This window comes from Macaca mulatta, chromosome 3 (assembly GCF_049350105.2).
Source record: "Macaca mulatta isolate MMU2019108-1 chromosome 3, T2T-MMU8v2.0, whole genome shotgun sequence".
NCBI classification, from domain to species: domain Eukaryota; kingdom Metazoa; phylum Chordata; class Mammalia; order Primates; family Cercopithecidae; genus Macaca; species Macaca mulatta.
In genome coordinates this window covers 15,744,768-15,991,176 of record NC_133408.1, presented here as the reverse complement: position 1 = coordinate 15,991,176, position 246,409 = coordinate 15,744,768, and the positions used below count along the sequence as shown (strand labels likewise).

Below are 246,409 nucleotides of genomic sequence, written 5' to 3'. Positions count from 1 at the left end.
CCTTTGGCATGAATATGGGTTTTTATTTTCTTAAGGACGTGTGGCCAACTTGGTCTATTCGTTCCCATGCAAACCTATTCTTCTTCCACATGTGCAGGTAACCTTAAGACTTGAGGTCTTTGTCCAACGTCACCTTCTCAATGAAGGTGTCCTCCTGGCCAGTGGCCCCACCCCTCATCCCTGGCACATTTCCTTTCTTACTTCCCTGATTTATTTTTCTCTCCATTTATTTATTTATTTATTTACTTATTTATTTATTTATTTTGTTGAGAAAGAGTCTTGCCCCGTTGCTCAGGCTGGAGTACAGGGGCACGATCTTGGCTCACTGCAACCTCCACGTCCCAGGTTCAAGTAATGCTCCTGCCTCAGCTTCCTGAGTAGCTGGGACTACAGGCACGCGCCACCACACTCGGCTAATTTTTGTATTTTTAGTAGAGATGGGGTTTTGTCATGTTGGCCAGGCTGGTCTCAAACTCCTAGCCTCAAGTGATCTGCCCATCTCGACTTCCCAAAGTGCTGGGATTATGGTTGTGAGCCACCGCGCACCCAGCTATTTTTCTCTCCTTTATACACATGCTGAATATTTTCTTATTTTACTTTTTCTTGTTTATTGTTTCTCTCCTCCACTAGAACATAAGCCCCACAAGAGCAGGCACTTTTATCCATTTTGCTCACAATTCTATTGCAAGTGCCTAGAAGAGGGCTTCATACACAGTAGACTCTCAATAAATATTTGATGATTTGAACAACGGTCATTCAGTACCCCGTGATGATAATTCAAGACAAGAAGCACTATCAAAATCACCCAAGTCTGAGGTCTCTTCTTTAACCATAGCAAAAAAGTCCCTTTTTACCAATTCCTTCTAAATCCTTAACAGCAAAGAGAGAAATAAGGAATAGGAGATATAGACATTTATGTCAATAATACACAAACACTTGGAGTTTTCAACTTATACTATAACATTCACTAAGGATTTTCAAGACACTGCATGCCAAATCTCTGAAATACACAGATTATTAACAAAAAGGGGTAAAGATACCAATTGCCTGTGAGCCATCATCGTCATGCATCCCCCCAGCAGCTCACACCTCCCATCTTTTCAGACCATTCAGTCTCATACTCTGTTATGGTCTGAATGTTTGTATCCCCTCAAAATTCATATGTTGAAATCCTAACCCCCAAAGTGATGGTATTCTAAGGTGGGGGCCTTTGGGAGAGGACTAGATCATGACAGCAGAGCCCCCAGGATTGGGATTAGTGCTCTTTTAAAAAGAGGTCTCAGAGTTCATTCATCTCTTTCGCTGTGTGAGGACACAGCCACAAGGCGCTGTCCAGAGGCAGCAGCCCCTCACTAAACACTCAATCTGCTGTTGCCTTGATCTTGGACTTCTCAGCCTCCGGACTGTGAAATACATTTCTGTTGTTTATAAAATATCCAGTCTGCGGTATTCTGTGATAGCACCAATAGACTAAGACACACTCCAAGAATCCCTTCATATCTTCGATGTTTCATGCCCCTCCTTAAGAAACATAGATTCTAGCTGGGCGCAGTGGCTCAGACCTGTAATCTTAGCACTTTGGGACACCGAGACAGGAGAATGGCTTGAGCCCATGGGTTCAAGACCAGCCTGGGCAACACAGCCAGAGCCCATCTTTAAAAAATTAATGAATTAATAAACATTTTTAAAATTTTTAAAAAGAAGTGTAGATTCCATCATCTATCATTAATTTCCCTCCCTCAACTCCCTGGCCCATCTTTTACTTAGTCACATCCTTTTGGCAAAAACACCTGGTTAAACCCATCAGACTGCCCAGTTCACACCTGTACCCAGACAGCTGACTGTGGCTAGGGAAAAGCATGCAAACTTGTTGGCTGGTCTCACTTTAAATTCATGACCCCTAATGTCATGTGTCCCTTTAAATGCCACTGGCAATTACCCCAAAATTCTCGGTCTATTCTCTCACCCACTATCTTCTGTTTTTCTTCCAAATTCCCAATAATTTCTTCCCATCTGATGACCTTTCGTCCTACTTCTCTGAGAAAAATGAAGCAATCAGAGAGGACTACCACCAACTTCTAAGACTATATATATTCTCTGGTGATCTATCTGCATGTAGGTATATACTCTACCTTTCTGCCTGTTGATGTAGACAACTATCGATGCTCCTCTCTAAAGCCAACCCCTCCACCTGTGATGAGGTCCAATCTCTACCCATTGCTCACTCAAGGGCAATGTTCTAGCAATTTTCCTCTCTTTCCTCCACATCATCAAATTATAAGCATGAAAATTTGCTGCTTTCTCCCTCTCCTTTGCAGAAATATTAAAAGAGGCATCTGTATTTGCCATGTTCCCTTATTTCCCATTCTCTCTTAAACCCATTCCAGTGAGTCTTCCATCCATCCACGTGCTGTTCTCAAGGGCACTAATGACCTCCCAGTTTATAAAGCCAATGTTTCTGTCTTGTCTTCATTGTACTTGACCTATTCTATCAGCAGCATTTGACACCACTGATTACTCATTCTGCTCTGGTGTACTTTCTTCAATTGCTTCCAAGTCACCATAATTCTTCCGCCTTGCTGGCTGCCTTTGCTGGTTCCTCCTCTTCTCCCAGACCTCTTAATGTTGGGGAACCACAGGGCTTAGTCCTTGGCCCTCTTCTCTCTTCTTTCTGTACTGCGGTCCTCAGTGAGGGAGATATGTAGATCCACTGTCCCAATCTTACCCCAAGGAAAGACTTGCTGTTCAGCTATGGGGGCTGTGGTCAAAAGGCAGCCTCCAGCCTTCAGCTCCGGCAGGATCTGTCTCAGAGCAGAGGGCGGCATCCGAGGGTAGCCCACATCTGGTGACTGAGTGAGGTGGGGATGAAGGACTGGTCATATCTGCCTCTGCAGGGCAAGGATGATGGGCAGTATTAATTCCAGAGCTTCCAGCTAGGTTGTTCTACATCACTGCTTGACTTCCACACAGTCCTACTTCCTTCCTCTTTCTTTCGCAGATCATCTAAATGCCATCTTCTTGCCTGTTTCTGGAGAAATCAACCTACAACTCTTGCAGATCCCATCCAGTCTCATGACTGTGAATACCGTCTACATGCTAACAACTCCCAATGCATGTCCCTAGCCAGTGCTTTTTCCCCTAGACTCCACAATCAGATACCGCACTGGGCACTTACACCCTCTGGTATCTTCCAGATGCCTTTCCCAGCTGAGCTAAGGGCAACTGAACCCTCCCAACTATTCAGACCAAAATACTTGGTGCCATACTTGCCTTCCCTTTCTTTCACATCCCACATCAAATCAGTCTGAAAATTCTGTTGCACCCACTTTCCAGATATGTGCAAATCCAAATCTCTTCTCACCCCCTCCCACTGTTGCCACTATAATCTGAGCCACCATTCTCTTTCTACTAGATTACAACAAAGCCTCCTAACAAGTCTCCCTGTTTCTACTCTTGTCCTTCTACAATCTATCTTCATCCAGGACCATGGTGATCCTTTTAAAGTATAAATCAGACACATCATTCCTCTGCTCAAGGGGTAAAAGCCAAACTCCCTAGAGGGACCCACAAAGCATGTCACCCCTCTGGCCTCGTTATTACTTCCCTATCTTCATCTCCTGCTGCTTCTCCCCTTGTTCATGCCATTAAAGCCACGCTTGGCTTCCTCAATGTTCCCTGAACTTTCCAGACACACTCCCTCTTTCTGGAACATTCCAGGTAGGCTGCTAGCTAATTTCTTTACATTCTTTTAGTCTTCATTCAAATGGTACCATCTCATCACTATACCCTAATCTGCCCCACTTACCTCCCAAAACTGCCCACCCACCCAAAGCAGGTCTACTTTGCTTTTTTAAAATATCATTTCCCACCTCCAACACACTGAATCATTAAGTTAAACTTAATTAAAAATGAAGACATAATAACTCATTACAATACACAATTATTTATTTTTTAATAGCAATTCACAAAGACAAGGATCTTTGCCTCTTTTGATCACCAAAGTATCCCAAGTACCTAGGACATTGCCTAGCACACAGTAGGACCTCAAAATAAGAACATTTGTTGAGTGAACAAATAGTATTTCGTCTTCACAACATTAGGTTGGCAGAATGAAGCATAAAGGGACAAAAATAAAACAATGAAAGAGAAAGCAGGGGACATAGAAAATATAGTGAAAGGGCCAGGCGCAGTGGCTCATGCCTGTAATCCCAGCACTTTGGGAGGCCGAGGCAGGCGGATCACGAGGTCAGGAGTTCGAGACCAGCCTAGCCAACATAGTGAAACCCTGTCTCTACTAAAAATACAAAAAATTAGCCAGGCATGGTGGTGGGTGCCTGTAATCCTAGCTACTCGGGAGGCTGAGGCAGGAGAATCACTTGAACCCGGGAGGCGGAGGTTGCAGCAAGTCGAGATCACATCACTGCACACCAGCCCGGGAGACAGTCCACAACTCTGTTTCCGAAAAAAAAAAAAAAAGAAAAAGAAAAAGAAAATACAATGAAAGGATGTAATATGAAGAAAAAAAGAGAACTGGACTAAAGAGAAACAGGTTGGAAATATCCCAAAATGCAAAAAAGGATACCAACCCATAGATTCAAGAAGTCCTACAAACCCTGAACAGAATAAATAAAAATATATTTACACCTAGATATGTCATAGTAGAACAGGAAAGCCAAAGGCAAAGAGAAAAACCATAAAAGCAACAAGGAGACTGATGAGTTATTGTACAAAGAAGCAACAATTAGGCAGACAGCCGACTTCTCAGCAAGAACAGATGCCAGAAGATAATGAACTGGTGTCTTCTAAGTGTTTGAAGAAAATCACTGCCAACAGAGAATTCTATATGCAGCAGAAATAAAGATAATTTAAGATGGACAGAAGTATAATAATAATAATTAACAATAATATCTTAGATGTTTAGAATAGTATAAAAGAAAAAATTTTACTGTATCTTATAATCCAGTAGAGAATAAAAGGAGTTAATATACTCTAATGTCCTTGTATTATCTAGGAAGGCTTCAAAGTATCAATTTATATATGACTTTGCAATCCAAGGTAGCTATGGTAAATCCTAAGTTTTTTTAATAGGACAGACATCAAAAAGCCAGTAACTAATCATCCTGACTACATTCCGGGTAAAAACTTATTTACTTAAAAAATAAACAATACAATAAAATGCAAGCCACATGGAAAGACAATATTTGCAACTCATGCAACCAACAAGGAGATATCATGCAGAATAGGTTAAAACACAGACATGCACACAACGGTACAAATCAATAGAAAAACATCAACTACCAAATAAAAAATGACAAGTGATGTGACAGGCAGTTCACAAAAGAAAATATTCCAATGACCAATAAACCTACGAATAGGAGCTTGGCCATGCTGTTTTTTCACATTTACAAAATGCAAACTCAAACCAGGAAATCCACTTATGACCAGAATATCTAGAATTGAAATGACTAACAACACCAAGGTTTTCTGAGGGCATAAGGCAAGAAGAACTCCCTTATCCTCCTAGGGAGAGTGTAACTGGGTCAGCCACTTTAGTAAAGATGAAAAATCAGCAATTTCAATTCTAGAAATATACCCCAAGAAATACATGGACATGACTGCTGGGGAACGTATCTCCAAAAAAAGTCCATTGTAGCACTATTCACAATAGTCAAACATTGGAATTAATCCAAATGATCATCAGCAGAATGGATTATGAAGTTATAGCCTATTTATACCATGAAACTGTATAATAATTAAAGTGTACAAACTAGAGATATACCCAAGAGAAAAGTTGAGGAAATAAAGCCAGACCTAGAATACTTAATAAAGTATGATTCCACTGATACACAGTTCAAAAACAAGCAAAATTAAACTACAGTGCTTAAGAATGTACACTCAAGTACTAAATGTGTGACAAGAAGCAAAAATATGATTCCGTAAAAATCAAGCCCAGTTGTTATCTTTAGGAGGCAGGGAGAAACTGTGATTGAGGATGGGAGAGGAGGCTCTCTTGGGGGCTGGCAATGTTGCATTTCTCGAGCTGGTGATGGCCACATTACCCAGTAGGCTGTACAGTCACATGTTGTGCACTGTTCTGAATGTGTGGCATGTTTCACAATTTAAGAAGAGTTAATAAAATCCACATAAACTATGTTGTAGACAAATATTTCCCACTGAATAGGAACCCCTCCCCAATTCAGAAAGCCTTTTAGATTTTGGCTATAGATATAAAATCTTGTCTAAATACCACTGCTTCATTAAACCACTCAAAAGCCCAATGAGTAAGACATTTAATGACAGATTAGACAACTAAAGGTGATATTTAGTTCATTAAGACATTCTCCTATTCCAGGTATTAAACTAATAGCAGATGATATTATCATAGATTCCTTTAAGGAAGAAAGGATAGATGGATGGATGGATGGATAGATAGATAGATAGATAGATAGATAGATAGATAGATAGATAGACAGACATGTATATACATTCGGCATGTATACATATACACATACACATATATATGCATTCAAGTATACATATATGACTGATACAAAAACATGCTCCTTCGCTGGGCACAGTGGCTCATGCTTGTAGTCCCAGCTACCAGGGAGGCTAGACAGAGGGACTGCTAGACAGAGGGATTGCTTGAGCCCAGGAATTCAAGGTTACAGTGAGGTATGATTGTGCCACTGTACTACACCTTCGGTGACAAAGCTGTCGCCCTGTCTCTTTAAAAAAAAAAAAAGAATATACTCTTTACTGTGACTTTATTTGAAAATGAAGGCAGCATAAGAGTGAGTTCAGTGCATCCATCCTCTTCCTTCACTCTCTCTCTGGTGTCACTGACCTGGATGAGTTATGGACCTGACACTTCCAGCCCAAGGGCACTAGAAAGTAAGTGAGGAGGGAACAGCTGACTTATCCCACACTGAGCCCACAGATTCAAACCAGCCACCCAAGGTTTGCCCTTCTCCTCATGACGAGTCATAGATCCATTTCCCATTAATACAGGTTCAATTATTATTATTATTATTATTTGAGAAAAAGTCTCACTTTGTCACCCAGGCTGGAGTGCAGTGGTGCAATCTTGGCTCACTGCAACATCTGGCTCCCGGGTTCAAGCCATTCTCCTGCCTCAGCCTCCCGAGTAGCTGTGATTACAGGTGCCTACTACCACACCTGGCTAATTTTTGTATTTTTAGCAGAGATGGGGTTTCACCATGTTGGCCAGGCTGGTCACGAACTCTTGTCCTCAAGTGATCCATCCACCTCAGCCTCCCAAAGTGCTGGGATACAGGCATGAACCACTGAGCCCAGCTGACAATTATTTTTAAAGCAATGCTAGTCCATCCCCCTTAGGGCAGGGAGTGCTCATTCTCATTCTTGCTTACACTGTGAGGCAGTTCATCACTGTATTTTCTGATTAGGATGCCCTACAGAACAGGACATCGCGTTCTCTGATGGGTGTTTTTTCTGCATAGGATTGGTGGAAGAGACCATTCCTTTCCCCCTTTATTTGTAATTGTTTTCCTCTGTACTGTACCTCCATACTTGTTCCACCATCCTTAACCACACGATGGGCACAGGATCCAGCTGGGATTGTCGTTGAACCTCAAACCCCGTACACAGTGATTGGTCCAGAGGTGGGTTCACGATTGATATTAGCTAATCAGAGAACTTCCTTGGGAATTTTTTTCTTTTAAAACTGCGGATGTAAGCTAGCCTGAGAAGAACTAATCTGATCCAGGGAAAACAGGGATGAAAGACAGAGAGCATCTGATTGTGTTAACTTCCCCGGGTCCAACTGTCCCCTAACCCCAGCCTTACCCTGATTGGTACACAGCCAAACGTATTTCCACTTTGGCCCTAAATCAACTTAGGTTTCTGATCCTTACAATCCAACATTCTAACAGGACCGGGATTTTGTTTTTATCTGTGTTTTTTAAATGATTTCATTGCTGATGTTGTTTTGCAGGGGTAAGAAGCAGAGGAGATCTGCTCCTGTGATCCACAACACTCCTCCATACCACATATTTGTGCAAAAACATCTTGTTAGTCCCCTAAGCTTCCTCTAATGATGTCTTTTAAAACTGCACCTTACATGTCTTCTCCTTGATTAACATCCTTGTTTATTACCTCATTCAATCCTCCTTTTCCCTTTTCCAAATGCTGAATGATCACACGATGAATGTCTTAGATTTTTCTCTCTTCTGTGAAACCGCTGATCACTCCCAAATTAAGAATTAAAAATGGAGCAGCTGGAGACGCTTTGCTAGCATCCAGATTACAATCTTCGAGCTCTTCCAAAAGAAAGCTCTCTGGTTCTGAGGAAACTCTGGTTGGCTGGGGGCAACCCAAGGAAGTACCTCTGAAACCACACAACATGCAATGAAACCACAGGAAGAAAAGGGGGGGGGGCTCTTCCTGTATATTTGCTGAAGCATTTTGCTTAAAGAGAGATCAGTGGTGTTCAATTTCAAGAAAGAAACACCCATGAAGAAAAGTGCAGGACAAAACGGCCCCAGGACATCTCTACCCAACACGCAGGCTTGCTGGTGTCACTTGCATTGAATTTATACATTTCTCCATTATCCCAGTAATAAAGTCTGTGAGTTCAGCATTTTACAGGAAGGTAAAAACACATTCACAGGAGCACTAGCCAGGAGCTTTCTTTTTTTTTTTTTTTTTTTTTTTGAGACGGAGTCTCGCTCTGTCACCCAGGCTGGAGTGCAGTGGCCAGATCTCAGCTCACTGCAAGCTCCGCCTCCCGGGTTCCCGCCATTCTCCTGCCTCAGCCTCCCGAGTAGCTGGGACCACAGGCGCCGCCACCTCGCCCGGCTAATTTTTTGTGTTTTTAGTAGAGATGGGGTTTCGCCGTGTTAGCCAGGATGGTCTCAATCTCCTGACCTAGTGATCCGCCCGTCTCGGCCTCCCAAAGTGCTGGGATTACAGGCTTGAGCCACCGCGCCCGGCCACCAGGAGCTTTCTTAAGTAATTGCATGGTGAACTTCACGGTATCCCCCGTTCCTAAAGACAGATTAGAGGCCCCAGCACTGCACTGTTTCAGATTTCTGTGGGCCACCAAAACTAAAAAAAGCATCCCAAGTGGAGTAAACTTGTTAACAAAAGGGCTACTTAAAAATAAAATTGCTTGTAGAGAGTTCTCTTACAGCTTAATGAATGAGGCTCCGTTTCTCAAACTAAGATTGTGATCAGATGAGAAACCCGCCAAAGACCTCTGCTGAATACCTCACTTATACTCAAGCCTCTGCAGAGGGAGCCAATGAATGACCCCAGCAACTGAAGCGGGTGTGGGGGAGTGGAGGAGGTTATGTTTGAGCCCGTGACGGTAGAATGGAGAAAGCACGGAGATATCAGCCACGGATGGAGAGGAAAGAGCAGCTCTACCTATAGGAATCATTAATAATAAGAGTTCTATACTCTCTGTTAACAAATCTTGGAACAGCTGACACCATGATGGCCAGGGACCATGGATGGACGGATGGATGGACTGATGGATGGATGGATGGACAAATGGACAGACTGAATAAAGAATGGTGGCAGTTGCAACTGAGTGGGTGTGTGTTGATGGAGGAGGAAGGACAGAGGACAGGCCAACCACACCATAACTGCTGAGTAATGGCACAGTCCGGAGTGGGCAAAGTGTTTCTTTAAAGAACCAGATAAATATTTTACCCTTTGCGAGCCATATACTCTCTATTGTGACTGTTCAGCTCTGCCCTTGTTATGTAAAAGCAACCAAAGACAGTAAGTAAATGAAACTGACTTTGTTCCAATAAAACTTTATTCATGAATGCTGAAATCTGAATTTCACATGATTTTCACATGACACCAATTATTCTTCTTTTTCCCCCAGCTGCTTAAAAATGTAAAAGACATTTTTAGTTCAAGGATCTTACAAGAATCAGTGCAATTTGGTCCCTCAGGCCAGAATTCGAGGACCCCAGATCTAGTGTTCAAACACGGCAGTCACTCAGGATAGTGATCAGGAAAAATACAAAATTTTTTGTATTTTTTAGTAGAGACAGGGTTTCATACCATGTGAGCCAGGATGGTCTCGATCTCCTGACCTCGTGATCTGCCCGCCTCGGCCTCCTAAAGTGCTGGGATTACAGGCATGAGCCACCATGCCCGGGCTGTGTCTCCCATCTTTCTAAATCTTCAGCACTTGGCATAGTACCTGTAATATAACAGGTGCTTGAGAGATATTCCCTGAATCAAACCATACTCCCCAACAACCACAAGATTTCACTGTCAAAGCATGACATGAGGCCAGGCACGGAGGCTCACGCCTATAATCCCAGCAGTTTGGGAGACTGAGGCAGGCAGATCATGAGGTCAAGAGATCGAGGTCATCCTGGCCAACATGGTGAAACCCTGTCTCTACTAAAAAATAAAAAAATTAGCCGCGCCTGTAGTCCCAGCTACTCAGGAGGCTGAGGCAGGAGAATCACTTAACATGGGATGTGGAAGTTGCAGTGAGCCGAGATAGCGCCACTGCACTCCAGCCTGGAGACAGAGCAAGACTCTGTCTCAAAAAAAAAAAAAAAAAGTCTGACATGAAGGGCGATCCACCTTGATACCAGGCACCCCCTATCTGATATCACAGCCATGAATACTATGCCCTTGGGATGGCTGACAAGAGGTCATAGGAAGTAAACCATACTCATTACCTTGAAGCTGGATTTCACTCTTTGCCAAAAGCAACTCTCAGTTTGTCACACTGTAAAAGGCAGGAAACCAGTTACCTTATTCTTGCCATGACCACACAGATGTTACTTAACATATGCATGTCCCAAATGAAAAGAAACATATCCATCCATTAGCAGAGAATGAAAAACATGTCACCCTTTGGCTCCTGAGTTTGGGAATTGATGGGCAATGAACACACTACTGGTTCCTTTTCTTCCCATCCATCTCTCCCTCAGGCCATCCATCAGGAGAAAGCTCAATGTCATCTTCATGATGAGGACTGTGTAGCCATATCCTACAGGCTTTCTTTGCAATACTTAAATTTCCAAGGAAGGCAGAGACTATTAAAAAGAGGATGCTCAGGGGCTTTCTTTTTTCAGCCAGAGTCTTGCTCTGTCACCCAGGCTGGAGTGTGGTGGCACGATCTTGTCTCACTGCAACCTCTACATCCCAGGTTCAAGCGATTCTCCTGCCTCAACCTCCCAAGTAGCCGGGAATTACAGGCATGCGCCACCACACCTGGCTACTTTCTCTACTTTCAATGGAGACCGGGTTTCGCCACGTTGGCCAGGCTGGTCTTGAACTCCTAACTTCATGTGATCCGCCCTCCTCAGCCTACCGAAGTGCTGGGTTTACAGGCATGAGTCACCATGCCCAGCCTCTTTTTAACACTTTATTGGAAATCTTGAATAGATGTATGCCAGGGTCAAATCTATATACAAAGGGAATAAAAAGAACCACAGGAGAATCTGTATGGAAATGAGTATTCAGATTTGGATGGGTCCCAGAAAATAGCTCCAGAAACATAATTGCAATCCCAGGCAGGAAGCCAGGCAGGCAGGTAAGCAGGCAAGAAGTAAGGAGAGAAGGAAGGAGGGAGGGAGAGAAGAAGGGAGGAAGGGAGGAAGAGAAGAAGGGCACAAACAGAGAAACTCACCTAGTTCACCCTCAATCCCCACCCACCCCAGCAGTATCTTTCAGTTGCAAGCCCTATGAACAGCAAAGGGGACACAGAGCTTAAAGAACACCACTATTGCCTTTCTCTAGGTAGGTCTATCAGTAACTCTTTGCTTGATTTGCACCAAGACGTAGTTTCCCAGTCAACCGAATGGGACTAGAAGTACCCAGACCAACAGGCCAAAATAACCTCATTCTGTACATTTTTGAATTCACTAGTTCTCCATTTTAAATGGCATTTGGATTCTTTTTCTCTTTGTGAAGAAGTCTCCATAGCAACTGAACTTGTATACCTTGGTATTCAACCCAAGCTTACCTACCTAATAAGTTTGGCAAGAATGTTTTTATTCTTTTCTTACCAAAGGCCACATTTAGGAGGATCCAGAAATTCTGACAGGACTCGTGTGTTCTATCTGAGACCAAAGAGCAGGCAACCAAGAGACCCGTTTATTAGCGAAGGCATCAACATTCCGTTTCTTCGCCATTTGGGTAACTCCGTCCTTTATTAATTATAGCCCTAAACAGGCTTGTTCCCATTTGTCACATATTTGTTCTTGTGTGTTGGTATTATATTTTCCACATCCTCATGGGCCACTAAATTGTAATATTTTAACTTCAAATGACATCTAATTTGGAATCACGTAATCAATATTACTTTTCTGGGTGTTTATCTTCCCTAAACTGCTTCATGGACCACAAAAGAAGATCTAAAAAACATCTGAGGCTCAGTTCCAATGGATCAATGAGCTGAACCCAAAAATAATCACTCTAGAGTATTCATGAGAGGCTTCTCAGTATAACTGGAAACTTCACACCAAGTTTCACTTTCAAAGAATTCATTTCAAAACACGTTCTCTGATTTTAAACTCAGTTATTTATATGATGTTAAAGGGACTTTAACCAACTTGATGGCAAGCCTAACAAAAGATGTCCACCAATTATTTTAACTTCATCAAAGGTTTTTAAGGGAAACTATTTAAGACATATTAATAACTTCCTATTTTGTTCCATAGGCCCCATTCTTAAAAGGGCTCTAATAATCCATCATAATTTATTTTATGCTTTCTTAATAACCTTTTCTCAAACTCCAGGTGAATCACTTCTGCAATTTGTTACTGTCTGTAGCTCAACAAATTATTCGTTTGAGCTGGCTGAGCCACACGCATAACGTTTTTAATTAGAGTGCCACAGTTGACTTCAAATCCAAAATATCCCAATCCAAAATTATTCTGTAGGCTTCGGATTTGCTGCCAGGAGTATAAAAAGCTAAAAATAGCGACCAAACTTTCACATCACAAGGCAGAAAAAAGCATTTCAAGAAAGCGTACAAGCTTCAAATAGATTCATGAACAGATCCCAAAAGGCAGGCACAGGCCGACAAGACTTTAGATTTGACCGTCTCCAGTATACTTTTATTTATTTGTAAGAGGAAAACGACAGGAGAAAAACTCAGTAAAACAGCAGCTCATAATGATAAACGACATAGAGTAGCAGCAGGGGAAAATATGGCAAAACTGGTAAAATACAAGCATCTAGACTCTTCGTTAGTATAAAACTAAAGATATTAATTAGCATGTCAATTTTCAACAAATCCATAATAACGCAATCAGCAAACTTCAGAACGTAAGATACTTTACAAAGCAAAGGACTTGGACTCCTAAGTAAAGAGGAAAGAGAAGAAAGAAAGGGATGATAATGAGGAAGCTACCCGAGACTGAAGGTACCCACGCATCATTTGCAAGGTGCTTTGGTCTCAATGTCCATGTGCCCTTCGGATTCATATGCTGAAATCCTAACCTCCAAGAAAATGGTATTAGAAGGTGAAATATTAGACGGTGGAAAGGGTAGGAGGGAAGGGAGGATAAGGAGACTTAACAGATACAAAATTACAGCTAGATGGCAGGAATACGTTCTAGTGATCTATACCACTGTAGGGTGACTACAGTTCACAATAATTTACTGTACATTTTCAAAAAGCTAGAAGAAAGGATTCTGAATGTTCCCAATGTAAAAAAAAATAAATGTCTGAAATGATGGATATGCTAATTACTTTGATTTGATCATTACACATTGTATACATGTATCAAAACATCACTCTGTATCCCATAAATATGTACAATTATTACATGTCAACTAAAAATAAAAGGAAAAATACATTTAAAAGAAGAGTAAGGGTTAGGAGGCCAAGGTGAGTGGATCACAAGGTCAGGAATTTGAGACCAGCTGGATCAACATTGTGAAACTCCGTCTCTACTAATACAAAAATTAGCCAGGCGTGGTGGCGGGCGCCTGTAATCCCAACTACTCAGGAGGCTGAGGCAGAAGAATCGCTTGAACCCGGGAGGCAGAGGCTGCAATGAGCTGAGATCGCACCGCTGCACTCCAGCCTGGGGTAGGGCTTTTGGGAAATAATTGGTGTCCCTATAAAGGGGGCCTAAGAGAGACCCCTTTCCCTTCCACCACGTAAGGACACAGTGAAAAGACAGTAGTCTGTGAAGCACGAAGCAGGCCCTCACCAGGCACTGAATCTGCCTTGGTTTTGGACTTCCTATCCCCGAGAACCATGAGAAATAAATTTCTGTTGTATCTAAGCTACCCAGATTAGGGTGCTTTGTTGTAGGAGCCGAATGGACTAAGACACAATGTATGGGTGTTATTTGGATCACGATTCAAAAAGATAAGCTGTTAAAAAATTATGAGACAGAGGTTAAGTTTGAAAACTGACCATATGCTTGATAATACTGCCATATATAGGCAATATGGCTTTTCTTTTTATTTTTTGAACGCAGACAGAGGCTGGAACAATATGGCTTTTTTATGTTCTTATCTTTAGCAGTATATACAGATGAAATGAGAGCGTATCTGTGATTTGTATCCAGACAATCCAGTATGGGTATGTGGGTGTGTTTGTGTGTGTGCACACGCTTGTGCGTAGTGACTGGAGGTCAAAGTAGATTGGCCATAGGCTGATATTCCTCGAAGATGGGTGATGAGTATGTGAGAGTTTCTGTGGGGGTTTATATACTATCCTCTCAATGTGTAAATGTTTGAAATTACCCGCAATAAAAAGGTTTTCAAAAAGCAATATGTACAAGACATACTGTAGTCTATATGCCCAGACTATACCTCCGGGTGGCCTGAGGGTGTGTGTGGCCTGCAGACATATTTTGTTTGGACAGTGGACTGTTTAAAAAAATGTTGTTTCCTTTTTGATCCAATATTTAAAAATAAGAAGACTTCACATAAAAATTAGGATTTCCAACTAATCTTGAAAAAATAGGAAGATCTGGCAACAGTAGGCTATAGCAACAAGCCCTGGAATGAAGACTGTGCCGCCCTCTCTCAGACCCAGCACCCACACACTTCTGGGGCCTCCCTGGTCTGCGGCCATTTGAGTTTGGCCCCCAGTATCCCGGGCTTTTCAGAGCAGCAACTCAGTGCCAACCGCCAGGGACAAACTTTCCAGAATGACTGTGTTCTTCTCTCAGCCCAGACTCCTAGAGCTTTGTTTTCTGACCAGAAATCAAAAGTTCCTGACAACAACTTCAATTCAAGCACTTGAAGAGTTTTAGTTTATATTACACAAAGCGGTGATTCAAAACATATGGGTAGTCAACAGACTGCAAAAGAAAACCCCAGAGTTTCTGAAGTTTATTTGGCTTGAGGACCTCTGGCCGGTTCTGCCAACTCTCCTTATCATTCAGGCAACAGGACTGGCTCCTGTCTTGCTCCACAGACTCCCAGAATGCAAAGGCAGGAAGGGGGCTGAGAGCTCATTTAGTACCTTACTCCTCATTTTACAATGAGACTCAAGCCAAGGGAGGTTGAGTAATTCACCCCACCACTTTCCAAGGGGTCTCTGGAGGAAGGGATGGGAACGAAAATGTAATGTGAGATGGAGCGCTGACAGCTCCTATACACATCCCAGAGTTACTGGATGACAATTTGTTCTTGCACGTTTTTACTCCCTGCAAAATACTTTTCCAGTATGATTACGGAACAAGAGCAACATTTCTCTAGAAAAAGATAGATTTTCAACCTTAAAAAGAACGAAGGGTTGAACCACTTGGGTCCTGATATTCCTGTTTAATGGACCACTGTAAGAGGAATGACTCTTGATGAGTTCTCCTAGCACCTAGCTGATGCTCCTCACTTGTACAATTACTTCTCATTAGGCAAGAAGACAAGTAAGAGGAAGGACAGGAAAGTCCTTCTAACTCCTCAGGTTCTCTGAAGACTCTTTTAGATCCTAGGCTCTTCATAACAGCTCTCAGACTCATTCACCCCTTCAGTTCGGCTGAGTCAAAGGAAATTCTCAACGTCATGTAGTGGCCGCCATGTTTGCCGAGCCCACCCTCGGTGAACATGGGTTCTTCCCAAAGTGAACTCACCCAGTTAACAATAGACTATTCTTGAAATTTAATTAATTCAACGGCAGACAAGCCGAAAGAAGAGAAATTAAAGCAACCCTGAGGCAGTATGAGTTTGGACAGCGGAGTACATGTAATACTCCCAGCTCCCCAACACGGAAGGTTCATTTTCCTCTAGTTCCACCTCACGGGCTGGCACATCCCATCAGCTTTCTCCTCACTTCTGATGGGCTTTAAGTTAGCAACTCTTTTCTCCCATTAAAAAAGTAGGAAAACATCATCAGATTTTGCCATCCAAGGTCTATAGGCACCATAGCAATCACTTGGCTGAGGTTCCCCAGTTTTCTGGGCGTCAAAAACTGGGCTCGAGGAGCTCCTTCTGGGCCAGTGGTCACAGGTTCTATCACATTAATTAGTCTACAAATGAACGGGTTATAGCTCATAATTGCTCACCACCACTGTAAGCTGAGAAGGTTTGAACTCAGTGCCCAGGAGGAAATATGGAGGCTTTGGAGCCTTAGGGGGATATCTGTGGCCAACCCCGGCTCAGCCAGAACCTGAGAACCATGAGAGCAGTGGGAGAGGAGCCACAGAAATCAGTCTGGCAAGACAAGGCCAAAGCTGAAACTGAGACAGTGGCCACAGAGGTGAAGAGAAGATGTGGATGGGAAGGGGCAGGGGAGGGTAGGGGTGGGGGCAGGGTTTGAAAAACTAGGTCACTAGAGAGGTTATGTACCAACATGATATAAAAGATACAAAACTGGCTGGGTAGGTGGCTTACACCTGTAATCCCCCAGCACATTGGAAGGCCGAGGCAGGAGAATCACTTGAGACCAGCCTGGCCAACTCAGTGGTGTGGTGGTTCACGCCTGTAATCCTAGCACTTTGAGAGGCCAAGGCAGGCAGATCACCTGAGGTTGGGAGTTTGAGACCAGCCTGACCAACATGAAGAAACCCCATCTCTACTAAAAATACAAAATTAGCCAGGCGTGGTGGCACTTGCCTGTAACAGCAGCTACTCGGGAGGGTGAGGCAGGAGAATCATTTGAACCCAGGAGGCAGAGGTTGCAGTGAGCCAAGATTGCACCATTGCAGTCCAGCCTAGGCAACAAGAGCGAAACTCCGTCTCAAAAAAAAAAAAAAAAGGAAGAAAAAAGAAAAAAAAAAAAGAAATTCCTTCTCTACCAAAAATAAAAACAAACACAAAAATTAGCTGGGCATGGTGGCACATGCCTGTGGTCCCCCAGCTACTCAGGAGGCTGAAGCAGGAGGATCACTTGAGCCCGGGAGGCAGAGGTTGCAGTGAGGTGAGACTGCACCACTGCACTCCAGCTTGGGATACAGGATGAGACCCTGTCATAAAACCTCCTTTCTTTTGCTCTGTATTAGTCTGTTTTCACACTGCTGATAAAGACATACCCAAAACTGGAAACAAAAAGAGGTTTAATTGGACTTACAGTTCCACATGGCTGGCGAGGCCTCAGAATCATGGCAGGAAGCAAAAAGCACTTCTTACATGGCAGCGAGAGAAAAATGAGAGAGAAGCAAAAGCGGAAACCCCTGATAAACCCATCAGATCTCATGAGACTTTTTAATAAGCCAAACCATATCATGCTCATATAACAAATATGTCTTGAGCACCTAACATATGGCAGGTACTGTGCAAAGCACTAGGATACAAGAGACAGCAGAAAAGAACAGGGAAGAAACAGAAAGAGAGGCAGGAGGGTGTCTGGAATTTTTTTCTTTCAAGGGAGTACTAGAGATGAGAGGAGAGTAATAAGCCCATTCAGGGAGATGCTGAGTTAAAGAGAAAGCTGATGAGCAGAAGAAACTAGAGATAACTAATGCAAGAAAATGATCAAATCTAGCCACGCATCTACATAAATATACTTCCTTCTCCCCCATCATTTAAATCAAAATCCCTCTTATCTGGTCGTTCCCTCTTCCTCTCCCCACTCCTCCCACGTCCTCAAAGCCGCCATCATCTACAACAGCTTCCTCTGGAAGCGGCAGCATCCTCTCTTCTCGCTCAAGCACAGTCCCAGCCAAGGTCACCAGAAGCCCCACCCCCACCACCACCACATCTGTCACTCTAAATGGCCTTTCCCCTCCTTGGTGTCTAGGTAGCCCCTGAAACCACCAGCCATGCCCTTGTTGGGGAAGCCTCTCATTTAAATTCTGTACCAATTATAGAAAATTCCATGTAAGTTCCAGGCCCAGCTCGCTCAGTGCTTGGCACTGTGAAGAATGCCAACACCAAGTATGGAACCCATTCCTCCCAAATGGCATGGCTGGTGTGCAGCGGGCAGGGGGTGCTCCCATAAAACAGATACTGGTTGCTGCTAAGAAGAGGATGGGAAACAACCACTGGGCAAACTATCAAAAAATATCCGCTACAGCATCCAAGTTTCCCTCCTATAGCTTTGACGATTTCTTCCCAAACTTCCCCCGGCTCCGTTTCTTTCTCCCACCTCATATACCTACATATATGGAATATTCTGCATCCGTCCCTCCAAATGCCCATTGGAACGCTCTTCTTTTACATCATTGATACCATCTAGGGAACTTCAGCAGCTTCACACATCCACTAGAATCCAGCACTCAGGACTAAAGGATCAGCTATCCTCCCTCCCTGACTCCTCAAATTGACCTGGATCTCAGGGTGAAAGAAAGAGATGGACAGGAACAGGAGGGGCTGTGAAACCCAAGACTCCCTGGGGCAAGCTGACACTTGCTCTGGGTTCCCGCCCATGACGCTGCTCCTGCAAAGAAGTTCATCCCATCAAAGTGAAGGAAAACATCAGGTTCCCAGCAGGGGGACAGACTGTCCCAAGGCAATATGGGATAAGACTTGGTTCCCAGAATTTATTTATTCAACTTCTAGGACCAAAGCGACAACCAGCCAACTGATAAATTTGGAATATGTTTATAAAAGAAAAACAAATATTCGTTATTCCTCTGGGTCATTACATTATTTTAAACAGATAATGCCCTCCTTTAAAAACAGATTAAATTTCTATTTTCAACCACTAAAAATGAAGTTTGGCATAGGTTCAGTGCTGAGGGGAAGACAGAGAGAAATTTAGCAAGAAATGGCAGAGAAAGGGTGAAATTTCTGGTCTTTACATTAGACACAGTGACTCAGATTCTTGACCTTACACTAGAATTCTCTGTATGTTTTATACACACAGCAGAGAAATATGCCCACTTTTGAACTCTTCATTTTGGCTCTTTATTCTTTACTACTAAATAATATTCTAAGAAACATCCAGTATGGGGTTGGCCTTCACCAACATTTCAGATAAATAAAATATCAGAAAGTCACTGTTTAATAGAAAAAAAAAAGTAATTTCCAATTACCACCAACATTCTAACAAACACTAACAAAGCAAAGTCATCTACATCTAGGTATATGTGGTGTGTGGGTACAAAAATGTACATGCATTATGTGCATGAATATGTATATATCTCCATGTAGTATACACATATACATGTGTAGTGTATGTTCAAGTAATAAAGACTAAAGAATGGGCAAAATACCAAAACTATCAGAATCACTTTCAGTGGTAAGTAAATAACAATTATTTTCCCCTTCTTCCACCTTTTCTGTTTTTTCAAACTTCCCACCGTGATCATTCGTATATAGAAAAGGAAAAATCAACAACTTTATTTTTATCACACATGTGAAGATGTATGTTTTTATAAGGTATGCTCATCTCCTCATATCAAAAAAGCCAGGCACTAAATAGAAACCCACACACCCTGTGCCACCAAAAAAAACCCATGAATTGGAAAGTGAAGCTGAGTTTCTCTTTTTTTTACTATATGCAAACCTTTTTATTAAGAGTAGAAAAAAGGCTGGGTGCAGTGGCTCACGCGTGTAATCCCAGCACATTGGGAGGCTGAGGCAGGAGGATCACAAGGTCAGGAGTTCAAGACCAGCCTGACCAACATTGTGAAACCCTGTTTCTACTAAAAATACAAAAATCAGCCAGGCGTGATGGTGGGCACCTATAATCCCAGTTACTTGGGAGGCTGAGGCAGGAGAATCACTGGAACCCAGGAGGCAGAGGTTGCAGTAAGCTGAGATTGCACCACTGCACTCCAGCCTGGACAGAGCATGACTCCACCTCAAAAAAAAAAAAAAAAAAAAAAGAGAAGAAAATAAGTCCGTTGTCAAATTGCTACGTATATCCTTCAAGTGTTTCATAAACAATACCGCCACATTTTACCCTTTGTTTTCTGAGATATCTGGTTCTCCATGTCCTTAATTGTGCTTCTCCACGTAGAGCTAAAATGGGTAGCATGAATGGGTGTGTACACTCACACGCATGTACACGTGCGCACACTCACACACCATCCCTGATATATGCATCTCAGTCTCTGACCATAACACCAATCACTAAGAACATGATTCTCCCCAAACTACAGGTGCTGTCCCAGGCTACTGGGCTCACTTCCTCACACTCCACGGTATGCAGGGTACCCAGGTCTCCCTCTGCACCCTCTCTGTTTCATGTTTCCACAGGAAAAGACATACAGTGTTTAAAGCAAACTCCTGATTATGCACGCTAATGAAGGCAAACATTGGCACAGATGCGTGTTTGGCACGAGATTTCCCTAATTGCATTTTGCTTAGGCTACCATCAAAATTAGTTAGTGTTCCCCCAAACACACGCACAGCAGAGGGAGGAGGAGATGCCAATCGAAAGGACTTGTGGGTGATGGAGGGATGGCAAAACTGTGAAATCGACCTCAAATCAAAGAACCTTTTCCATACTCAACGCCTACATGCTGACTAATGTCATGTTGAACTGGTCTTAAAAGTGCAGAGGAAATCTAGAATACATTCTATAATATCCTGGATGAATGGTAAGTGTTGGAGCTCCAATCTAGTTAGGTAACTCCTTGCTCCGCTTCTGAGATAGGAATTTTTATTTTATTTTATTTTATTTTTTGAATCAGAGTCTCCCTCTGTCATCCGGGCTGGGGTGCAGTGGCGCGATCTCAGCTCACTGCAACTTCTGCCTCCCGGGTTCCAGCGATTCTCCTGCCTCAGCCTCACAAGTAGCTGGAATAACAGGTGGATGCCACCATGCCCGGCTGGTCTCGAACTCCTGACCTCAAGTGATCCGCCCGCCTCAGCTTCCCAAAGTGCTACAAGTACAGGTGTAAGCCACTGCACCCGGCTGAAACTTATTTTTTTTTTAAGATAGATTTAAGAGATGCCTTTCTACAACTCCCATCTGCTGGAGAAACTCTGACCAATTCTCTATCATTTCTGTATGGTAACCTTCAAATAACAGAAGAAAGTGGTCCTGTCTTCCCTTATTGCTTCCTCCTCCGGGTAAGCTGCTATTCTTGGCAGGATTTCCTGTCACCATTTTGGTTCTGCTCGTGTGACTACTCCACTCACTCAAGGTCTTCTTTAAAACGCTGACCATGGAGCTGGCTATAGTCCTCAAGGGCTGGAGTGCCCTCCTGAAAATTCAGTGGGATCAGGACACTATGCTCCCTTTAGCCCAAGAGTGGGCTCATTCATCTGCAGTGACCACATCACGCCTCTGACAGACACTGATGCCAAGCCAAACCTTCTGTATATGTACAACAATTTATTCTTTTCATCTGATTGTCCCCAAACTGTACAGGACATCACATTCCTGCTTTTTAAAGGTTATCTGGCAGGTTTCTGTCTGCCATCCTGGGCTACTAAGGGTATTTAGACATCGTACCAAAGATCCTGCAGGGGTCTTCTTGGATACCACGTCTCCCATCCAGATGCGATATCCAGTTCAGAAATAGTCAGCAGACACATTTTTGGCTGTGTCCATTCAGGAATAAGGAAAAAAAAGAAAAAGTGGGCTGGGCTCAGTGGCTTATGCCTATAATCCCAGCACTTTGGGAGGCCGAGGCGGGCAGATCACATGAAGACGGGAGTTCAAGTCCAGCCTGACCAACATGGAGAAACCCCATCTCTATTAAAAATACAAAATTAGCCGGGCACGGTGGTACATGCCTGTAATCCCAGCTATTTGGGAGGCTGAGGCCAGAGAATCGCTTGAACCTGGGAGGTGGAGGTTGCGGTAAGCTGAGATCGCGCTGTTGCACTCCAGCCTGGGCAACAAGAGTGAAACTCCGTCTCAAAAAAAATTTTTTTAAAGTCATTAAAAGCTGCAGGAGAGAGAATGACATAAATAAGCAGAAACAAGATGAGCCAAAAGAGCCACAGAACCCAGAATCCTGGGGGGCCTCACCATCAGCACAATCCCGGGACAGACAACATTACTGCTCATGTTGGCCAGGAGGCACCTTGTGTCTTCATAAAATACTAACACCAACCTCCTTTAAAAAAAATTCACATGATCTTGGCTTGATGTATGTTATTTGCAAACAGGAGTCCCATCTAACATAGAAACTATTCTGGTAGAAAAAGTGAGTGTCCCACATAAGGTACCTTGCAAATTACTATTAAGGTATCGGGCAGTCTGTCCTGCCAGTGTGATGCTGATTCAGTAATTAACTTTCTTTGGTCCATTCCAGCCTGCTTCAAATCCGCAAGGATCCCTGCTCTCCGAAGGGCATTTTGTTATCTTAACCCTCAAGGCTTTCAACCATTGTACTCTCACTTCTCCTTGGCTTCCCTGATTCCCCGAAGTCCATCTTTTTCCCACTTATACTTGCTGCCACACAATCTGGCCAAGGGAGTTGGCCTTCGGTATCCATGGGTTCTGCATCCCTGGGTTCCACCAACTGCAGATCCAAAATGTTTTTAAAAAGAAAAAACAGATGGTTGTATCGTATCTGTACTGCATATGTACAGGCTTGTTTTGCTTGTCACTATTCCCTAAACAATACAGTATAACAACTATTTACATAGCATCAGGTATTATAAGTAATCTAGAGATTGCTTATAATATACTGGAGAACGTGCATAGATTTTGTGCAAATACTATTTTGTTTTGTTTTGTTTTTTACCTGAGATGGAGTCTCGCTCTGTCGCCCAAGCTGGAGTGCAGTGGCACGATCTTGGCTCACTGCAACCTCCATCACCCGGGTTCAAGCGATTCTCCTGAATCCCTCTCCCAAGTAGCTGGGATTACAGGCACCCATCACCACACCTGGCTAATTTTTGTATTTTTAGTAAAGACAAGGCTTTGTCATGTTGGCCAGGCTGGTCTTGAACTCCTGACCTCAGGTGATCTGCCCGCTTCAGCCTCCCAAAGTGCGGGGTTACAGGCATGAGCCGCCTCGCCTGACCTACACTATTTTATATAAGGAACTTGAGCACCCATGGATTTTAGTATCTGTGGGGGAGCAGAGGTCTGGATCCAATTCCCCACAAATACCAAGGGATGACGGTACGGTGACATTAATGAAATAATATCAATGAATAATTTCTGCTTCCAAAAACACTGCATGGTGCCCCAGCCAAAGAATCACCCAAGTTTGGACTCTAGACAAGTTATAAGTAACTCTAGACTCCAAATTGATAATAGAAGACCCTGCCCCTAAGAAAAAAAACATGAAAATGCATATCCACACAAAAGCTTGTACACAAATATTTCGTAGCAGCACTGGCTGTAATAGCCAAAAAGAAAGATAACCCAAATGTCCATCAATTAATGAGTGGATAAATAAAATATGGTACAGCCATACAATAGAGTATTACTCAGCAATAAAAAGAAGTGAAGTACTGAGACACGATACAACAAAGATGAAGCTCAAAAACATGCCAAGTGAAAGAAGTCAGTCAAAAAAGACTCCATACTGCATAATTCCTTTTATATAAAATGTCCAGAACAGGAAATCTATGGAGACAAATTAAATGGTTGGGGTTGGCGATTGGGTAGGAAGAGTTGGAGGGAAATATGGATGGCTGGTAATGGGTACAGAGTTTCTTCTGTCCTAAAAACAATTTTGAGGATGGTAGCAAAACTTTATAAATGTACTAAAATTATGGAACTGGCTGTGTATGGTGGTTCATGCGTGTAATCCCAGCACTTTTGGGAGGCTAAGGCAGGCGGATCATTTGACTCAGGAGTTCAAGATCAGCCTGACCAACATGGTGAAACCCTCTCTCTACTAAAAATGCAAAAAATTGGCCAGGCATGGTGATGCACACCTGTAATCTCAGCTACTCGGGAGGCTGGGCATAAGAATCGCTTGAACCTGAGAGGTGGAGGTTGCAGTGAGATCACGCCACTGAACTCCAGCCTGGGCAAAACAGTGAGACTTTGTCTCAAACAATAAATATAAGTGGCTCATGCCTGTAATCCCAGCACTTTGGGAGGCCGAGGTGGGTGGATCACTTGAGGTCAGGAGTTTGAGACCAGCCTGACCAACATGGTGAAACCCCGTCTCTACTAAAAATACAAAGTTAGCTGGGTGTGGTGGCACATGCCGGTAATCCCAGTTACTCAGGAGGCTGAGGCAGGAGAATCACTTGAATCCAGGAGGTGGAGGTTGCGGTGAGCCAAGATCACGTCATTGCACTCCAGCCTGGGCAACAAGAGTGAAACTCCATCTCAAAAAATAAAACAAAATAAATAAAATAAAATAAATAAAATAAAATTATGGAAGTGTACATTTTAAATGGATGAATTGGAAGGGGTATGAATTATAGTTCAACAAAGCTGTTTTTTTAAAAATCCATTAGAGGATAATCTATTACCACAGTATAAAGAAAAGGAATAGGCCGGGCGCGGTGGCTCAAGCCTGTAATCCCAGCACTTTGGGAGGCCGAGACGGGCAGATCACGAGGTCAGGAGATCGAGACCATCCTGGTGAACACGGTGAAACCCCGTCTCTACTAAAAAAAAAATACAAAAAACTAGCCGGGCGAGGTGGTGGGCGCCTGTAGTCCCAGCTACTCGGGAGGCTGAGGCAGGAGAATGGCGTGAACCCGGGAGGCGGAGCTTGCAGTGAGCTGAGATCCGGCCACTGCACTCCAGCCTGGGCGACAGAGCGAGACTCCGTCTCAAAAAAAAAAAAAAAGAAAAGGAATAGACTCAATACCCTAGTTTTTTTAGTTCATTAAAATGTGGGTCAAAATCCTAAATTTAACATATCCACAACGTTCATAAGGCAGTTTATATAGTTAATTCCATATAATTTGCATTGTACCCGATTGGTTAGGGACAGGGGCTTTGGAATGAAACTAGGTTTAAGTCCCAACCCCTTCACTCACATGTTGAATGATCTTGGATCCTCCTCCAAGCCCCAGCTTCTCTATATGTAAGATGAGGAAAATAATAGTGCTTCTTTCACCGATGAGTGAGTACCTGACACAGTGCAGCACTCAAACAGTAACTTTATAAGTAAATAAATAACAACAACAAAACCAAGTACTTGTGTGCAATATACTAAACCTTGCTAGAAGACACAGAAAATACAGCCCCTTTCTTCGATTAGATTATTACACCAAGCTGTTTAGTGCTGCAATAATAAGAATGCTATGGACTGAACATTTGTGTCCCCCAAAAATCCGTACGTTGAAATTCTAATCCCCAAGGTGATGTATTTGGAGGTGGAGCCTTTGCGGGGTGATTAGGCATGAGTAGAGTCCTCGTGAATGGTATTGATGCTCTTATAAGAAGAGACACTACCAGCCTAGACAACATGCTGAAACCCCACCTCTACAAAAAATAGAAAAAAATTAGCCAGGCAGCAGCCGGGCACAGTGGCTCACACCTGTAATCCTAGCACTTTGGGAGGCCGAGGCAGGTGGATCACTTGAGCCCAGGAGTTTGAGACCAGCCTGGTCAACATGGTGAATCCCTACCTCTACTAAAAATACAAAACGTAGCTGGGCATGATGGTACATGCCTGTACTCCCAGCTACTCGAGAGGCTGAGGCACAGGAATCACTTGAATGTGGGAGGTGGAAGTTGCAGTAAGCTGAGATCATGCCACTGCACTCCAGCCTGGGCAACAGAGTGAGACTCTGTCTCAAAGAAAACAAAAAATAGCCAGACATGGTGGTGCACACCTGTAGTCCCAACTACTTGGGGGGTTGTGGTGGGAGGATCACCTGAGGCTGGGAGGTCGAGGCTGCAGTGAGTCATGATCACACCATTGCACTCCAGTCTGGGTGACAGAGTAAGACCCTGTCTCAAAAATAAAAAACAAAAAGAACAGACTAGAGAGATCCTCTCTCTCTGCCATGTTAGGATAGAGAGAGAGAGGAGACTGTCTTCAAACCAGGAACCCAATCAGGAGGGACCTTAGTCTTGGACTTCCTCACCTTCAGAACTGTGAGAAATAAGTTTGTGGATTAAGCTGCCCTGTTTGTGGTATTTCTTTACAGCAGTTCAAACTGCCTAAGACAAAGACCAATAAAGCATTATGAGGAGAGATTTGTGCAGAAGACATTTAAACTGGGTCAAGCGGAAATTCTTGAATTAGAGAATGAAAAGAGGGAAGGAAAGGAACAAAATGATAAGCACGTCTCCCATGCAATATGCTTTTGCTAACTCTTATCCAAACACCAGAGACCCCGGGGCTAGATGTTTCAACGATTATCAGCACACTGTATATCCGTATGAAAAACCACAAGGTAATGTAGAAACCCTTGGCTAAAATCATAGGTGACAAAAGGCATGACTTGAGATTTACGCCCTGTCTAGAACATAAAGGTAGAAGAAAATGAAAAGCAGAGAGATTGATTGTATATTTTGACCAAGGTACAAGGATCAAGTACATAAATTTCAATTTCCAATTTCCACATTTCTGATCATTAGCTACCACATTCCTATGTATCTTATGAAAGAAAGCAAGAAATGAATTATCTCAGAGCCAAACAACCTCCTGACAACTCTTTGGTCTGGTTTTTTTTTTCCAAAAGACTGATTACCTCCAATGACATTGCTCTCTGAAAAGGCAATTAATGAGATGGATGTAGCACACTGAATGAGAGGATTGAAGTACCTATGCTTTATCTTTTGACAGTTTATAAACAGATTTTTTTTAACATGTCAGTCAATTGGTGATATTTTAAATGAGATCACAAAAGTCAAGGTCTTTGCTACAAAAGACATGGCAACAAACTAAAAAAATTAATGAAAGCATGTGATTCTAGTGTAAAAGAACCACCGACGTGACATTATTGGTTCAAGAAATACGCTTTTGTGCCTTCAATATGGAAAAGTAATCAATTTCACCTTGGCGAATTACCATTATGCACTTATGTTTAAACTAGATGTCTGAATATTATCAATATCTTTTAAAAGTGTAAAACATAGGCCAGGCATGGTGGCTTACACTTGCAACCCCAGCACTTTGGGAGGCCGAAAAGGGCAGATCACCTGAGGTCAAGAGTTTGAGACCAGCCTGGCCAACAAGGTGAAACCCCGTCTCTACTAAAATTATGAAAATTAGCCTAGCGTGGTGGTGGGCGCCTGTAATTCCAGCTACTCGGGAGGCTGAGGCAGGAGAATCACTTGGACCCAAGAGGCGGAGGTTGCAGTGGGCGGAGATTGTGCCACTGCAATCCACACTGGGCAACAAAGCGAGACTCCTTCTCAAAAAAAAAAAGTGTAAAACATAATAGTTTCATAAATTCAGAATACTTAAAAGAGTAACGCTTTTAATCCCAGCCCTGTCACGATCTAAACATACAGTGATTCTCTCAGAGACAGGGGCCACTAAGTATTACAAGGATTGTGCAAAATGATGTTCAGTGAACACCTATTATGTGCCCAACCCTAGGCTACATCCCACTCCCCAGGAACTCAAAAGTTGGCAGGTTGAGTCCTTTCCCAGGCACCTCTTCACACTTCAACAGTTCTTTCACTCAGCCTTACAAACAGGCTCAAAATGGGCTTTCACAGATTCACCAAACTGATACCGGCCTTGTCCACCAACACTGCACACCTATCTCTTTCAGGCTGTCATTTCCAGGGACAATTCCTGATATGCCTTCGGAAAGAAAACCTCCTGTATCTACATCACACTGCAGGTATCACACTGCATATGTGTATCTTCATAGCTTGTATCTATCTACTACATAAGGTCACACACCAACAGGACATGTCCATGTCAATAAGGCAGGCATGAGAAATGAAAAGCAGAGCTCATTACAGTACGTGGGGCACCTGATTTCTTTAAGACCAGCTTCATTTGCTGTTATTCTCCACTTTCCAGAGTGAAAACCTGGAATGGAAAATGAAACGGCGCTTCCAAGGTTATGCTGCAAATCATCAGAACAATCTGGGCCAATGGACAGGTTTCTTGATGTGACAGCTGCTCCTCTATCTGCTGGGACCTGCTGTGTTGAAATTATCATATGCAATTGAGCACCTCAGGAGCAATGCAAATTGCTAAAATCTAAGTAGAGCAGGTGAAGACATTTGCTGGCTGATGATCATATTCTTGTAACGCACTCTGGGGCCACATATCCTGCGGTGTTCAGAGATGCGCTTCCAGTCTCAAGCAGGGCACTGGGCACCTCGTAAGTTTAATGAACGAATAAGGCAATTAAGATACTCAAGGAAATATATAACATCTGAAGAGGCCTTGGAACTAGAAGTATTCAAGCAAACACACCATCAAATGAAAAAAGGAATGTCAAAGATCAAGGGGGAAGGGACCCAAATTAAAAATGTTTTTCCTGGGAGGCCAAAGCAGAAGAATTGCTTGCAGTCAAGAGGTCAAGACCAGCCCGGGCAACATGGCAAGACCCCATCTCTACAAAAAAAAAAAAAAATCTTCCTTTTTTTTAATTAGCTAGCATGGTGGCACACATTAGTAGTCCCAGCTACTCAGGAAGCTGAGATGGGAGAATTGCTTGAGCACAGAAGTTTGAGGCTATAGTGAGCTATGATCGCACCACTGCACTCCAGCCTGGGTGACAAAGCAAGACCTGTTTCTAAAAAACAAAAGAAAGAAAGCTTTCCCAACCTCCTTGAATTATTCTGTATCGTCTCTTATACTTCAGGATCATACAGCTTGAGTTTGCTTTAAATTTAAAAACCAGAATCCACAAATATCTTACCTTAAGTCCCACAAATAGGTCAAGAGCTGTGAGTGGAGACCCAAGAGGGTTGCACACAAGCGCTACACATACCACTAATGGAACAGGAAACCGTTTTTAGTGGTACATGGAAAACCATGTTTAATCTTTATAGTTATAATTATTTTTCAATGTGTATTGAAAAATGTATTAGCAGCACATTAAACCCATGACATCAGGACTAGGTAAAGTAACCTCACACCCACACAAGCACACACACACTGACATGATTTGAATGCTGTCCCCTCTAAATCTTTTGTTGAAATGGAATCCCCACAGTTGGAGATGGGGGCTAGTGGGAGGTGTTTGGGTCACAGGAACAGATTCCACATGGCTTCATGCTGTCTTTTTTTTTTTTTTTTTTGAGACAGAGTTTCACTCTTGTTGCCCAGGCTGAAAAGCAATGGCGTGATCTAGGTTCACTGCAACCTCTGCCTCCCAGGTTCAAGCGATTCTCCTGCCTCAGCCTCACAAGCAGCTGGGATTACAAGCACCTGCCACCATGCCTGGTTAATTTTTTGTAGTTTTAGTAGAGACAGGGTTTCACCATTTGACCAGGCAATGCTGTCCTTTCAATAGTGAGTTCTTTACAGACAGACACAGATTTTTTAAAAACAAACTTTATTAGGTTAATAATTATAATCAACCATCATAAAATAGAATGGGAGTTTCAAAACCATACAAGCAACACGGCTGGCACAAAAGAAGGGTGGGGTCGAGGGTCCCAAGGCATTTTGGGGTGGGAGACACAGGGAGAGCCAGAGAGTCACCCAGTGTCTGTGGGGATGGCTGGGTCAAGGCAATAAGCTAGGATCTGTACAAGTGAAACATTCACCAGAATGTGACCCACCCTGAAATAGGAGGGAGGAAAATCTTTAAGAGTCTTACAGGTAAGGTCCCAAAACTACAAAATAATAAGAGGGAAATGTATATTCCTCACCCAGTCTTGGCACCAATTTTGTGCTTTAAAAAATATACTGCACTGGAAGATTTAAAAAAAAAAAAAAAAAAAAAAAAAGGTACTCTACACCAGCTGTTTAAAACATAAATCTTATGAACAAATATGTATATATAATATATTTTTAATATTTGATTTAAAATTAAAATGTTTAATATATATTTATATATTATATATTAATTATATAATTATATATTAATTGGTATTATATTAATTTATTTATATATTGATACATTAATTGATGGTATATTAATGTTATTTATACTGATATTAATATGTTATATATAATAAACATTTTTAACAAATAAATCTTCTATTGTATCTATGCAGAAATGAACCAAAGTTAGACTCTAAGAGAGTTAACTTCAAGGTCAAAGCAAGGGCGAAGGCAGTGGCAGATGCTGGGGTATGCTCTGTGGAGTGGCCGCCAGGGACAGGACATCTCTCTCCTGCCAGCAGCCCGCGCCAGCCGTCTTGAGGCCCTGAGAGGGGTTGTGATGAAATGGGGCTGTTTCCCTGGGCCCGCAGCCCTGGCACAGGTGCTAAACAGAGACCTGTGTTGGCTTCTGTGATGCTCAACTCTGCTCCTGGTCTCCCCCATCCCACTCTGCCCCTGGCTTCTCAGGGAATGGAGACCCACTCACCCTCCCTTCTTGGTTCTGGGGGTCCTCTGGCATGCCCAGAGCTTCTGAGGATGCAGTTGGGAAATCTCACCTAGAAAAGCAAAAGCAAAATCAAACCCACACCGAAAGACCCACAGTTGACTAAAGAAATGCAACCATGTGCAAAGGTGTCTAAGCTCAAGAGGTAAGTGGCTACCTGGAGACATGGGGGAACTGCCGCAGCCCTTCCAGACGGGCCGCTGAGACACCCATATTCCATGTGAGGCTATTTTTCCCTGAGGGGCCTGCTCGGGAACTCGGAGCAGAGACCCCTGGAAACTGCAGGGCAAGGGACCCAAAGACATCCTTGTGCCTGTGCACGTGTGCAACATGCGCCACAGCTATGGCCCAGGGAGGATAGGCCAGGCACACACATTCTAGGGAGGGAGAAGGTGGAAGGAAAGTAACAGCCAGAGAGAGGTGACTGAAACAAGGTTTTCCTTCTAGATGGAATCCATAAACGGCTTTTGTTATTATTAAAAGAATAACTACAAGATACAGGGGCATTGACAGCCGGAATGGATGCTGGGTGCTTATTTGCCTGCGGAAGGTCCTTGGTTTCTGCCTTGGTGTCCAGGGTGTTTTTGACGTCCTGAGCTTTATCTGCTGTGGAATGGCCCCGCTGGCTGGGCACCTGTGGCCCGGCACCAGCTCTTGTCTAAGCACCTCTTAGAACTTCCGGTACCTGCTCTCTTAGCTGTGTCACCACATGCCAGACCCACCACCCTGGGCCCCCCAGGTGGCCACAGCCTTCTCTTCTCCCAGAGATGTGAGGAAACCCCGTCCCACCCTGAGAGCAGACTGAAGCTCAGTACAGGGTGTTTGTAGAAATTTATTCTTTTTTTGGTGCGGGGGGTGGTTGAGACAGGGTTTCCCTCGTCACCCAGGTTAGAGTGCAGGGGCACCATCTCAACTCACTGAAAGATCTGCCTCCCGGGTTCAACCAATTCTCCTGCCTCAGCCTCCTGACTGGCTGGGACTACAGGCGCCCACCACCCCGCCCGGATAATTTTTATATTCTTAGCAGAGACAGGGTTTCTCCATGTTGGGCAGGCTGGTTTCTAACTCTTGACCTGAAATGATCCGCCCACCTCGGCCTCCCCAAGTGCTGGGATTACAGCATGAGCCACCGAGCCTGGCCTCTGTCTTTTTTCAAGGAGGGTCTGTATATGGATGGTGTGCAGGGACGCCGTCTTCTGACGATGTCGGGAAGGGGAAAAGAGGAACCTGTGTCAGAATCGGTCCTTGTCCCGTGGAGGCAGCCAGCGAGGATGAAGGAGAAGACCAGGGACTTCTCTCCACAGCTGCAGACACTGGTCCAAGGCGCAGGGTGCCAGCCCCAGTGGTGGGTGGCTCAGTGAGTTGGTGCCAGGTAGCCATGCGTGGTGGCCCATGGTGAGCGTCACTGGGGGAGGAGGTGGACCTGGAGGGAAGCCGGCAGCAGCAGTGTGTGGGTCTCTCCCAGGTGCACCTTCCCCAGGGCCAGGTGTATAGAGTGAAGTCACCTCTTCCCAGTGGCCCTAATGAGGGGGCCTGGAGCCTGGTGCCTGCTGCGAACATGCAGGCTGCCCGAGCACGACTTCTGTGAATGGTGAGTTCTCATGAGATCTGGTTGTTTAAAAGTGTGTGGCACCTTCTCTCCCTCTCTTGCTCAGGCTTTCACCATGTGACATGCCTGTTCCCCCTTCACTCTCCACCATGATTATAGATTTCCTGAGGCCTCCCTAGAAGCCTAGCAGATGCCAGCAAAAGCTACTTGTACTGTCTGCAAAATGATGAGCCAATTAAAGCCCTTTTCTTTATAAATTACCCAGTCTTGGGTATTTCTTTATCCAATGCAAGAAGACCCTAATACACACACACACACACACACACGTACACATACTCCTCTTATGTGAATACGGTGAATCTGATAAAGAAGGGTACAAATGCCAGAAGTTGATCTCCAAGACACAGGGGACAGGGTGGTCAAGAGAAAGTGCAGAGCCGGGCATGGTGGCTCACGCCTATAATCCCAACACTTTTTGAGGCAGGAAGATCACTTGAGACCAGGAGTTCAAGACCAGTCTGGGCAATAGAGCAACACCCCATCTCTACAAAAAAATTAAAATAAAATAAAAGCCAAGCATGGTGATGCACACCTACAGTCCCAGCTACTCAAAAGGCTGAGGCAGGAGGATCATTTGAGCCGAGGACTTGGAGGCTATGATAATGCCACTGCATTCCAGCCTGGGTGACTGAGCAAAACCTTGTCTCTTAAAAAATAAAAAATAAAAATAAAAACGGGGAAAGTGGAGGGAGCCAGGAGGCTAGACGTTAAGCCCTGCTGCTTATGTTTTTATGCCTCAATTTCTTCATCTGTAAAATGGGGATAATAATTGAATCTACATCACAGAGTTCATATGAGAATTGAATAAATTAAAAATAGTAAGCACTCAACAGAAGCGTTACCTATCACTAAAATTCAACACAAATTTAAGGTAAAAGCAAGAAGACAAGGGGAAAAGAGGGGGGACCACAGGCTGCCAGCAGCAACAAGCACTGACTCTGCTAAGCCAGGGTTCAGAAAACTTTCTCTGCAAAGGGCCAGATGGTAAACATTTTAGGCCTTCCTGGCCATAAGGTCTGTGTCACAAGCACTCAACTCCACCACTGGAGCATGAAACGAGCCACGGGCAATACGTACAAGAATGGGTGTGGCTACATTCCAATAAAATTTTACTCATGGATGCTGACATTTGAATTTCATATAACTTTCCCATATCACAAAGCATTATTCTTCTTAGGATATTTTCCCCAACCTTTTTTTTATTATTTTTATTTTATTTTATTGAGACAGAGGCTCTCTCTGTCACCCAGGCTGGAGTGCAGTGGCGTGATCTCAGCTCACTGCAACCTCCGCCTCCCGGGTCCAAGCAATTCTCCTGCCTCAGTCTCCCGAGTAGCTGGGATTACAGGTGCCTTCCACCACACCCAGCTAATTTTAGTATTTTTAATAGAGACAGCGTTTTGCCATGTGGGCCAGGCTGGTCTGGAACTCCTGACCCCAGGTGATCTGCCTGCCTCAGCCTCCCAAAATGCTAGGATTACAGGCGTAAGCCACCGCCCCCAGGCTCCCCAACCATTTAAAACCATAAAGTCTATTCTTAGCCTAAGTAACGAAACAAGGCAGTGGTCGGCTGAGTTGCTGAGCCACGTGCTACACACCAGGCACACACAGGCTGCCCAACTACATTTATATTCATATGAACAGACTGGTCAGCGAGACAATCAGAGTCCCATGCATGGGACACTGCCATTTAATCTCTTATTTTCGATCTCCAGAGAGAGAAAGATTTTAACCAATATTTGATGAACTGTCTAAACTACTTAGTGAGAACAAGCTTCAATTTATCTATCTTAGCCCTGGTATTTTTCTATATAAATCAATTCCTAAAGTACATATTTATAACTATAAACTCAAGCCTCCACTCGGAGTTTTGGGCTCTTCATTCTGCACTCCACCACACATTATGTCCAACATGACAAATTTATTTCATTACATTCAGTAATCAGGAATATTTCCAGTGGTGGGAAGAAGCCTTGGAACATATCACTTTTCAGTTTGGATTCCTCATTTTAAAGATATACTTTTAAAAAATCTATCAGAGGAATTTTTTAGAAAGCACAAATACTTTCTTAAGCAAGAATGAGAAATGAGAGATGTTTGGAGAATTTATATTCATTCATTCCTCAGTACCCACTTTGTGGATGCAGTATTATGGGCATAATGTTTTCAGTTTTGATTAAATAATTAATGAGGTAAAAACAAGGTATTATTTAAATTCTCTTCAATCACCGGAAGAACAGAACCTCAGGACTCCAACTTGCTTGTTTTTCTCTATTCTCTAAAGCAATTTGAGAATCTCACTAATGGACAAGTTGTAAAACTTCTGTATTACTGTTATCAAAAATGACAAGTGATTTGCCAGTATACACGTTCACTTCACTATCGTACCCTTTAAGATAGTATCTTCCAATTTAAACTTGATCTTGGCTTTGCCTTTTCCTATGTATTGAAATTACATTAGCTCTTCTCATCAGCATCCCCTTAGAAGTAAGAAGTAATAATGCAGGAGCACCTGTGCAATCACAGATGTTACGAGCAGGAAGAAGGCCACCAGACAAGATTCCAGGAGGTGAAACATCGTATCAGCCCAGAAGACAGCCATGATCCATGGGACCAAAGACTGACAGTTTTTAATCAAAATTTCATTATGGTTCTTGAAAAGTAAAGTCTGAAAACAAAAACAAACCACCTTGTATAAATATATTGTATATTTTGCCATTTGATCAAGCCCAGAGCTTTTTAAATGAACCTATGCCAGGAAACACTGATGGTCACCCATTAAAAACAACTTTTTAATTGCATGCTGCTGAATTCTAATACATTCCAAATGGAGGCTTCTCGTTCTCCTTTCTTCATGCTGAAAGTGATGACTAGCCTTTCCAGGATCAAAACCAGACTAGCATTCAAAGATTCCTAGTCAGACCTGGGCATTCACATCAAAGGGACTTGTCTGGCCTTCTACCAGCCACGCCCCTTCTTAAAGGGGCAAGGATTCCCGGGCAGACAAGCAGATACCTTTCTAGAAGATACCAGGGCACCTTGGACCCAATGTCCACATCCAGGCCCTCTAGGGGCTCTTTCTTAGTTCTGACCTCCCAAGGTAGTGGACGATACTACATGTGCACTCATAGGCCCAAGGGCAGCTCTTGGTGGGGATTTTAGAGGAGGCTTCTTTGTATACGCTGTTGTGTCCACAAAACCTTTCATGGTCCAAGATGGAGCCAGGGATGGAAGGATAAGGAAGGGTCATGGCTGGGGCCTGCTTTCCCCTACCTTACGATCCCACATGGTATTCTAAGGAGTCTGACCATTATAACTCTGAATCTAGCTTTCCAAGTCATTATGAAAGTCTAGCCGGGCACGGTGGCTCACCCCTGTAATCCTAGCACTTTGGGAGGCTGAGGCGGGCGGATCACAAGGTCAGGAGATCGAGACCACGGTGAAACCCCGTCTCTACTAAAAAATACAAAAAATTAGCCGGGCACTGTGGTGGGCGCCTGTGGTCCCAGCTACTCGGGAGGCTGAGGCAGGAGAATGGCATAAACCCGGGAGGCGGAGCTTGCAGTAAGCCAAGATCGCCCCACTGCACTCCAGCCCGGGGGACAGAGCGAGACTCCGTCTCAACAACAACAACAAAAAAAAACAAAGTCTAGGCCGGGCACAGTGGCTCACCCCTGTAATCCTAGCACTTTGCGAGGCCGAGGTAGGTGGATCACCTGAGGTCAGGAGTTCGAGACCAGCCTGGCCAACATGGCAAAACTGTGGCTCTACTAAAAATACAAAAATTAGCTGGGCATGGTGGCAGGCGCCTATAATCCCAGCTACTCAAGAGGCTGAGGTAGGAGAATCGCTTGAATCCAGGAGGTGGAGGTTGCAGTGAGCTAAGATTGCACCACAGCACTCCAGCCTGGGTGATAGAGCAACACTCTGTCTAAAACAACAACAAATAAATAAATAAACGAACAATGGAAAGTCTACTTGTCAAGGTAGGAGAATACGTTTTATTTTACAATTTGTTAGCTTGACTTACAACAACTTTTATATATCCAGACAAAGGTTATATGCGCCTTCATTTGTATTCTTGCCCATAGGCCTGCTTTCTTCCACCAAAAAGAGATCATGAATGTCTTTTTTTTTTTTTAATTAAAAGCTGCTAGATATATAAAAAGAGTACCTGATTTAGGAAGGTTCGACTTACAGTTTTTGACTTTCAAATGGCACAAAAGCAATAAGCATTCAGCAGAAATCATACTTTAAGTACCCATACACCCATGCTGTTTTTCACTTTCAGTACAGTACTTAATACATTACATGAGATACTCAACACTTTGTTATAAAACAGGCTTTGTGTTAGATAATTCTGCCTAACTGTAGGCTAATGTAAGCGTTTGAGCACATTTAAGGTAGGCTAGGCTAAGCTAGGATGTTCGGTAAATTAAGTGTATTAAATGTATTTTCACCTTAAGGTATTTTCAACTTACAATGGGTTTCCTGGGTCGTAGCCTCATTGTAAACTGATGAGCATCTGTACTCTCATTCTCAGCAGCCATGAAAAGATGTTATTTTTAGGTTGATTTGGTATTGTCTGCCTTGCTAAAAAGCTGAAAATGAGGCTGGGTGCAGCGGCTCACACCTGTAATCCCAGCACTCTGGGAGGCTAAGGCAGGCGGATCACCTGAGGTCGGGAGTTTGAGACCAGCCTGACCAACATGGTGAAACCCCGTCTCTAGTAAAAATTACAAAATTAGCCGGGCGTGGTGGCACGCGCCTGTAATCCCGGCTACTCAGGAGGCTGAGGCAGGAGAATTGCTTGAACCCGGGAGGTGAAGGTTATGGTGAGCTGAGATGGCACCACTGCACTCCAGCCTGGGCAACAACAGTGAAACTCTGTCTCCAAAAAAAAAAAAAAAAAAAGTGCTGAAAATGATCTTCAATACCTGATATAGTGTAGACATTTGTCTCCTCCAAATCCCATATTGAAATGTGACCTCCAATATTGGAGGTGGGACCTGGTAGCAGGCGTTCTGGTCACGGGGGCAGATCCCTCATGAATGGCTTGGTGCCACGCTTGCAGTCATGAGTGAGTTCTTGCTCTATTAGTTCAAGCACGAGTGGGTTGTTTAAGACAGACTGGCACCTCCTACACTCTCTCTTGTTCCTTCTCACCATGTGACATGCTTGCTCCCCCTTCATCTTCTGCCATGAGTAAAAGCTTCTTGCGGCCTCACAGAACCCAGGCAGATACTGGTGCCTTGCTTATACAGAACCATGAGTCAAATAAACCTCTCTTCTGGTTTTTTTTTTTTTTTTGAGACTGAGTCTCACTCTGTCACCCGGCTACAGTGCAGTGGTACGATCTCAGCTCACGGAAACTTGCACCTCTTGGGCTCAAGAGATTCTCCTGCCTCAGCCTCCTGAGTAGCTGGGTCTACAGGTGCCCGCTACAATGTCTGGCTAATTTTTGTATTTTTACTTAGGACAGGCTATCACCATGTTGGCCAGGCTGGTCTCAAACTCCTGACCTCAAGTGATTCGCCTGCTTTGGCCTCCCAAAGTGCTGGGATTACAGGCATGAGCTACTGTGCCCGGCCCTCTCTTTATAAATTACCGAGCCTCAGGTATTGCTTTATAGCGTTGAAAAATGGATTAACACAGTACTTTGCCAGAATTCTTAAAAATGAAAAATGAGCCGGGCGCGGTGGCTCAAGCCTGTAATCCCAGCACTTTGGGAGGCCGAGACGGGCGGATCATGAGGTCAGGAGATCGAGACCATCCTGGCTAACACGGTGAAACCCCGTCTCTACTAAAAAATACAAAAAACTAGCCGGGCGCAGTGGCGGGAGCCTGTAGTCCCAACTACTCGGGAGGCTGAGGCAGGAGAATGGCGTGAACCCAGGAGGCGGAGCTTGCAGTGAGCTGAGATCCGGCCACTGCACTCCAGCCTGGGCGGCAGAGCGAGACTCCGTCTCAAAAAAAAAAAAAAAAAATGAAAAATGAAATGCAACAGGCTGTCCACTGACGTCCACTTCTGAGGCTGCTTTTGAGCCATTACTATTCCATGAGCTCAACACCACCCTGTCCTCCCCAGCAGCATCCTCTACCTCTGCACCCAGAACATGCCCAAGAGACACGAAGGCTCCCAGAGGGTGAATGCAGTCATATTGTGCCTTATAAAACCTGTGTGTGTCCGAACTGCTGGATTCCACATGAATGTCGGGAATCCCCTCCACCACCACTGAGAACCATGGCTAAAGTATATCTGAATTTTTTTAAGAGAAGAATTTCAGTACCTCCTTGGACTTCATTTGTTTGTGAGGACTTTTAACTTAGCCATTTTCTAAAGCTGAGAGTGTTTGTTTGAATGTGGAGTATCATAAAACGTCACTTAAGAAGTGGTTTTCATAGAAACAGAACCAGCACTTGGAGCGCCCTAAGTCTTTCCTGACGTTACCACTGACTGTTACACTATATAATAACCATATGGCCTGCATTTCCAGGACAGTTCCGATTTCATGTACCTTATTACATTAAATTAATAAATAGACTCATACTGATTCTTAAAGATTTTCTTCTTTTTTAATATTTTCCAAATGTTATATAATAAAGCACATGTTTTTTCATAATCAGAAACAAATAAAACTCATTTATATATTATGTAAATATACATTTATATTTATATTGTGTGTATACAAAAACCCGCATGTGAATGCTTATAGCAATTTTATTCATAATTGCTAAAACTCAGAAGCAGCCACAATGTCCTTCAGTAGGTGAAGGGATAATCAATGGTATATCACACAAAGGAATATTATCCGGCACTAAGAAAAAATGAGCTAGCAAGCCACAGAAAAATATGGAAGAACCCTGGATACATATTACTAAGTGAAAGAGGCCCATCTGAAAAAGCTACACACTGTACGACTCTAACTACATGACATCCTGGAAAAGGTAAAACGATAGAGACAGTAACAAGAGCAGTGGTTGCCAGGGGTGGGGGAAAGGAGGGATGAACAGGCAGAGCACAAAAGATTTTTAGAGCAGTGAAACCAATTTTGTGGGATACTATGTGGTGAACACACGTCATTATACATTTGTCCAACTGCACAGAAGGTACAACAGCAAGAGTGAAGCCCAGTGTAAACTATGAACTCTGGGTGGTGATGACAGTTGAACATTGGTTTGCTGTTTGTAAAAAATGCACCAGTCTGGGGCAGGATGTTATGGTGCGGGAGGTGGACCGGGAGTGAGGGAGGAAGGGGTGTATGGGAACTCTCTGTGCTTTCGACCCAATTTGGCTGGCCACCTAAAACTGCTCTAAAAATGAAAATCTACTCATTCTCTCTCTCTCTCTCTCTCTCTCACACACACACACACACACACACACACACACACACACACACACACACACACTGCCAGAGGAGCCAGAGCAAACACACAGGGCTCATGTTTATGGCCACTTGCCTGACAGCAGTGGGCAACCATTCTCTCCACCTCCTTGCCCACAGCCTTGCTTTCTTCTTCCATGGTATGAAGCGATTCTAGTTGCTACCCACGAACTAGTAAGTGGGGCCGGGCATGATGGTTCACACCTGTAATCCCAGCACTTTGGGAGGCCAAGGTCATTTGAGGTCAGAAGTTCAAGACCAGCCTCGACAACACAGTGAAACCCCCATATCTACCAAAAATACAAACATTAGCCAGACATGGTGGTGCGTGCCTATAGTCCCAGCTACTCTGTGGCTGTGGCACCAGAATTGCTTGAGCCCAGGAGGCAGAGGTTGCAGTGAGCTGAGATTGCGCCACTGCACTCCAGCCTGGGCAACAGAGTGAGACTCTGTCTCAAAAAAAAAAAAAAAAAAAGAAGAGGTGGAGGAGAACAAAACTAGTAAGTAGAGCTCTCTGGAGATGTCACCATGTCTCAGGGAGCTACTTCTAGAGAAGTGACAAATGGCCCCACACACAGATCACTGCTTGCCTCCAGAGAGAAGCAGTCCACTGGGGACACGGTGCCGCTGCAGCCATGTGACAGTAAGGACAGCTTTTGCCACCAGAGCAGCAGAGAAAATTGGACAAGAGGGGCCCTCGGAGGCCGAGGTCATCCAAACACAGCCAATCACCAGATACGCCACAGAGGCGAAGAGGAGGGCCAACCTTGCATTTTCTACCACAAGAGAATGTATTGTTCTCTCCAACTGAGAAAGCAGATTGTGTTACACTTCTCCACATAAATGAACTTACACAGAGGGCATGGGGGTAGTAAAAGGTGCTAGACAAGAGAATAAATATTGACTAAAACATCTATCTTGGGGAGGGAACACATGCGTTCCCCCTGGCTGTCAGGTGAAAATTTTTGCTTTATAAATTGGGGAGGTTACTAAAAGGACGTGAGATGCATGGAATTCATGAACAGCTATCTGTGAAAAATCTATCCTAATTAGGAAACAACATGTACATGCCTGAAACAGCAGGCCAGCAGGGAGGGCCAGAACAGAAAGAAAATAAGGAGCGAAAACAAAATAAGGCATGTCTAGCAAATGGGTGCATCATTCTCCCTCTAGATTTAAAATTCAACAGGAACATGGCTTTTTTCCTCCGTAATGGCTGTGACATTGATTGGGATATAAGCTAATGGAGGTCCCCAGAGTGCTAAACTAAATTAGAGGAAGTCCTATAATTACAGCTGGCAGTTAATTATTATATGATGGGAATTGTAATCAAAGTAACAGATACACTATTATTTTCCATCTTCTCTGCAAAACACATCTAACAAAGTCTCTTAAGAGTACAGTGGCTTGTTTTGTGGTTCAACTTATGCCGATTCCTACTGCCCAAAATCCACACAAGAACCTCGTTCTTGCAGGTGACTTGGGCTGTGACCTCCGTGCCTGCCCCATTCCTGCCTTTCCCACACATGCCTCCTGCCAATCTTCAACGCATCCGCAGGTCCCTCTGCCTGGAACGTTCTTTCTCCGGATTTCCATAGGGTCTCTCCCTCCATGCAGATCTCAGGATCACACCTCCTGGGAGAAAGCTCCCCAGACCACCCTGTCTACAACAGACACCCACCACCCTCTCCATGTCTATTCTCCTACCTGCCCCACTATAGCTCCCGAAACACTGTCTGGCTCTCAGTTGGTCCTCAATAAATACAAAAAAAAAATATATATATATATATATAAAATGTTTAATATGATATAATAATATAAAATATTATATAATATTAATTACATTAGCAATTATAACAATCACATATTATATTTAATAATATTAATATAAAACTAAATATTGGGCCGGGTGCAGTGGCTGACGCCTGTAATCCCAGCGCTTTGGGCGGCCAAGGTGGGTGGATCACTCGAAGTCAGGAGCTCGAGAACAGCCTGGTCAACATGGTGAAATCCCGCCTCTATTAAAAATACAAAAATTAGCTGGGCCTGATGGCAGACGCCTGTAATCCCAGCTACTCAGGAGGCTGAGACAGGAGAATCACTTGAACCTGGGGTGGAGGTTGCAGTGAGCTGACATGGCACCACTGCACTCCAGGCTGGTGGAAAGAAACCAAAGCAAAAGGACCTGGGATCGCTGTGGTATCATTGTATTTAAGTGAACAACATTCTAGCAAGACCTATATTCAGACCAGCCTAGAAGTGATAAGGTCTGCGTTCAATTTAGCGGCAGATCTTCAGATGCAACATCAAAGAGGTAATGAAAGGGAATTGAGATTTTCGAGGTATCTTTTATACACTAAGCACTATGTTTGGCTCTGAAGAGGTATGATCTCTTAACAAAGAACCATCATGCCCCATTTATAAGTGTCATTTTATAAACAGCAAAAACTGAGGCAGAGAAGTTGGCCAAAGTCACACATACAGCAAGTGCCAAATTCCCATACAGATCTTTTTGCATCCAAAAGCTCTGCTAAGGGTCCATGTTTCAAATAGCTTCCTTCCTCTCTTCCTTCTCTCCTCCTCTTTTCCTCCCATTTTAATTCCTTTGGAAAAAAACTCACAAAGTAGAAACCAATATACAAACATCTTGATACCTGCCACCCAAAATGAACATTTCTAATTTAAATAATGACAATCACATTGACCAAATCAGCTCTTGGTTTAAGTTTCCCAATATCCCCGCACCAGAAATGAGATAACAGGACAAAGAGTTGGTGAAACCTCATTCAAATTACAATTTATGGCCACCCTTCCTGGCTTGGTGCCAACGCGTTATGATCCAAATCTGTTAGGGGGGGTCTTCCCAGTCAAAGGCAGCTCTGTGTCAAACAAACCTCTCTATACAGAAAGAAACCCTTTCATTCCATTCCAGAAGTCAGAATGTGAAGATGCCGGGCTGCCTTCTGCCAGGGTAGAAGGAAAGACATGGAAAACGGGAAAATGAGAAGGGGCAGAGGCAACAGGTCTCACACTAACCATTTACAGGAACAAAGGAACTGCAGAATTCTTCCCTGTTACCTTGTAGAATGGATGAACCATGGAATACCTGATAAACTTCTAAGCAAGCTTCAGCCTGCCCCTGTGTAGATTTGCACAGACTCCAAGCACCTCCGACTGCCATGGGATGAACATGGACCAATGTGTTGGCTTCCCTTTGACCTCCCCTCTACAACCCCCTCCCAACCTCCCCTCTGCACCAGCAGAATGGGACCCAGGGGCACAGGAAGTGCCTAATCTCTGCAAGCAAATGTCAATCTTCAGGGGAAAAAAAAAAAAGGCTTTGTTCTTTAGAACCAGAGTTGAAACTAGGTTGAAATGACCACATAAATTCACTAACGAATTCACAAAGGAAGCACCTGTTCTCAGAAAGGCGTGGAAAATTGTAAAACAATCTGTCTTTTTATGCCATCCTTCTGAATGAAGAACTATGGATGAACTGGGCCTGGGGGAGACCTGGTCAGTTTTCCCACACAGTGGTAATGGTTTGTGTTACTGAAGAAAATGTCAAACTTTTTTTCTTAAATAAACCACCACAAAACTTTACTCCACTAAAAATGAAAAATAGCCATGGGACGTAGCCCACGTCTTTTCTATTCTCCCATCACACTTCAAATTATCTAAACACCTGATCAAGCGCATAAAGAAATGGTGGCTGTGCTATCGTTGCAAAATTCCCACTTCAGGCAGAACTCTGCCATCCTCATAGCACAGTACACAGTTCCCAGGCAGGAAAATTCTGTGTGCTCCCTCAGTAAAGGAGAAAAATTATAACCAATTACAATACCAAGGGCATTAGCCACTTTGATAAATATCCAAGCAGGCTTCAGTTTGTGCCTGGGCAGATATGGAGAACTATTTAGTGTGATATGAGAATACAGAGTTGATCATTTATCTTGTGAAACTGAAGAAGAAAGAGAAATGTAAACGTCAGCATCTCTTATCACCCAGGCTCTGTCTCTTCTCAAACAATTAAAAATAGACTTTGGGATGGGCCCGGTGGCTCACACCTGTAATCCCAGCACTTTGGGAGGCCAAGGCTGGCAGCTCACTTGAGGCCAGAAGTTCGAGACCAGCTTAGCCAACGTGGAGAAACCCCATCTCTACTAAAAATACAAAATAAATAGATAAATAAAATAAAATAAAATTAGCGTTTTCCAGAAACTAAAAAGAAACAGCAAAGCCAAAATTAATTCCACAAGGCAGAATTGGTTGCTTTACTCATTTATACTATGTATAATAAAGAATAATAAATTTCTATTATTATAAATCTTACTTTGACATTTTAGATATTACATTAATGCTCCCTGAGATATACTAAAATTTGTCTATAAAGCAAGGAAATTATTTTTTTTTAATATTGGCTTGGATAAGTTCTCTCTTTAAAATTTATACCAGAGTATCCTTAAATACTTCGTGCCATTTTAAACTGATTTTGATTTAAGATATATTACAATCTATTAAAGTTTTAAAAATAATAAATTAACGTTTAGGTCAACTAAATTAAATAATTATATACAATATATTATTGCTTTAAATCCCAAGGCAAAGAAAGGAAATTGCTTCTTCTAGCTAACAGATGAATTATATGCATCCACCGTGGGGGGAAATGCTTCCTTCATCTAAGAGAGCTTGCCCCGAAAGTTTCTATTGCTCACAGCAAACATTGCAAAATGTGAACGTTTTTAAAATGGATGATTTGTATCTTGAGATCTATGTTATAGCCCAAGAGATGAGTAAACCATAGCTGTTACAAAGAGGTGTTATCTGAAAGTTTCCAAGCTTAAATTCAATATGACATTTAGGATTATTAAAACCCATGAAGATTTTTGACTTTGAGTTGATACAAGCGAAATGAGTGGCCCCCTGCACAAACAGGCACGCCTTTCCCTGGATCTTCAAAGCCAATATTTCAGCTCATAAATGTCTCTCACAAGTGTTCTTTATTCCCCTAACTCAAATAAAGCTAACTTCACGTTTGCCTTGGAAAACAGACCTTTTTCAAAGAATGTTGACACTTTCATTGATTTCTAAGGCACACACATACACTCACTCACACATCCTGATTTTTCTAAGTCAGAGAAGCCTGACTGTCAGCTATATATGGTCCTATCTACCAAAAAAAAAAAAAAAAAAAAAAATCACAAACCAATAAAAAAAAGCTAAACTAAAATTTTAAAGAATTGGAAGGAAATATAAGGCGAAATATAAGGACATCACTCTTTCTTTTTTTTGTTTATCTTTTCTTTTTTTGAGACAGAGTCTCCCTCTGAAACCTGGGCTGGAGTGCAGTGGCGTGATCTTCGCTCACCGCAAGCTCCACTCCCTGGGTTCAAGCAATTCTCCTACCTCAGCCTCCTGAGTAGCTAGGACTATAGGCACCTGCCACCATGCCCAGCAAATTACTTTTGTATTTTTAGTAGAGATGGGATTTCACCATATTAGCCAAGCTGGTCTCAAACTCCTGACCTCAGGTGATCTGCCCGCCTCAGCTACCCAAAGTGCTGGGACAGCAGGCATGAGCCACCGTGCCCGGTCAGACACCATATTTTTTGATTTATAAATTAGAGCGGTGGCAGCATATGCTGGAATATACACTCTGGGAGAGCAGTATCTTTGTGGATTTTGTGCACTCCTATATCCCAACTGCCTAGTAAAGTGCCTTTGAGTAGATTTCAGCTCATGGAATCCTCTCAACGACATTATGAGACAGGTACTATACCTACCCTGTTTTACAGCTAAGAAACTGAAATTCAAAGAACTTCGTTACCAAAGTGACACCGCTGGTTAAGGGGGCATAGAAGCCTTTAAGTCCTGCCCAGTCCTCTTCTCTGTCTTTACCATTTGGTTACTGTATTCCTGTCATCCAATGACTTCAACACACATCAGAAGTCCTTGACGATTTTTAAAGTGGAATCCCGGCTGGGCGTACTGGGTCATGCCTGTAATCCCAGCACTTTGGGAGGCCGAGGCGGGCGGATCACCTGAGGTCGGCAGTTCAAGACCAGCCTGACCAACATGGAGAAACCCCGTCTCTACTAAAAAGACAAAAATTAGCCAGGCATTGTGGCAGGCTCCTGTAATCCCAGCTACTCAGGAGGCTAAGGCAGGAGAATCGCTTGAACCCGGGAGGCAGAGGTTGCGGTGAGCTGAGATCGCGCCTTTGCACTCCAGCCTGGGCAACAAGATCAAAACTCCATCACGAAATAAATAAATACATAAAGAAATAAAGTGGAATCACTGCAGGGTGAGTCTGCATTTTTTAAGTCAAAGTTAGGAACTCAAAAAGTAAACAAGTGCATATGAAAAGATAAATTCATATGCACTAATTTAATCCAAAAGCATGAATGAAAGTATTTTTTAAACTAAATATTCATTGGTGATGTCATGTATCCAATGACCTCTGTCCCTAGTCAGTGTTAGTAACCAGCTCTTCCATCAGCTACAGATAGACCCCAGCACTTCTGTACTTCTTCCTCATTCTACTGTCTAGACCTGAAATTTTAACTGGGAAAAGCTGGAAGCTAACGCAAGGCAGGAAAAAATGGGCCCTGCCCTGCTAATGTAGCCTAGAGCTGAATATAAACAATAGTAAACTGTTCCTTTATTGGGATACAGCAGCCATGTCAATCATTGCTTCCCAACAACCCCGCTTTTTGGACAGCCCGCCTGGGCAAGTCTGAGATCACCCATCACACATGCACCCTTGCATCCCAGCAGAAGCTAGGTGAATACATGACTCGGTATTGGCTAAACAGACTCTCACTTAAAAATCTGGAATTAAGATTGGGCTCACACCTGTAATCCCAGCACTATGAGAGGCCAAGGCGGGGGGATCACGAGGTCAGGAGATCAAGACCATCCTGGCTAACACAGTGAAACCCCGTCTCTACCAAAAACACAAAAAAAAATTAGCCGGGCGTGGTGGCGGGCACCTGTAGTCCCAGCTACTCGGGAGGCTGAGGCAGGAGAATGACGTGAACCCAGGAGGCGGAGCTTGCAGTGAACTAAGATCGTGCCACTGCACTCCAGTCTGGGTGACAGAGCTAGACTGCGTCTCAAAAAGAAAAAGCGACTAAAAAATGTATCTTTCTGTACGTCTCCAAGAAGACAGGGGCTCACAGCGCCACGGCTGATGTGCAGGGCTCATAATCACAGACCATTGCCAACATCCCTGAAATGCCAAATCACAAAAGGCAGCATGACTCAGAAGAATTTGAATTATCCCAAGGTTAACAGTTAAGTATAAAGATTATATACTTTTTTTTTTTTTTTTTAAGACAGAGTCTCACTCTGTCACCCAGGCTGGAGTGCAGTGGCGCGATCTCGGCTCACTGCAACCTCCGCCTCTCGGGTTCAAGCGATTCTCCTGCCTCAGCCTCCTGAGTAGCTGGGACTACAGGCGCCCGCCACCACACCTGGCTAATTTTTTGTATTTTTAGTAGAGACGCGGTTTCACTGTATTAGCCAGGATGGTCTTGATCTCTTGACCTCATGATCTGCCTGACTCAGCCTCCCAAAGTGCTGGGATTACAGGCATGAGCCACCGCGCCCAGCCGATGACATACTTTTTTAAGAAAAAAATCCATAGTACAGAGAAAACAAAAACAACTCCCCACTGCTTTTTTGGAAGAAAATCTACCAAGCTCTTAGGTTGTTTTTCTGCTATTCAGGTAGCACTACAGAACAAGGCCAGTCTGACTCATGATAGCTCAAAATTACAAAATAATCTAGTATGGATTCAGCCTTACTGGTTTCAAATACACATAACATATAAACAGATGCCCAGATAAATACATAAAGAAGTGAAGCTAGAATAAGGAAGAGTCTAAAAATTGCTGGGGGCTAGAAAATAGAGAGATCCCTCTGCTCGATGCATCTTGCTTGATACTGGGAGAAAGGAGGAGGAGAAAAGTCAAAAAATGAATTAGACAGTCCCTGCCCTCAAAGACTTCCTAGTCTAGCTGAGAAGACAGTCACCCTCACAAATAGCTCAAATCCAGGGCAGATAGTGACAGAGGCTAATTGGAAGTCTCAGCAAAGCGTGATGGGATCACAGAGGCAGGAGCAATTAATCACAGGCAAGCCAGGCAGGCGACACTTGGCCGCAACTCACGCAGGGCTGTCATTATAAAAGGAAATCCACTCTAACAGTTATCATGAAATTGTATCCATGATCTTTAAGTCCTATCAGTCCATACCTTTTATCTGACTAATAGAAATCCCAACCTTTTCCAGGAAAAACAACATTTGTTTATCATTCCCTCCACGAGCTCTTAAGATGACAAGATGACCTTGAATTATCCTTTTATCTTTAGAAAATATCCTCCCTCTGAAAAGGCAACAAAAAAGTGAAGATAATATCCCCAAAGAGTTCAAGACCATAAATGAAAATAACCAAATTGCTTGGTCTCTACGCCGTAACTGAGCTGCTGGACTTCACATTCCACTCAACTGTTTGCCATGGTAGTAACACTTTAGCAAACGGAGCTATGCTAAAAAACCATGCTGTAAAACATTTATTACAGTCTTACTCAGAGGTTCTGTCCCTCATCAAAAAACACTGGTCAAATTCTACACTAAGTCCTATTTTAAAGCGGGGGAGGAAAAAAAGTGTATGCCAAGCTGGTGAAATTCCAGTAAGGTCTTTTTTGTTTGTTTGTTTGTTTGAAGAGATGGGGTCTCTTTATATTGCCCAGTCTGGTCTGGAACTCCTAACTCAAGTGGTCCTCCTACCTCAGCCTCCTGAGTAGCTGGGATTACAGACTTGAGCCACCACTTCCACCTATTGTCTGCAGTTCTGTGACTTGTATTGTGCCAATTTCAGTTTCCTGGTTTCGATAATGCAGTATAGCTAAGGAAGATGTCACCACTGGGGGAAGCTGGGTGGTGGGTACCCAGGATCTCTCTATTATTTTTCAACTTCTTATAAGTCAGTCCACAATTATTTCAAAATAAAAAGTTTTAAAAAACGCTCATGGCATTTATGACTTTGCAGAGCTCTGCCAATACCCAACAGCTCCCTTTTCCTCCTAGATCCTAATACTTTGATATTGGCCCTTAAAACTTGCAGATACAGGCCAGGCATAGTGCTGTAATCTCAGCACTTTGGGAGGCCGAGGCAGGAGGAATGTTTGAGCCCAGGAGTTTGAGATCAGCCTGGGTGAGAAAATGAGACCACCCCCCATCTCTACACAAAAATAAAAAATTAGCCAGGTATGGTGGTACACACCTATGGTCCCAGCTACTCGGAAGGCTAAAGACAGGAGGATCACTTGACCCTAGGAGGTCAAGGTTACAGTGAGCCATGATCATGCCACTGCACTCCAACCTGGATGACAGGGGAAGACCCTGTCTCAAAAATAAATAAATGAATAAATCACAATAACAAAAAACTTGCAGGTACAATTCAGCAAACACATGACCCTGCTCCTGGGAGCGGCAGCCAGAAAGTTCCAGCACAGTTCGTTCTCTTCAAGAGTCCATGAAAGTCAATGTCCTCAGCCTATCCCCACCCTGGACAGGTTCCTCTGCCATGCTCTGCCCCAATCCCCCTTCCTGAGCCCACTTCCCCTGTATTAGTCCGTTTTCACACTGCTGATAAAGACATACCTGAGACTGGGCAATTTACAAAAGAAAGGTTTATTGGACTTACAGTTACACATGGCTGGGGTGGCCTCACAATCATGGTGGAAGGGAAGGAGGCGCAAGACACATCTTACAGGGATGGCAGCAGGCAAAGAGAGAGCTTGTGCAGAGAAACTCCCGTTTTTAAAACCATCAGATCTCGTGAGCCCCATTCACTATCACAAGAACAGCAGGGGAAAGACCCACCCCCATGATTTAATCATCTCCCACTGGGTCCCTCCCACAAGACATGGGAATTATGAGAGCTCTAAGATGAGATTTGGGTGGGGACACAGAGCCAAACCACATCACCTCTCAACACACACAACACAGATGGGAGACATTTAAAAGTGATATTAAGAAAAGCAAACCCAAGTCAGAGTCTCCAACCACAAAACTCACCTCCACCTTCCTAAGCCTCAACTCTAATGAACCTCAACCACATTTGCTTTAAAAGTATAAACAACTGGGCTCCTGTGGAATTCAAAACACAAGACATACTCAAAGAGATTGCCGTCATCCTAAATTCTTCTCAAAGATACACAAACATGCAAGCCCTGCTGGTGATCTCCTTGGCAGTCATTAATATGGCTCAACTCCCACCCTTACCCGACCTCAACACAAATTGAGTCCCATGGCTTAAACGTTATCTTTAAAAAAAAAAAAAAAATCACTCCTAATATTGTCACTCTTGAGCAGGTTCCCAAGATAAAATCCAGACATCATTATAATTTATTAAACTTTTGAGAACTTTAATACTAGAGCAATGATTAAGGGAAGGAATTTGATGCTAAAGAGGTCAAATCCCTTTAGCTGGATGCATATATAACCCACCCTTTAAGACCTGAATAACCTTAAGCAAGTTACTTAAACTTTCTCTACAAAATGGAGATAATAATAGGATTAGTTAGAATCCTGCTTCATTATAATTCTCGGAAAGATTAAATAATTAATACAAAAAAGCTTTCGAACAGGGCCTGCTCTATAGCAAGCACGTGTTGTCTATTATTATTACTAACGCAATAACCTTTTATCAAGCACCTAGGTCCCAAACTCTACGAATCCAAGATACAAGAATGCACAGCCATGATTCTGGAAGAATCTGCATGTTACTAAATATTCAGACAGAGAAAGGTCAGACCATGCTGGTGCTGCCAGCCCAACGGAGCTGTCAGCCCTGTAGGTAGAAGTTACGAGTCACAAATAAAACTCCAACAAAGCAGATGTGAAATGTCAGTGGTATGTGTCACCCTGCCCCTCCTCATTCAACTTTCACCTTGAAAAAGTAATCCCAGCACTTTGGGAGGCCGAGGTGGGTGGATCCTGGCTAACACGGTGAAACCCCATCTCCACTAAAAATACAAAAAATTAGCTGGGCATGGTGGCGGGCGCCTGTAGTCCCAGCTACTTGGGAGGCTGAGGCAGGAGAATGGCGTGACCCCGGGAGGTGGAGCTTGCAGTGAGCTAAGATCGTGCCACTGCACTGCAGCCTGGGCAACAGAGCAAGACTCTGTCTCAAAAAATAAAAATAAAATAAATAAATAAACAAATTCCCAAATGCACTGCCCTGTTTCACACAAAGTTTGTGCCATCAGATGAGTTTTTTAATGCAGATCATTCTATTAAAACACCAGACATACCAATAACACTGGAACTACTGGCTACAACTATGCTCCTCCCTTCTTGTCCTTCTTTCCTAGGACACTTTTATGGTCATACACCAATGACATCCCCGACATTCCCATGAGCAAGGGAAGGATTTCCGGGAAAGTGACAGCTCTCACAAGGAGGCAGAGCTCCGTGCCATATTGATGAGGTTCTCTCGAAACATCTCTGAGAAGCAGGGATCCTTGTGGTTTCTGAAGTGTTGCCAATCACACAAAGAAAGCCTAATGCATGGTTTTCAAGTCAGTTTTATAAAACGATTCCAAACCTCTAAGTGTGTGAAGCCAAAATTGTAAACACTGCTAAAATCCCTGGAGTTGTTTAATATTATTTATTACGATTCCTCTTGGCACCTCCAAAGTCTCTCATCCGGGGCTCACAGAGCATTTTATTAATTTACACACCATCAGTGGAGTTCACAGATGGTGGGACCAAAACACGAAGAAGCGGCTCAAGCACCTCGGCAAAGATCCCAACAACCTGTAAATAAACATAGCTCTAAAAGACCCGGAAGTCTCAACCTCCCCTCCCAAGCACTACTGCTACCACTGGTGCTGAGGTGAGCCACTGGATACCCTGGTTAAAACCAAAAGAAAGTCCATGGCTCGAGCCATCGGGAGCAGGCTCCAGTTCCAAGGTTAAGGATTTCAATACTGTCCTTTTCAAATGAGTCATCTGCTCTTTTTTTTTTTTTTTTTTTTCTTTGACACAGTCTCACTCTGTCGCCCTGGCTGGAGTGCAGTGGTGCACTCTGTTGCTGCAACCTCCACCTCCTGTGTTTATGCAGTTCTCCGGCCTCAGCCTCCCGAGTAGCTGGGATTACAGGTACCTGCCACCACACCCAGGTAATTTTTTTGTATTTTCAGTAGAGACGGGGTTTCACCATGTTGGCCAGGCTGGTTTTGAACTCCTGACCTGGGGTGATCAGCCAGCCTCAGCCTCCCAAAATACTAGGATAACAGGCATCAGCCACCAGGCCCGGCCTAAATCAATCCTTTTAAGGATATTTAAGGAATCGATGAATGGCTGACCTGTCCAATGTGCCCACACAAGGAAGTAAGAGCTCTTTGGAAACTTGCATGCTTGCAACTGAAAAAGCTCCTTAAAGTTTTGCTGTATCTCACATTACAGAAAACAAATCCAAACTTAGGGCAAAGGCATCAGTTCTGTTAAAAACCTAGGATTCACTTCTAAATCATTCAGGATATTCTCGAAGCACCTGATTATACTGTTTACTATGTGTCTATCTGTCCTTCTCTTGTTTATATTTTAGTTATGTTTACATTTGTGGCCAAAATCTTACACTTGTCAAGAAAAGAGAAAGACAAAGAGAAGAAATGAGAATCTGTCAACTGAAAATTTAGGTCGCTGACATCAAGTGGTCATCCTGATATCAAGGGGACAAGCCAGGATGGTGAAAGATGGGAACCGCTCAGGCCTTTGAATTCTCTTCTTTTATAAAGAAAAGTTCAAATGAGGGACTCTTTTTCCCGAGTCAGCTAAAAGGATTCAAAATTACAAAGAGCCAAAACTCCAGTTTTGAAACATTCTTCCTGTTTATAGTGAATACATTCCCCAAATGCAGAGGAATTAGATTTTAATGAAAGTCTCCACTATCATGCTATTGCTCAATAACATTTTGGCTAAACTGGCTTAACCCTTTCCAGAACTTAGAAAATTCTGTCACTCTCATCAACGTGAATGGGGACCAAATTCCTATTCTTAATATCTAACCAGTTTTATTTTTCATCTTCTCCCCATGTCTTAGATTAGTTCTATTTTGAGGACACGGATGAGCTCTGTTTACCGTTCTCACACGAGGACAGTGGTTCTCTAAGTATGGTCCCCACATGAGCGTCAGCATCACCCAGGAACCGTTAGACACGCAAATTTTCGGGCCTGACCTGAGACCTAATGAATCGGAAACCTAGAAGTGGAACGATCTATGGCTTACAAAGCTTCCAGGTGGCAGTGATGCAATATACTCTGAGTGCCACTGCTCTCGGCCACCAAAACACCACCACCTGTGTCACCCACATCGCCCCCCTCCAGGCTTCACCAGTGCTGTGGGTCCTGAGAAGGTCTCTGTAAACACATTGCTCCCACACTCATGCTCCTCACTCCCCTAAATGGCAGCAACTCAGACCTTCTCGTTTCTTTTTTGTTGTTGAGACGGAGTCCCGCACTGTCACCGGGGCTGGAGTGCAGTGGCACCATCGCGGCTCACTGCAACCTCCACCTCCTGGGTTCAAGGATTCTCCTGCCTCAGCCTCCCGAATAGCTGGGATTACAGGCGTCCGCCACCAAAAATACAAGCAATTTTTGTATTTTTAGTAGAGACAGGGTCTCACTATGTTGGCCAGGCTGGTCTTGAACTCCTGACCTCGTGATCCACCCGCCTGGGCCTCCCAAAGTGCTGGGATTACAGGAGTGAGCCACAACACCCAGCCAGACCTTCTCCTTTCTTAGATCTCTCTGACAGTCTCAAAGTTGAGTTTTCTCACAGGCTGCCCCACCACCCCCACCTCCCACTCCCCACATCCCTCTAGGCTGAGGTTCCACAGCCCACGGTCACTCTGCACACTGACTTCCTGCTCCTCAGATGCCAAGCACACAGGACTCCACGCTCAGCTCCACACACCAGAGCTGTGTGGAGTGGTGATCCACCCCTCTCAGAGCCCTGTTCAGACCTCCACACCACCGGCCCACCTCCCTTGCAGCCACGGCTTGTCCCCCAACTTCTGGAAGTATACCCCTGCCCGTCTCCATCTCTCCTCCAGTGGCCTTGGGGCCTTCTCTGGGCTGGAGGAAAAATCCATTCTCTCCCAAAGGCCTCCCTCCCTGGTGGGGGGGCAGGGGACAGCTGGCTTTTTTTGGATAAAAGTTCTAACCCTGTCCCCAAAAGCAATGACAGCTAGGTGAGGGGCAAAGGGTTAAGGAGGCCTTTTTTTTTGCGGGGGGGCAGGGGTTTGGGGTTTTGTTTTAAGCAAGATTCATAAAAGCCGGCTGTTGATTCCTTTGAGAGAAAAAAGGAGATCCAAGTTTTCTCTGGCACTACACGAGAAAGCCAGGGAAACGCAGCAACATCCTGTCCTAGGAACTGACTGAAGCAGTAATTAAAGTCAATGGAAGCAGCACTGAGAGCGTAGCAGTGTGTGTGTGTGTGTGAGTGAGAGATTGTGTGTGTGTGACAGTGTGGAGAGTGAGTGTACATGTGAAAGAGCATTTGTGTGTGTGAGAAAGGGTGTATGTGTAACAGTGTGAAACAATGATTGTGAGTATATGTGTGTGAGACTGTATTATGTGAGTGTGAGCATGTGTGTGATAGTGTATATATCTGTGTGGGTGTGTCAGACTGTGTGCCTGATAGTGTATGTGTAACATGAGACAGTGTGTGAGTATGTGTATGAGACTGCGAGTGTGTGAGTATATGTATGTGTGAGCGTGTGTGAGCAACTGTGTGTAAGAGTGTGTGTGGCAGTATGTATATGGGACAGTGCGAGAGTATGTGTGTATGTGTATGAGACTGTGTGAGGGTGAGTCTTATGTATGTGAGCATGTGTGAACGACTGCATAAGTGTGTGTGACAGTGTGTGTGTATGTGAGACAGTGCATGAGACTGAGTTTATGTGTAAGTGTGAGCATGTGTAAGCAACTGTGTGAGAGTGTGTATGTGAGTGTGAGTGTATGTGCATGAGACTGTGTGTGAGTGTATGAGTGTAAGCGTGTGTCAGTGACTATGTGTGTGTGTGCTGATGTGTGTATGTATGAGACAGTGTGTGAGAGTGTGTGTGAGTGTGTATGTGAGAGAGACACAGAGAGAAAGAAAGGGAGGAGAGAGAGGTAGAGGGAGGGGAGAGAAGAGAGACCAACAGAGGCAGAAAGGGAGAGAGTCTGTATCCAGTCAACGTAAGTCCTCCCACTGGCAGGCAGATAAATTACCTGGTGGTTCCTGTGTCTGACAGCACCTAAAATATGGCATACAAAAGCATGAACTCAGCTGAAGTGAGAGCATTAGGGGCCAGCCCCTCACTGGACAATGTTACAAACAGCCCCTGAAAAACATTCCATGTTACATCACGGCCACAAGGCAAGTGGCTCCGAGGGTGAGTGGGCTCCTGACGTTGAGGATGGGACTGTCCTGCCCACTGGGGATGATTTAGAACCTCTCTGCCTCCCACCTCAATCATAAAAGCCCCTACCTCGTAATGCTAAATGTCCTCAAGAGGGAAGTAGCACCCCACAGAAAATGAAACTCCTGAAATAATCCAAGGGCAAAGAGGAGAGTAAGAAGCAGGGGCTGTGCCTTGAATTTAAAATACTAACAAAAAGCAGCAAATATTAAAAGCTAGAGATTTTAAATACGGGGGATGTCCTAGATTTCACTGTCTGAATAAAGGTTACTATAGCGCAGAAGTTAGCAAACTTCTTGTAAGAGGCCAGCAAAGAAGTATCTCAAACTCCAGGAGCCATTCAGCATGTCTCAATCCTGCCACAGAGGCACAAAAGCAGTCATGGAAGATAAATGAATAGATGTGGCCATTTCCCAAGAAACTTTTCTTTCTTTTTTTTTGTTTTTTTTTTGTGTTTTTTTTTTGAGACAGGGTCTCACTCCCTCACCCAGGCTGGAGTGCAATGGTGCCATCTCGGCTCACTGCAACCTCTGCTCCCGAGTTCAAGCAATTCTCCTGCCTCAGCCTCCCCAGTAGCTGGGATTACAGGTGCCTGCCACCATGCCCAGCTAGTTTTTGTATTTTTAATAGAGACCATATTGGCCAGGCTAGTCTCAAACTCCTGGCCTCAAGTGATCCACCCGTCTTGGCCTCCCAAAGTGCGGAATTACAGGCTTAAGCCACCGCGCCCAGCCCCAATAAACGTTATTCACAAAAACGGATGATGGGCCGGATCTGGCCTGTGGGCTGTGGTTTGCCAACCGCTGGGTATCAAGTATAAGAATGTGTGCAATGGGCAATTGGACAGCATTAGAAAGTGCATTTCATCTGCGCTTTTAAAGAAACAAGACGGCTACAGAAGGAAAAGAAATCATTATATCAGAAAGACATCTGCATTTTACATTTATTGCAGCAGGATTCACGGTAGCAAAGATGCAGAATCGACCTAGATGTCTATCAACAGATGACTGGATAAAGGAAATGTGATATATACACACAATGGAATAGTATTCAGTTGTACAAATGAATGAAATCATGCCTTCTGCAGCAACCTAGATGGAACTGGATGTCGTTATCTTAAGTCAGACACAGAAAGACAAGTATTCCAAGTTCTCACTTCTAAGTGGGAGCTAAATAATGTGTACTCACGGATGCAGAGTGTGAAACAACAGACGATAAAGATTTGAAAGGGTGGTGGGGTGCGCAGGGGGTAGATGATGAGAAATTACTTATGGGTATACAATGTATGTTATCTGGGTCATGGGTACTCCATAACAGCAGTCCTTAACCTTTTTGGCACCAGGGACCAGTTTTATGGAAGACAGTTTTTCCATGGATGAGGGGGTGGGGATGGTTTCAGGATGAAACTGCTCCACCTCAGATCATCAGGCATTAGATTCTTACAAGGGGCACAAAGCCAGGCACAGTGGCTCATGCCTATAATCCCAGCACTTTGGGAGGCTGAGGCAGGTGGATCGCCTGAGGTCAGGAGTTCGAGACCAGCCTGGCCAACATAGTGAAACCCCGTCTCTACTAAAAATACAAAAATCAGCCAGGCGTGGTAGTGCACACCTGGAATCCCAGCTACTTGGGAGGCTGAGGCAGGAGAATCACTTGAACCTGGGAGGGGGAGGTTGCAGTGAGCTGAGATCATGCCACTGACCTCCAGCCTGGGAAACAGAGCAAGACTCTCTCAGATTGAAAAAAAAAAAAAGCATGCAACCTAGATCCCTCACATGTGCAGTTCACAACAGGGCTTGTGCTCCTATGAGAATCTAATGCCGATCTGACAGGAGGCAGAACTCAGGCAGTAATGCTCACTCATAGGTCGCTCACCTCCTGCTGCGTGGCCTGGCTCCTAACGGGCCATAGACAGGTACTGGCCCATAGCCTGGGGATTGGAGACCCCTCCCCTAAAAGTCCTGACTTCACCACTATACAATCTATTCATGTAACAAAATCGTACATGTATTCCATAAATTTAGACCAATATATTAAAATACAAAGAAACAAAATAATATCAAAATTCTGCTTTCTCAGATGCTTCTGTTCCTGCATGGGAAGGTCTCCCCACATCCACTAATTTGTATCTCCCTTGCTCCTGGCTTGTATAAGTCTTCCTCTTTCTGCATATTTCATTGCACTCCATTCTCCCCTCAGTTTTGCTCCTGTCTTTGTGCCCCCGAGAACAGAATATGATTAAATTGATTATCATCCTACTCCATTAAAAAACAATGGGTAAAATGTATTATCTAGCACTTGCCAGGCCCCTCATCACAGATATGCTGTTTCTTGATACCAGTTCCAGATCAGATTTGAAGTCCCAGGCAAAGAACGTGCAAACAGACCAACCAGATGCCATCTCCTTCCACAGGGTTCCTGCCGCTAAATGAGACGAAGATCCAGTCCCAAAGTTATGAGTGTGACTCAGCCAGCCCCCCTGCAACACTAGCTGGGGTTACGTCACCTGCACAAGGTCAACATCTGGAAAGCAGCAGAGCAACCCTGGCGATGGGAGTGGTGCTCGGGGAGCATTCTTCCAAGTTCAAGGTAACTGCAAACATGACATTTGGCGGATGGCAAAGGCCTAAAAGGAGAGTTAGGATTTGGCTCAACTCTTTAAGTTATCCCCTACCACCTCAGGCTCTCAGGAGCCCATGGATTTTGCCACTCTGAAAGCACAAGAAAGACAATTCCAGAGTTGCAGAGAAAAATCTTTGGCAAGCCTCGAAAATGGCCAGAACTCATTTTCTTTGTGACAGCAGAACACACAAGCTAAGGGTTCCCATGTGAAGGTTCCCATCCTCTTGTGAATCTCCTTAACAACAAGGCAGCAGTCAGGCGTCCATAAGAAAAGCATAAATACACAGGTTATGTACACATGTCTTCTGCAGGTGGTTTTCATCAGACTTAAAAGCAAAGCTGTTCTTTTCCTTCTCAAATCTAACAGTGAAGGATCCCAAAGGATATGAAAAGCTCTCAGAATGAATCAGCCACCACTGGGAAAAGCTTACTAACAGGGCTAATTCCAGGGGCCAGTGGCAGACGGAGGTGGGAGCAACGGTCCCTTTCTATGTGGCCAGTGAACAATCAAAAAAGCATCCCAGGTCAGCTGAGGACCCTCCACCATTTCCTCCTGTCTCTTGTCCAACTTGATGACTTCCAGAACTAGAATATGAAAGAGTGTCTACTTCAGGAAGTGATACCAACCAGAACAATATGAGCCTCTGAAGGACAGGTGTCTGGGCAGTTGGACCTGAACCACAGAGAAAAGAAATTCTCTCTTCTGTTGCCACCAGTGCAGATGGATGAGATCCGAGGATCATTTCCTCAGCGGGCAAAAACCCAGGGAAGAGGAACTGGAAAAAGGTCACGTCCAAACAAATATGTCAACCAAATGAAGAGAGTCCCAAAAGGCACAGGCGGACGGACACACACCGCCCACAACAGGAGAAAGCCACCGCCGATTTGAAATCGTCATGCACTCCAACGAACATTCCCACAGATGGTCCCTGAGAAAAGTTTCTGTGGTCAGGTGGTCAGATGGCCCCCAGAAGGCAGGAAGTCACTGAAAGGGTGTACCCCTGAGGGATAGGGAATGTTCTGTGTGACTCTTCCAACACTGAGTGTCTCCTTCCACCTGTAAAACTAAAGCTAAGGCAAAATCAGCAGTCCATATAAAACAAATGTGAAAGCCCCAGCTATAAAGGTCTTCTATCCCAAAGGCCCCAAAGTGTAAGAGAAAATCCCACTATCCCATATAAGATGCCTCTACAAAGTGCTTAGCACAAGGTCAGGAATTCTCAGTAAAGTTAACCTAAATTTATACTGTTATTGGTTATCTTATTAACAACAACAATAACATGCATAGCTGCCAATGAAGCAGGTGTTCCCTCCAGAGATTAAAAACTCAGTTACCGTCTAAGCAAACCCATTGAGTTAGCTAATGAACCACTTTCGGAAATCATAGCTATTCAAAATACTCCTTCAAAGTCCAGTATCACCCACGTGCAAACACGCACAGTGTCTGCCCCTTCTTCCCCTCCCATTTCTAACCCAGGAATCAGGGATATGGGGGATCAGTTACTGATGCTAGGACCCAATGTCCTCATTGCAACTAAAATACAACACACTGGCTTCACCCAGCTTGCTTTTCTCTGTCACCACAATTTTTCTCTCCTCCTTTACTTCTCCACTATATGAAGAAATGATAGGATTGCTGGGGCCTCTTCTGGTTTTATCATTCTCAGCTTCTATGCCCTTTTCTTCACATTGCTTTGTTTCCAAGGGCTCTGTGACTCCATTTTACTGGTCAGGGAAGATAATTTGAACGTCTGAGCTCCTGGGTGATGTGGGGACAAAACTGGCCTCTCAATCATTTTTGGTCATGACCCAACAGAATGCCTTCCCCACACTGTCTCCTCCGTGTCTCTGTCTCAGCCACCTCCCAGGTCAAGATCATCTGTATCCTAGTTTATGACCACAGGCTCCTAACACACATCCCTGCCTTGTAGGCCTCCTCCGACCAACCAGCCTTCCCAGTGCTGCCCAAGGGATTTCTCTCCAAGGCAGGACATAGATTTCATTCTTCCCTAATGAAAAGCTTTCAGTGGCTTTAACTTTCTGTTAGTAAAATTCAAGGTCTTTGGGGTTACCTTTAAGAAGGCCTCCATAACGTGACTCCAACGGGACTTTCTCTTCTCCCCTCTCACCAAATCCTCACAAACCCTACATACCAGCCCCATAGGACAACTCCTCTCCTATCGTGCCCCGCACCTTCACACTCCACCATTTCCCTGCACGCCTGTGCCACCTAACGCCTCCCAATTCTGGCTAGTCTTCAAAGCACCCTGCAAGATATGCCTCAAATACTATGCACTCCACATAGTGAAATTTTTTTTATTTCAATAGTTTTTGGGGTACAGGTGGTTTCTGGTTACATGGGTAAGTTCTTCAGTGGTGATTTCTGAGATTTTAGTGCACCCATCACCCAAGCAGTATACACTGTACCCCATATGTAGTCTTTTATCCCTCCCTTCCTTCCCAGTCTTTCCCTCCAAGTCCCCAAAGTCCATTATATCACTCTTACGCCTTTGCATCCTCATAGCTTAGCGCCTGCTTATAAGTGAGAACATACAATATTTGGTTTTCCATTCCTGAGTTACTTCACTTAGAATAATGACCTCCAGCTCCATCCAAGTTGCACAAAAGACATGATTTCATTCCTTTTGGTGGCTGAGTAACATTCCAAGGTGCATATATATATATATATACACACACACACACACACACACACACACACACATATATATATATATGCGCCACGTTTTCTTTTTCTACTCATTGGCTACTGTGCACACAAAATGAAGTTTAATATCCAGATAAAAGTGATCAGGGCTCTCAACCACTTTGCTTCACGACACATATTAAGGGGGGACTCCTGAAACTATGTTGGGATATCATGTAGTGGGCCCTAAAGTGAATCAAATTAACATCTGATATGATCCAAGCAAAGATCTTGGTGCGGGACTGAATCACACGAGTGAAAGGAATGTGTTTAACGGGGACGCTGCCTGTATTCATCTGTTTTCACGCTGCTGATAAAGACATATCCAAGACTCAGTAATTATTTTATTGTATTGTATTATTTTATTTTATTTTATTTTATTTTTTGAGACAGAGTTTCACTCTTGTTGCCCAGGCTGGAGTGTAATGGCGCAATCTTGGCTCACTGCAACCTCTGCCTCCCGGGTTCAAGCAATTCTCCTGCTTCAGCCTCCCAAGTAGCTGGGACTACAGACATGCGCCACCACGTCTGGCTAATTTTTTGTATTTAGTAGAGACGGGGTTTCACTATGTTTGTCCGGCTGGTCTTGAACTCCTGACCTCAAGTGATCTGCCTGCCTTGGCCTCCCAAAGTGCTGGGATTACAGGTGTGAGCCACCGCGCCTGGCCGACTGAGTAATTTATAAACAAAAAGAGGTTTACATGGACTCACAGTTCCACATCGCTGGGGAGACCTCACAATCACAGTGGAAGGCAAAAGGCATGCCTTACATGGTGGCAGGCAAAGGGAAAAAATGAGAATCAAGCAAAAGGGGAAATCCCTTATGAAAACATCAGATCTCATGAGACTTACTCACTACCACGAGAACAGTACGGGGGAAACCGCCTCCGTGATTCAATTATCTCCTACTGAGTACCTCCCACAATACATGAGAATCATGCGAGCTACAATTCAAGATGAGATTTGGGTGGGGACACAGCCAAACCATATCAGTGCCCTAATAAGCAAAAAGCAAGCACTTGCCATCAGGGACAGAAGGGAACAGATGTACACGTGCAGGTCAGTTCCTGCCGCACTCTACCTGCACAGTCAGGGACATGGAGGTTGGGTTTTTTTCAACAGGATGACCACAGACAGTCTCGCTGAAAAAGAAACATGACAGAACCCACACCCGAAGGGGGTACATTATGCATCTACCTGGGGAAGAGTGCTCCAGGTAGAGACACAGCAAGGACAAGAGCCTTGAGGCAGGCATTTGCCTGGGGCCATATGTCTGAGCAACAGCCGAGTGGAGAGAGAAACAGAAATTGAAGATGGGAAGGGGCAGCTCGAGTCAGCCAGGAACCTCTGTGGGGCCTTCAGTTTTTATTTTGGGGCAATTGGAAAGGCCCAAAAGGTACTGAGCAGAGTGACACTGTCTGACTTTTTAAAAGGTGCCCTCTAGGGCAGGTGCGGTGGCTCATGCCTGTAATCCCAGCACTTTGGCAGGCCGAGGCAGGCAGATCACTTGAGGTCAGGAGTTTGAGACCAGCCTGGCCGACATGGCGAAACCCCGTCTCTACTGAAAGTACAAAAATTAGCCAGGAGTGGTGGTGCACACCTGTAATCCCAGCCACTCGGGAGGCTGGGACAGGAGAATCACTTGAACCTGGGAAGTGGAGGTTGCAGTGAGCCAAGATCACACCACTGCACTCCAGCCTGGGCGGCAGAGCAAGACTCTGTTTCAAAAAAAAAAAAAAAAAGTTGCCCTCTAGCTGCTGTTTAGAGACAGGGTGATGGGAAGGCAAGAGAAAAAGCAGCATCCAAATGCAAATTAAACAGCTGCTGTTTTCAGGCAGGGACTGTGCACCAGCTACCAGCTTGAATTTAAGAAAATGGCCAAGGGTGTCCACTCTCCCCTACCCCGGGGGCTGCAGATACAAAGATCTACAGCACCCTGGCGAGGGCTGAAAGCAGAGCTCTCTGTGGTTTTTCAGGCCAACTCCACAGAAGCTATTAGAAAGGTTAGCAATAAGCGTGGCCCAGCTTAAAACATAGGAGTTAGAGGGGTCACCTCAAATGAAAAGGAGACTGAGAGACAATCTTCTCTTGGGAGCTCCCCTGGAAACAGAGGAAAACACACACCGCCAGAGAAGAAAGGCGCCCTGAAAATACCAATGCCTCTGAACTCTGCACAGAATCAGCTTCAGAGAGAGGCCCTTTGCAGCAAGCAGGGTGGCGAGGCCTCTTAGAACTACCCCTTCTTTTACTGCAGTTGAAGGAAAGAAAAAGAAGTCAAGGTCACACACTCAGGTGGCTTTGAAGCCCAGGCCCCCACCGAGTGGTCTAGCCCAGTAATCCTAGGTTGAAGACGTGTGCAAATTGCTCTTCTCTGTGCCTCCCATGGTCCCCACAAGATTTGCCGGGCACACCAGGGCTGGCCAGTGACCCTCCTGAAGTAGCTTCAGCTCTGGAATCAACTCAACCTGAGACCCTGGTAACTAAACTCCTCCAACCTCCTCGCTTCTCCTCCAAAAATCGGTATTCAATGAGATTCACTTCTGAAGAGCACTCAGCACAAGGATGGTACCCAGCAAAGGGGAGTTATTCTTGGGATCATTATTGCTAATTCTCTTCACCTGCACATGAATGCATGCGAAATTCATTTTAAGTAAAGTGAAATAATGAAAACATTTACTGTTACCATAAGCAATAGATGCATCATCATTAAACAATAGAGTGATAAAAACAGGATAGTGACCCACCTTGTATATTGATGTGTCATCTAAAACATCTATTCAAAGAACAGATGACTCACCTTCAGTTAAATGCCATCCTCCCCAAGATCTTGATCCTTCAGAGATACAAAATCTTCAGCAACACTTACAAGTGAACTGTTAATACTAGTACGGTCAGATGCTGATGACAGCATTTAAAACCCTCTTTCTGGACACTAATTCAGCAATAATATGCATTAGATGCATTTAACAGTTTAAACTCTTTACTCAGTAAATCTGTATCTAAAATTTTTAATATAAGGATAGAATAAAAGATACAAAGATTTACACACAAAGCAGTTAATACACCCCACAAGTAGAAAAACAAAAGTGGAAAACAAAATGATGAGTAAAAAGAAGCAATTAAATAAACTATGTAACATCCTAGACTGAGAGTGGTGGCTCACACCTGTAATCCCAGCACTTTGGGAGGTCAAGGTGGGCGGATCGCCTGAGGTCAGGAGTTCAAGACCAGCCTGGCCAACATGGCGAAACCCCATCTGTACTTAAAAATACAAAAATTAGCCAGGCGTGGTGGCACGTGTCTGTGGTCCCAGCTATTTGGGAGGCTGAGGCAGGAGAATCGTTTGAACCTGGGAGGTGGAGGTTGCAGTGAGCCAAGATCGTGCCATTGCACTCCAGCCTGGGCAACAAGAGCAAAACTCCGTTTCAAAAACTAAAAATAAAAAATAAACTATATAACATCCTTATAAGAAACTTCTCTGCAATTTTTGAAAAAGTGACTTTAGGAAAAATATCTGTCAGGAGAACCTGAGCTACCTGAGAACCTAGCAAATGAGCAAGGTTGGATGAGATGCAATTTCCTGACTTTGCCACATAATAATAATAATAATATGTCATGGTATAGAAAACAAGCCTTGAAAGGAAGAAAACACACCATAGCCCAGTACAGCCACATCAGCCTCCACGTCTGTAAAAAACACCCATGGGCCAGAGCCTCCTCTTCTTCTGTTGCATCTCCTCTGGATATCAGCGAACATAAGCCCTACAGAGACTCCAGGAACTAATAAAAGAACCAGTTGACCTTTCCACGGAGGCTTACTTAAGGGAAATTTGTGAAAAACTTTTTCAGTATCCCAGACCCTGAAGAGCCTAAAGGTAAGTACATTCAACAAAGCCTCAAAGCAAAGCATGTAAGATTGTCCAAAATGATGCAACAACTTAGAATTCATTGAAATGACCACCTGACTTGTTTTACTGTTGTCTGTATCATCGTTAGTGTTGGATGTGGTTTTAACTAAGTATGTATTTTTCAAACTTTGTCCAGCAGAGTAGAATTGCCTTCGGAACTCAAACTTCTACATAGTGGATCAAATAGGGTCTCCCCAAAAATAGTGAGTCAAATAGGGTCTTCCCAAAAAATTCACATCCACTCAGAACTTCAGAAGGTGACGTTGCTTGGAAATAGGGTCTTTGCAGGTATAATTAAGTTAAGATAAAGTCGGCCAAGCGTAGTGACTCACGCCTGTAATCCCAGCACTTTGGCAGGCCGAGGAGGGCGGACCACCTGAGGTCAGGAGTTTGAGACCAGCCTGGCCAACATGGTGAAGCCCTGTCTCTACTAAAAATACAAAAATTAGCCGGGTATGGTGGCGGCACCTGTAGCTACTTGGGAGGCTGAGGCAGGGGAATCGCTTGAACCCAGGAGGTAGAGGTTGCAGTGAGCCGAGATCGTGCCACTGCACTCTAGCCTGAGCAACAGAACGAGACTTGCTCTCAAAAAAAAAAAAGAAAGAAAAAAAAAAGATGAGGTCATACTGAATTAGTATGGGCCCTAAATCCAATGACTAGCGGCCTGTTTTTTTTTTTTTTTTTTTTTTTTTTGGCGATGGAGTCTTGCTCTGTCGCCCAGGCTGGAGTGCAGTGACGCGATCTCCACTCACTGCAAGCTCCGCTTCCCGGGTTCACGCCATTCTTCTGCCTCACCCTCCCATGTAGCTGGGACTACAGGCGCCCGCCACCGCGCCCGGCTAATTTTTTTAAATGTATTTTTAGTAGAGACGGGGTTTCACAGTGTTAGCCAGGATGGTCTCGATCTCCTGACCTCGTGATCCGCCCGTCTCGGCCTCCCAAAGTGCTGGGATTACAGGCTTGAGCCACCGCGCCCGGCGACTAGCGGCCTTTAAAGAAGAGAGGACATACAGAGAAGGCCAAGTGAAGAGAGAGGCAGCTACAAGCCAAGGAACGTTGCAGCTACAAGCCAAGATTGCTAGGAGCCACCAGAATAAAAGCCGGGAAGAATTCCTCCGTAGAGCAGGGGTCCCCGACCCCCAGGCCGCTGACCGATACCAGTCTGTGGTCTGTTAGGAGCCAGGCCATACAGCAGGTGAGCAGTGGGCAAGCGGGCGGGCATTACCACCTGAGCTCCGCCTCCTGTCAGATCAGCGGTGACATTAGCTTCTCACAGGAGCATGAACCCTGTTGTGAACTGCGCATGGGAGGGATCTAGGCTGCGCACTCCTTATGAGAATCGAATGCCGATGATCTGAGGCGGAACAGTTTCATTCTGAAACCTGGGGTCCGTGGGAAAAACTGTCTTCCATGAAACTTGACCCTGGTGCCAGAAAGCTTGGGGAACACTGCCCTAGGGCATTCAGAAGAAGCATGCCAGCTGGCTGCAGGAGCCACGCCTGTCATCCCAACACTGTGGAAGGCCAAGGCAGGAGGATGGCTTGAGGCTAGACTTTTAAGACTAGCCTGGGCAACACAGTGAGATCCCCTCTCTAAAAAAAAAAAAAAAAAAAAAAATTAGTCAGGCATGGTAGCGCACGCCAGTACTCCTAGCTACTCATGAGGCTGAAGCAGGAGGCTCTCTTGAGCCCAGGAGGTCGAGACTGCAGTGAGTTATAATCACACCACTGCACTCCAGTCGAGTTGCTACAGGTAAACAAGAGTTCCATAGGCCTACATAGGTGACATGTAAAAATAAACAAATCCTGTCTCTAAAAAACACAAACAACACAAAAAAGGTAGCACGCCTTACCAACACCTTGACTTCAGGCTTCTGGCTTCCAGAGAACTGCGAGAGAATATATTCCTGTTTTCGTAAGCCACCAAGTTGTTGGTAATATGTGATGGCAGCCCTAGAAAACGAATACAACCTACAAACAAAAGCCTCAAAGTAAAGACAAGAAAATCACACAAAGGATTACTGAGAGGAGAGAATATTAAGAACACATGTTACTTTACAGCTCCGTCTCGGGACATGTGTCAAGGACGGAAGGTACTTCTGAAGAAATGCTGAAAGCTAAAATTAAGGTTTTATGAGCAGTTTTCTTGTTCCTCCGAGCAGTGGTGCCTAAGCATTGGTGTGCATAAGCGTTACCTGGCAAGACATTAGAGTGCAGACTCCCAAGTCCCCACCCAAGATCCTGTTGCAACAGATGGTATTTTTAACAAGGAACCCCAGATTCTAGTGACACTGGCCTCCTGATCACATTTACGAGAACTCTGTTGGGAGCTGAACATACATATAACAAAAACATCCTCTGGGAATGTTCATCAAACTCCCTGTTCCAGCAACCCAAAACCGGATGACCCCTTGATGCCTGCACTGACACCATCCACGACCCCGCCAGCAACGTCCTGTGCCTCCACCTCCACTCCACCTTTGCACCAATGGGCACCTCTCATGAACACACTGAGGATCTTTGTACCTTTGCTCATGATCTCTACTCAGAAGTTCCTCTGCCCCCATGGACATACTGGCTTTGTAAAGAAATTTTGTCCACCTTCCAAAATCCCAATTAAGCATCATCGATCCCTAAAGATTCCCTAGCACGCTTAAGGGAGAATCATCCATCGCTCCTGCAGCACACTGGACCAGCCTGCAGCATAGACAGCTGTCTGCCCCATGACATGGGGAGCTCCCCACAGGCAGAGTCTCTCTCTGTCTACTATATCATTGTCACCTCACACAGTCGCTTAAAAGTCACTTAATACACACTGATCGAGGGGGTTCCTGATAAGAGAACTGTGAACAGCACTATCTTGAAGATGTGAAATAAAAGTCAACAGCAGCCTACCCTGGCTGTCCCTGCCCCATCATTATACACATTCAGAGAATCCAGTTTCTCCCTTATAGAAACTAGCACACTTGTGATTAAGATCAGTGTACTAATTCACTTAATGTCCATCTTCCCCACAAGCCTGTGAGCTCTCTGCAGCCAGGGGCTGTGTCTACTATCTACTGCTGTACCTCTAGGCCCTAGCCCTATAACGAGCTCATGGTGAGAAACAAATCCTTCACATGTGAGATCATTTGGCATCCTAGAAAGTTGTTTAAAAAAAAAAAACCTTGAAAACATTATGCTACGTGAAAGCAGTCAGTCACAAAAGATCACACATGTTATGATCCCATTTATATGAAACGTCCAGAATAGGCAAGGCCACAGAGAAAGTACATTAATGATTATCTGGGGGTCAAGGCAGTTTGGGAAGAAATAGGGAATGATTTGGGGCATGATGAAAGTGTTCTGCAGTTGATTGTAGTGATGATTGCACAACACTGAGAATATACTAAAAAAAAACACTGAATTGTACACTTTATGTGCATGAATTGCATGGTGTGTGAATTATATCTCAATAAAGCTGTTAAAGTTATAGAAGTTCTGCTGTTACAGATATTTGAAAATTAAGTTTGCTCAGAAAAGGAAAATGGTGTAATTGGGAGAAACCATGGAAATCTTTTAGAAGACGCATGGTCTTCTTTCTTTTTTGTTTTTAATAGATGCAGATTCGGTTTTATTTAGTATCCTGTAACTAGAGCTTAAATGTTTGTGAACATCTGGTCTGAGCTGCTCATTTTTAAAGAAATAAAAACTGAGACTCAGAAGTTCAGTGATTTGTCTACAATCTCACAGCCAGTGTGAGGAAGCCTAAGATTCAAACTCAATCACAGCACATTATTCCCAGAAGAAAAAGGGTGGATTTGTGGATGCCACCCAAGTACCCATCAACAGGTGTGTGGATAAATGAAATGCGGTATAGACATTCCACGGAATATTATTCAGCCTTAAAAGGAAAAAAATTCTGACACATGCTACAATATGGATGAACCTTGAAGACATTATGCTAACTGAAATAAACCAGTTGCAAAAAGAGAAATCCTGTGTGCTTCCACTTATATGAGGTACCTAGAGTAGCCAAATTCATAGAGAAGGAAGGAAAATGGTGGTTGCCAGGGGCTGGGGGAGCGGGGGGAGGATGCAGAGTTATTATTTATTGAATACAGAGTTTCCATTTTGCAACATGAAAAGAGTTCTGGAGACCGACTGCACTGGAATGTAAATGAACTTAACACTACTGAACTGTACACCTCAAAAGTGCTAAGATGGGCTGGTGCAGTGGCTCACACCTATAATCCCAACACTTCTGGAGGCCAAGGCAGGCGGATCACTTGAGGCCAGGAGTTTGAGACCAGCCTGACCAATATGGTAAAATCCCATCTCCACTAAAAAAAAAAAAAAATACAAAAATTAGCTGGGTGTGGTGGTGCATGCCTGTAATCCCAGTTACTAGGGAGGCTGAGGCAGGAGAACCGCTTGAACTGGGGAGGCAGAGGTTGCAGTGAGAAAAGATCACACCACTGCACTCCAGCCCAGGCAACAGAGCAAGACTCCGTCTCAAACAACAACAAAAAAACAAAATAGCTAAGATGGTGAATTTTATATTATTTTACCATAATTAAAAATAAACTATTTTTTAAAATCCAAAGTCAAGTCTCCTAACTCCCACCCTGAACTCTCTTCCACGGTGGCCCTTCCCAGACCCAGTGGAATGCACAGATGGCAAGGAAAGCAGGCTGCTTGCTCAGACTTCACAATGGAGAAATCAGAGGCCCAAGTCACTGCGTCCAAGGAATTTCAAAATTTAACAAATCTCAGCAGGACCAATCAGCACACAGATCGATAAAATGGAGGCCACTCCATAGGTCTGAGTCTTCCCAAAACACAGCCCTGCCAAGAGGTAAACGGATGGCAGCAAAAGATAATCTGGTATTGAGTGCCGAGCACTCAGAAGTCAGACAGCTTCTCAGACTTAAATAAGTTTAAGTCAACCAGGGATCTTGAGATTCTGTGATTCTGGTTTAGCTGGTCTGCAAGTACGCATTTCTAACAAACTCCTAGATGATGCTGGTCCAGGGACCACTTTTTTTTTCTTTTCAATCCTTTCTTTTTCTTTCCTTCCTTTCTTTCCTTCCCTCCCTCCCTTCCTTCCTTCTTTTCTTTCTGTTTCTCTCTCTCTCTCTCTCTCTCTCTCTCTCTCTCTCTCTCTCTTCCTTTTGGAGACAGAGTCTCACTCTGTTGCCCAGGCTGGGATGCAATGGCGCAATCTGGGCTCATTGCAACCTCCGCCTCCCAGGTTCAAGCAGTTCTCCTGCCTCATCTTCCCAAGTAGCTGGGATTACAAACACATGCCACCACACTTGGCTAATTTTTTTAATTTTTAATAGAGATGAGGTTTTGCCATGTTAGCCAGGCTGGCCTCAAACTCCTGACCTCAGGTGATCCACCTGCCTCAGCTTCCCAAAGTGCTGGGATTACAGGCATAAGCCACCGTGCCCAGCCCATTTCAATAGTTTTTGGGGATCAGGCAGTTTTTGGTTACATGGATAAGTTCTTCAGCGGTGATTTCTGAGATTTTGGTGCACCCATCACCCAAGCAGTGTACACTGTATCCAGTATGTAGTCTTTTATCCCTCACCCACCTCGCAACCTTCCTCCTGAGTCCCCAAAGTCCACTGTATCACTCTTATGTCTTTGCATAAAAGCCTGCTTTTTGACACTTTGAGTAGCTGGGGTAGCAATGAAACTACATCACATTCCTTACCCCAAATGAAAAGCCACCTTCTCAGACCTGGGGCTCCATGGGATCATTCTGTTTTCAGTAAATCTAAGCACACAATCACAAGCCAACACATTTCAGTTCATTTTAGGTTGAGTTAGAAAACATACATATTTCACTTCCACGGTTTGTGAAAATGAAATCTTCATGATGTTAAAACCAGGCCAGTGGATTGGTTGCTTGATTGCAGGGTAAGAAAAGAAACCAATGTGGTCTGTTTCTAAAGGGAATCTGAAATAGGACTTAAAACTCAGAAGTCAGTGGAATGTGGTCTAATAACTGATTCAGAAACGCAGTCAGGTCTCTCGGTAAGCCACAATGTCAAGAGCTACAACTGAAAGACAGTCCAAACATTTCACTTTGCAAGGAGTCACAGCATGGATTTTTTTTAACTTTGGTTTTCATGAAGTCTGGGGTTTCATGCCAGTTCTTAGTGAAAATTAACTAGAAAGAAAAGTCAACAGAACAGCAAGAAAAAGCGATTTGTAAGGCCCGGAGCCTCGTCAACCAACAAGACATGCTATAAAGACAAGCACTTGAGGGAAATTAAAATATTTAATAATATGCTATGTTCTTGGGGGTTTGGGGTGGGTGTTCTTAGTTTTTATTTTTATTTTATTACTACTTTTTAAACAGAGGATTTGTCGCTCAGGCTGAAGTGCAGTGGCACAATCATATTTCATTGCAGCCTCCAACTCCTGGGCTCAAGCAATCCTCCCACCTCAGCCTCCTGAGTAGCTAAGACTACAGGTGTGTGTCACAATGCCTGGCTCATGTCTTATTTTCTGTAATGACAAGATCTCACAATGTTGCCCAGGTTGGACTCAAATTCCTGGCCTCAATCCTCCCGCCTTGGCAATATACTACGTCTTTAAGATTAAAGCCAGGCGCTTTAATCTTAAGATCATCGGCTGGGCGCAGTGGCTCACGCCTATAATCCCAGCACTTTGGTAGGCTGAGGCGGGCAGATCACGAGGTCAGGAGATCGAGACCGTCCTGGCTAACACGGTGAAACCCCATCTCTACTAAAAGATACAAAAAATTAGCCAGGCGTGGTAGCGGGCGCCTATAGTCCCAGCTACTCGGGAGGCTGAGGCAGGAGAATGGTGTGAACCCAGGAGGCGGAGTTGCCACTGCACTCCAGAGTGGGGGACAGAGCGAGACTGTCTCAAAAATAAATAAATAAATATAAATAAATTTTAAAAAATTAAAGATAACCAATTAAAATTAAAAACATTATTGAGCCAGACACAGTGGCTAATGCCTATAATCCCAGTATTTTAGGAGGCCGAGGTGGGAGAACTGCTTGAGCTCAGGAGTTGAAGACCAGACTGGGCATCATAACAAGACCTCATATCTACGAAAAATAAAAAATTAAAAATTAAAAATATCCAGGTGTGGTGGTGTGAACCTATAGTCCCAGCTACTCAGGAGGCTGAGGCAGGAGGATTGCTTGAGCCCAGGAGATCGAGGCTTCAGTGAGCCGTGATCACACCCATGCACTCCAGCCTGGACAACAGAGCAATACCCGTCTCAAAAACAATTAAAAAAAATTAAATACACTAAATTAAAAGCAGTCTTCTTGTAGAAAGGGAAAGAAAAACTTTTTTAAAAGAGTAAGCAAATAATTGATTCCTTGCAACCAAAAACCATCCCAAAATCCTCTATAGAAACTGAATGTGGCCAAGCGAGGTGGCTCATGCCTGTAATCCCAGCACTTTAGGAGGCTGAGGCAGGTGGATCACCTGAGGTCAGAAGTTCGAGACCAGTTTGACCAACATGGTGAAACCCTGTCTCTACTAAAAATACAAAAGTAACCAGCCCTGGTGGCCTGTAATCTCAGCTACTTGGGAGGCTGAGGCAGCAGAATCGCTTGAACCCAGGAGGCGGAGCTTGCAGTGAGCCGAGATCACACCATTGCACTCTAGCCTGGGTAACAGGAGCGAAAAAAGGAAGGAAGGAGGGAGGGAGGGAGGGAAAGAAGGAAGGGAGGGAGGGAGGGAGGAAGAGAGGAAAGAAAGGAGGAAAGAAAGGAAAGAAAGGAAGAAAGAAAGAGAAGAAAGAAACTGAATGTGGCAAACTGTGCACCAAATAAGTTTCTAACTTCCACTGCACTTGTTAAAAACCCTTCCTATACATGTGTCAGCTAATTTACCTTCTCATTTTATTGCTATTATGATTAGTAAGTCCCCAGGACAGGAGAGGGTGGTATACCTATTACTCAGGATATATATTAAGCAATTATCTCAAGGTTCAAAGCCACTAATGTTTACTTGTTGTAAAATCAATTTAATTAAATATATATACACACAACTGTTCAATTTAAAGGCTGGAAATAAACAATTCAAATGGAAACCTCAAGATGTGAAAGGAGAAACCTGGCACAATGGCTCATGCCTATAATTCCAGCACTTTGGGAGGTCAAGGCGGGCAAATGGCTTGAGGCCAGGAGTTCGAGACCAGTCTGGGCAACATGGCAAAACCCCACCTCTACAAAAAATACAAAAATTGTAGCCAGGCATAGTGGCACATGCCTGTAGTCTCAGCTACTGGGGAGGCTGAGGTGGGAGGACTTCTTGAGCCCAGGAGGTCAAGGTTGCAGTTACCTGAGATCACACCACTGCACTCCAGCCTGGGTGACAGAGCCAGATCCTGTCTCAAAAAAAAAAAAAAAAAGTAAAATTAGAGTGGATACAGTGCTCAGTACTATCCAAGGTGAGGTAAGATAACATGCTTCATATCCTACTCTGGTGGCAGAATTGATACAACCTAACTTTGTTTGCTTGTTTGTTTGTTTAAGGCAGGGTCTCACTCTGTTCCCCAGGCTGGAGTGCAGTAGTGCAATCATGGCTCACTGCAACCTCCGCCTCCTGGGCTCACACCATCCTCCCACCTCTGCCTTCTGAGTCCTTGGGACCACAGGTGTGCACACCACTACGGCCGGCTGGGTTTTGTATTTTTTGTAGAGATGGGATTTCATTATGTTGCCGAGTCTGGTCTGGAACTGCTGGGCTCAAGTGATCCGCCTGCCTTGGCCTCCCGAAGTGTTGGGATTGCAAGGGATTGCAGACGTAAGCCACAGCGCTGGCCAACCTACCTTTGTGGAAAGTAAATTGGCAACATCTAAAGACTCAAAAATATTCAGACCCTTTGACCCATTCATTCTTTTTCTGAGGATCTGTCCCAAGGAAATGATCCAGGATTTAGAAAACGTTGTACCTGAAAATAAAGACATCCACTGCAGTATTTCCTAAGAAGAGAATAAAAATTGGAAATACACCCTGGGGAGGGGGAGGGCTGTGCCCTGCCACTGTAGCTAAGTGAGCCCTCATTTCCCAGAATTCCCTCTCCTGGACGGCAGGGAGTGAGTGGCAGCCATGGGGCGTTAGCACAGTATGTGAAGGCAGGAGTGGAGAAGCAGGTCAAGCGGAGTTCGGCGTGGGCGCACCACCTGTGGCTGCAGCCTCCCACAGTCCCTTGGGCTCCTGGGTCAGGCACTGGGCAGTCCAACGGCCAGGGCGTGGAGTCTTCTGTGCGCCGCTCCCAGTCATCCAGATGGGAAGTGGAAGAAACAGACATGGGCTCCACTGCGGACTGGCTCCGCCCACTCCACATGCTAGTTTTCTTCTTGAGTCCTGGCCCAGCCAGAAGCAGTGACAACAGCTTCCGCAGACTTCTTCCAGCTCCCACAATTGCACAGGGGGAGCCGGGCATGGTGGCACACGCTTGTAATCCTAGCACTCTGGGAGGCCTAGGCGGGTGGATCACTTGAGGTCAGGAATTCAAGACCAGCCTGGCCAACACGGTGAAACCCCGTCTCTACTAAAAATACAAAAAATTAGCCAGGTGTAGCGGTGGGTGCCTGTAATTCGGCTACTCCGGAGGCTGAGGCAGGAGAATTGCTTGAACCCGGGTGGTGGAGGTTGCAGTGAGCCGAAGTCGCGCCATTGCACTCCAGCCTGGGCGGCAAGAGCGAAACTCCGTCTCAAAAAAAAAAAAAAAAAAAAAAAATATATATATATATATATATATACACACACACACACACACACACACACACATATGCGCGCACAGTGGGGAATCCCCAAGATAAAGCCCTCTGCCATGCACCTCACCAAACCCTAACTGATAATTACCATGCATGCAAACAAGAGCTAAGTAAACCCCAGCGCAGCACCCATGGAATAGGAAACACTTGTGAAATGAATATTTACAAATGATTTAAGGCCACTTGCAACACAACCATTTTTACCATTAAATGGGAAAGACATCAAGCTAGAATTTAAACTTACGTATTATGTATAATAAAGACCAGACAAAGGGGGAAAAAAAGATGAAATCAAAGTATACCTGCAAAGTAAAAATAGTTCAGTCTAGGCTGAACTGAGTTAGCTTTTGTTTCTTCCATTTTTAAAGCTTTCTGTAGATTTTCTGTATGGATTTGTTTTAGAATTAAAATTCTTTAAGACTTTGTATGAATTTCTAAGAATTAGGTTCTAAATTCTTTATTGTTTTCTTCACTTAAATTCCTTATTGTTCTGTATCTTTTCCTCCACTCTCACCTTAGATTTTGCATCTGTCATAAAGTAATTTTTCTAATTTAAAAAAGGCCCTATTTTTTGTATATATGCAACAGAATTGCAAATATGATATTACTTCATTTCACTGCTAAAAATATCTTTTGGTTATTTTCCAGAAGAAAAGCCAAACTTCTTGGCATGATCTGGTCACTGATCTTGCCAGCTTAGCTCATCTTATAACCCTGACTTAAGAATATGTAATAGTAATAATAAGGACATATGACAGTAATAACAATTGTCATCCCCAGAGGTGACCAAGCCCTTTGATTGTTCTGTACTTCTGCATGTATGGGTCTCCTGGCTTGAAATGCTTTCCTTCTCCCCCTTATCCATTGGAAGAACAACCACTCATCATCTAAGACTTAACTTGAACTTGGTTCATCCGAAGACCTACCTAAGTCTGCACTGCCTTCAACTTCACCTCCCAAACTACTCTGAGATGCACTCCACATGTGTTCAGTAGCTCTTACCAGACTGTACTGAATGTGTCCGTCTCTCCAGCTGTAGGGCTTGCTAAAACTCAAGTTGTTGGGCTATACCCCTAGAGTTTCTAATTCAGTAGATTAGGGATGTGTGGGAGTGGGCAAGAATGTGCATTTCTAGCAAGTTCCCAGGTGATGCTGATGTTGCTGGTCTGGGAAGCTCAGTGAGAGAACCACTGAGCTAGACTCTGAGACTCCTGAAGTGGGGACTTTTATCCAATGTTGCATCCTAAGGCCCAAGAACAGTACCTGACACTTAGTGCAAGATCGGTCAGAAATCATTGTATTTATTTTACTTTTTAAAATAGTCATATATAGTCATGCATCACTTAACAACAGATACACGTTGAGAAACGTCATTAGGAAATTATGTCATTGTACGAACACCAGAGAATGTACTTAGACAAACCTAGATGGTATAGCCTATTGCTTGTAGGCTACAAACCTGTACAGTATGGTACTGCGCTGAATACTGTGGGCAACTGTAATACAATGGTATTTGTATATCTAAACATATCCCAATAAAGAAAAAAATACAGTCAAAATGAGACCACCATCATATATGCAGTCTTATGGGACCACCATCATGTATGTGATCCATTAACCGAAATGCAACACGCACTGCATAACAACTGTAAACAAAACCCTTTCCCATACATATGGCTGCCATCACTAGAATGCCACATAGCATGTTGTGCAGTTACATGCCATCTGACAACGACTTCCTTGATCATATGTTTGTGAAATCTGGAAACCTTAATAAATATAGGGTGAAAATGTCAAAAATCTAAGATTCCTTTTTTTTGAGACGGAGTCTCGCTCTGTCACCAGGCTGGAGTGCAGTGGCAGAATCTCAACTCACTACAACCTCTGCCTCCCAGGTTCAAGGGATTCTCTTGCCTCAGTCTCCTGAGTATCTGAGAATACAGGCGTGTGCCACCATGCCCAGCTAATGTTTGTATTTTTAGTGGAGACAGGGTTTCGCCCATGTTGGCCAGGATGGTCTCGATCTCCTGACTTCATGATCCGCCCCGCCTCAGGCTCCCAAAGTGCTGGGATTACAGGTGTGAGCCACCATGCCCGGCCTTCTATACTCTTTACTCTGTCCCTGCGTTTCTACCTCTATAATGATGACAGGCTGGCAGTACCAAACCCAGGAGCCAGACTCGGGTGATCTGGCCTGCTTTCTAAATTACTTTCCTGGTAACAGTGACCATGGCCTTCCCAGACACACCCTCCGGCCAGTTTGTGAAAAAGCCATAGGAATGCAGAGAAGAGAAGCAACTCCACTTGTAAGGGCTGGAAAGATGTGGCAACATGCATGAAGTGGGAGGGGAAGGCACAGTGAGAAAGATTTTCCAGGGAAACAATAGAAACACGGAGGTGTTAAAATAAAGGCCATGCCCCTGCAGTGTCAAGAAATGTGCCTTGTGGATGAAACAAAATGTGTGATGGGAGATAGGAGCAGAAAATAATTTGGGGCCAGACTGTGGAAGGTCTCAAGTGCCCTATCACAAAGATCAGACTTTGATCTGTATGTGGTCGCTCCCGTCAAAGGGGAGTGGCAATGATCAGAATTACATGTTGGAAAACAACTCTAATGGCTGGATGAATGATGAAGGGGCACTGGAGGGGACATTCTGTGCATTACAGATAAAGAAATGCCAAATGAAACTGCAAGGGAAACATGCAGCAAATTAAAATGTATGTGGGTATGTCTTTATCCAACATTGAAGTAAAGGCCTTTTGTGTTCTCTTTTCAGTCTCTCTCATGCCATTTCCAAAACAACATAAGGTAGATAAATAACCAGTTGAAGCAATAGGTACTAGAGAAATTGAGAGCCAGAGCTCTTCAGAGCAGAGGAGTCGCCCAAGCCTTCCTAGATTTGATCCTAGCCTTTAAAAAGTAAGAAAAGCTTCACCAGGGTGAACGATGCCATTTATAGTTATTGGTATCATTTAGAGCTATGCAGAAGAGCTAAGTTTGCCTTGCTCTTTACGGTCAAAATCTTCTGAAATGTGCCTTACACCCAAATTAACATCATTCAGGTGATTAGGTTGAGCACACTGGGTAGAAGGAGAATGAAAACGAATACATCAGTTATGCCATTTGCAGATACAACCTCTGAAAGTAAATGGAATAATTAGATTTATACTTCAACTACAATAATGCTTTAAGGTCCATTCTTTTACTCGGAAGCTAGGGCAATGCATATCAAACTCTGGAAACTCAAATCATTCTTTTTAGAACAATTTCTCAGAACACAAGAAGAAAAGGGAGCAAATAAAAAAAAAAGGATTGATCCCTTGGAGGCTGAGAGATTTTAATTATCCTTTAAGATGAGGGTGGTAATTGACTTATACTCTGAAACATCTTAACTCAGCGCTCACACACAGACACCACTTAATGATCAGATTGTCAGGGAATACATTATTCCACACATGTGAATTTACCACATAACTGAAGCTTAATATTTCTAAGCTTGCGGTGAGCTGAGATCGCGCCACTGCACTCCAGCGTGGGAGACAGTGAGACTCCGTCCGTCTCAAAAAAAAATGTGTTTAAATCCCTATTTTTTTTTTTTTTCTTTTTTTGAGATGGAGTCTCACTTTGTCACTCAGGCTGGAGTGCAGTGGCCAGATCTCAGCTCACCACAAGCTCCGCCTCCCGGGTTTACGCCATTCTCCTGCCTCAGCCTCCCAAGTAGCTGGGACTACAGGCGCCCGCCACCTCGCCCGGCTAGTTTTTTGTATTTTTTTAGTAGAGACGGGGTTTCACCGTGTTAGCCAGGATGGTCTCGATCTCCTGACCTCATGATCTGCCCGTCTCGGCCTCCCAAAGTGCTGGGATTACAGGCTTGAGCCACCGCGCCCGGCCTAAATCCCTATTTTTAAATTAAAAAAAAAAAAAAAAAAACATTGTAGAATATGTTGCAGAACTTCCACATCCAGCCAAGATAAAGTAACAGGGACCAGATTTATACTCCCACCTGAAACAATTTAAAAATTGGACAAAATCTATGAAAGAATGGTTTTCAGACACTGAACAACAGGTAGCACAGGACACTGATCTCTAACAGACTAAATACCGAACAGATGAGCCTTCCGATCTGCCCCAGTGTCCCAGCTGCTAGGCCTTAGCACAGGAAGAGGGAACTTGAATAGAACCTGTAGTGCCCTGGAGTTGAGAAGTCAAAGCTGAAATAGATGACCATGCCACCATTTGAAATGGGCATGCTAAAGTGTTTGCTTCTTGATGGCAAATGGTCACTTATATATTATGTTATGCTCAAATATTGTGAAGACCATGGTTAAGAGCTGGAAAGATTTCTTCTCAATACTGCTAAACTTTTTAAAATTCAGACACGCTCTTATAATGAATTTTTACTTCCTCACTTCCTAACGATCCATCACTGCAACTAACCACAAGAGTGTTTTCATTGCAGTTATAGTTAATTGCACCTTCCATCTTTTGAGTCCCGAACGCAGTAGCTCTGAGTGTGTGGACAGGCTCTAGGTGAGACCCACAGTGACCCTCCAGAGTGAAGCACTACTACAAGGACTGTGGTGATCTCCGTGTTAACAGCTTGGCCATCCCAGTTATCTGTAATGTCCCAGGGAGACTTCTGCCAACAAGTGACCTCTGGCCTGGCACTCAGTAGGCAGGCAATGAATAACTACTTAATTAATTAATTACTTAGTAGATGAATAAAGTATTACGGTTAAAAGTCTCAGGCAGCATGTATCCTCTTTGCTAAATTCATATGCTGTTCATGTTTAGATGAGTCTAAACAGTTACAGAGATGTCTTTGGTACTAAGCAGATTCTTGGCTTCCTTCCCTAAGAGTGATCCCCAAGGTTTTTGCCAAGAACTTCGGAGCCACTGGCCACACTACCCCTTTGCCTGAACTGAACCTATCTGTAGAAGAACACTGGAACCCACATTGCACACCAGCAGTCTCAGCCTTCATGTCTTTAAAACGAACATCCTGCTTCATTCAAGTTAATCTTTAAAATGCTCTTCGTCTTCAAGTTTAAGGCAAGAAGATAGAAAGGGTTTATTTTATGCACCCAGGAATTACTCTAAAGATACATGCTTGTAGAGTCACTTTAAAGTTACTCTAAAGATACATGCTTATAAGGTCACAAGATGCCTTGTCAATTGTTGTAAACAATATTTTAATTAATTCCAGGAAATTGATGAATCCAATTTTCATATTAAAAGGCCCAGGAGAATTTGAGCCCCGCATCATTCATACATGTTTGCTCCATGTAGTACTAATGATAATAATTTTCATTCACACAGCAACGTATAGATTATGGGATAAAACTAAGTAGGCAGCTCCCATTCACATTACAGAAAGCAAATGAAAAACTGGCCTAGTGTTTACTGGTCCCTCTTCAGTTCATAAACTTCTACACTGCCATCAAGATCTGTCATGGTTTGAAATGTGTTCCCCAACATTCACGGGTTAGAAATTTAATCTCCATGCAACAGTGTTGAGAGGTAGGACCTTTAAGAGGTAAGCAGATCAAGAGGGTTCTGCTGTCATCAGTGGATTAATGTCACTATCTCAGGAGTGGGTTTGTTATAAAAGCAAGCTCGGCCCCTTCTTGTTCTGTCTCACTCTCTCTCGCCATGTGATGCCGTCCATCAGAGCAGCAAGAAGGCTCTCGCCAGATGCAGCCCCTTGATCTTGGACTTCCCAGCCTCCAGAATCACGAGCCAAATAACCTTCTATTGTTTATGAATTATGCAGTCTGTGGTATTTTGTTATAGCAGCCCAAAACTAAGACAAGATTCTTCACATATGTCACCTTGTCCATAAAGCCTTCCTTTGTATCTGTGAAGAAACTTGGCTATTCAACCTCTATTGTCCCATAGAACTTTATTCTTATCCCTACAACAACACTTACTGCACTATAGTCGGATCTATCTATTCATTTATCAGCCTCTACTATAGACTGCAGGTTCCTCAAGGACGAGTACTATGTAATATACACATGTCACTCAATCGCCAGTGTCCACCACTGCCTCTGGCACATAGCAGCCACTTAATAAGCAAAGGACTCTTGTTCCCAAAAGATAAATTCATTTATCTAAACTACAGGCCAGAGCCAGGCGTGGCAGCTGATGCCTGTAATCCCAGCACTTTGGGAGGCTGAGGCAGGCAGTCAGCAGTTCGAGATCAGTCTGGCCAATATGGTGAAACCTCATCTCTACTACAAATACAAAAATTAGCCAGGCGTGGTGGCACACGCCTGTAATCCCAGCTACTCAGGATCTCACAGGAAAATTGCTTGAACCCAGGAGGTGGAGGTTGCAGTGAGCTGAGATCACTCCACTACACTCCAGCCTGGGCAACACAGTGAGACTCCATCTCAAAAATAAAAATAAAAAACGATACAATATAAAAACTTCACCATTGCAGCAAACTCCGAAATATTTACATTTTTCTCATCTCAAAAGTAATGTCTTTGTAAAAGAAAAAATGTAGTAAAATATCACATTATGGAGAAAATAGTTCTCCACTGTTGAAACTATAGGTTTCCAGTCTATTTTTAATGTAAATATATCAAAGTTAAGCTCATATTGTATATAGTTACTGGTCTAATTTATTTTATATCCAATATCCTAAACATACTCCCATGTCACTAAAAAATTAGCTGGGCATGGTGGCAGGCACCTGTAATCCCAGCTACTCAAGGAGGCTGAGATAGGAGGATCAATTGACCTTGGGAGGTGGAGGCTGGAGTAAACCATGATTGCGCCACTGCACTCTACCCTTGGTGACATAGAGACCCTGTTTAAAAAAAAAAAAAGAAAGAAAGCAACTACATAATATGGTGGTATGCTTTGGATTTGTGTTCCCACCCAAATCTCATCTCGAATTATAATCCCCAATGTTGGAGAAAGGGCCTGGTGAGAGGTGACTGGATCATGGGGGTGGACGTCCCCCTTGCTGTTCTCATGATAGTGAGTGAATTCTCGTAAGATCTGGTTTTTTGCAAGTGTATAGCACCTCCACCCTCTCTCTCTTCCGCCTGCTGTGGTCACGGAAGAGTTGCCTGCTTCACCATCTGCCATGAAAGTAAGTTTCCTGAGGCCTCCCAGCCATTCTTCCAGTATAGCCTGTAGCACCATAAGCCAATTAAACCTCTTTTCTTTATAAATTACCAAATTTCAGATATTTCTCTATAGCAGTGCAAGAACAGACGAGAACAGACTAGTTCATACGGGTATTCCATAACTTATTTAAGTATTTCTTTGTTTTTGGATAGTTAGATCACCTCTAGTAGTTGAACATTCACAAATTATCTCAGCTTGCTTTCTTTTTCTTTTTTTTTTTTTTTTTTTTTGAGACGGAGTTTTGCTCTTGTTGCCCAGGCTGGAGTACAATGGCGCAATCTTGGCTCACCGCAACCTCCACCACCAGGGTTCAAGCAATTCTCCTGCCTTAGCCTCCTGAGTAGCTGGGATTAACAGGCATATGCCACCACACCTTGCTAATTTTGTATTTTTAGTAGATATGGGGTTTCTCCATGTTGGTCAGGCTGATCTCAAAAACTTGCTTTCTTAATAAGAGGTTAACTTTTCCAAGATGATGGTGCAGGAATTTATGACTGGAGCAGCTACCCTCATCAACTACTTTTTACTAACTAACCTTAAACATAAGACAACAAAAGGTCCCAAGAAGTGACCATGTTACTAGGCCATACATATGTAATTGCATATTTATGATCTTTTTGTTGTTGTTGTTTGAGACAGAGTCTCGCTGTGTTGTCCAGACTGGAGTACAGTGGCATGATCTGGGCTCACTGCAACCTCCGCCTTCCAGGTTCAAGCGATTCTCCGAGTAGCTGAGATTACAGGCACCCAGCTAATTTTTGTATTTCTAGTAGAGACAGGGTTTCGCCACATTGGATAGGCTGGTCTCGAACTCCTGACCTCAAGTGACCCACCCACCTCGGCCTCCCAATGTGATGGGGACTACAGGTGTGAGCCACTGCACCCAGCGTATTTGTGATCTTTTCCATGAGCTGACTCTTTATGGTGTGTTTGTCAAATAGGGCACTGGAGGGAATGAAAAGATCTGTACACAAATGTACCATAAGCTAACCTGTTAAGATGTAACCCTTTTCCCTCTTTTTCTTGCACGTGTCCTGCTCTCCCCTAAGTCCTCTTTCGTATCCCACTTCTTACTACCAACTACCTGTTAAGAAACCCTCCAAAGGCCAAAAGTCTCAGTCTCAGTGCTATTGACATTTTGGGCTGAATAATTCATTGTCACAGGGAAGGAGAGAGGTTCTGTGCATTGTGGGATGTTTAGCAGCATCCCTAGCCTCCACCCACTGGGCTGCCAGTAGCAACCCACCCCAACCCCATTATGACAACCAAAAACAACTCTAGACATTGGCAACTGTCTGTCTCCTACAAGGTAATTTCATCCCCAGTTGAGAAACAATAATCTAAATTGATCATTTACTTATTTGATAATAAAGTCAAGGATAAGACCCACTACAGCTGTGAGAATTCAGTTTCAATTACATTAATATGCTGACTATAATCAATTGGTAGCGATCACGTGATGTCATGCAGGGGAAAGTGCTACCATTGGTTGGGGATGCCTGCCACAGGTTAGGGAAAGGCAGTCTGCCATCTTCACCACCTCACCAGAGGCAGCTGAACAGGAACAGGGGGTGGTAACAGTGATTAAAACTAGACTTGGCCCCAAGAGACCCACACCCTTGGGTCTTCCCTTGAACGCACAGAAGAATAAGAGAAACCTTAAAAGCATTGTATTCTTTGTTTTGGTTTATTTGTTTGTTTGTTTGAGATGGCGTCTCGCTCTGTCGCCCAGGCTAGAGTGCAGTGGCACGATCTCAGCTCACAGCAACCTCCGTTTCCTGGGTTCAAGCGACTCTTGTGCCTCAGCCTCCCAGGTAGCTCAGATTACAGGCATGTACCATCACGCCCAGCTAATTTTTGTATTTTTAGTACAGTGTTTCAGCATGTTGGCCAGGCTGGTCTTGAACTCCTGACCTCAAGTGATTCACCCACATTGGCCTCCCAAAGTGCTGGCATTACAGGCGTGAGCCACCACGCCCATACAGTATTGTATTCTTTAACATGCATTTGATTATAACATCTTACGAAATGATCCCCAGAAGAAACTACAGTTGACCAGTCATTAATATGTATAAGCTTCCTATTCTATCCAAGCACACTGTACGCCATCAAAGGCTGGTAAGAAATAGAACTGACTTTACCCACATCCTCGAAAAGTTGGCAGCACTGAGTGCTAACCCAGAAACCATAATTATCATGAAAGGAAATAGAACCACTTTCTGCTGAACCATGTAATCTATGTTTAAAAAAGAGGGAGGGCTCTCTCGAAGAACCACTGGTTGTCTAAGAATATAACGGCTAGTGCAGAACAAACCAGACTGAGATGGAACAAAACCAAGGATGGCTGATGCTTCCAATTGTCAATAGGGTCTTGATCACTGGCAATGTAGCCTTGCAGTTACTTAACCTCTCTGTGTCTCAGTCTCCCTTGTTTGGTAAAACAGGGATAAAATAGTACTCATACCTCCTAGTGTTGTTAGGATGAAGAAATAAGAGAATAACAAAAGTCATATGCAGTAAGTATTCTACAAATGTTAGCTAATATTGTGTGATGTCAGAACTATATTTGATCGAGAAAGCATCCAACAGCTTGTGCCGTATTTGCCAGCAGCTTAGCAACTTAAGGTGTTAAGAAATGAGAAACTCAGAAAAAGTCTCACTCAAAGGCTGTATTCACAATCTAGCTTTCCCTTATAATTTCAGTGTGCTCAAACTATATCTCATGCAGGTCCAAATATTTCTTCTTACCTAGTCCTTAGTGGAATTAAGAAAATCTGATCACCACACTGCTGACTCCCCCAACCCCAAGTCCCACGTATCTGATTATAGCCTAATTCCTGACACAAAATAAACCTAAATTCTTGACCTTTAAAAAAAAAAGTCACAACACAAATGACCAAGTTAATACAGATGCTATCAGCATTGTCCTGGTCCCAGATCAGTGATTCTTAGCAGAAGAGGTTAAGAAAACCTTTAGATTTCCAACGGATTGGAAGACAAATGAAGTAGTAAACTGTCCACTTTCGTTACTTGCAAAGGAAAACAAGCATTTACATTTTCTGTGTTCCCCATTCTAGTTCCCAGCACCCCATCATGGAAGGAAACACCATAAGGTAATAGCTCAGTGGGTTCCCAAAGCAGAAGAGTCCCAGCAAGATGATTATGGTACCAGTGGCTATTTAATCAGCTGGTCTTAACAGGTCACCATGCTTTTATGAACTCGGGATATGGGAAGAATCCATTGTGATTTTGCTGGTTCAATTTCTCTTTTCATCTTAGAGGGAAATGCTTGCCTCTTTCCATGTGAAAAGTCACAGCACAACAGAATCATGGACTGTCAGGGTTGGAGGGAACTTAGCAAATATTATAAACAGCATTTACCAAGTTGTGGCCCAAGCATCTCCCTGCATAAGAATCATGTGTGACACTTGTTTAAAATGCAGATTCATGCATTGGTATTTGACAAACTCATTCCTTCTTAAATGTGGCTGCATGGCTTGACTCTAGCCAATAAGGAATGTGAGTGGGAGAGATGTGTCTGCCCCTCTCACAAACCTACAAGCGCTTTCCCCTTCTAGGACTTGACTCCCAGGAATACGGCAGCGTTGGAAAGCAGAAGTTGGCAACAGCAGAGCCACAATATGGAAGGAGCCTGGGTCTGGGAATCACCATTTGGTAAAGAACTTTTATGTGGGCAAGAAATAACCTTTTGCTGGGGTAAGCCACTGTAATTTCAGACCTTGTTCCAGGAGTGAGCCTTCCCTACCTAACTTCCTGTCTTAGACATAGCAAGTAAGATCTGGAGGTCACTGAAGAAAAAAATTGACAATTGTTAAAAGAGTAACGAAGACTTAAATTCAAAACTATCGGCTAAGCATGGTGGCTCATGCCTGTAATGCTAGTACTTTGGGAGGCCAAGGTGGGTGGATCACTTGAGCCCAGGACTTCAAGACTAGCCTGGGCAGCATGATGAAACTCTGTCATTTACAAAAAAAAAAAATTAACCAGGCAGGGTGGCACATGTCTGGAGTCCCAGCTACTCAGGAGGTTGAGGTGGGAGGATCATTTGAGCTCAAGAGGTGGGAATTACAGTGAGCTGAGACAGTGCCACAGCACTCCAGCCTGGGCAATGAAATGAGACCCTATCTCAAAAACAAACAAATATATATGTATATATATATAAAACGGTATTATAACAGGGAAAAGAGATCAAGCTCAACTCCAAACACAGCAAGGACAAGTGGGAACTTACAGACAAGGAGCGAAGCTGACAGAGTCAGTCAATGGACAATTACTAAGAGGAAACATCAGGAGTAGGGGGATTTTTTTTTTGAAACGGAGTCTCCCTCTGTTGCCAGGCTGGAGTGCAGTGGCACCATTTCGGCTCACTGCAACCTCCGCCTTCTGGGCTCAAGTGATTCTACCACTGCAGCCTCCCAAGCAGCTGAGACTACAGGCACATGCCACCATGCCCGGCTAATTTTTTTATTTTTAGTGGAGACAGGGTTTCACCATGTTGGCCGGGCTGGTATGGAACTCCTCACTTCAAGTGATCCGCCCGCCTCAGCCTCCCAAGGCACTGGGATTACAGGTATGAGCCACTGAGCCCACCCGGGAGATTCTTGCAATCTTGCAAAACTGGCCTAATAGAATTCTTGCTAAAGACAGGCCAAGGACTTACACATCAAAGGTGGAAAATGAGGAACTTAATCAGATTATCAAGGGTGGTCAGATATCAAGAATGAGAGGATAACCTAGCAGGATTCTTTGCTAAGACTGGACCGGACAGGCCAAAGAGAGGATGGGGCCAGGGCCACAGCCTAGTCAAAAAGGGGGCTCAGAGGAGCCTGACTATGGTTTCATCGAGGAAGGAATTATTGTCAAGGTAGGACTCTGGAATTCTCTATTTAACAAGCTCACTAAGATTTAGAAAGAAAAATAAGCTGAGGAAGACCTGCACCAGGTCACATGGGCAAATATGGGACAGCCAGGACCTGAAGAAGTCCCCAGGGATTGGTCAGGTTGGATCCAGTGTTTCAATGAACTAGTGTAGTGAATTGCAATGCGGCTCTCCATACATGTTACACAGGATTGAGAGCAACTTTGAACTGCCTTGAAGCAATTTCCGCAGAAAGCATATCTGCCTGGAAAGTAGAAACCTTAGACTGTGGAGTTTCATTTTACAACTTTAACTCGGAAAAGACAAAGGGAAAAGAGGATGGAAAGGAATGGGTTACAGAAGTGCCCAACGTGGGATAATGCCGGGCCTGTTGGACTCCCCAGCTGCTTTTGGTCATTGGGAATAATTAAACCCCCTAGTAACAGACAAGAAATAATGAACAGACATATCAGGGCCAGCTCCCCAGATATTATAAAGGCATGGGAAGTAGGGGAGGCAACCTCTTCCCACAAGACAATTAGAGATGCACCCATAACCCAAAATGCTTTATAGAATTGGGTTCAGAGTCTATGGACCATGCAGCTATATGTCAGTGGCATAATTCTTTTCCTTTTAAGGAAAGATCTGATATTTTAATGGTTTTTTAAATGTTATCATGCAGAGCTAAGTGTTAATATTCCTTCGATGCATTCTCCTGCTTTTTAGCCTCTCTTGCCTTCCTTGCAAATCTGCCTGTTGAAGTCCTCCTTGACCATCAAGGACCAGTTTAAATGCCCTCATGTAAGAAATCTCACCTGACCCACAGTCACCACCACCCACCACTGGAATAAAATCCCGGATATCAGACTCCTGTGGTCCAGCAGTGGTGAACCTCTTTTAGCTTCTGAAATATAATTTCTGATGTTTATTAGAGGCAAAAAGAATCATATTTTATAGCCATGGTTTCTACAATGAGCCCTGAACTATTGTGTTTTTCCAAGTTTTCATTCTCAAATAAGCTCAGGCATCCCTATCCCCCCTGCAGATCCCTAAAAACTGGGATTTGAAATTCACTGTATGCAACATAAATCTGACTGGTTACGTAATACAAAACATCAGACAGAGCTGGCTTCCGTTCAAGTCATTTAGAACATGTTTCATAAAAGCTGAACCTCATGGGAGGCAGCCTCTCAAAAGCCAAAGCAAAGCTGCAGTTCATCCTTAGACCCTCCTTGGTCTCAAATTAAAATATCCAGGAGGATAGAAATTGATGAGATTTCATTAAGTAAAAAATTTCATGAAAATCAATCCTAACCTCTGTAGCTCCCAGCAGCGGGACCAGTGTTTATATGAACAGCATTAAAGATAAGCTGTCCCACGGAAATTACAGCAGCAGTTATCAAACAACTTTAATGCACTCTTAAGTGGAGGCACTAAAATTTAGAATCCGCACTGGCTTTTCTGTCGTTCACAGCGTGGCGCTGAGTCAGCCTGCAACCACATAAGAAAACAGCTGTTGAGAAATACAGCTTCCTGATTTAAAAATAAATCAGTAAATTTCTACTAAAAGTTTCTGCTAAATTCCTTATTGCATTATAGTTTAAAGGAGGGGTGAAATATCTAGAATGCCACAATGGTTTTTAAGTATAAGGGGTTCGATCTGATGAATTTCATGTTTGTGCTCTGGGACTTTAATAGAAAAAAAATGAAGGATAGATGACAAATTGCTACAATATTAATTTCATACTTACATTCTCCATAAGGCATGAAGCAAAATTCGTCAGCTTGAGGGAAATGAGACTGGACTAATTATCAAGACCTCAGCAAATAATGATCCAATATCCAAAGAACTACAGTCTGCCGTTAAATTTGTGACAATTTTTTTTAAAAGTTGGCAAACTTTTCTAAGAAATAAGAGAGACCGGGCAAGGTGGCTCACACCTGTAATCCCAGCACTTTGGGAGGTCGACGCGGGCAGATCACCTGAGGTCGGGAGTTCAAGACCAGCCTGACCAACATGGAGAAACCCTGTCTCTACTAAAAATACAAAATTAGCCGGACATAGTGGTGCATGCCTGTAATCCCACCTACTTGGGAGGCTGAGACAGGAGAATTGCTTGAACCCAGGAGGCAGAAGTTGCGGTGAGCGGAGGTCGCACCACATTGAACTCCAGCCTGGGCAACAAGAGCGAAATTCCATTGCAAAAAAAAAAAAAAAGAAGTAAGAGAATGCAGGCCAGGCACGGTGGCTCACACCTGTAATCCCAGCACTTTGGGAGGCCAAGGTGGGCGGAACACCTGAGATCAGGAGTTTGAGACTAGCCTGACCAACACGGTGAAACTCCATCTATACTAAAAATACAAAATTAGCCGTGAGTGGTCGCACGTGCCTGTAATCCCAACTACTTGGGAGGCTGAGGCAGGAGAACTGCTTGAACCTGGGAGGCGGAGGTTGCAATGAGCTGAGATCGCGCCATTGCACTCCAGCCTGGGCAACAAGAGCGAAATTACATCTCAAAAAAAAAAAAAGGAAAGAAAGGAAGAACAGAATGCAAAGATGAGTACTGCTTTAGATATAGGCAATTTTATGACCAGTAACAAATAGATAATGTTTCTGTAGGAAATGTCTCTTAGCATACGAGATACAACATCAAATGTTGCAGGCTAATGTGAGAACAGGCTATGGTGATGAGTGAATCGTGACTTTGAGCAGACATGGAAACTCCAAGGCCTCAGGTTTTGTTTTTAAATCTATAAAATAAAGAATCTAGGCCCATTGTATTACTGTGCCCCTGCTGGCTTCAGCCTTCTGTAATGCTTACTCTGTTTAATACGGGTGTCTTCCAGAATGTTCTTTAACCACGGTTCTTCTGTATGACATTTCCTCTGGTTTTGCTGAAAGAGGGGCAACGGCCACTCCAAAAGACTCCTTTATGTAAGTTCCAAACTTTGTGGAAAATAATCTGGTAAATCCAGGAGATGTTATATTCCCACTTGCCATTCTGGATGTCGTCTATAATTCCAATTAATAGAGATACAGCCCATTGGTGACTGCATAGAATTCTATCATGCCAAATGCTCACCTCTCACTGCACTGCCCAAATGCTCACCTCTCACTGCCTACCCTGCAGGAATCTCAGGCACTCAAACTGCAGGCAGTATCCAAAGACCTGTTCTCTTCATCGGGAGACCAGAAGATCCCCAATCCTTGTAAAATTCAAGAGTTTATTCAAGACTATCATCTATTGTTTCCTGGGTCAGACTATACCCATTAAATTTTAACAGCCCTCTCTGACTCAGGGACATGAGTACAGCCAGGGGGAGGAGGGGAGGAGAGACGATAAAGGAGAGATTGGGGTTTGTTGGTTGTATTTTAACGTCTGGGTTTTGGAAACGTTGCTTTCATGGTTTTGCTTTTGGTTTTCTGAGGACTATGTTTGTTTTTATTTTTATTTAATTTATTTTTTTATTTTTGAGATGGAGTTTTGCTATTGTTGCCCAGGCTGGAGTGCAGTGGCATGATCTTGGCTCACTGCAATCTCTACCTCCCAGGTTCAAGCTATTCTTCTGCCTCAGCCTCCCAAGTAGCTGGGATTACAGGCACCCGCCACCACACCTGGCTAATGTTTGTATTTTGGGTAGAGGCAGGGTTTCACCATGTTGGCCAGGCTGGTCTTGAACTCTTGACCTCAGGTGATCCACCTGCCTCAGCCTCCCAAAGTTCTGGGATGACAGGCGTGAGCCACCTAGCCCAGCCACTGTGTTCATTTTTTAACTAACACTACCATTGGCTGGAATTTCTGCAGCTGAAAAATAGAGGCAAGCTCCAGTTGCTTTCTACTTAAGATAGGTATGTAAGTCCTGGCTACATCATGCCTCATGACCCAAACAGCCATTCTAGGGGCATAGGCAGCAGGCAGCATGCATAATTCCATCTGTCTCATGCTAAGATTCACAGGTGATCACTTTCAGAGAGCACACTGAGCTTCCAGTGAAACCTTACACACTCGTTTTCATGGTGGATTGCAAGGTCAACGTTTATGGGCACTACTGAGAGAAGGCCAGGGAGAGTGATGAAGTATGAATACAAAAGATGTAGAGAAGGCAAAGAAAACAGAAAAGAAACACAAAGCATATGTCCCTGACATAACGATGAGAGATATTCACTCACCACAAACAGGAAATAGAACAAGGAAGACCTCTAGCCACAGTGGCAGGCACCATAGCAGCCGCCAGGCCACTCTCAGCCAACCCACCACAGCCTTTTCGTGCAAAATGTGATTGATGTGCTGCACATCTTCAGTGAAAACAAATGCTAAGCACAGAAAAGTTGCAAATCTTGCAGTAAATGCAAAACAGTAAAGCTCAAATAGGAATACTTTATTCATCTTAAAGAAAAGAAGATTTACTTTGAAGAAAGTAGGGTGGCTGGAGACATTCTTGGAAATTCTGGTTTGCAAAACCATTAGTTTTGTTTAGTATGAGGGATTTTGTGTTAAGACAAACGGTATCAGTATTATTCTTACCACTATGAACCACAATTATTACGGCCATTGTGGGCCTTAAGGTAGGACAGGGTAGGGTAGGATAATAAGAAACATAAAAAAGTAGGCCAGGCACAGTGGCTTACACCTGTAATCCAAGCACTTTGGGAGGCTGAGGAAGGAGATCACTTGAGTCCAGGAGTGCGAGACCAGCCTGACCAACGAAGGGAAACCGCAACTCTACACAATTTTTCTTTCTTCATTTTACTATAGCTGCTAGCAACTGGGAAAAAATTTTTTTTAATTAGCAGGGTGTAGTGGTGTACACCTGTAGTCCCAGCTCTCAGGAGGCTGAGGTGGGAGGACTGCTTGAGCACAGGAGGTCAAGCCTGCAGTGAGCTGTGTTCATGCCACTGCACTCCAGCCTGGGCAACAGAGCGAGACCCTATCTCGAGAAGATTTAAAATTAAAAAAAGGAAGAAAAGCAAGGGGAAGGAAAAAAGGAAAGAAAAATGGAGAAAGCAGAGAAAGAGGAAAGAAATTCTCTTAAGATCAATAAATTAGAATAAAGGAGGAAGAATATGAGAATGATCTGAATGTGTTAAAAACTGAGCTGTGAGTTCGGAGATAAGAGGGGCAAAAGCAAATGGAAGTGAAGAGACTGTGGCTCACGTGTTTCCCCGAAGCATCTGCAGGAATGCTGGTCAGATGCCTGCCAGCCTGAGAAATGAGGAGGCAGACAGTGACTAGGGATGAGTGCTTGTACTAGTCAGGGTTCTCATGAGAAACAGAATCCATACATATATGTACACACATGCACAACACACATGTATATATCTGCATAAAGATATTTATTATAAGGAATTGGCTCATGTGATTATGGAGGTTAACACATCTGAAGATCTGCAGTTGGCAAACTGGAGAACTAGGAGAGCAATGGTGGAGTTCCAGTCCAAGACCAAAAGCAGGAGGGAAAAACTGATGTTCCAGCTCCAAAGACCGTCAGGCAGGACAAATTCCCCCTCACTCAGGGGTAGGGCCAGAGTTTTGTTCTATTCAGGCCTTTAGCTGAAAGGAGAGGAGGAGAGACGAGGCCAATCTCTTTCACTCAGTCTACTGATTTCAAGGTTCACCTCATCCAAAAACACCCTCATAGAAACAACCAGAATATCTGACCAGATATCTGGGCACCTTGTGGCCCAGTCAAGTTGACACACAAAATTAACTACCACAGCACTCACTGTGTAATAGGCCCCAACAAAAACACATAAGGAACACTGGTCACTCCTAAAACATCTACATTGACCAAGATTAGATGACAAAATATAAATTAGAAGTGCAACTTGGAGGCCAGGTGTGGTGGCTCATGCCTTTAATCGCAGCACTTTGAGAGTTGTAGGCGGGCGGATTACCTGAGGTCAGGAGTTTGAGACCAGCCTGGCCAACATGGCAAAACCCCATCTCTATTAAAATACAAAAGAATTAGCCGGGCATGGTATTGCGTGCCTGTAGTCCCAGCTACTCGGGAGGCTGAGGCATGAGAATTGCTCAAGCCTAGGCAGCAGAGACTGCAGTGAGCCAAGATTGTGCCACTGCATCCAGCCTGGGTGATAGAGTGAGACTCCATCTCAATTTAAAAAAAAAAAAAGAAGTGAAACTTGGAGAAGCCCAAGGAAGGTGCTGAGCGTGGCGGTGTCTTGCAAATATTCCTTCCCAGCTCCACCACAGACCCCAGGCTGCAATTTCCCTGTCACTCAAGATTCCACAATCAGAACTGGGGCAGCTCTCAGAACCTCTACAAGACAGGATGGCAAATCCCCAAATTATAGGCATGGGTTTTGGCTCAGAAAGTCCAGCTCTACCAAGTGGAGTCCCCTGGCATTTACTTCTGCAAGTCCCTGTGGCTTAGGTACTTGACCTCTCCCAACGTCAGTTTCCCCATTTGCAACAGCAAATATAACAGTGCCTACCTGCTAGGATTGGCTTGTTTTGGTTTTTTTTTTCGGAGACAGGGTCACTCTGTCGCCCAGGCTGGAGTGTCATGGTGCCATCATGGCTCACTGCAGCCTCAACTTCCCAGGCTCAGGTGATCCTCCCACCTCAGCCTCGCGAGTAGCTGGGACTACAGGCAGGAGTCACCACATCCAGCTAATTTTTGTATTTTTTGTAAAGCTGGGGTTTCACCATGTTGCCCACGCTGGTCTTGAACTCCTGGGCTCAAGTGATCCTCACACTGCTGTTTCCCAAAGTGCTGGGATCACAGACGTGAGGGACCACGGCCAGCCAGGATTGTTATGAGATGAGAAAGAAGCAACGGATACTAAGGAATTAGCTCAATACCAGACACATACAAGGTGCTCAAAAAAAAATAACAGTCCTAGTTCTTTTTGTTTTGTTATTTATTTATTTATTTATTTATCTGAGACAGAGTCTTGCTCTGTCTCCCATGCTGGAATACAGTGGCACAATCTCAGCCCACTGCAACCTCCAATTTCCAGGTTCAAGCGATTCTCCTGCCTCAGCCTCCCGAATAGCTGGGATTACAGGCAGGCGCCACCACGCCCAGCTAATTTTTTATTTTTAGTAAAGATAAGGTTTCACCATGCTGGTCAGGCTGGTCTCGAACTCGTGACCTCAGGTGATCCACCCGCCCGGCCTCCCAAAGGGCTGGGGTTAGAGGCGGGAGCCACTGCGCCCGGTCTCTTTTTTAATTAAATGCCTTTTTCCTCCACAAAGTTTCTGCCCAGAAACACAGCAGCCACTTCCACAGAGAAATCTTCCTGGCAACTGTCACAACTCCCTTTTCTTTCTATCCAGGGTAGACATGGATTTGCAGTCAGACAACTGACTACGTCAAGTACCAAGAGAGGTCCCTGCAGATTGACCAAGCTTAGGCAGAAAATGTTCACACTGAAGCATAATTGAATTAGGCAGAAAAGCAAATGCCTGGCAGGTTGGTTGAGAGGGAGGCCAGAAGGGTCTGGGGGACTTCTTTGGGCAGCCAGGCCAATAATCAGGCAGCAACCACATAACGGGCCTTGCCTCTTCCCTCCCCGCAGAACATAAGGGATAATGGAAGGAGCTGCTCGTGAATCGTGCAGCTGCAGCAAACAGGCCTCCTGGGCCCCGAAAGCATTGCTACCCTTTTCCCCACTGCCTGTTATTGGACAAAGGCAAGATGCAATTTCCCTTCTTCCCAGAATATACAAGACAATTCTGTATCCTATCATAACTGGAATCCTCCAAATTACCTCTTTTCAGAGAGGCCCCATCCAACTTCCCTACAGAAACAACAGCGCTTCTCTCATATTCCAAAGAGAAGCACGTCCAAGATGTTTCTTGGAATGTTTCCTTGACTTTCTGCAAGAAGCAGGTCGTGTTTAATGGTGCCAGCTCCTCCTGCAGCTCTATTGTTAGGAAATGTCATTCCTGCCCCTGGGCACCCTGCCTCCCACCCAGATCTCAGATTCTTCAAGGCAGAACAGGTGCTTTCTCCCTGCATACTGCTTTCCTGGGCCTGGGAAAATGCAGAGCACATACTCAAAGGACCTCAGTGAAGGGCAGCACTGACCCACAGAGGCACCAGGGGGACAGGGGGACTCTCTTCCCTCCTTGATAGTTGTATTAGTCTGTTTTCGTGCTGCTGATAAAGACATACCTGCGACTGAGTAATTTATAAGAACAAAGTGCAAGGGACTCACAGTTCCACATCGCTGGGGAGGCCTCATAATCATGGCGGAAGGTGAAATGCACGTCTTACATCGGTGTCAGGCCAGAGAGAATGACAGCTGAGCGAAAAGGGTTTCCCCTTTTAAAACCATCAGATCTCGCGAGACTTATTCACTACCACGAGAACAGTACGAAGGAATCCACCCCCTGACTCAATTACCTCCCACCAGGTCCCCCCCACAACATGTGGGAATTATAGGAGCTACAATTCAAGATGAGATTTGGGTGGGGACACAGTCAAACCATATCAAGAGTCCATCAAAACAGTCCTTGTGGGCTTCAGAATTCATTAAGCAGCTCCTAATCCACCTAGTAGTCAACTAAGCTAAGAAGCTAAACTGAGATTCTCAGAGGAAAAACAAAGGTTCGCTCTGGATGGATATGGCTGAGGTCCCACATGCTAGGACAGGCCCCAGCATCTTCGTCATCCCGTGGAGTGATATGCGGCTCCGAGGCCAGCATAAATCAGGACCAGAGCCACAGGCGCCGCCAGCCCACCGAGCCACAGGCTTGCCACAGCGCCATCCATCATACTGGCTAATACCAAGCTGCCTAGCCACCAGCAGAGTTGGCCACAGGGACAGGAGGGCTTGGTGACTCCGGCTGCCAAACAGCAGCATGTTTGATTTAGTATTATATTTTTCTCATGAATTTTTAAATTCAGATAATTCACCCCGCATTCCTTTTATAGATGTATATATACACACTGCATAGAGGGAAGTTAGCCAAGTCTACACATGGCTGAGTAATTCAATTTCAATGACCTTGATGATCCTAACGTAAAGAAAGGCACTGGGCCTAAGTGGACCAGAGTCTGCAGTTCAGAGAAAGAGCAAACGCAGAGGCTTGGGAGGGGTAATGGGAAATGTGACCAAGGACATCCCAGGAAGGACGGACAAGCTCCGAACCAACACAGCAGAAATGTGGAAGTGAAGCAATTTGTTCATAGAGAAAAGGGTGGACCATTAAACCAACACTAGGCAACAGGCTCTGGGAGAAACTCGGTACCAGACAGAGTGAAAGCGTGTGTGTGTGTGTGTGTGTGTGTGTGTGTGTGTGTGTGTGTGTGTGTGTGTGTGTGTGTGTGTGTGTGTCAGAGACACAGAGAAAGAGAAAGAGAGATAAAGAGAGAGTGAGAGATACAAAAACTAGTGTTTAGGAAGATGGTTTACAAAGGACATGCCCAGGAAAATTTGAGAGTACTTCGTAAGTGCAAGGATACTGAAAATTACAAAGAAAAAGAAGGGTCAGTGCTAACACTCAGACTAAAAATCCAGTGGCTGGAAGACTGGAGGTGATGCTAATAGAGATGAAGAAGCTGGAAGAGCAAAAACAGTGAGTTTGGGTTTCAGGTTGAACTTCCAAGATTGGCAGACCACCTTATAGAGGGCACATCCTAAGGTGATCGATCCCAAATGATCCATGTTTCTTATATAACCCCTCCCCTTGAAAGTAGGCAGGACATGACAAAATGATGGGATGTCACTCCACAGATGATATTTCATTATGTAAGACTTCATCTAAGCAGGCTGGGCCTTGAAAAAGCAAACTGCCGAGCTCAGGAGTTCAAGACCAGCCGGACCAACATGATGAAATCCTGTCTCTACTAAAAATACAAAAAGTTGGCCAGGCATGGTGGCACACACCTGTAGTCCCAGCTACTGGGGAGGCTAAGGCATGAGAATTGCTTGAGCCCAGGAGGCGGACATTGCAGTGAGCCAAATCGCACCACTGCACTCCGGCCTGGGCCACGGATCAAGACCCTATTTCAAAATAACAACAACAAAAGAAAGGTTATAAGCGCCATGGCTATGACTAGCATCGAACTGCTTGCCGGTGTTTTAAGAAAGCCAGATACCTGGATTGGACTCTGGGGTGTTCTCCAAGGGACACCTTCGTCACACAAACTCTGTACTTCCTGGAATCAGTACAGCACTAAGTTACATGCACCAAATTATAAAAGACTTATCCATAATATTTTCTCACTGAAATTCTCAAGGCTTTTAATATCTCCAGAATATATTTTTCCCTTTCCCATAAGACTCAAAAGTAATAAAAGCTCTAATAAATCTACTACAAAGTCACCACAAAAAGTAGAAGATGAAGAGGACTCTGATGAAGAAAGCGATCATGAGATGAGTGAGCAGGAAGAGGAGCTTGAGGATGACCCTAATATAGTCAAAGGCTATCAAGACCTGGAAAAAGCAGTGCAGTCCTTTCAGTACGATGATGTCCTGAAGACAGGCCTAGATATTGGGAGAAACCAAGCGGAAGATGCATTCTACAAAGGCGAACTCAGGCTGAATGGGGAAAAGTTATGGAAGAAAAATAGCATGGTCAAAGTGGGAGATACATTGGATCTTCTCATTGGAGAGGATAAAGAAGTAGGAACAGAGACAGTGATGAGGATTCTCCTGAAAAAAGTGTTTGAAGACTGAAAGTGAAAAATAGAGTGGTGTTATGGCAGTGGAAAAACTTAAAGTTGCCTGAGAAGAGAATGTCTAAATAAACGGATTGCTTTTTAGCAATAAAGCTGCTTTTTAGTGGTAGAGGAAAGGGTCAACTGAAAAAGAAAAATAGAAAATTGCCATGTTGGAACTGCCCATGGAGGGGCTGTGTGGCAGGAACTGTGGGTGTCTACAGGTAGTGAGAATGGCCTCTAAGCACTGAGGTGACCTCCAGCTGACAGCCATTAAGAAGCCAGGGGGCAGGGCACGGTGGCTCACGCCTGTAATCCCAGCAGGGAGGCCAAGATGTGTGGGTAATGAGGTCAGGAGTTCACAACCAGCCTGACCAACATGGCGAGACTCTATGTCTACAAAAATACAAAAATTAGCCGGGCGTGGTGGCACATGCCTCTAGTCCCAGCTACTCAGGAGGGTGAGGCAGGAGAATCACTTAAACCTGGGAGGCAGAGGTTGCAGTGAGATTGCACCACTGCACTCCAGCCTGGGCAATAGAGCAAAACTCCATCTCCAAATAAATAAATAAATAAAATTTTAAAAATAAAAAAAAAGAAAGTGTAGTAAAATGAATACATTTCCATGGGTTAAAAAGGAAATGGACAAAAAAGGGGGAAAAATAAATGTGCTACAAAGACCGACACGACCTGGCCTGCTTGACCTCACTGAACCTTCTATACGCTCTTTGCTCAGCCTGGTCCAGGCACACTGGCCACATTTCTGTTGCTCCCACTCCAGCACGAGCTGTTATTACCTCTTCCCAGAATGCTCTTCCTCCATAGCCACATTTTCTTCCATTGTTTGCCCAAAGCCTTTCCCATAAATGCCTACCCTAACCAATGTATTTTTAACTGCACTTCAGTTACCTCAAGAGCTGCTGTACTTTTATCCAGACCATTTATCAGCTTCTGCCATGCTATAAGATTTACTATTTGTTATGTTGATTGTTTTCTGTCTCCCCCTGCTAGAATGCAAGCTCCACAAAGACCGATTTTTGTCTATTTTTTGCTGATAAATTCCAAGAGTTCGGAACAATACATAGCACAAAACACATGCTCAGGAAAATATTTACTAACTGGTTCAAGGCAGTCATTAAGCAATGAGATGGGTCTACATGTATTACTATAGTAAGATACCCATGAGATTTCATAAGGTTAAAAGTTTTAAGAGCATGTCAGAAAACAACATGTGTACTATGATCTTTTTTATATATGTATAAAACAAAAACTCTCCTAGCAATCCATTCCTGAAGTCTTAACATGGGCCAGAGCAAGGTAGGCATTCACACAGGAAGGGGAGGCCATGGTGTCACTGAGTAGGGTGTCCAACCCAACCTAGCAAGGTGAGGAAGGGGCCATGTGGAACAGCAGCCCAGTACACATGTCCAAGCCAAGCATGACAAGGAGGGCATCCATGTGGGAGGAGGTAGAGCCAGGAAAAAGAGATTGGTTACATACATGCCAATTGACCAAATAAGTAAAGATATGAAGAGTTTTGCTTGCTGGAGAAGCCATTTAAATGTGGAAAAGGAGAAAACTAGAATGAACCTTGTGGAGCTGAATCAGAATTGAAGGCATCAGTGTGAACTCATGTGTGTGAAGATGTAACTCCCTAGTGAGCGTCTCGGGGCAGTGACTCCTCAATAAGCAATGAGCACACCTTAAGCCCAGATTTTGGTTTCTATGTCCCAGCGTCAACTAAAAGAAACCATGACTCCTTAGAAAAATGGCTGGTTCCCCTGCTGGGGCAAGCAAAGAATAAGATCAGCCTAGAGTCCAGGTGTGGTGGCTCATGCCTGTAATCCCAGCACTTTGAGAGGCTGAGTGGGGGTAGATCACCTAGGTCAGGACTTCGAGACCAGCCTGACCAACGTGGAGAAACCCCACCTCTACTAAAAATACAGAATCAGCCGGGCATGGTGGCACATGCCTGTAATCCTAGATACTTGGGTGGCTGAGGCAGGAGAATTGCTTGAATCCAAGAGGCAGAGGTTGCAGTGAGTCGAGATCGCACCATTGCACTCCAGCCTGGGCAACAAGAGTGAAAATCCAGGTTAAAAAAAAAAAAAAGAGCCTAGAACATAGGCTAGAAAGTAAGGAAGTACTCAAAGAATGATAGCACAGAGAAACAAGCTGCTCTCAGCCAGATGAGTGGGAATATGAGCATCAAAATAATTTTATTTTTTATTTTTTAATTTTTTTTTTTTATTTTGGAGACAGAGTCTCACTCTTGTCACCCAGGCTGGAGTTCAGTGGCACGATCTCAGCTCACTGAAACCTCTGCCTCCCGGGTTCAAGCTATCCTCCTGCCTCAGCCTCCTGAGTAGCTGGGACTACAGGCACCCACCACCACGCCCGGCTAATTTCTGTACTTTTAGTAGAATGAGAGTAATGGAATACAGGCCACTGAACAAGACACAGTAAACTACGAGTTAATAGTAGAACAGCTCAAAATCTGGACCACCAGATGGGAAGCGCTAGAACACAGCAATTCTGTGACGCTGCTGCCAAAAATGCAGAACCAGATTCTAATTGTGAGAAAATTATCGGGCAAACCAAAATTGAGGAATCTTCTAGAACACAATAACAATAGCCTGCCATCCTCAAAAGTGTTAAGGAAAATCATGGCTGTCAAGGAAAAACTGAGGAACTGATCTTAATTGAAGGAAACTACTACATGTGATGCATGATTCTGAACTAGATCCTTTTGCTTATAAAGGACATTCCAGGAACAACAGGAGAAATCTGACTGGGGTCTGAGGACTAGAGGGTGGTAATGTGTCCGTGTTAATTTCCAGATATCAATGGCTATCTTGTGATTACGTAGGAGAACGTTCCTGGTTGTGGGAAGCACATGCCGAGAATTCCAGGGTAGCAGAGCGTCAATATGTTACCACACTCAAGTGGTTCCAGAAGGGGGTTGTTGGAAGAGAAATCTCTTTTGCATTATATTCTCATTTTTCTGTGACTGTTTAAAATTTGTATATTATCTAAAGAATAAAACATTTGCAAAAAAAGATAGGTTGGTCCACAGATCATTTCTGGAAGGGTGTAGGAGAAACAGAGGAGGCTCAGGAAGGAAGACGCTCCTATCAGCTCTGCAGGGTCACTGTGCGTTCTCTGCTGGCACAGAGGGGGTCATACCTGGCGGAACCTGGGACCAGGCGGAACCTGGGAGCAGGTACATGAGGACCAGCAGCCTCCCTGCCGCCCTGGCAAGGGTGAGCTTCCTCGAGCTCCTGTTCCCATATCCACTTGTCACTCAGCGCAAAGGGCCTTTGCCAGGGAAAACTGGGAAACGTCTGCTGCATTTGGAAGATCCTTTAAGATAAGATAAAAAAGTTGGCAAATTTCTCACACTGTTTCTTTCTTTATTGTTTTAGGTTGCAAAGAGGTTTGTGATGTACTACAGTTGATCAACGTTCATGTTTTTAAAAGTTGTTACTTGGAAATGTTTTATGATAGGTATGTAATCCCCATGGACTCACAATATGGCTTCAACTATTCAATCCTAGTTCGCTATACTCCCCCAACACTGGCTTATTTATTTTGAAGAAAATAAGCATCCTATTCCATCATCCATTAATACCTCAACACTTATTTCTAAAAGAGAAGGACCTTTTACTAAACATCATCGTACCCACCCAGCCCCCAAAAATCCTTAACACCACCAATTAACCATTTCCTGGTTAAATGTCCCTGATTTTGTCTCCCTCTCTCTCCTTCTCTCACAGTCATCGTGTTCAAATCAGGATCCATACAAGATCCAACATTGCACTTGGTTGATTTGATTCTTCAGTTCCTTCCACAGATTCCTTCTATTTCTTTTCTTTTTGCAATGTTTTTCATAGTTTTCCTTTTCCAGTCCAACATCTTTGCAGTTTAAGATGCTCTTCTCTCCCTCTTTTTCACTGACTCCCCATGTCTCCTCCCTGATCATTTTTTTTTTGTAAAGAAAATTTCTTATTAACAAATCTTCCATGGGCCCAGAATACGGCACTTTATGTTCAGGCTCCGGCAGGGAGCTCAGTGGAGGAGGTAGAGAGCTCTGCTAATTCCAGCACCAACTTCACAGAAAACAAAAGTGCAAGTAAATTCCACAGAAACATCCAGATGGTCATTGCTCTACCATTAACCAAGATTTGGGTGCACCACTGTCCCTCTTAGCTTCCTCATCTTTAAATTAAAGGGATTCAGAAAGATCATGATAATGACAGCCATGACAAGGACATTAACAGAATATTTACTGTTTGCCCTAAGGTCCCTCGAGATTCCTTCCAGTCAAGACTTTCTCTGTGATTTTAAGTATCAAACACACTTAAATATATTAGTGAAGAACAGTATTCTGGTTAGGGGATAAATATTTCATAAATGACAAATGAAAAGTAAGACAACGATAACAAAGGAATGGAGACCACAAATGTAGATGATAAAAGAAAACTTTAGTCATCAACATATCTAAATTTGAATAACACGCTATGTTTCAAAGCACTTTCTTATACATTAGCAAATCTCAGCCACACTAATAGGTAAATGATACAGAATGGTATAAAAGGTTAATGGTGGAACCTTGGGTATGCAGGTGTTTCACTAAACCAGTGGATCTCAACCAGGGTGATCTTATGTCCCCCAACCTCCTGCCTCCAGGGGTCATTTAGCAATGTCTGGGGACATTTTGGTTGTCCCAACTAGAAGGGTGTCCTGACCTCTACAGGGAAGCGGCCAAGGCTGAGCTGAAACATCCTTCAATACTTGGCACAGAATGCACCATAAAGAATTATCCAGCCCACAATGTCAGCAGTTCAGAAACTGAGAGATCCTAAGATAGGCAAGTCCCCTTGTTACCCAAGTGAAACGGTACTAGGCCAAGGAGACTTGGGAGGCTACTGAGGCCTGAAGCCACAGGAAGTCAGACATCCCGCGTTATAATCCTCCACACTGTGGGCTACCCTAACACATGAGGTTCGATAAGAAAACAATCAGTCGGGTGCGGTGGCTCACGCCTGTAATCCCAACACTTAGGGAGGCCAAGGTGGGCGGATCACCTGAGGTCAGGAGTTCGAGACCAACCTAGCCAACATAGTGAAACCCGTCTCTATTAAAAATACAAAAATTAGCTGGGCATAGCGGGCAGGCGCCTGTAATTCCAGCTACTCAGGAGGCTGTGGCAGGAGAATCGCTTGAACCTGGGAGATGGAGGTTGCAGTGAGCCAAGATCACGCCACTTCACTCCAGCCTGGGCAACAAGAGCAAAACTCCATCTCAAAAAAAAAAAAGAAAAAAGAAAACTGTCCTGGTTTGGTTTTGTTACCGAGATAGACCATGATATATATTTCTGAATCTGAACTATTCCCTCAATGTGTTCATCTTGGGAAACTGTACTTACCAGACACTGTCCAGCTGAAGAATTTACCCGCTTAGCAGGCCTGTCTCTGAATGACAGCACCTGCACTGATTTAGACAATGGGCACCTGCATCCTTGGGAACCCTTTACTCTAATGGGAGCAACCGACAATGACTACATCCATGAGAAAGAGTCAGATGGCCGTGAGTGCCATGATGAGAACACAGCCGGAACAGGAAGGGGAGGGGAGGGCGGGCGCTGGGGAGAGGGCTGCTACCTTCAGCTTAGGTTCTCAGGGAAGCCTGCCCGGGGAAGCGATATTTGAGCAAGACCTGAAGGAAGTGAATGGCTGGCCAGGCAGAGCTTGGAGGGAGAGTACTGGGAGCATGCAGCGGGATGGCCTGCAGGAGAGGCACGCTGCTTGTATTCTAGTCCCAGAAGGAAGGCATCTGAAGTGCCCTAAATGAGGAGGACAGGAGGTGAGAGGGAGGCAGGGCCAAATCACTTCAGGCCTCCTAGTCCCAGCAGAAAGTCTGGCTTTCAAACAAACTATAATGGGAAGCCACTGGAAGTTCAACCAGAGGAGTAAGGGGACTTGATTGCTATTAATTGATTGATTGATTGATTGATTGAGACAGGGTCTTGTTCTGTTGCCCAGGCTGACTGCAGATCAAAGATCACTGTGGCCTCAACCTCCCAGGCTCACACGATCCTCCCACCTCAGCCTCCTGAGTAATTGGGACTACAGGCATGTGCCACCACGCCCAGCTAATTCTTTTTATTGTTTTGTAGAGAGTGTCTGGCTATGTTGCCCAGGCTGGTCTTGAACTTCTGGATGCAAACTATTTAGATCCCTCTAGCTATTGTGTGGAGAATGGACATTATGCAGACAAGAATGAAGAAGAAAACCAACTGAGAGGCAACTGCACTAAGAATTTTACTGAAATTTGGCCAGGCGCGGTGGCTCACGCCTGTAATCCCAGCACTTTGGGAGGCCAAGGCAGGTGGATCACGAGGTCAGGAGATCGAGACCATCCTGGCTAACATGGTGAAACCCAGTCTCTACTGAAAATACAAAAAATTAGCCATGCGTGGTGGCGGGTGCCTGTAGTCCCAGCTATTCAGGAGGCTGAGGCAGGAGAATGGCGTGAACCCGGGAGGTGGAGCTTGCAGTGAGCTGAGATCACACCACCGTCCTCCAGCCTGGGCGACAGAGCAAGACTCCGTCTCAAAAAAATAAAAAAGAATTTTACTGAAATTTTACACCCAAAAAGAGAAACATCTGCAATTAATGAAGATATTCCAAAGACGAATTCACACTCTAAAAACTACTTCAAAAGAAGAGAAAAGGCCCCAGATATTTATTAGTGGTCTCTTTCCAGTAAGGGTGCTGGGCAGTGTTGCCACCCCAACCCACTCCACCCTAGATGGCGTCCACAACCGGAAACTCTGGTGTGAAGCTATTAATAACTTTCTCCAACAGGCTGGGACTCTGGGATTTGACCATCAGTGGGTGATGAAGAACACCCACCACCTGGGAGAAGCCTGGCCAGAGGGAGAAATGGCCAAGGAACTTTTGGACCAGAGTAACAGTGAATATAAGCTCAGATCTGCCTCCTATGCTCTCTCTCATATTTTGTGTTCTCGAGTGTTCCGGTCTCCTAGTCTTCAAAGAGCCAACTGGAGCCAGATGATGCATGGAAAAAACGGGTGCTGAGACTCTCAGCCTGAGGTTCCATTCTCTTCCCGTCTTTTTCCTCAGGGTGCTTTTCCTCGTACTTATTATTCCCAGCCAGCACGGCAACAAGATCCATGGGGGACTCACACCCAGGTTAGGGTGTGGATCTAGAAAATGCACCAAGAAGGCTCCTCTGCAGGTTTTACACAGCAAGCCCCAGACCAGTCTGGCACGTTGTAGACTCCAACTCCCCAGAAGTTAGCCTGAGATCTGAAGCTGAAGCCACCGCCCATATTAATGAGTTTGTCCTCTCCTCCCTGACAAACCCCAGGCAGTAGCGGGTGGGTGGTCAAGCATCGGAGGCTGATCCTCTGTCCTAGCCTTTCTTCTACCATCTCCTTCGACCACACACACATAAAGGCAGATAACAAAACCCCACAATCTGTGCACCACTTCGGAAGTGCCACTGTTCCAGGCCGGGCGTGGTGACTCACAACTGTAATCCCAGCACTTTGTGAAGCTGAGGCAGGTGGATCACTTGAGTTCAGGAGTTCGAGATCAGCCTGGCCAACATAGTAAAACCCCATCTCTACTAAAAATACAAAAATTAGCCAGGTGTGGTGGTGGGCACCTGCAATCCCAGCTACTTAAAAGGCTGAGGCTAGAGAATCGCTTGAACTGGGAGGCAGAGGTTGCAGTGAGCCAAGATCGTGCCACTGCATTCCTGCCTGGGCAACAGAGTGAGACTTTGTCTCAAAAACAAAAATGAAAAAGGATGTGCTACTGTTCAAGAACAAGTATAGACATCCCCACATCCTAAGAGGTCCTTCATCCACCCAAACTTAAGCTTCACACTTCAAAGACTGTTAATTACACATTATGACACCAATTATATCTGAATGCATTATAAAACAGAATCTTTGCTAAGCAATTTTACTGTTTTAATTCTTCTCTTCCACCATTTTTAATAATTAAACTCTTGCTTTTATATTCAGATGCAATTAAAAAAGAAGTCCTTTAAATTTTCAATCTATTTCATTTTTTTTACATAAAGAATTCAATAGCCATCCATTATAATGCAGCATGCAATATAGCCAAAGGACAAAATGAATAACTTAGATAAAACAAGATGAATTCCATTTAGGGGGAAAAAAATACAAGTCTACTTATTTTGAAAGCTCTTAGCATGAAATAGTCAATAAAAACATGGGGAACTCCCGACCAAACACAAATAAAACAAACCACATGGTAGCATACTCCTATGAAAGAGAAAGCTTTACTCTGTAAAGGAAGAGGGGACAGCGAATCGGGTCTCAAAATGCTGAATTTGAGGCTGGGTGCAGTGGCTCACACCTGTAATCCCAGCACTTTGGGAGGCCAAGGCGGACAGATCACTGCAGGTCAGGAGTTCTAAACCAGCCTGGTCAATATGATGAAACCCCATCTCTACTAAAAATACAAAAAATTAGCTGGGCGTGATGTGCATGTATGTAATCCTAGCTATCGGGAGGCTGAGGCAGAAGAATTGTTTGAACCTGGCAGGCAGAGGTTAGAGTGAACCAAGATCATGTCACTGCACTGTAGCCTGGGCAACAGAGAGAGGCCCTCTCTCAAAAAAATAAAAATTAAAAAAATTAAAAATGCTGAATTTTGGGACTGCCAGCATTCAATTATCGATGAAGTAAAAGGACACCATTATTTAGTGTGAACCTACCCATGCTGAATTACATTTCAAATATAAGGATAATGTCTCACATTACAAGAGTAAATAAGGAAAATTTAAATAATTTCGATCCTTTTGTGTGTGTGTGTATGGACCTGATCTCGCTCTATTGTCCAGGCTGGAGTGCAGTAGTGTGATCATGGCTCACTGCAGCCTCAACTTCCCAGGCTCAGGTGATTTTCCCACCTCAGCCTCCCGGCTAACTGGGACCACAGGCATGCACCACCACGCCTGGCTAATTTTTCTATATTTTTGTAGAGATGGGGTCTCTCCACGTTGCCCAGGCTGGTCTCGAACTCCTGGGCTCAAGCAATCCTCCTGCCTCAGCCTCCCAAAGTGCCGGGATTAAAGGCATGAGCCACCATGTGCGGCCAGTTTTGATACTTTTAAGCCACAGTTTGTGAGCTACAAATTTCACATCCACATGTACCAAGGCTGAACAGTGTGTCCGGGACAAGGAGTACTTCTGTGTGATCCATCTACTATAGCCTTATTTATCCTTTGTGTCTCTTCTAACCCAAAGATCACCAAGCTTTTTTTTAAAATAAAGGGTCAAATAGTAATGATCTCAGGCCTTATAGGCCATATTTCACAACTACTCAACTCTGCTATGGTACCAAGAAAGCACAGCTACAGATAACACGTACACAAAGGAGTATGGCTGTGTTCCAATAAAACTTTATTTACAGAAACAGGCCCACAGGCTGTGATTTGCTGACCCCTATTCTAGTTCTCAGAGGGCTAGAAAGGAGGAGTGAAGCAGAGACACACTTAAGACACTCCTATAAGAATACAGCAGGAATAAGCAAAGAGATCCAGTTGATCCGAATGTATCCACCAGGCATAGCCGATTACACCCAGGAGTATTCTTGTAAGACAAAAACCAAGTCTAGAGGTATTAGGTTGGTGCAAAAGTAATTGCTGTTTTTGCCACTGAAAGTAATGGAAAAACTGCAATTGCTTCTGCACCAATCTAATACGAGGGAGGCATCATTTCTCAACAACCACAACTCTCAAGACGCGAGGGCCTCTCCCTCACAGAAGCAGCGACGTTCTCTCGTGGAGCTTGTCCCCTGAACTGCATGTCCACTGGAGGTTCTGGAGTCTCGCTCTGTTGCCCAGGCTGGAGTGCAGGGGCGCCATCTCAGCTCACTGCAAGCTCCGCCTCCCGGGTTCACGCCATTCTCCTGCCTCAGCTTCCTGAGTAGCTGGGACTACAGGCGCCGCCACCACGCCCAGCTAGTTTTTTTGTATTTTTAGTAGAGACCGGGTTTCACCGTGTTAGCCAGGATGGTCTCGATCTCCTGACCTCGTGATCCGCTGGCCTCAGCCTCCCAAAGTGCTGGGATTACCGGCGTGAGCCACAGTGCCCGGCCCCCTAGAAGTTCTATAGTGACCTCTCCAAACTGCCTGCCTAAACCCACTTTTTTTTTTTTTTGGAGACCAAGTCTCACTCTTTTGCCCAGGCTGGAGTGCAGTGACGCAACGTTGGCTCACTGCAACCTCCACCTCCCAGGTTCAAGCCATTCTCCTGCCTCAGCCTCCCAGGTAGCTGGGATTACAGGCACCTGCCACCACACCCATCTAATTTTTGTATTTGTAGTAGAGACAGGGTTTCACCATGTTGGCCAGGTTGGTCTCAAACTCCTGACGTCAGGTGATCCACCCACCTCGGCCTCCCAAAGTGCTGGGATTATAGGGGCATGAGCCACCACTCTGGGCCAGCCTGCCTCTTCTTGTGTCTAGCAGCACACCAGGGCTGGGGACACAGGCTGTGGTCCCCAATTCAAATGAGGTAACTGGTCTACCAGGGAATTACCCCACCCAGGAACTAATCAATTACTCAATGAGCGCTCAGACAATAAGCCTTTGCACTCCAGCTTTGAACTCCTACCTGCTGAAGGGCCAAGAAGAGCCCAGAGCAGCCGTGATCAACCACTGTCACTTCACAAACCCCAAATACATGGGTTCTTCCCTCTCCTGGACACATCTTCCCCTCATACCTCACAATCCGCCCAGAGCAAATTCCCTGCCAATTCGACCCTCAAAGGGTTCCAGAATCTGCCTCATCTCCACCACCAGCAGCCCATCGCCAGTACCGGCTACATTGCCAGCACCCTCATCACTGTCGCCTCCTAACTGGTCTCCCTGACTTTGCTCTTGCCTCATTTCCAACAGAATAGCGTCATGTTAAAAAGGAAGTAAGAGGCCGGGCACAGTGGCTCACGCCTGTAATCCCAGCACTTTGGGAGGCTGAGGCAGACGGATCACTTGAGGTAACAAGTTCAAGACCAGCTTGGCAACGTGACGAGACCCCGTCTCTACTAAAAATACAAAAATTAGCCAGGCATTGTAGCGGGCACCTGTAATCCCAGCTACTCAGGAGGCCAAGGCAGGGGAATGGCTTGAACCTGGGAGGTGGAGGTTGCAGTGAGCCAAGATAGTGCTACTGCACTCCAGCAACAGAGTAAGGCTCTGTCTCCAAAAAAAAAAAAAAAAAAAAAAAAGAACGGGGTGAAAATCAACAAATAGCAGGCACAGATTTGGGGCTAGATAATAGACAAGTGAAAAAGCAAATGTATTCACGTACCCTTGATGCCCCTAGAAAGTCCTTCAAAGCACGTGACAGGGCGTATATGAGAGTGTAAACTGTTCACCATATGATGGTCAGGCTTCTGAAGCTGTTTACATCTGGAACGCGACCATCAACCTGGAAGGTAAGAAAAACAAACAAACAAAAAAAACTTCTGAGTGACAAACAGCTTCCACAAAGCCCATCCATTTTATTCCATAGAAGAAAAAGAAATGCGTCATTTATAAAACTCTACCAGAGGAACCAACAGCCATTGCTAATAGCAGAGGAAAGAAACAAAGGCCTTAAAATTAGAAGCAGAGGAGCAGAACCATCCACGACCTTGAAACAAAGATGGAGTCCACACAGTCAACCCCGGTGCATCACCCTAACAGCCTTCCACAGTAACTAACAATAATCCCAGGTCGGCAACACAGTTTCAAACCAGGCTCAGAATCCAGTTCAAGGAAACAAGATGAGTAATACGTTTTTATTTTATTTTTATTTTTATTTTCTTAAGATGGTTAAAATTGGGCCAGGCGCAGTGGTTCATACCCTCAGTCCCAGCACTTTGAGAGGCTGAGGCTGACAGATTGCTTGACCCCAGGAGTTCAAGACCAGTCTCGCCAACACGTCAAAACACTGTCTCTTCAAAAGATAAAAAATACAGGCTGGGCACGGTGGCTCACACCTGTAATCCCAGCACTTTGGAAGGCTGAGGTGGGTGGATTACTTGAGGTCAGGAGTTCAAGACCAGCCTGGCCAACATGGTGAAACCCTGTCTCTACTAAAGATAAAAAAATTAGGCAGGCATGGTGGCGTGCACCTGTAATCCCAGCTACTTGGGAGGCTGAGGAAGGAGACTCCCTTGAACTCGGGAGGCAAGGGTTGCAGTGAGCCAAGATCGAGTCACTGCACTCCAGCCTGGGTGATAGAGCAAGAGTTCATCTCGAAAACAAAACAAAAAAATGGCCAGAGGCGGTGGCTCACGCCTGTAATCCCAGCACTTTGAGAGGCTGAGACACGAGAACTGATTGAACCCAGGAGGCGGAGGTTGCAATGAGTTGAGATGGCACCACCGCACTCCAGCTTGGGGGACAGAGTGAGACTCTGCCTAAAAAAATAAAAATAAATTTAAAAATAAAAATGAAAAAAATCAGCCTGGCGCGGTGGTGTGCACCTGTAGTCCCAGCTACCAGAAAGGCTGAGGTGGGAGGATTCCCTCAACCTGGGAGGTCAAGGCTGCAGTGAACCATGATTGCGTGATTGCACCATAGCACTCCAGCCTGGGCAACAGAGTAAGAACCCGTCTCAAAAAAAAAAAAAAAAGAAAAAGAAAAAAGAAAAAAAGGTTAAAATTTTCAAAGCTAATATATTCTTATTTTATTTTATTATTTTTATTTATTTATTTATTTACTTATTTTTAAGTGCAGCATGCAGTGGCATGATCTGTAGCCTCAAACTCCAGCACTCAAACGATCCTCCCGAGTAGCTGGGACTACAGGCGTGTGCCACTATACTTACTTAAAAGCTAATATATTATCTTAATAAGGGAGGAAACAGGTTTCAAAGACAGACAGAATTAAGACGAATGAGTAAAAGTTGAGGCAGACTTCAGGCTTGAGACCAAGGCAGGGCTTCTTAACCATGAGAACAAGCCTGTAAGCGCGGTGACTGGGCCCCTGGCAGTGAGCAGTGATCCCCTTACAGGTCTTGATATCAGGCGAGGCTGAACTAGAGGTCTGAGGATCCCAATCAATTCCAAGGTTTTATGATGGGTCACGTCAAAGCAAAAAATTATTCTGACACTTTTTACACATGGTAAGGCAGACTTTATTTAGGATTACTACAACAGGTGTCAAGGTCATAGCAACAGGGAGAAAGAGTGGGCTCAATTCCAAATACAGCAAAGACGTCTGGAGATCTGTAGCCAATGAGCAGGGGGTGGCGTCCGTGGAGGGGAAATTACTAAGAAGAGACATTAAAGTCAGGGGGAGTCTTGCTAAATCAACTTAACAGGATTCCTGCTGAAGGCAGTTTGACTTAGACAACAAGGATAGGAACTAGGAACTTGATCAGGTGTGATCAGACATCCAGAATAGAGGATATCTCTCTAAACTCATCTAGCAGCTCTCTAACTTTAGCAGGATTCTTGCTAAAACTAGCTAGGAAAGCCTGGAAGGTGGGGGTGGGCTAAAGGTCTAGCTGAGAAGGGGGCTCAGAGAAGCCGGATTCAAGTTTGGTCAAGGAGCAAGTCTTTATCCGTAATAGTAACTCCAGGGACAAACAGAGTTCCTGAGACCTCGAGGTGGTGCCCAAGGCAATAGGGAAGTACTAGGCAGAGCAAAGAGCAGAATCCAGACGTCCCAGCTTTCCCAGACCCAAGCTCAGCGGGGTGAGTTATAGCTGGTGCCCGGTAATACCTGACACCGCATAACACCTTCTAGTTTCTCCATTTCTTCCCAAGTATAATTATAATTATTGTGCTTTTTTGCAAAATCTAGAAATGGCCGTTTCTAAACATCAAGCTACCATACAATAACAGGAAACTACGTTTGCACATAATGCTGTGTGAGCAATTTACATACAATTCCCTGTGATACCGAGGCAGATTGATTCATCATCGTGAAGATAATGATGCTTTTCAAAGTGGCCTTGTAATGACAAGCATACAAATAAAATAGGCCAAAAACAAAAACTGAAACTAAAAGACTGAATTTAAAAGCCTCTGGCAAAAACCAGGAAGCCTGCGATCACTAACAGAATTACTAAATTACCCTAGCAAAGTTAAACAAAGTTCCATGATCCCCAAATCCAAAGGAAAGCATTTAAAGCTGACCCCAGCCTGGTCAACACAGCAAGACCCCATCTCCACACAAAAACTTTTTTTTAAGATTAAGTGGGCGTGGTGGCACACACCTGTTGCCCTGGCTACTTCAGAGGCAGAGGCAAGAGCATCATTTGAGTCTGGGAGTTCCAGGCTGCAATGAACTACGTTCACAACACTGCACTCCAGCCTGAGTGGCAGAGTGAGACTCCCTGTTTCTTAAAAAATAAAAATAAGACCGGGCGCCGTGGCTCACGCCTGTAATCCCAGCACTTTGGGAGGCCGAGGCGGGCGGGTAACGAGGTCAGGAGTTAGAGACCAGCCTAGCCAACGTGGTGAAACCCTGTCTCTAATAACAATACAAAAATTAGCTGGGCATGGTGGCACACGCCTATAATCCCCGCTACTGGGGAGGCTGAGGCCGAGGAAGCGCTTGAACCCAGGAGGCAGAGGTTGCAGTGACACGAGATCGTGCCACAGCACTCCAGCTTGGGCAACAGAGTGAGGCTCCATCTCAATAAATAAATAAATAAATAAATAAATAAATAAATAAATAATAAAATTAGCCAGGTGCGGTGGCATGCCTTTAGTCCTAGCTACTTGAGACGCTGATGTGGGAGGATTGCTCGAATTCAGGGTTCAAGGTTACAGAATATCCATTTCTAAAATAATAATAAAAGTAAAAATAGGGCAGGTGCGATGGCTCAGGCCTATAATCCTAGCACTTTAGGAGGCCAAGGCAGGTGAATCACCTGTGGCAGGAGTTCGAGACCAGCCTGGCCAACATGGTGAAACCCCGTCTATACTAAAAATATGAAAATTAGCTGGACGTGGTGGTAGGCACCTGTAATCCCAGCTACTCAGGAGACTGAGGCAGGAGAATTGCTTGAACCTGGGAGGTGGAGGTTTCAGTGAGCCGAAATCACACCATTGCACTCCACCCTGGGCGACAAGAGCAAAACTCTTTAAAAAAAAAAAAAAAAAAGTAGAAATAAATAAAGATGATACAACTGCCTTCCTTGATCTCAAAAGTGCGATCTACTTGCTGGGCAGAAGTTATTTAAGAATCCAGAAGGGTTGGCACACATGGTGGCTCACGCATGTAATCCTAGCACTTTGGGAGGCCAACTCAGGTGGATCACTGGAGGTCAGGAGTTCAAGACTAGCCTGGCCAACATGGTGAAAGCCCATCTCCACTCAAAAAATAGAAAAAAAAAAAATTAGCCGGGCGTGGTGGTGCATGCCTGTAATCCCAACTACTTGGGAGGCTGAGGCAGGAGAATCGCTTGAACCCAGAAGGCGGAGGTTTCAGTGGGCCAAGATCACACCACTGCACTCCAGCCTGGACAACAGAGTGAGACTATCTCAAAAAACAAAACCAAAAAAAAAGGCCAGGCGCGGTGGCTCACGCCTGTAATCCCAGCACTTCGGGAGGCCAAGGCAGGTGGATCACGAGGTCAGGAGATGGAGACCATCCTGGCTAACAAGGTGAAACCTTGTCTCTACTGAAAATACAAAAACAAAATTAGCCGGGCGTGGTGGCAGGTGCCTGTAGTCCCAGCTACTCGGGAGGCTGAAGCAGAATGACGAGAACCCGGGTAGGCGCCACTGCACTCCAGCCTGTGTGACAGACCAAAACTCTGTCTCAAAAAAAAAAAAAGAACCTAGAAGGGCGATGTGCTAAACACTCTCGGGTTGCCCTTCAGGTGACATTCCCTCTTTTTCCCCTGGGATCTGTGCCTGAGAGGCTGCCCTTCCTCACCTTCTGGCCCTGGCGAGGCACCCAGGGCAGGGATGAGGGTAGGAGGAGGGTCAAGACAGTAGGAGTACTGACACCCTGCTTCCTCCCCACAGCAGCACCTGGAGCTCTCTTCATCTCAAGTCCCTGTTTCTCTCAGGCTTCAGTTCTAGGGAACAAAGGGGCTTCCTCCTGCTGCCCCAGGGGACCCAATCCCTGTCTTTTTTGAGACAGGGTCTCATTCTGTCACCTAGGCTGGAGTACAGTGGTACGAACATAGTTCACTGCAGTCTTGAACTCCCGTGCTGAGCTTACATGATCTTGCCCCTCAGCCTCCCAAGTAGCTGGGACTAAAGGCACACACCACCACACCATACCTGGCTAATTTGGGCAGCAGCGGGGAGGATTGATAGAGACAGGGTCTCATTATGTTGCCCAGGCTGGTCTCGAACTCCCCGGGCTCAAGCAATCCTCCTGCCTCAGACTCCCAAAGTGCTAAGCTTAGAGGTATGAGCCACCGCACCCAGCCAGTCTGCTCTTCTTAACTCTGTGAAAACACCGTGTCTCGTGACTCTCTTCTGTCACCTGTGACTGTGCCATATTTTCCTGCCAAGCCTCTGACTGACAACAGTAGAAGAAGAGGGGCAGAGAATTTCAAATTCGATTTTCTATCTTTGCCCTCAATGGAGAGGAAAGAAACAGAGAACCTGATTTTTAAGCTAGATTTTCAGGCATGGGTAGGGGTAGGTGTGGAGCACTGTCTGAGGAGACTCCACGTGTAAGAGTGTCAGTGAAAACCTTGAATTTTTTTTTTTCTTTTTTTTTTTTTGGAGACAGAGTCTGGCTCTGTCACTCAGGTTGGAGTGCAGTGGCACGCTTAGTTCACTGCAACCCCTGCCTCACGTGTTCAAGTGATTCTCCTGCCTCAGCCTACCAAGTAGCTTAGATTACAGACATGAGTCACCACGCCTGGCTAAAACTTCGAATTTTCTACACAAAATTGTGTGTATGTATGTGTGCATTTTTCTGAAAAGAGAAATCCAGAAAGGAAAAGGTCAAAATGTTTCTATATCCTCAAAAGGTTACCAAAAATTTTAAGAGACAATGCTGCCAGAAAAACCACGTAGAAACAGCCACTGTCTCCCCAGGAGAAGAGCGAGCAACTGGTACGTGGCAGGCACCCAGGTCAGCTCCATGAGCAGGAAAGGCACCTCTTCCCCTGCCAAGGCGTGCTGGGCTGGAGGAAGGACCAGCACCACCCCCCAACTCCGGCCACCGCCCAGCCCGGAGGGGGCAGCTGGGATGGTGCATTCCTGCAAATCTCTCACAGCTCCCTCTCAACACTCAGTGACATTTGCAAAGCTCATCAGCCCAGCAGGTGTCGGATGCACAAGCAACAGCAAAAACAGTTCCCCGGCTGGGGAAAATCTCATCGTGTTGTTCTGAAAACTTCCAGGCTGCTGAGAGCCTCCAGGCAGCAAACCAGGAGGGAAAAAACACTCAGGAGACAACAGAACAGCAGAGTGGACCACACAGGAAATGCCCAGGTGGGCACAACGAAGCCCGGAGCTGTCCGCAGATTCCTGCCCCGGGTGGGGAGCAGTCAACCCTTCTGGAGCCCATATCCGCCCCTCGGGAGCTATGCTGGGAGGATCAGCAGCTCCCTCCCACTAGGCTCGGTTCCCTCTTTACCACACAGACACAATCATTCAGAATGAACCTCATAGGGCTATTGTGGTATAAAGTAGAAAATGTGCTTTGTATGTCAGCAAGACCCAGGAAATGCCTTCAGAAGTGTGTTAGGATAAGTATCAAAGTTCTTCTGTTTTCTTCCTTGCAGGGGTGATCATGGGTACAAACAAACAGCAGGTGACAAGGGAAGTTGATGGAATCAACTTCCCAGTTCCACAGGGCCCTTGCCCAAAGGCAGTGGCAAGGGCTAGGTGAGGTGGCTCAGGCCTGTGATCCCAGCACTTTTGGGAGGCTGAGACAGGCGGATCACCTGAGGTTGGGAGTTAAGAGACCAGCTTGACCAACATGGAGAAACTCCATCTCTACTAAAAATACAAAATTAGCCGGGCGTGGTGGCACTTGCCTGTAATCCCAGCTACTCAGGAGGCTGAGGCAGGAGAATCACTTGAACCCAGGAGGCGGAGGTTGCAGTGAGCCAAGATCGCGCCATTGCACTCCAGCCTGGGCAACAAGAGCGAAACTCCGTCTCAAATAACAATAATAATAATTAATTAATAAAGGGAGTGGCAAGCCAGCAGGCAATAATTAATTAATGAAGGGAGTGGCAAGCCAGCAGGCAATGCCACCTGAGAGGGGTGGGAGTCCTGGGTCCACAGGGAGCCCTACGATGGTCTCCACCTCCCATGCCGCGGTCCCTTTTCCTGCTGTGCCAGTGTCCTCAGCTCACAGGCACAGAGATGCTGTGGTTAAGAGCCTGGATGGGGAGCCTTGGTGGACGCTGGGTCTTGCCATGAACTGACTGGATGGCCGTGGGCAAGTTATATCATCTCTCCGTGACTTAGTCTCCTCATCTATGAATCAGGATGATCATAATCATAGTACTGTTTCTGTGAGGTATAAATAAATTCAAAGACAGTTCTCAGAATAGTGTCTGCGCTGGGCTCGATGGCTCACACTTGGAATCCCAGCACTTTGGGAGGCTGAGGCAGGCAGATCACTTCAAGTCAGGAGTTCGACACCAGCCTGGCCAACATGGCGAAACCCCATCTCTACTGAAAATACAAAAATTAGCAGGGCAGGGTAGCACACGCCTGTAATCCCAGCTACTCGGGAGGCTGAGACAGGAGAATTGAATAGCTTGAACCGCGGGGGCAGAGGTTTCAGTGAGCCGAGATCATGCCACTGCACTGCAGCCTGAGCAACAGAGCAAGACTGTGTCCGAAAATAAATAAATAAATAAATAAAAACAGCATCTGGTGTGCAGCAATAACTCAATAGATGCTGGCTGTCATATGTCCCGCATGTTTCAGTGAGTTTCCAAGGACCATTTAACAAAGAGGCCTCTGTGCTTCAGACACTGGCACCACCAGCCCATGAGCCTACTACCACATGGCCTTGATCCTAAGATGGGTTTCGTAACTTAACGTTCATACAATTACAATAGACATGCGCGTTTAACATAGATTTTCTCATCTATTAAATGGGGATAATAACAGCATCTAGCTAACAAGATTGGTGGAGGATTAAGGATTAAGAAATGCAGAATGCTTCGAACAGAGCTTGGCATGGTGTACTTATCAGAAATTGTCCTCTGCAGTTATTTTCACCATTTTTATAGTAATTGATCTGACCTGCTGCGGGCCTTCCCACTGCAATCAAATGTGGAAATTCTTCCTCATCCCTCGCTCAATCCAGGCATCACTTGACCCTGGTATCAAAGATGCATGGTCTGGGGCTGGCAAGCGAATGGCCTCGGTAAACAGAAAGATGCTGTGGAGTTTCAGGCATTTTCTGTGGTTTTCCCATTCTGTTGGCTTCCGAGAATTACTCACTTACAAAAAGAACATGGCGGCCGGGCGCAGTGGCTCACACCTGTAATCCCAGCACTTTGGGAGGCCAAGGCAGGTGGATCATGAGGTCAGGAGATCAAAACCATCCTGGCTAACATGGTGAAACTCCATCTCTACTAAAATACAAAAAATTAGCCGGGTGTGGTGGCGGGCGCCTGTGGTCCCAGCTACTCTGGAGGCTGAGGCAGGAGAACGGCGTGAACCCGGGAGGCGGAGCTTGCAGTGAGCCGAGATAGCGCCACTGCACTCCAGCCTGGGCAACAGAGCGAGACTCCATCTCAAAAAAAAAAAACCAACATGGCTTAGAAATTGCTGAGTTACATATTAGATGCAGGTTGATTTAAGGTTGGTTTTTTTTTTTTTTTTTGCCCTTGGGAGTAATTTTCAGGTCAGTATGTTGGCTTCTTGGTGGCCCCTGGAGCACAGCTGGCCTCCCGTCAGTCTGAGGGACTCATGGAAAATAAACCTTTAGCAGGGGCACACAAGGAAAACAATCAGAAGTGGAGAGAAAAAGTAGCAGGAAAGGGGTCCCAGTACAGTCAAAGATCATTGAGTGAGCCAGGAATTGAGACAATCACTAAATCAGTGGCCTCCACTGTCCATAACAAAGTCTGAAATAAGTTCCATCAAATCACTATTTTCCCTTCCTCTGTCACCTTAGCTGGTGCCTCGGTGCACTGGAGACTTGAAGAATCATTAGTCTGTTCTTGCATTGCTATAAAAAAACACCTGAGACTGGGTAACTTATAAAGAAAAGAGGTTTATTTGGTTCACGGTCCTGCAGGCTGCACAAGAAGCATGGCACCAGCATCTGTTTCTGGTGAGGCCTCAAGAAGCTTCCACTCGCGGCAGAGACCAACGGGGAGCAGACATGTCACAAGGCGAGAGAGAGTGCAAGAGAGAGGAGGTGCCAAGCTCGGCAAACAATCAGCTCTCCCGTGAACTAACGGAGAGCTCACTCATCACCATGGGGACGGCACCAAGCCATTTATGAGGGATCCACTCCATGACCCAAACACCTCCCACCAGGCCCCACCTTCAATACTGGAGATCACATTTCAACATGAGATTTGGAGGGAACAAGTATCCAAATCTTATCAGAGAATATTAAACCAGTAAGGATACAGTCAATGAAAGGTAGAATCCTAAAAGCACGGACTCTGGGTCAGATCACCTGGATTCAAATCTTGGTTCCCTCAACATTTAGCCATGCGACCTTGGTCCAGCCCCAGGCACTCTGTGCCTCAGTTTCCTCATCTGTAAGATAAGGATGGCAGCAGCTAACAGGCAAGTGAGGTGTAAATGAATTAATATATATGAAGCTCTTGGAAAAGTGGCAAACAACAAGCACTTACAAACCTTTAGTCTTTTTTTGTTTTGTTTTGAGGCGGAATTTTGCTCTTGTTGCCCAGGCTGAAGTGCAATGACGCAATCTTGGCTCACTGCAACCTCCACCTCCCAGGCTCAAGCAATTCTCCCGCCTCAGCCTCCTGAGTATCTGGGACTATAGGCATGCGCCACCACGCCCGGCTAATTTTGTATTATTGGTAGAGATGGGGTTTCTCCAAGTTGGTCAGGCTGGTCTCAAACTCCCGACCTCAGGTGATCCACCCACCTTGGCCTCCCAAAGTGCTGGGATTACAGCCCACCGCTCCTGGCCAACCTTTAGCCTTTATTATTCTTCAGTTCCTGCGGCCTGGGAGCCCTACAGGGAAAACCTGTTTGGGGTAGGGAGGGGAACTTTTCCAGCTCCCTGCAGCCAGTGAAATGGGAAGACAATTACAGACCAACAGAACAGGATTCAAACTGCAGCCGCTCCACACATAAGTTACTGTGAGCTGGTTTATTATTATTATTATTATTATTAGTTTTAGACAAGGTCTTACTCTGTCTCTCAGGCTGGAGTGCAGTGGTTGAAAGGAGTTGGGCACATTTTTCAGTCCCGGGCTTAAAACTTTCTGAGTTTAGTACAAATACATTTTATTTTCCCATTCTACTACCATATATTTTTTAAACTCCCTGAGTCCAGTACAAACACTATTTGGAAAGTCTCCGATAAGGGGACAGCCGTTCAAGGTTACTGAAAGCGCAGGAGTCAAAAAAATTTCTTTGTTCCCCTGCAACTTTCGGGCTATAAAAAGCAAACGCTCGCATTGTTCGGGGCCCTCTTGTATACTGTGTAAAGGAGGGACCAAGTTCGAACTTGTAGTAAAGATCCTTGCCACTTGGCTTTAACTCTGGACTCTGGTGGTCTTCTTTGGGGAACAAACAGTCTGGGCATAACATGGTGTGATCACAGCTCACTGCAGCATCAACCTCCCCAGATTCAGGTGATTCTCCCACCTCAGCCCCGCAAGTATCTGGGACTGCAGGTGCACGCCATCACATCCAGCTGATTTCTGTATTCCTTTGTAGAGACAGGGTTTCTCCATGTTGCCCGGGCTGGTCTCAAACTCCTGGGCTCAAGCGATCCCCCCTCCTCAGCCTCCCAAAGTGTTAGGATGACGGATTACAGGAGTAAGCCACTGCATCCGGCGCTGTGAGCTATTTTAGTTATGAAGTTCTCTGAAACTCATCTTCTTCACCAGCTACATAGGATTTGACCACTTCCTGGAATTGTTGTAAGAAATGAGACTATACCATGTAGGTATTAAATAAATGTTATTTTCTCCATCTCTTCCCCTTCCTTGGGGTGCAAAGGAGGCAATCAAAGCAAACACTACATTCTTGCAACTCTCAGAAAGCATGTCACCTACCCAGATCAAGGCCCCAGGGTGCCCTGAGACATCAAGACCAGCCGGAAATAGTGATGTTTTCCTGCCAAGAAACCAAGAATCAGCGCACTTAACCAGGGCACACCCATGTGGCCTGTCCTCCAATGCTGAGACGTCAGCCATTTTCCAGCCATGGCCCAGAGAGCAGGAGTCAGGAAAAGCAGAGAAAACAGCGAAACGATCTGGGCCTGGAGTTCTCAGCAAATCCTGATTCTAACCGAAAGTCATGGGAACAACTTGACAACCACTTCATGAGGTGATGTCCGAATCATTAGCAAGAAAGGCTAGGGCAGGTCATTTTTATATAAACATCTGAAGGATAAAGAGTGTAGACAAATGTCTAAAACAATGCCTAAAACGGCTGCCTACTGCCTGCTTACACAGCTTTTTCCTTCTTTAGACAAATGATAAAACATCAGCACTTCTGAATATAAATCATCTTCAATTAAGACATTTCTGTTGGAAAAGCACTTTTAGCAGGACAAACGAAATATCTGCCACTGTTCTCCAACTTGGGTCTTTCAAGGTTGGCAGGGCGATTTATTTTTGTTGATTAAACAAAATACAAATGGAAAGGGCCTAAAAATTGATTAGCCAATTAAACTCAATGATTCTCAACAATGAAATGTGCATTATTAGCTTTGCCAGAGTTATAAAAACGTCTCCGAGCTTTACTGCCATTTTCACGATTTACACCATCAATATTTGTGCTGACAGAAAGATTAAGTAAGGACTGGCTGATGCAAAATTTGTCTTCTCTTTTGCTGGAACGGAAGGAAGAGAAACGATTAAGGGCTTGGGCCATTTCAGGAAGAACATCTGCACTGCATTGGTAATTCTTGAAAGAACGATCTGGATTGAGCAAGGGAGCTGTTGTCACTCATTTTGTGTGTACTTGTTCTTTAGTAAATTACAGATTCACTAATAGGGGCCAATTTGTTGAGATGACAACAATCATAAATATCCAGATTCTTCATTTTCTCTTCTCGTTTTCCAAGGGGATGAGTGTCCAGACAGGCAGCCAACCAAATGATGGGTGTCAGATGCTTTTGCAAAATCGATCCATGCACAGAGGGGCGCCATGAGCCTATTTCAGTCCAGAACAGTTTTTCTTAATTGCCACCGTGAGGTCAAGATCACAACTGCAATAAATTTACTTACAATAGCCCAAAACCCAGGGCAGTAGAATGCTGATGCTTCCTGGTGGTCAGAGCAGGAATGTTGCTGGCTGCTAAGCATTTTTAAACTTGATTGTATATAATTGTTAATCACTGACCCATTCTCCAACCCTTCTGGGCTGGAAGATGTTGCTAGGCAACGAATTTTGCTCTAGATACTTTCTGAAAGCTAGTGAGGCAAAAACCAAGTGTCAACTAAGTAAACACTAACCATTAGAGACAGGTTCAAATAAAAAAGGGATGCCTAGCTTCCTTAGAGCACATCCATCTCATGTCCTTTCTTAATGTAGACACGTATTTCCTGCGCTTACAACTCAGCAAATAAGCAATCTTAGGTTGAACTGGGGGAAATTGCCCTTTTGGTAGCTCAATTTGGCAATTCATATGGGTCAACCTAATCAGAGGCAGGTTTCCACGGTCTGTGAAATAGAAGAACTATTTTCCTCCACGAGCGTAATCATAATTGGGCCTCGCATCAATAACACATCACTTACCTAAGGCACATATTTCCTGAAATTCCTTTTATAAGAAAGAGTTGGGAGAGGCAATCTGCTGGCAAATGCCTGAATAAGAAGTCAGAGTTATTTTTCCATTTTAGACTAACACAATCTGATTTGACCGATTCTTGTACAATATCCACACATTCCCCACCTTTTCAAATGTTCAGCGACTCAGGAAAGGGAACTAAATGCTTTTTTTTTTTGAGACGGAATCTCACTTTGTCACCCAGGCTGCGGTGCAGTGGCGCAATCTCGACTCACTGCAACCTCTGCTTCCCAGGTTCAAGCAATTCTCCTGCCTCAGCCTCCCAAGTAGCTGGCATTATAGGTGCATGCCACCATGCCCAGCTGATTTTTGTATTTTTAGTAGAGACAGGGTTTCACCATGTTGGCCAGGCTGGTCTCGAACTCTAAATGCATTTTTCTTAAATTGAGTTCAGGAACCCCAGAGGACATCCTGAAGATGAGGACAGAACTGCCAACTGCATGAAGGAAGTTCATTTAGGAGGAAAGAGGAAGGAAGGCAGCACGTTGGTATCATGGCATGATGCTATTCCCAGGAAGCAAGTGAAGTCTAATGACTTTCCGTGTCCCAGGCAGCTGAGAGCCTCACAGTCAAGAAATGCTAAAGAAACAGAAAGGCCCTATGTTAGTTCACAGAGTATCTCCACGAGGTTCTTAGAATGAATTACCATTGGGAGTCCAGAATAATAACCAGCTTAGGCAGTGTGTGCGCGCAGGTGATTAACCTCATTAGGAAAGAATTGGGAAAAAATTAAGAGGTGAAGGGAGAACTCGCAGTGACGTTTAAGGTTAGATTACTGGCTTTATTGAGCAGGTGTAAACAGCTATGCAATTTTAATTTTTAGCAAGCAAAATGAATTGTTTCTAGGATTATTAACAATTTATAAACTAGACACATGTAAACTTTGCATTGGGCAAATGGCAAATTGCCTTAAAAAGACAATAAAAAGTTTATCATCCATTCCCAGATGAGTCCTCTTAAAATAGAACCAAGCTTTGTGTTTAGTCTGGATTTGCTTTATTACCTACTTGTAATTAAAAAGTTTAAAAAAATCAATCCATACAGAAACATGTAGAGTTCAGAGTGAACAAATCCTCATTGTCACTCCCCAGAGGTTAACTTACAATTTGTTTGCCTACTTTTTACGAAAGTCACATCCTAATCCATATCCTGGCGACTGACTTTTTCACTCAACATTATAGCATAGAAACTACTTTTAAATGGAGTCCTCTGGAACATTCAGTATTCACCAGCCAATGTGTCCTTTTTTTTCTTTTCTTTTTGTCTCTTTTGTTCAAAATAAAACTTCTTAGTTGGTAAGAATCACCCCCTACCTATGAGTTTACAACAATTTAAAGACCACCAAAACAATGATCAATTATTCATCTTTCCAAAAGCTCCAAAGCACACTGTTAGAAGCCAAAGTGTTTCAACCCCAAAGATGTGTCAAGGAAATCCAGCCCAACACAAACGCGGTGAAGACAGTTAGCTGACATCCCAAATGCGTGGCTTCAGTTGGAATCCTAAAGGAAAGATGTCTACATCACCCAAAAAGAGATAAATGAAATCCAGAAACACCGAAGACTCAAGAAATATTAAGAGCCAACTGCTAAATTAGATTCTGAAACTATCTGCTATGCACTAGGAAAAGAATGTGATTTCTGGCCGGGCGCGGTGGCTCACGCCTGTAATCCCAGCACTTTGGGAGGCCGAGGCGGGCGGATCACAAGGTCAGGAGATCGAGACCACGGTGAAACCCCGTCTCTACTAAAAATACAAAAAATTAGCCGGGCACGGTTGTGGGCGCCTGTAGTCCCAGCTACTCGGGAGGCTGAGGCAGGAGAATGGCGTGAACCCGGGAGGCGGAGCTTGCAGTGAGCCAAGATCGCACCACTGCACTCCAGCCTGGGCGACAGAGCGAGACTCCGTCTCAAAAAAAAAAAAAAAGAAAGAATGTGATTTCTACAAGGACATTTTTACCTGTGAAAGAAATCGTGAGCCTGCTGGGAACAAGCAACTACTGAGACAAGGAACAAAAACAGCTTCGTGAGCATTAGGACTGTCACAACTGGGCTCTGCACAACTGAGATTCCACATTGCTTCAACTCGAGAACTGCTAAACCATATTCTTTACTTGAATTCTGGAGAAAATGGTCTTAATAGCTCAATGAACAGAATTTTTAAAAGCCACTTCCCCTCTCTAGACATTAGTTTTCTTGTCTATAAAATGAGAGGACTTGATTTTAAAAACTCTAAAATCTGTAACATGATGTATTCCTGTGATTCTGTTCGGTTATAATTATGTATGTGGGTGGATGGATGGATCGATGGATGGATGGATGGATGGATGGATGGATGGATGGATGGATGGATGGAAGGATGGATGGATGGATGGAAGGCAGAGATCTGCTGGAGTGGGACCGTACAGGCTTGTGACCAATTGTTACAGTTTTAGGAATTTTGTAGACCAGCTGACATACTGATAGCTTGAAATTGGCCATGATGGGAAAATTTACACCATAGAAATTGACAAAACACTACAAATCAAGCCTCTTTATTCACCTTGAGAAGCCCACTTACTAATACGCCACTGATGGAAGGGAAAAAGGAAGGGTAAGAAGGGGAGAAGAAAGATAAAGAAACAGTACCTGTAAGTGCCTACAAAGTCCTCCAAGTCGGCTGTTCCCCCGTATCTCCACATTCATACACTTCACATTTTCTCTGCCTGCAACCCTATTCCCCACTGGGATTCCCTGCCTGTTTTGCCTCTTTTAGAAAAGCCATTCCCGGCGTCTGCCCTCCACCTGAGATGCCACTACATGTGCTCTCACAGTTGCAGTGATTACCCGTCTCCAACCTCCTAGGAAATACCTACTACACAGTGCGGCCACTGTCCATTTAGTCGGCCCCACTAAAGCATCAGCTAATTCTGCACAGCAACTATGCATTTTAGCTCTTGGTGCTTAATGCCCAGCATAAAGACAGACACATGGCCACCATCCAATCAATCGATTTTAAATTAAAGCAATGGTTTTAGCTGCAAGGAAGAGCAAAAACATCTGATGATAAAAGGTTCAGCCTCCAAGAGCAGCACTTCTTCTATCCTGGTCATCACTGGGTAGCAGGAGCTACCCAAGGGCTTAAGCTTTCTGGGTCCACTTTCCCTTACATTGTGGTTTGCCATTAAATCAGTTAACCTACTTTTGTCACAAAGCAGTGCAGTGTGTCACTGGCCCACTTCATTTCTTGGCTACTCAGTGGCATCCACATGTCAGTATGAACTGTGTTTTTAAATAAAGAATTAACTGTCTCTGTCCTGGATTTACCCAAGGGAGGCTTGGGGTGCAACCTTGGGTTCTATTGCCTAATACACTAACGTGACTTGGAGCAAACTGCTTAAGCTTTCTCATCCTTAGCTACCCAATCCATTAAATGAAGACATAAGACTAGAAATAGCATAGACAAGAAAGAAATCATCACACTGCCCCATGCCAGAGTAAAGGCAGGGACACCAGCCAGCCCTGGCCTCCGCAGTGGCTGCAAATGGAGCCACACCCTTCTATCACCTTTGGAAGGCAGGAGGGAAAGTGTCTTAGTCTCCCTGGGCTGCCATAACAAAATAGCAGACTGGGAGATTCAACAACATTCATTCATTCATTCATCCATTCATTCATTCATTCATTTTTGAGACAGAGTAGTCTTACTCTGTTGTCCAGGCTGGAGTACAGTGGCACAATCTTGGCTTACTGCAACCTCCGTCTCCCAGGTTCAGGCAATTCTCCTGCCTCAGCCTTCCAAGCAGCTATTACAGGCATGAGCCCCCAGGCCCAACTAATTTTTTTGTATTTTTAGTAGAGATGGGGTTTCACCATGTTGGTCAGGCTGGTGTCAAACTGCTGACCTCATATGATCCACCACTTTGGCCTCCCAAAGTGTTGGGATTACAGGCATGAGCCACTGCGCCCGACCAACAGACATTTATTTTCTTACAGTCCTAGACACTGAAGTCCATCATCAGGGTGCTATCTGCATTGGTTTCTGGTGAAGCCTTTCTTCTTGGCTTGTGGACAGCCACCTTCTCTCTGTGTCCTCACATGGCCTCTCCTCTGTACACACAACAATAAGATTTAACCCAGATGCCAAAGCTATAGTCAACACTTCCAAGTTAAGCCATAGCTCCTTGTTGGGGTACCTGTTTCTATCCTACATCATGAACTGCTTTTACTCACACTTCTGACACCAAATGTGTGGGGTTTTTCCTTACACCAACCAATGCTCCAACTCTCTGGACGCCAACTGGAGGTCCTACAATTCAATTCAAGACTGTCGCTAACTACCCACAGCTAGCAGAGAACCTACAAGTTAAGGGCTCAGTCCCACAAGATTGCCCCCATTTCAGATACCAGCTACAAATGGAGGGCCCACACTTCAGCTTAACCAACTACAAATTCTGGAGTTCCCATGACCCTCTCCCCAGGCTCAATAATTTGCTAGAATGGCTTGCAGAACTCAGGAAAACATCTGACTTACTATTACTGGTTTATGATCAAGGACACAACTCAGAAGCAGCCAAATGTTAGAGATGCACAGGACAAGGTGTGGGGAAGGGCACTCAGCTCCCATGCCCTCTGTGGGCACACCACCTCACAGGACCAACATGTGTCCACCAACTCAGAAGCTCTCTGAATTCTGTTGTTTAGAGATCTTACGGCATGAGTGAGTAAATCATTGGCCATTGATGATTAATTCAATCTCTCACCCCTCTCTCCTCTCCCTAAGGAGAGGATGGAGCTGAAAGTTTCAACCCTCTAATCACATGGTTTGGTCTTTCTGGAGACCAGCCCTCAGCCCGAAGCTATCAAGAGGTCCCCAGTGTACAAAAGGAAGACATTCTACCACTCCAGAGATTCCAAGCGTTTGGAGAACTGTGTGCCAGGAACTGGGAAAAAGTGTATATGCGTGTGTGTATACATATGTACATATATACACACATATGTATTTATATACATATATACACATATGTATTTACATACATATATATATACATATGTATATTTTTTTCTTACCATAACAATCATCCTTTTTTTTTTTTCTTTTTTTTTTTGAGATGGAATCTTACTCTGTCACCCAATATGGAATGCAATGGCGCCATCTCGGCTCACTGCAACCTCCATCTCCTGGGTTCAAGTGATTCTCCTGCCTCAGTCTCCCAAGTAGCTGGGATTACAGGCTTCTGCCACCATGCCCAGCTAATTTTTGCACTTTTAGTAGAGACAGGGTTTCACCACATTGTCCAGGCTGGTCTCGAACTCCTGACCTCAGGTGATTCACCCACCTCGGCCTCCCAAAGGGCTGTGATTACAGGTGCACACCCAGCCCATCACACCCATCTTAACCAGAAATTCTGCCTTGCACACCAACCTAAAGATGGTACCCTCTTGTCACCTAGGCTAAATCAGCCTGGCATGAGGGAATCAAGAAAGGGCTTATTTTCTGGCTCTGAGGCAGTCCCAGTTTGTTTTGTTTCTGTCTGGTGATGGCTTCTGGTGGGAGGTTGGAGGAGAGAGCGCAGAGTGGGAGCCCAGAAGCACAACAGAAGGGTGATGCAATATGCAAGCTGACGCTCAGGACACGCCCACCTGCCTGCCCATGTGCATCTGGTAAAGTGAATTTGAAGCTTGCCAGTCCTCAGCTGAACCAGAAGCACCCCCAGTCAAGGCCAACGTAACACTGAAAATAGCGTGGGAGCCCTTGGCAGTGACCCAGAGCAATGTAAGAGATTATAAGAAGAACAGATACCATTTACTGAGTAGCTACTGTGCCAGGCCCTGGGCACTGTGTGTATATAATCATTGTCAAACTGGTAATGAACGTGTTCTGCCCATTTTACAGATGAGGATACAGAGGCTCAAATACTAGGTGACTGCCCCAGGCCACACAGCCAGTAAATGAAGGACACAAACCCAAGTGTATCTGGCTGCAAAGGCCATGGTCTTGGCATCACACCATGGCGGGCTGTCTCTCTGGCTCCTTCCATGAAGTCCTCAGATTGATGTTTAGAAAGAAGGAGATATTTCATAAACATAAGCAAACATAAGTAGGCCAAAACTAACAGGACTTGCAGCAAATGGTGCTGCAGTCCCCACCACCATGGGATCAAGCACCCTCCCACTCCTTTGTTTTATGAAATCTGAGGTCTTGAAAAGACACATACGCACTGCACCCCACGCTTCAACCCGAGAGATTCAGTGTGTAAAAGACAGAGTGGGTCTTGTGCCAAGAAGTTGGAGCCAGTTTATTTTAGTCTCAATGTTAAGACAGCCAGCACCAGGTTGAGGCTGAGAAATGCTCCTTCTAATTAAAACTTTATTTTCAAACACATGTCACAGTTTCGACATGGTGAGACTCATTTTTTGCTATGTGGATTTCTAAGAGTAGAAGCAGCTGCTTCTACTGACAGTCTCTTCCATTCATTTCGGGACAACCAGAGGATCCCAAGGGGCCAAGATTGGTTTTATATGCAGGGCAGGAGCAATGTGAGCTCTGCTAGCACTCAAGATACCTACAAAATCAAGAAAAATGAGACTATCATCAATCTAGTTGATATCGCAAGAGGCACTGCTTCATGACAGAGTCCATGCATCCAGTTGAGGAAAAGCCTGACAAATCTGCACATAGGACCACAGACAATGTCCCTTGTCCCCATCTGGTAGGGTCCAATATGAGGAACACCCAAGCAGATCTGAGGCAACCTTGGAAAAAGGGAGTGAACCAGGGCATCATGGAACCCTGGTCATTGCCGGAAAAGGAGTCAGAAAATCCACTGCCATAGGCTGAAATGTTAGGTCCCCTGCAGAACTCACACTTTCAAATCCTCGCCTGAAATGTGATGGCCTTTGAAAGGTGATCAGCCATAAGGTGCAATCCTCACGTATGGGATTAGTGCTTTTATAAAAGAGACCCCAAAGAACTCCCTCACCCTTCTACCACGTGAGAACACGGCAAAAGTTGGCTGTCTATAAGCCAGGAAGCCAGCCCTCACCAGACACAAATCTGCTGGCTCCCTGATCCTGGACTTCCTAGCCACCAGAACTGTGTTGTTTATATGCCACCCAGTCTATGGTATTCTGCGACAGCAACCCAAACAGATGAAGACACCCACTAAGAACACTGTACCCCAACTGCCTGTCACTTAGAGTGTCCCCCACAGGACTCCACAAAGAGGCTTCCGGGGTGGGGACTGCGTGGGCTTTGCTCCCTGGTCCATCTGCAGGCACATACCTGCAGGTATGAGCTCAATACGTCAACACCTGCTGGTTGAACTAGCACCATGGAGCTAGCACTGTGGGTGGCCTCCAAATCCAGCTTGCCTCTGCCTCCAGGGCAGGGACATTACTTAAACAGCAGCTCTTAACCAATGTGAAAATCAGGAAGAAACACACAAAGAAAGGACTGAGGAAGCCCGAAAGAGCAAACTACTATGGGTTTCAAATCTTTTGCCCACCACTTTCTAGTAGTAAACCTACTCAAGGCCCAGTTATTAAAGCAGGCCCCAAAGTCCACAGCACTGTGCGTCCTATAATCTCAGTATCCTGCTCATCCAGGAAGGGGGGCCTGATAGACTTTTTAGGACCCTGACCCCAGCCATAGCCATCTTCACGTTCTGAGGCTCCCTCAGTACAGCCAGTGCTATCACCTAAATGTTTGTGCCCCACCTCTCCAAATTCCTATCTCCCTGAAATCCTAGCCCCCTAGGTGATGGTATCAGGAGGTGGAGCCTTTCGGAGGTGACTGGGTAGGAGGGCAGAGCCCCTGTGAATGGGATTAGTGCCCTTATAAAAGAGGCCTCAGAGTACTAGCCAGTCCCTTCCACCATGTGAGGACTCAGTGAGAAGACAGTCTTCTATGAACCAGGAAGCAGGTCTTCACCAAACACCAAATCTGCCAGTGCCTTGATCTTGGACTTTCCAGCCTCCAGAACCATGAGCCATAAACTTCTGCTCTTTATAAATTACCCAGTTGTGAATAATTTCTATTCTTTCAGGGCAGCAAAACATAGACTAAGACAAGCACCAGTCGTAGCATTAACACATCCACACAGGAACAGAGACTGAAGAGCAAGTCTAGAGCACCACGCTGTCTTCCCACAAACCAGGGCACGCCTCACTCCATGGCTCGCACACATTCCAACTGGTCCCCAGAAAGGAGCCCCAGGGGCTTCTCAGGCATGGGCTATTCTCACCCTCACATCTTACAATGGAGAACATAAAATGACTCTGACACCAAGAGGCGGCACTACTCGGGGGACAATTTATAACTCACTGCAGCATTTTCTAGGAGCCTATAAAATTCACGTGCTAATCCCAAGACAAAAAAATGAAAACATTTAATGCACTGTTGCATGAGAGTGTGGAGAGAGGAGACAGCGAGAAAGCAAAACACAAACTCTGGGATAACAGATCAAAATTCAGACCTGGAATCTCCAACACCTAATGACCATATTCTCTCTGTTGAACTCCAGTAGCCACCATTGTGTCAGGAACCTCAATAAGCTCTCACATCCTCAGAGACAGCCTACCCTCCAGAGACAGCACACTCCTGAAGGGAGTGGCTTGCACAGCTTGTGTCCCAGGGAAGCAGCAAGGTGCCAACAATTCCAACACCACCACCACCAACAGCCACTGGGTACCAACCAGGGCCGGATACTGGTCTAAGCCCCCACGTGTATGAGCACGCTGAAGCCTCGCACCTGCCTGAGGGGTATGTGCTACTAAAGTCCATACTCTGTAGAAGAGGAAACCCAGGCACGAAGAGACTGAGTTCCCTTTACAAGGTCACGGTCCAGCTGCAGAACCTTTCCTCTTAGCTCTACACCCCGCCTAACCACATGTTCGCAGGGCCTGGTTCTCTGATTCCCTGATTCCGAGCAACTGTCTTCACATACACGATCTGCTCCCCTGTTGGGCTCAGGAACAAGCTGCACGCCCTTGAGTGGAAACCAACAGCACATCCCATCCCTCTACCACCTGATGATTCACCATTCAAAACCAGTTCTTACCCACAATAAAATATGAACTGTTGGGAGGGAGGTGCCATGGGGCACTGTGAAACCGGTGTCCCTGTAGGAGGACTGGGAGTCCCAGCCATCCAGCACTGGAACACAGTACACTTTCCACTCTGGATCATCCCAGGGAAAAAAATGAGAACCCTCACCCTCTGAGAGCCAGTCAGCGGCCCCCAAGGAACTCCCTACCATCCCTCTGAAAGCCAGCCGCACCACCGTCATCCTGCCCTCATGTCTGAGGCTGCATTCAAAACCTGGAGCAGCAGAAATGACGATCCTGCTATTCTGTGTCATCCTACAGGGTCAGAACGAGGCGGGGGGGGGGGGAAGGGTGTGTCAGCAGCTCCAGCAGCCTGCCCCTCCCTGGGCAGCAAGATTTACAAAGCACTTCATTTAGGTCTGACAAATATTCTGTGTCCTGAGCTGCTGCTGTGGGCTCGGTTGTGCTTTTTCACATTCAACTGCTCCTCAGTGACCACTGGCCAGTCACTCATGTCACGGGCTTGGCAGCCAGGCTCAGGTGGAAACTTCCTGCATCCACCCTTTCCACTAAGGAGGGGAACAGGCTGGACCATCCTTCCTGATGGAAGCCCAAGGTCCAGTAAAGCCTGGTGGTCTTGATATGGAGCAGTCCCAGGACAGAAGAACTTTGTCCACAGCTTGGGACGTAATGAGAGTCACATCACCACTCGGGTCTTCGGATGTCACATGAGGGAGCACTGAGACTTCTCTGCTGTGTGGCCGCTTCGCCCAAAGCAGAGGGAAGGGAGATACAAAATTATACCTGTATTCTGTGTGATCCTCATATGTACAGACAGAAAAAAGAAAAGGAAGGGGAGGAAGGGGAAACGAGAGGTGTATTAGTCTGCTCTCACGCTGCTAATAAAGACATACACGAGACTGGGTAATTTACAAAGGAAAGAAGTTTCATGGACTCAGTTCCACATGGCTGGGGAGGCCTCACAATCATGGCGGAAGGTGAAGGAGGAGCAAACTCATGTCTTACATGGTGACGGACAAGAGAGAGTACATCGGGGAACTGCCATTTATAAAACCATCAGATCTTGTGAGACTTATTCACTACCATGAGAACAGTATGAGGGAAATCGCCCCTATGATTCAATTGTCTCCACCTTGCCCCACCCTTGGCATATGGGGATTATTATAATTCAAGGTGAGATTTCGGTGGGGACACAAATCTTACCCTGAGGGGAGAGGAAAAAAGAGAACAAGGGAAGAACATAGACACACAGGAGAAAAAAAGACAGCAAAAGCATAGGTGAAAATGTTCACAGCAGCTATTCAGAAGTGGCAAAATTTATGAATAACTTTTGTTTTCTTCTCTATGCCTTCCTGTATTGCCTGTATTCTCTCCAAGGAAAATGCATGCTACAATCAGGAAAAAAAAAAAAAAAAAAAAAAAAAAACCAGCCAAGCATATATTTCAAGATTTTCGTCAGCACCAGCCAACTAAAAGGTAACAATAATAACTGTGGGCTGGTGCAGTGGCTCACGCCTGCAATAGCAGCACTGTGGGAGGCTGAGACAGGAGGACGGCTTGAACCCAGGAGCTGCAATGAACTATGATTACACCACTGCACTCTAGTGTTGGTGACAGAGAAGCGGGGTGGGGAGGGAAGACGAACAAGAGAAGAACAAGAAGGAGAAGAAGGAAAGAAAGAAAGACAAAGAAAGAAAGAAAGAGAGAGAGAGAAGGAAGGAAGGAAGGAAGGAAGGAAGGAAGGAAGGAAGGAAGGAAGGAAGGAAGGAAGGAAGGAAGGAAAGAAGGGAGGGAGGAAGGGAGGAAGAAAGAGAGAGAAGAGGAGAGGGAGACGGAGGCAGGGAGGGAGAAAGGAAGGAAGGAAGGTAGGTAGGTTGGTTGTGCTAAGGGAAAAGGTACAGACCCCCACCTTGGCAGATGGGAGGGGCCACCCTGGATTGCTTGGACCCATCAAACCTCTACAACCGTGACCTTAGGAAGCCATCCTCAGGAGGCCACGGTCACAGCACACCTGTAAGGGATCCACTCCTGAAGAAAAACACTCCCCAGGGTCTGAGACAGCACGTCAGCCCCTCATCCATCTCAGGGCAGAAAGTGCCCAGAGGGAGAGCCCTGGAGGGGAAAGTCAAATCCCCCTCCCCTCCCATCCCACTTCCTCTGGCTGTTCATGCTCATGCTCAAAGCACTTGAAGAAACTTCCAGAAAAACAAGGTTTCCGGATCATTACAATTGTCTTTCAGCAGTTTTATTAACTGACAGGAGTTAAGAGGAAAAAGAAGACTTTTTTATCCAGGCCTTCATGTGAAAGTTTGTTTTAGGGAAAAAAAGGAAAAGAATTATAGCATTCACTGAAAAGTGTGCCTTTCCAATTTTTTCCCAAAAAACTTGTACATGTGTTACTGCTAATTCTCTGTTTGGAGTCTCTTTCCACCATAAAAACCTACTGTATGCAGAGGTGCCCATGATCTAATAAATCTTTTTTGTTATTATTCTTGTTAACTCAGAGAGGCAGGTTCTTCTATTCTCGCCCTGTGACCATGACTTGGGGTCACTGTGAGGCCCTCTCTAATTCTACTTTATGTAAAATAATTAAGTGGCTTTATAAAAAAATTCTTACAGATATCCTCAAGTTTAAAGAAGAATCTCAAAAGTTTAAGATATGACACCCAAAAATGCAGAGATTCAAAATACCCAAACGTCACCATTGATTAAAGCACGAAATAAAATGATGTTTTTTTTAGACTGCCAGCAGGACTAGACCTAGCCTTTATAATAACAACAATAATAATAAATCCCTAGTTGCCTTCCCAACAGCACCCCTGGATGCCTCCCTCCGTCAAAAGAACACTGATCGTCCAAGTTCACATTCTCAGGCCAGGACAGACTCCGGGAACTGCCGCTGCCCAGCCCCAGCCTGAAATAAGCCAGATATAAACCAATGGGAGCCTCCCACTACTCCTTGCCTGTGATGGGTTAGGGCTGCCCATGTGACTCAGCTGCCGCCAATGGAACAGACAGGAAGTAAACTAGGGCGTTCCAGGAAGGATTCTCTTTGCCGATGAAAAGAGGCCAACTGGTAGAAATGCCTGTCTCTTCATTCAAGTGTTGTAATTACTGGCAGTGCTGCAACTCCAGCTGCAACCCCTGCTACTGTGTAGAAATAAGCCCAAGGATTGGCAGGGCGCGGTGGCTCGTGCCTGTAATCCCGGCACTTTGGGAGGCCGAGACGGGCGGATCACGAGGTCTGGAAATCGAGACCAGCCGGGCCAACACGGTGAAACACCGTCTCTACTAAAAATACAAAAATTAGCCAGGCGTGGTGGGGCGTGCCTGTAATCCCAGCTACTCCGGAGGCTGAGGCAGGAGAATCGCTTGACCTGGGGTGTCGGAGGTTGAGGTGAGCCGGGATCGCGCCACTGCACTCCAGCCTGGCGACAGAGACAAGGAAGGAAGGAAGGAGGGAGGGAGGGAGGGAAAGACAAGGATCAAGCAAAGAACCTGAGGACAGTGGAGTAGAAAAGTGGGAAGAACTCATGATTCTGATGCCATTGCTGCATTAATGAATTAATCCTAACTGATACAACACCATACCAAGGCTCATTACTAAGAGTCTGGAATCTTACAAACATATTAAAGCCAAAAGACAATGTGTCAGATTGTCTGGACCAGATCCCCAGCAAGGCACAGAGAAGAACAGAGAGAAGAGGTGACCAGGACCTTCATGATGACTTCCTGTCAGTCACCAACCTGTTTTCCAACCCTCCTTTCTCCACACTCTGACTGTAACTCATCCTAACAGAAGGCTGACCAACTGATATCTTTTATGACATATTCAAGAGGTAGAAAATTGATGCTTTGTGGCCATCTGAGAAGGAGCAGTGAAAGCCAGGATTCAAAAGCTCTCTTTTCTTTCACAATTTATAGACTACCCACTGCTAAATGTCATCCCTAAGTTTAGACATTAAATAAAACTGATTGATGAATCTATGAGACTTTGGAGAAGAAAATCTTCCAAAGCAATTTTTTCAAGGATGGAGGTTGGTAGGGGAGACAGTGCTAGATAAATCAGTACATAAATCATCTTGTTAAAGATAAGAATTTAATGTAGGATTCTCCATGCTCAGGAAACAGACGTAAACAAAAGATAACACATCTGGCTGGATAGAAAATTTCTCTACTATGTGCCTGCAAGGTTATTCTTCAAGAACTAACTTCCTGAGACTACATAAGCATTAAAAATAGTTACTTATATATGTGTGTATATATATGTGTGATATGTGTGTATATGTATGTATGTATATGCATATGAATATGTATATAAACACAGAGATAGAGAAAGAAAGAGAGGAAAATAAATCTCAAGTCCCCAAAATTATTAAGCCAAGGGAAAGGTCAAGCTGGGAACTACATCAGATAAACCTGCCTCCCATTTTATTCCTAAATATGATAGTTAAAAAGATAAAAAAGCTACATACCTCCCTCACAATTTGGAATTTCAAGATCTTTACCCTAAAACAGTTCTGAACTGAAAGTTGATCTTCACAGGTGTGGGAAGGAAAGTCATCCCTCTGCTCACCTGAGACAAAGGCATATCTGATTGCTTCCTGCACCACCCTGTTTATGTAAGAATGCAGATTCACTGAGCCAGACTAAATTGTGTAAATACACAAAGAACAGAAAACTTTAAAGACTCATCAAGGACTCAAAAGAATGCAACCTTTTGTCTCTTACTACCTATGACCTGGAAGCCCCTCGCTTAGAGTTCTCCCGCCTTACCAGACCAAACCAATGTACATCTTACACATATTGATTGCTGCCTCATTTCTCCCTAAAATGTATAAAAGCAACTTGTGCCCTGACCACCTTGGACCCATGTCGTCAGGACCTCCTGAGGCTGTGTCATGGGCACATCCTTAACCTTGGCAAAAAAAACTTTCTAAATTAATTGAGACTGGAGATATTTTCGGTTCTACGCACAGACACACACAGACAGACAAACGTATGTATACACGTAAAAATGTTAAGTGAAAAAAAAATCCATCTATCACATTAAATATATACTGGTTCCAAAAGAAAGCACATATTTGCTCAGTGAAAAGACCAGAAAGAATCTGAAGGAATAAAGGAGGAATAAAGTTTTTTTTAAGGTGTTAATTTGCCTTTTTAATGAAGTAAGTTAATAGTTAAAATATGTACTTTTTTTTTTTTTTTTTTTTTTTTTGAGACGAAGTCTCGCTCTGTTGCCCAGGCTGGCGTGTAGTGGCTTGATCTCCGCTCACTGCAAGCTCCGCCTCCCAGGTTCACGCCATTCTCTTGCCTCAGCCTTCCGAGTAGCTGGGACTACAGGCGCCCGCCACCACGCCTGGCTAATTTTTTGTATTTTTTAGTAGAGACGGGGTTTCACCGTGTTAGCCGGGATGGTCTTGATCTCCTGACCTTGGCCGCCTCGGCCATGATCCACCTGCCTCAGCCTCCCAAAGTGCTGGGATTACAGGCATGAGCCACCGCGCCCAGCCAAAATATGTATTTTTTTTTAATGAAGTCATTTACGTTGATGATGAGTATCTGTGCGTTCTCAGACATCTCCAGTGCTTGGAACTGTACATTCATCAAAACCACTCACTGAACTTCTTACCTTTATTAAGCTCAATCCTGCGTAATCTGAGCGCCAGCTACATTCCAGGTACCATGAGGTTCTGCAAAGAATTCAGTTATATTTCAGATACAGCCCTAGTGGCCTTGAACTCTTTCTAGAACATGAGAAATGAGGGAAAGCATGAAGGAAGATGAATTTTACCTTCTAAGAATGCATAATCTAATTAGGAGCAGGGAGGAGTATGTGAAGGGTAAATACAGACACATATAACGTAAGGCGCACAATCAATCAATGATAAAAAGAGATATGAAATGACAGCTTTAAATGAGGAAGAGATCGCATGGAGAATTTCAGGAAAGGTATCATGAGAGAGGCGGCATCGGCAATGAAAACCAAAGGATGGAAATTAGGTAGACTGGCGTTTTCAGAGGCTACCAACAGCTTAAGCAACGACAAAGAATGGAAAACTTGAAGAATTTTGGGAACAATGTAGAGTATCAAGATAAGCTGGAGTGCAAGTTTATGTATAGGCAAGTCATGGGTTTAGAAAAAAAGCAGATGGCAAGACCTGCAGTACCAGATGCCAGGCTGCCTTGGTTTGAGAGGCAGTGAAGGGTTAGGACCAACAGGCTGGCTTGGCAGTGACACATCGGAGCTGTGCTTTAGAAATAAAGGGATCCTGCAGCAGCAGGTAAACTGGTCTGGAGCTGGAGAAGGCACCAGCCAGCAGCGTCTGCACTCGCTCAGGGCAGAAGCAGAGAGTGTATAACCATGGCTGGCGGCAGCACAGTGGGTAGAGCATAGACAGCTCCACAGACATTAGCTAAAGTGAACTGGGTTTCTTGTGGGCAGGAATTCGATCTATTTCTTTTTTCAAAAAAAAAGACAGCGTCTCACTCTGTCGCCCAGGTTGGAATATAGTGGCGTGATCTCAGCTCACTGCAACCTCCACCTCCCAGGTTCAAGCGATTCTCATGCCTCAGCCTCCCCAGTAGCTGGGATTACAGGCATGAGCCACTACACCCAGCTAATTTTTGTATTTTTATAAAGACGGCGTTTTGCCATGTTGGCCAGGCTGGTCTCGAACTCCTGACCTCAAGTGATCTGCCCACCTTGGCCTCCCAAAGTGCTGGGATTACAGGTGTGAGCCACCGCACCTGGCCCATCTAATAATTTATTTCTCTACCCTCTACAGGCTCTGAACACACATAAGGTACTAACTAATGACGACAGCTCCTCTTGCCCCTTCTTCCTCTACAAGTGATCCAATCTAAAAAGCACAGAGATGAAACACCAAGGATCAAAACAAACCCTCCCTTTTCCTATTTCCAATGAAGAATCCTCTTTCTCCCAAAGCAAAGTTGAGGAAAGCACAGAAGCTTAACAAACACTTCACGAAAGGGCTATGGGTCCAAGAAAGAATAGCTTACCAGCTTGATATGAAAAAGTAAGATGCTTTCCACCTCTCTGCTCCTCCAGGGGAAAAGTCCTAAAACTCAGCCAGGCACAGAGGCTCAGGCCTGTAATCCCAGCACTTTGGGAGGCCGAGGCAGGTGGATCATGAGGTCAAGAGATCGAGACCATCCTGGCCAACATGGTGAAATCCTGTGTCTACTAAAAATACAAGAATTAGCCGGGCATGGTGGCACATGCCTGTAGTCCCAGCTACTCGAGAGGCTGAGGCAGGAGAATCACTTGAACCCAGGAGGCAGAGGTTGCAGTGAGCTGAGATCGCTCCACTGACCTCCAGCCTGGCGACAGAGCGAGACTCTGTCTCAAAAAAAAGAGTCCTAAAAATTAACAAAAATGTATACCCACATAACCAGCACAAAGCAACACCTGCAGAAAAGTGCAATACAATTAAAGGTTCTCTGAGAACGTGCAAGGATGTCCTCATTCTTCAGTCCACCACACTGAAGTACTTAGGCAGCAAAGGGACATGATGTTACCAAAGTACTCTAAAATAGGTCAGGGAAAAAACAGTGTGTGTATAAGTGTGCATATATAAATGTGTATGAGGATAAATGTGTCAGGCGTAAAAGTGTGTGGGCATATATTTATATACACAGAGAGAGAATTATAAAGCAAATGGGATGAAATGTAAACAACTGGTGAAATTCGGTAACATCTACATGTCTTAATCTGCTTGTGCAGCTACAACAAAATACCTGAGATGAGGTAATTTATAAAGAAGAGAAATTTATTTCCTCACAGTTCAGGAGGCTGGGAAGTCCAAGATCAAGGCAGCGGCAGGTTCAGCTGTCTGGGGAGGACTGCTCTCTGCCTTCAAGATGGCACCTTTTGATGTGGCATCCTCCAGAGAGGAGCAGCGCTGTGCTCTCACCTGGCAGAAGGTGGAAGGGCAAGAGAGCCAAATGCTGCACAAAGTCTCCTTTATAAGGGCCTAATGCCATTCACAAAGAGAAGCCTTCACGGCCTAACTGCCTCTTAAAGGCTCCACCTCCCAATATCATCATACTGGAAACACCTGAATTTTGGAGGGGCCACATTCAAACCACAGCAATACATTCATGCACTGCACATTGACATTTCAGTCAGTGACAGTGGTCTGAACCACATACGACAGTGGTCTTACAGATTACAATGGAGTCTGGGTGCGGTGGCTCATGCCTGTAATCCCAGCACCTTGGGAGGCTGAGGCGGGCGGTGGGGTTGAGGGGGCGGGGAGAGATCACCTGAGGTCAGGAGTTCAAGACCAGCCTGGCCAACATGGTGAAACCCCATCTCTACTAAAAATACAAAAATTAGCCGGGCGCAGAGGCAGGCACCTATAATCCCAGCTACTCAGAAGGCTGAGGCAGGCGAATCACTTGAACCTGGGGGCGGAGGTTGCAGTGGGTGGAGATTGCTCCACTGTACTCCAGTCCAAACAACAGAGTGAGGGTCTGTCTCAAAAAAAAAATTACAATGGAGCTCTCACCGCCCCTGAAGACTTTCCCAAAGGACGAGGACAAGACGTGGAAGTGGACAACAGTGATAGTTGCTGACCCTGCCCCTGTGTAGGCCTAGGCCAATGAGTGTGTCCGTATCTTGGTTTTTAACTAAAAGTTTAAAAAGTTAAAAAAAAAAGGAAATGTTTAAAAATAGAAAATAGTGTACAGAAAAAGGATGTAAAGAAGGAGAATACTGGCCAGGGGCGGTGGCTCACGCCTGTAATCCCAACACATTGGAAGGCCGAGGCAGGCGGATCACTTGAGGTCAGGAGATCGAGACCAACCTGACCAACATGGTGAAACCCCATCTCTACTAAAAATACAAAAATTAGCTGAGTGTGATGGCGTGCACCTGTAGTCCCAGCTACTTGGGAGGCTGACGTGGGAGAACTGCCAGAATCCAGGAGACGAAGGTTGCAGTGAGCCAAGATCGCACCACTGCACTCCAGCCCGGGCGACTCCATCTCAAAAAACAAAAAAAAAAACAAAAGAGTATCTTTTGTACAGCTGTATATTGTGCTTATGTTTTAAACAGGGTTACAAGAGAGTCAAGTGTTTAAAAAATCAAAGTCTATGAAGTTAAAAAGCTACAGTAAGCTATTGTTACTTTGGGAGGCCGAGATGGGCGGATCACGAGGTCAGGAGATCAAGACCATCCTGGCTAACACGGTGAAACCCCATCTCTACTAAAAAATACAAAAAAAAACTAGCCGGGCGAGGTGGCGGGCGCCTGTAGTCCCAGCTACTCAGGAGGCTGAGGCAGGAGAATGGCGTAAACCCGGGAGGCGGAGCTTGCAGTGAGCTGAGATCCGGCCACTGCACTCCAGCCTCGGCGACAGAGCCAGACTCCCTCTCAAAAAAAAAAAAAGAAAAAAAAGAAAAAAAAATTTATACCTTTAGTGTAGCCTAAATTCCAATGTTTATAAAGTCTATGTTAGTGCCCAGAATGTCCTAGGCCTTCAGATTCACTCACTACTCACTCACTGATTCACTCACCACAACTTCCAGTCCTGCAAGCTCCACTCATGACAAGTACCCTCTACAGGCGTAGCAATTTTTTTTTTTTTTTGAGACAGAGTCTCGCTCTGTCCCCCAGGCTGGAGTGCAGTGGCGCAGTCTCCGCTCACTACAAGCTCCACCTCCCAGGTTCACGCCATTCTCCTGCCTCAGCCTCCTGAGCAGCTGGGACTACAGGCGCCCACCACAACGCCCGGCTAATTTTTTGTATTTTTTAGTAGAGATGGGGTTTCACCATGTTAGCCAGGATGGTGTCAATCTCCTGACCTTGTGATCCGCCCGCCTCGGCCTCCAAAAGGACTGGGATTACAGGCGTGAGCCACCACGCCCGGCCAGGCATAGCAATTTTTATCTTTTATTCTGTATTTTTGCAGTAACTTTCCTATGTTTAGATGCACAGCTATGTCCCGTGTGTTACAGCTGCCTACAGTATTCAGTACAGTACTACGCTGTACAAGTGTGTAGCCCAGGAACAATACCAGCAGTCCCCAACCTTTTGGCACCAGGGACTGGTTTCATGGAAGACAATTTTTCCATGGACTGGGGTGGGGGGTTGGGGAGGATGGTTTCAGAATGAAGCTGCTCCACCTCAGATCATCGGGCATTGGTTAAATTCTCATAAGGAGCGCGCAACCTACATCCCTCGCATGAGCAGTTCACAATAGGGTTCACACTCCTATGAGAATCTAATCCCGCCACTGATCTGACAGGAGGCAGAGTTCAGGCGGTAATGCTCACCCACCCGCCGCTCACCTCCGGCTGTGCGGCCCTGTTCCTAACAGGCCACTGACCGATACCGGTCAACACCCAGGGATTGGGATCCCCTAGGCTATCATGCAGCGTAGGTGTGTTGTAGGCTATACCATCTAGGTTTGGGAAAGTACACCCTATGTTGTTTGTACAGGGATGAAATTGCCTAACAACACACTTCTCAGAACATATCCCACTCGTTAAGCAACGCATAACTGTGTATGGAAGTTTTTTGTATTATTCTTGCGACTTTTCTGTAAGTCTGAAACTGAAATAATTATCAAAACAAATAGTTACAAGAGTAAGGAAGCTTTATACTGATAAGATCTTTAAAATATGCAAAATAAAAAATGCAAAATGACACGTATGGAATATTATCACTCATTTCAGAAGTGGAGAGGAAAATGTACTGATATATATTGATTTGGATATTATATCCGTAATGGCAGATAAGAAACTGGTACCATTAGTTACCTCTTTGGAATGGAGACTTTTCACGATTTACTTTTATATATTTTGAATTTTGAACCATGTGAACATATTGTGTATTTAAAATATAAATAAAGGAAATACAATTACTTTGAAAATATGTTCAAGGAAAATAATAAAATAATACTGCGAGCAGACAGTTTGGAGTGGCTTAGGCCAGAGACACATAAGAAATCAGCTAAAAGCCACCTGGCAGGCTGCTGCCCAGATGTGACCCCATGAGCCACGGTGCTTGGAGAGCTGCCTGTTTAGAAAGGGCTTGTTCCAGACAAGTAAAACTGGGGGCTTGGAAAAACATGTTCTATCAAGTTTCAGCCTAAATTGGACAGAACTTTCACATAAAATAAATTATGTGATTGATTTACAAGCCACAATTCCCCATCACCCTGTTCCCCCAAGCTGATACTGCTGGTTCTACGACTGAATCACGTGACACACTGGCACGCCTGTCCTCCACCTGACTGTCACAACCTGCTAAGCCCTCAGGAGGATATCCCATTCCTCGGAAGGACAAACCCTAACATAAACAGCATCCAACCCTCTTCAGTGGCAGCCTCCCTCCCTTGGATTTAACAGCCAACAAGCCATTTAGTGGTGTGTCACTGAAGGAAAGAGATTCTTGGATCTATGGAAGAGCTTTCCGAGATGATCACAGATGATTCCAGCAGCGAGCAATTCTGAACGAAGAAATGAACCTTCTCACCAGCCTAGACTCGCCATGTTCAACTTTATGGGACTTGAGCAAGTTCTCAGACAACCATAGAAAGATAAGAAGGTACTACTGTCTGCAGAAGCCAGGCTGAGAAGATGGTGAGCTCATCTGGCTTCCCAATTGTCAGAACACCAGGCAAGGGACCCCGTAGCACCCCACTCTCCCTTAAGGAAACCCACAGCTGCTCTCCAAGCCAAGATCCCGGCTCCATGACCCAGTCTCTAGTGTTCTGGGGGAGGATTTGATCGGGCACACCTGTGTATGTTTGTACCCCATCAACTGTAGCCTGAAATGTGATTGATATTTGTATTTGAAAAAGGGTATGGGACTAGCGACAAGTCAAGACACGGGATGAGAAAACAGGGTTCTGGCCGGGCACGGTGGCTCACGTCTGTAATGCCAGCACTTTGGAAGGCTGAGGCGGGTGGATCACCTGAGGTCAGGAGTTCAAGACCAGCCTGGCCAACATGGTGAAACGCCATCTCTACTAAAACTACAAAAAATTGCCAGGCGTGATGGCAGGCACCTGGAATCTCAGCTACTTGGGAGGCTGAGGCAGGAGGCTCGCTTCAACCTGGGAGGCAGAGGTTGCAGTGAGCCACGATCATGCCACTGCACTCCAGCCTGGGCTACAGAGCAAGACTCCATCAAAAAAAAAAAAAAAAAAAAAGAGACGGGGAGGGGAGGGGAGGGGAGGGGAGGGGAGGGAAGGGGAGGGAAGGGAAGGGAAGGGAAGGGAAGGGAAGGGAAGGGAAGGGAAGGGAAGGGAAGGGAAGGGAAGGGAAGGGAAGGGAAGGGAAGGGAAGGGAAGGGAAGGGAAGGGAAGGGAAGGGAAGGGAAGGGAAGGGAAGGGAAGGGAAGGGAAGGGAAGGGAAGGTCCTTTTCCCCCGGAACATTAAGATGATGGGATCTATTTATTTGGCAAAGATACCTTGAGCATTGGCTCTGTCATTCAATGAGCAAAGTCCTGGAAAGACACAGCTGAGGAGCTCCCAGTCCAGTGGAGGGAGACAAACACCAATAATAATGGATGGGGAGGGTCCTTACCCCATCTCCCTGGGGTGCTACAAAGGAGGCACATTCACACATAAGTGACATACTTTAACAAAGATATGGCCAGGCACAGTGGCTCACGCCTGTAATCTCAGCACTTTGGGAGGCTGAGGTGGACAAATCGCTTGAGCCCAGGAGTTTGAGACCAGCCTGGGCAACATGGTGAGATCGCATCTCTACAAAAAATATCAAAAATTAGCCTGGCGTGGCAGTACATGCTGCTCGAGGGCAGGAGGATCACTTGAGGCCAGGAGTTCAAGGTTACGGTGAGCAATGATCACGCCACTGCTCTCCAGCCTGGACCAGAAAGCAAGATCCTGTCTCTGAAAAAAAATTAAGATTAAAAAAAAAAAGGCCGGGTGCAGTGGCTCACGCCTGTAATCCCAGCACTTTGGGAAGCCGAGGTAGGCAGATCACAAGGCCAGGAGTTCAAAACCAGCCTGGCCGACATGGTGAAACCCCGTCTCTGCTAAAAATACAAAAATTAGCCAGGTGTGGTGGCATGCTCCTGTAATCCCAGCTACTCGGGAGGCTGAGGCAGGAGAATTGCTTGAACCTGGGAGGCGGAGGTTGCAGTGAGCCAAGACCAAGCCACTGCACTCCAGCCTGGGTGATAGAGCAAGACTCTATCTCAGGGAAAAAAACAAAACAAAACAAACAAACAAAAAAAATCGGCTGGACGCGGTGGCTCACACCTGTAATCCCAGCACTTTGGGAGGTCAAGGCGGTGGACCACCTGAGGTCAGGAGTTCAAGACCAGCCCGGCCAACATGGTGAAACCCTGTCTGCACTAAAAATACAAAAATTAGCTGGGCACTGTGGTAGGCACCTGTAATCCCAGCTAGTCAGAGCCTGAGGCAGGAGAATCACTTGACCCCAGGAGACAGAGGTTGCAGTGAGCCAAGATCCCACCAGTGCACTCCAGCCTGGGTGACAGAGCGAGACTCCGTCTCAAAAAAAAAAATAGAATCAATAAAAACAAAGAGGTGTGGCAGCAAAGGAGGAAGGGTACACCCTTGGAAAGGCCAGCTCGCTGTCAGAAAGCTGGATTCGGGCCCAGCTCTTCACTGACAGGTGGCATGTGACTGGGCCAGCTACTTCACTCCTAAAACTCAGTTTTCTCTGGAAAGAACAACTGTGACATTCAAAAAGGTGAAGTTGCAAGTGTCTAACACAGCATCTGCCATGTAGTAGACCCCTGGCCAACGAGGCTCTTCCCCTTTGTCATCAGGCCAAGCACATAAGTCCTCTGTTAGGGGTTTAATTGGATCCAATTTTAAAAATTAAATTAATTTTTTTAATTTTATTTTTTTAATTAAATTAATTTTTTAATTTAATTTTTCAAATTTTTGTTTAAATTTTGTTAATTTTTTTAATTGGATCTCCCAGAAAGATATGTTGAAGTCCTTACTTTACAACCCCAATAGCTTGGAATGTGACCTTATTTGGAAATAAGGTCACTGCAGATGTAATCAAGTTAAGAAGAGGTCACACGGGGGCATAGCAGTCTAAAATCCAGTATGGTTAGCGTCCTCAGAAGGAGGAGAAGGAGAGACAGAGACACACAGGGACGATGGAGGCACAAAATGGAGGGAGGCCTCTACAAGTCAAGGAACTCCAAGGCTTACAGAAAAACCACCAGAAATCAGGAAGAGGCATGGAACTGACGGTCCCACAGAGTCCTCAGAATGAACCTACCTGGCCGACATCTTGATTTTGGACTTCTGGCCTCCAGAATTGTGAGAGGATCCACTTCTGTTGTTGGAAGCTACCAGTTTGTGCTATGTTATAACGGCAGTCTGAGGAAACAGCTACATCCTCTACAAAAAGCAAATTCTTGACTTGCCTGAGAAAACAGGACACTTTTACAAAAGCAACTAATAAATAACATTTCAGGAAAGGCTATCTTTGCTAATAAGCCCTGGCAGCAGAAAGAGAAACGTGGGCGTTTTGTTGCTTCTTTTTTTTCCCTCTCTCCTCCTCCCTGCCCCTCTCATATTGGACCTGCCACCATTTGGGGTTGTTTAATGATTCCCCCAAGGGATAAAGATACAGCTAAAGAAGGACCTTCAAACGCAGTCCAGAAGGTCAGGACCACACACTCCGTTACCGCAGAGGCTGGTTCACACCCCACGTGCATTGCACCTTCCAGGAGCCCTTGCCAATGCTGCTCAGTTACAATAGTGAAGAACCGGGGGGCTGGAATTTTTTTTTGTGAAATGTAATCAGCTCTCAGCAAACCACAGGTCCATCACGATGGAAAGAAGAGAGGGGGAAAGAGTCAATGCAAAGCAGAAAATCACTCTTCCAGGCATCTACACAGCTAGGAGGAAAAAAGTAACCTTTGGGCCTGACTGACCGAAGTGACCCAAGCTCGATGGCTTTCTTTGGCCTTTCATATCTGCCTGTTGTTCTCTCAAGACAAAACTGATATTTCTCACTGGAACCCACCACATCCATGAAGTGGTTTTGTTTGTTTGTTTGTTTGTTTTTTTGAGACAGGGTCTTGCTCTGTTGCCCAGGCTGGAGTGCAGTGGTGCGATCTCGGCTCGCTGCAACCTCCGCCTCCCAGGTTCAAGCGATTCTCCTGCCTCAGCCTCCAGAGTAGCTGGGACTACAGGCATCCACCATCATGCCCGGCTAATTTTTGTATTTTTAGTAGAGACGTAATTTCACCATGTTGGCCAGGCTGGTCTCGAACTCCTGACCTCAGGTGATCTGTCCACCTCGGCCTCCCAAAGTGCTGGGATTACAGGCATGAGCCACTGCCCCCAGCCTCATAAAATGGTTTTTGCCAGTAACAAGCCATTTGCTTGGAAATGTGGGACCAGTGGGCTGAATGCCCCATCCGCAGCCATCTGGGAATTCAATCAGAGTAAGACTAAGAGCAGGCACTGCCTTGTCCATCCTATTTATTCTCCCCCAGGTTTCACTTAGCTGTTTTGAGAGCTGGGGGAAAGTTCCCGTGTCAAGGAATTCAACGGGCAGAATTAATGACTCAATAGCTTCAGTTCTAATAAGCTTACCAAACCAGTCTGCCAAGTAACATATCTTAAAGGAAAAAAAAGGTAAAGGGAGAAATACCAGAGAGGGCATTTCAGGGCCCACAAACACTGTCAGGAAGGAAGCAATTTTGTTATTTGTTTTTTATTTAATCATCTTTTGAGACAGGGTCTCGTTCTGTTGCCCAGGCAGGAGTGCAGTGAGGCAATCTAGGCTCACGGCAGCCTCGAACTCCTGGGCTCAGGCAATGATCCCGGCCTCAGCCTCCCAAGTGGTTGGGATTACAGGTGTAAGCCACCGCACCCATCCTGGAAGCAATTTTAAGAGAGGACTGACTTCTTTGTCCATTACTACCACAACCACCACCATCACCCACCACTTCCTACCTCCCTCCCCGAAATCTGGGTCGGCCGGCACCAAGCATGAGGAAAATGGAACTAAGGACAGGATTTCAGCTAGAAAAAAAAGGAGATCACGAAGCCTAGAGGAGTTTCTGCTCCATTCCGGAAGCTGCCTTAAGATGTATTTTGCCCAGATCATCTGTCTTGAGTTTCCTGGTTCACTCTGGATTGCACCCTTTAAAGCATTTCGTAGTTTCCCTTTACGCTCAGATCCTAATGATTCAAGGATTGCTAATCCAGGTGGCCATACTCTCCAATTCTGGTTGCCTGCCATTTCTCTGCTTAGGATCATCCCATCAGAGGGACAGCAAAGGAAGTTTAAAGAAAGCCAATCAGTCAAGCAAGGCACCCTCATATTCCAACCTCTTACTTGAGTTAGGATGATGAAATTGACTTGGCAGGAGCCAATTCAAAAATAGAGAAAAAAAAGGAGTGGCGCAATGGCTCATGCCTGTAATCCCAACACTTTACGAGGCCAAGGCAGGAGGATCACTTGAGGTCAGGAGTTCAAGATCAGCCTGGCCAACATGGTGAAACCCCATCTCTACTAAAAATACAAAAAATTAGCCGGGCATGGTGGCGCAAGCCTGTAATCCCAGTTACTCAAGAGGCTGAGGCAGGATAATTGCTTGAACCCGGGAGGCAGAGGCTGCAGCGAGCCAAGATCGCACCACTGCACTCCAACCTGGGCAATCATCTTAAAAAAAAAAGGAAAGAAAGGTAGGGAAAGAGAAAGCACGAGGCATGGTGGCTCAGAGCTGTAATACCAGCACTTTGGGAGGCTGAGACAGGCAGACTGCTTGAGGCCAGGACTTCGAGACCAGCCTTGCTCCCCGGACATTGAAAAAGGCCTTGCTCCGTGTTGTTCACTTTGACTACAACAGTCAGGTCTGGATCATATGCATGCAAGGAGGCAGGCAATGAAACAGGAAGGGAAGGGGAAGGGAAGGGGAAGGGGAAGCGGAAGGGGAAGGGAAAGGAAGAGAGAGAGAGAAGAGAAGAAGAGGGGAGGGGAGGGGAGGGAAAGAAAGAGACAAAAGAAAAGAAAGGAAGGAAGGAGAAAGAAAGGAAAGAAGAAAGAAAGAGAGAGAGAGAGAAAGAAAAGTGAAGAAATCTGAAATCAGTCAGCGTGCCAAAGTACACTTGCTTTTCTCTGACAAAACCAAGATGACAGGTTGTCAGGATCCAGCACTGTGGTTCCTGCATGAAAACAGTTGCTGATAGTATCAGCACCCATAATACATCTTCATCGTCACAGTCCACCCTCAGAAGACTGGAGAAGTTGAAAGACCAGGAGAAACACCACCATTTGAGACATCACTAGCCTAAAATAAACAGGTTAATTCATGTTTTTAAAAACAATAATAATAAGTGAGGGCCAGACTATGTAGCCTTCCACGTTCAAACTTCTAGGCACGATTTGATAGACGAACTGTCCCGGGTATTCCAGGGAAGAGCTGGGATCAGCCCATCCACCTTCCCAGAACAGATCTCTAATGCTTATATGGTTTCATTCACAAAAGGATAAAAGAATAACTGTCCCTTCTGTTAATCCCTGCCCAATCTTACAGTGAACAGGAGCCTGGATCTTCCAGATGAAGCATGAATGCTCTCCAAGTTAAGCATGGGCATGCGGAGGGCTGGCATGCTGTCTGTCTTGACTTGCTGAGGAGTGACAGGTTCCTGCTTGCCTACACAGGCGTTACAGGGCAACCCAGGCCTACAACGAACAACAGCCTGAGATGCGTTGCCTTTGCAGGTAAAAGGGAGATCTGATTTAATCTTCACAGAAATGCAAGGGTGCATCCAGAAGAGTAGGCCCGTCCGCTGAGAAGCGAGGAATCCAACCCTTTGGGATAATGCATTCCCCGATACTTTTCAAGGATGGGCTGCCACTACGTCAAAAAGAAGGTACGACAAGTTCACAACCTGGCAATTTCAGAAGCCACCTTGAGAACAACGCACCACTCCTCCAAGTTCAAGAATGCCAGTGTAAGAAGCAGAAGCAATACGGGGAGCTGGGATGTAGGTCGCTCCTCTGTTAGATCTGAAAAGACTAAAACATGAAAAGTTCCAAAGCTGGGAAAGTTCCTACTCTCCAGTTAGCTCATCCCAGTGGAACCAAGGCTAGTTCTCCAGGTCAGTGTCTCTGACTGCACCACGGACTGATGAGTTCTGCAGTGGAGGGGGAAATGCAGGAACTCAATTTGGTTTTTCTATGTTCAGATTCCAAGTCATCCCCTTCTTCTTTGGATGTTAAAGTAGTACTCACAGGCCTGAATTTTTTCAGGATCTCATGCTTACTAATAAGCACTGTTACTAAAAAAAAAAAAAAAAAAAAAAAAGAAAAACTTTTAGAGAAACCTGACCCTCCTCCCAGAAGCTAAGAACTTAAGGGCTATGGTCTCCTCGACACGCCTCCCCTGATACTGCAAGACAGAAATGACCTCTTCAACAAATTTGTTATTAGCCTCTGACGGCCCCACACTGGAGACCTCAGAAGCATCAAAAATAAAAAGATACGATCTCTGTCATATAGGGACTTAGGACACAGAAGTGAGGCTCCCCTGGGCCTAAAGCAGCATCCCATGCTGTGTAAGAACAAACCAGATTCAATCCCAACTCAGTCACTGACTGGCCGTGTGACCACAAGGCCATGCAAGCTACTTAACCCTCAGTTTCCTCACCTACAAGATAAAGATCGTGAATCCACCTCCCAGTGTTGACATAGGATCATGCAAAAAAGCGTAGCTCTCTACAGGAGATATTATCATCAGCATGAATAATTAGATGCTAAGACCAAGAAGTATAAATGTTAAAGGATAGGAAAGGTCAAGGAAATGTTAAAACTAGAAGACCTGGAAACTGGATAAACAAAGAGTAAAGAGAGATCAAGGAAAAAAAAAGCAAATGTATTCTTCCTAAGCCAAACTCACTGGTGTCATTCACAAACACAAGGAATTCTTGACCAAAAAGATGACTAAGATAACTGCTTCAACAGCACATTCTGGAGCCCATGGAATTGGGAGAGTACCCATTGAGTACAGATATTGCAGAGAACTGTGGGGGAAAAAAATCAGTGAATCAGCATTACCATCTTAGATGTTTAAAGCCTCTGAAGTTTTCTTAGCTGGGAAGATCGTCAAAGGTTACTATTCCAGCTCCTTTTAAAAGCTGATGCCAGGCCGGGTGCAGTCGCTCATGCCTGTAATCCTAGCAATTTGGGAGGCTGACGTGGGCAGATCACCTGAGGTCAGGAGTTCAAGACCAACGTGGCCAACATGGTGACACCCCGTCTCTACTAAAAATACAAAAATTAGCCAGGCGTGGTGGCGGGCGCCCGTAGTCCCAGCTACTCAGGAGGCTGAGGCAGGAGAATTCCTTGAACCTGGGAGGTGGAGGTTGCAGTGAGCCAAGATCTTGTGCCACTGCACTCCAGCCTGGGCGACACGGTGAGACTCTGTCTCAAAAAAAAAAAAAAATCTGATGCCCACAACAGGAAACCACTGACTTGCTCAAGGTCCCACAGCTTGCTGGAGACAGCTCTGATTATAACCCAGGCACTGATGGCTGCTCTCATAGTTTTCTGCCCAGCACGACTACTTCTCTTCACAGCAGGAAATCAGCCACCTACACAGGCTCCCTCACCATTTCCATCTCTCTTCCCATCCTTAATAGCACTCTCTCTAAACTCATGCACTCTCACACGTACACACACACACACACACACACACACACACACACGCATACGCATCTTTTTCCTCTTCTTTTTGCTTCCTTCCATATCTTTTTTAAAGGCGTAGTGAAATACACATACCATAACATTTATCATCTTAACCCTTAAGTGTACAGTTCACTATTAAGTACATTCACATTATTGTGCAAATATCACCAGCATCCATCTTCCGAACTCTTTCAATCTTGCTAAACTGAAAGTCTATACCCATCCAACACAAACTCCCTTGAATTTCACTACTCTGGGTCCCTCATACAAGTGGAATCACATAGTATTTCTCTTTGTGACTGGCTTATTTTACTTAACATAATGTCTTCAAGGTTCATCCATGTTGGAGCATGTGTCAGAATTTCCTTCCTTTTTGGCCAGGCACAGTGGCTCATGCCTGTAATCCCAGCACTTTGGGAGGCTGAAGCAGTTGGATCACTCAAGGTCAGGAGTTCAAGACCAGCCCGGGCAACATGGTGAAACCCCATCTCTATTAAAAATACAAAACTTAGCCAGGCATGGTGGCACAAGCCTGTAATCCTAGCTACTTGGGTGGTTGAGGCAGGAGAATCTCTGTAACCGGGAGGCAGAGGTTGCAGTGAGCCAAGATCCAGAGGTTGCAGTGAGCCAAGATCGTGCCACTATACTCCAGCCTAGGCGACAGAGGGAGACCCTGTCTCAAACAAACAAACAAAAAACTTCCTTCTTAAGGCTAAATCATATTCCATCATATGTATACACATTTTGTTGACCCATTCAATCAACAGACACTTAGGTGGCTTCTACTTTTGACTATTGTGAATAATGCTGTTATGTGCGTGGGTATGCAAGTATCTCTCTAAATATCTGCTTTCAATTCTTTTGGGTAGAGACCCAGAAGTGAAATTGCTAGATCATATGGTAATTCTATTTTTAATTTTTTGAGGTGCATGCACCTTTTTAAATTTTCTTTTTCTTTTCTTTTTTTTTTTTTTTGAGACACAGTCTTGCTCTGTCACCCAGGATGAAGTACAGTAGAAGGATCTCAGCTCATGAAACCTCTGCCTCCCAGGTTCAAGCAATTCTCTTGCCTCAGCCTCCTGAGTAGCTGGGATTACAGGCACCTGCCACCATGCCCCACTAATTTTTTTGTATTCTTAGTAGAGACGGGGTTTCACCATGTTGGCCAGGCTGGTCTTGAACTCCTGACCTCAGGTGATCCGCCCACCTCAGCCTCTCAAGTGCTGGGATTACAGGTGTGAGCCTGTAAAAGGGACCGTGCCTGGTCCCTTTTAAAATTATACCACTCTTCTCCACAACTACAGCTAATAGCAAAGTATGATTTCTTTTTTATTCAACTAATGTTTATTCAGCACCAATTATATGATAGGCCTTGGGCTATGTACCAGGGATACAATCAATCATGACCTCAAGTCATGGTCCCCATCCTCTTGGGACTCACAGTCTAGCAGGAGGGACAGACAGAAATCAGATCACAGGCAGCTATCTGGAGCAGACAGACAATAGTGAAACTGACGCAGGCAGCAGTAACTCTGCCATCAATCATATCATGGGAAGGTGTTTTAGAGTGGTAGCCCAAGGGCAGGTCTGTGCTGTGGGTTGAATTGACAGCCTTAAAAGGTATGTTGAAGTCCTACCCCTCCCAGAACCTATGACTGTGACCCAACTGGAAATAGGGTCTTTGTAGACATAATCAAGTTAAGATGAAGTCGTACTGGCTTAAGGTGGGCCCTATTCTAATGACCAATATCCTAATAAAAAGAGGGAGACTTGGACACAGACATGGGGAAGGAGGACATGGAAGACACAGGCAGGGACAGGAAGGACGCAGCTGCACAATGAGGAAGCCACCAGAAGCTGGAAGAGGCAAGGACATGTTCTTCCCTAGAGCCTTCAGAGTGAATGTGGCCCTGCTCACACCTCAGTCGTGAACTTCGAGCCTCCTGAACTGTGGGAGACTACATTTCCATTGCTTGACAATCCCCTCCATGGTACCCTGTTAGCACAGCCCTAGGAAACCCTACAGGATGGAATGTGGCAAAGTCCTAGGTCGGATTCTTTTCTACCTTTCCTTGGAGTGGAGAGGAGAGAGATAAGATAAATAAAGAACTAGGTTTTCATATTGAAATTTCTTTGGTTTTTGTTTTGAGACAGAGTTTGGCTCTTGTTGCCCAGGCTGAAGTGCAATGGCGCGATGTTGGCTGACCGCAACCTCCGCCTCCCTGGTTCAGGCAATTCTCCTGCCTCAGCCTCCTGAGTAGCCGGGATTACAGGCAAGTGCCACCACGCCTGGCTAATTTTGTATTTTTAGTAGAGATGGGGTTTCTCCATGTTGTCAGGCTGGTCTCGAACTCCTGACCTCAGGTGATCTGCCCACCTCCGCCTCCCAAAGTGCTAGGATTACAGGCGTAAGCCACCGCGCCCGGACTCATCTTTAAATTTCTAACCAACTTTTGATCCTGGCCTGTGGACCTGAGTCTCAGCTTCTGACTCTGTAGGGTGAATGTGCCCTTAGACTATATCCAAGATCCCAGCATTGAAGGGGTCCTAAGATTCCCTCGGAGTTTTTTTCAAGCTGGCCCACAGGGGCGGATCCCGATTATCCCCATGGGAGACCAATGGGCACACTATTGGTATTAAGACTTGACGCGCTGCAGGACATTTAGCAAACCGGGCTGTGCTAGGAACTCACCCTGCCCCTCCCCCCGTGCCTTGTCATGAACAAAAATGCCTCCACCCATATTGCTAGAGAAGCCAGCAAGAGGTGGGACTCCCTGGAGGGAATGAGTCTTAAAGCTGGGTCATAGAGCAGGCCACTGATTTTCCATGAGATCTATGTTTGAATACATTTGGAGGATCTGTGTGCCTCAGTGGTGGAGATTATGGGGGATGGAGGGCACCCTGCACAATGGTTCTTCAGGACTACCCGACAAACGCTACCTGCTGAGACTGGGAGGTCACCCCAGGCAGAATCACCCACTTAGGGAACCACTACTACAGCTGGGCGTGTCCCGCCCTGGCTGGATGCGTCAGGCGCGGCATGGGGAAGCCTCCTGAATATGACATGGAAAAAGGAAGCAGACATCCCCAGGTACAGGGGAGCAAACCCAGCTCTCCTGGGGTCCTGCAAAGCCCCCAGGACCCACTCGAGGGCCATGTGAGCGCCAAGTCACCTGCCTGGCACAGGCGCCACTTCCCACCCACTCCTCGGGCACCCAAGTGTTCCAGCACCCATCACCGCACCTCCTCCGCCACTGTCAACACAAACACCCACACCCCGGCAGGAAGTAAAAATAACCAGCCGTTTCATAGCATGCCTCATGCCTCATCTCCTTCCCGAGGCACGCCTCTCTCAGTCCCCTGCAGGCATCACGGAGCCACAGAGAGGGGAGAGGGGCAGGGAGTTAGACAGTTCCATGCCCTGTGCTTTGTCTACACTGTCAGACAGAGATCATCTTTAAAAGGGATAAAAGTCAGAGGCCCTTCCCTTGCAACAAACACGGGGCTGCAAGTTTCCCTCTCAGGGGCGCCCCCTACCTGGAACGTCAGTTCTTGCTACCAGCAAGTTCCACATGCCCGGAGAGTCCGCCGAACTTCAGGGATTAGTCAGCCAATTGCCGCCTTGACACCCACTGCAAGCCCCTCCCCACCACGGGAGCGTGTTTATCTCTCTCAAGCAGAGGAATTAGTGCCCAGGCAGAAAAGACATGAAAATCATAACCCCAAACCAGAACCAGCATCTTCATGAGGCACAGCCATCAAAGGACCTCCTAATAACAAACCCTGGGGCTATGGGATGAAGTGTGTGCCCCAAAAAGATATGCTTAAGTCCTAACCCGGGGTACCTGTAAATGTAACTGGATCCGTTTGCTAGGCTTGCCATAACAAAATACCAGAGTCTAGGCGGTTTGAACAACAGCAACTTATTGTCTTACAGTTCCGGAAGTCGGCGACCAAGGGGCCAGCAGGGTGGTTTCTCCTGAGGTCTCTCCTCAGCGGGCAGGTCTCGCTGTGTCCTCAAATGGCCTCTGCTCCGTGCGTGCACATCCCTGGTGCCTCTATGTCCAAATTTCCTCTTCTCATAAGGACAACAGTCAGATGGATTAGAGCCCACCCTAAGGGTCTCATTTGCACTCCATCACCTCTTTAGAAGTCCTGTCTCCAAATACAATCACATTCTGATGTACTGAGGGTTTGGAATTCAGCATAGGAAGCTTCAACATAGGACGTTTTGGGAGGACACATTTCAGCCCGTAACAGACCTCATTTGAAAACTGTTAGGCTGGGCGCAGTGGCCCACGCCTGTAGTCCCAGCACTTTGAGAGGCCGAGGCAGGTGGATCACCTGAGGTCAGGAGTTCAAGACCAGCCTGGCCCACATGGTAAAACCCTGTCTCTACTAAAACTACAAAAACTTAGCCGGGCATCATGGCGAGCAGCTGTAATCCCAGCTACTCGGGAGGCTGAGGCAGGAGAATTGCTCGAAACCAGGAGACGGAGGTTGCAGTGAGCTGAGATCGCACCACTGCACTCCAACCTGGGCAACAAGAGCGAAACTCCGTCTCAAAAAAAAAAAAAGCAAAAACACTGTTTATTTTACGATCATGTCTTGCAGATGTAATTCATGAAGGTGAGGACATACTGGAATAGGGTGGTCCCTCAGTTCTCTATGAGCGGAGTCCTTGCAAGAAGAAAAGAGACACAAAGATACACACAGGGAAGGTAACCATTTGAAAGCAGAGACACACAGGACAACGCCATGTGGCAACAGAAGAGAGCCAAGTCAAAGAACGCCATAGGTTGCTGAGAAGCACCGTAAGTTAGGAAAAGGCAAAGAAGGATTCTACACAGAATCACGGGAGGAACCAATACCACGGACACATCGAGTCTGCGTTTGTGCTCTCCAGAACGAGAGAATAAACTTGTGCTGTTCTAAGTCACCCTGTTGGTGGCACTTTGTTAGGGCAATTAGGACACTCGGCCCTAGGAAACCAGGGTGAGTAGTTGGCTGGGCACTAAAGGTTCAGACCTCTGAGGCCACTTAGCCACACATAGAAAGCCTCCGTCAACATTATTTCCTTTTAATAAAATTCAATAATTGACTTGCAATGCAGCCTAGCAGAGGAATTCTCAGTGCAGACTCTGTGGCCGAACTGGCTGGGTTCAGAACCTTGCTCTGTCCCTTACCAGATACCTGACCTTGGCCAAGACACACACACCTAGGGCCTCAGTTTTCCTCATCTGTAAAAAGGGCATGATAATAATAGTATCTAGCTCATCCTGCTAGGAAGATCACGAGGCAATACTTACAGAGTAATCAATGCCTGGCACCGAGTCCAAGCTATGCAAGGGTTTGATAAGTCCTGACAAAGAGTTATGTCACCGAAGCATGCTTCTCTCAGTTGTATGTGACATCTCAGAGAGTCCTGGGTCGGGCCTCCCTGATCCTGGACGGATCGTGTGTAACCTTAAAATTCACCAAAGTTCCAGGAAGGCACTTTGCAGAAAGGGGAAATGTAATAATACAAAGGAAATATTCCTAAATGATTAAAATGCCCCAAGCTTACACCTCGTTGCTAGGGCAAGGGAAAAATATTATAACAAGAAAATTTAATTTGAGAATCTATTTGAAAAATCAGCTGGAAGTGACAGGCAGAAATAGACAAGAGAGACACCATCTCAGCCATGGGCACGAGCGAGAGTGGCAGGTTAGGGTCAAGTGGCAAACCACAGCCCGTGGCAACCTGCTGCACAAACTCCTGGGTATGTCACACACAAAAACGTTGACAAGACATTTACCTAACCTGCATGGGATGCACTGAATTTCCTTATCCTACTGCAATTTATTTTATTTTTTGAGACAGAGTCTCACTCTGTTGCCCAGGCTGGAGTACGGTGGCACAATCTTGGCTCACTGCAGCCTTGACCTCCTAGGTTCAAGCGATCCTCCCACCTCAGCCTCCCGAGTAGCTGAGACTACAGGCACATACCACCATACCCAGCTAATTTTTTTTTTTCACTTTCTGTAGAGGCTGGGCCTCCCCTGCATTGCCCAGGCTGGTCTCAAACTCCTGGGCTCAAGTAATCCATCTGCCTCGGCTTCCCAAAGTGCTGGAATTACAGATGTGAGCCACCTCAACTGGCCACAATTTTATTTTTACTGATGTCACAACAGCACTACACAAACTGATGAATGGCCTGTGACCCAGTTTGAAAACTATGGACATGGCCCTCTGCAAAATCCTTCCTACTTTGTTTTTTCAGAATATTTAACTCCAGGGAATAAATTCTGAGGAAAACTCCCAGGACCTTCTTTTCTTTTCCAGAGTCACAGACAGTCTTGCCTTTTTCTTTTTTCTCCTTTTTTTTTTTTTTTTTTTTTTGAGACAGGGTCTCACTCTGTCACCCAGACTAAAGTGCAGTGGTGCGATCCTGGCTCACTGCAACCTCCACCTCCCAGGCTCAAGCAATCCTCCCGCTTCAGCCTCCCAGGTAGCTGGGACTACCGCTGCGACCACCATGCCTGGTTAGGTTTGTTTTTGTTTTTTGTTTGCTTTTGTTTTCGTTTTTGTTTTTTGTATTTTTGGTAGAGACGGGATTTCACCATGTTGCCAAGACTGGTCTCAGACTCCTGAGCTCAAGTGATCCTCCTGCTTCAGCCTCACAAACTGCTGTGATTGTAAGCGTGACACACGGCACCTGGCCAAAGACAGTCTTTTCTAACCACAGGGGAAACTATAATGTTCTAAAATAAATAATATGAGACTGGACATTAAAGACTATGAGGAAACAGGGCTTCCAGAGGGCTAACTACTCTATGCTAAAAATTCAGTGTTTAACATTTACTCTTTTTTAAAATAATTCTTAACTCCTAAAACAATGCTATTTATTTTGTTTAATAAACATTTCCACATGTGCCATATATATGTTCCATACATATACACATACCATATTCCATACACTATGTTAAACACTTCACAAATATTAACTCATTTAATCCTCACAATGACCCTATGAAATAGGTAAACTATATGACGCCATTTTACAGGTGGGGAAACTGAGGCCCAGAGACGCTACCTGCCCAAAGTTAAGAGCTGGGATTCCAGTCCACTAGTCTGTGCTGCTCTAATTGATTTCTTCATCAATTTTCTCACTATCTCAATAGGTGCTCCTGTCTGCTATTAAGCAAACTTCCTCTTGAGTTTCAATGCTACCATGTTGCAAAAAGCAAACTCTTAAACAAACAGCCCTGCCACTCAGGAGGGTGATCCACAAGCTCTCACCCTGTCAGCAGTCGTCATCCCTTCCATATCCTTTAGCAGTGGAATCAGACTGTCAAAATCAGCCCCTTAGAAACCAGAATACACCTACATTGAAAGAGCTAACTTGTGGATGGATCTGTTTTAACGGAAACTCTTGTACAGAAACCATGCCCCTTCAGTTGTTTTCTTTACCTACTTGGAAAAATAAGGTTCTGGAGCCGGGTGCGGTGACTCATGCCTGTAATTCCAGCATTTTGGGAGGCCGAGGCGGGTGGATCACCTGAGGTCAGGAGTTCAAGACCAGCCTGGCCAACATAGTGAAACCCCGTCCCTACTAAAAATACAAAATTAGCCAGGCGTGGTGGTGCATGCCTGTAATCCCAGCTACTCGGGAGGCTGAGGCAGGAGAATCACTTGAACCTGGGAGGCGGAGGATGTAGTGAGCCGAGATTGTGCCATTGCACTCCAGCCTGGGCAACAAGAGCGAAATAGTAATAAGGTTCTGGCACATCCCCCTAAGGACTGCAACAGAGGGACATTTCTGGAGGGAAAATTCCCTTGTATTTCAAAAGCGGCTCTGATCCCATCCTCCTCCCTCATCCCACCCTCAACTGTATCTCATGATCTAAGAGATGAAATTAAGAACAGACTCCCTGACTTGTACAATCAAAGATGTTTGCCCCCAAACATAATGCAAACCCAAGACTAAAGAAATAAAAACTGTTTAAGACCAAAAAGGTAATTATCCGACCAATCTGGTTTAATGAGAGAATTTACAAATTCTACGTTCTTCCTTCTAGGGTTCTGAAGATTAGCCACCAATTGCTCAGGGCCAGGAGAGCAGCTGCCAAAAATGTTAAGTTACAAGCTAGAAAGTTAAAAAATCATATTGATTTTTGAACTCTGGGAGGCCAAAATGGGCAGATCACCTGAGGCCAGGAGTTTGAGACCAGCCTGACTAAGATGGTGAAACCCTGTCTCCACTAAAAATACAAAAAAAAAAAAAAAAACCAGGTGTGGTGGCAGGCGCCACGCCTGTAATCTTAGCTACTCAGCAGGCTGAGGCACGAGAATCGCTTGAACCTGGGAGGTGGAGATTGCAGTGAGCCAAGATTGCACTGCTGCACTCCAGCCTGGGCGACGGAGTGAGACGCTATCTTAAAAAAAAAAAAAATCACATTGATCTGAATTTGGATACAACCACAATCCTCAAAACCTCCAGCGTTCTGAACTGCAGAGCACACGCCTGGACGTCTGGAGTGTGGTCCCTGCTGATGCAGCTGTGCTGCCCTCTCTCTGCAAGAAACAGGCCTCCTGCAGCCCCCAGCTGGGTGGAACCACGGGACAAGGCAGACTTTGTTCCCGTGGAAAACCGACGTTAGGAGTTGGGAGAGATGGAAAGCAAGATAGAGTCACTTTATTTCTTGCTTCCAACTCTCATTATGTCTATTACACAGGCACACGACAGCTTCCAGACCCAGAAGTAACCAGAAGGGCCTTGCCTGGTTCGGTGACTCTTTGCCAAAGGACATTGTGGATTTGACAACACTTTTGCAGAAACCCAAGTTTGGCCCTTAACCAAAACGACTCCTACCCTTTGTTCTCTACCTTTTTCCTTTCAACTATCAACCCACGGGCCCCAACTCCAAAATCATGACCCACCCTCCCCACGCAGCCCCTTCTCCTTTTGTCTCTCTAGGAAAATCTCACCCATCCTCTAGGTTGAGTTAGATACTCTATCCTCCATCCTATTGCACAGAAATCCTCAAAGTGCAGTCCCTGGGCCAGTGGCATCAATATCAAAATCTGTGCACTGCACCCCAGACCTACTGAAACAGAAACTTGGGGTGAACCAGCAATCTGTGCTTTCACAAGCCCTCCAGGGGGTGCTGATGCCCACTCAAGCTGTGCCCACTTCAACAACCATAATCACTACTTTACCTCCTCCCTACTTAGCTCAGGACTCTGTCATTGTGAGTCCCTCAGAGCCTGGCACAAGCTAGGCACCCTATAAACACCCACTTGTTGAACTAACCTAAATAACCTCTTCTAAAACAGAAAAGGGCAGTGTGAAATCGACAACTTTACAGGCTACTGAACCTCCACCACCATGCTCAGGCATGTAGCGCCAGCAGCACCCAGGAATCCTGCCGAATAAAACCGGACTCGGTCAGAATTTCCATGGAGCAAGTGATTTGAGAAAAATTAATGTGTGGCTCCTGTTCATGACCATTGTCTGCAGTAAGATTCTAAAACACACTAGGGACTGGGCACTTGGTTCACGCCTGTAATCCCAGAACTTTGAGAGGCCAAGGCAGGCAGATCACCTGAGGTCCGGAGTTCAAGACTAGCCTGGCCAACATGGCAAAACCCCGTTTCTACTAAAAATACAAAAATTAGCTGGGCATGGTGGCACGCACCTGTAATCCCAGCTACTCAGGAGGCTGAGGCAGAAGAATCACTTGAACCCAGGAGGCAGAGGTTGCAGTGACCCAAGATGGCATCACTGCACTCCGGCCTGGGAGACAGAGCGAGCCTCCATCTCAAAAAAAATAAAAATAAAACACACTAGGGGCTGTGCACAGTGGCTCACACCTGTAATCCCAGTACTCTGAGAGGCCAAGGCAGGCAGATCACCTGAGGCCAGGAGTTCAAGACCAGCCTGGCCAACATGGTGAAACCCGTCTCTACTCTGACCTCCTTTTTCTTCCTGCAAGCCAGAAATAAAACCATGCAAAAGACGTTCCTTCTTGTACCAGGAGAAAGGAAACTTCCTTAGCACCAGAGATGGCAAGTCGAGGCCAAAAGATACTAAAAATACAAAAATTAGCCAGGAGTGGTGGCAGGCGCCTATAATCCCAGCTACCAGTGAGGCTGAGGCAGGAGAATTGTTTGAACCCAGGAGGTGGAGGTTGCAGTGAGCTGAGATCTCGCCACTGCACTCCAGCCTGGGCGACAGAGCAAGACTCTGTCTCAAAAAAATTAATAAATAAAATTTAAAAGTGAAACACACCAGGGAAATGTTGGGAATGACATTGGTTTACATCTCAAAAGGAGTCATCACTGGCTCCATCGGGACAGCAGAGCTGAACCACTCCCTCGGGAAGAGAATTCTCTAAGTGAAATTAACCCACAATATTTGGTGTGACATCCTCTTGCCTCCTTAGAGCCACTGATTCCAAGCTTCCACCCTGCAAAACTCAACACATTATTGGTGCTCACACAACTGGGCTTACCTGAAAATAAAAAAAGAAGAAGAAGAAAGATAAAAATCAGAATAAAATTGAATAACAGGCCAGCATAGCACAAAATCCTTAGAAATATAATGAATTCAGGCCGGGCTCGGTGGCTCACGCCTGTAATCCCAACACTTCCACAGGCCAGGGCGGATCATGAGGTCAGGAGTTGAAGACCAGCCTGACCAATATGATGAAACCCCATCTCTACTAAAAATACAAAAATTAGCCAGGTGTGGTGGCGGGCGCCTGTAGTCCCAGCTACTCAGGAAGGCTGAGGCAGGAGAATCACTTGAACCCAGGAGCCGGAGGTTGCAGTGAGCCAAGATCGCGCCACTACACTCCAGCCTGGGCGACAGAGCAAGACTCTGTCTCGAAAAGGGGAGGGGAGGGGAGGGGAGGGGAGAGGAAAGGAAGGGAGGGAAGGGAATATAATGAATTCATATGTTCTAGGCTTCTCTGTTTGCCAGGCACTATGCCAGGGTCTTCAAGGCTCACAGTGCAGCAGTTAAGGCTGTAACTCTAAAGGCAGACCACACAAGCGTTCCCTGCTCCATCACACGATCTCAGGAGATCTGTGTAAAGAGCTTTAAAACAGGCTGAGGGTCATGGTCGTGCCTGTAATCCAAGCACTTTAGGAGGCCAGGGCGGGAGAATCACTTGAGGCCAGGAGTTCAAGATAGCCTGAGCAACATGACAAAACCCCGTCTCTGTAAATAAATAAATTTTAAAAACTTTAAAACAATCCTATAACATAAAAATATTAATGGATGATACTATTACTATTATTACTCATTGTGGAAGACTAAAACTGTCCCCAAAGGTGTCCCCAGGCCCTAAAGAGGGAGGCAGAGGGAGATTCCACGTAGACCTAAGAGAAGAAAACACACAGAGAAGAGGAAAAAGCTATGTGACCACAGAGGCAGAGATGGAGCAATACAGCCAGAGGCCAAGGAATGCTGGTACAATGGTAGAATACGCCACCCCCAAATATGCCACTTTGGCTTAAGGAAAGTTTTGAGTTAAAGACACTTATAAGTAAGAGCAGATGCAAGAAGGGCACTCTGACCTCCTTTTTCTTCCTGCAAGCCAGAAATAAAACCATGCAAAAGACATTCCTTCTTGTACCAGGAGAAAGGAAACTTCCTTAGCACCAGAGATGGCAAGTCGAGGCCAAAAGAAATCTGTACAAACAAACCTTGTTAGACTAACCCTTATCTTCCCAGTCACTCCTCCATGATCAACTTCCTTAGCCCAAACGCCTCTGTCTAGCCACGTTTCCATAGTTTACTACGCTGGGTCCAAACAAGTATATGAGCTCTCAGCCCTCACTGCTCCTTCAAGTTTTCATTTTTCTCATGAGGGCTCCCATGGACTTGTAAAAAAGGAACTAAATAAAATATGCACGCTTTTCTCCTGTTAATCTGTCTTTTGCTAATCTAACAGATAAGGCCTCAGCCAGAAATCCTAAAATGGGTAGAGGAAAAAAATTCCCCCTCTCTCATTCCAGAAGCTGGAGGGGCAAGAGTTCTCCCCTGGAGCCTTGGGTATGAGTAGAGCCCTGCCAATTACAGTTGGGGCCAGTGGTACTCATTTGGGACTTCTGGTCTCAGAACCTAAAAGCAATAAATGAGCGGGGTTTTTTTTGGAGTTTTTTTTTTTTTTTTTTTGAGACAAATTTTCACGCTTTCTGCCCAAGCTGCAGTGCAGTGGCACGACCTCGACTCACCACAACCTCCGCCTCCTGGGTTCAAGCGATTCTCCTGCCTCAGCCTCCCAAGTAGCTGGGATTACAGGCATGTACCACCACTCTGGCTAACTTTGTATTTTTAGTAGAGATGGGTTTTCTCCATGTTGGTCACACTGGTCTTGAACTCCTGACCTCAGGTGATCCACCCACCTTGGCCTCCCCTAAATGAGTGTTTATTTAAGTTACTGAATTTGTGGCTTAGGAAACGAATACCATCATCCGTCACTCTATCTTTCTCAACAATAATGCAGGCAAGTCAGTATCACCCCCACTGCACAGGAATACTTAGACTGGGAAAGCGGGGCGGCAGCTCACATCATGGAGCTGGGGCAAAGCCAGGTGCAAACAACAGCAATCTGATCTTCCCAGTATGCCTGGTCGGGTCCAGTGAATCCACATGTTGCTTTCTGGCCTTTAGGCACAGTCTGGAAATCGATCACCCTGGTAACATTGTTTTTACAGAAAATGTACTCTGGATTTCAAATAAAAGATAAATGGGGCCAGGCGCAGTGGTTCACCTAACTTAATGCGTGCCTGTAATCCCAACACTTCGGGAGGACAAGGCAGGAGGATCACTTGAGGTCAGGAGTTCGAGATCAGCCTGGTCAACATGGTGAAACCCCGCCTCTACTAAAAATACACAGTATTAGCCAGGCGTTGTGGCCCGTGTCTGTAATCCCAGCTACTCAGGAGGTTGAGGCAGGAGAATTGATTGAACCTGGGGAGCAGAGGTTGCAGTGAGCTGAGATCATGCTACTGCACTCCAGCCTGAGCCACAGAGCGAGATTCTGTCTCCAAAAAAAAAAAAAATTAAACAGAATTACCATATGATCCAGCAAATCCACTTCAGAGCAAACACCCCAAAGAAAGCAAGAAATTGAACAGATATTTGTACACCCCTGTTAACAACAGCCAAAAGATGGAGGCAGCCCAAGTGTGCTTTGACGCATGAATGGATAAGCAAAATGTGGTATATCCATACAATGGAATACTATTCAGCCTTAAAAGGGAAGGAAATTTTGGCACATGCTGCAACACAGAACCCTAAAAACATGATGCTAAGAGAAATAAGCCAAAAAAAGACAAACACTGCTAAGATTCCACTTATATGAGGTCCCTAGAGCAGTCAAAAACACAGAGGCAGAAAGCAGAATGGTGGGTGCCAGGGCCTGGAGGGAGGGTGGAAGGGGGAGCTATTGTTGAATGGGTACGGAGTTTCCGTTTGGGAAGATGAAAAGTTCTAGAGATGGCTGGTGGCCAGGCAATGTTACATTGTAAATGTACTTAATGCCACTGAACTTGACACTTTAAAATGGTTAAAATGGGCCAGGCGCAGTGGCTCACGCCTTGAATCCCAGCACTCTGGGAGGCTGAGGCAGGTGGATCACCTGAGGTCGGGAGTTCGAGACCAGCCTGACCAACATGGAGAGACCCCATCTCTACTAACAACACAAAAATTAGCTGGGCGTGGTGGCGCGTGCCTATAATCCCAGCTACTCGGGAGGCTGAGGCAGCAGAATTGCTTGAACCCGGGAGGCGGAGGTTGCAGTGAGCTGAGATCGCACCATTGCACTCCAGCCCGGGTGACAAGATCGAAACTCCGTCTCAAAAAAAACAAAAAAAAAAAAATTGCTTGAAATGACAAACGATGTTATACATATTTTAGTGCAATAAAAAAAAAAGTACTAGCAGTAACTGTTTAAGAATAACAGATTTGTGAGTGCGGTTTTACTGCTTCCTTTGAGTCCTAAATTTTCATTCATGAAATTTCTCTTAAAAAAAGAAATGCCATTTGTGGTATAAACAGCAAAAGCAAAAAAATGTACTGTCCTGAGGCAGGCCAGCTCATTTAGGACCCACAGCTTCAGGGATTAATGGAATTCCTGTGGCAATGACCTTCTCCACTTTTGTAATATCAATGATCGCAAAGTGAAAATCCAACTCCCTCTCTGTGTTTATGAAAGCCATTCCTTCAGGACAGCTGAAGCAACAAGGCCAGTGAAAAGCACTTCCCAGCCATGCGATTGGAGATTTATGTTGCACGTCAACATAAAGAAACATTATGTAACTTAAGCTGTGGGCCAGGAGGCGTGGGTCAGAAGCTGAATTCAAGACGTGCTTCGCCCTCCAATTCCCACCATTGGACCAATTAAAAACTCCCCAGGCTTCTGCTGCCTTTTCTGTAAGGTGAAAGAACACTGCTTCGTAAGGTAACCGTGAATCCTGCAAATACCCCATGCCTGGAAAATGTCAGGGGTTTAGACACAGCATGTGTGAAAGAACACAGCCTGCCACAGAGCAGGTGCTTAATAAATGCCCAAGGCTTGCTTCCTTTCACTCCATCCAGGCAGGCACTCACGCATCAGGTGGCTTTATGCTTGCTTGTTCCTTCGCTTCTGAAGAAGGAATAGATTGCCAGATTTACTCTTAATTGCCTCAACTCTGCCACCTTCTCTAAAAGGAAACCCTCATCCTAAAACTCTTAATGAGGTCGGCTTTCTATTTTATGGCCAGATAACTGGAAATGACCGGAGAGCTGGCAAAATATCAAGCTGGAAGGTTTCATTTAAATTAGAAAAAGGTTTCTAGAGTTTCTCTTCAAGATCATGTTCTAGAGATCCAGAAAACGTAAGGTTCCAGCAGTCACTAGCTGCATGACCCTGGGCAAAGTACTTATCCTCAGAGCCTTGATGTTCACATCGCAAATGATGTAAAGCAGATATACACAACTGAGTCTCTTAAAAAGGTAAAAGAGTACGTATCTGTAATCCCAGTGACTTGGTAGGTGGAGATGGGAGGATCACATGAGGCTAGGAGTTCAAGACCAGCCTGGGTAATACAGCAACACCCATCTCTGCAAATATTTAAAAACTTAGCCAGTAGTGGTGGTGTGCACCTGTAGTCCCAGCTATTCAGGAAGCTGAGGTGGAAGGATCGCTTGAGCCCAGGAGTTCAGGGCTGTAGTGAGCCATGACTCGTACCATTGCATGCCAGCCTGGGCAACAGAGTAAGACCCTGCCTCACACACACACACACACAAAAAAGTAAAGGAGAGTAAGAACTCAAATAATGTTTTTTGTTTGTTAGACAGAGTATCACTCTGTAGCTCAGGCTAGAATGCAGTGGCACGATCTTGGCTCTTAATAATTCTTAATTATTAAGAAATTATTGTTGGGCACAGTGGCTTACGCCCGTAATTCCAACATTTTGGGAGGCCGAGATGGGCTGATCACCTGAGGTCAGGAGTTCGAGACCAGCCTGACCAACACGGAGAAACCCCGTCTCTACTAAAAATACAAAAAAAAAATTAACCAGGCATGGTGGTGCATACCTGTAATCCCAGCTACTTGGTAGGCTGAGGCAGGAGAATCTCTTGAACCCGGGAGGCAGAGGTTGCAGTGAGCCGAGATCGCGCCATTGCACTCCAGCCTGGGCAACAAGAGTGAAACCCCATCCCCCCCCCCCAAAAAAAAAAACAAAATAATAATAATAATAATTAATCATGTCCCCACCATGAAACTATTAAACATAATTGTTTATGATCAGGAAGCCCTTGTTCCTGGGCTGGGCCTTAGGCTTCCCATCAGTAGTAAATGGGCCAGACCACCAGTTCTCTCAAAGGAGGCTTCTAGCATGAATGTTCCACAACACCCGTAAGGACCATCTGTCCAACTGAATCAGTTCTTTGTAAAGTTCTATCCAAATGGGATCACTGGCTATAACATATCAAGAATTGAAAACAGTGATGACTGGGAAGTTTCTTTTGATTTGACCAATTAAAACAACAAATCAAAAGGTTGTTTTCCCATTCTCATAACTAATCCTACCCCATATTTCAATGTAATAAGTTTTTAAGTTACAACCACGAATTCCGTCATTTAAATTTAAGAGCAATCACAAAAATTCACCGTCCAGCTGTAAAATAAATTTTTAGCACATTCTCAATCATTCTCAATAAACTGTCATCATTCACAGATTTCAACAGCACCCAATGCCATGTTTTTAAGCAGCAGTAACCCCTCTGCAAAACAGTATTTCTCTTTGCAACTTTTCACACCTTACAAAAGGTACCTGCAAAGAGAGGTAAATCAGACAGAACATGCAAGTTATATTTATTTTCCCGTTACAAACGATATCAAAGCACAGAGCTACAGCATCGAGATATAAAAAAGATGCCTTGAAATTTTACTGGGTGCAATTTTCACTAAATATAGCTTAATGAACTGAATAGTTCAATGCTTTTGCAGAAAAAGTCCCAAGTAGTGCAATTAAGTAAAACTAAAACACAATGATTTTATATAAGCAGCAGAAATCTTCCCAATTGAGAATAAGTCATGTGAACCACCCATTTAAGAATCTTTTAAGAAAGATATCTGGATTTCAAAAGTGAGGAAGGAAGACTAATAGTTCAGGGCAGCAGCATGAAACAGCCAAAGCTCCCAGCTATCAGGAATACAGCCGGAAGTGCCTCTAGGCTCCACCCAGCTGCTGACTAATTGTGTGACTGTGGGCAAATCTCTTCATCTCTGAATCTCAGTTTGCTTATCAATAAAGTGGAGATAACAGTACTCAGTGGGGCAAGGTGGCTCAAGCTTGTAATCCCAGCACTTTGGGAGGCCAAGGCGGGCAGATCACTTGAGGAGTTCGAGAACAGCCTGGCCAACATGGCGAAACCCCTCTACTAAAAATACAAAAATTAGCTGGGCATGGCGGCCTGTAATCTCAGCTACCCGGGAGGCTGAGGCACGAGAATCACTTGAACCCGGGAGGCGGAGGTTGCAGTGAGCTGAGATCGCACCATTGCATTCCAGTCTGGGTGACAGAGCCAGACTCTGTCTCAAAAAAAATAAAATAAAAATGAGTATGAACTCTGCTCTGCAGGCATGATTCCCAATGCTCACTCCAGCCCGGGTGACGAAGCCAGACCCCGACTCAAAAAAAAAAAATAGTATGTACTCTGCCTGCTCAGCAGACGTAATAATTACCAATACTCAGGTGAAAAAAAGCTAAGACTCAGGATACACTTCCACGACTAGCAACTAGTGTGTCAGGCCATTTTTGCATTGCTATAAGGAAATACCTAAGGCTGGGTAATTTACATATTAAAGAGGTTTAATTGGCTCATGGTTCTGCAGGTTGTACAAGAAGCACAGCTTCTGGGAAAGCCTCAGGGAGCTTTTACTCATGGGGCCAGGTGAAGTGGGGGGTAGGAGTCTCACATGGCAGAGAAGGAGCAAGAAAGATTAGAGGGAGGTGCCACACTTTACAACAACCAGATCTTGGCCGGGCGCGGTGGCTCATGCCTGTAATCCCAGCACTTTGGGAGGCCGAGGTGGGTGGATCACGAGGTCAGGAGTTCAAGACCAGCCTGGCCAAGATGGTGAAACCCCATCTCTACTAAAAATACAAAAAAATTAGCTGGGCGTGCTGGCATGCACCTGTAATCCCAGCTACTCCGGAGGTTGAGGCAGAGAATTGCTTAAACCTGGAGGGGCTGAGGTTGCAGTGAGCCGAGATTGCGCCACCACACTCCAGCCTACGCGACAGAGGGAGACTCCGTCTCAAAAAAAAAAGCAAAAACAAAAACAAAAAAACAAAAAAACAGCCAGATCTTGAGAGAACTGGCTCGCTATGGCAAGAACTGCACCAAGCCAGGAGGGACCCGCCCCCAAAACCCAAACACCTCCCACCAGGCCCCTCCTCCAACACCGGGGGTTACATCTCAACAAGAGATTTGGAGGGGACATCCAACTATATTAGGTAGTGAATCCCAGAACCTGGACTCAAAAGTGTATTCTTTTGCTAGATGGCAAAAAGCATTTGCTGGTGAAGGTTTGATCCTGAGAGCTTTGAAACAGAAAAATGGAAAACCTAATGGGAAATCAGGAGGAATAATCAGAGTATACTCTCTGCCAAGGTTATAAGCAAAAGAGCTAAAGTGTATTGAATACTATGCCCAAGAGTTTTGTAACCATTTTATCATGCAATGCTCCTTCAGCTAGATAATTACAGCAAAAACTTACATGGCATTTAGTGTGTGCCTTGTACCATTCCAAACTTCTATCATGTGATTCATCGGCTCTTCCCAACATCTCAGGGAGGCAGATACATCCTTGTCTTAGTCCATTTGTGTTGCTATAAAGGAACGCCTGAGACTGTGTAATTATAAAGAAAAGGGCTCTATTTGGCTCATGGTTCTGCAGACTGTACAAGAAAAATGGCAGCAGCATCTGATTCTGGGGAGGCCTCAGGAAGCTTCCACTCATGGTGGAAGGAAAAGGGGGAGCAGGCATGTCACATGGTAAGGGAGGAGGAAAACAGAGAGGAGCCAGATTCTTTTTAATAATCGGATCTGAGGCCGGGCACGGTGGCTCATACCTGTAACCCCAGCACTTTGGGAGGCCGATCACCTGAGGTCAGGAGTTCGAGACCAGCCTGGCCAACATGGTGAAACCTTGTCTCAAATAAAAACACAAAAATTAGCCAGGCGTAGTGGCACACACCTGTAATCTCAGCTAGTTAGGAGGCTGAGGCAGGAGAATCACTTGAACCCAGGAGGCAGAGGTTGCAGTGAGCTGAGATCGCACTACCGCCCTCCAACCTGGGCAACAGAGCCAGACTCCGTCTCAAAAAAAAAAAAAAAAAAAAAATCAGATCTGATGGGAACTCATAGAGCAAGAACTCGCTCCTTGTGAGAATCGCACCAAGGCATTCATGAGGGATCCAACCCCAAGACCCAGACACCTCCCACTAGGCCCCACCTCCAACACTAGGAATCAAATTTCAGCATGAGGTTTGGAGGGGGAAAAGACCCAACTATGATGACTCATCATTTTACAGACAAGGCAAGTGCGGCACAGAGCCAAGTGACCTGCCCAAAGTCACACGGCTAGCAGGGCCAGAACTCAAACCCAGGCAGTGTGGCGCCAGAGTCCATGATGTTAACCCCCATACCAAGGACTCTTATATGAAGAAATACAATGAGAGGGCGAGACATTAATTATCTCATCTGACGCCGGGTGCAGGGGCCCACATCTGTAACCCCAGCACTTTGGAAGGCTGAGATGGGTGGATCATTTGAGGTCCGGAGTTCGAGACCAGCCTGGCCAACACGGTGAAATCCTGCCTTTACTAAAAATACAAAAATTAGCCGGGCTTGGTGGAGGCCACCTGTAGTCCCAGCTACTCGAGAGGCTGAGGCAGGAGAATCGCTTGAACCCGGGAGGCAGAGGTTGCAGTGAGTTGAGATAGATCACACCACTGCACTCCAGCCTGGGTGGCAGAGTGAGACCCCATCTCAAAAAAAAAAAAAAAAAAAAAAAAATTTATCTCATCCAAGTGAGCACAACTTGCTTTGAACCTGGTCTTCAGTTCTCCCTATCTGGGCACTCACCACCATGCTGTGTGTTCAGGCCTGGCAGGCGGGGTGCCACCCCCATAGCAGCACTGAGCCCTGGGGCAGATGAGTAAGCAAACAGGATCAGATCTGGGTCTTCATAGCAGGAGACTAAAGAGGGAAGGACAAGAAACAAGTGACCAGGGAAGACGGAAGGCAGTGGGAAGCAGGTGGCAAAACCAAACGAGGCCAAAGGCTCCATGGACTGTTTCTGCTGACTTTGGTGAGTGCATGTACGGAGGAAACTTCTGGAAACTTCTGGTCTCCATGACTATTTTTTCTATGCTCAGGGGCTCCATGAGCTGAGTTCATTTAGCAAATTAATGACCTTCTAAATTTTAAGTCATTCTGAACAGAAAAAGAATTGCTCAGCAAATCACTTGGAGAGGAAGTCTCACGAGGAAACACCCTTTTTTTCCTAAGACCACACGACAATGCTTTCCCACAACAGTGCAGACCCCGCACGGCCAGAGGTGGGAATCGTGACAGTGAACCTGGGGTCACATATCTCATCATGTGCTCTACCTTCATCGTATATCTATGGGAATCTCAAAAGCTGTATTCTCTTTTTTTGTTGTTTGTGACAGAGTCTCCCTCTGTCACCCAGGCTGGAGTACAGTGGCATGAACATGCCTCTCGGGTTCATGCGATTCTCCTGCCTCAACCTCCCGAGTAGCTGGGACTACAGGCGCGCGCCACCATGCCAAACTAATTTTGGTATTTTTAGTACAGACTGGGTTTTGCCATGTTGACCAGGCTGGTCTCAAACTCCTGATCTCAGGTGATCCACCCGCCTAAGCCTCCCAAAGTGCTGGGATTACAGGCGTGAGCCACCACGCCTGACCAAAAGCTGTATACTCTCTCCTGATCGTCCATCAAGCTTCCAAGGACTTCCAAAGATGTCCGGGCCACACGCTCCAGAACAGACACCGGACAAACTGGGCTCCAACACAGAGACTAGATTTAACACACTCCTGCTAGGCAACAGCTGGAGCCTAGAAGCTCTGCACACCAAAGCAGAGCCTGCAAAACTCTCCACGCCTCCTGCCTCTGTTAACCCAGCCTCTGTTAACTCAGCTCCCTCCCCCTGTCTTAAACTGACTTACTCATGCTGACACACAAGCATTTTCTAAATAGAAAATTTTGGTAGAGAATCAGTAGGGTAAACTCAGGTTATCAGAATCTTAGGGGAGGCCCAGAGACACAAAAAGACCACATTTAGGTGCCTCTCAACTTGGCAGGAAAGTTCTACAAATAGAGGACCTGATGTCAAGCAGAAGTGACTTTAAACTACAATCTATTATTTAAATAGCAAACACACTGAGCATCTAAAAGATCAAGACAAAGACGAGTGAGACATTCGAAGCGCACGGGGACCTAGCAGGCATTTTTGCCAGCTCTCCATCTGCCCTGAGGGATTACTAAATTCACAGCTGACTCTCCTGTTTTAACCATCTTCTTCTGACTGGGTGTTAGGACATTCCCAGAGGGAAGGGATGGGGCCAAAATCACCTATCTATCAGCCACCTGCCCCACCCCATCCCACCCTGTCACTTATCACAAAATCCTAAAATATAGATATGATCTTAAAGGTCACCAGTCCCAACCCAATGCTTAGAATCTCCTCAGTGTGTCCCAGTCTCCACTCATCTGGGCCACTTGTGATCAACAGTCTCTCAATGTTGATCACCTTGAGTCTCCTGCCCAAGCCCATCACCACCCTTCAGAAACAGATTTGCTCCCAAGGAAATGTGTCCTTCTCCCTACACAAACAGGAACACAGTGGGAGCCCCATGTGGTTGATTCCAACAGGGTGACAGACTGTTGTTGACACAAGTGTCACAGTGTTATAGCTGAGATGGGAAGCCCTAAACTAGTGATTCTAGGCTTCCCAGCATACGAGAAGATTGATGAGACTTCAGTGTTTAAACAACAACATTCATTGACAGAGAGAAAGAGATAACTAGGGAGGTTAAGGGAGCAGGGACGGGGGATGCCAATCAATGAAAATATTTCTTCCAGAGAATAGACAGCACTATCAATGCACTAAGTATGTGACCTCTATTTAAAACACTTCTCAAAGCCAAGCACGGTGGCTCCTCCCCATACTCCCAGCACTGTGGGAGGCCAAGGCAGGATTGCTTGAGGCCAGGAGTCCAAGACCAGCCTGAGCAACATAGCAAGACTCTGTCTCTGCAAAAAATTTGAAAATTAGCTGGGCATAGTGATGCACCCAGCTACTCAGTCCTAGCTACTCAGAAGGCTGAGGCAGGAAGCTCTCTGAGCCCAAGAGATGGAGGTTGCAGTGAGCTAGGATCGTGCCTCCATACTCCAGACTGGGCAACAGAAACAAAAACTAAAATAAATAGGCAGGGCATGGTGGCTCACACCTGTAATACCAGCACTATGGGAGGCTGAGGTGGGCGAATCACATGGTCAGGAGTTTGAGACCAGCCTGGCCAACATGGTGAAACCTATCTCTACTAAAAAAATACAAAAAGTAGCCGGACATGGTGTCATGTGCCTGTAATCCCAGCAACTCGGGAGGCTGAGGCAGGAGAATTGCTTGAATCCAGGAGGCGGAGGTTGCAGTGAGTGGTGATCGCACCACTGCACTCCAGCCTGGGCAACAGAGGAAGACTCTGTCTCTAAATAAATAAATAAACAAACAAATTAAAAAAAAAAAAAACTCTCAAGATTAAAATTCAGTTCTATTTATCATGTCCTTTCAGGAAACGGGAAGAGAATAGGTGTTATGGAAACAAAATGCCTTTTTATTCTTTCAAACAGATACTTGAGTCCAATGGAGAAAGGTGGGAAAAAAAAAGTCACAAAACCTGTCCTCAAAAAGCCCTCCATCCTGTTAGGTTCGGGAGGGAGAGAAAACCAATGCAGATAAAACAATTACAAAACAATAACTAGTGTAATTATGGGTTGTTACTACCGTAACAATTACTAGTGTAATTCTGAGTTCCAAGGATAAGATTTCAGATACAGTATGTTCCCTTCAGTAGCTCTTGAATACCTTGACTAAACCTAGAGAAGGAAGCAGGAAACCAAACATTCTCTTCCTTATCTCTTCACTGTATCTTCTTTATCAGCAAATGGATTTCCTTTCAGGGAGTTTAAGACCTTGTGGGTCAGGGCTGCCTGCCCAGCTCAGGCCAGAAGGAAACAGAGGAAATAAATTAGGTCGCCAATCCGGCATCACTCCTTCCCAAATACCTCCTCAAATGCAGAGAGCAACTGTCACTGCAAGACAGCTGTGCAGACATGTGTGTATAAACCTGAAGTCCATGACCTCCCACCTGGTATCATCTCTCCTCTTTTAACTCCAGGGAAAATCCGCAGACACAATGTAAGATGTTCTCACCAGGGACGATTCCACCTTGCTTGGCCTCCTGTCAGTTTCTGTCATCTCCAGGGAAGTGTCATGGACGTTATAGCATTCTCTTGTTGCCATCTTTGCTGGAGCCAGGACCTAGTACTGCTTTTGCGACCCACCCCCCTGCAAATGTTTATTTCTACTAACATGTTGGAAGGCAAGAAGACGACTTGGCATTCAAATAGCTGTATCAGGAAACTCAAGGAGGAACTTAACTCCTTTCTTAGAGCATGATGTCACCACTCTTCTCCCAGTTCCAGGCTACCGTCAATGCCATCTCCCAGGGCAACCTCATCTGGGAAGGTCTCCTCTGAATTCATACTGAAAAGGTTTTGAAGATGACCTCCAATATTTCAAGAATAGCTATCATTGATCTACCTGAAGTTTGCTGCCAAGCAAAGTTATCGCTACACGACATTTCTTTAACCCTCTCACCACCACTTTTAGACAAGAGAGTTGGCCGGGCGCGGTGGCTGAAGCCTGTAATCCCAGCACTTTGGGAGGCCGAGGCGGGTGGATCACGAGGTCAGGAGATCGAGACTATCCTGGCTAACATGGTGAAACCCCGTCTCTACTAAAAATACAAAAAACTAGCCGGGCGTGGTGGCGGGCGCCTGTAGTCTCAGCTACTTGGGAGGCTGAGGCGGGAGAATGGCGTGAACCCAGGAGGTGGAGCTTGCAGTGAGCCGACATCACGCCACTGCACTCCAGCCTGGGAGACACAGCGAGACTCCGTCTCAAAAAAAAAAAAAAAAAAAGACAAGAGACTTGAGGCTGAGACATTCAGCAACTTGGCCAAGAGGCCTGTACACTGTCCAGAGGCCTGAACAGTGATGGAATTCCAAAAATCCCAAAACTCCCAAAAATCCCCAAATCCCTGCTCTTCACCGTCAATGCTATTCTGTCTCCCATCACAACAGTGTGGCTTTTCAGGCTGGCAAATGGAAACCAGCTCAACGTCCTAAAGCATGTTTGTGTGGCTATGAAACTCCTAGAGGAAGCAGAGCCACGGAGATTAATGGAGATCTACAAATAAAATCGTGGAGCACCCCAGAGCCCGACTGCATGAGCCCCCCGGTGGGCACACACCTGGACGCCTCCTGGTGGAAGCAAGGCATCTTCTGATCCACACTGAGCCATCAGCTGTCCCCACCAGCTGGTCAGCCGCACTTCGCATCCCCAGAACCAACCTCCAAGACCCTGGACCCCTGGCCTGGAAATGTAAGTGGGCAGGCAAATGTTTCTGGAAGACACTCTCCTATCTGTTCTCTCATATACCCAAGCCTTATAAACCCCAGAATACAGTAGGACTGGCTTCATTCTTGAGTAATAAATTTAGAGGTTAAAAAAAAAAAAATGATTCCTAGTGAGTATCAAGAACAAGAAACAGGCCTGAACAGTTTTGGCTCCAAGTCAATCGCAGCGCCACTGACTTACGCCCCACAGAGCAGCAACCATGGCTCATTTCTCTCCAGATGGCGGCTTGTACTTTTCCAGGCAGGATCTCATCTCCCCAAGCCTTGCCTCACCTTTCTACAGCTCTTTGTGTTTTCCCAACGTCCTCTCTGTGCACGGAGGGCTTTGCAACACCTCCAAATTTACTGCCACCCACAGATTTAATTAGCAGACTGTTTACCCCCCTTCTCTGATTGGAATATCTTAAGTAAAACCAGGCCTCCACTGAGCCCGTGGGTACTCCACCCTGGGCCTCTGTCCAATCAGCTCCCCAGTGAAAAACAGTGTTTGCCCAGCTCCAACCGTAGGGCTGGCCCCAGTCCAAGGCAGGTCTATGCTGTGAGCCAGCCACCGGTGCCACACAAGGGCTGCAATCCCTGGGGGCTGCCTAGTGAGAGGAGACGGCATGGAAGGAAGGGCAGAGGTGACCAAATAAAAACAACGAAACGACACCCTGGTAAGCAAGGCGTTATTAGCAAAAGTCAGGGTACAGAGACAAACTGGCGAAACACATATTTCGCTTGACTTCTCCATGTGATCCCTATCGTGAAAGAAAAAGAAGAGGAAGAAACAGTAGAATAAATTATAGGAGGGAGCGAAATGGTGAAAGAAATGGACAAAGGGGGATCAAAGAGGACCCAGAGGAGAACGGAGGGCAGGAGAGAAGGGAAGGGAACACTCTGCTTTTTTTTACTCACCACTAACTATACTAATTAAAAACCACTAAACTGAATACATCCATTTTACGTTCAACAATACAGGAGTTTAAAAAAAAAAAAAAAAGATGCCTCCTTGGGAGACACAAAATCAACAGCAAAAGAAACAAATATGAAACCAACAGAAGGCCAGGCACGGTGGCTCATGCTTATAATCTCAGCACTTTGGGAGGCCAAGGCAGGCAGATTGCTTGAGTCCAGGAGTTTGAGACCAGCCTGGGCAACACAGGGGAACCCCATCTCTATGAAAAATGCAAAAATTAACCAGGCATGGTGGCGTGTGCTTGCAGTCCCAGCTACTTAGGGAGCTGAGGTGGGAGGATTGCTTGAGCCTGGGAGTTCCAGGCTGCAATGAGCCATGATTGTGCCACTGCATACCAGCCTGGGTGACAGAGCAAGACTCTGTCTCAAAAAGAAAAAAGGAAACCAACAGCAAGCAATGCAAACAGGCCTAGAGTTCACTCTTCTACAGATCCATTTAATGATGCAAGGACTGACATGCTGTCTCTGGCTGTGGGGTAAGAGTGGAGGAGATTAAACAGAAGCAGCTCCCTGGTCCAACTAAAAGTAGGCACAGCCTTGGCTGCACACACCACAACAGCCCAGTGCTGACGTTAATTACGCACACAACCAACCAACATACAAAATCTCTTCTTGATAGGCTGAGCCTCCCCCTCCAATGCCATGCTGCTTGCTTTAATGTCCTTCATTAATTTTTCCTAAACTATTTTAGGGTTTTATGACTACTCTTACTTCTTTATTCTTAGACTTTTAAAGGGGAGTCAAGCAATTAAATACACAGAGCTATTGTTACTCACAATAGGCACTGATATAATGTCTACCTAATCTTCTAAATGTGCCTACATTAATTTCGCTACAGAGAAAATTCCTATCTTTCCAATAGGCTAGTGATGAAAACTCATTTTTGGAAACCACTTAGCCCTGTACTTTTTAATCTCCCCGCACTCTAGCTTAAAACATGCTTTGTTGGGTGAAGGGGTCCATCAAAATTTAAAAATTCCTGAAATAAGAGAAATTTCCCCATCCTATCCAGCCTAGGCAACATGGCCAAATCCCTTCTCTACAAAAAATTAGCCAGCGTGGTGGCACATGCCTGCAGTCCCAGCTGCTCAGGACGGGGAGGTAAAAGGATCCTTGTGTCCTGGAGGTCAAGGCCACAGTGAGTTGTGGTCACACCACCACACTCCAGCCTGGGCAACAGAGAGAAAATAAATAAATAAATATACCCACCCTAGCAGGTTATCCCAGCAAGAGAGGTAGACAGCCTTTCTCTAGGCCAGGGAAAACATAATTTTAAATTTTCTAGGCCAGCCAGGCGTAGTAATCATGCCTGTAATCCCAGCATTTGGGGAGGCCGAGGTGGGCAGGTCACTTGAGGCCAAGAGTTCAAGACCAGCCTGGCCAACATGGTGAAACCCTGTCTCTACTAAAAATACAAAAATTTGCCAGGCATGGTGGCACATGCCTGTAATCCCAGCTACGCGGGAGGCTGAGGCAGGAGAGTCACTTGAACATGGGAGGCGGAGGGTGCAGTGAGCTGAGATAGTACTACTGCACTCCAGCCTAGGGAACAGAGTGAGACTGTCTCAAAAATAATAATAATAAAATAAATTTTCTAGTAGCCACATGTTTTAAAAAGTTAAAAGGTGGCCGGGCGCGGTGGCTCACGCCTGTAATCCCAGCACTTTGGGAGGCCGAGGCGGGCGGATCACAAGGTCAGGAGATCGAGACCACGGTGAAACCCCGTCTCTACTTAAAATACAAAAAAAATTAGCTGGGCGCGGTTGTGGGCGCCTGTAGTCCCAGCTACTCGGGAGGCTGAGGCAGGAGAATGGCGGGAACCCGGGAGGCGGAGCTTGCAGTGAGCCAAGATCGCGCCACTGCACTCCAGCCTGGGCGACAGAGCGAGACTCCGTCTCAAAAAAAAAAAAAAAAAAAAGTTAAAAGGTTAAACAGAATTTAATAACCTATTTTTTTCAATCAGGTATATCACGGATACTGTCATTTCAACGTATAATCAACACAAAAAATTATTCACATGGCTGGGTGTAGTCTCACACCTGCCATCCCAGCGCTTGGGAAGATCAACCCAGGAGGATCACTTGAGGTCGGGAGTTCAAGACAAGCCCACTTACAAAATTATTTTTTAATTAGCCAGGGGTGGTGGTGCACACCTGTAGTCTCAGCTACCAGCGAGGCTGAGGTGGCAGGATCACTTGAGCCCAGAAGTTCAAGGCTGCACTGAGCTGTGTTCATGCCACTGCTCTCCAGCCTGGGTGACAGAGCAAGACCCTGTCTCTAAAAAAATAAAATAAAAAATTATTACTGAGATACCAAACATTCTTCTCCTTCCTATGTCTTTGAAATCTGGTTTGTAGTTTATGCTGACAGCACTTCCTAATTCAGACTAGCCACCTGTCAACATAGTGGGCAGTACAGTTACAGACCCTCTGATTGAAATGTGTGGACAGGAGGGAGTAGGGTTAGATAAAGAAGTTCCTAAGTATGAGGGGTTCGGGATCTCTTTTTTTTTATGTGTGAGAAGGAAAGGAAATTTTTTTTTTATATATATATATACACACACACACACACACACACACACACACTTTAAGCTCTAGGGTACATGTGCACAACGTGCAGGTTTGTTACATATGTATACATATGCCATGTTGGTGTGCTGCACCCATTAACTCGTCATTTACATTAAGTATATCTCCTAATGCTCTCCCTCCCCCTTCCCCCTCCCCACAACAGGTCCTGGTGTGTGATGTTCCCCTTCCTGTGTCCAAGTGATCTCATTGTTCAATTCCCACCTATGAGTGAGAACATGTGGTGTTTGGTTTTCTGTTCTTGCGATAGTTTGCTGAGAATGATAGTTTCCAGCTGTATCCATGTCCCTACAAAGGACATGAACTCATCCTTTTTTATGGCTGCATAGTATTCTATGGTGTCTATGCGCCACATTTTCTTAATCCAGTCTGTCATTGATGGACATTTGGGTTGGTTCCAAGTCTTTGCTAATGTGAATAGTGCCGCAATAAACATACGTGTGCATGTGTCTTTATAGCAGCATGATTTATAATCCTTCGGGTATATACCCAGTAATGGGATGGCTGGGTCAAATGGTATTTCTAGTTCTAGAACCTTGAGGAATCGCCACACTATCTTCCACAATGGTTGTACCGGTTTACAGTCCCACCAACTGCCCAATTACAGGATGTGTTTAGCTTTCCTTTCACACAGCCCCTCTAAGGGTCACACATACCCTGTGGTCTTTCGGAAGCACCTGCCTGGCATCAGGAGAATCTCTCCAGGGCTCTGAGTTTAAGATCCAAAACCTTACCCACTCCATATAATGGAAACTACAATGAAGAGGAAGCGAGTACCTCCTAGGTACAAAAACCATGCTAGGTGCTGACACTAAGCATATTCAAACCCACCATTAACATCTAGGCCCAACATGCTGGCCAAGGGACATTGTCTTCTATGGATCTCCATGCCTTATTAAAAAGTCTAACTCCAGTGCCTACATCAAGAGCAACCACACTTAACAACAGGAAACTGAGCTCCCTGGCCTAATGGCCTGTCTTGTTCTAAGTTCCAGGACAAATCAAAGAAGCACTTAAGAATCCAAAATCAAATGGGCTCATGCCTGTAATCCCAGCACTTTGGGAGGCCGAAGTGGGTGGATCACCCAAGGTCAGGAGTTCAAGACCAGCCTGGCCAACATAGTGAAACCCCGTCTTGTCTAAAAATACAAAAATTAGCTGGGCATGGTGGTGTGCACCTGTAATCCCAGCTACTCAGGAAGCTGAAACAGAAGAATCGTTGAAGCCGGGAGGCAGAGGATGCAGTGAGTTGAGATCTCGCCATTGCACTCCAGCCTGGGTGACAAAGCAAGACTCTCTCTCAAAATAATCAAAAATCAGCACTTAAGAATCTTAATTTCTACCTGCCTGGTCAAAACTGCTGCCCATCACTGAACTTGACCACCCCCCAAATCCTAAAAGAATAATTTGTGAGTATTTGACATACTTTTTCAGTATCTTTGTTGTCATAAAATTAATCCAGGGCCAGGCATGCATGGTACAAACACTTTGGGATACCAAGGAGGAGGATTACTGAGCCCAGAAGTTCGAGACCAGCCTGGATAACATGACGAAACCCCATCTCTACAAAAAATTAGGCAGATGTGGTGGCACCAGCCCTGGCTACTTGGGAGGCTGAGGTGGGAGGATCACCTGAGCTCAGGAGGTCAAAGCTGCAGTGAGCCGTGATTGCACCACTGCACTTCAGTCTGGGTGACAGAGCAAGGCCCTGTCTCAAAAACAAAACAAACAAACCAAAAAACAAAAAACAAAAACAAAAGGCTGGGTGTGGTGGCTCACGCCTGTAATCCTAACACTTTGGGAGGCTGAGGCAGGCAAATCACAGGGTCAGGAGTTCGAGACCAGCCTGGCCAATATCCGTCTCAAAAAAAAAAAAAAAAGTTGATCCAGAAAGTTCTTGTTCCCCCAATTTTTTCTCTTATCACCTTAAAACTAAAGCACATGCAAATGGGCTACGATTCCTTTCTTTTTTCTTTACTTTTTTTTTTTTTTTTGAGACGGACAACCTTTATAGAACTTCATGCGTGAGGTTATCAGTGAGTATGGCCTGCCCATCTAAAGATTATCTAAGAGGCTGCCCACCTAAAGGGGAGGTCAGAGCTCCTAGAGCTTTAGGACAGTCACAGGTCCTTTACCGGGTTCTCTATCCAGGTCTTTTCCTCCTTCCCTCTGCCCCAGTCTCTTCCAGAGCTCAGATACACTCTATACCTCCCCATGGGAACAAAAAAGCCCCCAGGTGAGTGCTTTCGGCTGACATGCGAGTTTGACGTCCAGCACTGGCATATCCACCGTGTGACACTTGGGACATCACTCAAGTCATCACTTGCTCTTTTTCCAAGCAAGAACCAAACTGAAGGTCCATCAGGTGCCAGCAGCCATGCCAGAGACAGGGATGACAAAACACCAGAATGAGTCTGCTCTCAAGAACGCTTTGAGATGAATGGAACGCCATTCATCAGATGAATGAAGACACCAACAAATGAATGGAAGATGATGGGTTACTATGCCAGCAGAAAAGGTCCTGGGAGGCTTTCTAGAGGTGATGGTGCCTGTGTCGGGCCTTTAAAAATAAGGAAGAATGGACTAGAAGAGGAGAAAATGCAGCACAGGCAGAGAAGCCGGGGGTTGATGCTTCCTGAGCCCACACCAGGCAGCAGGCCTGTTTAAATTATCTACAGGAATCAGCTCATTCACTCCTCACAATCGTTCCTATGGAGTAGATTCTACTATCTTCCCCATTTGATAGATGAGGAAACTGAGGCACAGGGCAAAAAGCATTGTCCAAGGTCATTCTATTCGTAAGTGGCTAAGCAATGCATTCTGGCTCAGATCAGGTGTTTGCCCTGCGGTCTGTGAGATGACTGCCCTCAACCACTGCACACCATGGCACCTGCGCATGCAAGAGCATGCTGTGCTTGTGAACTGTAAGCAAATGGTGCAACCTGGACCACCCCGGATACCCCAAACGTCACCTAAATGCAGGAAGCTGAAGGCAGTCTTCAGGACAGCCGGGACCCACTAGAGATTCAAACTCTCACCCGATACTCCTCAATCCAAACGTATTAGGTTGGTTAAAAGTAATGGCAAAAATCACAATTACTTTTGCATCAACCTAAAAACCTCCAGCCACCCCATAGGTATCTGCCGACATGTGTCCCCCAACAGAGCTGAGCGGGCAGGGCTGGGGTGAGCAAGGAGTGAGGAGGAACGGGTGGGGCAGGGGATGGGCACCAGCCCTATGGTCTCACACCTCATCTCATAAGCCACAGGGAAAATGACGAATTAACCCCAAGTGACACACTCAGACATGTACAAGGGAGACAGCTGACCTCCCATGGAAGTCACACTGAAAGGTAAGGACGAGATGGCAGGGACCAGGAGGCCATGTGAGTTCAGGAGAGAGGGCAAGAAGAGGGCATTAGCTTCCTAGGGCTGCCACGACAGAGACGTAGATTGTCACGGTTCTGAACACTAGAAGTCCAAAATCCAAAGTGTCAGCAGGACTGCACTCCTTTAAGAGACTCTGGGGAAGGATCCTTCCTTGCCTCTTCCAACTTCTGGTGGCTTGAGGCAGCTTCTTGGCTTGTGGCTGCATTGCTGCAATTCTGCCTGTGTCTTCATGTGGCATTCTCTGTGTGCCTACACCTCTGTACCTGAACCATGGGATCTGGGGTCCACTATAATCCAGTAGGACCCCTTCTTATCTGATGGCAACTGCAAAGACTCTATGTCCAAAGGCGGCCACATTCTGAAGTTCCAGTGACATGAGTGTTTGGAGGGACAGTATTCAACTCACCTGCAGAGGGCTGAACATAGGTCATGGGTCTTGGCACTGAAGAGAAGCAAACAAGGAAAAAATATAGCAAGGTGTATGACAGTAATGTGCTATCTTTTTTGTTGGGGGGGGGTGCAAAAATTAGCAGACCTGTGCTTATATAAACCAATAATGCAAGAAATCGCAAAAAAAAAAAAAAAAAAAAAGAAAAAAGAAAAAAAGTATTAATAGGGCCGGGAGCAGTGGTTCATGCCTGCAATCCCAGCACTTTGGGAGGCCAAAGTGAGTGGATCGCTTGAGGCCAGGAGTTCAAGACCAGCCTAAACAACATGACAAAACCCTGTTTCTACTAAAAACACAAAAATTGCCCAGGCATGGTGGTGGATGCCTGTATTCCCAGCTACTTGAAAGGCTGAGACATGAGAATTGCTCAAACCTGGAAGGCAGAGGTTGCCGTGAGCCAAGATCGCACCACTGCACTCCAGCCTGGGCAATAGAGCAAGTCTGCCTCCAAAAAAAAGGGAAAAAAAAAAAAGAAAAAGAAAGAAAGAAAGAAAGAAAGAAAGAAAGAGAGAGAGAGAGAGAGAGAGAGGGAGGGAGGGAGGGAGGGAGGGAGGGAGGGAGGGAGGGAGGGAAGGAAGGAAGGAAGGAAGGAAGGAAGGAAGGAAGGAAGGAAGGAAGGAAGGAAGGAAGGAAAGAAAGAAAGAAAAGTATTAATTACCCAAGGGGATAGAAAACTAGGGTATTAAGGGATGGGGTGAGAGCAAGACTGCTCTATGTGTACTTCAGTATAATCTTTTTATCTTAAACCATGTAAAGGCATTATTTATCCAAACAAAGAAAACTTAAAAACAATGTTTTGGAGGTGAAAATTACAAATGGACGAATCTCACAAACAGAACACTGAACAAAAGACACCAGATACAATCAAATACATCCTGTGTGATTCCTTACTATCAAGTACAAAAATACATCTATGGGGTTAGAAATCAGGATTGGGGTTGCCCTGAAGGGGGCGCTTACAGGAAAGTTTCTGGGGTCTCAGCATGTTCTGTTTCTAGATCCATGTGCTGGTTACATGATTGTATTCCATTTGTAAGAATTCATCAAGCTGTACAAGTACAATAACGTACACTTTTCTGTATGTATATTTAATTTCAATAACTTTTTAATTAAATAAATATGTGGCCAGGCACGGTTACTCATGCCTGCAATCCCAGCACTTTGGGAAGTTGAGACAGAAGGAATGCTTGAGGCCAGAAGTTCGAGACCAGCCTGGACAACATAGTGAGACCCTGTCTTTAACAAAAAAGTTTAAAAATAGCTGGGTGGCGTGGCATGCGCCTGTAGTCTCAGCTACTCAGGAGGCTGAGATGGGAGAAGACCGTATCTCTATATAAGTTAAAAAATATTTTTTAAAATAAGTAAATATATACATAATGTTAGTGTATCGCTTCCTATCTGTAAAATGGGGGTGATATCATCCGTTTACAGCAAAGCTCTCCTGCCTGAGGACACCCAGAATTCCAAGGGAGAACACAGAATGCTGTCATCATTCAAGCCCAATGTCATGCACGTCCATGTCACATGATCTAAAAGATTTTTCCAAAAGAAGTATGGACATGACAATGTTTTCATTAGTGCTGTCTCAGTTTCGAAAGAGATTTGGCCCCTATTGTCAAAGCCTGAAATTTCAGCTGCAGAGCAAGAGGGGGAAGGGTCCCTGCAAACGTTTTTATGCATTTCTCGCTGAAACAAAAGACCAAAAATGGACTTTCCCCAAGAAGTGGTGGGAGGAGGGGCAGCCGGCACACATCGTCCCTGCACGGCCGCTCATTCCAGCCACCTACCATGCCTCCCGTAATGGAAACACCACATTTAAACAGGTGTCGTAACAGTAAAGGGGTCCCATAAATGGGAAACCCAGGAGGCCTTTCGGAGCTGGACAGCTGGTGCGAGAGGGAGGGTTACAGACCTAAGTGGTCCCCAGACTTCCGGAGTCTGCTATCCTTCACCTCACACACTCTTAAATGTCCATTTGCCTCCACGAGCACACACACACCACACACATTAAATCTCTCAACAGGAAATTTCTTCCATTCTTAAATGGTCTCGACTAAATAAAATACCTTTGACAGAGTATTCTGAGGCACTGGATTGTATTAAATGACAGGGGAAGAGGGAATGGGTTAGTTATTCTATACTAAACATTCTGCTCAGTCTAGCAGAGTCACATGGACACTCCGGACTGCTTGGCAGAGGGACACGAAATGAGAAGGGGGAGGGGAATGCGGTGGCCTTGACAGACGCAGAATTAAGGGGAGGGTGAGAATCAGTGAATCCCAGCCACATAACCACCCAGGTGCTGTTAGCAATTGATGAGAGTGGATTTCATCGCATCCAGCTTGTGTGGCCTGTCATGGATCGAATCTCTCTGCTTCTCCAATTTTTCATCTGTAAAATGGGATAGCAGTACTCACCTTTTGAGGACTTCTTAAAGATAACATGTAAAGTATCAAAAAGGCCCAGTGCAAGCTGTGGTACACACCTGCAATAGCAGCTACTTGGGAGGCTGAGGCACAAGGATCACTTGAGCCTAGGAGTTCAAAACCAGTCTAGGCGGCCGGGCGCGGTGGCTCAAGCCTGTAATCCCAGCACTTTGGGAGTCCGAGACGGGCGGATCACGAGGTCAGGAGATCGAGACCATCCTGGCTGACACGGTGAAACCCCGTCTCTACTAAAAAAAAAAAAACTAGCCGGGCGAGGTGGCGGGCGCCTGTAGTCCCAGCTACGCGGGAGGCTGAGGCAGGAGAATGGCGTGAACCCGGGAAGCGGAGCTTGCAGTGAGCTGAGATCCGGCCACTGCACTCCAGCCTGGGCGGCAGAGCAAGACTCCGTCTCAAAAAAAAAAAAAAAAAAAAAAAAAAAAAAAAAAAAAAACACCAGTCTAGGCAACATAGTGAAACCTCGTCTCAAAAAAAAATTTAAAACAAACAAAAAAAAAAATTGTAAGGCCTAGCACAAAGGAAAGGATCAATAAAAGGTAGCAAGTACAGGCCGGGCACAGTGGCTCATGCCTATAATCTCAGCACTTTGGGAGGCCGAGGCAGGTGGATTACTGGAGATCAGGAGTTCAAGATCAGCTTGGCCAACATGGTGAAACCTGTCTCTACTAAAAATACAAAATTAGCTGGGTGTGGTGGCGTGCACCTGTAATCCCAGCTACTCAGGAGGCTGAGGCAGGGGAATCGCTTGAACCCAGGAGGTGGACGTTGCAGTGAGCTGAGATCACGCCATTGCACTCCAGCCTGGGCAAAAAGGGTGAAACTCCGTCTCAAAAAAAAAAAAAAAAAGGTAGTGAGTACAATGGTCATAGTCCTAAACACGACTTATAAAAGTATTTCATGTGGCCGGGCGAGGTGGCTCACACCTGTAATCCCAGCACTTCGGGAAGCTGAGGCAGGAGGCTCACTTAAGCCCAGGAGTTTGTGACCAGCCTAGGCAACATCTCTGCAGATGAGGCTCTCTTAATGTCCAGCCTGCTCACTTCTTAAACTTCTGGTCCATAAAATCAAAGACTCAAGACACTGGAAGCTAGAAAGGACCTCAGAAACAACGTCTCACAGATGAGGAATCCAAAGACAGTTGTTTCTAGTTTTCTTTTGTTTGTTTTTTTTTTTGCTCTGAGGCATAGGAATGATTTCAGTGATATGATAATGACAGTGTTTTGTAAACGTTTGAAACAATTTTTAAAGTAATAAACACGAAAAGTAAAGTCTACCTGAAAGTAAGGAAATGGAGAAAGAGAGATGGAGATACCGACTCAATTAACAGCAACAAAATAAAGTGAAATGATTAAGATTCCGTTGCTAGTTAGGCTGTGGTGAGTCCAATATACTCATATACTGATAAATTCATATTTGGATATATACATCAAGTGATGAAGACCAATCAAAATTTTTGGAAGGCAGTTTGGCAATTCAAATCAAGAGCTATTTTTTACAACGTCGTATTTAATACATATTTAATACAGATCCTGCATCCTGGAAATTTATCCTGAGAAAAATATATAAAAAAGCAAGCAAGCAAGCAATATATACTTAAAGAATGTCAGGCTGGGCATGGTGGCTCACGCCTTAATCCCAGCACTTTGGGAGGCTGAGGCAGGCAGATCACTTGAGGCTAGGAGTCTGAGGCTAGGTTGGGCAATATGGTAAAACCCCTTCTCTACAAAAAATACAAAAGTTAGCCGGGTATGGTGGTGCCTGCCTGTAGTCCCAGCCACCCGGGAGGCAGAGGTGGGAGGATCACTTGAGCCCCGGAGGTTGAGGCTGCAGTGAGCCAACATCACGCCACTGCACTCCAGCCTGGGCAATAGAGTGACACCCTGTCTCAAAAAAAAGAAAAAAGAAAGAAAAGAAAAAGGTCAAAAAAGATTCTTAAAATAGTGATGAAAATAATACTACATAAATGTTCAATTACAGAATTAGTTAAGTAAATGATGAACTCACTGAAATGTATGACCATTATAAATGAGAAGTATGAGGATAAAGTAGCTACAATGTACAGGCTGATGATGCAACATTACCTGAAAAGAAACAAAATACAAAGCTGTATCTATTTAAGAGTTACAATTATATAAAAAGTACATCCAAAATATGGATAAGAAAGAACAGAGAAAACCAAAAGCAACCAATGTGTTCCTATCCTAGGAATGTAGAAGAATGTCTCCTTTTAAATGCATTTTATTGTTCTTACAAAAATCGCGCAGTCAATAAAAATACATTTTAAACGAGTAAGCTGATCCATGTGCAGCGCAAAACCCCCTTTAGCAGCTACGTGTTTGCCCAACTGCCTAGAAAAATAGGTTGGGAAAGTCAAGCAAAGGCCTGAACCCTTATCAGATCTCAATTAGCAATTTCCTCACTTTCCCTAAAACCAGTGCCCTCACCCCTCCCTCTGTGGTCATGCGCCATGAAGATTAGCGTCAACCCTTGACCCAGCCACAGGCATTCAAGCCACGCTCTTCCTATGAAAGTCTCCCTCTTTCTTCTGAAGGCTTAGTAATAGGTACAGCATTGTGGGATCATTTCACCTCCCAGGCAAAATGTTTTCTCCTTGAGGTTAGGGAACTCAGCTTCTCTCTATTTCTACTTGCCCCTCAACCCTTACTACTCCCTCAAGGATCATCCATGATTTTCTACCCATAGGGTCAGGATCCACCTACAAATTCTTCTGCAACCATTTGCAGGTTAGGTCCTGGGCTGCTCAGTCCCTGTGACACTTTAAAATACCCCAGGTCCATGGTTGGGCATGGTAGCTCATGCCTGTAATCCCAGCACTTTGGAAGACCAAGGGGGGGCGGGGCAGATCATTTGAGGTCGGGAGTTCGAGACCAGCCTGGTCAACATGGCAAAACTCTGTCTCTACTAAAAATACAAAAAGTAGCCGGAATGGTGGTGCATGCCTGTAGTCCCAGCTACTCAGGAGGCTGAGGCAGAAGAATCACTCAAATCTGGGAGGTAGGGGGGTGCAGTGAGCCGAGATTGCACCACTGAACTCCAGCCTAGGTGACTCACAGAGCAAGACTCCATCTCAAAAAAAAAAAAAAAAAAAAAAAAAAGCAGGTCCAGAAGGGTTCACTTTGGAATCAAAGGTATATCGGTGCGATGCTTTTCTTGGTTTTCTGGTTTCTGTTTATCTGCTGGTTCCAAACTGCTTGCCTATGCCGCTTCCCCCTCAGAGTACACGCCACCTCATTTTGCCTCTTCGTATACAACAGTTTCACCCTGGCTGGAAACCGCTCCTCAGCAACTAAGAGAAACTTTCTTCTCCAATAGGCCCATAGGGAAGTTGCTCCCTCTGATCTCCCCTGAGTAAAACTCCCTTTTAACTTTGGGCTTTGCATCCCACAGCCGCCACCATTCCAAGCTCACACTCTTGGCAATGCCCTGTGCATCGTGCATACGTACAGACCGCTGAGTTACAAATCGGGGCAAGTTTATCCAAACACAGGCCAGGCTCCTCCACAGCGGTCCCGTGGGCGATGCATCTGGCTGAGACTTCGCCATCTAAGAGGTTTGCAGTCTAGCAAGCATCCACAGAGACCCAAGCCGGGCTCCAACAGCACACAGAAAAGAGTCATGAAACATTATGACGATTCAGAAGGGAAGGGACGACTTCAATCATGGAGGAAGCAGAACATCGAGGAAAATGGTAAGAAGATGGCTGATTTCAACCAGACCTAGAAGAGGAGGTAGATTTTGACATGCAGAAATAGGAATGTCCCAGATCTGGAAACAGTGTGAGCAGAAGAATAAGAAAACAGGATATATCCCAGAGGAGAAGTAACTCCTGTTTCACTGGCTCAAAGGATTTGAACAAGGAGTCCTGTCAGACAAGACTGAAAAACAAGGTCTGGACCGGAGGGCTAGCCATGGCCATTGAAAGTTTAAAACACAAGGTGGCATATCAGAGCTAAGCTTTCAGAAAATCAAGCTTCTTAGCACTGAGGACATATCCATATAACAAGTCCTTAAACAATTTAAATAGGCAGCCTAAGGCCCGGCACTTACAGTGTCTCACACCTGTAATTCCAGGACTTTGGGAGGCCAAGGGGGGCAGATCGTTTGAGTTCAGGAGTTCAAGACCTACCTGGCGAAAAGAGCGAAACCCCATCTCTACTAAAAATACAAAAAGTAGCTGGGTGTAGTGACAGGCACCTGTAATCCCAGCTACTCAGGAGGTTGAGGCAGGAGAATCACTTGAACCTGGCAGGTGGAGGTTGCAGTGCCAAGATCACATCACTGCACTACAGCCAGGGCGACAGAAAGAGACGGTCTCAAAAAATAAATAAATATATATAAATAAATAAATAAATTTTAAAATAGGCCAGGTGCGGTGGCTCACACCTGTAATCCCAGCACTTTGGGAGGCCCAGGCAGGCAGATCACATGAGGTCAGGAGTTCAAGAGCAGCCTGGCCAACATGGTGAAACTGAAACCCCATCCCTACACAAATACAAAAATTAGCCGGGCACAATGGTGGGCACCTGTAATCCCAGCTACTCAGGAGGCTGAGGCAGGAGAATCACTTGAACTCAGGTGGCAAAGGTTGTAGTGAGCTGAGATTGCACCACTGCACTCCAGCCTGGGTAACAGAGCAAGACTCCGTCTCAAAATAAATAAATAAATAAACAAACAGGCAGTCTAACAGAGCAGCTGGGCATGGTTATGGGTTGAACTGTGACCCTAAAAAAAAGATATGTCAAAATCCTAATCCCTGGTACCTGTGAATGTGAGCTTCCTTGGAAACCGGTTCTTTGCAGATGTAATCAAGTTAAGAAGAGGTCACACTGAACTAGGCTGGGCCCTACAGCCAATAGCTGATAACCTTATAAGGGAAAGGGGGAGATGTGGAAACAGACACACACACACACACACACACACACACACACACACACACACACACACACACACACACACACACACACGGAGAATGCAGCCAGTGAAGGAGTCAGAGATTGGAGTGATAAGGACGAGGCAAGAAAAGAGTTTTCCACAGGGCCTCCAGAGGGGGTGTGGCCCTGTTGACACCTTGATTTCAGACTTCTAGCCTCCAGTTCTGTGAAAGAATAAACTTCTGTTGTCTTAAGTCACCAGACTGAGGTACCTTGTTACAGCGAGGAAACTAACACAGACATGAATTAAATGTCTTGGAAATCATCAATGCTCTGGGACATTCAGAGAAGATGGGATCATTCATGAACCAGAAGGCAATCCTAGAGAAAAGCTGAGGTCATGAGACACAACCATGATTGGGACTGTGGGTATATGACTAGTGTCTAAGGAGAAAGGGGAAAAAAGGGGAGGCACTCAACCCTCCAAGGTCAACAATGTTCTGATGACTGAGGGTCTTGGTTCAGTCTCAGCCTGAAAGGATCCATTAATAGTGCTAATCCTTCCATTGAGATTGAATCACTGGGCTCCTCTGTGGCCCCCACTGGCTTTCTCATCTTTGTTCACTCTGACAGAGCCCACATATTCTTTATTCTTCCCAAGGTCCTTGTTGTTGAGAGGAGCACTTTGCGATTAATCTCCATGTGTAAAGTGGATTACAAAACAAGAAAATATGACTTTGGGGGGCTTAAGTGTCCACTAGTCACACCCACTCAAAGATGAAGGTGCATGTTCACAATGCGATTTTTCCGATTATACAAGTAACTCCTACTCGTTGCAAACTCTTTCAAAGTTAGAAAAAATCATACAGAAGAAAATAAGTTGCTTTTATATAGGAAGAGAAAAATATTTTTAATTTATTTTTTAAAAATTTTTTTAAATAAAAGAAAATAACAACCACCCTTAATCTCAACACTAAAGAATATTTATAACGGGTATTCTGGCACACTTTATGTAATGAAAAGAAGTATTTGTAATTAAACAAAAAAAAATGTGATGGAATCTTCCAGAAGAATCACCCAGGTAGAAGGGAAAAAAAAAATGTTAAAAAAGAAACCAGAGGCCAGGCTCAGTGGCTCACACCTGTAATCTCAGCACTTTGGGAGGCCCAGGCAGGCAGATCACGAAGTCAGGAGATCGAGACCAGCCTGGTCAACATGGCAAAACCCCATGTCTACTAAAAATACAAAAATGAGCCAGGCATGGTGGCGCACGCCTGTAATCCCAGCTACTCAGGAGGCTGAGGCAGAAGAACCACTTGAACCTGGGAGGCAGAGGTTGCAGGGAGCCGAGATCACATTGCAGCCTGGGTGACAGAGCAAGAGGAAGGAAGAAAGGGAGGGAGGGAGGAAGGAAGGAAGGAAGGAAAGAAGGAAGGAAGGAAGGGAGGGAAGGAAGGAACCAGAGCATGCCTGAGAAAAATGGAGAAGGGTGGGCCCATGTAATCAAAGGCTATTAACCATTTTAACATTGCTAGAGGTCAGAAATATTTTACTCCTGGCAAAGGAGAAAGAAAATTCAAGGATATGCATGTCACAGCATCTACAGTGAGAGTAAAAACGATTAAACCTGACTCCCCTCTGCTCCAGAATTCCACAAAGTAACTTGTTGAAGCTTGAAAAACCTTGAGAGTTTTCAAGTTTTTCCCAATTTAAAGTTCTCTAGCAACCGTAATGCAGCAACCAAGACCATGTCTTATTCCCTTGAAACCAGTTTCCCCAAAGCCCTCTCACTTGTCTCAGCTGTCTCGGCTGCGGGACTGTGCCCCAAAATAGTGGGGCTGGCTCCTATGTTGTAACAAAGATAAGGTCCAGGCACTCCAGCGTAGTAGTTGCTAGTTGCTAGGAGACTCATAAATTCACTTTTCCTGACTTGGATGACATTCAGAACTGCTGTATCACAGGCTGAGAAGACATGGATTACCACAATTAAAATTCAGAGTCTGTCCAAAAGGAACAATTTTAGCCCTTCCCACTCTAATAAGCTACATTAACTAGTCCTGTTTTAAAGAATGGGCAGTTAACTGGGATCTCTAAAGTCTTTGGCATGAAGACTCCAGGTTCCTCATGCTAACCAGCAACTTTTTATAAACGAAGTATATCTGGTTTTGACCCCATCTTCCAAGAAAGAGACAGTCATTCGGGTATTCCTACTTGAAGTGCACTGAAATTGTCGCAACAGACTCCCACAAACCTTTAAGATAATTCGAATTGTTTGATACAATTGGTGAGGTTTCACAGGGCCAAGGTTGCAGACAGATCCAACCCTCAAAATTAAAGCAATTAGCTGTCCGTCAGGAGGGGGAAAAAACTACAGGGTGAGTATTTTCAATCTACTTTTAACGAATTCTATTGTTAAACTGTTTAGTTAACTAAGGACCACAGTTACAAGGTTTTCATTTTTATAATTACAATGAAATGTTAAAGTTCAATTGATATAACTGTGGGACTGAAATTGTAACTTCTAATCATAGAGATTTCAAGATGAGATAATTATTTGAACATTCATACATCTTTTCTGAAATGTCGTGGTAGACCATGCAACACGCTCAGAACGTTTTCTGAAAATATTTTCAATGCTCGATAAAACTGCTTAAGAGGAGTGATTTTATAATAATCACCCAGCAATACATTAACCATAACAGATTTGAGGGTTAAGGATGAGCTTTGCATGACACAGTTATTAGCAATATCCAGAAGACATTAATTGAAAGAACTTGCTCAAGCACAGAAAAGCCCAAAACACCTGAAATCATTATCTAGCTTTTAAGAACTTTCTATTGTATAAAAGATATACTTTCTTAATTTAATTCCAGCTAAAATAATAACCAAAAGCTGATGCCTCAAGATAGCTCAGTTCCAAATATCTAGAAAGTACAAGATTCTTTCCTAAGAAATTTAAACATGCGATCTTGAATAGTATTTGTTATTTGTGTCTTTTTTTTTTTTTTTTTTTTCTGAGACAGAGTACTGCTGTGTCACCCAGGCTGGAGTACAGTGGCGAGATCTCAGCTCACTGCAACCTCTGCCTCCTGGGTTCAAGTGATTCTCACGCGCCTCAGCCTCCTCAACAGCTAGGATTGTAGGCGTGTGCCACCACACCCAGCCAATTTTTGTATTTTCAGTAGGGATGGGTTTCGCCATGTTGGCCAGGCTGGTCTCAAACTCCTGACCTCAAATGATCCACCCACCTCAACCTCTAAAAGTGTTGGGACTACAGGCGCGAGCCACCGCGCCAGGCCATTTGTGTCTTTTATTTTTTTTTGTTTTTGTTTTTGAGACGGAGTCTCGCTCTGTCGCCCAGGCTGGAGTGCAGTGGCCGAATCTCAGCTCACTGCAAGCTCTGCCTCCCAGGTTTACGCCATTCTCCTGCCTCAGCCTCCCGAGTAGCTGGGACTACAGGCGCCTGCCACCTCGCCCGGCTAGTTTTTTTGTATTTTTTAGTAGAGACGGGGTTTCACCGTGTTAGTCAGGATGGTCTCGATCTCCTGGCCTCGTGATCCGCCCGCCTCGGCCTCCCAAAGTGCTGGGATTACAGGCTTGAGCCACCGCGCCCGGCATTTGTGTCTTTTAAATGTAGGGTTTCTCAACCTCATCCTTTTGTTTTGTTTTGTTTTGTTGTGTTTTGTTTTGAGACAAGAGCCTCGCTCTGTCACTCAGGCTGGAGTGCAATGGCACGATCTCAGCTCACTGCAATCTCTGCCTCCTGGGCTCAAACAATCCTCCTGCCTCTACCTCCCAAGCAGCTGGGACTATAGGCATGCACCACCAAGCCCAGCTAATTTTTGTTTTTTTTTTATAGAGATGGGTCTTCGCAACTCCTGGCCACAAGTGATCTGCCCACCTCAGCCTCCCCAAGTGCTGGCATTGCAGGCATGAGCCACCGTGCCAGGCCAACATCAACAATTACTATGGACCTGATCACTGTCCTGGTGGGCTGTTTTATGCACTGCAGGCTGTTCAGCAGCATCACTGGCCCCTACCCATTAGATGCCACTCGAACCTCCTAGCCATGACAACCAAAAATATCTCCAGACATTGCCAAATGTTTGGAGGCAAGGCTGCCCCCAGTTGAGAACCTCTGTATTAATAAGACACAACAAAAACTACCACCCAGCAAAAGTTTAACACCCAAAAGCTGATACCAAAGGTAGTTCACTTCCAAATCTCATTGCAAATATTTCCTTCAAGAAGCTCTGATAAATAAAATAACTGAATGATTCAGAGTTTTTTAAGTAAACAAAGTTTTGCTTTTTTTTTTTTTTTTAGACGGAGTCTCACTTTGTCGCCCAGGCTGGAGTGCAGTGGCCGGATCTCTGCTCACTGCAAGCTCCGCCTCTCGGGTTCACGCCATTCTCCTGCCTCAGCCTCCTGAGTAGCTGGGACTACAGGCGCCCGCCACCTCACCCAGCTACTTTTTGTATTTTTTAGTAGAGACAGGGTTTCACCATGTTAGCCAGGATGGTCTCGATCTCCTGACCTCATGATCCGCCCGTCTCGGCCTCCCAAAGTGCTGGGATTACAGGCTTGAGCCACCGCGCCCGGCCAAGTTTTGCTTTTTTTAAGTGTGAAATTGGTGCTTTAAAACAAAATGTTTCCTGTGTTCCTTTTCTTGATCTATAACTTAATTAGTCATGCCAGAAGTGTAGAAAAGGAAATGTAAATTAGCATACCACCTACATACATAGTGAAAAGTATTGGCAGAATCATGACTAAGTAAACATTTTTATTGGTTTTCAGCTTTTAAAAATAAATATGCATAGGGTATCATCAAGAAAATTAAATGACAACCCACAGAATGGAGAAAATGTTTGCAAATCATATATTTGATAAGGAACTTATAACTAGAATAAAGAATTCTTATAACTTACTAATAAAAAACAAAAAAAATAAAAATGAGCAACATCTCTGAAGATACATTGCTTCAAAGAAAATATACGATTAGCCTACAAGCACATGAAACGATGTTTTGTTCAATGACATTATTTATTGGAGAAACGCAAATCAAAACCACCACGAGGAGATTATCCAATAGGATGGCTATAATCAAAAAGACAAACAGTAACAAGTGTTGGCAAAGATGTAGGAAAATTGGACTCCTTATACACTGCTGGTGGGATGTAAAATGGTGCACCCACTTTGGGTAATAATCTCGTAGTTCTTCAATGCGTTAAACATAGAATTACATATGACGTAGCAACTCTGTTCTTAGGTTTACATCCAAAATAATATTTTTTTAAAAGGCCGGGTGTGGTGGCTCATGCCTGTAATCCCAGCATTTTGGGAGGCCAAGGTGGGTAGATTACCTGAGGTCACGAGTTCAAGACCAGCCTGGCCAACATGGTGAAACCCTGTCTCTACTAAAAACACAAAACTTGGCCGGGCGCGGTGGCTCAAGCCTGTAATCCCAGCACTTTGGGAGGCCTAGACGAGCGGATCACGAGGTCAGGAGATCGAGACCATCCTGGCTAACACGGTGAAACCCCGTCTCTACTAAAAAATAAAAATAAAAAAAAAACTAGCCGGGCGAGGTGGCAGGCGCCTGTAGTCCCAGCTACTCGGGAGGCTGAGGCAGGAGAATGGCGTAAACCCGGGAGGCGGAGCTTGCAGTGAGCCGAGATCCGGCCACTGCACTCCAGCCTGGGCGACAGAGCAAGATTCCGTCTCAAAAGAAAAAAAAAAAAGTTAAAAAAAAAAAGATATTCAAACAAATACTTGTGCCATATTCATTCACAACAGTAACTATGCACAATGGCCAAAAGGTGGAAATAACCCAATGTCCATCAACTGATAAACGGCTAAACAAAATGTAGTGTACTTATACAATGGAATATTAGTCGGCCAGAAAAAGGAGCGAAGTACTGATACATGTTACACTATAGATGAACCTTGAAAACATGACACTAAATGAAAGAAGTCAGTCACAAAAGACCACATATTATAGGATTCTATTTCTCGGTAATGTCCAGACTAAGCAAATCCACAGCAACAGAAAGTAGATCAGTGGTAGCAAAGTGCTGGGAGGAACAGTAGAGAAAAGAAGTGACTGTCAATGGGTACAGGGTTTCTTTTGGGGTGAAGAAAGCGTCCTAAAATCGACTGTGGTGATGGTTGTACAACTCTGTAAATATATCAAAAACCACTGAAATGTCTACTTTAAAAACAGGTGGAAGTGTAGCTTAATAACACTGTTGTAAAAATAAAAACAATCTATAGAGAAAACCTAGAAGATTTAATCATGATTACAGAAATACAATGTACCAACACATTACCACTCCTGACTGCTGACGGAGCTGGGGGTAGAGCCAGGAAGAAAGTTAAGGAGAAAAAGAGAAGATCAGGACATTCATTTCTAATTTCACAAGGGCAAAGTTTCCATCATTGGCTGACGGAACTAAATTAAAGGTCTATGTCAGTAATACAAAGACTGAAGAATAATCAATTTAAGAACCATAATGCCAGGCGCGGTGGCTCATGCCTGTAATCCCAGAACTTTGGGAGGCCTGGAGGAGGGTGGATCATGAGGTCAGGAGTTCAAAACCAGCCTGGCCAACATGGTGAAACCCATCTCTACTAAAAATATAAAAAAAAATTACCCAGGCTAATTTCTAGCCTGTAAATATGGCTAATGTAAATGGTGGCAGGCGCCTGTAATCCCAGCTACTCAGGAGGCTGAGGCAGAAGAATTGCTTGAACCTGGGAGGCCGAGGTTGCAGTGAGCCAAGATCGCGCCACTGTACTCCAGCCTGGGCAACAGAGTGAGACTCCGCCTCAAAAAAAATAAATAAATAAAAAACAAGAATAAAAGAAAAAGAACCATAAAAAAACAAACGCCATAGCTCACACCTGTAACCTGTAATCCAGAACTTTGGGAGGCTGAGGCAAGAGGATCGCTTGAGTCCAGGAGTTCACGACCAGCCTGGGTGCTATAGCAGAACCCCTATCTCTATAGCAAAAAATTAAAAAATTAGCCGGCCATAGTGGGATGCATCTGTAGTCCCAGCTACTCCAAAGGCTGGGGAGGGAGGATCGCTTGAGCCTGGGTGCTTGAGGCTGGTGTGAGCTGTGATTGCACCACTGAACTCCAGTCTAGGCAGTAGGAGCGAGACCCTATCTCAAAGAAAAGAAAAAAAGAACCATAAATATAATTATCAAAAATGTGGAGAAGGAAGGAGGTAGGTGACATGCAATTGTCACTCATCATAACGGGAAGCTGAGAATTAAATCATATATTCATATTATTTAGAGATATAATCACTAGAAGCACTAAAAACAAAAATCAACAAATGTAATTGTTTCTGGAGAATATCAGGCTGGATGGGAATAAAACAGGACCACAGCAGAAGGCTGTTAGAATACTTTTCAATAGAAGTACATCTGTTCTGAGTCTCTTAATGCTATATGGAATTACTACTCTGTCTTTTTTTTTTTTTTTTTTTTTTGAGACGGAGACTCACTCTGTCACCCCGGCTGGAGTACAGTGGCATGATCTCGGCTCACTGCAACCTCTGCCTCCCAGGTTCAAGCAATTCTCCTGCCTTAGCCCTCCTGAGTAGCTGGGATTACAGGCGTGCACCACCACACCCAGGTAATTTTTCATTTTTAGTAGAGACGGTGCCCAGCCTGCACACTGTTTTCAGAATCAAATTCACCTCTGCATTACTTGAGTCAAAGTATCTGCATGAAATAAGAATACAATTTATGTCAGAAAAAATATTAAACTAGATCATTATTACTGAGTAAAACTGTGAATTAAGTGTGATTTAAGCAAAACCAACTCAAGTTTGATAGACAAAAGCTGAGTCCCTACTACAAAAGTAGCTAAGAGATAAAGGTTGGATCCTTAAGAGAACGAGAAACCTCCACCAGGCGCGGTGGCTCACACCTGTAATCCCAGCACTTTGGGAGGCCGAGGCAGGCAATCACCTGAGGTCAGGAGTTTGAGACCAGCCTGGCCAACACGGTGAAACCCTGCCTCTCCTAAAAATACAGAAATCAGCCAGGCGTGGTGGCGGGCGCCTGTACAGCTACTAGGGAGGCTGAGGCACAAGAATTGCTTGAACCTGGGAGACGGAGGTTGCAGTGAGCCGAGACTGTGCCATTGCACTCCAGCCTGGGTGACGAGAGTAAGACTCCATCTCCAAAAAAATAAGAACAAGAAACCTGTAGAAAGTCCCTACCATACCACATGTAGGGTAGACAGTAAGAATCACCATAAAAAGGTCAAAACTCTGCCATGGCAAAAATGAGCATTCCAATGCCTTAATAACTTTGGGATCCAAAGAAAATTTTAGGTGAAAGGAAGTGCACATGGCACCCCCTTCATCTCTCCACCAACCAGCACAGCCGACCCCAGTTAGAACACACTTTGAGCCGGGCGCGGTGGCTCAAGCCTGTAATCCCGGCACTTTGGGAGGCCGAGGCGGGTGGATCACGAGGTCAGGAGATCGAGACCATCCTGGCTAACATGGTGAAACCCCGTCTCTACTAAAAATACAAAAAACTAGCTGGGTGTGGTGGCGGGCGCCTGTAGTCCCAGCTACTTGGGAGGCTGAGGCGGGAGAATGGCGTGAACCCGGGAGGCGGAGCTTGCAGTGAGCTGAGATCCGGCCACTGCACTCCAGCCTGGGTGACAGAGCGAGACTCCGTCTCAAAAAAAAAAAAAAAAAAAAAAAAAAGAACACACTTTGAAACCAAAAGGCAGATGCTGCTAATCACCAGTACAAAGCAGAATTTGCCATCAGAACAGTACTAGATAGAGTTATTTAAAACATACTCAGAGTTACAGCTGGGACACTTGGGACACAGGATTCTGAGAGACCAAAGTGGGTCATTTTTGAGCATGTCAGGTGGTAGAATTAATAACGACACCAGGCAACAGGTAAAAAGGAGTGTCCTGGGGTACCGCAGGGAGCCTGGCGCCTTAGCAGTATGGAAATGCACCCCTGTGGTTATCAGAACCCAGGGAGCCTACATTATGCTAAAGAACTTGCCCTCCAAATTATCACTCTCCAAAGATATCCTATGTCCCGTGAGGAGATAGAGATGCACATTCTGCAAGACGAAAAGAACTTACACTTTACTCCAGTTGGTTGGGTGAGGCTGATGTTAAGTTTCAAATAAAACAAAACCCACATAAGATCATGGCAAGAATAGGCCCCGTGGTTCGCAGCCTCTGAAAACACTGCCCAAAGAGTGAGTGGGGGCCGGGCGCGGTGGCTCAAGCCTGTAATCCCAGCACTTTGGGAGGCCGAGGCGGGCGGATCACAAGGTCAGGAGATCGAGACCACAGTGAAACCCCGTCTCTACTAAAAATACAAAAAATTAGCCGGGCGCGGTGGCGGGCGCCTGTAGTCCCAGCTACTCAGGAGGCTGAGGCAGGAGAATGGCGGGAACCCGGGAGGCGGAGCTTGCAGTGAGCCGAGATCGCGCCACTGCACTCCAGCCTGGGCAACAGCGTGAGACTCCGTCTCAAAAAAAAAAAAAAGAGTGAGTGGGAACGAGCTCAGGAGACCCTCCTGGACTTTCCTGCAAGAAATTATCATTTGCTTGGAACGCGGCCACCCAGCCCAGGTGATGGCCAAAAGAGGTTTGGGTTGATAGAGATCTCGTCCCCAGGATCTGAAGAAGCCCTGGAAGATGAGGCCATGGGCTGCAAAATCTTTCCCAACAGACACTGGAGGCCTCCAACAAGGCTGGGAGGAGAGGTTTCGCAGAGCAGACCCTCACCCCTACCCCAAGGCCCCTCAGACTCAACAAGCAGATGTCACTATTGCCACAATCCCACCTTCCCTCCCGAGCAAGCAATGGGTAGCAAATCCGGTTCACCCCATTTCCATGGTCCTGACATCCCCACTTTCCCCAGCAGAGAGGATTCCAAGACCCACTCTTCATTCTGACCTCCCACTGCCCTCAGATGATGTGGTGGCTTTCTGGGGCTCATTATTCCCCCTGCAGAGTGGGCAGAGGAAACCAAGAGCAGGAACTAGGATGGATGGATTGGTCTACGTTTACAAGGTTGGCAGCTCTCAGGCAAGGTGGGAGGGACAGTGGAAGGGAGGCAGGAGAGCGCTTCTTGGGAAACAGGCTTTGTAAAGGCAGGATTTTTTGGCAGGATATCCTGTCTTGCTTATGGTCACAGAGAAGCATGTTTGGGGTCTTTTTTTTTTTTTTTTTTTTTTTTTGAGACGGAGTCTTGCTCTGTCGCCCAGGCTGGAGTGCAGTGGCCGATCTCAGCTCACTGCAAGCTCCGCCTCCTGGGTTCACGCCATTCTCCTGCCTCAGCCTCCCGAGTAGCTGGGACTACAGGCACCCGCCACCTCGCCCGGCTAATTTTTTGTAATTTTTTAGTAGAGACGGGGTTTCATCATATTAGCCAGGATGGTCTCGATCTCCTGACCTCGTGATCCGCCCGTCTCGGCCTCCCAAAGTGCTGGGATTACAGGCTTGAGCCACCGCGCCTGGCATGTTTTGGGTCTTTTAAGGAAAAGCAACTGAATCCTCATAGCCCAATCTCCAATCAGCTTCTCCACCCATTCCAAGCTTGGACCCTCAGCCCCGCTGCCTCCCAATTAGACCTTTTTCCCAGCACAACTGCATTAGAATCCTTTGCTCTTGGCCGGGCGCGGTGGCTCACACCTGTAATCCCAGCACTTTGGGAGGCCGCGACCGGCGGATCACAAGGTCAGGAGATCGAGACCATCCTGGCTAACACGGTGAAACCCCGTCTCTACTAAAAATACAAAAAATTAGCCGGGCATGGTGGCGGGCACCTGTAGTCCCAGCTACTCGGGAGGCTGTGGCAGGAGAATGGCGTGAACCCGGGAGGCAGAGCTTGCAGTGAGCCCAGATCGTGCCACCACACTCCAGCCTGGACGACTGAGCAAGACTCTATCTCAAAAAAAAAAGAGAAAAAAAAAAGAATCCTTTGCTCTTTAATAAAATCATACTCTAGTGGGGCAGAAGCTGGAATAAATAATACAGGTGTTTTTTTTTTAAAACCAAAGACACTTCCCCCTCTCTTTCATCTTTCTTTCATGTATTCGAAGTGGTCCCAAACAGGAAATATCCATATTATACTTCGGTTTTGCTAGGTTCTAAAAGGCTAGGATGCCCCCGCTCCAACTACACCCAAGTCTTCCTTTATAGAAAGAAATACTTGGTGACAGGACTAAGCCTCAAAGGGCCCTGGGCCCATTCTGAAACTGAGATTGTGCTCAGCTGAAAGAAACTTCCTCCCACAGAGTTCTTCGATGAATCATCACTCTTTGTTTAACATCCTCTGAAAGCAGACAATTGATCAGCTCTCAGATCATTGCCTGCGTGGTACCCCCACCCCCTCCATCTCTGCAATCGTTTCAGTGAGCTGAGACCCCACTCCAGGGCTCTGCGGTAGGATGCAAAGTCTCCCAGCTCTGCCTCAGCCCAGGGGGAGAACCTCTTCACCTAGGGAAAGAGCTTCAAGGTCTTCTAGAAGAATCTCACACAAGCACTGGAGGAATCTCTGCGGCTTCCCATGCCCACAGTCTAGGCCCGTATGAATGTCTTAATGAGGTCCCTGGAGACCACAGGAACAGGGAAGGTCTTATGCTGGAGGGTGTGGAGGACGGTGCCAGAGGTTGGGAAGGGAATGGAAGGGAAAAACTCCACCTAACTATTAATATCGTGTACCCTTTTACACTAGAGCATTGTTTTATTTTAAAAAACACTATGTTCTCTGCTGAGTACTGCTTTATTTCTGAATGTCTCTTTTCTTGTTTTTTTAATAAGTGATTTGGCCTACAATGATGATGAGAGAGAATTTGTTTTTTTGTTTTTTTTAACACAGGAGTTATAGCGTATATAAAATGGAGTATTTAGAGATGAAAAGCCCTGAAGTTTAGAATTGGGAAAAACAGAAACGTTTACTAGAGCCCTGCTAATCTGATTTTTCTGGTCCTGAATTGAGGAAAAAATAAAAAAACACAGAGATACCCTTAGAAACATACCTTCTACCTATTTGCTTAATTTAGAAAGAAAATGTACATGTAAATATACATGTGTGTATAGAATATATACACACACACATCCCCAGTGAAAGTGTGTTTTTGATACGGAAGACCAAATGACTGGAGATCGTAAAACGAGGTTCTTTCTTAACCACAAGCCTGAGTCCGTGGTGTTCAGCACCTTCATGGGAATCTGTACCTGGCCCAGAGGAACGGAATTCTCTTCCTGGCTGCTCCCTCCCACTCCTCTGCCCTTGACAAACAGGCAGAAGCCCTGATTTCTAGGCAAGGCTTTGATGGGACTCTTGTGTTCTCACCTGCCTTTCTCATTTGGAAAAACCAGAGGCTTCTACTGCACATCTATGACAGGTTGTCTCACAAAACATGTTTCTCCTTTAGACAATACGATCCTTGCAGAAATCGCAGAAGTGTCAACACATGCACCTAGTAGGCCCTCAGCAGACTCTTCCAAGGAATTCCTGCTCGGGGCTCCAGAATGCCTGGGGTTCAGTGGGCACACCAGAACTGCAGGAATCTGGCGGGAAGGAGACAGGCCCAACGCTTTTCCTTTCTGGTTTAGAGGGGGAGGGGAGGAGAGAGGAGCAAGGAGAGAGAACTGCAAAGGGAAAGGAGAGGAAGTCTTTGTCCGGGCTCTTTGGACGAGCATTAGAGTAGAGTTAAATTGTCAGCTAATGAGATTCCCTAACCACGTGCTCCCTTTTAAGTCTAGGCCCCCAACTGATTTGATCCCCACACAACAGGGGGGGGGGGGAAGAGGCCTTCAGCATCCCTAAGGGCGCGAGAATTCCCAGAACAAGTACAAGAAGGATGGGAATCATTTCTGAGAGCTCAACTTTAAATAGGTTATCATATTTATTAATTGATATATAGCAATAATGCTACTGGCCACGTTCCACATCAACAGCTGAATATGGGGTTCACGGGAGTCAAATTGCACTCAGGGTAACTGAGGCAGGCCCAGGGGAACAGAAGAGACAGAGCGCAATCCTGAGGGCTTCTCCAACCACTGGATAGCCTCCAAGTCGAGTTTATGTTTGTTTGTTTGCTTGTTTTGGCTGGCAAAGGCCCCTGGGGCCTACATTCAAAGAATGTGTTTTTGGACCCAATAATTTATTCCAACAAGCAAAAGGGTGTTAAAACAGGAAGTTTTTTTTTTTTTCCAATAAAATTTTAGTCTGTCGTTAAGCCTGAGATCATCTTTTTAAACTATTTATCTGATTATGGACTGTTATTATTATGCTTTGTTTATTTCCACACGAAACTGATTTCTCTTTTTGCCTAAAGAAAAGTAGCAGTGCAGAGCTAGTGGAGGAAAAACAAGTCAAAACACATTCACGACATTTTGAAGATATTCAGTGAAATTGATTCTCTTCTTCTACCTTCCCCGCTTAGTCAACAGCCTCTTCCTTAAGTTTTATTTCTCCCCTATTCAAAGATAATTACTTAGCAACGTCGATGTTTACCACGCAAAGGCTTCCACCCTCCCCAGCCCGGCTTTTTACCTTGAGATACAAAAGAGCATATGCTGGAAACCAGCAATTTACCAAACTTCTTCAGCTGCAAGGCACAGCTTAAATTTCACCTCTCCTAGAAAGTGCTCCCTCCCAGCCTCCAGACATCTTTTTGTTCAAACCTCCCTCCTTCCTGGACTTAATCACTTTCCACAGCAGTCATTGGTTCACTGGCAACTGCCTTCCACCTGGAAGGGTTTTTCCTTCTCCAAACCCAGGTCTGGGTCCCAGCAGAGTCTTGAAGAAGAAAGAAGAAACAACTAAAACCTAATGGAAATTCAAACACATTTTTAAAAGGGCTGTAAGCGATTAGATAAGTGTAATTAAACCTAAGGCCAAGTAAAACAAGTCCTGTTCGAGCTGAGAACAGCAGTCCTTCATGCCTTTTATAATAAAAAGAAATCGGGGTTAGGGGAGTGAAGAATGCAGAAAAGGAAAGCGACAAGGGGTCATCCTCTATTACAGATTTCCTCTAACACAGAATAACATCAACAGGACTCCAGTGTTTCATACGTGGCTGTCACTGTGCTATGAGGTTAATCTGTATGGTCATTTAAGCCCCGCCCCCCTGGAGACTACTCCTTATCCCCACTTTACAGATGCGCAAACTGAGACGAAGGAAGATAGAGTAGTTCGGCCGGGATCACCCAGCTTGTGAGTGACACCGGGCAGGTACTGGAACCCGGGTTTGTTTGACCTCAGCGCACAGGCTCTCAACCTCTGCTCCAACTCAAAGTATGCGCTAAGTCAGCGTGCATGGGTAACCCGATCCGGACGGCTCTGGCTCGGGATGCGGCACAGCTGTCCCGCGGGGCCGCGCGGGTGTTACCGAGGCGGGCACAGACTGCACAGTGTCCCCAAGGGCTCGCGCGCGTCCTTCAAGACCTGCCAGCGCGCGGGAAAAGGCAGGCTCCGAGTCAACCTGGGCTGACCCGGGGGCTAGACCAGAAGATGCGACTGGAACCGGGTGAGCGTGGCCGAGTCGGCGCCCCGAGGGCCGCCAGCCTGGGCCGAAGGCTGGGACACGGGCGCCCCCGGGTGCAGGGGACCTAGAGGCGCCGTGCGCGGCGGGGGTTGGGCGCGAAGGCGCCGAGACGGCATCTTTCCCCTGCAACATCCCGCCCCGCGGCCGGGGGGAGGGGGCGTCACCTGACAGCGCGCACCAACTTCTCCAGGTTCGGAGGGGGCAGGCGGCAGCCGCTGGGGCTGGGGGCGCACGGCACGCTGCTCTCGCCCAATGGCGAGGTCTGTAAACAAAAGCGGGCCCCACGCGGGTCGCCAGCCGGGTGGCGAGGGGCGCGGCGCAGCAGCATCGCAGCGGCAGAGCTGGTGAGAGGGCGAGGCAGGGACGGGATCCGGCGCGGGGACCCAGGGCACGGCCCCCGGGACCCGGCCGCCCGGATGAGGCATTGTCTGCACACCCGCAGGATTCCGCTTTAAATGCCCCCCTCCGGGGATTCGTCGCGGGTCCCAGCTCCGTGGGCCGGCCCCCGGGCTCTCCGCCCAGTGAGCCCGGCCCCGAGCGCGGCACGGATCGCCAAGGTGAGCGCCCAAGAAGCGTCGCCGAAAAGCCAGGCCCGGAGGTGCCTAAGTCAGGGACCAAGACGCAAACATAGACACAGGGACGCACACGCACGCCCTCCCCGAAGTTGACAAAAATCAGCCGATAAAATACAAAGTGCCGCGGCCGCCGCAGGTCAGCGCTGACCTCCTGCTGCCGAGAGGACCGAATGCAGACGTCCGGACGCTGTCATTTCCATCCGGCGCCGGGCACCTGGGCTGCACTGTCTCGTCTCCCTCCTTCGCGCGAGGGATGCCTCCTCCTGCCTCCCCTCCCCGGATCTCCCCACCTCCCAAGTGTGTGAACACGAAAACAATACGTGGAAAGCCCGATCGGGGGGAGCTAGGACCCGCCGGGAGCCCCAGTGTGCGGGAGATGGGGGTCAGAACGTGCCCGGCACGGGCACCGAGGCTCTGGGCATCCTCGCCGCCGTCCGCCGGGGCGGCTCCGGCCGGACGCCCGCGCCCCCCAGGCTCGCGGTACTCACCCGCGACGGTCGTCCGGGATCTCCGCGACGGGGCCGGGCACGATGCGGGGCCGCCGGGACCCTGGGGCTGCGGGCGCCAAGGCGTTCGCGGAGCTGCGGAGCTGCAGAGCTGCGCGCCCGACGGCGGCGGCGCTGCTCTGGCGGCCAGGCTCGAACCCGCTCGCGGTCTGCCAATGGGAGCTGTCAGGGCGCCTCCGCCGGCGGCCTCGGGGGCCGGGCAGCGGGAGCCCGTGGGAAACCGAGCTCCGATTGGGCCGCCTGACAATCGCTCCGCCTCCGGCCAGCCAATCCGAGGCGGCGGATGCAGGAGCGGGGCGTTCGGAGTTGGGCTGGTGAGCGACTACGGGCGCACGCCGGGTATCCGCGCCGCAGCCCGGCTCTGAGCGCGCGGCTGGAGGGGCGCGGGTGGCGCGTGCTCCGGGGATGCCTTCCTGCGAGGCTCCGACAGCGGGGACCGGGGAGATCTCCCGCAGGCAGCGGAGGTGCGGCGGGCCGGGGGACGACCAGGGAGCCCCTAACAAAGCAGCTTTGGGAGGGCTGGAGGCCTCCGCCTCCCTCGGCGATAGGTCCGCGAAGCTGCCCGTCACCCCGCATAGGTGGAGGTGGCCAATGGCGTGCACAGACGGAGCTCGAGTTGGCGCGCGCGCGCGGCTCGGCATCGGTGGGATTGGTCGGAGGTAAAGGATTTTCCTGCCACCTAAGGCGGAGAGGAAGGGGGATCGGAATGGGGGAGGCGAAGAGTCAAAAAACGTTGTGCCTGGGACAAGTGGTCTGGCTCGGGAGGCGTGTGCCCGGCTCTACGGGGAGACAGGAACTTTTTTACGAGAGAAAAAAATCCTAACGCAATCCCTTCCAGTGGATGCCAGAGGATGTTAGATCCTGACCAACCTCCAGGTAGGGCATGGTGGCCTTCACGAGAGTCCAGGACTCCCAGGGTTCACTTACCGTGCCCAGCAAACGAACTTGGAATCACAGCGTGGGGCTTGGGCCTCATGTGCACCTACTGGGCAGAGTAAGTGACTGGGGCAGGGTTCACGCAGACTTCCTGGGCTCCTCTGTAAAATCCGGAAACGACCGTTGGAGTTTACCTTTCGCAAGGTTGTGGGGGACGCGGAAACGGAGACGCTGGCGGTAGAGCCTCGAGCGAAACCTTTGCCTACACGAGGCCAGAGCTTCCTCCTGTCTTGAAGAGCTCTAGACTTCCCCGTTTACAACAATGGCTGGGATGGATGTTCCTTAGACCTTGATTCCGTACACACACGTTCGCCCCACGGGCTGGGAAGGTCTGCGCGCCCGGGGTGATCTTGTTGAAAACAAAAAGAATTGCCCACGCTGTAGAAGATAAACCTAAACTGGAAAATTGAAAGCCATCCCTGATTCCTCCTTCTCCTTAACCCTCTCCCATCCATTTTTGTTAACCTTCCAAATCCATTCCTCCCATCCTCTCTCACCTGGGCCTCAGTAAAGGGCTCCCATCGTCCTTCTGTCCCAGGCTTTGCCCCCTGAAATCTGTTCTCCACTTTGCAGAATGATCTTCTAAGCAGAAAAATCCCATTTTGCGCTCTCAGCTCTGGGTCTCTTTTCTTTCCCCAGAACATGTTCACCCCCAGCCCCTCCCTTCACTTCACTAATTCCTACCCTTCTTCAGATCCTAGCTTGGCCGCCAAGGCATCTATGCAGTAGGCGTTGCTGAACTCCTGCTGTGCAGTACCTGCTCTTACAGACCCCGGGAGGCCTCCTGTACCCTGTCAAGGTTAGATGTCATGTTTCCACTACCAGTGCTTCCACCCCCTGTACTCCCCTCACAGCCTGTATTACACGGGGCTGAAGTTGCCTGTTGCACTGCAGCCCTCCATGGAAGCTGGAATCTTATCTATCTTCCCTGCTGGATCCCAGTCCTAGCACAGTGTTTGGCACATTTGGGGCAGTGAAAAACATGGAATCAATGAATTATAGAGGAGCTATAATTATAGGCAAGAGCTTTAAGGATTTGAAGTGCTGCTAAAACATCAGTTTGAGAAGAATGGGTAGCATGGTAGCTCTTGAAGGGATGCGTCCACCAGGTTCCATGATCAGTATTACAGGGAGGTTTTTAAGTCAAATTTGAGAGATTTTCCAAAGACACCCCTTCCAAAACCAGCCTCATTTCAGCCAACATCTTGGAATGGAGAATAATTCCTTTGCGAAGCTTTTCATCCCAGGACAAAGAGCCATTTCTTGACCTGTTACAGGCCACCATCTAGGGGAAATACATATATTTGAAAATGAGTAGAGAGTTTTTCCCTAAGGATGTTGAGAAGTCCATCTGGCCATCCTTAAAAGAACAGACCCTGGAGTCAGGCTGCCTAATTTCAAGCCACATTGCTTTCTAGCTTTCAGACCTCCGTGCCTCATTTTCCCTATTTAAATGAGAAAACAATAGTGCCTCATACCACAGACAGGTGGTGTGAGGATGAATGCATTAATATTAACAATGTGCTGGCCAGGCGTGGTGGCTCACTCCTGTAATCCTAGCAGTTTGGGAGGCTGAGATGGGCAGATTGCCTGAGCTCAGGAGTTTGAGACCAGCCTGGGCAACACGGTGAAACCCCATCTCTACTAAAAATACAAAAAATTAGCCAGGCATGGGGGCGTGTGCCTGTAGTCCCAGCTACTCAGGAGGCTGAGGCAGGAGAATTGCTTGAACCGGGAAGGCAGTGGTTGCAGTGAGCCTAGATCGCACCACTGCAGTCCAGCCTGGGCAACGGAATGAGACTCCATCTCCAAAAAAATAAAACAACAACAATTTAAAAAAAATGCGCTTAGAAGAGTACCTGGCACATAGTAGCATTTAATAATGTTTACTGAATAAATAAACAACTTCCACTGGACATGCGTGTGATGGGTAGGGAGTCCTCGTGAGTGGCAGGTTACTAGAGGCCTCCCTGGAGGTGAGTAATGGGATCTCTCTTCCCTGCCTCATCTGAGGGCTGCTGCCTTAGGGTCCTTCTGTTAAGGAGGTGACATTATTGTAAGGTGAGCTTCAGATGACTCATCACAGCAGCCATTTGATTGCCTTGTGCCTAAGATGTCTGAAAAGCACTTGAGATGCAGAATCCTGGTGGTAGGTGGGCTGGGTTGAATCTGAGCTCCACCACCTACCAGCTCTGTAGCCCTGAGGAGGTTACTTAATCTTTCTTAAGCTTCACTTTATTGATCTCTAAAATAAGAGTAGTAACACCTAACCCGTAAGGCTATGGAGTCAGTTAAAAAGAGGTCACGCATGGCACATGGTACAAACTCATCAAAGTTGGTGATCGGGTTCGGCTAAGTGAGTAAGAAACAGGATAATAGCATTTCATTGGATAATAGCATTTCATTAAATGGTTGAAAAACCTGGATGAGGCCAGGTGCGGTAAAAATACAAAAATTAGCCGGGCTTGATGGTGCACACCTGTAATCCCAGCTACTTGGGAGGCTGAGGCACGAGAATTGCTTGAACCCTGGAGGCAGCGGTTGCAGTAAGCCGAGATCCGGCCACTGCACTCCAATCTGGGCAACAGATCGAGACTGTCTCAAAAAAAAAAAAAAAAGAAAAACCTGGATGAGACAATGCAGGAGAAATACTCACTGCCCATGGAGGAGATAGATACATAGGAAACCACTGTTCGGGCCCTTTCTCTCATTCACTTTCTCCCTGAACCCCACTTGCCTCAACATGTCAGTACTTTGGCTCTCAGAATCTGCTCACAGCTGACTGTGGGAGGCTTTGTTCCCACAATCATGGTGCTGGGTGCTGCCACTGAGGTTGACAGATTTAAGCCAATTCAGCCTTTGGGTACCTTTATTTTATTTTATTTTATTCATTTTGAGACGGAGTCTTACCCTGTCAGCCAGGCTGGAGTGCAATGGCAATCTCAGCTCACCACAACCTCCACCTCCCATGTTCAAGCGATTCTCCTGCCTCAGCCTCCCAAGTAGCTTGTATTACAGGCACGTGCCACCATGCCCGGCTAATTTTTTGTATCTTTAGTAGAGGTGGGGTTTCACCATGTTGGCCAGGCTGGTCTCGAACTCCTGACCTCATGATCCACCCACCTCGGCCTCCCAAAGTGCTGGGACTACAGGCATGAGCCGCTGCGCCCAGCCTGGGTACCTTTCTTGACCTTGCAAATGTAAAAAGCTGCCGCAGGCTTCTGTACTGTTTCTTGTCTCTGCCCTACACAGTACATCGCTGCTTCACACTGGCAAAGAGAATGGGGCATTTTGATTAAAATACAGACAAATGCCATCTGGCCAAGTATTCTCACATCTTGTCTCCTGAGGGCACTGTTGACATCTAAAGAGAACATGAAATTGGCATTAAAGGGAAAAATGGAGTGGTCAAAGGCAGAATCAAGGTTTAGGGCAGGAGAATGAGCAGAAGTTTCGTTTCTAGTACATGACCCTAGCTGCAACTAAGAGTCAACATTTTCTTCCCCACTGGTTATTGAAAGGCTAAGTACAAACATAGCTAGGTTACAACAAATGGTCTTCCCCAGTACGAAGATACCTACACATGCACTCTGGGCAGCCATGCCTCGCTTGTGTTCCTGAGCTGGTCTTTCCCTCTAACAGATACTTCCTCAGGGTTAGACTTTGACCTGTTTAATTCACTGCTCTATTCTATTTAATTCACTCTTCCATTCTCGAACAGTGCCAAGCTCATAGTACGTGCTCAATAAATATCTATTGAATGAATGAAGTTTAGCCTTCTGCACTCTCTATGAGAAGTTTGGCACTTAATTATTTTCTTTTCTGTCATCTATTTGTGGATGCCCTCTTTGAAGAAAGGACAGGAGGCAGCTTATACAAAAATAGATCTTGGGCCAGGCGCAGTGGCTCACACCTGTAATCTGAGCACTTTGGGAGGCCAAGGCAGGTGGATCACCTGAGGTCAGGAGTTCGACACCAGCCTGGCCAACATGGCGAAACCCCGTCTCTACTGAAAATACAAAAGTTAGCTGGATGTGGTGGCAGTCGCCTGTATTCCCAGCTACTCGGGAGTCTGAGGCAGGAGAATCGCTTGAATCTGGGAGGCGGAGGTTGCAGTGAGCCAGGACCACACCACTGCACTCCAGCCTGGCAAGAGAGCAAGACTCCGTCTCAAAAAAAAAAAAAAAAAAAGGCCAGGTGTGAAAAAAAATAGGCCAGGCATGGTGGCTCACACCTGTATTCCCAGCACTTTGGGAGACTGAGGCAGGCGGATCACCTAAGGTCAAGAGTTCAAGACCAGCCTGGCCAACGTGGTGAAACCCCGTCTGTACTAAAAATACCAAAAAAATTAGCCAAGCGTGGTGGCCTGTAATCCCAGGCAGGTGCCTGTAATCCCAGCTACTTGGGAAGCTGAGGCAGGAGAATCACCTGAACCCAGGAGGCGGAGGTTGCAGTGAGCCGAGATCGCGCCACTGCACTCCAGCCTGGGCAATAGAGTAACATAACGCTCTGTCTCCAAAAAAAAAAAAAACAAAATACACAGGCAGCCAAATTAACCTTCCTTGGGAGGGTCTTGTGATACATGGCAACATCTTTTCCCTGGGTAAAGAACCTTGTCACGAGTTCCTTAGATTGTTGATGTACTGATGAATGCATAACCCACTGACACGGAAAAGTATGCTGATTTCTTTCTGAGTCATAAAGTTTCACTGATTGTCTTTCAGGGGGACATTTCAGCGTATGTTGCAATCTGTAGCCAGTTCTTACAACCTCTGTATTGCACCCTCTAATGGAAAAGGACAACCCCGGTATGAAGAGTCTCCCCTTCTCCCAAACACCTTGTAACAGACTCCAGAACACTCCCAACTTTGTTGATGTGACTTGCCCCATCATCAGTCTTCACATTTGGCTTCCAAGAAGCCTTTATCAAATTATTTCAGTTTTTTTTTTTTTTTTTTTTTTTTTTTTTTTGAGACGGAGTCTCACGCTGTTGCCCAGGCTGGAGTGCAGTGGCGCGATCTCGGCTCACTGCAAGCTCCGCCTCCCGGGTTCCCGCCATTCTCCTGCCTCAGCCTCCTGAGTAGCTGGGACTACAGGCGCCCGCCACCGCGCCCGGCTAATTTTTTTGTATTTTTAGTAGAGACGGGGTTTCACTGTGGTCTCGATCTCCTGACCTTGTGATCCGCCCACCTCGGCCTCCCAAAGTGCTGGGATTACAGGCTTGAGCCACCGCGCCCGGCCCAAATTATTTCAGTCTTAATTTTGGTTGACATTATATATATAGGTATATGTGTGTGTGTGTGTGTGTGTGTGTATATGTTTGTCTTCTGTTGGTTCTGTTTTTTTTTTTTTTTTTTTTGAGAACCCTGACTAATGCGCAAACCAATAGTTTTTCCCATAACCATTCCTTATTCCTCTGCAGACTTGCTACCCAAAGTGGCATCGCAGCAGTGGCAGTGGCATCGCCTGGTATCAGAAACACCACGCCAGACACTGAATTCAAATCTACATCTCAATGCTCAGGCGATGTATCTCTGTATAGAGTTTGAGAAGTACATCATAACTTCTTTGGGGCTTATTTATTTATTTATTTATATTGAGACAGGGTCTTGCTCTGTCACCCAGGCTGGAGTGCAGTGGCGGACCTCGGCTCACTGCACCTCGCTGCTTCCCGGGTTCGAGTGGTCCTCCTGCCTCAGCCTCTTGAGTAGCTGGGACTACAGGCGCCCACCATCACGCCCAGCTAATTGTTTGTGTTTTTAGTAGAGACGGGGTTTCACCATGTGGCCCAGGCTGGTCTTGAACTCCTGAGCTCAGGTGATCCACCCGCTTCGGCCTCCTAAAGTGCTAGGATTACTGGTGTGAGCCACTGCGCCCGGACACTTTGGGGTTTTTCGTTGTTTGTTTTTGTTTTTGAGGCAGGGTCTCTGTTGCCCAGGCTAGAGTGCAATGGCGTGATCTCAGCTCACTGTAACCTCCACCTCCTGGGTTCAAGCAATTCTCCTGCTTCAGCCTCCCAAGTAACGGGAACTACAGGCACGCGCCATCATGCCCGGCTAATTTTTTTTGTATTTTTTGGTAGGGGTAGGGTTTCACTGTGTTGGCTAGCCTGGTCTCAAACTCTTTACCTCAAGTGATCCTCCCACCTCAGCCCCCCAAAGTGCTGGGATTACAGGCGTTAGTCACCGTGCCCGGCCACCTCATCACTTCTTTGAAAATGCAAAACCACCTGGGAAGAATAACACTATTAAAAACTGCTTGGTAAAGGAATTGGTTTAACCAAGGCTTTCTTACCTGAGGACAGATTTTTGGGAGTCGGGTGAAAGAGGACGTAGAAATCAAGAAGTCAGGATATTTTCCCAGCAGTGATAGGTCTTCAATTATAAAGAAGAAACCAAGGAAGCCTCAATATGCAAACTAGCATGTCCAACTAATACAGAGACACTGAAGGTCAGAGAGGCAGGGCAGCCAAATCAGGCCACACTACATTCACAGAGCTAAGCAGTGCCCCCTCTTTGTAATTTGCTTTATTGCATTTTATTTTCTGTGTTTTCACTGAAATGGCAGTTTGTGGAGAAACTCTCCGACTTGGCTGCGAACAGGCTCTAAGCAACAGCAACACTTCTGCAGAATTGGCAGGGACAGTGCTATGGAATATTTCAGAAACTTCAAGGCAAAGGGACAAACAAATAACAAAAAAAAAAAGAAAAACACACACACCTTCAAAATGTATTTTCAGAGGAAAGAGCTTTCACTGGGAAGGGACCCATGGGTCTCCAAAAGAAAACCAATTAGGTTTCATTTTTTCTGCTTCTGCACTCCAGCCTGATGATTAATTCACCAGCATGGGACAGAACAAAAGCTCCTCTTAAACTGTAACTGCTGCATGGGGTGGGTTTCTATGATGATGTTGCAGATCTTGGCCTAATGGGCTTTTTCTTTACTGACACACAGGGTTCAATATTCCTGCCAGCCCCCTGACGTAAGAGTTGAAGCTGAGGCCGGGCGCGGTGGCTCAAGCCTGTAATCCCAGCACTTTGGGAGGCCAAGACGGGCGGATCACGAGGTCAGGAGATCGAGACCATCCTGGCTGACACAGTGAAACCCCGTCTCTACTAAAAAATACAAAAAAACTAGCCGGGCGTGGTGGCGGGCGCCTGTAGTCCCAGCTACTCAGGAGGCTGAGGCAGGAGAATGGCGTAAACCCAGGAGGCGGAGCTTGCAGTGAACCGAGATCGCGCCACTGCACTCCAGCCTGGGCGACAGAGCGAGACTCCATCTCAAAAAAAAAAGAGTTGAAGCTGTCCCCTTTCCCACCTCCTCAGCGCCCGGACCAGGCACGATGCAGGGACACGAAGGGCATGTGCCTGCAGCTCCACCTGCCTCAGACCACGTGCTTATTCTCTATCCCGTAGAAGTGTCATTGCTCCCCCAGCCTAACAGAATAACGTGGAAAAGGCTGGGATGTAGCCACACTGCCCCAGCAAAACAATCCCTAGGCTTAGAGACGCTGCTCTCCACAGGCAGGCAAACTAGGCCATTGGAGCCACAGAAATGAGCCTGTCTTTCTGGGGTAAGGTGACAGCTTCAGTTCCTATCCATATGGAGTTATTTCCCTTTCTTTCTCTCTCTCTCTCTCTCTCTCTCTCTCTCCCTCTCTCTCTCTCTCTCTCCCTCTCCCTCTCCCTCTCTCTCCCTCTCCCCCCATCCCTCCCCCCGACCCATCCCCCCCAACTCTCTCCTCTCCCTCTCCCTAAAGCAGTAGTTAAAGGCAAAGAGCCTGGTGATTAAAAAGCAGACTCTGCCCTAAATCAAGACCTTTCTTCTGTCCGTTACCAGCTGTGTGACCTTGGCAAGTTAGCTAACATCTCTGTGCTTCATTGCCCTCATCTGTAAAATAAGGCTCACACTAGTGTATTTCCCATAGGGATGGAATGAGTTGATGCAGTAAAGAACTCAGTACCTGGCCCATGTTAGAGACACTGTGGATCCCGGGCTTATCTACAAAAAGCCAGACGCACTATCAAAAGGCATACTAAGGCCAGGCGTGGTGGCCTCCCAAATCCCAGCACTTTGGGAGGCCAAGATGGGCGGGTCACCGGAGGTCAGGAGCTCGAGACCAGCCTGACTAACATAGTAAAACCCCATCTCTACAAAAAATACAAAAATTAGCAGGGCATGGTGATGGACACTTGTGGTCCCAGCTACTCAGGAGGCTGAGGCAGGAAAATCGCTTGAACCCGGGAGGCAGAGGTTGCAGTGAGCTGAGATTGCACCACTGCACTCCAGCCCTGGGCGACAGAGTAAGCCTCAGTCTCAAAAAAAAAAAAAAAAAAAAAAATTAAAAGGCCCACTAGGATTCTCTCACTAGAGCCCCAAAAGTCTGCTGAAATCAACCTGTCCGTAATCTCATGATATCCACCCCACCCCATTCCCCAAACAAGAACAAACAAATGCCACTGATCTCCTTTCGTTTCCCAGGCAGGCAGTTTTTAGCCTTGCCATCTAACGAGGTACTGCCCAGGCTAGAAGAATGGGAGGCAGCTTTGACTTGACCTCCCCCTTTACCTCTCATCTGATAAATGCTGAAGCGGTTTCCGGATCTCTCTTCAGAATGACTCTGGACCCCATTTCTCCACAAGCCTCTGCTGCTCCCTGAGCCTCCTTTATTTTAGATTTTAGATTTAGGACAAGGTCTCGCTCTGTCACCCAGGCTGGAATGCAGTGGCACAATCACGGCTCACTGCAGCCTCAGCTTCCCAGGCTCAAGTGATCCTCCCACCTCAGCCTCCTGAGTAGCTGGGACTACAGGCAGGAGCCACCAAGCCTGGCTAATTTTTCAATTTTTTTGTACAAAGGGAGGTCACATTAGGTTGCCCAGACTGGCCTCGAACTCCTGTGCTCAAGCAGTCCTCCCACCTCTGTCTCCCAAAGTGCTCGGATGACAGGTGTGACCCACCGCGCCCCGAGCCTCCTTTAGAAGGTACAGAATGTGCACTGATTCGAGATGTGTGGTGATGTAACATTTAAAACTGCCTGTTTTGTGCTATGTAACAGACTGGGGCTGAAGGAAAGGAGAAATACAGAGATGCAGACACACATGGTGATAGAGGAGGGTCAGCAGGGAAAGCAAGGACTAACATACTGACGGCCAGGCGGGGCAGCTCAGTGCTGCACAGCGGCTGGTGTGGGTGCTTGCTTCAGTTTCCTATGTCAGCAATGTCCTCCCGATGATCAGGCGCAACAGCGGGTCCTTAGATGGTAAGGCTAAGAACTGCCTGCCTGGGAAACCAAAGGAGATCCGTGGGATTTGTTTGTTCTTGTTTGGGGAATGGAGTGGGGTGGATAGGAGATGATGGACAGGTTGATTTCAGGAGACTTTTGGGGGCTGTAGGAAGAGAATCCTAGTATGCCTTTTAATTTTTTTTTTTTTTTTTTAGACTGAATCTCACTCTGTTGAGGTTTGAGTTTACTCGGTAAGTACTATATTACTTGCTTCAGGCTACCATAACAATACCATAGACCGTGTGGCTTAAACGACAGACATTCACTGTCTCCCAGTTCTGGAGACTAGAAGTTGAAGATCAAGGTGCCAAGCAGATTTGGTTTCTCCCGAGGCCTCTCTTCTTGGCTGGCAGACAGCTGCGTTCTCGCTGTGTCCTCACGTGGCCAGGTGTCTCTCTGGGTCCAAACTTCCTCTTCTGATAAGGACACAAGTCAGATTGGATTAGGGCCCACCGTCATGGCCTCATTTTCACTGAATCACCTCTTTAAAAGGCTTATCTCGGCCAGGTGCGGTGGCTTACGCCTGTAATGCCAGCACTTTGGGAGCCCGAGGTGGGCAGATCACGAGGTCAGGAGATGGAGACCATCCTGGTGAAACCCCGTCTCTACTAAAAATACAAAAATAGCTGGGTGTGGTGGCGCATGCCTGTAGTCCCAGCTACTCGGGAGGCTGAGATAGGAGAATCCCTTGAACCAGGGAGGCAGAAGTTGCAGTGAGTTAGGATTGCGCCACTGCACCCCAGCCTGGCGACAAAACAAGATTCCATCTCAATAAATAAGTAAAGGGCTTATCTCCAAATACAGCCATATTATGAGGAACTGGGGGTTAAGGCTTCAATGGATGAATTTTGAGGGGACACAATTCAAGCCATAACAAGTACCCAACATCCCACGCATGTCTTCTCCATGCTGTAAAGAATAAGCATGCAGTCTGGGCGTGGCAGCTCACACTGTAATCCCAGCACTTTTGGAGGCCAAGGCAGGGGAATCCCTTGAGCCTAGGGAGTTTGAGACCAGCCTGGGCAACATGGTGAAACCCCGTTTCTACCAAAAATACAAAAATTAGCCAGATGTGGTGGTGTGCACCTGTAGGCCTAGCTACTTGGGGGGCTGAGGTGGGAGGATTGTTGGAGCCCGGAAGTCGAGGCTGCAAGTAGCTGCACTCCCATGTGGGTAACAGAGCAAGACTCTGTCTCAAAATAAATAAATAAAATAAAAAGAAGAAGAAGCCGGGCACGGTGGCCCACACCTGTAATCCCAGCACTTTGGGAGGCCAAGGTGGGTGGATCACCTGAGGTTGGGAGTTCGAGACCAGCCTGACCGACATGGAGAAACCACGTCTCTACTAAAAATACAAAATTAGCTGGGTGTGGAGGTGCATGCCTGTAATCCCAGCTACTCAGGAGGCTGAGGCAGGAGAATCGCTTGAACCCGGGAGGCGGAGGTTGTGGTAAGCCAAGATGGTGCCGTTGCACTCCAGCCTGGGCAACAAGAGTGAGAGTAGTCTGTCTCAAAAAAAAAAAAAAAAAGAAGGAGAAGGCGAAAGAGGAGAAGGAGGAGGAGAAAGAGAAAAAGAAGAAAGACACCACAACTGAGTATTTGGAGCTATATAGATACCCCTTCCCTTTGAGTTTCTGCCTGTTTTTTATTTGTTTGTTTGTTTTTGTTGAGTGTTGAATTGAATTAAATTCTTTGGTTGGTTAGCAGAGGGTCATGGAAAACGTGTCCTCTCTTCTCAGAGGCGTTTCTTCCTTTTTTAAAAAAAAAAAAAAAAAAAAGGAAAAATACATTATTGAGATTTCCAAGGGTTTCATTCAAAAGCCTGTGAGTAAAGGAGAACAATGGTTATGAAGATTCGTATCAAAAAAGAGAGGGGCCCAAGGCAGGGTGCAGGAGCACGGTGCCTGGAGCCTCAGGGCAGAGACCTCTGCTTCGGAAAGGAGCCCGTTCTGACTGCCCTCCACATATCCCGCATTAATCCATGGCGGTTACTCTGCTCCCATCTATAGGTGCCCTTCGATAGCTACATTATTCATTCCTTTCAGCATGTCAGTTAATTTTTCCCCATCTAAGACAAGTGCTGCTTTTATCCTCTCAAAACTCGTGTTATGTAAGAAGCAACATTCCAGGCCCTGTTATTGCAAACGATTGGTCAAGCCTCAGTATTCTAACATATAAGCTGGTAGCTGAAAAGCGTAGCAAACCACAGCTAGCCAGGCATTTTCCCCTGTATTTACTTCTCATTCCTGTGTCATTTCTCTGGCCAGCTGGAGGAAATCTAAAAGATGAGTGACTTTTCCTTCCCCTCATTCATTACTCCAAGATAATTCCTGACTGAAAATGCAGAATTTGGACATGATTGTAATTCATTTTCAGTAGCCAGCTAGGCTGGCTGTGGTGGTTCACGCCTGTAATCCCTGCAGCTCGAGAGGCTGAGGTGGGAGGATCACTTGAGCTCAAGAGTTCGACACCAGCCTGGGCAACAGAGCGAAATCCCATCTCTATGAAAAAAATACAAAAATGAACTCAGTATGGTGGTGCATGTGTGTAGTCCTAGCTACTGAGGAGGCTGAGGCAGGAGGATCACTTGAGCCCAGGACTCAAGGCTGCAGTGATCTAGAATTGTACCACTGCATTCCAGCCTGGGTGACAGAGTAAGACCCTATCTTTAAAAAAAAAAAAAAAAAAAAGTCGCCAGCTAATACATGATAAATAATCCTTTCTCTCTCTATTTATTTATTTATTTTTTTTTTTAAGAAGGACTCTCGCTCTGTCGCCTAGGCTGGAGTGCAATGGTGTGATCTCAGCTCACTGCAACCTCTGCCTCCTAGGTTCAAGCAATTCTCCCGCCTTAGCCTCTCGAGCGCCTGCCACCACGCCTGGCTAATTTTTGTATTTTTAGTAGAGACTGGGTTTCACCATGTTGGTTGGTCAGGCTGGTCTGGAACCCCTGACCTCAGGTGATCCGCCTGCCTCAGCCCCTCAAAGTGCTAGGATTACAGGGGTGAGCCACTGCACCCTGCCCAAAATAATACTTTCTGTCGGAAAAAAAAAAAAGTAAGTGTTTCATGTAATAAACACTGGTTCTAATCCTAAGAGAAAATGTATACAAAACAGAACTCCCAGGTGTTTCTTGAAAGTAGGTCATAGGGCACCAAGTGGCTGAGCACAGAACACTACACTAATCTTGATGTCTGATAAATACTATTTTGAATTTGTTTCTACTTGACCGACCTACTGTCTTTGCTTCCTATTGTTGCTGTAACTAGTGACTACAGTAGTGGCTGAAAACAACACAAATATATCGCCTTAAAGTTCTGGAAGTCACAAGTCCAAAATGAGTGTCCCAGGCTAAAATCAGGGAGTCAGCTGGCGTGCATTCTTTTGGAATTACCTAGCCCCTGTGCGCATCTTCTGGGTAACCAATAGATTTTGACTAATACTCAATTATTTGAGCATGGCTACTAAGTTAACTCTCCTTTGTTTTTTGTTTTGTTGTTGTTGTTTTGTTTGTTTGTTTGAGATGGAGTCTTGCTCCGTCACCCAGGCTGGAGTGCAATGGCACAATCTCAGCTCACTGCAACCTCCGCCCCCAGGTTTCAGTGATTCTTCTGCCTCAGCCTCTCAGGAAGCTGAGATTATAGGCATGCGTCACCATGCCCATCTAATTTTTATATTTTTAGTAGAGATGGGGTTTCACCATGTTGGCCAGGCTGGTCTCAAACTCCTGACCTCAGGTGATCTGCCCGCCTAGGCCTCCCAAAGTGCTGGGATTACAGGCATGAGCCACTGCCGGCAACTCTCCTTTGTTTTTAATATCAACAAATCAGATAACCGTTTATTCAACCAAAAATAATCTCTCAATGACACATGCCTAGATATGTAGTGAATATGAATTTGAAAATGAGGAAAAATCCAATGCAATATACCCCATCCAGCACAGCCACTGTGTAACTGGCATTGGTAAACATGAACAACACTTTCATTTGTAAAGAAACCAACCTCAGCGACATTTGTGACATTTTACAGAGTAATTGCATGTTTGTTATGGATCTGAGTCTTTAATATGAACCAACCATAAGAAATGTCAATTTAAAATCATTACTCTTTTTGCTAGAGAGCACTATATCTGCAAACCCAAGCTATTCAAGTTTCACAAATAGGCATTTTGATGCATCCCCTGGTGATTTATGTTGAAATATGATTTACTCCAAAGCTCAACAATGTCAGTTTGATTCAGGCACATGAACCAATCAATGCAATGTGCAAATCCTTCAGTGTTGTTTGTCTCCACTATGAGGAGGCTCACCATTCAAGCGGTGTCCCTAATATAGATCAGTGACTGTGAAAGACATTTTTCGTGGCTTCACTCTTTTTTCCATGCTAATGAAATGTGGATTTTGCTCAAGTGGTAATGTGCCCAATGCAGGCATATCCCCAAGGAATGAATCATGATTGGGCTAGGTCTGTCATGGATATCACATTCCAACTTGACATAGTCACATTCCTGGCTTCCCTTGCAGCTACATTCACTGTTAACTAATAATGAACTAGTATCGTTACTGAGATGGGGGACATCTACTGGAATGCTTCTGAAAAATATTATTTTCCCCTACTAAAAAGGAACAAGAAGAGAGCTTGCTGGTATCTCTCTCCTCCTTTCCGTAAGAGCTGTGGCAGTCATCATGAAGTTCTGAGGTGAAAATCCAACTAACCAGGAGTGAGGTGAAAAACAGAGTATGGATACAGGATAACATGGTTGATTACCAGACCATCTCTGGAAATGTTTACTTCCACCCTTTTTACTGAGAGAGAGGAATATATGTACACTATTATCTAAGCTGGTTTTAATTAGATTTCCTGTCATGAACAACTGAGAACATTCCTAATTGATAAAGAGTTTGGGGGGGCAAAATCCATTTAAAATAACAAAAAAAATAAGAGAATTCAGCCAGGCATGGTGGCTCACACTTATAATCCCAACACTTTGGGAGGCCAAGGCAGGCAGATCACTTGAGACCAGGAGTTTGAGACCAGCCTGGCCAACATGGTGAAACCTCATCTCTACTAAAACTACAAAAACTTAGCGGGGTGTGGTAGCACATGCCTGTGGTCTCAGCTGCTTGGGAGGCTAACAGGAGAATCGCTTAAATTCAGGAGGTGGAGGCTGCAGTGAGCGAAGATCGCCCCAGGGCACTCCAGTCTGGACAACAGAGTGAGACTCTGTCTCAAAAAAAAAAAAAAAAAAAAACACAGAGAATTCCCTACAATTTAGAAAAAGCTTTTCCTGTGTTAATAATAATCTCTTCAGCCCGGGCTCGGTGGCTCACACCTGTAATCCCAACATTTTGGGAGGCCGAGGCGGGTAGATGTCTTAAGCTCAAGAGTTCAAGACCAGCCTGGGCAACATGGCAAAACTCCGCCTCTACAAAAAATACAGAAACTCAGCCAGAGGTGGTGGTGTGTGCCTGTAAATCTGAGCTACTCAGGAGTCTGAGTTGGAGTCTTAGGATCACCTAAGCCCAGGAGGAGCTCAAGGCTGCAATGAGCCATGACCATGCCACTGCACTCCATCCTGGGTGACAAAGTGAGACACCATCTTAAGAGAAAATAATAATAACCTCTTCAATAGAGCTGGCAACTTGTTTTGAGCTCTAGTCTTTTAAATGCACCCTTTCTCTCTCTCTCTCTTTTTTTTTTTTTTTTTTTTTGAGACGGAGTCTCACTCTGTCACTGAGGCTGGAGTGTAACTGTGCAATCTCGGCTTACTGCAACCTCTGCCTCCCAGGTTCAAGAGATTCTCCTGCCTCAGCCTCCCAAGTAGCTGGGATTATGTACACCTGCCACCATGCCCAGCTAACTTTTGTATTTTTGGTAGAGACGGAGTTTCACCATAGTGGCCAGGCTGGTCTCGAACTCCTGACCTTGTGATCCGCCTGCCTCAGCCCCTCAAAGTGCTGGGATTACAGACGTGAGCCACCGTGCCCAGCCTAAATGCACCCTTTCAACCCAAATCATGTTTAACACATACTTCCTAGTTATTCTGAAGTATTGCAGAGTCTGAGGATTTAATGTTTATTTAGGTGGCAAATTGCGGACTTCCTTCCATTCATTTTTAACCCAATGACTGGAAAGTGCACATTTCACAATTTATTTATTTATTTATTTGAGACAGAGTCTCACTCTGTCACCTAGGCTGGAGTGTGGCGTGATCTTGGCTCCCTGCAACCTCTGCCTCCCAGGCTCAAGTGATTCTCCTGCCTCAACCTTCTGAGTAGCTGGGATTACAGGTATGTGCTACCATGCCCGGCTAATTTTTATATTTTTAGCAGCCTTCTGTATTTTAGCAGCCTTTTGTTTATTAGCAACGTTTTTAGCCGGGGAAAATAATATTTTTCAGAAGCATTCCAGTAGATGTCCACTGTCTCAGTAAAGGTACTAGTTCACTAGCAGTTAACAGTTTAACAGAGACAGGGTTTCACCATGTTGGCCAGGTTGCTCTCAAACTCCTGACCTCAGGTGATCTGCCATTCTTGGCCTCCCAAAGTGCTAGGGTTACAGGCGTGAGCCACCGTGCCCAGCCCGAGAATTTCTTATAATGTGGTGGAGCAGAAAGCACAATCCACGATGCCAAACCACGGACCAACGCTTCACCACTGTTGTTTCTGATCATCCATTTCTCCCCTTTATTCCATTTCTTGGCATCCTTTCTTCACTTCCCCTATCACTCCATCGTCAATTTCTAGTCCTTCCTGAAAATGCTTCCTTAAAAATCAACAAGGCCCTTCCAGTCAAATTCAAAGGCTTTACTCAGCTTCTCTCCACTTGAGTGCCTGTATTCAGTGCTACTGTGGGTTCACCAGAGCCCAGCCTCTTTCTTGGACTCCTGTCCCCACAACCTTGCTCCCTCAGACAGATAGTCCATGCCTAGGGCTTTGGACATCCGCTCTTCATTAGAAGTGGTAGGAAAGCAGTAGTCAGAGCACCTGATTTGAAGACCAACTTTTATCTCTCACTGGCTGGGAGGCCTTGCATGAGTCAGTTTCTCTGAGCTTCAATTGATGAACTTCTGAAACAGCTGGTCTACCTGTCCTTAAGAGGCATGTTTTGAGGTGCTTTCCAGCCCCTCGTCTGAGACCTCCTCCCTGCTCCATGACCTGGGCAACCATGACCCTGGGGGTAGATTATTGGCCTAAAGGGGAATGCCCAAGGAGAGGCAATATATTGACTGGTCAATAATCAAAAGTATTCTCTCTTTCTCAAAAACCTGGGCAAAGGGCTGGGCGTGGTGGCTCATGCCTGTAATCCCAGCACTTTGGGAGGCCGAGGTGGGCGGAGCATGAGGTCAAGAGATCAAGACCATCCTGGCCAACATGGTAGAACCCTGTCTCTACTGAAAATACAAAAATTAGCTGGGCACGGTGGCACGCGCCTGTAGTCCCAGCTACTGGGGAGGCTGAGGCAGGAGAATCGCTTGAACCCTGGTGGCAGAGGTTGCAGCGAACCAAGATCGCGCCACTGCACTCCAGTCTCGCATCAGAGCAAGACTCTGTCACAAACAAACAAACAAAACCTGAGCAAAGAGACCTAGAGCATGTAGTCTAATGGCAGGCATGGGAAAGAAAAGGTGAGGATATCAGGCTGGCAGGCTGAGGCAATACGAGCACATTGCCCCATTGTCCTCACTGGGACACACGATGAGTAATGAGACAATAATAGCAGCCTGCTGAGGAAAGCAGGAGAGCACTACAGTCACAGAGAGGTCCAGGATGGGAGGCCATCCTGGGTCCGAGTCTTACCCTAGTTCCTGTGTCCTTTGGTTCCATGAGACATCCTTGAATCCTTTCAGTCTACCCCTTTTATTTGTACCAACTCCTCTATCTGATCCTGTCAGAAGGCCTTGACCACTCAGAGCCTCACATAAGAGTGATGAGAACAGCGGCCGGGCGCGGTGGCTCAAGCCTGTAATCCCAGCACTTTGGGAGGCCGAGACGGGCGGATCACGAGGTCAGGAGATCGAGACCATCCTGGCTAACACGGTGAAACCCCGTCTCTACTAAAAAATACAAAAAACTAGCCGGGCGAGGTGGCGGGCGCCTGTAGTCCCAGCTACACGGGAGGCTGAGGCAGGAGAATGGCGTAAACCCGGGAGGCGGAGCTTGCAGTGAGCCGAGATCGCGCCACTGCACTCCAGCGTGGGCGACAGAGCGAGACTCCGTCTCAAAAAAAAAAAAAAAAAAAAAAAAAAAAAGAGTGATGAGAACAGGTAACTAGAATACACCCAACTAATTTCAATTCAACAAAAGATCTGCCTCCCTCGGGAAACCTCTTCCGTGTTCCATGGGCCCCCAGAAAAATCCATAAAGTACTTTTTGAGCATTTAGTGTGGGTTCAGGTTGATGGCCTGATGGGATTTGGGAACGGGGAAGGAGGGACATGATAAGAGTTAGACCAAGGCAGATGTAACCCTAACGAAGCGGCTACGTTGTCTGGGGTATATATCCTGGGGTTTGTTGTCGCGCGCCAGGAAAATTTAGGACACAGACACACAGGAGGAGTTTAGGAGCGGAGGTTTAATAGGTAGAAGAGAAAGAGAAACAGCTCCCTCCATAGAGGAAGGGGCCTCTGAGCAGAAAGGACTGAGCAGAAAAGGACGAGCAGTGATGAATACCCTGAATTTTATAGTCTGGTTTGAGGAGGTGGTGTCTGATTTACATAGGGCTCATAGATTGGTTCGATCAGGTACGACATTTACATAGTGAGTGGAGAAGGCTGGTCCCCCCCACGCTAATCTTATGCAGATGGGCTTTCCAGTTGATGGCACCACCTTGTCTGCTCTTTACCGTACGCAAGGCTGACAGAAGATGGAGCCGCCATTTTGAAAAAGTCTAGTCCCCCAGGCAAGCTCCCAGCTTTCTTGTCTATGTCTGCAGTTTGACTTTACAGGCTGCTCTTTGTTAGAAAAATAATTGGGGGCTGCTTTTCATTAAAAAGAAAAGCCTTCTAGGCGGGGTGGCTCAAGCCTGTAATCCCAGCACTTTGGGAGGCCGAGGCGAGCAGATCGCCTGAGATCGGGAGTTCGAGACCAGCCTGACAAACATGGAGAAACTCTATCTCCACTAAAAACACAAAATTAGCCAGGCGTTGTGGCACATGCCTGTAATCCCAGCTACTTGGGAGGCTGAGGCAGGAGAATCACTTGAACCCGGGAGGCGGGATTTGGGAACGGGGAAGGAGGGACATGATAAGAGTGCATGATAAGTGCAATGGTGCCATTGCACTCCAGCCTGGGCAACAAGAGCGAAACTCTATCTCAATCAATCAGTCAATCAATCGATAGAAAAACCTTGTGGATGACTCCCATGCCCTTACTATCTACCTAAGTAATTTTTTTTTTTTTTTTTGAAACGGAGTCTCACTTTGTCAGCTGGCCTGGGGTGTAATGGCATGATCTCGGCTCACTGCAACCTCTGCCTCCCGGGTTCAAGCGATTCTCCTGCCTCAGCCTCCTAAGTAGCTGGGATTACAGGCACCCGCCACCACACCCAGCTAATTTTTGTATTTTTAGTAGAAACGGGGTTTCACCACGTTGGCCAGGCTGGTCTCGAACTCCCGACCTCATGTAATCCACCTACCTCGGCCTCCCAAAATGCTGGGATTACAGACATGAGCCACTGTGTCCGGCCAGTAATTTCTTCTTAACTTCTCTGTCACTAGTGTGGGAGGAGGGAGGAGGCAAGGAACAGGACAGAGACGGCACAGTCGCCTAGAGTTGTCATTGTTTTGTCTGCTTGGCACATGTCTCCTCCCTTTCTTCTAGTATTAGGAACCCTCTTTCTCAGGGAGAACCCATTAACCCATTCCCGTGTGATTTAGCTGCACTTCTTCCAGCAGCATCATACGAGTGGGCACATGGCCAACCCTCCCAGGCCAATCAGAGTGCATGCCATTTTCTGGGTTACTGTGATGGGTTGAGGGGTGGGCTCAAAAGCTGTGAGTCAGAACCTGACTGGGCCAGAATTGCTCCTCCAGTTTTCCTATGGAACTCTTGGGAGAATGACATTTTCTCTAGAGCAGAAGCCATGAAGGAAGCTAAGCTGAGAGCTGTCAGAGATGATCTTGGCCTCCATGTGGAGCTATCTGGCCAGAGAATATGGCCCAAAGGAAAGCAGAGATCACAGAGAAGCAGGGGGACAGGAAAGGGGTCTAAATGGCATAATTTGGCTTCCTGAATCCAACTCTACCTGAAGCCATTCCCATTCCTTACTTATGCGCCCGGATATGGGGAACTAATACATCTCTTTTTTTCCTTACAGCAGTTTGAACTGCATTTATATCACTAGCAAAAAACAAAAACAAAAAACAAAAAAAACCCTTGACAAAGATGGAAAGTAAAGGAGAAAGACGGAGACTGGGTTGGACAGGATGGGTGGTCTCTGAGGGCCCTAAAAGCCAGGCAGAGAAGCTTGCCTTATTATGATACATAAATCCTTTCTGGAAAGAGGTGAGAAATGCTGTTATCCACCTTTAGCTCTGATTCTTCCCTTGATGTGCTGAGGGGCACTAAGAAGACTCTTTCCTTTAACTGTAAGAAGAGGGTAACAGCCACATTTCATTCCAAACCATTAATTTAATAAGTTTAGACAGAAGAGATTATTAGCCTCAGAAGGTGTTGTTTTCATTTTCTTTGAAATGTGCTTTTTCCACTTTCTACTATGTTCTATTCTTCCCTCCCTGAATGCCCACATGCAAATTAGAGAATGTTGCAATGCCCAGAGCAGAGTTGTAACATCCAGCAGTATTACAACAGCAGTTTTATATAAATGGCCATCCTCTAAGCTGTGAACATTTGATAAAGTATGCGGGCTCTTCTCATAATTAAAAGCCCAAAAGGGAACCAAGGGAACACAGAGAACATTATTCTAGTGACTTATGAAACTGGGCTGGAGAAAATCTCCTATGTCTAGAGGTGGAAGAGAGAGGATAAAAAGGAAGAAGGAGTAGAATAGAAAATGCAAATGAGAAAAAGAGATGGCGGTGAAAAGAAGGGCTGCAGTAGAAAACAAGAGAGAATAGAGCAAGCAGAGGCAGAGGCAGGAAGAGTGTTTAGATCAAGACTCTTCTCTTGGCTGGGCACAGTGGCTCACGCCTGTAATCCCAACACTTTGGGTGGCCAAGGTGGGCGGATCACCTGAGATCAGGAGTTCAAGACTAGCCTGGCCAACATGGTGAAACCCCATCTCTATTAAAAATACAAAGATTAGCCAGGCATGGTGGCACACACCTGTAGTGCCAGCTACTTGGGGAGGTTGAGGCAGGAGAATCGCTTGAACCTGGGAGGCAGAGGTTGCAGTGAGCCAAGATTGTGCCACTGCAGTCCAGCGTGGGTAACAGAGGGAGACTCCATCTCAGAAAAAAAAAAGGCTGGGCAAGGTGGCTCACACCTATAATCCCAGCACTTTGGGAGGCCAAGGTGGGTGGATCACCTGAGGTCAGGAGTTCAAGACTAGCCTGGCCAACATGGTGAAACCCCATCTCTACTAAAAATACAAAGATTAGCTGGGTGTGGTGGCACACACCTATAGTCCCAGCTACTTGGGGAGGCCGAGGCAGGAGAATCACTTGAACCCGGGAGGCAGAGGTTGCAGTGAGCTGAAATCACGCCAATGCACTCTAGCCTGAGCAACAGACGGAGACTCCATCTCAGAAAAAAAAAAAAAAAAAAGGCCAGGCAAGGTGGCTCACGCCTATAATCTCAGCACTTTGGGAGGCCAAGGTGCATGGATCACAAGGTCAGGAGTTCAAGACCAGCCTGGCCAACATGGTGAAACCCTGTCTCTACTAAAAATACAAAAATTAGCCAGGTGTGGTGGCAGATGCTGGTAATCCCAGCTACTCGGGAGGCTGAGGCAGGAGAATCGCTTGAACCCAGGAGGCGGAGGTTGCAGTGAGTCAAGATCACGCCATTGCACTCCGGCCTGGGCAACAAGAGTGAAACTCCGTCTCAAGACCCTTCTCTTCTCTGGACCGCCACTTCCTCCTCTGGGACATTTGTAGGCAGGGTCAGCTACATAATTTGCAGGGTCCAATACAAAATCAAAATGTGGAGCTCTTTGTTCAAAATGTATTAACAATTTGGAGGCAGCAGCAGCACAGCTTTAAACCAACTGTGGGGCCCTGTGCGACCACAGGGGTCACATGCCCATGAAGCTGGCTCTAATGAATTACATCAGGATTTTCAGAGGGTGTTCTGTAAACTCCAGATATTCCAGAAACAAAGGATTCCTTAATCTCATCACTAGCAAATGAGGCACATTTCCCCATCCCTTCATTGAAGATTCAAAATGCGCATGAACTGCTCCAGAAAGCCCTGTTGAAAGCAAGAAACATGTGTGCCTTCATTTCAACCAGTTTCTCAAATGTATTTAACCATAGCAACATTTTCCCCCCAGTTCTCCATATTAATACCCCATATAACTCATTTTGCAAAGTCAATGGTCTTGTGATCCCTGGAGCTAGAAGAGGCATTAGCAATGACCCACAGCAGCCACTTCTGCCCTGCGATTGGATGCTCACAAATCTGTTCTTCTTGGCCTTGATGATGACAGTGATCTCTTTCTTCCAGATTTGATGAGTGTGGGGCATGGGAGATTATTGCAAAACCTGCAGCAGGTTCTCAAAGATGACATATCAACTCCCCTAAGTGTCCCTCCACTCAGGCACCACGAAAGCCTTTGTTTTAATACACTCAAAATGTTACCTCTTCACGGCTGAGTGCAGTGGCTCACGCTTATAATCCCAGCACTTTGGGAGGCTGAGGTGGGTGGATCATGAGGTCAAGAGATCGAGACCGTCCTGGCCAACATAGTGAAACCCTGTCTCTACTAAAAATACAAAAAAATGTAGCTGGGCATGGTGGTGCATGCCTGTAGTCCCAGCTACTCAGGAGGCTGAGGCAGGAGAATCACTTAAAGCCAGGAGGCGGAGGTTGCAGTGAGCCAAGATTGTGCCATTGCACTCCAGCCTGGGCAACAGAGCTACACTCCATCTCAAACAAACAAAAAAAGTTACCTCTTCACTCATTTCTAATCTCCCCAGAAAATTTTTAAGGGGTTTTGATACCATATGTAGGACAGGAAGTCCTTGGATATTATGAATAAATACAATGTTTATAGAACTCTTGCATCTCAGATCATTGTAGTCAAAGTGTGTAATTTTATTTGGGGAAGATTTATGCTGAGAACTATCAGTATCTCAGAGCCTTTGATGAGGAACCCAGGAACTCCTAAAGTGTAGACCATTATCCCCTATAGAGATTAGTTAACTTGCAATCTGGGTAAGAATAAAGTTTCTTTGCAAAGGAAAACCCAAATGCCATCTTTTTCCTTCTCCATAAACACTAGGATAAGGAGAGACTTACAAGTAGAAGCTCAAGGTTGAATCTCATCTCTATCTTTGTTGCACTGAAGTAATCACTACATCCTCCTCTCTGCCTTTGTTTTATCATCTGTAAAATGGGAATAATAATTGTAGCAAAGATTCTTCTAGCAATAAGATAATGCATGAGAAAGCTGTCTAAAAATTGATCTGTAGCAAGCGTTCCTAAAGCACTTCTTACCTATTACAAATGTCCGCAGCCAAATTTCCACAGTACGGCATGGACAGATGATTTTAAAATCAGAAAGAAAAAAACAGTTATAAAAATACTTAGTGAGATTTGGCCAGGCATCGTGGCTCACACCTGTAATCCCAGCACTTTGGGAGGCCGAGGTGGGCAGATCACGAGGTCAGGAGATCGAGACCATCCTGGCCAACGTGGTAAAACCCTGTCTCTACTAAAAATACAAAAATTAGCCAGGTGTGGTGGCAGATACCTGTAATCCCAGCTACTCGGGAGGCTGAGGCAGGAGAATTACTTGAACACAGAGGTGGAGGTTGCAGTGAGCTGAGATCGTGCCACTGCACTCCAGCCTGGGTGACAGAGCAAGACTCCGTCTCAAAAAAATAAATAAATAAAAATAAATAAATACCTAGTGAGAACCTCCCTCACTGGTCACTTTGCTTGGGGGTTCAAACTATAACCCAAAGCTATGGAATATGCTTACTTGGGAGATTCTTAAAGCTCCTATACATGAATCTTTTTGAAACATATCAAGGGTCCTTAGAAATCTGATCTGGTGTGACTCTCAGAGCACTCTGATGACACCTGCTGGCTAGGCATGGTGTGACAAGTGTGTTCTAGTCTACGCAGATGGAGATGGTCTGGAACCCCTGAGTGGAGTACCTGAGAAACTGAGGCTGCAGAGAAATCCTGATCGTCAATCTTGCTGCTCAAAGTGTGGTCCTAGGGCTTGCAGCATCGGGATCACTAGGAGCTTATAAATGTGGGATCAGACTCTACCTTTTTTTTTTAGAGACAGGGTCTTGCTATGTTGCCCAGGCTGGTCTTGAACTCCTGGGCTGGAGCAATCCTCCCGCCTCAGCCTCCTGAGTTGCTGGGATTACAGGCACTGGCTCACACTCTACATTTTCATGAGATCCTCCAAGTGATTCGTGTGTGCATCAGAATGGAAGAAACATGTTCTAGTGTTCTAGAGGACTTGATCTAGTGACCAAGCGTCAAAGGGGGACTCTACGGAGGAAGCTATGTTAAAGAAAAAATTTTTTTTTCTTTTTTTTGAGACAAGAGTCTCACTTTGTCACCCAGACTGTAGTGTAAAATGGTGCCATCACAGTTCACTACAACCTCTGCCTCCCAGGCTCAAGCTATCTGCCTACCTCAGCCTCCCGAGTAGCTGGGGCCACGGGCACGAGCCACCACGCCTGGTTAATTTTTGTATTTTTTGTAGAGACAAGGTTTCACCATGTTACCCCGACTGGTCTTGAACTCCTGAGCTCAAGCGATCCACCCCCCTCAGCCTCCCGAAGTGCTGGGATTACAGGCATGAGCCACTGTGCCTGGCTGAAAAAAAATTCTAGCTCCACACAGGGCTAGTGACTCAGAAGGCTTGGCACTTCTGCTGTTTCTGGTCCAAGCCTTTCATTACACTCATGCATAAACAGGCCCATCGCCCCAAAACAGTTTTTCCTATTTTCATTTTTATCCCGTTTTCTACTTATTCTATTGAAGACATTTTTCCTCCCAGAGGAATTCTGCAATTCTGTAATGAAATGATAGGAAAACAGGATTCCCATTACCGAAAATTTGCTTTAAGATCTTATTTTTCAAAATACAAAGGCTTCTTAGATGTGTTTGTGTGTGTGTGTGTGTGTGTGTGTTTTATGTTCCATGTACTGGTCATACCTACAAATAACAAATAATAATAATAATAATAGCATGGCCGGGTGTGGTGGCTCACACCTGTAATCCCAACACTTGGGAGGCTGAGGCAGGCGGATTGCAAGGTCAGGAGTTTGAGACCAGCCTAGGCCAACAGTAAAGCCCCGTCTCTACTAAAAACACAAAAATTAGCTGGGCATGTTGGCACGTGCCTGTAGTCCCAGCTACTCGGGAGGCTGAGGCAAGAGAATCACTTGAACCTGGGAGGCGGAGGTTGCAGTGAGCTGAAATTGCACCAGTGAACTCCTGCTGGGCCACAGAGCGAGAATCCATCTCAGTCATAATAATAACAATAATAATAGCACAAGGGAAGCAGGACTGGTGCTCTCCTCACAATCACCTGATACATTTATTTCTGTTGCCTTGTTTGTAATAGAAATAGATTCTAGGTAATATAAGCAAAAAAGAAATAAACAAAGGAAATGTATTAGATGGATATGGTGGTAGCTTATAGAAAAACAGGACCAGCTGAACAACGACATCTCACAAAGGACAGGAAACGGGGTATTAGGTGTCCAGGAAGCTGGTGTTTCCAGGGCAACACCTTTGGGACAGTTGTTTTCAGCCCTGCCTGTGTCACTGGTCAGTATACAAATTCTGGGGATAGAGAGTCTGTTAGCCCTCGCTTGGTTCATGTCCAGCCTTTGGATAAAGAAGGGCAGGACATTCTGATTTCAGGACTCCCCAAAAGTGTATCTGCTGAGAAAGGCTGGGTTGAGCATCCATTCTGCCTAGTTGAACGTGATCATGCCCAAGTCATTTCAGTTCTTGCAGATTTTGACTATCACCCTGAGAGAGGGGTAAATCCCCAAAGGAAAATCGAGGTTTTCAACGGGGTGCGGTGGCTCGTGCCTGTAATCCCAGCATTTTGGGAGACTGAGGCAGGCGGATCACATGAGGTCAGGAGTTTGAGACCAGCCTGGACAACATGGTGAAGCACTGTCTCTACTACAAAATTCAAAAATTAGCCAGATGTGGTGGCGGGCACCTGTAATCCCAGCTACTTGGGAGGCTGAGACAGGAGAATCGCTTGAGCCTGGGAGGCGGATGTTGCAGTAAGCCAAGATTATGCCACTGCACTCCAGCCTGGGTGACAGAGTGAGACTCTATTTAAAAAAAAAAAAGAAAAAAGAAAAAGAAAAATTGAGATATTCAAGCTGAAAAGAAGGAAAGGTTAATAGACAGGTGAAACCACGCCCCTCTATTGTGAGACAGGTATGCGCCATGGTATTGATCAATAAGAATATTTATAGCCTATTTACTGTAAAACCCATGTATTATTATTATTCCAAACCCATTGATTATTATTCCAAAACATACCTATTTTTAACTGTTTAAGCACATTATTGGAACATTCAGTGAGAGCTTGATGATCTTTGATTCTTCAAGGCAAATCAACTTTCTACCACGTCATGGGAATAAAACAGAAATTAAACAGTTGAAAAGGCCTCTACACTCCCAATACCTCTGGTGTCCACCCCCCATCTAATATTCTTATGTATTCATAGGAGATGTTAAATAAATGGTAAGAGTCTTCTATTTCTTTTTTAAATAAGAAGAAAGACTGCGTAGCTATGAAAAATAGACTCTGTCACCAGAGCCACGCAAGAGATCTTTAGAGGAATAAATAGCTGCAGTCTCATAGCAACATTCAGTTGAACAATGCTGAGAGCTGAAAGATGTTCTTCGGCTAGAAATTCATGCCTACAAAAGAATACCATCCACGAAGTTCCTCACTGTTAATTACAGATAGTAAAGCCAGTCCACAAGCAATGAAAGTGAGGGTCCATCATGCAGCCAGCTTCTTGGGAATTTTGCAAGGACTGACCAATATCCTCAGAAAGCTAAAATGAATGAATATGCTTTTTTTTTTTTTTTTTTTGACAAGGTCTTTCTCTGTCCCCCAGGCTGGAGTGCAGTGGCGTAATCGCAGCTCACTGCAACCTCCCAAGTTGTTGGGATTACAGGTGCCTGCCACCACGTCCAGCTAATTTTTGTTTTTTCAGTACAGACAGAGGTTTCACCCAGCACTTTGGGAGACCATGAAAAGAATCCAAAATTCAGCCAGGGCCTAAAAAGGTGTATGAAGACAGTAGTAACCTTAATGCAGAATCTCAGCCATCTAAAGCAGGTGCTAAAATTAAAAGGGGTTGAGAAAGAATCACAAAGGAATGTGAAAGAGTTGATGGGATGGAAGTGCCAGATGGCAGGACATTAAGGTATCTCAAAAGAGCTAAAAGAAAGGCAATCAAGGCCAGACATGGTGGCTCACGCCTGTAATCCCAGCACTTCAGGAGGCCGAGGCAGGCAGATCACCTGAGGTCAGGAGTTCGAGACCAGCCTGGCCAACATGGCGAAACCCCATCTCTACCAAAATTAGCTGGGGGTGGTGGTGAGTGACTGTCATCCCAGCTACTCAGGAGGCTGAGGCAGGAGAATTGCTTGAACCCAGGAGGTGGAGGTTGCAGTGAGCCAAGATTGCGCCATTGCACTCCAGCCTGGGCAACAGAGTGAGATTCTGTCTCAAAAAAAAAAAAAAAAAAAAGAGAGAGACAGACAGAGAAATAGACTTTCTGAAGAGTTCATCTGAAGAGCTATCCTGCAGGTGACAATGTGGTGAGGCTGTGATGATAATGTCCCATGAGGACCATGGAAGAAAATGAGCTTGCTGAGCTGGGGAAGAGATGGAGGCAAGATCTTCAAATCTGGGGAAGACATGTTTAAATGTGTGAAGGGCTGTAACATCAGAAGGAATTCCAATTAAACATGGCAGATTGAACACATATATACATATACATATATATCTATACATAGAGAAATGGAATATGTTGATAAATAATATTGGTCTTTTAAGAGATTTCAGTATTGGAAGTTTGATTTATTAGATTTTGAAGAGTTGTTTAAGCATCTGGGGAGGTTTTGCTTTTTAAGTTGGGAAATCAAGTCTAGCAACTCTGTAGTAGACATAAAGGATATTGATCAAAGACTGTGGGAGACCAGGCAACAGCAGACAGGATATATCAATAAAATGTCTGAAAATGGTAAGTTCTGGCTGGGTGCAGTGGCACACGCTTATAATCCCAGCACTTTGGGAGGCCAAGGTGGGAGGATCACTTGGGCTCAAGAGTTCAAGACCAGTCTGGGCAGCATGACAAAACCCCATCTCTCCAGATAAATAAATAAATAAATAAGTAAAGCCAGATATGGTGGTGTGTGCCTGTGGTCCCAGCTACTTGGGAGGCTGAAGTGGGAGCATTGCTTGACCCCAGGAGGTCTCAGTGAGCCAAGATCACACCACTGCACTCCAGTATGGGCAACAGAGGAAGACCCTGTCAAAAAAAAAAAAAAAAGTAAAGAAAAGAAAAGAAAAGCAAGAACGAAGGGGAAGGGGAAGGGAAGGGGAAGGGAAAGTGAAGGGAAGGGAAGGGGAAGGGAAGGGGAAGGAAAGGGAAGGGGAAGGAAAGGGAAGGGGAAGGGAAGGTTAGGTTCTGGTGCTGAAGAGAAGGTTCTGATGGTTACTTCACCAAGCAAGAGAAGCTCTGGTTGCTGAAGAAGTTCCTACAAAGGGGGATCCTGCTATGGTCTGAATGTTTGTTTCCCTCCCAAATTCATATGTTGAAATCCTACCTCCCATGGTGATGGCATTATTTAATACAAGGTGGGGGCAGGGCGCAGTGGCTCACGCCTGTAATCCCAGCACTTTGAGAGGCCAAGGTGGGCGGATCACGAGGTCCGGAGATCGAGATCATTCTGGCTAACACTGTGAAACTCCATCTCTATTAAAAATACAAAAAATTAGCCGGGCGAGGTGGCGGGCGCCTATAGTCCCAGCTACTCGGGAGGCTGAGGCAGGAGAATCGCGGGAACCCGGCAGACAGAGCTTGCAGTGAGCCAAGATCGTGCCACTGCACTCCAGCCTGGGCAACAGAGTGAGACTCCATCTCAAAAAAAAAAAAAAAATAGAAGGTGGGGCTTTTTGGGAGTAGTTGTCAGAATCAAAATGGACTCACTAGTGTTAAAGAAAACTAAACAAACCAACCAACAAACGAAACTCCTGGCACATAAAGACGGGGAAGACCATGAAGAGAAGATTCTCTTGCTTGTATGCCTAGTAACGAAACTATCACAAAGACTGCAGAACTCACAACCTAGCACAATGGCCGTGATAACCTTACACAAAAGAATACTTTCATGACTGGGTGCGGTGGCTCACACCTGTAATCCCAGCATTTTGGGAGGCCAAGGCAGGAGAATTGCTTGAGCTCAGGGGTTTGAGACCAGCCTGGGCAAGCAACATAGGGAGACTCCGACTCTACGAAAAACACAAAAACGAAAAACTTTTGCAAGGACATCTACTCAGCAACTGTCTGTCCAACCTTGTACTGGCATCACCTTTGTTACTGATCTTTGCAGCCAATAATAATTATTTCAAAACAATTATGTGATCCTCTTCACTTTTTCCTTTAAAAAAGTGTCTTTGTCTTCTTTTGTCTTCTTTTACCTCCCTGAATACATACCTAGTTTATTATAGCATGCATATGCCCATTGTAATGCTCTTTTCCCAAGTAAATATCATTTTCTTTTGGAGAGCCTCTGTTTATTTAGGTTGACGGTCATAAGAGTGGGGCCCTTATGAATGGGATTAGTGCCCTATAAAACTGATTTATGGTAACAGAAGTCAGAATGGGCTGGGTATGGTGGCTCATGACTGTAATGCCAACACTTTAGGAGTCCGAATTGGGAGGATCGCTTGTGCCCAGGAGTCTGAGATCAGCATGGACAACATCCCTACAAAAATAAAAAATAAAACATCTCTACAAAAATCAATACAAATAAATAAAAATAAAACATCTCTACAACATCTCTATGAAAATAAAAATGAAAAATTAGCCAGGGGTGGTGGTGCACGCCTGTAATCCCTGCTACTTGAGAGGCAGAGGTGCAAAGATTGCACCAGGAGGTTGAGGCTGCAGTGAATCTTGATCACACCACTGCATTCCAGCTTGGGCAGCAGAATGAGACCGTGACACACACACACACACACACACTCACACGTCAGAATGATGCTTGGCCTTGGGGATGGAGGTGATTGCTGGATGAAAAGGCACAGCATGCGGTGGGGGAGCTTCTGGGATGATGGCAATGTCCTACAATTTGATCTGGTCAGCGGTTACACAAGTGTGGACATATGTAAACGTAGCAAACTAGACATTTAATATTAGTGCACTCTATGTAAGTTACAGCGCAACAAAAAAGCAAATTAAAACTCTTAAGTGTGAGGAAAAATGACCCAGGATACAGAAAACCTAGGCTGCAACACAAGAAGTCCTGGGGGGTAGTTACTGTGCAGACAGCCTGAAGAGCAACCATTCCCCTCCTGCCCCGAGCAGGAGGATGGGGTGAGAAAAACTAGGTGCCAAGAACAAAGCAGGTGTAGTTGGCCACATGGAAAATAGTGTTCAGATGAGTTTTATAATTCAGTTGGAGAATTTGGCAAGAATTAGTAATGGCAGCTTAACCCATATCCAAACTAGTATCCTCAGTTTTCTATATCTTCTCTGCCACATTTGGCAGAAGAAAAAGAGATACTTAGAAAAGATATAGAAAACTGAGGGTACTAGTTTGGATACAGGTTAAACTGCTATTAAAAAACAGACTGGGGCCGGGCGCGGTGGCTCATGCCTGTAATCCCAGCACTTTGGGAGGCCAAGACGGGCAGATCATGAGGTCAGGAGATCGAGACCATCCTGGCTAACACAGTGAAACCCCGTCTCTACTAAAAAATACAAAAAAAACTAGCTGGGCAAGGTGGCGGGTGCCTGTAGTCCCAGCTACTCGGGAGGCTGAGGCAGGAGAATGGCAGGAACCCGGGAGGCGGAGCTTGCAATGAGCCGAGATCGCGCCACTGCACTCCAGCCTGGGCGACAGAGCGAGACTCTGTCTCAAAAAACAAAAAAACAAAACAAAAAAACAGACTGGGGCTGGGCGTGGTGGCTCATGCCTGTAATCCCAGCACTGTGGGAGGCCAAGGCGGGCAGATCACTTGAGGTCAGGAGTTTGAGACCAGCCTGGGCAACATGGTGACACCCAGTCTCTATTAAAAATGCAAAAATTCCTGTAATCCCAGCACTTTGGGAGGCCAAGTGGGGGTGGATCACAAGGTCAAGAGTTCGAGACCGTCCTGGCCAACATGGTGAAACCCCATCTCTACTAAAAATACAAAAAATTAGCTGGGCATGGTGGTGTGTGCCTGTAGTCCCAGCTACTCGGGAGGCTGAGGCAGGAGAATTGCTGGAACCCGAGAGGCGGAGGTTGCAATGAGCTGAGATCATGCCACTGCACTCCAGCCGGCGGACAGAGCAAGATTCCGTCTCAAAAAAAAAAAAAAAGCAAAAATTAACCAGGAGCAGTGGCATGCACCTGTAGTCCCAGCTACTCAGGAAGCTGAGGCAGGAGAATCGCTTGAACCCAGGAGGCAGAGGTTGCAGTGAGCTGAGATCGTGCCATTGCACTCCAGCCTGGGCAACAGAGCGAGACTCCGTCTCAAAAACAAAAAACAAAACAAACAAACAAAAAAACCCACAAAACAGGCTGGGTGCAGTGGCTCACACCTGTAATCCCAGCACTTTGGGAGGCTGAGGAGAGCAGATCACTTGAGGTCAGGGGTTGGAGACCATCCTGGCCAACATGGTGAAACCCCATCTCTACCCAAAACACAAAAATCAGCCCAGTGTGGTGGTGCACACCTGTAGTCCCAGCTACTCGGGAGGCTGAGACAGGAGAAATGCTTGAACCCGGGGGGTGGAGGTTGCAGTGAGCCAAGATCATGCCACTGCACTCCAGCATGGGCGACAAAGCGAGACTCTGTCTCAAAAAAAAAAAGTAGTAGCTATATTTGAAGCCTGTTAGGTTAAATAATATGATGTCTTACGATGTCTTGGATCCAGTGGTAAGAGAAAAGGATGGGGTTTTGTGTGTAGTTTATCTGCCTGCTTCAGCCAGAATAAGTCAGAGAGGCCTTCCTGGAGGAGGCAGCATCAGAGTTGGGACTGTAGAGGGTTTGCCACATGAAGAGGGGAGAGGTTTTCTACAGAGAGGAAACAGCTGGAAGAAAGACATATGAGCCATAGAGTGGGTGGGATTGAGATCTTGAGAAGATGTTATAATTGTAGCAAAGAGTAAGGGGACAGAGAAGGGGACACGAGTTTAGAGAAGGGAAAGGGTCCGAGAGGACCTTCTAAGGGTGTTGAGTCTAATCCTGTAGGAACTGACTTTGGCATGTGTACGGAGGAAACAGGGCTTCTCTGTGCGTGAAGATGATGCTACCTACTAAGCTATACTCTTTTCAGACATTTTCTTGAGGGTAGACATTCACTCTCAGAAAGGTACATAGATTGAGGTCAGGAGTTCAAGACCAGCATGGGCAACATAGCGAGAACACATCTCTAAATAAAATTTTAAAATTAGCCAGGCATGGTGGCACATGCCTGTATTCCCAGCTACTCAGGAGGCTAAGGCAGGAGGATGACTTGAGCCCAGGAGTTTGAGGCTGCAGTGAGCTATGATCATGCCACTATGGTTTAGCTTGGGGGACAGAGCAAGCCCCTGTCTCTAAAGAAAAAAAAAAAAAAAAAGGACAGAGAATCGAGTGCTCTAGAACCTGAAGAATCCCAGCAATCCAAATGATCTGATCTGATCCACTCTTTATGATGAGGTAATGGCCTCAGAGAAGTCCCCCAACTAGATATCAATGGAGCTGGGATTAGAACTGGGTCTCCTGACTTCCAAATTCCCTCATTAAACAGGGATGCCAGGTTACAACTGGGACCGGGGCACCTTTCTCATCGTATACATAAAACCATGAAAAATGTAAGACACGAGCATACATCAGTGCACATTCACTGGCTGTCAGAACAAAAACGTCATCACGTCGGACAACCTCAGGAAAACTCCCTTCTACACTCATGAGTGAATGAGAGTGAAAAAAGCCACCACTGTCTTGGTATTGTTACCAAACAGTATTTGACCTATTTGGAGCATGAAGGTACATAGTCCAGGGGCACCCATCTCTATGGAATAAAATGCAGGTGGCGCCTCGTACAGCTGTGCAGTGGCCCCGTGCCCAAACCTGGCATTCAAGCCATCCACCAGGAGTAATCCTAAAAGCACATTCTTGAGGCTGACCTGGTGGGTAATGGAGGTGATGGCTAAGAAAACATTGTTTCTCCATATGCGGCCAAGTCGCCCCTATAGAGCTCAACCCCCAGATCCTGGCTCGATCAACTCTGCTATAACGACCTCATTCTGCTAACAAAGGTCCAGAGAAGGAAGGAGTCACGTGTTTCTTAGAGGGTATGTGGATAACAGTAACAACGCCATCCAGTTTGCCAAAGCAAAGTCTCCCTGTGGCCCTGTTGTCACTTTCCAAGCTACAGACAAATGCTTTTTTCCCCCTAACTCTCAACTCAGCATTGTGGAAACTAAACATCACAATCAGCTTCAGGAGCCTCACTGTTGCCATGGGTTACATGAATTCAAATGTAAGGATGGAACCAAAACAGGCCCTTAAATATCAGCCCTCGAGTGGGTGGCGAAATGAAGTGCTATAACACCTTAAAGGAAAACAGGAGACGCGTGGCAAGGGGTGGATCCTGCTGTGGCAGGATGGGTGGTTGCTGCCTGGAGCCTCAATTTGTTAACAGCTTCTAAAAATATTCTCTGTGTATAGGGCTTGCAAGTCACGGCAGATACTCAGAGAAATAAGAATGAATGTCTGAAACTAGACCTGCGCTGTCCAATACGATAGCCACTGGCCACAGGTGGCCATTAAGCACTTGAAACATGGCTAGTCTGACTTAAGATGTGCTATAAGCATAAAACCCACACCAGATGGCAAAGACTGAGGATGAAAAAGGAATGTAAAAGTCACATTAATAATTTTAGGTTATTTTGTACGGTAGTCACTGTATTGGGTTATCTAAAATATACCATATAGTGGGTTATCATACAGAACTATATAAATCGGGTTAAATAAAATATATTACTAGAATTAATTTCACCTGTCTCTTTACTTTTTAAATGTGACTACTGGAAAATTTTACATTACATATATGGCTTACACTTGTGGCTTTCATTTGTAAATTACATTCTGTTTCTACTGGACTGCAAACTGTGGGTACCTTTTTCCAGAGGCTTGTCCTAACCTAACCTCTGTCTTATCCCAACACATTCCAACTTTCCTTCCCATTCAAATCATTCCCTTACTTTTTCCTTTTCCACATTTCTCTCTCTGTCTCTCTTTTTTTTTGAAATGGAGTCTTGCTTTGTCACCCAGGCTGGAGTACAATGGCACAATCTCAGCTCACTGCAACCTCCTCCTCCTGGATTCAAGCGATTCTCCTGCCTCAGCCTCCTGAGTAGCTGGGATTATAGGCACCACCATCATGCCCTGCTAACTTTTGTATTTTTGTAGAAAGGCAGGGGGGCGTTTCTCCACGTTGGCCAGGCTGGTCTTGAACTCCTGATCTCAGGTGATCCACCTGCCTCTGCCTCACAAAGTGCTGGGATTACAGGTGTGAGCCACTGTGCCCAGCTCACATTTCTCTTTTATTATCACATTTTCTATTCTTTCAACAGGAAAAATGGCTCACTTGTATCGTTAAATAGGAAGACTAATAAATAGTTAATATTATTTAAAAGGCTAAGTGCTAACGCTTTACCTGCTTTATGGTATACAATCTCCCCCAACTATCTTATAAGGTAGGTATTGTTATTAGCACAGAGAGGTTGGGCTATATGCCCAAAGTCACACAGCTAGTAAATAGAAAAACTAGGATTCAAACCCCAGGAAGTCTGTCTCCCAAGCCCTCACTACTCCACCTACCATAAAAGAAATGGGAAATTGTAACAGACATCTCCTGTGAACAGTTGATCGCTTTTTTCCCATTTGCAGTGCCCTGGAGCCCTAGGTAATAAGATGGCAGTGAAGCTTAAAAGCTAGTGGCGGGCTCCTAAAATGTGTCCGCCAGTACTCTGAACTGAATCGTACCCACTCCCCATCTTTATACCCAATATGATGGTATTTGGAGATGGGGCCTTTGGGAGGTAATGAGGTTCAGTTGAGGTCATGAGGGTGGGCTCCTCATGATGGGATTAGTGTCCTTATAAGATGAAACCCCAGGAGCTTGCATGCATGCTCTCTCCCGCTCCAACACACACTGAGGAAAGGCCACATCAGCACACAGCAAGCCAGGAGGAGTGCCCCCACCAGAACCTGACCGTGCTGGCACCCTGATCGCAGACTTCCAGCCTCCAGAACTGTGAGAAATACATGCCTGTTGCGGAAGGCACCCAGCCTGTGGTTTTGTTATGGTAGCCCAAGCAGATGAAGACATCAGACCCCCGAGTCTGGTCATTGTGGCTGAAACAGCCGATCTCTGAGAACCTGTTATGCATTAAGAGCCTATGGAAGGGGCTCTTAGCCTTGGAGGATGCGAACAAGCAGGAAAGACTCAATGCAAGAGCCTATAGAGACTTCAAGTGGCAGAGGACAAAGGAATGACATAGCCGGGAGGGGACAGGGATACTGGGCTGAAGATGAGGGAATAGAAGGAGGTTAGGGCACATTGTATACCATAGAAGATTCACAGTTTTTAATGAGGAAAATATGTAAGATGTCTGAACAATAGAAGAACCAATATACGGATGGTTGTAAGTGGGATTTAGAGAAAGAGAATTTACCTGTTGACCTAGTGGGGCTGCCTTATCTGATTATCTTTTTTTTTTTTTTCTGAGACAGAGTCTTACTCTGTCACTCAAGCTGACAGAGTAAGCTTGGAGTGCAGAGTGCAATGGCTGGGATTACAGGCGTGTGCCACCAAGCCTGGTTAATTTTTGTATTTTTAGTGGAGATGGGGTTTCACCATGTTGGCCAGGCTGGTCTCAAACTCCTGACCTCAGGTGATCCACCCACCTCGAACTCCCAAAGTGCTGGGATTACAGGTGTGAGCCACCGCGCCCAGCCCATATCTGATTATCTTAAGCTCTGGGCTCAAACCATAGTGCTTCCACTGGTTACAAAGTTGATTGCTTTTAATTAGTAGAAAAGGGATTTAAGCAGTCAGTGTGGTAAGGATTTGCTTCCTGTGTATTTAATGTGGATTGCAGTCTTTTCCCAATAACAAGTGCCCTCTCCCTGCTTGTGTTCCTGAGGGCTTTGGGGGTGAAAAAGGCAGGAGATGTCAGCCCCATGGCACATCCAGGAGCCCTGTCATCAGAGCGTGTGATCTGGGATCCCAGAGGGAGCGGGCTGCATATGGAGTCACATCTGTGCTTTGTTTATTGGCAGAAATGAAGTTTAAGGGCAAATGGTTTATAGCGGGGGGTCCCCATGCCCTGGGCAGCAGCAGCACCTGCCAGGTACTGGTCTGTGGCCTGTTAGGAACCAGGCCGAACAGCAGGAGGTAAGTTGCGGAAGAGTGAGCGAAGCTTTATCTGTATTTACAGCCACTCCTCATCGCTTGCATTACCATGTGAGCTCTGCCTCCTGTCAGATCAGCAGCAGCATTAGATTCCTATAGGACCATGAACCCTATTGTCAACTGCAAATGCAAGGGACAGATCTAGGTTGCACACTCCTTATGAGAACCTAATGCCTGATGATCTGTCACTGTCTCCCATGACCGCCAGATGGGACCATCTAGTTTCAGGAAGACAAGCTCAGGGATCCCACTGATTCTACATTATGGTGGGTTGTATAATTATTTCATTATATATTACAATGGAATCACAATATAAGTAAAGTGTACAATAAATGGAATGCGCTCAAATCATCCTAAAACCCTCCCTCCCACCCCCATGTGTGGAAAAATTGTCTCCCATGAAACTGGTCCCTGGTGCCTAAAAGGTTGGGGACCATTGGTTTAAAGATGATAAAAGAGAATCAAAGCACATCAGAGGGATCACGAAGAAGTGAGATGATGGTTAGAGGGCAATTACAAGGGAAAAAGTAACATGCAAAGGAAACCCAAAGGCACCAGGGATTTCAGTGTCAGGGTGCAGTCACATGGATAGAAAAATGCCTTAAACCCAAGTGGCTTGAGTGCAGATCCCAGAGCTGGCACTTAAAAGCTGTGGAACTGTGGCCAGGTGCTCACACCTGTAATCCCAGCACTTTGGGAGGCCGAGGTGGGTGGATCATTTGAGGTCAGGAGTTCAAAACCAGCCTGGCCAACATGATGAAACCCTGTCTCTACTAAAAATACAAAAAAATTAGCTGTGCATGGAGGCAGGTGCCTATAATCCCAGCTACTCAGGAGGCTGAGGTAGGAGAATTGCTTGAACTCGGGAAGCGGAGGTTGCAGTGAGCTGAGATTGCACCACTACACTCCAGCCTGGGCGACAGAGCGAGACTGTGTCTCAAAAAACAAAACAAAACAAAAACAGCTGTGGAACTGCTGAACCTTCAAAACAAAAACAGCTGTGGAACTGCTGAACTTTCTCCCTTCCCCTTCCCCTCCCTCCCTCCCTCCCTTCCTTCCTCCCTCCCTCCCTTCCTTCCTCCCTCCCTCCCTTCCTTCCCTCCCCTCCTCCCCTCCTCCCCTCCTCCCTTCTTTCCCTTCCTTCCCTTCCTTCTTTCTTTCTTTTGAGACAGGATCTTGCTCTCTTGCCCAGATTGGAGTGCATGATCATAGCTTACTGCTTGAACTCCTGGGCTGAGGCAATTCTCCAACCTCAGTGTCCCAAGTAGCTGGGACTACAGGCACGTGCCACCACACCCAGTTAGTTTTTAAATGTTTTATAGAGACAGGGTCTCGCTATGTTACCCAGGCTAACCTCAAACACCTGGCCTTAAGTGATCCACGGAACCCTTCGAGTCTGCATTACCTTCCATTCGAACAAGCATCGTGGCAGAAAAAATTTCCAAAGGTGACTGCAACAACATCTCCCATCCACATGCTCTTCTTACAAGGACAACTGACCTCTCCTCCTGTGGAGAGGTGAACTTGAACCTCAGGAAGAGGAGAAATGATGCTGTGTGACTTCCAGGTCTGTAGAAGGCAGTACAGCTTGCATTTGGCTCCCTTTCCTGGGGCATTCATTCTTGGAACTTGAAATGCTGCGAGGAAGCTCAGGATCGTGGAGGGGCCTCACGCAGGTGCACTGCAGACATCCAGGCAGAGGGTGCAGCCGGTGGCAGCAGCAGCTGCAAGGCATGGAGGTGATGAACCTCAGGATGGATCTGGCCGCAGCCATTGGGCCTCTCCTGTGCTCTAAGTCTTCCCAGTTCAGGCATCATGGGGCAGAGACAAGCCCCTTCCAACCCCTGACCCAGAGAAGCCGTGAGCATCATAAAGCAGTTATGGCTTCCCACCACTGTGGTTTGAGTCATTTATTATGCGGTCATAGATAAATGGAACGAGTGTAATAAAAACCACCTTGGAGGCTGGGTGAGGTGGCTCATGCCTGTAGTTCCAGCACTTTAGGAGGCTGAGGGGGGAGGATTGCTTGAGGCCAGCGGGAGACCAGCCTGTGGGCAACATAACAAGACCCTGTTTCTACAAAAAATAATAATAAATAAATAAAATAAAAGCCACCTTGAGAGTTGTGAGAACCAGAGATAACATATGACAAACACCTCATTTGCTGCCTGTCTTACAGCCAAAGCTCAGAAATGCCAATTATTATCAACATTATTGAGAGGTGAGAGAATCCTGATCGACTAGCTTTATTTATCTTGTCCTGTCAATCATCTTTTCCCCACTCCCCACTGTTCCCCACACTTCCAAGAAACCTCGGCGTCAACCCAGTGTAGCAAACCCTCCTCCTCTATAACTCAAACCACTTTCTTCTACCTGGAAGCAATGAAGGTCTTTTTAGGGGTCAGGAGAGGTGGGGGTGGCCCACGCCTGAAGCCAGCTGTGTGTTATGTCATGCCCTGTGGTCCAGCTGGCCAAATCTCCTTAGCCCATTGCATCATGTAGCTCACATGTCTTTATTCTTTTGCCTTTTGGAAACCACGATTCATTTGGATCTGGGACTGACCCTAAATTATTATTAGTATTATTATTATTGAGGCGGAGTGTCGCTCTGCCACCCAGGCTGGAGTGCAGTGGTACAATCTCAGCTCACTGCAACCTCTGCCTCCTGGGTTCAAGCGATTCTCCTGCCTCGGCCTCCCGAGTAGCTGGGATTACAGGTGCACGCCACCATGCCCCACTAATTTTGTATTTTTAGTAGAGACGGAGTTTCACCATGTTGGCCAGCAAACTCCTGACCTTGTGATCCACCCGCCTCGGCCTCCCAAAGTGCTGGGATCACAGAGGTGAGGCTGACCCTAAAGTTATTGCAGGATTTCTGTTGACCCAGGTCTATCAGAATCGGCCCAGGAAGGCCAGGGGAGGAGCCAGCACAGCCTTGGTTGGGAATGTAAATAGCTCCAATGTCCACTCACTCTCCCCTCAGTCTGCCACAGCCAGTGGAATGCTGCTGCGCATCTTGTCACTGTGTGTTGTGACACGATGCAGGTTTAGGGAACGAAGGTTCTCCACCCTCTCTTGGAGCTGTTAGGCGGACATGTGTCTTGAACAAGGTGTGTCTCTTGCAAAGCAGCTCTCCCACCTTCCGTTGTTTTTTTTTCCTCTCCAAATTGAGTTGTGAAACAAATTCAGAAACAAAGTCCCGATATCCAAGGTCAAACAATCCAAGGCAAAGTTTACAACCATGGAAATGAGCTCTTGTATTTAGATGATCACTGAATTCAGATTAAGAAAGCCCCAGAGGCAGGTTTCCTTCGATGTTCACGTTGATGGCCATCATGTGAAAGTTGTCAAATGCATGTTATGGCTGGGCAAGTGTGTGCGGGAAATCCAGGCACCCGACTATGTTCTACAATCCACACCGAAATGCTGGAAGGTAAATATATTTTCCGAGTGGGGACATCATGTTGCTATGCAGTTCAAGTCAACACACATTCACTGAGTGCCCAACTGTAGTGTTTATGAGGCACCTGTCATGAGCCAGGCCCTCTGCTGAGCATCATATGTGCATCACATCATTTTGTCTTGGTAGCAACCGCAAAGGGTAGATACTCTGAGAGTTTCCATTTTACCGATGAGCAAATAGGGCTTGGAGGGTTAATTCAGGGCCACGAGAGTCATCACAAAACAAATTTAGGATTTGAACCTGGTCTGTGTAATTTTGAAGTCAACCTCTTTTTCACTAGCCTCGACCACATCTTCTGCTGTAAGTGCCAGGCACTGCCCATGCTGCAGGGGGCTCAGTAAACTCCATGGACCTTTATCAAGGCCCTATTTTGTACTATGTTAAATGTATGGAGAATAAAAAACGACTAAGGCTCAAGATAGATAGCTCCCTACGAAATAGAGAAAGGAATAGAAAATCTTTCTTTCTTTAAAGATTATTGTATAAGCGGGGCACGGTGGCTCACACCTGTAATCCCAGCACTTTGGGAGGCCAAGGCAGGCAGATCACCTGAGGTCAGGAGTTTGAGACCAGCCTGGCCAATGTGGTGAAACCCTGTCTACTAAAAGTACAGAAATTAGCCAGGCATGGTGGCAGGCACCTGTAATCCCAGCTACTCGGGAGGCTGAGGCAGGAGAATCACTTGAACCCAGGAGGCAGAGGTTGCAGGCAGCCTAGATCTTGCCATTGTACTCCAGCCTGGGTGACAGAGCGAGACTCTGTCTCAAAAAAAAAAAAAAAAAAAAAAGACTATTGTATAAAATGTTGTGAAAATTCTCCTCCCCAACTCCCAGTTAACTGCGACCATCCAGGATATCCCGTTGGGCTTGCAAGAGCTCTCCCAAAGTGGCCAATTGTTGTGGGTTGAACTGGGCCTCCCAAAAACATACTAACATGCACGGAGGGAAGAGGATATGAAGAGACACAGGGAGAAGGCAGCCATCTGACACAAGCCGAGGAGAGGGGCCTGGAACAGATCCCGCCCTCACAGTCCCCGGAGGAGCCAGCTTGGGATCTTGATGTTGGACTTCTGGCCTCCAGGGCTGTGCGAGAATACACTGCTATTGCTTACGCCACTCAGTTTATGGTGTCACAATGGCCCTAGCAAAGCACCACAGATTTGGGGACTGGTACCTGTGAATTTGGCCTTTTTTGGAAATCGGTCCATTGCATATGTAAATAAAATGTATGTTAAGATAAGGGCATTCTGGAATAGGATGAGTCCTTATAAAAAGAGAAGAGGCTGGGTGTGGTGGCTCATGCCTGTAATCTCAGTACTTTGGGAGGCCAAGGCAGGTGGATCACTTAAGGCCAGGAATTTGAGACAAACCTGAGCAAAACAGGGAGATCTCAAAAAAAAAATTTTTTTTTTTAATTAGCCAGGCATGGTAGCATGTGCCTACAATCTCAGCTACTCAGGAGGCTGAGGTGGGAGGATCACTTGAGCCTGGAGGTTGAGGCTGCAGTGAGCTGTGATCACACCACGGCACACCAGCCTGGGTGACAGAGCAAGACACTGTCTCAAAAAGGAGGAGGAGGAGGAGGAATGAAGAAGGAAGAAGAATGAAGAAGGAAGAAGAATGAAGAAGGAAGGAAGAAGGAAGAATGAAGAAGGAAGAAGAAACAGATGGAGACAGAGGGAGACAGCCATGTAGCCATGAGACAGTGAGGCAGAGTCCAGAGTTATGTAGCTCCAATAAATTTCAAGAGTTGT

The 246,409-nt window shown here is 45.7% G+C and overlaps 1 protein-coding gene and 1 pseudogene across 1 annotated transcript; one reads left to right on the top strand and one right to left on the bottom strand.

The window, feature by feature from the left end:
* Window positions 1-10,059: 10,059 nt before the first annotated feature.
* On the bottom strand, window positions 10,060-207,706 carry LOC114676823 (uncharacterized). Its single transcript, XM_028845382.2, has 3 exons — window positions 204,135-207,706; window positions 108,178-108,297; window positions 10,060-10,201 (listed from the first exon to the last, which is right to left on the bottom strand). Exons 1-2 carry the CDS (start codon window positions 204,791-204,793, stop codon window positions 108,273-108,275), a joined length of 684 nt encoding a protein of 227 aa, XP_028701215.2. The 5' UTR covers window positions 204,794-207,706; the 3' UTR covers window positions 10,060-10,201; window positions 108,178-108,272.
* LOC100425660 (mitochondrial transcription rescue factor 1 pseudogene) lies at window positions 96,187-96,824 on the top strand (annotated as a pseudogene).
* Window positions 207,707-246,409: the final 38,703 nt, after the last annotated feature.

What these genes read in the sequence shown, in the direction of transcription:
- LOC114676823 (XM_028845382.2), bottom strand. Translation starts at nt 204,793, where the DNA reads ATGCCGAGCCGCGCGCGCGCGCCAACTCGAGCTCCGTCTGTGCACGCC. An exon ending in ATCCCGGACGACCGTCGCGG is followed by an intron (nt 108,298 to 204,134) that starts GTGAGTACCGCG and finishes CTTACCTTCCAG; the next exon opens with GTTGATGGTCGCGTTCCAGA.